Source organism: Pygocentrus nattereri, chromosome 28 (genome assembly GCF_015220715.1).
Source record: "Pygocentrus nattereri isolate fPygNat1 chromosome 28, fPygNat1.pri, whole genome shotgun sequence".
NCBI classification, from domain to species: Eukaryota; Metazoa; Chordata; class Actinopteri; order Characiformes; family Serrasalmidae; genus Pygocentrus; species Pygocentrus nattereri.
Genome location: NC_051238.1, coordinates 26,859,345 through 27,107,050, shown reverse-complemented (window position 1 = coordinate 27,107,050; position 247,706 = coordinate 26,859,345). Strand labels below are relative to the sequence as shown.

Here is a 247,706-nt window from a genome sequence, read left to right as displayed (position 1 = left end):
GTGTGTTTGTCACTGCGCGCTCTCTCGATCTCTCTCTCGGTGCCTCGCTCGGTCGCGCGCTCTCTCTCGGTGCGTCGCTCGGTCGCGCGCTCTCTCTCGGTGCCTCGCTCGGTCGCGCGCTCTCTCTCGGTGCCTCGCTCGGTCGCGCGCTCTCTCTCGGTGCCTCGCTCGGTCGCGCGCTGTCTCTCGGTGCCTCTCTCTAGGTGTCTCGCTCGGTCGGGCGCGCTCTCTAGGTGTCTCGCTCGGTCGCGCGCGCTCTCTCGGTGCCTGGCTCGGTCTCGCGCGCTCTCTAGGTGTCTCGATCGGTCGCGCGCGCTCTCTAGAGTGAGACCCCGAGCGAGGTGTCTCGCGCGCTCTCTAGGTGTCTCGCTCGGTCGCGCGCTGTCTCTCGGTGCCTCTCTCTAGGTGTCTCGCTCGGTCGGGCGCGCTCTCTAGGTGTCTCGCTCGGTCGCGCGCGCTCTCTCGGTGCCTGGCTCGGTCTCGCGCGCTCTCTAGGTGTCTCGATCGGTCGCGCGCGCTCTCTAGAGTGAGACCCCGAGCGAGGTGTCTCGCGCGCTCTCTAGGTGTCTCGCTCGGTCGCACGCGCTCTCTAGGTGCCTCGCTCGGTCGCGCGCGCTCTCTCGGTGCCTCGCTCGGTCGCGCGCTCTCTCTCGGTGCCTCGCTCTTTCGCGCGCTCTCTCTCGGTGCCTCGCTCGGTCGCGCGCTCTCTCTCGGTGCCTCGCTCGGTGGCGCGATCTCATTCGGGGTTTCGCTCGGTCGCGCGATCTCTCTCGGGGTCTCGCTCGGTCCCGCGATCTCTCTCGGGGTCTCGCTCGGTCGCGCGATCTCTCTCGGGGTCTCGCTCGGTCGCGCGATCCCTCTAGTGGTCTCGCTCGGTCGCGCGATCTCTCTAGTGGTCTTGCTCGGTCGCGCGATCTCTCTAGTGGTCTCGCTCGGTCGCGCGATCTCTCTAGTGGTCTCGCTCGGTCGCGCGATCTCTCTCGGGGTCTCGCTCGGTCGCGCGGTCTCTCTCGGGGTCTCGCTCGGTCGCGCGCGCTCTCTAGGTGTCTCGCTCGGTCGCGCGCGCTCTCTCGGTGCCTCGCTCGGTCGCGCGCGCTCTCTAGAGCGAGACCCCGAGGGAGGTGTCTCGCGCGCTCTCTAGGTGTCTCGCTCGGTCGCGCACGCACTCTAGGTGTCTCGCTCGGTCGCGCTCGCACTCTAGGTGTCTCGCTCGGTCGCGCGCGCTCTCTAGGTGCCTCGCTCGGTCGCGCGCTCTCTCTCGGTGCCTCGCTCGGTCGCGCGCTCTCTCTCGGTGCCTCGCTCGGTCGCGCGCTGTCTCTTGGTGCCTATCTCTAGGTGTCTCGCTCGGTCGGACGCACTCTCTAGGTGTCTCGCTCGGTCGCGCGCGCTCTCTCGGTGCCTCTAGGTGTCTAGGTGCCTCGCTCGGTCGCGCGCTCTCTCTCGGTGCCTCGCTCGGTCGCGCGCTCTCTCTCGGTGCCTCGCTCGGTCGCGCGCTGTCTCTCGGTGCCTCTCTCTCGGTGCCTCGCTCGGTCGAGCGATCTCTCTCGGTGCCTCGCTAGGCCGCGCGCGCTCTCTCGGTGCCTCGTTCGGTCGCGCGCGCTCTCTAGAGCGAGACCCCGAGCGAGGTGTCTCGCGCGCTCTCTAGGTGTCTCGCTCGGTCGCGCGCGCTCTCTAGGTGTCTCGCTCGGTCGCGCGCGCTCTCTCGGTGCCTCGCTCGGTCGCGCGCGCTCTCTCGGTGCCTCGCTCGGTCGCGCGCGCTCTCTCGGTGCCTCGCTCGGTCGCGCGCGCTCTCTCGGTGCCTCGCTCGGTCGCGCGCGCTCTCTCGGTGTCTCGCTCGGTCGCGCGCGCTCTCTCGGTGTCTGTCTGTCTGTGTGTGTCTGTCTGTGTGTGTGTTTCTGTGTGTGAGTCTGTCTGTGTGTGTCTGTCTGTGTGTTTGTCTGTCTGTCTGTTTGTTTGTTTGTCTGTGTGTTTGTCTCTGTGTTTGTCACTGCGCTCTCTCGGTGTCTCGCTTTGTAGCCCGATCTCTCTAGGTGTCTCGCTCGGTCGCGCGCGCTCTCTAGGTGTCTCGCTCGGTCGCACGCGCTCTCTCGGTGCATCGCTCGGTCGCGCGCTCTCTCTCGGTGCCTCGCTCGGTCGCGCGCTCTCTCTCGGTGCCTCGCTCGGTCGCGCGCTCTCTCTCGGTGCCTCGCTCGGTCGCGCGCTCTCTCTCGGGGTCTCGATCGGTAGCGCGATCTCTCTCGGTGCCTCGCTCGGTCGAGCGATCTCTCTCGGTGCCTCGCTCGGTCGCGCGCGCTCTCTCGGTGCCTCGCTCGGTCGCGCGCGCTCTCTAGAGCGAGACCCCGAGCGAGGTGTCTCGCGCGCTCTCTAGGTGTCTCGCTCGGTCGCGCGCGCACTCTAGGTGTCTCGCTCGGTCGCGCTCGCACTCTAGGTGTCTCGCTCGGTCGCGCGCGCTCTCTAGGTGCCTCGCTCGGTCGCGCGCTCTCTCTCGGTGCCTCGCTCGGTCGCGCGCTCTCTCTCGGTGCCTCGCTCGGTCGCGCGCTGTCTCTCGGTGCCTATCTCTAGGTGTCTCGCTCGGTCGGACGCACTCTCTAGGTGTCTCGCTCGGTCGCGCGCGCTCTCTCGGTGCCTCTAGGTGTCTAGGTGCCTCGCTCGGTCGCGCGCTCTCTCTCGGTGCCTCGCTCGGTCGCGCGCTGTCTCTCGGTGCCTCTCTCTAGGTGTCTCGCTCGGTCGGGCGCGCTCTCTAGGTGTCTCGCTCGGTCGCGCGCGCTCTCTCGGTGCCTGGCTCGGTCTCGCGCGCTCTCTAGGTGTCTCGATCGGTCGCGCGCGCTCTCTAGAGTGAGACCCCGAGCGAGGTGTCTCGCGCGCTCTCTAGGTGTCTCGCTCGGTCGCACGCGCTCTCTAGGTGCCTCGCTCGGTCGCGCGCGCTCTCTCGGTGCCTCGCTCGGTCGCGCGCTCTCTCTCGGTGCCTCGCTCTTTCGCGCGCTCTCTCTCGGTGCCTCGCTCGGTCGCGCGCTCTCTCTCGGTGCCTCGCTCGGTCGCGCGCTCTCTCTCGGTGCCTCGCTCGGTGGCGCGATCTCATTCGGGGTTTCGCTCGGTCGCGCGATCTCTCTCGGGGTCTCGCTCGGTCCCGCGATCTCTCTCGGGGTCTCGCTCGGTCGCGCGATCTCTCTCGGGGTCTCGCTCGGTCGCGCGATCCCTCTAGTGGTCTCGCTCGGTCGCGCGATCCCTCTAGTGGTCTCGCTCGGTCGCGCGATCTCTCTAGTGGTCTCGCTCGGTCGCGCGATCTCTCTAGTGGTCTCGCTCGGTCGCGCGATCTCTCTAGTGGTCTCGCTCGGTCGCGCGGTCTCTCTCGGGGTCTCGCTCGGTCGCGCGCGCTCTCTAGGTGTCTCGCTCGGTCGCGCGCGCTCTCTCGGTGCCTCGCTCGGTCGCGCGCGCTCTCTAGAGCGAGACCCCGAGGGAGGTGTCTCGCGCGCTCTCTAGGTGTCTCGCTCGGTCGCGCGCGCACTCTAGGTGTCTCGCTCGGTCGCGCTCGCACTCTAGGTGTCTCGCTCGATCGCGCGCGCTCTCTAGGTGCCTCGCTCGGTCGCGCGCTCTCTCTCGGTGCCTCGCTCGGTCGCGCGCTCTCTCTCGGTGCCTCGCTCGGTCGCGCGCTGTCTCTTGGTGCCTATCTCTAGGTGTCTCGCTCGGTCGGACGCACTCTCTAGGTGTCTCGCTCGGTCGCGCGCGCTCTCTCGGTGCCTCTAGGTTTCTAGGTGCCTCGCTCGGTCGCGCGCTCTCTCTCGGTGCCTCGCTCGGTCGCGCGCTCTCTCTCGGTGCCTCGCTCGGTCGCGCGCTGTCTCTCGGTGCCTCTCTCTAGGTGTCTCGCTCGGTCGGGCGCGCTCTCTAGGTGTCTCGCTCGGTCGCGCGCGCTCTCTCGGTGCCTGGCTCGGTCTCGCGCGCTCTCTAGGTGTCTCGATCGGTCGCGCGCGCTCTCTAGAGTGAGACCCCGAGCGAGGTGTCTCGCGCGCTCTCTAGGTGTCTCGCTCGGTCGCGCGCTCTCTCTAGGTGTCTCGCTCGGTCGCGCGCGCTCTCTAGGTGTCTCGCTCGGTCGCGCGCGCTCTCTTGGTGCCTCGCTCGGTCGCGCGCTCTCTCTCGGTGCCTCGCTCGGGCGCGCGATCTCTCTAGGTGCCTCGCTCGGTCGCGCGCGCTCTCTAGGTGCCTCGCTCTTTCGCGCGCTCTCTCTCGGGGTCTCGCTCGGTCGCGCGCTCTCTAGGTGTCTCGCTCGGTCGCGCGCTCTCTCTCGGTGCCTCGCTCGGTCGCGCGCTCTCTCTCGGTGCCTCGCTCGGCCGCGCGCTCTCTCTCGGTGCCTCGCTCGGTCGCGCGCTCTCTCTCGGTGCCTCGCTCGGTCGCGCGCTCTCTCTCGGTGCCTCGCTCGGTCGCGCGCTCTCTCTCGGTGCCTCGCTCGGTCGCGCGATCTCTCTAGGTGCCTCGCTCGGTCGCGCGCGCTCTCTAGGTGCCTCGCTCTTTCGCGCGCTCTCTCTCGGGGTCTCGCTCGGTCGCGCGATCTCTCTCGGGTCTCGATCGGTCGCGCGCTCTCTCTCGGGGTCTCGCTCGGTCGCGCGATCTCTCTAGTGGTCTCGCTCGGTCGCGCGCTCTCTCTCGGGGTCTCGCTCGGTCGCGCGCTCTCTCTCGGGGTCTCGCTCGGTCGCGCGCTCTCTCTCGGGGTCTCGCTCGGTCGCGCGATCTCTCTCGGGGTCTCGCTCGGTCGCGCGATCTCTCTAGGTGCCTCGCTCGGTCGCGCGCGCTCTCTAGGTGCCTCGCTAGGTCGCGCGCGCTCTTTAGGTGCGTCGCTCGGTCGCGCGCGCTCTCTAGGTGCCTCGCTCGGTCGCGCGCGCTCTCTAGGTGTCTCGCTCGGTCGCGCGCGCTCTCTAGGTGTCTCGCTCGGTCGCGCGCGCTCTCTAGGTGTCTCGCTCGGTCGCGCGCGCTCTCTAGGTTCCTCGCTTTGTCGCGCGCGCTCTCTAGGTGTCTCTCTCGGTCGCGCGCGCACTCTAGGTGTCTCGCTCGGTCGCGCTCGCACTCTAGGTGTCTCGCTCGGTCGCGCGCTCTCTCTCGGTGCCTCGCTCGGTCGCGCGCTCTCTCTCGGTGCCTCGCTCGGTCGCGCGATCTCTCTAGGTGCCTCGCTCGGTCGCGCGCGCTCTCTAGGTGCCTCGCTCGGTCGCGCGCGCTCTCTAGGTGCCTCGCTCGGTCGCGCGCTCTCTCTCGGTGCTTCGCTCGGTCGCGCGCTGTCTCTCGGTGCCTCGCTCGGTCGCGCGCGCTCTCTCGGTGCCTCGCTCGGTCGCGCGCGCTCTCTCGGTGTCTCGCTCGGTCGCGCGCTCTCTCTAGGTGTCTCGCTCGGTCGCGCGTGCTCTCTAGGTGTCTCGCTCGGTCGCGCGATCTCTCTCGGGGTCTCGCTCGGTCGCGCGATCTCTCTCGGGGTCTCGCTCGGTCCCGCGATCTCTCTCGGGGTCTCGCTCGGTCGCGCGATCTCTCTCGGGGTCTCGCTCGGTCGCGCGATCTCTCTCGGGGTCTCGCTCGGTCGCGCGATCTCTCTAGTGGTCTCGCTCGGCCGCGCGCTCTCTCTCGGTGCCTCGCTCGGTCGCGGGCTCTCTCTCGGTGCCTCGCTCGGGCGCGCGATCTCTCTAGGTGCCTCGCTCGGTCGCGCGCGCTCTCTAGGTGCCTCGCTCTTTCGCGCGCTCTCTCTCGGGGTCTCGCTCGGTCGCGCGCTCTCTAGGTGTCTCGCTCGGTCGCGCGCTCTCTCTCGGTGCCTCGCTCGGTCGCGCTCTCTCTCTCGGTGCCTCGCTCGGCCGCGCGCTCTCTCTAGGTGCCTCGCTCGGTCGCGCGCTCTCTCTCGGTGCCTCGCTCGGTCGCGCGCTCTCTCTCGGTGCCTCGCTCGGTCGCGCGCTCTCTCTCGGTGCCTCGCTCGGTCGCGCGCTCTCTCTCGGTGCCTCGCTCGGTCGCGCGCTCTCTCTCGGTGCCTCGCTCGGTCGCGCGCTCTCTCTCGGTGCCTCGCTCGGTCGCGCGCTCTCTCTCGGTGCCTCGCTCGGTCGCGCGCTCTCTCTCGGTGCCTCGCTCGGTCGCGCGCTCTCTCTCGGTGCCTAGCTCGGTCGCGCGATCTCTCTAGGTGCCTCGCTCGGTCGCGCGCGCTCTCTAGGTGCCTCGCTCTTTCGCGCGCTCTCTCTCGGGGTCTCGCTCGGTCGCGCGATCTCTCTCGGTGCCTCGCTCGGTCGCGCGCTCTCTCTCGGTGCCTCGCTCGGTCGCGCGCTCTCTCTCGGTGCCTCGCTCGGTCGCGCGCTCTCTCTCGGTGCCTCGCTCGGTCGCGCGCTCTCTCTCGGTGCCTAGCTCGGTCGCGCGATCTCTCTAGGTGCCTCGCTCTTTCGCGCGCTCTCTCTCGGGGTCTCGCTCGGTCGCGCGATCTCTCTCGGGGTCTCGATCGGTCGCGCGATCTCTCTCGGGGTCTCGCTCGGTCGCGCGATCTCTCTCGGGGTCTCGCTCGGTCGCGCGATCTCTCTAGTGGTCTCGCTCGGTCGCGCGCTCTCTCTCGGGGTCTCGCTCGGTCGCGCGATCTCTCTAGTGGTCTCGCTCGGTCGCGCGATCTCTCTAGTGGTCTCGCTCGGTCGCGCGATCTCTCTCGGGGTCTCGCTCGGTCGCGCGCTCTCTCTCGGGGTCTCGCTCGGTCGCGCGCTCTCTCTCGGGGTCTCGCTCGGTCGCGCGATCTCTCTAGGTGCCTCGCTCGGTCGCGCGATCTCTCTAGGTGCCTCGCTCGGTCGCGCGCGCTCTATAGGTGCCTCGCTAGGTCGCGCGCGCTCTCTAGGTGCACTGTAAAAAACAACCTATAGAATCTACTCAATAAATGTGAGGTAACAATTTGCACTCAGTTTGTTTGGGTAGATTTCACCCCATATATTGAATAAATATTACTTAAATGTATCAGTTATGACACACTAAAAATAGTAAGGTAAAACCTACCCAACATTTCTCAATACCGTTTACTTAAAAAAATGGAGTAACATTAACATAATTGTTACTTTTTTTATCTACTTCATTTATTAGTTATATATTATACATTATATTCTAATATGACTAGCTAACCACTACTTGTTCAGAGAAGGTTAAATTTACTCTTTAAAAAAATGTCAGACAATTTTGAGGCCAACTTTTTTTTATTAAGTGTGCCTTCAAAAACACAAAGATACAAAAGTATTTTTTTCACTATGCACACAGTTAAAACCAAAGTTTCTTGAACATGTACATCCTCTCAAACAGTCTTATGCTTCGTCCACCAAGGTGCTCAAAATATTGTCTTTCTGTGTGGAAATAACATGAATTACACACTAGGCATGTGAAAGAAAGGAGCTGGCCTGGTTTAGTAGTCTGGGGGTGATCCCTGGACAAATGTGTACGTAATGCACCCCATGTCCTAAATGAGCAAGGGCAATCCGAATGGAGACAGGGTATGGACTGGTTTCGACCAAAATGCCCATGTTGTAATCTGTAGTGTTTCAGTAGAGCCAATCGTTTTAAGGATGAGAAATTACATATTTTGCACAACCAAATCATCTGCAACAAGGCAACACTCCCATTTTAGTCAGTTTCGGGTCTTCAATAAGTGCTGAGTTTAGTCAGACACCCTCTTCACAAAAGTACAAATATTTTGTGTTCATATATCTTTTGTGAAAACTGGTATAAGGCCCACAGGAAAGAGAGTCCAAGACTTGAAGACCTTCAAACAGAGAAGTCCAGGATATGCAGTTAACACTAGGAGACAGACAAGAGTCCACCTTTAGTTTCATACTGAAATTATTTTGTTTCTCAGGCTGTGTAACTGTCACACAAACTTAGACATGCAAAGTTTCACGTTCGGCCATGCTCATTGCAACACTTGGATGTTAGTCTGGAGCCCTGTAGTGAAGGCTCAATTCTTTTCTTTTACATATATTCTAAGGGTTCAGTTTCATTTATTTGTCTACAAATATAGACTAATTAGAAATGACAACACTTCAGATTAACTTACATTAATGAGTAAAGTTAGGTGAAAACTTACCTTCAGGTTGAAACGATGTGAGAGTTTGGCCTGTGAGAATGCACATTACAAACAGGGGTCACATTTTTATCAACCAACAACAAGCATACTTATCAATAATAACACATACTAATGATGTCTAATAAAGTAAACTAACAATTGAAGATAATCTGCTAATCAGCTCCTTAACTATACGGTCCCTGCTACCAAACAAGCACAGAACTCACCAACAACAAAACGGCACCTTTCGACATGCCATGAGACCGACATAAACCTTTAGCTACACCACTTAGTCAATTAACCTTAACCAATTAAACTAGCAAGCTGAGGCTAACTGATTATTAGTCAGACTTGCACATAAAACATTAAATGCTTGCTGTGCTTTTACCTACCATAGCTAGCTAGCTAGCGATAATTTATCCAGCCACCGCTCTCTTACACACACCGCCACCGCCGTCGCCCATACAACAAATCAAAGTCGGTATAGGCCAAATTAACTAGGTTAGCCGATTTATCCAGCTCGTCCACAGACGGAGTTAGCGCGCTAGCTAAATGTTTTAACTAGCTTAGCTTGCTACACTAGCTAGTTGGCCTAGGTTAGCTAGCTAAATAGTTTATCCAGCCTCCACCCTCTTCCACATACCGACTTAGTGTGCTAGCCATCTGCTTTAGCTAGTTAGTTAGTTTACCTGTGTAATCTAGCTAATTTATCAAGCAAAGCAACCACCTTCGTCCACAGACGGAGTTAGCGCGCTAGCCAAATGCGTCAGCTAGCTAGTTAGCTTACCTAGGCTAACTAGCTAATTTATCCAGTGACCACCCTCGTCCACATACAGTTTGTGCGCTATTAAAATGCATTAGCTAACGTTAGTTAACCTATGTTAGGAACTAATTTAACCAACTACTCTTGTTCATATACAGAGATAACTCGCTAGCAAAATGCCTTACCAGACCAGCTAAATGTGCTAGTGGGCACCATATTCGGCTGTAAGTACTGTGAAGCCCGCGCGAGGGAAATAATCACAAACGTGCCTCCTGAGTCCAGTCCAGTGGCGTTCAGACAGTCACAGCCTGCCACTACACTGCTTGTGTTCCTATCAGTGTTCACCTCATACTAATTAGGGGAAACACTGAAATCTGCAGGGGAATGGCAGCTAATCCAGGTCCGGGAGTCAGAATCACTGGTCTAATCAAAATACACCAAACAGTGCCCAAGTTGAATTGCCCTACAAAGCCTCAGCAATGTTCACTTGTACACAACACAGACTACAAATCTTGTTCAAAGGGTTTACACTTACATTAAATTTAGCGCTCAAACACAGCAACATCTTACCTTCAAAACAGCAGCGCAGCAGCTCAACTCCCTCGAGGACAAAGGCACGCGGGTCCAGTAATTTTTGAGTATGTGTTACACTATTTTTTTAAGTTGCAGTTGTTACTGTTTACAAATAGGTAGTGTAGGTAGAATTTACCCATTATATATGTTTTCACCTGCTGACTAATATATTTGAGTATTTTTTAAACAATGTGCAAGGGTTATATATACTACCCTCCAAAATATTTTTTTACAGTGTGCCTCGCTCGGTCGCGCGCGCTCTCTAGGTGCCTCGCTCGGTCGCGCGCGCTCTCTAGGTGTCCCGCTCGGTCGCGCGCGCTCTCTAGGTTCCTCGCTCGGTCGCGCGCGCTCTCTAGGTGTCTCTCTCGGTCGCGCGCGCACTCTAGGTGTCTCGCTCGGTCGCGCTCGCACTCTAGGTGTCTCGCTCGGTCGCGCGCGCTCTCTAGGTGCCTCGCTCTTTCGTGCGCTCTCTCTCGGGGTCTCGCTCGGTCGCGCGCGCTCTCTAGGTTTCTCGCTCGGTCGCGCGCTCTCTCTCGGTGCCTCGCTCGGCCGCGCGCTCTCTCTCGGTGCCTCGCTCGGTCGCGCGCTCTCTCTCGGTGCCTCGCTCGGTCGCGCGCTCTCTCTCGGTGCCTCGCTCGGTCGCGCGCTCTCTCTCGGTGCCTCGCTCCGTCGCGCGATCTCCCTAGGTGCCTCGCTCGGTCGCGCGCGCTCTCTAGGTGCCTCGCTCGGTCGCGCGCTCTCTCTCGGTGCTTCGCTCGGTCGCGCGCTGTCTCTCGGTGCCTCGCTCGGTCGCGCGCGCTCTCTAGATGTCTCGCTCGGTCGCGCGCGCTCTCTAGGTGTCTCGCTCGGTCGCGCACGCTCTCTAGGTGTCTCGCTCGGTCGCGCGCTCTCTCTAGGTGTCTCGCTCGATCGCGCGCGCTCTCTAGGTTTCTCGCTCGGTCGCGCGCGCTCTCTAGGTGTCTCGCTCGGTCGCGCGCGCTCTCTAGGTGCCTCGCTCGGTCGCGCGCGCTCTCTAGGTGCCTCGCTCTTTCGCGCGCTCTCTCTCGGGGTCTCGCTCGGTCGCGCGATCTCTCTCGGGGTCTCGATCGGTCGCGCGCTCTCTCTCGGGGTCTCGCTCGGTCGCGCGATCTCTCAAATGGTCTCGCTCGGTCGCGCGATCTCTCTCGGGGTCTCGCTCGGTCGCGCGCTCTCTCTCGGGGTCTCGCTCGGTCGCGCGCTCTCTCTCGGGGTCTCGCTCGGTCGCGCGATCTCTCTCGGGGTCTCGCTCGGTCGCGCGCGCTCTCTAGGTGCCTCGCTCGGTCGCGCGCGCTCTCTAGGTGCCTCGCTAGGTCGCGCGCGCTCTCTAGGTGCCTCGCTCGGTCGCGCGCGCTCTCTAGGTGCCTCGCTCGGTCGCGCGCGCTCTCTAGGTGTCTCGCTCGGTCGCGCGCGCTCTCTAGGTGTCTCGCTCGTCGCGCGCGCTCTCTAGGTTCCTCGCTCGGTCGCGCGCGCTCTCTAGGTGTCTCTCTCGGTCGCGCGCGCACTCTAGGTGTCTCGCTCGGTCGCGCTCGCACTCTAGGTGTCTCGCTCGGTCGCGCGCGCTCTCTAGGTGCCTCGCTCTTTCGCGCGCTCTCTCTCGGGGTCTCGCTCGGTCGCGCGCTCTCTAGGTGTCTCGCTCGGTCGCGCGCTCTCTCTCGGTGCCTCGCTCGGCCGCGCGCTCTCTCTCAGTGCCTCGCTCGGTCGCGCGCTCTCTCTCGGTGCCTCGCTCGGTCGCGCGATCTCTCTAGGTGCCTCGCTCGGTCGCGCGCGCTCTCTAGGTGCCTCGCTCGGTCGCGCGCGCTCTCTAGGTGCCTCGCTAGGTCGCGCGCGCTCTCTAGGTGCCTCGCTCGGTCGCGCGCGCTCTCTAGGTGCCTCGCTCGGTCGCGCGCTCTCTCTCGGTGCTTCGCTCGGTCGCGCGCTGTCTCTCGGTGCCTCGCTCGGTCGCGCGCGCTCTCTCGGTGTCTCGCTCGGTCGCGCGCTCTCTCTAGGTGTCTCGCTCGGTCGCGCGCGCTCTCTAGGTGTCTCGCTCGGTCGCGCGCGCTCTCTAGGTGTCTCGCTCGGTCGCGCGCGCTCTCTAGGTGTCTCGCTCGGTCGCGCGCTCTCTCTAGGTGTCTCGCTCGGTCGCGCGCGCTGTCTAGGAGTCTCGCTCGGTCGCGCGCGCTCTCTAGGTTTCTCGCTCGGTCGCGCGCGCTCTCTAGGTGTCTCGCTCGGTCGCGCGCGCTCTCTAGGTTTCTCGCTCGGTCGCGCGCGCTCTCTAGGTGTCTCGCTCGGTCGCGCGCGCTCTCTAAGTTTCTCGCTCGGTCGCGCGCGCTCTCTAGGTGCCTCGCTCGGTCGCGCGCTCTCTCTCGGTGCTTCGCTCGGTCCGCGCTGTCTCTCGGTGCCTCGCTCGGTCGCGCGCGCTCTCTCGGTGTCTCGCTCGGTCGCGCGCTCTCTCTAGGTGTCTCGCTCGGTCGCGCGCGCTCTCTAGGTGTCTCGCTCGGTCGCGCGCGCTCTCTAGGTGTCTCGTTCGGTCGCGCGCGCTCTCTAGGTGTCTCGCTCGGTCGCGCGCGCTCTCTAGGTGTCTCGCTCGGTCGGGCGCGCTCTCTCGGTGCCTGGCTCGGTCGCGCGCGCTCTCTAGGTGTCTCGATCGGCCGCGCGCGCTCTCTAGAGCGAGACCCCGAGCGAGGTGTCTCGCGCGCTCTCTAGGTGTCTCGCTCGGTCGCGCGCGCTCTCTAGGTGTCTCGCTCGGTCGCGCGCTCTCTCTCGGTGCTTCGCTCGGTCCGCGCTGTCTCTCGGTGCCTCGCTCGGTCGCGCGCGCTCTCTCGGTGTCTCGCTCGGTCGCGCGCTCTCTCTAGGTGTCTCGCTCGGTCGCGCGCGCTCTCTAGGTGTCTCGCTCGGTCGCGCGCGCTCTCTAGGTGTCTCGTTCGGTCGCGCGCGCTCTCTAGGTGTCTCGCTCGGTCGCGCGCGCTCTCTAGGTGTCTCGCTCGGTCGGGCGCGCTCTCTCGGTGCCTGGCTCGGTCGCGCGCGCTCTCTAGGTGTCTCGATCGGCCGCGCGCGCTCTCTAGAGCGAGACCCCGAGCGAGGTGTCTCGCGCGCTCTCTAGGTGTCTCGCTCGGTCGCGCGCGCTCTCTAGGTGTCTCGCTCGGTCGCGCGCGCTCTCTAGGTGCCTCGCTCGGTCACGCGCTCTCTCTCGGTGCTTCGCTCGGTCGCGCGCTCTCTCTCGGTGCCTCGCTCGGTCGCGCGATCCCTCTAGTGGTCTCGCTCGGTCGCGCGCTCTCTCTCGGTGCCTCGCTCGGTCGCGCGCACTCTCTAGGTGTCTCGCTCGGTCGCGCGCGCTCTGTATGTGTGTCTGTCTTTCTGTCTGTCTCTCTGTCTGTCTCTTTGTTTCTGTGTGTCTGTCTGTGTGTGTGTCTCTGTGTCTGTCTCTGTGTTTGTCACTGCGCGCTCTCTGTCTCTCTTGCTCTCTCTCGTTCTCTCTCTGTCGCTCTCTCTCGCTCTCTCTCTGTCTCTCTGGCTCTCTCTCTGTCGATCGTTCGCACTCTCTCTCGCTCGTTTGCTCGCCTCTCTTTCTCGCTCGCTCTCTCTCGCTCCCTCTCTCTGTCGCTCGCTCTCTCTCTGTCTCTGTCGCTCGCTCTCTCTCTGTCTCTCTGGCTCTCTCTCTCGCTCGTTCGCTCGTTCGCTCGTTCGCTCTCTCTCTCGCTCGTTCTCTCTCTTTATCTCTCTCTCTCGCTCTCTGTCTCTGTCGCTCTCTCTCTCGCTCACTCTTGTTCTCTGTCTCTCGCTCATTCGCTCTCTCTCGCTCGTTTGCTCGCCTCTCTTTCTCGCTCGCTCTCTCTCGCTCCCTCTCTCTGTCGCTCGCTCTCTCTCTGTCTCTGTCGCTCGCTCTCTCTCTGTCTCTCTGGCTCTCTCTCTCGCTCGTTCGCTCGTTCGCTCTCTCTCTCGCTCGTTCTCTCTCTTTCTCTCTCTCTCTCGCTCTCTGTCTCTGTCGCTCTCTCTCTCTCGCTCTCTCTCGTTCTCTGTCTCTGTCGCTCGCTCTCTCTCGCGCTCTCTCTCTGTCTCTGTCGCTCTCTCTCTCTCTCTCTCGCTCGCTCGCCTCTCTTTCTCGCTCGCTCTCTCTCGCTCCCTCTCTCTGTAGCTCACTCTCTCTCTGTCTCTGTCGCTCGCTCTCTCTCTGTCTCTGTCGCTCGCTCTCTCTCTGTCTCTCTGGCTCTCTCTCTCGCTCCTTCGCTCGTTCGCTCTCTCTCTCGCTCGGTCTCTCTCTCTCTCGCTCTCTGTCTCTGTCGCTCTCTCTCTCGCTCTCTGTCTCTGTCGCTCTCTCTCTCGCTCTCTGTCTCTGTCGCTCTCTCTCTCGCTCTCTCTCGTTCTCTGTCTCTGTCGCTCGCTCTCTCTCGCGCTCTCTCTCTGTCGCTCTCTCTCTCTCTCTCTCTCTCTCGCTCGCTCGCCTCTCTTTCTCGCTCGCTCTCCCTCGCTCCCTCTCTCTCGCGCTCTCTCTCTGTCTCTGTCGCTCTCTCTCTCTCTCTCTCGCTCGCTCGCCTCTCTTTCTCGCTCGCTCTCTCTCGCTCCCTCTCTCTGTAGCTCACTCTCTCTCTGTCTCTGTCGCTCGCTCTCTCTCTGTCTCTGTCGCTCGCTCTCTCTCTGTCTCTCTGGCTCTCTCTCTCGCTCCTTCGCTCGTTCGCTCTCTCTCTCGCTCGGTCTCTCTCTCTCTCGCTCTCTGTCTCTGTCGCTCTCTCTCTCGCTCTCTGTCTCTGTCGCTCTCTCTCTCGCTCTCTGTCTCTGTCGCTCTCTCTCTCGCTCTCTCTCGTTCTCTGTCTCTGTCGCTCGCTCTCTCTCGCGCTCTCTCTCTGTCGCTCGCTCTCTCTCGCTCGCTCTCTTCTCTCGCCTCTCTTTCTCGCTCGCTCTCCCTCGCTCCCTCTCTCTGTCGCTCGCTCTCTCTCTGTCTCTTTCGCTCGCTCTCTCTCTGTCTCTGTCGCTCGCTCTCTCTCTGTCTCTCTTGCTCTCTCTCTCGCTCCCTCTCTGTCTCTGTCGCTCGCTCTCTCTCTGTCTCTCTTGCTCTCTCTCGCTCTCTCTCTGTCGATCGATCGCTCTCTCTCTGTCGCTCTCTCTCGCTCTCTCTCTGTCTCTGTCGCTCGCTCTCTCTCTGTCTCTCTGGCTCTCTCTCTCGCTCGTTCGCTCGTTCGCTCTCTCTCTCGCTCGTTCTCTCTCTTTCTCTCGCTCTCTCTCGTTCTCTGTCTCTATCGCTCGCTCTCTTTCGCGCTCTCTCTCGTTCTCTGTCTCTGTCGCTCGCTCTCTCTCGCGCTCTCTCTCTGTCTCTGTCGCTCGCTCTCTCTGTGTCTCTGTCGCTCGCTCTCTCTCTGTCTCTCTTGCTCTCTCTCGCTCTCTCTCTGTCGATCGTTCGCTCTCTCTCTGTCGCTCTCTCTCGCTCTCTCTCTGTATCTGTCGCTCGCTCTCTCTCTGTCTCTCTGGCTCTCTCTCTCGCTTGTTCGCTCGTTCGCTCTCTCTCTCGCTCGTTCTCTCTCTTTCTCTCTCGCTCTCTCGCTCTCTCTGAAGCCCAGACCTCCCTTTCCCCAGCCACTTCCACTAGCTCCCTGGGAGGGATTCCGAGGCGCTCCCAGGCCAGCTGGGCGATATAGTCACACCAGTGTGTCCTGGGTCTTCCCCGAGGGTCTCCTCCCCGGTGGACTTGCCTGTGACACCTCCCAAGGGAGGCGTCCAGGAGGCATCCTAACAAGATGCCCGAACCACCTCAACTGGCTCCTCTCGACGTGAAGAAGCAGCGGCTCTACTCCGAGTCCCTCCCGGATGACCGAACTTCTCACCCTATCTCTAAGGGAGAGTCCAGCCACCCTGCGGAGGAAACTCATTTCGGCCGCTTGTATTCGCGATCTCGTTCTTTCGGTCATTACCCAAAGCTCATGACCATAGGTGAGGGTGGGAACGTAGATCGACCAGTAAATCGAGAGCCTTGCCTTATGGCTCAGCTCTTTCTTTACCACAACAGACCGGTAAAGAGCCTGCATCACTGCTGACCCAGCACCAATCTGCCTGTCAATCTCCCGCTCCCTTGTACCATCACTCGCGCCTAGAAATTCTATCCATAAAAATTATGAATAGAATCGGTGACAAAGGGCATCCCTGATGGAGTCCAACTCTCACTGGGAACAAGTCTGACTTACTGCCGGCCATGCGAACCAAACTCCTGCTTTGTTTGTACAGGGCCTGAATGGCTCGTAGCAAAGAGCCATGTACCCTGTACTCCCGAAGCACCTCCCACAGAATACCCCGGGGAACACAGTCGAATGCCTTCTCCAAATCCACAAAGCACATGTGGACTGGTTGGGCAAACTCCCATGAACCCTCCAGAATCCTGGAGAGGGTAAAGAGTTGGTCCAGTGTTCCACGACCAGGACGGAACCCGCACTGCTCCTCCTGAATCCAAGGTTCGACTATAAGCCAGACTCTCTTCTCCAGTACCCCTGCATAGACCTTACCAGGGAGGCTGAGGAGTGTGATTCCCCTGTAGTTGGAACACACCCTCCGGTCCCCTTTTTTAAAAAGAGGCACCACCACCCCAGTCTGCCAATCCAGTGGCACCACCCCCGATGTCCACGCAATGTTGAAAAGGCGTGTCAGCCAAGACAGCCCCACAACATCCAGAGCCTTGAGGAACTCGGGACAGATCTCATCCACCCCTGCAGCCCTGCCGCCAAGGAGCTTTTTAACTACCTTAGCGACTTCGGCCTCAGTAATGGACAAGCCTATTCCCGTGTCCCCAGACTCTGCCTCCTCACTGGAGAACGTGTTGGTGGGATTGAGAAGGTCCTCAAAGTATTCCTTCCACCGCCCAATGATGTCTTCAGTCGAAGTCAGCAGCACACCATCTCCACTATATACAGTGCTAGTGGCACACTGCTTTCCCCTTCTGAGTCGCTTGACGGTTTGCCAGAATCTTTTCGGAGCCGACTTAAAGTCACTTTCCAAGGCCTCACCGAACTCTTCCCACACCCGGGTTTTTGCCTTGGCAACGACTGAAGCCGCAGATCGCTTGGCCTGTCGATACCTGACAGCTGCCTCTGGTGTCCTACAGGCCAACCATGTCCAGGAGGACTCCTTCTTCAGCTTGACGGCATCTCTCACCTGGGGTGTCCACCACCGGGTTCGAGGATTACCGCCCCGACAGGCACCAACTACCTTGCGACCACAGCTACAGTCAGCCGCTTCAACAATGGAGGAGCGGAACATGGCCCATTCTGAGTCAATGTCCCCCACCTCCCCCGATATCTGGTCAAAGTTCTGACGGAGGTGTGAGTTGAAGATCAATCTGACAGGTTCTTCTGCCAGACGCTCCCAGCAAACCCTCACTATACGTTTGGGTTTGCCTGGTCTGACTGGTATCTTCCCCCACCACCTGATCCAACTCACCACCAGGTGGTGATCAGTTGACAGCTCAGCTCCTCTCTTTACCCAAGTGTCCAATACACATGGCCGCAAGTCCGATGACACGACTACAAAGTCAATCATTGAACTGTGGCCTAGGGTGTCCTGGTGCCATGTGCACTTATGGACATCCTTGTGTTCAAACATGGTGTTCGTTATGGACAAACTGTGGTTTGCACAGAAGTCCAAAAACTGAACACCACTCGGGTTCAGATCAGAGAGGCCATTCCTCCCAATCACACCCCTCCAGGTCTTACTGTCGTTGCCCACGTGAGCGTTGAAGTCCCCCAGTAGGACGATCGAGTCTCCAGGAGGAGCACTTTCAAGCACCCCTCCCAAGGACTCTATGAAGGCTGGGTATTCTGAACTGCTGTTCGGTGAATTGAAAACCACTCTACCTTAAATGCCTAACTACTGTAAAGTAAATTGAAAACCACTCAACATTAAATGTCTAACTACTGTAAAGTAAATTGAAAACCACTCTACATTAAATGCCTAAGTACTGTAAAATAAATTGAAAACCATTCTGGAATTGTTGTGGATGTTTCCTTTTGGTTCCCAGAAATGAACAATTCATTGTTTTGGTAGAAATGTAGGAATATCGCAGAAATATCTATATATCGCAAAAATAACTTTGAGTGAAGAATTACATTTCAATAATTCATAAATAGCACGACGAAAATACAGCCTCAAATGACCCGTTGGCCTCAAATGACCTGCTGTGGGAATTTATTCACTTTATTGTGTTTACGTGGTTAATATTTCAGCTCAATTTGTAAGAAAAGTACATATTTAAGAACTGATGTACAGCAAGGTGGGCAAACGTTAACAAGTACTTTGGGCTTTGAAATGTTCCCTGGTTGTAAGATTTCAGCTGAAGTGTCGTCTTCCAGATGTATTTCTTCTGGATCCAGTACTGAAGCTAAATCTATGCCTTCCTGGCCCTGCTCTCTATAAACGAGCCAAAGCTGTTCTGCCCCCATATTTCCTTTAAATGTTTCATTCCATTTCCTTCATTCCTTTTTCCAGAATGAGAACAATTATTCCAATTTTATTGTGACTCACAGTAAAAATCAACACATTTTCTGAGGCAAAACACTGGATTTCCGAAACGAGATTCAGAATATTCCAGAAGCTCTGCAATATCTTACTACTTATTAAAATGCATTTCTTTCTCATATGATTTTTAATATTTAACTTTGTGAATTTGTGGGACTAATAAGGGATTATCTTATCTTTCTGGCTCAGTTCAGTCACTGAGCTGGAAAAACTCCAACGAATCATAAAATTAACTTCAAAATGACTTTGAGCACAACTTTGAATTTTTATATGGTTATTAAAATGACACTGAAGTGTAATCTTTTCATTGTGTATGTGTTTTTATGGAAATTCTTTGAGACTGGGCAGGTCATAGTTAGGTTGGTGTGGAACCAAAATTCTAGAGTGGGATAAAGCCCGCATTGGTCACAGTTAAAATCCCTTGCGTTCTTGTGGGTCCAATAAGTTTTCCTTGATATCAGATGAACATTATAACACTTTAACATTTCTCTTTATCTTTGTTCAAAATTATTAAAGTATTTATTCTTTTACATAAATGGTTGCAACTGTAACAACTGCAATTTCCCTCTGGGATCAATAAAGGATTCTGATTGTGATCCTGATTCTGATTCTGATGAGCGCACATGATGCACTGAAAGACCAACATGAATGTTTTATTCCTCAGTGTAACTTCACAAAACCCTCGATTGGTTTAGAAAACGTTTTTAAAGAGTAAAGTATTGATTAGTAATCATCGTTTTAGCTCAGCTCTGGACTTCTACTGCAGTCATGATGAAGCCAGACGACTTTGTGGTGATCAGCGTCAGCGGCTGGTCAGGAGGGAAAAGGCCTGACATCATATAAAGCCCACGTCTCTTGGTTCAGCGGGGTGTGTTTTAACAGGGGTTAGAACTTTGGCACCGCTGTTTTAACTGCTGCTGAAGTCAGGAGTGCAGTGTGTCCTCTCGAAGTTTATCTGGTGGCATGTCGAGAGATAATTAGGGTGCATTTGTTCAGTATCTCGATAAAACAGGCAGGCCGCTCAATAACGAGGGGGGAATACTAAAACTCCAGCGTCATGTCGTCAGAGCTGAACTTGGTCATGCATACTTGGTATGCAGGTTAGCTGCTGGGTGCGGCTACATGGTCCATATCCGCTATCAGCCTCTTGCTTCGCTAGTCGCGGCAGGTGAGTTAGTTTGGTCCAGATTTTGAGCTGCTTCCACGGAGGGATCGAGCAGAGAAAGCAGCCGATATAAACCGCCTGCACGACCCAGCCGCGCTCCGGGAAGATGTCGGAGAACTTTTTAAGGAGTCTTCCAGCTCTTCTCTGCCTGTGTTGCTGTAAGTCTGCGTGTAGAGGCTCCTCCTGGATTAAGGGCAGATGAGCAGTCTTGTGTCTTTTGGGCTTAGATTCTTAGACAGTGAAACGAATTTAGAGTCATTGAAGGATGAAGACGTTAAGAAGCTTTCTGGTGATCTCTGTGTACAGGAGGCTAATGCTGTAGATTCAGATCCTCCGCTGTTACAGTGCACGTAAAGACCTGAGAAGCTGACCCGCCATGTGGTCAGAAATGGAGTAAAAATGCTATTATTCGTTTGTGCTGGTTTGTGTCGTAGAGATCTTCCAGTCTCATTTCTTTTAGTCTCGATGCAACCTGGATCATTTTCCCCCTAATGCCAGTTTTAGCACCCTGTGTTTACCGGTCGGTCTACATTCCGGCCCTCACCTCCGGTCATGATGACTAAAAGAACGAGATACAAGCGGCGGAAATGCGCTTTCTTCTCAGGGTGGCTGCTGCGCTCTGTTCGACAGGGTGAGGAGCTCGGAGTAGAGTCGCTACCCCTCCGCATTGAGAGGAGCCAGCTGAGGTGGTTCGGGCATCTGATCCGGATGCCCCCTGGACGCCTCCCAGTGGGGGTGTTCCAGGCATGGCCTACCGGGACGTGGGGTTTTTTCCAGACTGTAGCGTTTATTCTCCGGTATCAGTGCGTCTTACCGGGAAGTCCGCCTGAGGCTTTTCAGCAGCCAGGACTGTTGTGGAAGATTCTTGGACGCATTAATAGTTGAGACAGTCCTCCTGTGTGAGGCTGGACATTTCAGCTAATCATAAAGCGATAAAAACTCTGGTATAATATTACTGCACACACACACACGCGCGCGCGCGCACTGGTCTAATAACAGTAATTAAAAATGTACTGAAGGAAAGAAAAAGGCTGTTATAATTACATTAGTTATATATTGATTATATTGTTATATATTTAGTTATATATTGATTATATTGTTATATATTTAGTTATATATTGATAATATCATACTATCATAATATCATAGACATATGTCTAGTTATATATTGATAATATTGTTTTATATCTAGTTATATATTTATTATATTGTTATATAATCTAGTAATATCTTGATTATAATGATTTATATCTAGTTATATATTGATTATACAGATATATAGTGATATAAACAATATAAAACAATATAAACAATGCAGATTGTATATCGGTTATATTGATTATATATTATATTGTTGATTATATTGTTTTTAAACTTAGCATACATAGTGGCACTTTTACGAACTGTACCATTTCAGTACTCCCAACTTGAAACACCTTCATGCATCCCTGCTGCCCTGCATCAGCTTCCGAAATTATGGCTGGTTCCAGTTTTGACTCTATAAGCGTCTCTAGAACTGAACATTTCAAATCAGACCACTCTGAATGATTCTGTTCACGTTCAAAGTTGAATTCACCTGGAGCATTGTTTATACATGAGCACCAGACCAACATTTTCTCTTTCCACTGTCTCAGGTCTGCTGTGCTCAGCTGGAGAAGAGGTTGTCAGACTGCAGGAGCTGGAGGGAAACACTGTGACCATCCATACTGGATTAACTGGAGTTCAGAGTGATGCGCACATACTGGGGTTCTATAGATCTGAGAATGCAGATATAAAGATAGTGAACAGTGAGATCATTAGAAGAGAGATTATTACAGACTACAGTGAGACATTCAGAGACAGACTGAAGCTGAACAGAACCAGTGGATCTTTAAACATCAGGAACATCAGCAGAGAAGATTCTGGAGTTTATAATCTACAAATTACCACTAAACTTAGGTCTAAGTAGAGTTACAAGATGGATGTGTATGGTGAGCAAATACAAGATTATTATTTTTTTATTCAAAGTTATCTGATGTCCTATAAGTTTTGGGAGGAGATGCGTGTAAGAGTTACACTAGATTCAGACTGAGTGCCAGCAGCATCCGTCTCATTTAGAGAACCTAGTTTTTTTTATGGTTGTCTGAATAAAGTATTTTTTTGTAGTCAGCTGGAATGAAACACATTTGGAAGGCCCACCTATAATGTATGCAGTACCTTGTCAGAACTGATACTAATGTTGAACACATTATGTACCAGCAACATGAACATGAACTCACAAACATGCTGTTTTAGCCAAGTAAACCTAAGTTTAGTGAACAGCAGCTGCAGCACAATTAAGCAGATGCCAATTTCAGTTTACACTGCAAGTCTTTTGCGTTTTTAATGGTTACAGTTTTTGTTGTCTGTCGTTTTATCGTTGCATATTTTATATATACAAAAGTATAAATAAAATATTAACAAAAGCTTGTTTTAATTGCACTATGATATCAGTGCCTGTAGTTATTGACTCTAGATCAGTGGAAATGTTAGGGGTTAACAGTGTTTTGACATATTGCCATTGGTAGTGGTTGTAACGCTCTGTTGTGCTAATTTCTTATGTCTTTTGGTATTTTACAGCTCCAGCTCCAACACCAACCATAGGTCTGAAAGAAAACCACACAATGTTTCCAATAGAGCGATGTGTCCCTGTGTGCTCTGTGGAAAATGGGAAGGATGTGAATCTGTCCTGGTATAGAGAAAAAGAGAGAATCTCCACCACCAATAGCTCAGATTCCAGTGGTTATATCGTTCTTCCACTGGATATAACCAGCCCAAACAACTCTACTTACACGTGTGGCTGCTAATCCAGTTAGCACTCAGACAGCCCAGCCCAACTTAACAGGACTCTGTTATAACAACACAGGCAGGTTAAACTCATTATGATTTGTGTGCACTGTTTATTTCTAATTGAATGACCAATAGCCTGAACACACTGAATCACAGGAAAAAAGAAGTTAAGCAAACTACATATAAGAGGGTTCTGGTTTCTCTGATGTCCTACTGAAATAGATAAACCTGCTAATAACATGTGTTTAAATGTTTTATTTCATTCTTTTTACAGATTCAAAATCTACGGAGCTGACTGCTGCCCTAACACCTGGTGAACTGACTGCTGTTGCACTTACTGCTGTTGCTGTTGTTGTTCTTGTTTTTGTTTTTGTTACATGCTACTGGAAAAAGAAGAAAAGACCAGGCAAGGAAAATCTTTCATTATTTTAGTTTCTGTATTTTAGTGATGCAGATTTAACATCTGCTACAATAGCAGTCTGTTTTTTTTTTACGTGTCTAATTGCTGAAAACCCACAAATCTGAGGGAGAAGCAGCTTAGAAAATGTCTGTGTGTGTAATTGCTGAAAGTGCTGAGCTGAATTATTGTACAATGAAAACAGAATTCAAAGGGAGCTCAGGAGGGATTTTTTCATGTATATACTAATAGTTATGCCTCATTTTGCTGTTATTGATATACACTCACTGGTCACTTTATTAGGTACAATTTGCTTGTTAACACAAATAGCTGATCAGCCGATCACACGGCTGCAGCTCACTGCATTCAGGCCTGTAGAGGTGGTCAAGACGACTTGCTGAAGTGCAGACCGAGCATCAGAACGGAGAAGAAAGGGGATTTAAGGGACTTTGAACGTGGCGTGGCTGTTGGTGCCAGACGGGCTGGTCTGAGTATTTCAGAAACTGCTGATCTGCTGGGATTTTCACACACAACCATCTCTAGGGTTTACAGAGAACGGTCCGAAAAAGAGGAAATATCCAGCGAGCGGTCAGTTGTGTGGACGAAAATGCCTTGTTGATGTGAGAGGTCAGAGGAGAATGGGCAGACTGGTTCCAGATGATAGAAAGACAGCAGGAACTCAAATAACCAACCAGAATCGCTGAGGAACGTTTCCAACACCTTGGTGAAAGTGTGCCACGAAGAATTAAAGCAGTTCTGAAGGCAAAAGGGGGTCCAGCCTTTTACTAGCAAGTTTATTAGTACCTAATAAAGTGGCCTGTGAGTGTATACTCTGTTGATTATTCTCTGTCAATATAGAAATATGCATACTCCATAATTTCTTATGCAATACATGAAAATGAGCATTTTTAACCCTGAACAAACATACGCTGTTCTTTATGAATTGGTTCTTCCTGTTGAAATTGTGTTCATTATAAGACAGTATGTGAACTCAGAGCATTGGCGTGTGCAGACAAATGTTATTATCTGATAGCATTTGTAGTGTTTTTCTTCATCACCTACACTTTTTAACCAAGACAGTGGAAAGAGAAGATAGAGCCGGCGAGCCATTACAATCTGATCCAAACAATACAGAAACTCTAAACAAACAGACTTAATACGCCTGTGAGCTGTTATAATCAACACTGAACAATCTGACTCAACTATAACTGTATGACAGCCAGTCAGTTGCCTCTGAATTCTCTGGAATGCCAGTCTGTTTAATCGAGTCGCCTTGTGCTTGTTAACTTTACTCATAGCGTGAAATCTCTCCATATGACAAACGTAAACATGACATAATGGTGCAGTATCCATTTTAATTCGCTGCTCATGAGAAACGGTGAGTGTGGCAGTCCACGCATCCCCAGCAACAGTGATCTACGTTTACTCAGAGATAAAGTTGTGCTCATTCCACGACGTCTTAATAGTAAATGGGACTGTAAACATAGTCGAGTTTGTTCATCTCCACTACAACTGTTCTATCATTTAACTTTATTATGGCTTAATTTTCTTATACTAAGTTAGATACAGCATGCAGTGCAATGCATAAACCCACATAAACAGCAGCAGCAGGCCAGCACACAATGCTCACAATCTCAGTAATGTAAATACTGAGCATGTGTTCTGTTGCTCTCTGTGATCCTACTAATGTTCCACTGCTTATCTTTGCAGGTTCCTCCGTAGCTGAAAGATACAATAAAGTAGTAATAATACTAGGAATAAAGTATACAGCAGAACAACACTGTGGGCCAAGCGTCTCCTTCATGAGTGAAATTGCGTAGACAGGAAGGGAAAGTGGACATTATCAGTTTTACTTTATGTGTTATGGTCTTTTTCCAAACTGATTACTTGAGTATGATTACTGACAAGTGCCCAGTATGAAGGTGGCAGGAGTGTAGTATGATGAACAAACAGCTGCTGAGTGGCTTCTGAAAATGGCGCAAAACTTAAAAAAGTGAAAAATATGACGGGGGTTGGACTCCCATAGCGTGTTTTCTCATTTGTTTGTTTCTTTTAAAAAAAAGCTAAAAAAAAAAGAAATGGTTAAGAAGTACAGGTCTGTATGAAAAATGTGAAAATAGGCTGTTTTAAGTGGGTTGTCTTTGAAAATAGCCCCAGATAGGCAGAACTGAGATCATTAAACTGCTTAACTGTTCTTGCTGCTAAACATTTCATTACACTGTGGCCTGCAGCTGCTGCCTGTCTCATTTTTAATGTTTGCATATTTATAAATAAACAAGCAATGAAACCATGTCATTCCTTTGCATTTTTTCTTGCTTGTCTGATCAAATGTGTCTTGACACTTTTTAACAAACACATATCACCAGTCTTCATTGTTTAGTGTTCTCTCAGTAACACAATTGACTATTTTGTGATGGTGATATATATGTGTGCGTGTGTGTGTGTGTGTGTGTGTGTGTGTGTGTGTGTGTGTGTGTGTGTGTGTGTGTGTGTGTCTGTGTGTGTGTGTCTGTGTGTGTATATATATATATATATATATATATATATAAAGAGAGAGAGAGAACTTTATTGATCCTGGAGGGAAACTGCAGTGTTTCAGTAGCAAGACATAATTACATATAAACTTACATATACTATGCAGAAAAATAGAAATAAATCTAGACATAAGTTACAAGTACAAGAGAAGTAAAAGTATATCTATTTACATGACAGATTTGTTGTATTTACAGACAGCAGGCATGGAGTGGTATGAGGTAAACTAAAGCACATATTATAGACATGACTAACTCTGAGTTGCATCAATATTACAGTGAAAAGTAAAGTGCATAGTGAAAGCGTTATTACAGTAACAGCTGTGATATACTGCACAGTGTGTATTGGTCAGAGAAGAGATACAGTGATGTGGTTCAGCACAGTTCAGACAGCAGGAGATCAGTACCCTCTCTGCAGTAAGGAGACTCATTGTAGAGCCGTATAGCTGTGGGTAAGAAAGATCTCACTCAGCGCTCTTTAACACAGCATAGCCGTAACAGACGGCCACTGAATGTGCTTCTCTGTTCATCAAGCGTAGCATGCAGAGGGTGTGAGATATTGTTCAAGATGGCTAACAGCTTGTTGAGTCCAGCTTGACTCCTACAACAGAGCCAGCCTTCCTAATAAGTTTATTTTGTTCAGAGTACTTGTGCTAATGCTGCTGCCCCAGCACAACAGCACAGAATAAAGCACTCGCTGCCACAGACTGGAACAATGTCCAAGGCGTCCAGTTTGTTGTCCACACCCTGGTACTTGTACCACCTCCACATCAACACCATCAATGGTGACTGGTCACACGGCAGGTTTAGACTTCCTGAAGTCCAGCACCTTCTCCTTCGTCTTACTGATGTTTAGCTACAGCTGGTTCAGCTTCCTGTACTCCTCCTCCTGTCCGTTCCTCATGCACCCCACAATGGACGTGTCATCAGGGAATTTCTGCAGATGACAGGACTGTGTGTTTTACTTGAAGTCAGTTGAAGTGTACAGGTTGAACAAGGAAGGGGCAAATTTTTGACAACAAAGAAAGCAAATAAATGGACTCTTGACCAAAGTAAGCCTCACCTCTTACTCAAAGCCGTGTTCTACGTTTTTACGTTTTATAGTGTTGATAATAAAATAGGGGGTGCATCTGAAAAATATATTTCATTTTCCTTTTTCAGATTATTTTGCCTTAGGACACCCTGCTTGTACCTCTGTGCCATTAACAGATGAGATTTTTGTGTTTTAAGCCAATATCTTCTGACAAATGTGTTGTAAAACAGTATTTCAGGTGTCCGGCAGTGGATTCATAACCATTTTGGGTAACAGTGGTACTGTGAAGGAGCTTGTAGAGGCGTGTCTGGTTCTCATCATCACCACTGTGAACAATTCTGAGTTTAGAAAGTTTAAAACCGAACATTTCACACCAGTAAAGTCCGACACAAAGACAAACACTAGCAACGCCACGCTTCGCGTCTCCTTCGGACTCCAATTCCCAAGATACCTCAGTTTGTCATGTGACTCCGCCAACCAATCATTCGTTAATCAGCGGAACCCCGTCCGTTTAGCGCCTGTGTATAAATGCCTGTCTGAAGTGCTGCCTGCTGCTCTCTTGTTGTGGTAGATAACCTTTTATGACCTTGATTTGTTTCTCACGATCTCTCGGATTTTCCCCTTTTGGCTAAGATTACCTTTACATCGGCTCTTTGGTCTCGACCCTCACATGTTTATCTAACGTGACCTTGGTTGTGACTTTCTCCCATGTCAATATCGTGTTTTGCTGCTCCTGGTCTGGTGTTTATTTGAATAAACCGCTTTATTTTATAGTGTCTGGTTCGCCAAAACAATCCGTATGAATGAGAAAATGAATCCATATGGAATTGACTTTAATTCACTGAATAATAATAAGTTGCATTTCTTAGAGCTTCATTTTTAATGTCACGCCACACCGTTTAGAAGCATCTACTGAGGGGGTATCTGATGTACACAAAAGACGAGATACAATGCGAGAGCACTTCATACTGAGAACAAGGTTCATATACATTTCACGCAAAGGCTCATGGTATTCAAGCATCCTCCAAGAAATCGCTGGTTCGCCTGGGCACCTCAGACTCTCTCTTTAAGGATCTTCCTGAATGTGGAACACGTGGATGTGAATTTTACAGCATCTGAACAGACCAGAACGGTAAGAACTCACAGCAGAGAACTTGTAGAAAGAAGAACCAGAGCCGGTCCGCTTCATATCCCCCCACTATATCAAATACGGGCCTGCTGAACAGCAGAGGGCGCCCGCGAGTGAGTCCTCAATGAATGGGAGTGAATGGAGATCAACGGCTAAAAACGGACGGTTAAAATAGTTTCTGATCACTCGCCCTGAACATTTCTTTAACTTTAGAAAGTAGAAGGATGTATTTCACTAAAAAGAAAAAAAAAACAGACTGTACCTTTTTCTACAGCAAACGGGTTTTGCGCAGCAGGAGGCGGGCTTTACTGCTAGAGCGGAATGATTGATGGGCGAGCGGAGCAGCTCATTGGCTGTTCGCGCCCAGTGACGTGCATGAGGCGTCGTTTTAAACTCCTATAGCTCGAGTTTAAAAGCTCTTAAAATATAACAGCGGCGTTAAAATGTTATATGCTGCTCTGTGTTCAGGAAATGAAATGCATTCTTTTACACTAAAAATGTTTAAGCCTTTAAAAACTTTATAAACTATGATTTTGCTCAAATGATCCATATCAGCCCATTTGTTTTGGTCTCACTCGGGCGCGCCCTCTAGCGTTTGAGAAAACCAGAAGACATTGCAGAGTGTAATTCTCCCTGGGTGAATTACGACTATGAATGGGCTGATATGGAGCATTTGAGCAAAATCATAGTTTATAAATGCTTAAACATTTTTAATGTAAAATAATTTAAGAGCTTTTAAACGGCCCCTCATGTACGTTAATGACGTCAGTTAGCTGCTCCGTTCGCCAACCAATCAGCACTCAGTAGCAGTGAGGCTAACAAATCAGCAGTCAGTGGCAGTAATACCGGCAGTAATACCCCAAACCCGTTTGCTGTAGAAAAAATACAAAATATGTATGTTTTCTTTTTCTTTCGTCCTTCTGCTTTCTAAAATTAAAAGATTTGAAACTATTTTAAATTTTCATTTTTAGCCGTTGAGCTCCATTTACTCCCATTCAGTGAGGACTCACTCGCGCCCTCTGCTGTTTTTTGATATAACTGGGGAAATAAGAAGTAGCCAGGCTCTTCATAAACCGTCTCTGCTCACTGTTCCCTCAGGCTGTGTCTCAAATGGCTCCCTACTTCCCTATGTAGTGCACTAGGGGAACTTCTTCATGAAGATAATTCTCTCAGTGTCAAGTAGGAAATTATGCACACATGACTTAATATGTACTGATTTGGCTCGAGAGTCAGTATAAGAAGACTGCAGTACGTAGGGAGTACAGGGCTGTTTGAGATTCAGCCTCTGTGAGTCGGCTCTGCTGGAGGTCATTCTCCACAGAGTATTTGTAGAGAGGACAGTTATCATTGTCATACCTTGAAGTGGCCAGACTCCCCTATGTGAGATGTGCTCCTGTCACAGTCAGGGGTCTCAGAACCAGCAAGTCATTATGAGTTCTGTTTAGCCCCAGATTTCCTCTACTTACTTATCGAAGTAAATATGCACTAACAAAGGTGAAGTTTCCATTTGATTTCAGGTTGACTTCAATTGTATTTCATCAAATTATCTGAAGTCAAATTACTGAGAATTATTGCAGTTCTGTTGTTTTTAATCCTTTCTCTTAAGGAGGCCTGTGTGGCTGCAGGCATTAGATTGAACTGTCCCTCTCCTCACTGGAAAGTATTCAGAATTACAGAACGTCTTTAATAGCTTAGTTCTTTTACTTCTGATACTCAAGTAGTTAAAAAAAAAATATATATATATATTGATCGGCTACTTTTGCTCAAGTAAAATTTTACCAAGAGCATTTCCCCTTTTACTCCAGTACAGAGGTTGTGTGCTGCGTCCACCCGGCTCCTGGCTTACGAGCAGAGGCTGGGAAACAAACCCTGTCTGCATAAACAGGTATTTCTCAGGTTTGGAAGCAATGTCTTGACTGGATTTGGGAGGCTTGTAGACTTATAGAAATGCAGGTAGTCAACAGAAATATGCCTGTATCTGTTTCAGTTATTAAAGTTAGCATTTTAAACTTTGACTAAATGTGTCCTCTTCCTACAGCCACCCACCTGCTGCCTCTGGTTCTTGACAGATAAAGACTTACAGCTCGTCCCAGGTATTTTTATGTATAGTAATGGTTACAGAGTTGCTCCTCATTATCATATTTCTATAATATTTTACTGTGTCTTTTAGTACAATATTATGTATTTAAAACCGTGACTCACCTGCTTTCTTTTTTTTTTTCTTTAGTTTGCAAAAGCTGAGCTTTGAATGTTGAGTACTTCTGGGAAAAACAGCTGTTTTAGTTCACAGTAAAACCCTCCTTGTATGCCTTCTACTTGTATGCTATTTCATACACATCCCCTTTTCTCTTGTGGCCATGTAGTCGGCCAGCTCTCATTTATCTGGTGAGGTTGTTACTCATTTTGCTTACTTTTGTCTTTATTTTAGGTGCAGCCATGTAGAATCCACAGTCACAAGCAGCAGGTGACAAAAAATTGACCAGAAACCCCACAACTGTTAAGACTCGTGTATCTTCTTCTTCTTCTTCTTCTTCTTCTTCTTCTTCTTCTTCTTCTTCCGGCTGCTCCCTTTAGGGGTTGCCACAGCGAATCATCTGCCTCCATCTTGTCCTATCCACTGCCTCCTCTGCTTTTACACCAACCATCTCCATGTCCACCTTCACTACATCCATAAACCTTCTCTGAGGTCTACCTCTTCTCCTTCTGCCCAGCAGCTCCATCTCCAACATTCTTTGCCCAATATATCCACTATTCCTCCTCAACACATGTCCAAACCACCTCAACCTGGCCTCTCTGGCTTTATCTCCAAACTGCTCCACCTTCACTGTCCCTCTGATCTGCTCATTTCTAATCTTGTCCATCCTTGTCACTCCCAACGAAAATCTCAGCATCTTCATCTCCGCCACCTCCAGCTCAGCCTCCTGTCTTTTAGACAGAGCCACAGTCTCCAAACCAGACATCATAGCAGGACGCACTACTGTCTTGTAGACCTTCCCTTTCACTCTTGCTGCTATCCTTCTGACACACATCAGCCCTGACACCCGTCTCCACCCACTCCATCCTGCCTGCACCCTCTTCTTCACCTCTTTTCTACACTGTCGTTTGCTGTGGATGGTTGACCCAAGATATTTGAAGTCATCCACCTTTACGACCTCTACTCCTTGCATCTTCACCTTTCCACCTGCCTCCCTCTCATTCACACACATGTATACCGTCTTATCTCTACTGACCTTCATTCCTCTCCTAGAGGTTCTCTCTCTGTCTCCCTCTCTCTCTCCCTCTCTCTCTCCCTCTCTCTCTCTCTCTCTCTCTCTCCCCCATTCATGCTCTACATATATGCTCACTGACATCTTCTTACAACCTCTGTAAAGCTGACCCCCCGTGTGGTCAGAAATGGAGTAAAAATGCTATTATTTTTTGTGCTGGTTTGAGCTGTAGAAATCATCGTTTGTGCTGGCACCATTTCTGAGATATTAAACATTACAGTTTATTGCCTGTGACATCACTCAGCCTCCCATCAACGTCCAAATCACACCAAAAGGGTCTCATTCATTTGTGCCGTTAAAAGCAAAATTCCAGCTGTTTTAATTCTCCAGTGATAAAGCCATAAAGGTTGGACTGGTGACGTCATGCAGCCCCCCATCAACATCCAAAACAAACCAAAATGTTCTCATTCGTTTGTGCTAGTTTGTCCCGTTAAAAGTTTGTGCTGTTATAGTTCTTAAGTTGTTGCATGAACAGGTTTTGTCACTACAGATGACATCATTTACCACAGGATTAACACTAGTCGATGGTGAAGATCTGAGAAAGGCCTTTTTGCTTCATCCTCATGAATGTGTGATGCCACTAATCCAGCATTTATGGCTTTATAACTGGAGAATTGAAAGAGCTGGAATGTTTCTTTCAAGGGCACAAACCAGCACAAATGCAGCACAAACGAATAGTGGCATTTTTATTCCATTTCTGACCAAATGGGGGGCCAGCTTACATTTTACATTTACATTTATGGCATTTAGCAGACGCTCTTATCCAGAGCGACTTACAAAAGTGCTTGTCATTACTTCAGAATATCTCATGTTCACAGTCACGTGAAGTCACAGCTTCACAGAGGCCTTTTGCCACACCTAACTAATTGAGCCTGTGTGCATATGACAATCCGTCACTGCGTTGCTGTGGCACATATTGGAGGGCAGGAAGTGATTTTTATTAGAAGAACTGCCACAAGCTCTCAAAATGCCTGTGCTTTACATTGTTTATGGTTGCTTAAATAGCTCTGAGAAACTTCTATCACGTACCAAATCTTGTTGTTCACAGGGGGATAAATGCAAGAAATTGACCAAAAATGCTGGCAAAATTTTGCACAGTTCATCTGTGGGTTTAAAAGGTACAAGCAACACCACTTAAATCACGGTTAAGTTTTTAAACACTGTGTCCATTCATTGTCCACTCTTGACACTCCGACCTTGCTAGTCCTTGTAGATGTAAAGTCAGAGCCATAAGCTCATCTGCTGATGCAGTTTGATAGTCATCCTCTAGTCCTTCATCAGTGGTCACAGGATGCTTTTGGCTGGGTGTTTTTGTTTGGTGGACTATTCTCAGTCCAGCATCAACATTGAGGTGTTTAAAACTCCAGCAGCTCTGCTGTGTCTGATCCACTTGTAGCAGCACAACATACACTAACACACCACCACCACATCAGTGTCACTGCAGTGCTGAGAATGATCCACCACCCAAACAATATCTGCTCTGTTGGGGTCCTGAGGGGGCCCTGACTATTGAAGAAGAGGGTGAAAAGACTAACAAAGTATGCAGAGAAACAGATGGACTACAGGCTGTAATTGTAGATCTACAAAATGCTCCTATATAAGTTGGAAATGAGCGAAGGTAAGGTAGCTGTAAATACTAAAGTGGCTAATATTGATACTAATATTGGTATATGGTAACTGATTATTTATCTACGTACTGACTATTCCACCAATCTGGTCTGTGTTGTAGTCAAGTGCTGTATTTTGGATTTATGTCAGACAATTTAAAGCAATTGTTTCCAAATTATTTTTAGTGTTGTCATTGAAATTTGTGCATGTATACAGATGAAAACAGGTGAGCTTTATGAATTGCTGACTTTACGAGGCAGTACATACTGGCTGAAGACATGATAATGCACGTTAAAACTTTGGCAGACTATTGATTGATTGGCTGTGTTCACCTATGCTGTACTGCCTTCATTGGGGATTGGGTCAGTTGGTTTTCTTTTCGTGGTTGTTTGCTTTCTCTGTTATGCTGTTTCTCAATAAAAGTGAACGTTAGGCTACATCTGATGCTGTGCTACTGATTCCGGTACATGTAGTTAATAAATAGAGATTTAGACTTACACAGAACGTATCTGGAAGTGAATGGAGTGAGTATATTATGCTGGCAGGGCAGGGGAGGGTTAATATCATGGAGTACCCGGATGTGAGCTGAGCAACTGGGCCAGAATTGGGCCTGAATTCAAAGTCTCGGCCAATGCCTTCCGAGCTCGGTGTGCAGTATTCGGCTTAGATGTGGCTCAACTGATTTTTGCTCTCTGGGAGATTCAGTGTTGAAAGGTAAGATGTTGAAACAATGTCACGATATCAACGCTGGTTCACTTTTCAAAAACAAAAAAAAAAGTCCAACGGTGACTCAACCTTCATCCACGACGTTAAACACTGAAATGCCAAGTGGGATTTCATGCCTAAGTGGTCCTTTGCATAGTGAAATGGTTCTTCAGATGATGAAGAAGGTATTTTATATGGTTCTATAAAACACCAAAATGTCAAGCTTGCACCAATAGGAGAAATCACCCAGCATTCTTCCTTTATACTAGATACATAGCAATACATACTGGGGCAAACGTGGAGCTAATAACTTTAGTGTTTAAAAAGGACCTGATGCAGGTCAGGTCACTTTGTTAGACGTGTGGTAGTGACTTCAAAGTTAAATTTACATGGAATATCTTTTACATGTTAATGTGTCACTATTTAAACAGTTTCAGAAACATTTTCCATGTTACTTGTTTACATTGTTTCAGGTCTGCTGTGCTCAGCTAGAGAAGAGGTTGTTAGACTGCAGGAGCTGGAGGGAAACACTGTAACCATCCATACTGGATTAACTGGAGTTCAGAGTGATGCTCACATACTGTGGTTTTATGGACCTGAGAATGTAGATATAAAGATAGTGAACAGTCTGATCATTAGAGGAGAGATTATTACAGACTATGACAGTGAGAGATTCAGAGACAGACTGAAGCGGAACAGAACCAGTGGATCTTTAACCATCAGGACTGGTCATCGTTTAATATGGAGATTTAGAGTTCTGTGGCAGTAGCATGGTGGTGCACTGGGTAGTGCTGTTGTCTCCCAACAAGAAAGGCCAGGGTTCGATTCCCAGACTAGGGAGTTTGCATGTTCTCCTTTTGGTGTCTACAGGCAAGTTGGAGATACTGAAGGCTGTGCTTGCACTGTGATGGAGTGACAACCTGTCCATGCTGTTTTGTGTTTTCTACCTAATGCACACTGGGACAGGCTCCAGCACCTCCTGTGAGGACAAGATGATGAGAATTTAATGAGTAATAATATGATTATTTTTATTTACCTTATTTCGTGTAAGTTTAGCAGTAACTGTAATCCACAACACCATGTCCATTTAATTTCTACATGAATCAGGTGTGTTGATTTGGGCTGAAGGTGAAACTCCCACACTTTCAACAAACTGATGTGTTAAATAACATGAGTTACCCTCGCCTTAAACACATTTTATGTGTTAATGTTTGCTGTTTAACACATTCTGTATTAAAAGTAAAACAAAATGTGTTAACCACAACTGAGAACTGAAATATTTTAGCACGTTCATGGTGAAAATAATACTAGTTTTTCAAATCTATCATGCTATACCAGTTTTGACCACAGGGGGCTGCAATGGCTCACAAACCTCAACTTGCACCACTATGGTGTCTATTTGAAGACATATAGGTAGGTAGGTAGGTGGGTATGTGGGTAGAGGTTTGTGAACCATTACAGTCTGTTACAAATAATAAAGAACATCTAATGAAAGAGGCTGGAATAACATGTAGTTATCACACATGGCCATCGACTACCAGATTAGTAAGGGTACTGATTTCTTCCAGACAGTGGCACCCCAGATTTTTTTCATATAGGTGGCCAGATGGACTCACTGGAAATCCTGGTGTGGAAAACCCAAAAAAAAGCCATCACTGAATTTCAAGAAAACTTGTCAATATGAGAATGAAGGAATTGCATTACTTATTATCTGAGGTGCACCACAGACACTCACAAATCAAGTTCCCAAGAATGAGCACTGACTGAGAAATCAGCATCAAACATTGCAACCATGCAAACTAAAAAAGGTGTAAATCTTCACTTTGCAGATTCGATTATTAAATTGAGACATAAGCCCTTTTCACCCATTTCACTTTCCATTGTTTGAATGCACAATCATGCATTATTAGGAAGAAAACAGGAAGCTTTCAGGACTGTATTATTTAGACTGCCGTTTATTCAGGTCTGAACAGTCAGTCTTCCTCTTCCTCTAATGATCCTGGTCTAAGAGTCTTAGAAGCATCAGTAGAAACAGTAGAAAGCTTGGGAATCTCAAAGTCAAATATCCAAACAAAAAAGATCACTGTAAACAAGCCATAGTAGCTTATGCACATATCTTCACTATTAAACTCATGTTCAGGCATCCTTATTATCATCAATCAAATGTCCAAAAAAAAAGGTGCTGGACCTGAGCCACGGTGGCTCACTAAGAAAAGCAATGTAGTTGCACTCAAAAGGTTGTGGGTTCAAATCTTGCTCAAGCTACTGCTTTTCACACAGCAAGTTGGAAATCTGAGAGATAAATGTCGAAAAAAAATAAGAAAGCCTTGTGAGATCCTGTGGCTCGCTGGTAGATGCCATGCCCCGTGGTGGGGGGGTTATCGGTTCAAATCCCGATCAGGAACTCCACGTCACAGTTGCCGTTGTCAGTTGAAGTCACCTTCCAAGGATGTCCTGGATGGAGCCTGGAGGTGCACTGGCAGCGGAGGAAGGCCGGAGGGCGATACCCGAGAAGGGGGGGAAATAACCCGGGCCACCCCCCCGGGCCTCCTGGAGGAAGAGAATAAGGGGTTATGGCACATGAAAGGGAAAAAACTTAGGTTTTAAATATGAAGCTGCATATTTAAAACCTATCACCCACATTCTGAGTGGCTTTTTGGAGGAAGACCGCTGCTGTTCTTCTCCACTTTGGTCTCCCTCCTCACCACCTCATTTCTGTGCACCCTTGATTCTCTCCTCCACCCACTAGGGCCACAAGCAGAGTCCAGCCTGGCTTTGAACCGGCAACCTCTTGGACATGAGACAAGGCTTTTCCCACAAAGCCACCAACTCTGACACACAGCATCCTTTTTTTAGGGGGTTTATCTTGAAAACTGAAAGGCTGCCACAAGCCTCCTGGTAAGCCTCTCTCAAGCAATATAAAGAGTCCATCAAACTGAATATAACCGTGCGTTTATCAGGTGGAGAGGATCGGTGTTTGGTGGGATAAAGCCTGGACTGTAGGCTAGTCATGAGAAATGTGGTTCCAGCAACTGGTTTCAGGAGGTGTACTATTAATGATGGTACAAGATCAGTCCATTTGAATAAGATAAGATAGACTTTTATTATCCCACTGGGGGAAATTGGCATTGTTACAGTAAAATACACAGTAAGCAGATACTTTGCTTAAAACAGCATTTTGCTAAGAGTATTACATTCACAAATGAGAAAAATAAGAGTTAATTAACAGACACCACCAAAACCGCTTAGAATGCTGAGGAGCTTCTTGGGCCCAAGATTCCTTGGTCTGTAGGACTTCTCCAAATGAACTGATCTTAACTATGTTTACCTCAGTAACTGAGGATAAAACAAAAACTTATACGTGTTACCAGATCTGTATTAGTAATTTTAACATGAACCAAAAAACGTTAAGTCAGTGCAGTTATTATGTTTTACAGTGTGTTGTACTTGGAACTGAGTATTTCCATCATCCTATAACTGGATGAAAGGTGGCCATTTGGGAACCTTCAAGACCTTCAGCCTGACTGAGACTCTTACTGACACCATAGGTCACTATCTTTGTTGACCGAAAGTCACCAACGACTCTGAGTTTAGTTTATGTTAATTTGACACAACCTGTATGGCCTGTGTTGATAAATGTCATCCACTGTTTTTTTTTTTATTTAGTCAGTAGTGTAAAGTTTTGATATGCTTTAAGTAACACTCACAGAGATCATGACAGTATTTACTTTAATATCACTTATACACTATATTGCCAAAAGTATTCACATCATTGAATTCAGGTGTTCCAATCTCTCACACTCACTCACTCACTCACTCACTCACTCACGCACTCACTCACTCACGCACTCACTCACTCACTCACTCACTCACTCACTCTCTCACGCACTCACTCACTCACGCACTCACTCACTCACTCACTCACTCACGCACTCACGCACTCACTCACTCACTCACTCACTCACTCTCTCACGCACTCACTCACTCACGCACTCACTCACTCACTCACTCACTCACTCACTCACTCTCTCACGCACTCACTCACTCACGCACTCACTCACTCACTCACTCACTCACTCACTCACTCACTCACTCACGCACTCACTCACTCACTCACTCACTCACTCACTCACTCACTCACTCACTCACGCACTCACTCACTCACGCACGCACGCACGCACTCACTCACTCACTCACTCACTCACTCACGCACTCACTCACTCACTCACTCACTCACTCACTCACTCACTCCTTGGTTTTAACCTGTAGATTTTCTTTAAACTTGTGCCTTAGTTAAGCCTTTGCATGTAAGGTTGTGTGTATGTGAACGCGATAACATGTTGAAACAATTTTTTCTTTATTTTGATCTATTTTATCCTTTCTTTTAGTTATAGATTAGTTTTATTTAGTATTAAATTCCTAAAAAGATTTTTCTAAGTAAATTTATTTACATGTTTATGTAAAATAGTAGTGTGAGAGCTTCTCTTTTCACAAAACATTTGTGATGTCACAAAAAAACAAAACAAAACAAACAAACAAACAAAAAAACCCGCTGTGATTCATTTTCCCAAAAGCTCTCCTTCTGCCATCATTAAACAGGCTGTATTTGATACTGTGGCTTTAAGATTGACACATCCTGCTCTTGAAAGAAAATCTATCTCCATTTTTGTCGCTTTTCAGTTTTGGATATAGTTTGAAAATACCTGTTGCTGTTTACAATGTGTGTAAATTTCATGATGAACGGACTAAAAGAAACGGCCCAAAATGACTTTGGGTGGGGCGGTGGGGGGTTGATTCCAGTGACTTGCGTTAAAAGTAAAGTATGTTTATCCTCCTCCGGTAAATTTATTATTTTGGAGATACGAGGTTTTGTTTCTGACAGCAGCGATATGTAAATAACCTTTGTTCTCGCTGGCTTCCCTGTATTGTCCCTATTTATTGATTGATTGATTGATTGATTGATTGATTGCAGTCTGGACTAAAACACTTCTATATGAATAGGCGGGGCTAATCTTCTGTAGACAGTAGAACAGCGTGCATGAACGTTTTTCCGCCTCCCAACCAAATAATCATGTGGGAACGTGGAAGTAGTGATGGCAAAAACAAAGCTGTCTAAAGCAGTGAAGACTATCTAAAAAGGGTTAATTACTGTAAGGTTTTAAAATCAGTGCACATTATCGACACCTGGTGGTTTAAAACATGAACAGCAGCTATAAATTCACTCTGTCTTGGGAGATATTTTACAATAAAGGACCCATTCTTTATTTTCTAGTGATTTTAAAAGCAACTCACTTGTTTCTAAAGCACTGAAGGTAACTAACATAAACATGATGGTTCTACAAAAAGTTACATCACCTTTGAGCCTCAACGCAGTTTATAGCTGGTATTTATAGCAAATCTCCTGACAAACACACATATGACCTCATTCCCTGCTGAAAAAAGACCATTAGAATCAGTAAGATTTAAACCTGAATGCTTTGCTTTCTAAGGGGAATAGACTTAATTGTTACATTTAGGAGACCACTAGTTTCCTGAAGGACACTTTGAGATCCCATTAGGAAACCATCAAATGCATCTGCATCTCCCAGGTCACCTGCTCAACCATCAGAGTCCTTTACACTGTGATATCAGCCCATCAGGAAAACATAAAATACCACTAGTGACTATTGGACACCACCAGGAACCAACAGATTCTTTGAATGGTTTCTATGATTGTGTTTTTTTCTGCAGGGTTCACATTAACCTTTGCTCTACTCCTCCACATATTCTATAATAGCCAAGGTGTGAGCTTCATATATAAAATCTAAATCAAGATTTAAGCGGTTTGGGCTGAAAATCATGAAAACCGGTGCAGGTGTTGCATCAGATTCACTCCTCCTCATTTTCTCCTTCACGAATCAAGTCAATAGGAGCCGCATTCACTGAGAAGAAATCAGCACCAGAGCCGGGTTTACGAGGAGCCCCTTCCTGTTTCCCTGTTACATCATAAACGTGACTGCAAAACGCCAGAGAGCGCTCGCGAGCGAGTCGTCAATGAATGGGGGTGAATGGAGCTCAATGGCTGTGAAATAATATAAAAATAGTTTCTGATCACTCGCCCAGAACCTTCCTATAAGTCTACAAAGTAGAAGGATGTATTTCACTAACGAAGCAAAGAAAACTCACCTGCATGTTTCTTTTTTCTACAGCAAACAGGTTTCAGGCAGCAGGACACCGTCATTACTGATACTGAGGACTGACTGATTGGTGAGCGGAGCAGCTCATTGGCTGTTTGTGCTCACTGACGTTATGGACCTACGTGAGGCACCATTTAAACTCCTACAACTCGAGTTTAAAAGCTCTTAAAAGTAAAACAGCAGGGTTAAAATGTTTTACGCTGTTCAGTGTTCAGGAAATGATTGTATTCTTTTCTATTTAAAATATGCGTTTATAAACTGTGATTTTGCTCCATCTTAACCCAGTCATTTTGGTCAAGCTCAGGAGCACCCTCTAGTGTTTGAGAAGCTGTGAGAACCAAACAACCCAGCAACTACAGAAAGTGAGTTCTGTTGGATCAGGTTCTAAAGCAGTCACATGGTTTTGTGCTGAAGAAAACTATGCACATCACTGGTCACGTGTGTTAGGAAAACAAACCATTAGTGGAGTGCTTCAAAACAAACAGGTTTTTTATCTCTTTTAACTGCGTTCAGGCTGCACTGGAGATACTGTTCAAAGTGACTTTTCATTTGACCGCTGCTGTCCACAGCGACACTTTTTTCCTTTAACGGTGCTCTATACGGTGTTTTCACAGTTGGCTCAGTTTCTTTCTTCTTTAAAATGCCCCGCATCCTACATTTATTATTTTTCTAACGAATTTTGTTTGCTAGATTCTCCCACAGTTTTCGAGATATCAATACCTTTCCAACTCCAAAATATTTAGTCTCATTGGGAATGGTGTGCTTGCTGACAGCTTTTGGATCGGATGTACGATTTTCAAACAATCATAGTTAAATGATGAATTGTCCCCAAAGGAATGAAGGTGTTAACTTATATCATGATGGTACAAGTCTATTAGCAAAACCCTATTAACCATGTGGGCCAGACTACTGGAACCAATACTCTAGCAACCGCTTGCTATGCCATAATAACCACCTGGGATAAGACAGCAACCACTTACCAGCACCTTAGGAACCAGCTGGGACACCATAGCAACCAGCTAAAACACCATATTAACTGCCTGGAAAGACCCTAGCAACCATCTAGGAATTGATCTTTCTGCATTTTCTTCAGCGTATCTGTGCATGGGTTCATGATAATAATACATAATCATCATCCTGCACAAGTACAGCAAGTAATTACAAGTAATCACAAGTAATTACTCAAAGAAGTACTGCCAGTTATTATAAACCCTATCTCAACTATTGTAAACTCATCCCTTAGTCTGGGCCATGTACCCAAAGCTTTTAAACTTGCTGTTATCAAACCTCTGATCAAGAAACCAAATCTTGATGTCACCGTTTTGTCCAATTACAGGCCTGTTTCTAACTTACCGTTTATATCTAAGATCTTAGAAAAAGCTGTGGCCCAACAACTTAGTTCATATCTACACAAGAACCATATATATGAAAAATTTCAGTCTGGATTCAGGCCACACCACAGCACTGAGACGCTCTAGATAAGATAACTAATGATCTTCTTCTTGCCTCTGATCAAGGCTACATATCTCTCTTAGTGCTACTTGACCTTAGCGCGGCTTTTGATACAATAGACCACAATATTCTCCTAGAAAGGTTAGAAAACATGGTTGGAGTCACAGGGACGGCCCTATCATGGTTCAGATCTTACCTATCAGAACGTTATCAGTTCGTTAGGGTAAACAATTTATCTTCCACTTATTCAAAAGTGAGATTTGGAATTCCGCAGGGGTCTATATTAGGACCATTACTATTTACACTATACATGTTACCGTTAGGCACAGTTATAAGTAACCATGGCGTAAACTTTCATTGTTATGCAGACGATACTCAACTGTACATATCAGCCAAGCCTGATGACCAACACAGGTTAAAGAATATGGAGGACTGTGTAAAAGACGTGAAAGGCTGGATGTCACGCAACTTCCTCCTATTAAACAGTAACAAAACAGAGGTTCTCCTTCTGGGTCCAAAATTAGCAAGAAGTAAATCACCAGATTTAATCTTAAATCTCGCCGACTTTCCAGCCGCACCTGGACTAGCAGCAAAAAATCTCGGCGTTATAATAGATTCAGATTTATCATTCGATCAACACATAGGCGGCATCACTAGGACAGCTTTTCTACATCTTCGCAACATCGCCAAGATCAGAAATGCCCTGTCCCTGCGTGATGCAGAAACACTAGTACACGCCTTTATTACTTCCAGGCTAGACTACTGTAACGCGCTACTGTCAGGATGTACGAGCAGGAATTTAAACAAACTCCAACTAGTCCAAAACGCAGCAGCTAGGGTCCTCACTAAAACTAGAAAATTTGAGCATATTAGTCCAGTGCTATCATCACTTCATTGGCTGCCTATTAAATTCCGTATTGATTATAAAATCATTTTACTGACTTATAAAGCCCTACATGGTCTTGCCCCTGAATACCTGCAAGACCTTATTTCTCATTATGAGCCATCACGACCACTCAGATCCCAGAGCGCTGGCTTATTAATAGTTCCTAGAATTCAGAAGGTTTCAGCTGGGGGAAGAGCTTTTTCTTATAAAGCCCCCAAACTCTGGAATGATCTTCCAGAAACTGTTCGGGACTCAGACACAGTCTCAATCTTTAAGACTAGGCTGAAAACACACTTGTTCAGTTTAGCTTTTGGTAGGTAATGTTCCCCCCCTAGATAAAGGCAGCAGATCCAGGGGTCCATGGACACAGGGAATTATAGTAAACTGAGACGCTGGTGCCACTGTTGCCCCTGGCTTGCCCACTGGGGGGTTTCTGTACATTCTGTACATTCTTTCAGTCCTGTGGAAACTTTGTCTTTTCTGAAATCCTGTAAAGCTGCTTTGTGACAACATCCGTTGTAAAAAGCGCTATACAAATAAATTTGATTTGATTTGATTTGAAGTACAGGAGCACACATTTGATGTAGATGCACGGCTTTATGGCAGTGGTCACCATACCTGGTCCTGAAGATCTACCTTCCTGCAGAGTCAAATTCCAACCAGATTAGTCACACCTTGTCCAGCTAATTAACTCCTTCAGAACTCCTTAATTGCCAAGATCAGATGCAGTAGTATAGGCAAGCTGGGGTCAAGCATGTTATGCTTTTATAGCAGCAGGTGTTAAAAAAAAGCTAAGAGTAAACTTTGTGCATACTAGTGGCTACACTAGTTAGCACAGAAGAGATTGAATGTGTCACTTTGTATTGGCTCCATTACAGGGTTGCACTGTACATTGTGGGAATATAAATCAGCAGATTTCCTAAATGGGTGGAGATGTTCAAAGTTCAAAGTTCAAAGTGTTTATTGTCATTTGCACAGAGGAAACAGGTTTCCTTATATACGATGAAAAGCTTACTTTGCTCCTCGCTAAGAATGCCAAATATAACATTAAAAATACAAAAGAGTGTATATATACAAGCATATATATTAATCAAGAAATAACGCACTAAATATAGGCTACTAATAGAGGTTTTGAAATTTACAACAGGTTAGGTTGCAGTGTATAAATTACAGTGGTATGGATGGATGGTGCTGTGCCTTGCCGGGAACATGATTATCTGCAGCAGAAATGAGTGCTAAAGTGCAATAGTGCAATTGTAAACATGTGCTACAGTTAAAGTGACAGTAGGTGCAGGTTATTCCTGAGGAAAGAGTTCTTTACCAGTGGGATACACATCACACGTCTGTACCCAAGTCTGGCAGACCGAAGTGTGAATAGTTATTTCTGATTCAGAACTCTGATTGCGGTGGGGAAGAACGAGTTCTTTAGTCTGGAGGTCTTGCACATCATACTCCTATACCTCCGGCCTGAGGGCAGAGGTTTGAACAGTCCATGCTGAGGGTGGGTGGGGTCTTTGATGATGGAGGCAGCCTTCCTTTGGACTCACGTGTCACTTGTGGTGACTTGATGTGGCTCTTTGATTATTCCCTACTGAACATGTGGCTCTGCAAGAGAGAACTACTATTTTGGCTAAATTAAACCATTAAGAAATTCCTTTTTTTCAGTTATACACAGGAAAAGACGTTACATTCTTAGCTCTATTGGTTGGGGACCTCCTGTAGCAGCCAAACTTCTCACTGTCACTGTGAATTAGGCCCACACAATACAGCTGCCCAACCACAGATCCAGAGCAGCAGAAAACAACAATGCACAAAAGTCTCTGACAGCCACAGTACGCACCACATGCACCTGGGATCCATAAAGGTGCTCCATCACAGTACAACATGCAGTCTGTAGCCACGACTGCTAAACACAACACGAGTTCCCAACCATAGATCCTAAGCAGCAGCACTCAGCAACAACAACGTAGCTGCCTTTAAGAGCATTTCACTGGAGCATTTAAGCAGGCAAGAATCATTAGGCAGGAAGGCAATTCAGTCCACTCCAAACACTGCCTACGGCTTTGGTTTTATGTGATAAATTTGACCGACTCACTTGTGTCTCAGGTCTGGTGCTCACAGCTGGAGAAGAGGTTGTCAGACTGCAGGAGCTGGAGGGAAACACTGTAACCATCCATACTGGATTAACTGGAGCTCAGAGTGATGCTCACATACTGTGGTTCTATAGATCTGAGAATGCAGATATAAAGATAGTGAACAGCCTGATCATTAGAGGAGAGACTATTACAGACTATTACAGCAGCTGAACAGAACCAGTGGATGTTTAACCATCACAAACATCAGCAGAGAAGATTCTGGAGTTTATCAATTACACATCATTACTGGGACATGTGTACAAACTTCAGCAGCACTGCTGTGTCTGATCCACTCAGACCAGCGCAACACACCACCACCACATCAGTGTTACTGCATTACTGAGAATGATCCATCACCCAAATAGTACCTGCTCTGGTCCATGGGGGTCCTGACCACTGAAGAACAGGGTAAAAGGGGTCTAACAAAGTACGCAGAGAAACAGATGGACTACAGTCTGCAACTGTAGAACTACAAAGTGCTCCTATATAGTAAGTGGAGCTGATAAAATGGACAATGAGCATAAAAAGAAGGAGGTGGTCATAATGTTATGCCTGATCAGTGCATACAGGTAACCTAATGCAGAAACAAACATATGACAGACAGGGAAATAGCTTATCTTTTCTTTATGAGTAAGGCCTGTCTTTTTTGTCTTAAAATATTATGTATCAAGAAAACAAATAACTTTGCACACTGAAAACACAGGACATGAACTGTCTTTATACTGGCCTTATGGTCAGCCTATATGGTACATTTACATTTACAGCATTTAGCAGACGCTCTTATCCAGAGCGACTTACAAGAAGTGCTTTGTCAATCTAGAGAAAGTATCTTTGCTAGTTATCCATAGCTTAGAGAAAAAGACGGTCCTGAGCTCAGATACTGCTAGAAACAAATATGTCACTGCAGACACCAAGAGAAAAAGAACCAGAGTTGAGCGCAGAACTCTGAGCCATTCAATGCAATACAATAACAATAAGATACAATACAATAAATAAAATAAGTGCAGCTTATAATTCAATGCTCATTTAAGTGCTGTGTAAAGAGATGAGTCTTCAGTCTGCGTTTGAAGACAGCAAGAGACTCTGCTGTTCGGACAGCCAGTGGGAGTTCATTCCACCACCTGGGCGCCAGTACAGAGAACATTCTCGGCGCTCGTCTTCCGTGCACCTTGAAGGATGGCGGGTCAAGCCGAGCTGTACTCGAAGCTCGAAGGGCTCGTGGTACAGTTCGAGATTTCACCATTGCCATCAATGGTACTTTCTGCATAGCAGATATTGCAGTCAATAGCAGTAGCATTAGCAATACAGGTATATTCAGAAAAGGACGGTCTTCTCTAATGGACAAGGAAAAAAAATCACTCAGTCTTCACTAAGATTCATCTTTGGTCATGCATTCTCAATCGCAACAAAACTCAGGAATGTAGCAAAATGCAGTTAACTGAATACCAATTATAAAAGCAGTTAAACATATTATAGGCCAATTAACATTGCCTGTCAGCTAGTAAAGTGATCTAACAATCAGCACAGGCTGGTTCCCAACCCAATTCCCAACAGGGTCCCAACCCAATTCCCCAGGGTCATTTTTCTCCACCCCCAGCCTGCGACAGACAAGGGGATGAAGGAAAAATGAGCACCAGGTTGGGAACCACTGGCCAATACATCACATTTTCACACAGATATAAGATTATAAATATTTATAAATAATTTAACATTAATATAAAATAATAATCATGTAATATAAAAATATATAATAGATATAAAACAAATTCATTCTTCCAAATAAGACGTTGTTAGAAACATAGAGTCAAGCTTATGTTCTTTAAAATCTTATGTGGCCAGAACACACCAACAGACCCAACGTTTAATTACACACTTCTATAACCTGAGAAGAGCTCAACCAGTTTGTGTTGAAGTTACTGAATAATAACTAACTAAATAAGCTTTAGTATGTAATAAGAATGGGATTTTCATGGTAGACCACGAAAACTACCCCCGTAAGATAAACAGCACTGAAAGCTAGCATTGTAATCAAGATGGATAGAGACAGAGTCAGAGACAAGGCTGAGCCTAGGATACATAGAGTCCAAGTCAAGATCAAGACTGTTAGTAAACGAGACAAGACCAAGACCTGGAGTGAAAAAGACCAAGACAGAGACCAGATCTAGACCAGACTAATATTTTTTTACAGAATGTATTATTATTGTGAGTCGGTGAGACTCTTGGGCCCACATATGAAAGAATGAGACTAGTTTCAGACTTACCATGCCTAGCAGTGAGATGTTTATATAAACAAGCAAAAAAAGAAAAGAGAGGAAAAAAAAGAATTTTTATCGCCGAGGGGGAAACCCAGGGCTCAGGACGGTGACACTCGTGCAGTCCAGCGATGTCTAAGTGTCTGTAGGGAGACAAAACAGAAAAAGGGTAAGAACAGTAACCGTTAGCCCAACCTGCCGCTTCTTCCTGTCCTCAAGCTCTGTTGTTGAAGGGCAGTCAGAGCTCATCAACAAGGTGCAGCTGGGCTCTCATTAACAGGTCCCAGCTGAGCAGAATAAGGGAGGGTCCTCGTCTTAGCCACTTGTACCTCGCTATATACATCATTAGTCCTAAAGCACTCTGCCAGGCTCTTCAGCACCTTGGAGAAGGCTTGCAAATCCCGGGGTGGCTTGATTTGGCCTATGCCGGCAGGACCCTTGGACCTGCCGTGACTATACATGTCATTTTTCTGCTCAAATAAAATTGCTCTTTTATTGAAGCTTTAAAAGACCAAAGATCTGAAAAAATCTACATGTGTTTCTGTCCATCCTGTCACTGTGAGAAGACAACTAAATCTAAAAGGATGAGGAGCTGTCAAGAAGCTGTCACAGAGAAAATGAAATGGACATACTAAATACTGAAAAAGATAATGTTTTGGTGTAATAGGTTTCTGTGTAATTTCCTATAAAATATACATTTTCAGAAAACATAAAGATGATGTTTATGAGCCCAAGTCCATCCATCCAACCATCCATCCATTATCTTCCACTTCTCCGGGGTTCGGAGGCAGCATCCTAAGCAATGAGGCTCAGACCTCCCTTTCCCCAGCCACTTCCACTAGCTCCCCGGGGGGATTCCAAGGCGCTCCCAGGCCAGCTGGGCAATATAGTCATGCCAGCATGTCCTGGGACTTCCCCGGGGTCTCCTCCCGGGTGGACTTGCCTGTGACACCTCCCGAGGGAGGCAAAAGTAAACAGCAGATATGCTGAAACAAATTTTCAATGGTGCGAAAAATTTGTACTTCGGCTGTGTTTCAAGTACTGGTTCACTTTTGTGAACTTTTGTGGTCGAATCACTGAACTTGTATTTAAAGTCTTCCTCCTCTAACCCTTCTTGAGGTGTCTGTCCTCCTTCGTTGATTGGCCACAGGAATTCCATTCCCCCATCAGCTAAACCCCGTACAGGTGAAAATGCCATGCTCTATGGCGCTGTGCTGCATGTACAAGCTATTCATTTTTCAGGATATTCAGGAGATATTTCTGAGATTTTTTCCCCTCTATAAAATGAATAACCAGCAAAAACAGAGCAGAATTAGCAATATACAGAGGAGGTGGCTATGTAACTAACCAGTTATTAATTTTTTAGGAAATATTTGAGATTTCTCATGTCTGTAGCAAAAAGAGTAATCACCAAAATCCAGCAGAGATGCAATCTCCACATCCTCAGTGCTGGTGGCAAAGGATCCTCACCTTTGTGGATATTATTAATATGGAACTTTCAACTGCACAGATCCATGGAGCTAATGGGAGAACCTTGAACTCATTAGAAAGTTGAAAGAAAATTGGCAACTTTTTGTGAAAGATGTTTATTCCCCAAGCAGCATTATTATATTTTACAACTATTTTTATATTTGTCATATAGTACTGGTTTGTTTGTATTACCAGATATGTCAAAGAGATTATTAATTCATTTATTTTTTCACTGTTATTTTCTTCCTTGATCAGTGGTGGGTTACTGGGTGCCATGTAGCTGGGGAATGTGCTGCATTTTGTTGCTATTTCTTTTGTTGCCTATTGTATTTGGTATTACATTGAAGCATTATCTTAAAAACAAAAACATCTGATCACAAAAAAAATACAGCAGAGGTAATGGCAGTTCCACCCCCTGAACATTACATCAGTTAAATATAATGATGTTATATTTCAATTAGGTTGTTCTTTTTCAAATGATAATACTTTTATTTACAATCGTCTTTGTGAGGTAAGGAATTTATTTTATACTCAGTGATGTTTTAGCTTAAATTCCTGTCTTTTTCCATGAATGAACACATTGTTCCATTGGTGGCAGCATCAGGACTGTTTTCTGATTGGCACATTTCACCTTGGAGCTTAAGGTTTTAGTTTAGGCCAAAATGATCTAAAGCTGTGTTGTACCTAATAAACTTTAGTCCATGATGACAGATGCTGAACGTTCTACTGCAGTTCTCCAGGCAGCTCAATAGATTTTTAACCTGGTACTTTTGATACTTCTAATCAGGTTACTTTTGACAACTTGACTTATTATTTAATCAGGATCATAAAAAAATGTTGCAGACTGACTTAATGGCCACTGGTTTAATTTGTCTTCAGGTGTCAGTATTACTGCCCTCATTATTTATTTACACTAGCAACAATATGTTAGACCCTACCATTCATTATTCAGACAAGCACCAATAAGTTAGATAACAAGTTGGTAAAAATGATAGATGTCAGGTTTACAGCACATCATATACATTTTAGGTTTACAACATACATACACTATATTTAGCAAAAGTATTGGGACATCTTCAGGACCTTTAATGACATCCCTTTAGAAATCCATAGGCATTAATATAGAGTTGCCCCCCCTTTATAGTAATAACAGTTTCCACTCTTACAGGACACTTTCTACAACATTTTGCAGTTTGTCTGAGGTTGGACAAGAGGGCCTGGCTCACAATCTCTGTTCTAGCTCTAACCCGAAGGTGTTCGATGGGGTTGAGGTCACGGATCTGTGAAACCCAGTCAAGTACTTTCAGACCAAACTCATGCCTTTATGGACCTTGATTTGTGCACTGGATCTCTGTCATGCTGAAACAGAAAAGGGCCTTCCCCAGACTCTGCCCTAAAATTGGAAGCATACAATTGCATAACAAAGTCTTTGTATGCTGAAGAATTAACATTACCCTTCACTGGAACTATGGTGTGTAGGACAATCCCTGAAAAACAACCCCACAGCATTATCTCTCCTCTACCAAGCTTTACAGTTGGCACAACGCAGTCAGGCAAGTAATGTTCTCCTGGCATTTGCCAAACCCAGACTCATCAATCAGACTGTCAGATAGAGAAGCAAGATTCGTCAGTACCACAGAATATGTTTCCACTGCTCCAGAGTTCAGTGTTGGTGTGCTTTACACCACTCCTCCACCGACCCTTGGTACTATGCGTTTTGATCTTAGGCTTGTGTGTAGCTGATCGGCCAGGGAAACCATTTCGTGAGTCAGCAGAGTGTTAGTGACTTTTATGCACTACGTGCTTCAGCACTCAGTGACCTCGGCCCCATAACTTCACGTAGTTGGTTTGCTGTGGTTTCTAAACATTTCCAATTTTTAATAATACCACTCAGAGTTGATTAGTGAACCTAGGGGGGAAGAAATTTCACAGCTGACTTGATGCAACGGTGGCAAAGTTGCACCCACAATACAATCATTTCCACATGATCCCTGCATGATGCATCCAGCAGTCTGTACAATCCATGCCTTTTCATGTTGGGCTGAAATGCATTACTAGACAGGTGTATCACATAATCTATCAATTCAGTGTACCATAGTGAATTTTTAAATGCAAACATAGAGATGTAATAATTTCATAAAGTCAGTATGAGTATTGAAGCCAGTTTAAGCACAATATAAGATATTACCCCTCCACGACTCTCAATTTTGTCCAGATTAAGTAGATTTGTAGTCAAAAACTGTCAGAAAAAATGTACTTTACATGTTCATTGTTGTTCATCAAGGCACCGATAATGTAAATGTACCCTTAGATCTACAACCGTGATCTTAAGGTCCATTTGTGTGCCTTTATTATTTTTTTCCCCAGGATAAAATTATGTATTTGTGCCTTTTCAAAACCTAATGTTCGATAAAGGCAAAAAGCCTGTATGGATATAATTACAAATGAATATGGTATGGTCCCCAAAGTGCCGTTAAAGGTACCACTGCAGTAATAGGAGAGATACTGCCACACTTTTTTCCAGATAAAACGTTGAAGCTCCCTTTAGATGAAGATTTACATTAAATGATAAATTTTGCATGCATGAAATACATTACTACACTTCTTCAAACACTATCGTAAACCACAGCTCATAAACATTAGCAGGTATAACTGTGGTTCTCAAATCAGCTCTCTCACCATGCACATAGCAGAGAAAACTGACTGCATTCTGCTCCATAATTTTCATTCACAGATAAAGTGCCACTTAAGAGCGGAGCTTTAAGCAGCGTTTTTTTTCTGCATGTCTCAGCCATTCACTTTTAAGAGAGGCGTTGGTTGCCACTCGGGGGGAGGAGTTCAAATGTGTTGAGTTTTGACCCCATGCTGTACTGAACCATAATTGAGCAGGTAATATTGGTAGGCTGTTTCAAAAAAGGTGGATTGTGAATTTCAGATTTTCCTGAAGCATAAAATAATCAGTTAAAATATGTGTTTTGTTTGAATTGCATTGAATTGGTGCTTTGAATTGTGATAGGTGGTATGTGAGCTTGGGCGCAAGGGAAAGTCAGTCTTGCTGCTGCTTGGATTAAGCACAATAGCATTATGAAAAACAATAGCCTGGTACTAAACCAACTTGATGTTTGATAGCGTAGCTGCTCCTATCTTCTCCTAGCCTGGCATCTCACCATCTCTCTGAAAGGCCCTAGTTCAGGGGTGCATGACTGTATGATAGTATCTCTACTCACACACCCCTTAAACCTGGCAATTAACAGATCCGTGTAATTAGGTGTGTTTGGTCAGGAAAATCAACAGTTGTGCTGGACACAAGCTTAAGCATCCACACTATTATTAATAGTGTCATGCTTAATATCATCACTAGCTCTTTAAGATTAATACAGGGTGTGAAAAAGTGCCTTGTTCACTTGAAAATGGAGATTTCACTTTATGAATTAGGGGCCATGTGAGCTTCAAACAGAGCAGTAAACCTGTCTTCCATGCCTTTATCTATAGATAAACAGGAATACATTCTGAAAATTGACCTAACTTTCCTTTTAAAACAAATACAGTTGGCCAAGATACTGCATATCTGAAGCTCAAAGGCCGCTCCTTCTAATGCGAATGTTGATAAGATGTAAAGGAAATGTGTGTTTTATCAGTATCAAGCAAAGTGTATGCCTAAATTATCACACACAGGCTCTGCTGCCATCTGCTGGACTGTATGACTCTGATCTGAAGGTTCTTCTTCCTTATTTATGTCTACATTACTCATTGTTTCTCTGATAGAGAGTGATGCTTCAGTGGAGCTGCGCTCGGTCACTAAGGTTTTTACAATAGCTTTCAGACGCTCTGCTAGAAGTATCTCTGCGGGTATCTGTTAGACTTCCAGCATGATGGCCACTGTCTGCTTTTTCATCTGCGCCACGGGTGAGACGTTTAGCTGTTCATAGTGTTTTCATTCATATGGGGGTTTAGCTGATGTATTTGAAACAGTAATAATATCTAAGGGCCCTAAAAATATTTAAAAAGTTACTTAAATTGGGATCGTTTTCTGTCTTGGTTCAAAAAAGAGACAAACGAGCCTTCAATGGCAGTAGTCTTAACCTATTGATGTTCAGCAACAAATTTTTCTGTAATAAAGGAAAATTCAAATTACTTGTTTCTGGTTAATAAAGTTTTGCATGGTTATATCTTGAACAAACACGTAAGAGTTCCTATTTTAATCTGTTTGCTTAAAATTTTTATACTTTTATTAACAATCAAATTTGGATTTTCTCTTCATTTCTTTTTTAGCTGATGTTGTTTCACCTACTTGACATTTTCAGATTTGTGCTTTCATTAATTTGAATACTCCAATTTTCAAATGCTTGCATTTTCTCACTCAGTGTCTAAGTTTTGACTTTGACTTTTGAATAGTTTTAATGCTTGCTTCATAAATTAGTGCTTTTGCTGTAAATCAAGTACTTGTAAAACTATGTAGTTTTAAAACTAGTATAAGAAGTATGCAGTGGAAACTGTAACCATAAAAGTCCATTGTGGACTGAGTAAAGAGGATGAAGCTATACTAGTCATTTCCTGTTTCGCCTGTGTGGGTTACCTACACACATTAGGGGAATTTACACTGTGTTTAAGCTGTGTGAACACTTCTATAACAATATCCGTCTGTCTTGCAGTTGTGAGAGCAACTGCAGGGGATGAAGTGGAGACAGTGGAAGTAAAAGAGGGAGCCACTGTAACTCTAAGAACTGACTGGCCTAGTGAGAGGGATGCTGATATAGTTTGGATGTTTGGAACTGCAAATACTGGCATAGCACTGAAAGATTCATCAGGCTCTTCCACTCATTATGATGAAAGATTCAGAGACAGACTGCAGCTGGACACAAAGACTGGATCTCTGACCATCAGCAACATCAGCACCACACATTCTGGAGATTATAAAGTACAGATCTTCCTTTATATGGTCATTTTACTAACAAGCATTTCAATGTCACTGTTTATGGTAAGGGAGTATTGGTTTTAGCTTATCTATTAGCTGATAAATGTTCAATTCAGTTTTAAAGTCAATGTAGATTGGAGTTCAATACCATCATACAAGTAATATAGGTCTACTTATATATACTTATAAAATCATTTTTTTAAATTTCAATGTACTTTGCAATGTTCACTATTTGTCCTCCAGCACCTGTCTCCGTACCGACCATCAAACACATATCAGATAGCAGTGAGTGTAACACAACACAACACTCAGGTATGTAAAAATACATAACATTAGAAATCTCTAAGTGCACGTTGTTGTGCAAATGTTTGATAATGTCTTTAGAACAAATGTTTGGACAGACCCAAACACTTATTGAAGCATTTTCCTTATTTACACTGTTCCCAATAAGAGAGAGGGAAAGAGAAAGTGAGAGGGAGAGAGAGAAAGAGTATTCTGGATGTATGACCATCCTGAATGTATATCAGTGCTGTGGTGTCACTGCCCCTGTTTATGGTGTGCTGCTGGTTTCCATGCCTGCCACAGGCTTGACAGTCACAGTAGCCTGGCCAGAAGTGGTGCCTCCAGGGTTCAAGCGGGAAGACATGACATTTAATCTCTGCCTGCTGACCGAAGATCTAGCACCAATCATGGGGACAGGATGGCCGACGCTGACAGCCAGAAACAAGAACGTGCACCAAGAAATGTGCATCCTGTGCCTAGACTTTTTGAGATTCAAGGGGTACCAAGTGGACCTAGAGGGTGCCATGCTGAATTTCAGAGGTGGCCATCCATTAACAGGGAAGCCATCAGATGTCCAGTGCACAGTGGAACATTAGAGCCAGTGGAGGATCTCCATGGGCAGAATGTGCTGTCAGATCAGGGGCAGAACGGCTTTCCATGGGGTGTGCGCACAAGCGGCAGCCCCACCAGCGTTGATCACACAGGGGATGTCAGAGAGAGCAGAAGGTGGTCATGAAGAAGGCTGCTTCTGTTGTCATTACTCCCAGGGTCTCTGGAGAGAGGTTTTCTCATGCCTAAGAGGATGACACAGACCTATTTGTGCATTGCTGTGATCTGTGCGTGGTCAAGAAAAGCTGCTGCAAAAGTCGCACCCTGCTCTTTCCGCTCTGGCACACTGATGGAGAATGCCACAGAGTTGGTTTTTGGCTGTCCACCAGCACCAGTCAGTACGGATGGCTCATAAACCAAGAGTGTCCCCAACCCAGCGCAACTCAAGAGAAGAGGGCGGATCCCAGTTTGGTTCAAAGATTTTGTGATCCTCGGGGTTGAGGACCTTCAGTAAGAGGGTTGTGTGGGTGTTTAAGAAATATTATATGTTTGTTCTGATTATTTGTTCTGCTGCAGTTAATTTCTGAGTTTATTTTTCTAAAGACTCTTGTTCTTATGGGTGGGATTAGCCAGCTTGTTACGTCCTGCCTGTACAACAGGATAAACTGAGTCAGTCAGAGCTCGAATGTGCGAGAATGCAGACACAGGCTAATGCTAGAGCTACCTGTTAACCTAAAGCCTTGCTTTCTGTGTGGCGTGGCTGTGACCCACGTGGCTGCTTGTGCAATACATTCCAACTAGTGTGTCCAAACTTTTGACTGGTACTACGTTTATTATAAGAGAGAATGTCAACAAAACCCACCATGAAAAACAGGCACAGAACATTGTGTACCCTGCGCGGGAAAGGGTCACCAGGACCTACCCCTGGATCCAGGCCTGGGGGTAGTGGTGGCCGGGAAGCCCACGTAACCCAGCCGGGCTCAGCTCGAAGAGGCAACGCGGGGGGACCGTGTAGGCCCACCACCCGCAAGGTCCAGCATGGGGGAGCAGTGCAGTGCTGCACAGGCAGTGGGAGATTGCAGGGGGGCCCTTGGCGGCCTAGGCCCTTGTGGCAGAAACTGGCTCTTGGCACGTGAAATGTAACCTCACTGGGGGGGAAGGAGCTGGAGCTTGTGCGGGAGGTTGAAAGGTACCAACTAGATATAGCTGGGCTCACCTCCACCCAAAGCGTCGGCTCTGGAACCAAACTCCTTGATATGGGGTTGGTCCCTCTCCTACTCAGGGGTTGCACAGGGTGAGAGGCGCCGGGTGGGAGTGGGGATACTCACGAGTCCCAGGCTGGTTGCCTCAGTGCGAATTAAAATTGCAGAGAGGAAAACTCTGACTGTTGTGTGTGCTTACGCACCAAACAACAGGTCAGAGTATTCGGCCTTCTTGGAGCGAATGGGTGGGGTTCTGGAAAGGGTCCCACCTACAGACTCCATAGTCTTACTGGGGGACTTCAATGCTCATATTGGCAATGACTGGGAGACCTGGAGAGGCATGATTGGGAAAGGCCTGCCTGATCTAAACCCGAACGGTGAATTGTTATTGGACTTCTGTGCCAGGCATGGATTGTCCATAACAAACACCAAGTTCGAACACAAGGATGTTCATAAGTGTACATGGTACCAGAGCTCCTTGGGTCAGGGATCAATGATCGACTTTGTTGTCGTTTCATCTGACTTGGGACCATATGTCCTGGACACTTGGGTATACAGAGGTGCTGAGCTGTCAACTGATCACCATCTGGTGGTGAGTTGGATCAGATGGCAAGGAAAACTGATGGTCAGACCCGGTAGGCTCAAGTGAATAGTGAGGGTGTGCTGGGAACGACTGTTGGAGGCCCCTCTCGGAATGATTTCAACTCCCACCTCCGGGAGAGCTTTTCTCATGTCCCAGGGGATGTAGGGGACATGGAGTCTGAATGGACCCTGTTCAAAACCTCCATTGTGGAAGCTGCCAGGCATAGCTGTGGCCAAAAGCTTGTGGATGCCTGTCGAGGTGGTAACTCAAGAACACCAGTGGTGAGGGAGGCTGTCAAGCTGAAGAAAGAGGCCTTTAGGGACTGGATGTCCCGAAGGACTCCCGACTCAGCAGAGAGGTACCGACAGGTGAAAAAGGTGACAGCTGCAACGGTGACAGAAGCAAAATCCAGGGCATGGGAGGAGTTTGGCGTTGCCATGGAAAAAGACTTTTGGTCAGCTTCAAGGAGGTTCTGGACAAGTGTCCCGTGACTCAGGAGTGGTCGGGGTGGCTGTGCCCAAGCTTTATTCGGCAAGGGTGGAGAAACTCTGACTTCAAATGAGGATATTGTCATTATAAGAACTCCTTAATCCGGGAGACATGCCACCCTGAGAGGAGTCAGGGCAGGAGGCCTCTGGCGTGTCAAGCTCCATTTCCCTGAGGTAGTTGGCAAGCTCTTCAGTGGCAAGGCACCAGGGGTGGATGAGATTCATCTGGAGATGCTTAAGGCTCTGGATATTGTGCGGCTGTCATGGCTGACACTCCTCTGCAATATTGCATGGACCTCACGAAAAGTACTCTTGGACTGGCAGACCGGGGTGGTGGTCCCCATTTTTAAAAAAGGGGACTGGAGAGTGTGTGCCAACTATCGGGGTGTCACACTGCTCTGCCTCCCTGGGAAAGTCTATGCCAAGGTGCTGGAAAGGAGACTCCGACTAATAGTTGAACCTGAGATTGAGGAGGAACAATGCGGATTCTGTCCCAGCCGTGTAACAATAAACCAGCTTTTCACCCTCTCGCGGATTGTTGAGGGGGCACTGGAGTTTGCCAACCCAGTCTACATGTGTTTTGTGGATTTGGAGAAGGCTTATGACCAGGTTGCCCAAGATGTCTTGTGGGAGGTCCTCTGGAAGTATGGGGTACCAGGGCTACTACTCCGGGCCATTCGATCTCTGTACTCCCAGAGTGAGAGCTGTATTCGTATACTCAGCATTAAGTCGGACACTTTCAGTATTAGCGTTGGGCTCCGGTAGGGTTGTGCCCTGTCTCCACTCCTGTTCGTGATATTCATGGACAGGGTGTCAAGGCGTAGCCAAGGTCAGGAGGGCATTATGTGTGGAGGCTGGAGGGTGGCATCTCTGCTGTTTGCAGATGATGTTGTTCTTTTGGCTGAATCACATGGTTGCCTCCAGCGCTCACTGGAGCGGTTTGCAGCTGAGTGTGAAGCGGTTGGTATGCAGATCAGCACCTCCAAATCTGAGTCCATGGTCTTAGCCTGGAAAAGGATAGCATGCCCACTCCAGGACTTGCCCCAGGTGGAGGAGTTTAAATATCTCGGGGTCTTGTTCACAAGTGATGGGAAGAGGGATCGTGAGATCGGCCACAGGCTGGGACAGGCGGCAGCAGTAATACGGTCACTGTACCAGACTGTAGTGGTGAAGAGGGAGCCGAGCCATAAAGCAAAGCTCTCTGTTTACCGGTTGGTCTACATCCCAACCCTCACCTATGGTCATGAGCTGTGGGTAATGACCGAGAGAATGAGATCGCGAATACAAGCGGCGGAAATTAGCTTTCTTCGCAGGGTGGCGGTCTACACTCTATTTGATAGGGTGAAGAGCTTGGCCATCTGGGAGGAGGTAGAGCTGCTACTCCTCCACATTGAGAGGAGCCAGCTGAGGTGGTTCGGGCATCTGATTCGGATGCCCCCTGGACGCCTCCCGGTGGGTAATGACCGAAAGAATGAGATCGCGAATACAAGCAGCGGAAATTAGCTTTCTTCGCAGGGTGGCGGTCTACACTCTATTTGATAGGGTGAAGAGCTTGGCCATCTGGGAGGAGGTAGAGCTGCTACTCCTCCACATTGAGAGGAGCCAGCTGAGGTGGTTCGGGCATCTGATTCGGATGCCCCCTGGACGCCTCCCGGTGGGGATGTACCAGGCACGGCCTACCGGGATAAGGCCCCGGGGTCGTCCTAGGACCTGCTGGAGGGATTGCATCTCCAAGTTGGCCTGGGAGTGGCTTGGGGTCCCTGGGAAGCTGGGGAGCTGGAGGAAGCTGCAGGGGACAGGGTCATATGGGATTCTCTGCTTTCCCAACTGCTACTGCGACCCTATCTGGATTAAGCGGTCAACAACGATGATGATGATGTCAACAACCAGTAGAACAAGTGATAATTTGTCAAAAACATTGTATTAAACCACCTAATTCTTAATTTTTTTAATTGTCTTCCAGTAAATCAGTCAATGCAGTCTCAGAGTATCCACATAAAGAAAGAGTCAACTTTAGATCTCTGCACAGTGCTTTGTTCAGTTACAAATGGCCCAAAGGTCAATCTGTCATGGGTTAGAAACAGAGATACATTGAAACAAAGCAGTAATCCTGACCTCAGTGTCCCTCTCTGCCTCCACCTGGAGATACACCTTCAGGAAAATCACATCTACAGCTGTGCAGCTGCCAACCCAGTCAGCAATCACTCAACCCAACTTAACATCATGCAGTTCTGTCCACAAACAGGTAAGACAATTTCATTGTACAAACTCAGTCCCAAGGAAGTTGAGACATTTTGTTTGGCCTGTAATACCAAAATATATTTGATGTTTTACCTTATGACCTATATTGTTTTCTGAAAATATACGATTATTCCACATGTGATGCCTGAAACACGGTACAAGAAAGTTGAAAACAGAGCATGTTTACCACTGTGTTACATCACCTTTACTTTTAACAGCACTTAATAGTCATTTGGGGAATGAAGACAGAAACTGCTACAGTTTTTAGTTTTACAGGTCTTTCGCTGCTCACGGTAGAATTTTATACCTCATCATGCACCACATTGTTTCAGTAGGAGACAGACAGGCCAGAGTAGGACCTGTAGCACTAAAGTAGACTGTTGATTGATTTAGTAAATAGTCCAACTGTTTGGACTGTTACAAAGGAATTTTTCTTGGGAATTATGCTAACAAGTGTCCAATGTAGAGAAGAGCTCTTATGGAGGGTGAATATACAAATACATAAATATATGTTATCATGTGGCAATGAACATGAAAATTAAGCAACAGTAAAAGTAAAAGTGAACATGACTAATTAAATGAGACATGAAATGTGTAAATGTTTTAAGCACCTGATAAAATTACATTTAAGTAACACTAATATTAAATACTACTATACTTTAAGTAACACTAATATTGTAAGTAACACCAACATTAAATATTACTATATTTTAAATGTTTTATATATCTATATATCTAATAATTAAATGTTACAATCAAAACTAATATTAACGCAATGTTAATGCAATAGTGATTAGTGAGTCATTTGAGGTGAACTTGGAAAGACAACAGCATCATCATATTCTTCCCGGGTAGCTGGCTATTCCGGAGGCACGGAGGGAGTATCTACATATCAACGTGACAATACCACATGGCATACGTTAACCCACAGTGTAGCACGGTTTATAGCCAAGGAAATGCTGCAGTTAACATCTGGTAGAAAAACCAGCATTGTTTTTTATTTTTTTAGTTTATTTTGAAAATGTTTAACTATTATTTTCAAGGTAATATGCATACAAATTTAATTTAACCCTCATAGGGTCTTCGGGTCTGTGGGACCCGTTTCCAGTTTTTCGCTCAATAAAAATATTACAAATAATTATTTTTTCAAACTAAGATTCACTGGCCTTGGCTCATTTTCTGTACAGAACATAAATCAGAAAACATTTTCAATGACCCCCCCCATATACCCCCCCATCACATTTATATTACATACAGGGTCTTCGGGTCCTCTGGACCCGGGCCTCCGAAAGTGTGGAAATCGTAGGTTCTCTGTGTGTGTGGGGGGGGGTGTGTGAATGGATGAGCTCCCTCAGTGTGCACCCACTGTTCCCGCACAAGTTTGCAACATTGTTGCAAAGTTAAGAGCACCATCACTGCCAGCACCCACATTCCCACACATTTCACCTTCTATCTCGTGGGAATCAGTCTTGTGGATCTAACACTATAAATAGCTCTGTCAGCATGGTTCTATACCATAAAGGATCAAGATGGCAAAGCGATTCACTGTTCAGAGTGCCTTACAGCTGATATTGGAGGAGACAGAGGGTTCTCATAGTGATGCAGAAGAAGTTTCGGAATATGAAGATCCCATTTCTGAAAATTCAGAGTCTGACCGAGTTTGAAGAGAAGGATCAGCATCAGTCAGCTCCAAAGCATAAAAGAGCCTCAGGACCAGCCCATCAGCATCCAGGACTATGTGAGCAGCCAGCCATAGGACCAGCCTGTCAGCCAGCTTCAAAACGCAAGCAAACCACAGGACCAGCCCGCCAGCAGCTAGCCCCAGGACCAGCCCATGAGAAGCCAGCCACAGGACCAGCACATGAGAAGCTAGCCACAGGACCAGCCAAGCAGGGTCTTTGGAGATAGGTAGACGTTTGTGGATGAAACCGATTTGGATGCTTACTTTGGGGTTCTTATCCTTGCTGGTGTTTTCAGGTCCAAAGGGGAGGCCACAGAATCCCTATGGCATGAAGAACCATCCGTTTTGATGACCGATGATGATAGACCAGCTCGACAACAGAGAGACAAGCTAGCTGCCATCAGAACAGTGTGGGACAAGTGGGTGGCCCGTCTCCCCCTGTTTTACAACCCTGGGCCCAACGTCACAGTTGAGCAGCTGATGCCATTTCGGGGTCGTTGCCCGTTCCGGCAGTATATCCCATCTAAACCTGCCAGGTATGGTATAAAGATTTGGGCTGCCTGTGATGCTGCTTCATCTTATGTGTGGAACTTGCAGGTCTACACAGAGAAATGCAATGGAGGAGCCCCTGAGTAAAATCAAGTAATGAGAGTGGTCCTCGATATGGCTCAGGGACTTTCTGGACACAACATCACATGTCACAATTTTTTCACATCACACCAGCTAGGACAAGAGCTGTTAAAGCGGAAGCTGACTTTGGTGGGAACAGTACGCAAAGGCAGGTCGGAGCTCCCTCCCCAGCTCCTGAAAACAGAGGACAGGCCTGTCCAGTCATCAAAGTTTGTGTACATGGCTGACACGACCCTGGTATCGTATATACCAAAGAAAGGTGGACAGAAAAACACAATATACATGCACCCAGTGAAGAAATACATATGCAACACACACACAGTGAATCTCTGCCCTTCATGTGTGGTATAGTGGATGGTATAAAAATGGCGACATTCAATGGGGCTAATGTGTTCAGTGGGGCTTAACTGACCTGAGCAGGTCAAATAAAAAAAATCCATTTTAGTTTTGGAAAAACATGTTTCATTTGTTCATTTCTTGTTTTTATTTTTTCTGTTATGCCTGTTTTATGATGCATGTCCTTATGTTACATTTTAAATTAAAAAAAATAACCAAAACGAGTGGCATTTCTATTCATAAATGTGATTTAACAAAGGTAAACGCCACAAATTTAACTCATGTGTTGTTTATATTACTTGCAATTGGGATAAAGTAAACATCTGCTGAGTATATTAAAATAAGATAATCGATTATGTTAAATTAAAAGCCCCAAAATGCATTGGGTCCACTAGACCCAGCAGGACTCTTTATGTAACAAAAAAACGAGGACCCTATAAGGGTTAAATGCAAGAGCATACCTTTATTTATGTTTTTAAATGTATTGTTCAATAAATTAGTTTTTTTATTGAACTATTATTAAGCATATAGGCCTCATAAAATAGTGGAAGTGTAGAAACAGACAATTGTATTATTAATTGTGATTATCTGTATGATGATTAGTCATCAGTTAAAATTTCAGAATCATGACAGTCCTAAATAATGGAAGTGAAAAGAGTGAAGAAGGAGAATGTTAGTTATTAAGATAATCTGCTGAAGTTTCTCTTTAAGAGAGCAGTACACTCTTAAAAATAGAGGTTCCTAAATGGTTCTTGGGTTAGACATACGGTTCCAGGAAACCTTTACATTATATGAAGGTTCTTTAAATTAAAAAAACAAATGTTTTCAACCTTGTATATCTTATTTATAAAAATAGTTGTTTAAAGAATCCTCAACTGAAAGATTCTTTAGCGAACCAAAAGTGGTTCTTCTATGGCACACGCCAAATAAAACTTTTTAGCACTGTGATGATGCTAGCTGGTCTAGCATATCACTAGCCATGGATAACGACTGAAACAGACAAAGGTTTGACTGAGCCTTTCGTTTAAAATAATGTAAAGAGACAGATACTTACCTGTTTCCTGGAGAGAGTGACAGCGAGGGTCATCCAGTCCTCTTGTAGGTCTGCAGGCCTGGAAGGGACAGAGAAACGGGGGGTACACAGGTCAACCTGGAAAAAGAAAAACAAACACTGTTTATGATCTAATTGCTAATATTGAACATGTGCCATGAATCAAATCTGTAGAAATATATACTTGAACTAAATGCTGAATATGCTTGTATTGTGAACTGGAACGTGACTGCCTTAAGAATACCTGAATGTAATTTTGGTTTAGTCCACTGCTGTAAGTAAAATGGCTAGTCTTGCTGCCGACATGCACCCTGAGGTAGAGAGGAAAAACAAGTCTGAGAAAAGTCAAGGAAGGGTAGCAAAAATGCCTGTCATGTTTTTGGGTTTTATTTATTTTTATCGTAAGTAGTTGTGTGCAAGTGCCACTGGTGAAGGACCTTTTATGGTATTGCTTGTATTTTTGATGACGTGTAAGCAATAAAGAAACAGGGAAAGAGAACCAATTAACCAGCTTTCTGCCCAAACTTCTTCCAAACAAGCCAATAAGATAACCTTCTGGCCACTTCGAGTCCACCTCATCACAAGCATCTTTATTTTTAGAAAGTGTAGCAGCAATGATGAGCTGTGAAAGAATGTATTTTGTGTGTTTTATGTGACAAGTTAGAATGAACTACTTACATTGTCTCAGGTCTGTTGTACACAGCTGGAGAAGAGGTTGTGAGACTGCAGGAGCTGGAGGGAAACACTGTGACTATCCATACTGGATTAACTGGAGTTCAGAGTGATGCTCATTTACTGTGGTTCTATAGATCTGAGAATGCAGATATAAAGATAGTGAAAAGTGAGAGCATTCGAGGAGAGATTATTACAGACTGTTACAGTGACTCAGTATTTATAAATTACACATCATTACTAGTAGTACCTGATGGGGAGGTGCAAGGATAGATGATTCGTTTTAGGTGTTAGCGTCATCCAACATGGGGCATCGGTCAGAATGCCAGGTAGAGGAATGATGAGGAGACGATGGGCTTGGTTATCGAATTGTATTCTTAGAGGTAATTCAAACAGGTAGCATTAATATTCACATTCTCAGGAAAGCGAGATGAGTTGACATTTCTCACAGTCTGAGAGGGTAGAGGAAACAAGAAATAGAAATAAGGCACTATAAAATACAAATAACAATCTGTAATTACGTTAACAGTTAAGTGCCTGTAATGCACTACCAATACAAACATAAATCGCTGGCGATTTCTAGTAGTAAACACGGCCTAGTCATGGAGCAGACATTATACAGTCTCATGAGCCATCTAGAGGTCAAAGGAGGTAACGCAAATGTGACATTCATCTCCCGAGGACGGGAGAACTTCCCCAAAATATTCTCAAATGGTATCGAGGCAGGTAGTGCTAAGCGCTAATAATAGGCAACTTAGAAACATATGGATTTACAGACAAGTAAACGAAACGGAGATACCCGCGAAACAACAACATGACTTACTTCTCGTCATTGACTGTGAGGAAATGCCACCACCATTACTGAAGAACTAAAGGGAACTTCGCTTGAAGGTAAGATTTAGACTATAAATCGGAGCGTGCCCAACTAATACAGCTCCATTGCTAATACAGGCTGATGAAACAGGAAACTCTAAACACGAAATCAGGAGATTCTGCAATAAAAGTCCCGGCCTTCTGTACAGCCGCCCCCAAACGTGCAGAGCAATAAAGCGCCTTAAAGCCATGAGATAGGCATCAGCGTCCATAGTGTTCAGGAGATCCAGGTATACCGCTCTGGTAGTTAAACACTTAAAGATTATCCCCCAGCGTTTCTCGTGGCGCCTACCCATCTTCACAGTCATGGGGCCGAAGCAATCCACGCCCGAAGAATGAAACGCTGGTTTGTGTAGTCGTAAACGGGCGGCGGGGAGATCAGCCATTCTTGGGACTGCCGGCTGAGCTCTCCAGCGTTGACACTCCACACAGGTACGCTGGTGTCTTCGGATCGCCTCTCTTCCATGTATCACCCAATACGACCGCCGCAGCTCTGCGAAGACGCGTTCGGGACCAGGATGATGTAGGTCTCCATCGTACTTCTGGATGAGCAGGCGTGTAACTGGGTGAGAGGCGTCCAGGACAACGGGGTGCAGGGTCGTGTCGCTTTGCCCTTCCAGTCTCCTGAGACGTCCACCAACCCTAATGAGGGCTGTGGACTTGTCCATCTCAGGAGCCAGGGTAATGAGGCGGCTACCAGACAGGACAGGTTTCCCGGCTGAGAGTAGTCGGTAGTCATCAGGGAATGACTGCTGTTGAGCTCGCTGAAGAATGCTCACCTCTGCCTGGCGATATTCCTCAGCAGCAGGGGTGGAGCTACTGGGGTTCTGTTGGAGTTCGCATGCAGTAACATCCATGAGCTCTTGCCAGGTGCTATATGCTTTATCGGGTGCTTGAGTCATGGGTGAGGTGACTGCCACCCCGCAGAACGCAGACTTGCGCAGCTCTGTCTTATCCTCAAGTGGCTCTGCACTAGGCCGCTCTGGTCAGGTGTCCGGGCTCTGGAGCAGGAACGGAGGTCCTTGGGACCAACGGTTGGGCTCCACAAGGGCTTCTAGGGATTTGCCCCTAGTCAGGTCATCGGCAGGGTTATTCGCTGAGTCGACCTAGCGCCAGGAGCAGTACTCCGTTAGCTCTTGAATTTCAGCTACTCTTGCCCCTACGAAGACTTTATAGCGACAAGATTCGGCGTGTAGCCAGGTTAGTACTGTAGTGGAGTCGGACCATAATACAGTACGGGGCACTTGCAAGGTGAGCTCTCGCTCGAAGACGCGAGCTAGCTGGGCTGCAACCAGAGCAGCACACAGCTCCAGGTGAGGGATGGACTGCATGCACTTCGGCGCTACTCGAGAGCGGGCAAGGAGGAAGGACAGGTCTACATGGCCATCAGCATTCTCAGTCCTCATGTAGGCCACCGCACCATAGGCTTGCTCTGAAGCGTCCGCAAAGATGTGCAGTTCTCGTGCAGCACCCTCTAGGTTGGCTTTGGCAGGCGCATAAGGGCGATGAAACGTGATGTGGGGTAGGTACTTGAGTTCACTTTCCCAGGTGGACCAGGATTGCAGGAGGTCAGTTGGCAGGTTGGGGTCGTCCCAGCCACGCTGTTTGTCCCACAGCTGACGGATGATGAGCTTTGCCCGGGTAGAGTAGGGCAGCAGGTAGCCCAGGGGACGACGACCCTGTATATGTTGCGCAGCGTTGGGGCATCATATACAACTGGTCTGTGTTTGTAGCCGAAGGTATCTGTCCCGCCAGTTCCAGCTGAGGCCAAGGGTGGACTCCAGCGGGTTGGACTTATCCTCGGCTAGCCACAGGTCGAGGCTTTCTGATCTGGCTTCTTGAGGTAGGTGGCTCAGGACGCTGGGGTCATTGCAGGCCCACTGCCGCAGCTGCAAGCCTGCAGAGGCCAGCAGTTCCTTGAGTCGGTCCACCAGCAGCTTGGCTTCACCTGTTGAGCGTACGCTCTGCAGGCAGTTGTCCACGTAAAAACAGTTCTCCACGGAGAACCTCAGGCTGTCATCAGGCTTGGTGTGATCAACTATGTGGCGTTGGAGTGCGTACGTTGCGCAGCAGGGGCTGCAGGTAGTACCGAATGGTAGGACTTGCCACTCAAAGGTTTTAGGAGGCTCACTGACCTTCAGGTCGCGCCACAGGAATCTTAGGAGGTGACAATCCTCAGGGAGGAGGCGGACCTGATGAAAAATCCCCTTGATGTCTCCACTGACTGCCACAGGGTGTTCACGGAACCTCACAAGTACGCCCAGAAGGGAGGCGCCAAGGGTGGGGCCAGGCAGGAGATACTGGTTGAGCGTCTGTCCCTGGTATTGGTGTGAACAGTTGAAGACCAGGCGGTTCTTCCCGTTGTGGCTCACAAGGTGATGAGGGATATACCAGCTTTCCTTCGAGGAACTCTCCTCGCTAACTTCCTTCACCACACCGGCTTCCATGAGCTTGTTCATTTCAATCTTGTACGCATCTGCTTGCTGGGGGTCTCTGAGGAGGCGCCTCTCCGTGCTACGCAGCAAGGGCATCACTGACTCTTTAGGTGAACACAGTGGCGGCATACTTGCATGACGCAGCAGGGGAGTAGCATACCGGACTCCTTCCACTTTGACGCGGACCGTCTTAGCTTCGAGCAGAGCGACTGCCTGCTTGTCCTGCTTTGACCTGGTTACTTCCTTCTCTCGCTGGTGAGGTACCGTGTCCACGTGGAGTGTGATGGCGGCCCCATGAGTTGGACAGGGCCTTGAAGAGTCCATCCCAGGCGAGTATGGACTGCTGCCGGGCTGCCAGGCGGACCGAGTCGTACAGGTTCGACAGGGGTCCCTCCTCCTCACCAGCAGATGGCGCAGTTCTACACTTTCCCTCCTCATCACCAGCAGATGGTGCAGTTCTACACTGTCCCTCCTCATCACCAGCAGATGGTGCAGTTCTACACTGTCCCTCCTCATAACCAGCAGATGGCGCAATTCTACACTGTCCCTCCTCATCGCCAGCAGATGGCTCAGTTCTACACTGTCCCTCCTCATCACCAGCAGATGGCGCAGTTCTACACTGTCCCTCCTCCTCACCAGCAGATGGCGCAGTTCTACACTGTCCCTCTTCATCGCCAGCAGATGGCGCAGTTCTACACTGTCCCTCCTCGTCGCCAGCAGATGGCGCAGTTCTACACTGTCCCTCCTCGTTGCCAGCAGATGGCGCAGTTCTACACCGTCCCTCTTCATCACCAGCAGAAAGGCACAGTTCTACACCGTCCCTCTTCATCAACAGCAGATGGCGCAGTTCTACACCGTCCCTCTTCATCAACAGCAGATGGCGCAGTTCTACACTGTCCCTCCTCATCGCCAGCAGATGGCGCAGTTCTACACTGTCCCTCCTCGTCGCCAGCAGATGGCGCAGTTCTACACCGTCCCTCTTCATCACCAGCAGAAAGGCGCAGTTCTACACTGTCCCTCTTCATCAACAGCAGATGGCGCAGTTCTACACTGTCCCTCTTCATCAACAGCAGATGGCGCAGTTCTACACTGTCCCTCCTCATCGCCAGCAGATGGCGCAGTTCTACACTGTCCATCCTCATCACCAGCAGATGGCACAGTTCTACACTGTCCCTCCTCATCACCAGCAGATGGCACAGTTCTACACTGTCCCTCCTCATCACCAACAGGTGGAGTTCATCACTAATTAAAGGCTTAAGAGACGCTGCTGAGTTTAAACCATAAGATCTCCTTCAGCTGCAGTACCCTCAGTTCAGCTCACACAGCCCTCAGCTGGAGCTCTGACTGTGGATCAGTTCTAGTTTGGAGGACTGAACTCCTCTTTATCTAGAACACCAAGGCGAGAACCACAGCACTACAAAAGATATGTGGTTAACTAAACTCCCCAAAAAGAGAAAAGTGGACGAGTTTAGGTCTTTGCCTTTCTTTAGGTTTGCAGTCTCTCCAACTGTCTTAAACTATGGCCCAGGTGAGGAGAAAGTCACTATAGTCACTACAACAGAGCACCAAGAGCACCAGGACGGAACCCAGAACAGCACCTTTGATATTTCTGCAGTTAGCACTTTGTAAACACCTCACAAAAGTGATGTAGGAAGCTGATGCTAACATTATTAGCATGCGTGCTAGCAGTTAGAGATCGTTCTTGTTGATTCTGCTCATTAACGAGGAAAACACTGGCAGTTCAGCCGTCCTGAGGCTTGTAGACGGAGCTCTGAGCTGACCTGGTCTGCTGAAGACTCACTGCCTCTGTTTTGTTCTTGTAGATTTACATTTGCACCCTGTTCACTAAAATAACAGCAGCACTTCGATTCAGAACAATGTCTGACCAGCCTACCGGACTGTGGAGCCGCTCCTCTTCCTCCATTTGGCGTCGCTCTCCTTCTAACGCGACACCTCATTGGCTGGTCTGTTAACATGTCATTGGCTGATTGGTCCGTTATTACCACAGACTCGTGGCCGTGCAAGAGGCGCCGTTTAAACGCGGCCAACTCGAGTTTAAAGCTCGTAAAAACAGAACAGCGGCGCTGAAATGTTTGATGCTGTTCTGTGTTTGGAAAATGAATTCTTTAATATGCAGAATGTTTAAGCGGTTATAAGCTTTGAACGCCCTCTAGCGTTTGAGAAAGCCGAAGACATTACAGACTGTAACTCTCCCCTCTATAAGTTCTCTGCTGCCCTGGGCTGCTTGGAGAAAGACCTGCCGTCCAGAACTGGAAACGAGTGGCCGCTGTCGTCCCTCTCAAGGCGGCCACGGACCACGAGCTGCTGTGGGGAAGCAGCAGCGCCAGAGGGGGATTTTAATTAGAGATACACTCGTTTAATAACTGGACAGTCCTGACCGACAGTCCTTAACAGTGGACATCCAGAAGCAGCAGATGGACGGCTGCAGTAAAACACACCCAGTAGAGGTTTAAGGTTCTAGCTTTAATCAGTGAAACGGGTCAGGCATTTGTGCGCTGACCAAGTGAATTTGGAGAAACGCACAAGGCTCTCAAACCCCGAGTTTGACCTGAATTTGTTTTTCTGAAGTTAAACAGTTTTACTGTTTTCCATACTTGTGTTTACCAAGACAAACGTTCCACACCACGCTGCTGTTCTGGGACACAGGGATGAGGAAGAAGCCATTCCTTCCACAGTCCAGCACAAATGGATCAATGAAACCTGCTGATTTCCAACCTTCTGGTTTTACTTTCTCACGGTTTCCGATAGAGATCACTCCTGTAGATCCCATTAGGAAACCATCAAATTCAAATTTGCCACTCGTTAAACCGTTAGACACACTCCAGTTCACCAGAGACCTCCAGCACACTTTTCTCAATGTTGGGGCTATCAGGGGAAGGCCTGGGTGGTGGACCACTCCAGCTGATCAGCTTCTTCTGAAGTGCCTGACTGGCTGAATCAGACGCATCTGTGTCGGCTCTTACCGCACTATTGAAGGACAGTCAAAAAACGCTGACGGCCTTAAAATAAGACAGTGGCTTGAAACTGTGTTGTGCCTGTTCATACGGTTTACTTAAAAAACCCTGAGAAGGCGTTCATCTGTGTGCTTTGGGTAAGGATCTTCTATTACAGTGCAAAATGGAAGGAACCTCTAGATTACAGACACTATAGTGCCTCAGAAGTGTTCACCATCAATGTGAAGCCTGGTACTAAAACACTTAAAAACTGTTAAACAACAAACACACATCTGTAAAATGATCTGTAGTTTAATCTCTATGACTAAAAAAACAGCTCCAACCCAAACTCCCTGCTTGGTTGGTTAATCTTGGTTCAGTTGTTGAGGATTTTCATTCATGGGGACTCAAAAATGAGCAGAATTACCATGTCAAGAAACAACTAGAGGTTACCATCAACTTGAGAACTAGTCCTGAAACTGCTGCTGTTTATGAGAAGAGACTTGGTTTTTGTAATGTGATAAAAACAACAACAACAACAAAAAAAAAACACCTGTAACCGAACAAGTATTTCTCAAAAACACAAAAAGCATTACTCAAGCAGCCACAAGCACAAGATATTACAAACATTACTACCACTTGGAAATTTCAAACCACAGTATCAAACAGAGAGTCAACAGCTTTTTTGGTCCATCTAAGCTTGGAGTTCCAGGCTTCTTCTTTATGGTACCTCAGGAAATTTGCATATTACCAGGTGTGGAAGTCAATTAAAGTTACCCTGAATTTACCAACTAGTCTTGAAGTTGTTATTGTTCAGGGCGATTTTTCTTTATATAAATTTGGGATGCTGGGTGCCTCGTTTCCGTTGTGATGGCTTGCCTCAAATCCTTCCTAATATCGGCAGGACTGAGAAACCACCTCCTATGCAATGGCGAACGGCGCAAATACATCAGTTCAAATTTAATCTACCTTTCCTCCGGCCATTGGGGAAATGCCTGGCTGGTGGACGTGGCCAACGCTAGGGCTCCTCTCAGGCCGCCGGGGGAACGCCCGGCTTGTGGGCACGGCCACGGCTCCCTTGCGGCCGTCGGGGGAACGCCCGGCTCGTGGGCCCGGCCACCTTGCGGCCGTCGGGAGAACGCCCGGATCGTGGGCACGGCCACGGCTCCCCTCCGGCCGTCGGGGGAACACCCGGCTGTTGGACAGGGCTTCCATGCCCCTCCAGCCCCAGAGTTAGCAGCAGTCCAGGCCTGCAGGACCAAGTGACAACACAAACCATTTCTGAGAAGCATGTTGCAAAACCTGATCCCTGTTGCGATGCTACTATTTACTCTGTGGGACTAAGCTTCTCAATCGTGGTAGAAACATCTGATTTTTAGTGATTTTCTCGTCTTCACCGTCATCGAGAACACCGTTCACATCACAAGCCTTATAAAGACTCATTTTAATTTTATGTCATTGACTTCTCTGATTGGCAACTTGTTCATTAATATGCAAATATATGCAAAACTCATGTGGAAGATGAAGAAGTCCATGAGATTCTTGGTGCATTCTGGGAAGGTTATTTGTGCTGCAGAAAATCCACCTGAATGACGCTTCAGACGGATCTTTCAGACTCACCTCAGACCAACAACCAGGAACCTTTCAGCATGGAATGACGATCCAGAGGCCAAAATCCAGACCCAGTTTCCTGAAAGCATCACAATGTTAACATGATAAGAGCTGTCAAAGAAAGTCAAAGCAGTTAAACGTGTCTACAACATTTCATCAGTTACTACACAGTTTACTCGCCTCACTCACTCAGCAGCTGGACAACGTCAAAACAACTGTGATGGTAAAATGTTACTACTAGCAATACTATCATTTACTCCAAGATTATAAATATTCAGAAACTGTCATTCACATAAAAAAATCATGACTACATTAATCAGGTTGTTGGAGCCATTTATGTTTTCTTTAAACTTATGTTTATTTTGATCGCTCACCACTTGGGGGCGCTGCTGGGTTTATAGGTGGCTGTAAGGTTGTAGTAGGGATACGGGGGTTGGCGAGGAAGTCAACAGTATTTTGACCGTATGGTTAGCGGGACATTTAAAGATCTTGAGCGCTGGTACTGCTGCTGTTGGATTATGTGCTACCTGCCAACTTAAGAACAATAAATGGATTGGTATATCCAAAGTTTCAAGAGGTATGGACTTTGTGGTAATTCCTGCTAAACTGAACGAGTCAAATCCGCTACCGCCAGCTCTCTTTCTCATTATGTGGTGGCTTAGGTCAATTTCGTTTGTTTTGTTTAAAAGTCACTACATTTTTTAAGTCAAAATACTGACTACGCTAGAATTGGATGCGGACTGTTTGCTGAAGTGCAGTTGCTGCTTCGTTTGAGCACGGACTGCTACAGGAGAATGGTCTTGGGCGTTTGGAAATGGAAACGGAACATGGGACTGCGACAGCTTCGTTTGGGTGGAGACTAATGGAGGCTCTGTGGGACCCAGAGGCTGGACCGGTGAAATAAGTCTGCACAGATTGCGGCGATTGGTAACGCTTCATGAAAGGAAGGAAGGAAGGATTGTTCGTGTGAGTGCGGCGGTCTGACTGATCGTTGGATATGGAGGTATGGTAGCGCTACCTTAAAAACAAACAATGGCCATTTGACTAACTCGTGTGCACACGTTAAAGACTAGTCAGTAAATCCAATGCGCATTGGTGGGGTTTAAAGGTTTTCGCATATGCGTAATTTAAGTGACTGGGTCTTAATTGAAAGTTCAGTTTTAAAATGAATTCTGATTTTTCTGTGTCTGAGCCCTCCGTGGTTCAACCTCAGGGTAATGATGGTAATACTCAGAGTACTAATGGTAATGTAAACAAAGAGCCTGTAAAAAGGGTGGTAAAACTCACTGAAAAGGCACTGCTTGAAAAATTGGAGTCTTTGCAAAAAATTCGAAAATTTAAACTTAATAAAGCTTCCAATCTTAAAACTATGATTCAAGGGTTCATGGTTAACACAGAACATGAAACAGAGGTTAAAAGTGTATTTGCAAAATTTCAGGTATTATGCACTGAGGCAAAAGAAGCACACGAGTCTTTAATGGGTCTGTTACCTGATGAGGAAAAGGAAAAACATGACATATGGTTTAAAGCAAAAATGCTGAGTGCAAATGAGTTCTCTACTGGGGTGTTTAAATGGCTGTCACTTTCAAAAGATGATACAATGGCTCAAACTATTGACAACGAAGCACGTCCAAAATATGGTGTGTTGGGTCAAATCGTTGAAATTCAGGGTAGAGAGCTTGATCCAAATGATGGTATAAATCCTGATGACAGCATTTCTAATATTAAAACCGGTGTTTCTAATAAGAGCTATAGCCACAAAGAGAGCCATTCCAGTTCTAGATCTAAACGGTCTAGCCACTCTTCTATTTTGTTTGCACGCCTCCAAGCTGAGGCAGAGAGAGCAGCACTGGTAGCTCGTGCTGCATCCTTAAAAGAAAAGCACACTTTGGAGGAGCAAGTAGAGGTGCTAAGGAGGAAAAAGGAACAAATGGATCTTGATGCGGACTTGGCTGCTTCCACTGCTAAACTGTCAGTGTTAAAGATTTATGGAGCATCAAGTGTCATCTCAGATGGAATGGAGTCCTATTTTGAAAAAGAAACCAAACAAAAGGCAGTTTCCATAACAAGAAAATCAGAGGAAAATCCAAATCCATCTACAAGACAAAAGGTTAACAAAAGGCTTCTTGATATTGATGCATTGATTTCACAACAAGAAATGCAAGATGACACTGAAAGTGGTCAGAGAGATCCTCTTGGAAGTGAGTCACAAAGACATGCCAATAAAATAGGTGTTGCACAGAAGCCACAGTTGCGAGAAATGCAGTACCAATTATCAAACGGAGAATCTCAAGGCCATATCCATGAACCAATCATACGACCAAGGAGACCACAAATGCATGAAGGACAATCACAACCAACTGTTCAGGAAAACAGTGAGAGTGCTACTTTACACTTACTTCAAAGACAAAATGACATAGCAGAATTGCTAATACAACAGCACAATTCACATCTGCTTCCTCCAAGAGATGTTCCAATCTTTGAAGGTGATCCTCTGCAATACAGAACATTTATTAAAGCCTTTGAATATTGTGTGGAGGAAAAAACAAGTAGCAAAGGGGATTGTCTGTACTTTCTGGAAAGGTACACTAGAGGACAGCCACGTGCATTAGTTCGCAGCTGCCAGCATATGGCTCCTGAAAGAGGCTATTTAACAGCTAAAACGTTGCTTCAACAGCATTTTGGACATGATGCTAAAGTTACATCTGCATATTTGGAAAGAATGCACAACTGGCCAATGATAAAGCCTGAAGATGTTAAGGCTCTCCAAGCTTATGCCTTATTTTTGCGTGAGTGTTGTAATGCAATGTCTGATTTACAATACATGCATGAACTGGATATGCCAGCAAATATGAAGACAATTATAATGAAGCTCCCCTACAAATTGAGAGATAAATGGAGAGTTTACGCATGTAACCTTATGGAAAAACATGGACGCCGGACACAATTCAGTGACATTGTTGCTTTCATTGAACGTGAAGTGAAAATAGTGTCTGACCCAATATTTGGTGATATTCAGAACACCCAAACAGGACCAATCAATAGGCCTGTAAACAAAGGAAAATTACAACTCAAACCCAAATTTAAAGGAGACAGTTTTGCTACCACTGTTACACCTATTGACCTGCCTGTATGGAAAACACCTAGACAAACAAAAGTTCTGCCAGGGAACAACTGCTTATTTTGTACCCGAAATCATGCATTGAAGCAGTGTGCCCAGCTGGAAAAAATGAAGCATAGAGAAAAAATGTCCTTTCTAAAGGAAAAAGGGGTCTGTTTTGGTTGCTTGTGCATTGGGCATGTAAGCAAGGATTGCGATAGGCGCTTAACTTGTGAGATTTGTAACCAGAATCACCCAACTATTCTTCATATACATCTCACATATAAGGCAGATAAGGCGGTCAACACAAACACTGTAGCCTTAAATGATCCAGCATTGGATACCGCACTTGTTTCTGCGCAAGCATGTGATCATACAGGGGCCGGGAAAGGTCATGGGATTTTATCCATCCTCCCAGTACAAGTAAAATCCAAAAGGGGAGACAAAGTCATTCAGACTTATGCATTCTTGGATCCAGGTAGTACATCTACCTTTTGCTCTGAAAGCTTAATGGCAAAGTTGAATTTGAATGGAAGAAAAACTAAAATCTGTTTACTAACTATGAGCCCGAAGACAACAGTTTCTAGTTATATTGTGAATGGATTAGAGATTTCAGGTCTTCATGGCAAACAGTTTTATGACCTTCCTGAAGTCTATTCGCAAAGGAAAATGCCTGTGAGCACAGCCAACATTATCCAAAGGAAGGATCTGGCTAAATGGCCTTATTTGGATGGCATTTCCATTCCTCACATTCAAGCTGATGTTGAGCTATTGATTGGTACCAATGCTTCAAAGCTGCTTGAACCATGGGAAGTAGTGAATAGCCATGGGGAGGGACCCTATGCAGTGAGGACCCTATTGGGGTGGGTTCTTAATGGATCACTGGGAGAGGGTCATAGTAAGCCTCCTGATGTTGATTGCCCAACTCTCACTGTAAACAGGATTTCTGTGGAAACATTGGAACAAATGCTGAAAACTCAATATGAACATGATTTCAATGAAAGGGCATCAGAAGAGAAAGAAGAGATGTCAAGAGAGGATCTGAAATTCATGAACATCATGAAAGAATCAGTGAAGCTTGAAGCTGGACATTACAGTTTGAAACTACCCTTTAAAATGGATGGTGTTGTCATGCCAAACAACCTCTGTGTGGCTAAACAGCGCATTTCAGGATTGAAAAGAAAGTTTGAAAGACATGAAATGTTCCATCAGGAATATACTAAGTACCTTAATGAGCTCATTCAAAATGGTTATGCTGAACAGGTACCCCAGGATCAGCTGGAGCGTTCTGATGGTAAACTTTGGTACATTCCCCATCATGGAGTGTTCCATCCTCGAAAAGGAACATTACGTGTTGTATTTGACTGTGGTGCGGAATTCAGGAATACGTCCTTAAACAAACAACTTCTACAAGGTCCCAATCTTACTAGTTCTTTGTTGGGTGTTCTGCTTCGATTCAGACAAGAACCAGTTGCATTTATGACTGATGTCAAATCAATGTTTCATCAAGTTAGAGTTGCTGAGGATGAGACCGACTTTCTCCGGTTCCTGTGGTGGCCTGATGGCAACATTACTCAAGGAATTGTAGAGTATAGGATGACCGTTCATCTATTCGGAGCAGTATCCTCTCCAAGCTGTGCCTGCTATGCTCTTAGGAAGACAGCAGAAGACAACAAGCACATGTTTCCAACAGAGGTCATTGATAGTGTCCACAATAACTTCTATGTTGATGATTTTTTGAAGAGTCTTCCTTCTCAAGCTGAAGCCATCCAAATGGTCAAAGATCTTGCTGCACTTTGTCATAAAGGTGGCTTCCATTTAACACAATGGATTAGCAACAATCGTGAGGTTTTACAAACCATTCCAGAGAAGGATCGATCCAAAAACTTGAGTGAATTGAATTTGGATCGAGATGAACTGCCCGTTGAAAGAGCCCTTGGACTTTATTGGTGTGTCCAGACAGACACCTTTAAGTTCAAGATGATGGAAAAGGAGCGACCACATACTAGACGTGGAATTTTATCGGTGGTCAGCTCAGTTTATGACCCTTTGGGATTTCTTGTGCCAGTAACACTTCCAGCCAAACTCATGCTACAGGAGCTTTGCAGAAAGAATTATGGCTGGGATGACCAGATTCCCCAAAGCCTCAAACAACAGTGGATAAAGTGGTTAACAGATCTTCAACAAGTGAATGCATTTAAAGTTGACAGATGCATCAAGGCACAGGACTTTGGACAACCTGATCATGCACAATTGCATCACTTCTCAGATGCCAGCGAGAATGGCTATGGAACAGTGACGTATCTTCGACTACAAAACCAGAACAACATTCATGTTTCTTTTCTGCTTGGCAAATCAAGAGTGGCACCTCTTAAACAAATTACCATCCCTCGATTAGAGCTTACTGCTGCTGTCCTGGCTGTTCGAATAGATAAGATGCTTAGAACAGAATTGCAGCTTCCACTTGACAACTCTTGTTTTTGGACTGATAGTACTTCAGTTCTAAAATATATCAAAAATGAAGAAAAAAGGTTTCGGACGTTTGTAGCTAATAGAGTGTCAGCAATTCGAGAAGTAACAGATGTCTCACAGTGGAGATACATTCATACCTCCCAGAATCCTGCAGATGATGCTTCCAGAGGATTGAAAGTAGAGAAGCTAATCACAAACAAGCGGTGGTTAAAGGGTCCAGACTTTTTGTGGACAACAAAGGAGGAGTGGCCAGAGGTCAATTTGGATTGTAACCTTGTTCCTCAAGATCCAGAACTAAAAAGGGAGCACAGAACAAATGCTGTGATCATGGAAACAAATGCAACCAGCCAATTGATTGAATATTTTTCTGACTGGAAGAGGCTAAAAATTGCTGTTGCATGGATGCTGAAATTAAAACATGTCTTAATGGAATTGAGCAAGAAAAGGAAGGAATTGTTGGAATTGTCAGACCAATCCTGTGACATTCAGCAGGAAATGCAGAAGGTCAAAGCTGCATTAAGACCACAAAGCTTGTCCATAGAGGACCTTTCTGAAGCAGAAAAGGCAGTCATTCGTTTTTCTCAGTTTGAAAGGTTTAACAAAGAAATTGTTGGACTGTCCTCAGGAAAAACGGAAGTGTCAAAAGGCAGCACTATCCACCGATTGAACCCGGTCCTGGAAAATGAATTGTTGAGAGTTGGTGGAAGATTGTGTAAGGCAGCAATGCCTGAAGAGATTAAGCATCCCATCATTTTATCCAAAGACCAACATATTTCCAAGCTTATTTTAAAGCATATACATGAACAGGTCGGTCATGGTGGAAGAAACCAGGTTCTGTCCAAATTGCGTGAGAAATATTGGATAACTCATGCCAATGCAGCAACAAGGAAAATTTTATCCAGTTGTGGCTTGTGTAGGAGATTCAAAGGAAAACTGGGTGAACAAAAAATGGCCGATTTGCCTGTTGAAAGGTTGACTCCTGATCTTCCTCCATTTACTAATGTTGGAGTTGATTACTTCGGGCCATTTGAAGTAAAACGAGGACGTTCCTTTGTAAAGCGATATGGTGTTATTTTTACGTGCATGGCTAGTAGAGCCATACATTTAGAAGTGGCCTATTCTTTGGATACAGATGCATGTATTAATGCCATTCGAAGATTCATTTGCAGAAGAGGACAAGTCTCTCATTTGAGATCAGACAATGGAACCAATTTCACTGGTGCAGAAAGGGAATTAAAAGAAGCATTGGCAGCTTTAAACCATGATAAGATTCAGAAAGTCTTTCTGCAGGAAGGAATCAAATGGAGCTTTAATGCACCTACAGCCTCCCATCACGGCGGTGCATGGGAGCGAATCATTAGGATGGTGAAAAAGATTCTTACATCCCTTTTGCACCAGCAGACTTTAGATGATGAGGGGTTACACACAGTTTTATGTGAAGTGGAAGCGATCATTAATGATCGCCCAATCACCAAATTGTCTGAGGATCCAAATGACTTAGAGCCTCTTACCCCCAACCATCTTCTTACTATGAAAAGGAAACCAGTCTTGCCTCCAGGGCTATTTGATAGGACTGATATGTATGGAAAAAGAAGGTGGAGACAAGTGCAGTACATCTCTGACCTTTTTTGGAAAAGGTGGATTACAGAGTACTTGCCTTTACTACAGGAACGACAAAAATGGACCAAGAAGAAACGAAATCTGGTGCCTGGCGATATAGTTCTGGTTGCAGATACCACAGCTCCTCGTAATTCCTGGGTACTTGGCAGGGTATTTAAAATATACCCAGATAAGAAAGGGCTGGTTAGATCAGCACAAGTACAAACCAAAACCAGTCTCTTGACCAGACCAATAACAAAACTTTGCCTTTTACTAGAGGGGTTATGAGGTATCGTATATAGGAACACATTTTGTATGTATATAGTTTGAAGTATGGTATTACTTTGGCTCCTTATATTGTTGTATTAGTCATTAAATTGTTTATGCCTTTTGTCATTAACAATTAGGGGCCGGTGTGTTGGAGCCATTTATGTTTTCTTTAAACTTATGTTTATTTTGATCGCTCACCACTTGGGGGCGCTGCTGGGTTTATAGGTGGCTGTAAGGTTGTAGTAGGGATACGGGGGTTGGCGAGGAAGTCAACAGTATTTTGACCGTATGGTTAGCGGGACATTTAAAGATCTTGAGCGCTGGTACTGCTGCTGTTGGATTATGTGCTACCTGCCAACTTAAGAACAATAAATGGATTGGTATATCCAAAGTTTCAAGAGGTATGGACTTTGTGGTAATTCCTGCTAAACTGAACGAGTCAAATCCGCTACCGCCAGCTCTCTTTCTCATTATGTGGTGGCTTAGGTCAATTTCGTTTGTTTTGTTTAAAAGTCACTACACAGGTGAACATCAGGACACAACAAGCAGAACAGAGAGCAGCTTAAAACTGATACCACCTAAAAACTACATCAGTACCATAAAGATAAACAGAGCTGCTAAAAACCAGTCAAACCCAACAAAAGCAGAGATCTATTCTTTTTCTCTGCCGGTCACTTTTCCTAACACACTGTGGATAGGAATGGTCAGTAACAGTAAATGAATAATGGAGATCTAAATGTGAAATATCTAAAACAGCATCAGAAATGTTCTACGGGAATAAAAAGATCAAGCAAACAACCAAATCATAAACTGCCTGAAAAAGACAGCTGGACAACTTTTAGGAGCGTTTTCTCAAAACAGACACAAAGTCCTGCTGTGTAAATGACGTCACGGTCACATTTCCAATGAAGCAGCAGCAGCACAGTTACATTAATCAGCAAAGCCTTCTTATAATATCCCTGATGGTAGACCATTCTGGGCTGATCGTGGCTTCCACACGTGAGTGATGGTCATTTAAGGGGCAGATGTTGGGCATTCAGGCCAGAATAGGGCCAGATGCTGTAATGCTGAGTACAGCTTTGCCTTGTGTCTATGTGTCTGGGCCAATACTGGCATAACTGTAATGCAGCAACAGTGAATTCGGGCCAGATTCTAAAGATTACAGTTGTTTCTATAGAATTTTCTGATAAATATTAAATATCGAATATCTGATAAATATTTTAATATTTATTTTAAGGACATTAAAGACAAAATAATGTGTTACTGAAAGTCCTGGTGACCTGAAATCTTCTCTGGTGATTTTAAACTACATTGAGGGTCACCAGCAGATGGCGCAGTTCTACACTGTCCTTCTTCATCACCAGCAGATGGAGCAGTTCTACACTGTCCCTCTTCATCACCAGCAGATGGAGCAGTTCTACACTGTCCCTCTTCATCACCAGCAGATGGCGCAGTTCTACACTGTCCCTCTTCATCACCAGCAGATGGCGCAGTTCTACACTGTCCCTCTTCATCACCAGCAGATGGCGCAGTTCTACACCGTCCCTCTTCATCACCAGCAGATGGCGCAGTTCTACACCGTCCCTCTTCATCGCCAGCAGATGGCGCAGTTCTACACTGTCCCTCTTCATCACCAGCAGATGGCGCAGTTCTACACCGTCCCTCTTCATCGCCAGCAGATGGCGCAGTTCTACACTGTCCGTCCTCATAACCAGCAGATGGCGCAGTTCTACACTGTCCCTCCTCATCGCCAGCAGACGGCTCAGTTCTACACTGTCCCTCCTCCTCACCAGCAGATGGCGCAGTTCTACACTGTCCCTCCTCATAACCAGCAGATGGCGCAGTTCTACACTGTCCCTCCTCCTCACCAGCAGATGGCGCAGTTCTACACTGTCCCTCCTCCTCACCAGCAGATGGCGCAGTTCTACACTGTCCCTCCTCATCACCAGCAGATGGCGCAGTTCTACACTGTCCCTCCTCATAACCAGCAGAAAGGCGCAGTTCTACACCGTCCCTCTTCATCAACAGCAGATGGCGCAGTTCTACACTGTCCCTGTTCATCAACAGCAGATGGCGCAGTTCTACACTGTCCCTCTTCATCACCAGCAGAAAGGCGCAGTTCTACACCGTCCCTCTTCATCACCAGCAGACGGCGCAGTTCTACACTGTCCCTCCTCATCACCAACAGGTGGCTCAGTTCTACACTGTCCCTCATCCTCACCAGCAGATGGCGCAGTTCTACACTGTCCCTCCTCATCACGAGCAGATGGCGCAGTTCTACACCGTCCCTCTTCATCACCAGCAGATGGCGCAGTTCTACACTGTCCCTCTTCATCACCAGCAGATGGCGCAGTTCTACACTGTCCCTCTTCATCACCAGCAGATGGCGCAGTTCTACACTGTCCCTCCTCATCGTGTAAGATAGATGGTAATCATGGTGTAAACACAGACAGTTTAAAAGACTTAATGGGATGTAAAATGAATAAAATACTGACAATATTGCGCAAATAAATGTTGCTTTCATAATCAAGTGCATTCAATAAGCCAAAATCTGAACAGATTCATTTACAGTGACTCTTGTTTTACATAAACTCCAGAAGTATTTTCAGAACCTGGAGCTCCAGGGACTGAAGAGCTTCACAGAAACTGAAAGAACAGTCAGAGGTTTTGTTTTAATCCACACTTCGAGCAAAACTTCCAGTTTCTTCTGAACTGCTGGTGAAAAACCTGCGATACACCTAATAAACTCACTGCTGCCCTCGTGGTACCCGCATCTCCACAGCTGTACTCATCACCGCCCTCCAGTGGTAGCAGTAAATCATTGCATTACAGATTCAGAAAAATACGTTTTAGTGTATTTTGTTGTTTTTTCTCCACAGTAAACAGAGATTTCACATCCAAAGCTGTGGAACTCAAACAGCTGTAATTACACATGACCTTAAATAGTAAATGGTAAATAACGCCTCAGTGATCTGAACTATTTAAGCTGTCAAATAGGTTATGAGTGAGATAACATGCAGATACAGAGACAGATCCTCACCAAATACAGACTGAGTGACCACAGCCTGGCCGTCGAGAGAGGCCGCTTAAACACTCCTGGATCCCGAGAGAGGACAGCGTGTGTGGTCACTGCAGGACAGGTGAGGTTGAGACAGAGGTGCACTTCCTTCTACACTGCCCCAAATATGAACATATAAGAAATAAATACTTCAGTCAGTTTGAAGAAGAAGAGAGCGGCTTCAGAGCGCTGACCGACAGCCAGAAACTGACCATTACACTCGGAGAGGGTCCATCAGCCCCCACTGCAGCCAGATACGTACACAAGTGTCACACACTCCGGGACAGTGAGTGAAACACCAACCCCCCCCAACACACACACACACACTTTGTATATATTATCTGTAAGTTCTTTCTTCTTCTTGCTTTGTTTGTTTGATACTGTATGTATATCTAATAATTATATTATTTTATTAATTAACACTTCTATATGTATATTTTCTTATATATATATATATATATATATATATATATATATATATATAATTTAAAAAGAATATATATATATATATATATATATATATATATACACATGTATACATTTAACACTTAATCTTTAATTAATTAACATATATATATATATATTTTTTTTTTAATGTATATTTTCAATGTTTATTTATAGTATGAACGCTTTGACAATACAAATGTGTGAATTTGTCATGTCAATAAAGCAAACTGAACTTGAACTTGAACTTGAGAGAGAGAGAGAGAGGACAGATGCAGAGAGAGAGAGAGAGAGAGAGAGAGAGAGAGAGAGTGGACAGATGCAGAGAGAGAGAGGACAGATGCAGAGAGAGAGAGAGGACAGATGTAGAGAGAGAGAGAGAGAGAGAGAGAGGACAGATGCAGAGAGAGAGAGACAGAGAGAGAGAGAGAGACAGATGCAGAGAGAGAGAGAGAGAGAGAGAGAGAGGACAGATGCAGAGAGAGCGAGAGAGAGAGAGGACAGATGCAGAGAGAGAGAGAGAGAGAGAGAGAGAGGACAGATGCAGAGAGAGAGAGAGAGAGAGAGAGAGAGAGAGGACAGATGCAGAGAGAGAGAGAGAGAGAGAGAGAGAGGACAGATGCAGAGAGAGAGAGAGAGAGAGAGAGAGAGGACAGATGCAGAGAGAGAGAGAGAGAGAGAGAGAGAGAGAGAGAGAGAGGACAGATGCAGAGAGAGAGAGAGAGAGAGAGAGAGAGAGAGAGAGAGGACAGATGCAGAGAGAGAGACAGAGAGAGAGACTGTGAGAGATGCAGGAGTGAGAAACACACCGATCTCCAGCCGGGACAGCGAGTAATCGATGATGTGGACATGAACTCCTCGTGTCTCCACTGAGTAAACTGAGCCGTTCAGGATGAAGTGGTTGTGCTTCTCCTTAGTGGTTTTCACCAGGATGTTCCCCCAGTGCAGGTCCCTGCAGAGACACAGGGAACGCAGCGTATTCATCATACACGCAACACAACACATACCCTCCAGCCTCCTTTACATCACACCCAGCTGCACAACTGGGTCTGGGTGCTGGATCTCAGCACTGCAGTAACACTGACGTGGTGGCGGTGTGTAAGCGTGTGTTGCGCTGGTCTGAGTGGATCAGACACAGCAGTACTGCTGGAGTCCACTCTATTAGACACTCCTACCTTGTCGGTCCATCTTATAGATGTAAAGTCAGAGACGACAGCTCATCTGCTGCTGCAGTTTGTGTTGGTCATCCTCTAGTCCTTCCTCAGTGGTCACAGGACGCTGCCCACAGGACGCTGCCCACAGGACGCTGCCCACAGGACGCTGTTGGCTGGATATTGTTGGTTGGTGGACTATTCTCAGCCAAGCAGCGACACTGAGGGGTTTAAAAACTCCTGCAGCACTGCTGTGTCTGATCCACTCAGACCAACACAACACACACTAACACACCACCACCACGTCAGTGTTACTGCAGTGCTGAGAGTGACCCACCACCCAAACAGTACCTGCTCTGCGAGATCACAGTAACTCTGGAGAGTTGTGGGATGGTTCTGATGTGCAGTGTGAAAGGGTGAATCTCCCTACTTTGCTGTATGCTCATTATTTTTTAACACTAACCAAGAGATCAAGGCAATCATGTTCATCATTTCCAAAATACTGTAGCTTAGTGCAGAGGTCACCAATAGGCGGACCGCGGTCCAAGCTCAGAAACAGACGCTGTCCTATGCAGACCTGGACCTATAACCGATAAACTGTGGAGAATTGGTGGTCCCATTTTAATCTGCGTAACATTTCTAGTCATTATGGTAGCAGAGACCCATCAAACAGCACTGTACATATCACAGGTGACACTACTCAGCCAATCAGATCTGAGCATTACGAGGTGCACTGAGACTCGAGTGAGTGACGCCCTCACAGGGGAGGGGCGAGCAGAGAAACAGCAGTCAGAGGAGAAAATGAGCCAAATTATTTCACATGTGCTCTTAAGCAAGCAAGCAAAATTTATTTATATAGCGCTTTTTACAACAGGTGTTGTCACAAAGCAGCTTTACAGAACAATCAGCATTACAGAGAGAAGAGAAAAGAAGAGAGAAACTCCGGGTCCGAGCCCCCATGAGCAAGCCAGCGGCAACGGTGGCAAGGAAAAACTCCCTAAAAGAGGAAGAAACCTTGAGAGGAACCAAGACTCAGAAGGGGAACCCATCCTCCTATGGTCGACACCGGACAGCGAACATTATTAGTAAGAAGTATTATAGTAAAGTGGGAAAAGAAAGAGAGAGATCTGAGGGTGAGGACTGCACAGCGCTGTACAGCAAGAAGCTCAGTGGTGGTCAAACCGGTCCAGAAGGCTGGTGAGCAGCGGCACCAATCAAGGCAGTAGAGGCAACAGCATCAGGCGCACAGGATGGGCAGCTGATCAGCTCGGCAGAGAAAGGAGAAGAAAAAAAAAAAACAGAGTTAGTACTGTAAAGAGTGGCTGACCACAGATTACAGTAAAACAGAGCAGTGTAGACTCCAGCAGGTCCAGACCTGACAGGGAAGACTAATCACCAAATGCTTGACTGTACAAATAAGTTTTTAGCCTAGACTTAAAGATTGGGGCTGTGTCTGATTCCCGAACATTAGCAGGAAGATTATTCCAGAGCTGGGGGGCTTTGTATGAGAAAGCTCTCCCCCCTGATGTAGCTTTATTTATTCTAGGTACCCGTAGTAAGCCAGCACCTTGTGATCTAAGTAGGCGTGATGGTTCATAGTAGGAGAGGAGCTCACTCAGGTACTGAGGGGCGAGCCCGTTTAGAGCTTTATAAGTCAGTAATAGAATTTTATAATCAATGCGAAATTTAACTGGTAACCAGTGCAGGGCTGATAAAACTGGACTAATATGGTCAAACTTCCTAGTTCTTGTGAGACACTGGCTGCAGCGTTCTGGACCAGCTGAAGCTTGTTGAGGCTTTTGCTGTGACATCCAGACAGCAGGGCATTACAATAATCTAGCCTTGAAGTAATGAATGCATGAACTAGCTTTTCTGCATCCTGTAGAGATAATGAATTTCTTAATTTAGCGATATTGCGGAGATGCAGGAAAGCTGTTCTAGTGATATTAGATATATGTGTGTCGAAAGAGAGATCAGCGTCTATCATGACACCAAGATTTTTAACAGATAGGCTTGATGAAACTGAGAGATTGTTAAGTTTTAGTGTTGAGTTAGACAGTCTGTGTCTGGCTAATTTTGGACCAAGAAGCAGGACCTCTGTTTTATCTGAGTTAAGTAACAGAAAATTATTTGACATCCAATCTTTTATGTCTTTTATACAGTCCTCAATCTTGGCAAGTTTAATTTTATCATCCGGTTTACTTGATATGTATAACTGGGTGTCATCTGCATAACAGTGGAAATTTATGCCGTGTTTACTGATAATGGTGCCTAGTGGTAGCATATATATTGTAAATAATATAGGTCCTAAAACAGAACCTTGTGGAACACCATAAATTACTTTTGCACGAACAGATGATTCACCCTTTACATTAACAAACTGATATCGATCGGTGAGGTAGGACCTGAACCAGGAAAGAGCTGTTCCTGTTACCCCTACAAGGTTTTCTAGTCTATCTAGTAGGATAGCGTGGTCTATTGTGTCGAATGCTGCACTAAGGTCAAGGACGACTAACAACGACACATTTCCTTGGTCCGTGAATAATAGAAGATCATTTATAATTTTTTACTAATGCTGTTTCTGTACTATGATGTGCCTAAAACCAGACTGAAATTTTTCGTGTAGATTATTCCTATGCAAATAAGGGCTTAATTGTTTTGCTACCACTTTTTCCAGGATCTTAGATATGAAGGGGAGATTTGAGATGGGTCTATAATTTGATAGTTCACAGGGATCGAGGTTAGCTTTCTTAATCAGCGGTCTAATTACTGCAAGTTTAAAAGTTTTTGGGATATATCCGAGGCTAAGAGAGGAGTTTATTATTGACAGAATAGGCTTAGTTATTTCTGGGAAGATTTCCTTGAGTAGACCTGTAGGGATCGGGTCCAGAATACAGGTCAATGGTTTTGCAGAAGAGACTATTTTGACTAGTTCATTTTCTTGGAGTAATGTAAACGATTCCAGCCTATCTGGAGTGACTCTAATATTCTCAGGGTCTAGACTGGAATTATAAGCCAGCAGGTTTGTGGAGTTTAACTGTGTGTTCAGAATTGTCTGTCTAATTTTTTCAATTTTATCACTAAAGAAATTCAGAAAATCATTGCTGCTATAGGCTGATGGCATCTGGGGTTCAGTGACTCTTTTGTTCTCTGTCAGTTTAGAAATTGTGCTAAATAGTAATCTGGGATTGTTCTTATTGTTTTCTATGAGAGAGGTGAGATAGGCTGAACGTGCTGAAGTAAGGGCTCTTCTATAGTCTATAGGCTCTCCTTCCAGGCGGACTGGAACACTTCTAATTTAGTCAGACGCCTTTTTCGCTCTAGTTGCCTGGACGTCTGTTTTAGAGTTCGAGTGTGATCGTTAAACCACAGGGCGAGTTTTTTCTGCCGTACTATTTTGCTTTTTAATGGAGCTACACTGTCTAACGTAGATCGAAGAGTATCCTCTAAGAATTTGGTCATAGTATCTAACTCAGTAGGATCAGATGGACAGCTGACTGAAGTTGATAACTGCGGGAGGTTTCTGATAAAGCTGCCAGCTGTGGAGGAAGTTATAGTCCTCTTAACCTGATAACATGGTGATGAGCGCGTATTACCACTAAACTGGATTTTGTATGAGATTAAGTAATGGTCTGAGACGGCTGTGCTCTGGGGGAGAATGGCTAAGTTATCTATGTCTACACCAAAGGTCAGTATTAAGTCTAGAGTGTGGTTGAGGTGGTGTGTGGGCCCATTTATAATTTGGGTGAATCCCATGGAGTCTATGATAGATATGAATGCCTTACTTAGTGTGTCGTGAGGGTTGTCGATGTGGATATTAAAATCTCCGACAATTAATATTTTATTTGAAAACGTTATTAGGCTTGATAGAAACTCAGAGAATTCCTGCAAGAACTGAGAATACGGACCGGGTGGCCTGTAAATTGTGATTAATAGAAATGAATGTTTATTTGTTCCTTGCTCAAGTATATTGAGTACAAGAACTTCAAAAGAAGAAAATGTAGGTCCTGCTTTCTGGTTCACGCCTAAAGCTTTAGCATGGATGGTTGCTATACCTCCACCCCGACCGCTTAAACGAGGGCTGTGTGCATAGCTGTAGCCTGCGGGAGTGGCTTCATTTAGACTAAGAGAAAACTTACAGTAAATGTTGCTGAAATGCGACTGAACTGCACTTTATTTGATCTGACACTCAGTTGTTCACTGCATAAGATGTTGATATTCTTACTTCAGTTACACAATATGGCACAGAGTCAAGTTAGACCTTATGACGTTCGGACCTTTGCTGTTCTCTAACTGGAACTTACTGAATTTTAATTAAAGGCGCCTGGTTTAGTGCGACACAATTTGCCCTTCAACTTCATGACCCGACACCATTTCTCATTTTTACCCCTTGTTTTCGAGCGTCTCATTCACCCTTGTTCCTGAGATACAGGGCAGTGGTTGAGATCTTCCTCTGAAATGAGCCCCTCTAATAAAAGAGCATCACTTCATTAACAGCTACTAGCGCCGCTCTGTAGGCGACCCTGCCCGTCTGCAGGGACAGCAGAGGAGGGGAAAGTTCAGCTCCTCACTGCTGGGCTTTAGTTACATTTAGGGATCAGACGCCTCCAAAGAGGGGGCAGTTATTTATTATCACCCCCCCCAATTCTTCAGTGATATGAAGCCGAATCATATGGTGCAGCAGTTCTGACACCTGAGGTGCCAGACTGTAACAGCTACACCATTTAAGGTGGAACGGAAAACTCAGCTACTGATTCGCCAGGACTGCTACCAATTTTTATGCTTGTTATGAAGGAGAGGACCAAATTACACAAACGACAGTAAAATAAAATGATATCATGGTCATTGTAATTTTTAACAGAGTACATTCCCACATTTGTGGGTTTCTCTGGTCTCTTGTTCTCCGTCTCGCCGGTTTCACACGACAGTTTTAAGGCAGAAGGTACCGGTCAGACTTCTCACTCATCCATCTTGTGCACGTCACAGACTGTCCAGGCGCTGCGCTTCCGCACTTTCAAGTACCGCCTTTTGTGTTTTGTCAAGTTTATCAGTTAAGATTTAGAAAATCATCACGACATTTGTGAACCAATTCAGAATCGTCCGCATCACGATACATCTACGAATCAACTTCTCCGCCACCTCCATCACACTGTACTGTATCCAAGACTTTAATGAGTTTTCATTTGATTATCTACAGACACACTTCTGCACATTTCACTGCGCAATTACTGTTTATTTACTGAATTTAACAACTTCTTTTATTTTGTTTCCAGTGCATCAAACAAGTAAATAGAAGCTGCGCAGTAAAATTCATATTCATATTCGAGTGTGTTCTCTGCAGAGGACGAGTTACTTCACTTAGAACATCAGCAGAACGTGTCATTTGATCAGAGGTGCTGGATTTGACTATTTCAGGACAGACTTAGTAAACATGGCTCTAATAAGCAGCGTGAGGTGTGAACGTGTGTCTGAGACCCTGTTTTAGGGGGCACGCTTCTCTGTGTGTGTTACATTACCTGTGTTTAAAGCACAGAGCCTGTTCAGCTACAGCCAGCGCAGCAGTCACCTGGTGTAGAACACTTCTGGCCTGGGCCATGGAGGACGATAATATGTTTGCATCCACCTCAGAAAGTATGTAGTTGCACCCCTGCTCCACGTTGTTCTCATCACCCTTCCGCTGATAAAATCACTGTGACGCACGGCCTCAAGGGGCTTATTGCTTTCTTATTCAAGTCTATGAGAGATCAATAACATCATCATTGAGCACTAAAACCTTTAAAGAAGCAGTAAACTGATTTCGATTTGCTAACATACTTTAAGAGCCAGGGTCTGACTGGAGCTGTTGACTGTGGAGAACACCTCTCCGAACGTGCCCTCTCCGATCTTGGAGCAGCGTTTCATTTGCTCTGGAGGAATGCAGTCTTCAAACGAGACGGGGCCATCCTGCTGACACTCATGATACACCTTCTCAGCATCACTGATATCGTCACCATCAGGGGCCTGTCATCAACACAGAACAAGGATTAGTGATGATGGTTATCAAAAAAAAAAGGTTTTATACACACACACACACACACACACACACACACACAGGTGTAAACAAGATTAATAAGATAACTGAGTAAGACTAATAATAGAACTACTCAACATTAGTGGTGTAACAGTTCTGAACTGATTCCACGGCTTATAGTTTGGCTCACAGTGCTCGTGACGAACTGTGACTGTTATTTATTTATTTATTTATTTCGGTTCCAAACTCTCCTCTAACCCTGAGCAATAACAGATAGATAAATAGATTCACCATGTAATATATGCATATAAACACTGTCTGTCACCTATTAGTGATTAACAGTTTAATAACATTGCACAACTTTAAAGTCTGTTAACTGTGGTATAAGAAAAGCTGCTATGTTTAAAATGTTCCTTGACTTTTTCCCTTGTTAACCTTGTGAGGATGACCAAATAAGCACAACAGATGGCATGAGTAATGCATCCAACAGTGAAGACAATGATTATGAAGTGGACAGTGGAAATTCCTCCACAACTGGCCTGTTGGGAACTGACATTGAAGAGGTAAATACACAATTGCAATTTGTCTACTGGCATTGTTATTATATCCAGCTTATTGCTCCAAGGCAACAAATCAGAAAATATGCTGGGCCAATTGCATAATATTTGGTGAGCACGTTCATGCTCCTTGGAGGATGACCCTGTGAAGTGTGTTAATCCTACTGTGCTGTGAAAAAATATTTGCGCCCTTCCCAAATTCTAGTATTTTTTCTTGTTTGTCACACTTGAATGCAAAGAAGCGTGGGCCAGAATCCCTCCACAGTGGTGCAAAAAGTGTTTGATCACAGTTATTACTGTCAAGAGCAGCAAAACTGGTTTTTAGGCTTGTGGTGGGAAACATTTTCACATGAGCGATATAAACACACACATCTTCTAAGCCTTCTGGGTCGTGGGGAGAGCTGGAGCCTAACCCAGCTGACATCAGGCAGAAGGCAGCATACATGGGTGATATAGGTTTTGAATAAATCCTTAACTTCAGTAAATGGAATGATCATTTAAAAGCTGCGTTTTGTGCTTACGTGTGTTGTCTTTATCTTGTATTAAAATTTGTTGGATGATCTGAAACATTTAAATGTGATACATACAACAAAATAGAAGAATTTGAGTGGGGGTAAATACTTTTTAACAGCGCTCTATGACCTTAAGTCCAGCGCCATTCTCACACCAAAATGTCAGAATTTGTCAGATATTACATGTAGTTAGTGGATTGCTGTGGTATTTGCATTTTACTCCCTACAGAAATATTCCACTGTATTGTGGCCAAATAACAGACTCCATTCTCCTACTATTCATTTTCTCCCTACATGCACCAAGCCAAGAGCAGCAGAGGGCCTGCACAAGTTCACTGATATTATGCCATTCGTTCAGTTATTAATTTTTTCCCTTGTGAACCTTTAGAGCGACAATGAAGATGACCAACCAAACACAGAAGATGACATGAGTAATGTATCCAACAGTGGAGATGAAGAAGATGAAATGGACAATGAAAACTCCTTCACAACTAGCCTGTTTGGTGCTGACATTCAGGAGGTGAATTCACAATTATAAATCACAGTTTTTACCATGGATTAAATAAAATACCTGTCCTTTTAATTAATTCATATTCTTTCAAGTCATCATTTCCCCTTGTTAACCTGTAGAACGAGGAAGACCTGTCAGATTCTGAAGAGAGCATGCTTAATGCTTCCAGGAGTGAAGCTGGAAACGATATGGACAGTGAAGACTTGATGGAAGGCAATACTGGTGGAGAAAACATCTGAATTTTCAGTGGTATGTAGTAAATGGTTCAGTGACATGGTGTTAGGAGTTAATAGTTCATTTAAGAAGACCATTACATAAAATGAGCGCATTCGTAGACAATATGAAAGAGCGATGGGCTAACTGTAGAAGCTGTTTACCTTTGGTCAGCAGACATAGAAATGTGCTGTGCCTAGAGTTTTTGTCCTTACATACTTTTTCATGTCGTTGAGTTGAAGAAGCAGGTAGTAAGAGTGAAGAGTTTTCTGAATATCAGACTATTTCAAAATGACAGCATATGTAAACATAGAATTAAGTTTTTCTACCAGACTCCTAAAATTCTGAATTTTGTTAACAAGTCAAACAAAAGTCATGGGTTATATTTTGCTGTAATGTGTTATCACTCCTGCACTTTGTGGGAAGACGTAGGGAGTAGATTATAGTTTGTTTAAAGTGGAACTGAAGTTTGGTAGCATCTTGGGTTACCTGGATATAATATGAGCCCAGCATTCTGTATTACCAGCCCTGGGAAGCATAGACAAAGTAATAAGGATATTTGTCACTGTTAGGATTAGGCATAACCCAAGGCTCTAAAGTTAAACACATGGGTAAACATACACCTAGGTTTCTTTTGCATTTGCATCTTTGTAGAATATGATGAAAATATCACATATATTTTGTGATGACCCAGAGCAAGCATTCCTAGAAAATTACATTTTGTAAAAAACATCCTGGTGCACCTCTTTCTAAAGGAGAAAGTGTACTGATGCTGATGTCCTATCTGCTACGCCTTAATTTACCTAGTGAAGCACCTACTCATTTACTGGAAATGTTTAACATAATGTTTCCAGGTCTTATCCCATCTTCACATTACCTTTTCCACAAAGAATTTGGAAGTTCATCTAAATTTGAAGTTCACTTTATTGTGAAAGCTGTTTAAAATACCTTGGCATTAGAGCAGACTGTCCCTCTCAGTGTGACTCCTGTAACGTAGTATTTGACGCCAGTGCAAACCTAAAGAATGGCTTCTATTTCCTTGTGTTGCCCCTGTATGCACAGATTAAGCAATTTCTGCAAGAACATGGTGTAAGTCTTAATGAAAAAACTAGAACTTTCGGAGTTCTCTCTGACATACAGTCTGGCGAAGAGTATCAAAAGTTATGTGATAGTGGAGTTCTAGGAAAAGATGACTTGACACTAATTTGGAATTGTGATGGTGCACCAGTGTTCAAAAGTTCTAAATGCAGCATTTGGCCAATTCAGTGTCAAGTAATTGAACTAAAACCAGAAGTGAGGAAACAGCATATTTTGATGTCAGCGTTATGGTTTGGACCAAGTAAACCATCAATGTTAACATTGCTAACACCGTTTGTTAAAGAAGCCTCATTATTAGAGAGTGAAGGTGTTGATTGGCAAGACATACAGGGAAACTGTCATGTTTCTAAAGTGTTTGTACTGGTTTGTAGCTCTGATTCGATGGCTCGTCCATTGCTTCGTAACACAAAGCAGTTCAATGGTTTTCATGGTTGTGATTTTTGTTATGACAAAGGTGGTAAATCCTATCCATACGATTGACCTGAACCCCCACTTCGAAATGAAAGAGATCATTTCAGTCATGCAATGTCAGCTTCAGATAATGAGCCAGTATTTGGAGCCATCTCCTTTAATGAAGCTCAGTCACTTCCAAATGATAAATGGATTTATTCCTGAATATCAACACAATGTGTGTCTTGGAGTCACTCGACACTGTGGTTTGATACAGGAAACAATGAAGCCCCCTGGTACCTTGGCAAACAGATTGAAGAGGTTGATTTGCGACTTGTAAAAATAAAGCCTCCCGTTGAGATAACAGGACACCAAGGTCAATGAGTGAAAGGAAGTTCTGGAAAGCTTCAGAGTGGCAAGCATTTCTTCTCTTCTATGCTCTACCTGTCTTGAAAGGCATACTCCCTGCCAGATTTTGGAATCATTTGTTTCTTTTGGTGTTTGGTGTATATACATTACTGCAGGATAAGATCAAGACTAGAAGCATTATGATGTCAGAATTGGCTCTTAAAAATATTGTCATTGAATTTCAAAGACTGTATGGGAAACATCACATGACTTTCAACATACACTTACTTACACACATCACACAAAGCGTGAAACATTGGGGGCCACGTCAACATTGGGGGCCATTATGGGCTACGTCAACCTTGGCATTTGAATCTAATATGGGCGCTCTACAGAAGTATTTTCATGGAACACAGTACATCCCTTCACAAATAGCTAGAACATTTCTGTTGTGGAGATAATTACCAGAAAAGGCCAAACATAATATCACAAGTGCAAAAGTTCAATCATTTGTTGAAGAGCTTTACTTTAATAAGTGAAGAATACAAAAATGTGAAGTACTAAATGAAAGTGTGAAGGGTTTTGGGTGTCCTCAATTGCGAGAAAATATCACAACTTCGTATATGGTTGCCATTGCCAAGTTATGTGGAAATCTAAGTAACTGGTTCTGGTCTTACAGCCGTTTTTTGGTCGATGGAGTTTTGTATCACAGTCAATATGACAGACTAAAGAAAAGATACAACAGTGCTGTATACTTGAAAGATTGTACGTTGTGTTTAATTAATGACTTAGTCATTTTTAAACAAATGTGTGCACATCAAAGCCTTGCATATTGTGCATGTACCATACATTGCTGTATTTTAGTTGAGGTGCTTGCTAAATCTAGCAGGCCTTTGTGTAAAGACTTACAAATAAATATACAGAGTACTTTCATACATGAGGTGAGGAAGACTGGAAATGTCAGTGCTATATGGCCAGATATGATAACAATGAAATGTGTTGTTGTTGAAACATTTGACAGATTATATGTTACACCTTTGCCAAATCGACATGAACGGGACTAAAACGGCAGCTATATATGTCACAATCTGAAAATGTCTGTTGTCATTTACATGTGTAAATTTTATGATGAATTAACCAAAAGTAACAGCCCAAAAAGAGCTAGAAAAAAGTTCCATTTACTTGCATTAACAGTAAAGTAAGTGTTCTTTGTTCTGTAGTTTTTGAATTTTGGTATGATATGTATGCACACATGCATGTATATGGTAATGGAATATAATATCAGTATGAATTAAGCCTGTTACAATACTGTCACACCTTGGAAGAGTATTGTCAATAAACTGTCAAATGTTTCTCTGTTTCTGTATCAGTTTGTGTTGGTTAATGATACTGCACATAGAAGGTCAGGTTCAGTTCCAAAATACAAGCCTAGTATACTTTATAAGGCAAGTACAAGTATAGGCCAAATGTACTAAGACTTTTCAGTATACTTGTCAGTATAAGTTAAGTATACTTAGGTATGATTGTGTTTAGTATGTCACTAGTAAGTATGTAAAAAGTAAACTGAAAGCATACTCATATGTTTTTAGTTTAAAAGAAGTATACTAATAGCAATGTAATCCTGATAATCCTCTGATGTAATTTTCAGTACCACGGGAATACCACACTTATACCACAGGATTTTTTGTAACGGACCTCTCTTTGGTCTCAACAGAACTGTCTTAAGACATGTCATGCCTCATCTTCAAGAGACAGAATAATTATTTCTTTGTCTTAAGATGTTAACTTTTGTGTCTCAAGATAAAGCCACTGTCTTCACTCATACACCTTAAGCCGTTCTTGAGATGTCTTGACTTAAGAAAATGTCTCAAGACATCTTATAAATACTGTCAAGACATCTTTAGACATAGTGACAACTGGGTTATGCACTTGTACCATGCCAGTGTCACTGCTGTGCTTAGAATGAACCACCACCCAACTAATGCTGAATCTGGACCTGTCGTCAGAAACTCACCAGTGATGAATGGGGAAGAAGGGAGCTGATAAAGTAGCAACAGATGGGTCTGTAAATGTACATCTACAAAGAACATCTATACTGTATATCTACCTGATAAAATGGCCAGGTGTAGGTACAAAGTAGATGGATCTAATGAACTGACAACTCGATGTAGAATGATTATGCTGTGATGTAGTGATTTTTGCTGTGGAAAGTTGCTTGCATATAATTCAAAATAAAGGAATTCCAATACAAACAGTGGCAGAAAAATACAATTTTTAGCTGAAGGCTCTATAAATAGTCGACATGGTGGTGTGGTGGGTAGCACTGTCGCCTCAGAGCGAGGAGGGCCTGGATTCAATTCCCCGGCCGGATGACCGGGGTCCTCTCTGTGTGGAGTCTGCATGTTCTCCCCGTGTCTGCGTGGGGTTCCTCCAGGTTCTCCGGTTTCCTCCCACAGTCCAAAGACATGCAGTCAGGCCGAATGGACATGCTAAATTGTGAGTGTGTGAGTGAGTGACTGTGTGTCTGCCCTGCGATGGACTGGTGACCTGGCCAGGGTGTATCCTGCCTTCTGCCCGATGACCGCTGGTATAGGCTCCCAATGGTCAGCACCCCCCTGCGACCCTGAGGGAGAAGCGGCTTAGAAAATGGATGGATGGATGGCTCTATAAATACAAGCATTAACCTGAGTTGCATACAACTGAAGTGCATACAAAATTCAGTCCTCTTTTATACAGTTCGTGGCTGAGAAGAATCACCTGACTGCTTACTTGCCCCTCCCAAATATCTCATATCACCTGATTTGACCATTATTTATCAATCACATGCTACTCTGACTTCAGTAAATGCTGTCATGTTTGAATAAACATCCAGAATCAACAAATACATTGTGTCTTTTAGTCGTCCTTGACCTTTTGTAAAAATACTATGTCATTCTTTTCTGTCTGATTTCCATTTACTTCACACACACATTCTTTCTTTATTCCAAAAGATGAGTGATGTATCAAAAAGCACAATCACAGGCCGCAGACCATGTCATCTATATAGTGTAAAAATGGCTTGTCAGTTCTACCTGGGAAAAATGCAGTAACAAGCAAGTGAGCTAGATTTATTCATCTCAAAGAATGCTTTAATTTAAAGAATTGTTCCTTCAAAGTATTTATTTAGTTGAATAAAACTAGTTAATTTTGCTCTTGCCAAATCAAGTGGCTTGTTTGGTGGTGATACTGCCTAGGATGTATTTTTAGCTGGTTAGTACAGCACAGCTAGCTTCAAGACCAGAAATAATGCAATTTGTGCTTGAATGCCAGAAAAAAATCTTTTGTTTAATTTATGATATGTTGTTGGTGTTCATGTGTTTCCATATCAGATGTGGAAAAATTACAGGTGGTTAGAAAGTCAGGTGCTGCCTGACCTTGCACAAATCTTTCCTGCAGGAGGAACAGCCAACACACACTGGTACACGCAGAAATGTTTCCAGTAGATAAAGAACACAAAAAAATAAAATCTTTATTAGACATTAATCATATTTCACTAAAGGAACAACATCTTTATTGTAGATTACTTACATGATACAAATGGGCAACAACGGTATAAGTCTTTAGTATAGCTCAAATGTGTATAATTCAGATGTAAAAGTATCTTTATAGTTAAACAATGAAGAAAAAAAACATTCTTTAAAAGAAACACCATCAATATTTGTTTAATTATACCATCAATGCTTCTTTCAAAATCAGCTCAAAATGGGAGGTAAATAAGGAGAAACAAACAACTTCTTTACCAACACTGTTTTTTGAGGGATGATTAAACTGAACAGTCGTGTAGTGGAACGTGTCTTAGCATGTTGAAACAAGTATGGATGTCCCTGAAAAAGATGTTGTCTACAAAGCAGCATATCGCTGCAGTCAGTAACGAGTAAATCTCGTTTCTCCATTTTTATTGTTTTCAGTTTTTGATATTATTTGAAAATGCCTTGTGTCCTTTACACTGTGCCAAAATTTAATGAAGAATGGACCAAAAGAAACTTTTGCATTGAGCTGGGGGTTTTGGTTCGATTTTCACAGTTATGCACAGTTATGACGGATTCACTCTTATTAAAATAGAGAACACAAAACACTTTCTGCTCAGGGGTCACCATCTCCTCGCAGACTGAAGGAAGCAGTATTCCTTGCTCATGAAGAATGAAGCTTTTCCTGGATGCTGTTGTTTTTTTCCCCTCAGAGTTTAAATATTAAATATCTTGTATTTGTAGTGTTTTGTTTCAATAACGGTGAATTTAAAAATATTTTTTTCTGTTTTTATTTGCACTTTACATTTCGTCTTAAACAATGTTGAGAATTAATGTTTCTATTTTTCCTCTAGATGCTCCCCTTTTGTCTCCTTCACAAACATCCACATCCTAAAATGTATTATTTAGTAACTACATGGAAAAACAATGGAAACTGAATGAGTGATTAGTAAGTTAATTGAAGAATGGAAATCTGGATCAGGTGTGTGAATTTTAAGAGAACTAACTTCACTCAGCAGATGTTTATCAATAATTGTTATAATCTGATTTGAATCTACAGTAACAGACCACCCTTCTCTAATAACTGCAGCTGTCCCATATGTACTTGCAACATGCACACAATCTCATTTACATCAATTTTCTAAAGATTAAAGAAATCTGTACCTGATGCTCTTTCATAGGTCAATACATGTAATGTAAATTCCAAACAGGGCATAGAATATTTAAGTGTTTCCTTTGCATTAGTTTCATTCATTTGTTAAGCTTGTCAAATTAAAGTTAAAGTTAAATATGATGTAAGCTACATTTTACCTAGACCACTGACTCTCACACACAATGTGTATCTGATGTTTCAAGTTCAAAAGATCAATTTAACATTGAGAAAATCATGTGAATGCAGTTATGTACAAGGTCATGTTTTAGTATCATTGGCTTACTCTATCTTAAAATCTGGCCGATAAGGAAAACTAAAGATAGGAGACGTGAGCTGACCGTATATAAAGGCTGAGCTCTCGGGGTGTGTACTCACTCTTTGAGCCCAACTGTAAAGATGATGAAGCTGATCCTGGCCTTGTGTGCCCTGGTAGCACTTTCTGAGTGCTTCAGGTAAGTGATGAATATATTAATTTTCTTATATTAAGGCAACATGACGGACACACTGACGGAACGTGATGTTTCTTGGTATTCGCTTCTTTTCAAATGCTTCTAAAATTATTTTCAATTCTCAAATTCTTTTTTCTGGATTCCCATTCAGAGACTTTGGGGTTACAATGTTACTCACATCCAGAGCATCTTATGAGAATATAAAAATGTCACCAAAATATGATACGGCAGTGTGGCTGGCATATAATATAAATATAAATATGGGCATTAGTACTGCATGAGTCCTGACCTTGTGCTTTTGCCATCACAGTTCCTTCTCTCTGGGGTTCATGATGCTATTCAGTCTGTTTTATTCTACACTTGTTTCGTGGGTAAGTTTTAAAACCTGTAGAACTGACACTGTAACCTGTGCTCCAGGGTTCCTCTGATCAAAGGCAAGACTGTGCGTGAGAAGATGATGGAGAAAGGCCTTTGGGAGAAGTTCAGGAAGGAACATCCCTACAGCCCCATGGTCAAGTTTGTGCAGGATGGTACTGAGTCCATGACTAATGATGCTGATGTAAGTTCCCAAATAGTCAAAGTCAGGTCAAAGTGTTACCAGCTTAATGGCATAGATTATTTTATATTTCACAGTATTGAACCTCACCACAGTCAACATTACTATTTTCCTGACTCACTACCCAGGTAAATAGTAGTCTAGCATGGTAATGCAATGTTTGTGCTACTGTTGGGAAAAAATGATATAGTTGGCGACTGATGATTGCACTGAGTTGCCATGGTGATGATGGCCGCTAAAAATCATAACCAAAGTGATCTTTGGTGGCCTCTTATTTATTTAAACTGGAAAAAAGACAAAGATTCAAGAACCCTGTGCCATTGGGGGTGGGCCAAACTGTGTAAGAGCAGCTCCACCTGACCTTCCACAAACCCATCAGTGTGTCTTTATAAAATGCAAAATGTCCAAAGTTGCCATAAATAGAGCCAGATAAATCACAGACTAAAAGGAAAAAACCCAAAGTTCACCTACAAATATGTTATTGCTCTTCTCAGATGTCCTACTATGGTGAGATCTCCATTGGCACCCCTGGTCAGACCTTCACAGTGATTTTTGATTCTGGCTCCTCGAACCTGTGGGTGCCCTCTGTTTCCTGCACAGACTACGCCTGCCGTAAGTACCGATGTGAACACAAGGGACATTAACATCAGCTGAAGTTATTTAATGGTTAAACATAATCTCATCTAGTGTTAAACATATTTCATTTCTTTAGAGAGCCACAAGAAGTTCAACCCTTCTGCTTCCAGCACTTTCCAGAATGCCAGTGAGGCTCTCTCCATTCAGTACGGCACTGGTAGCATGACTGGTTACCTGGCATACGACACTGTGACGGTACTTACTGTGTTTCAAAATCCTAACATTGAAAATAAGTTCACTTTCCATGAGGAAAACTAGTAGGGATAAAATAAATTTCACTATTAGCCTAATCACACATAAAGCTGTAAATGCTTGCTGATGCTGCTTTTGATCTTGATTATCAGATTTTGCGGTAGCTTATCAGACCACATCACATGTCTTTGCGTCTCATGTATAGACTCACAAAGAAGGTCCAGCTCTATGTTTGGGTCTCAAATGCAAAATCAGCTTTATTATTATGAAAATATAATCATGGTAGTAGATAATTTACATACTTTCTTGGAAGACACATCATTCGCCAAGTTGTAAGTACTCTTTGAATACTCTCCAGCATACTTGCAATTATCAGATTCATCCTCTGAGGGAAGGGATCTGAAGTAAAATTGACATTACAAATGTCTTTTTCTTCTGCATGTTGTATGCAATTACACATTTCTACCACAGAGGCCTCCAATGTCCCTTAGCTTACATAGCACAGCTTTAATTTATCCTAAAATCATATTACTTAGCAAAACAAAAGTAATGAGTGAAGGAAGAGCTGAATAATGTATATCAATGTGCTAATACTAAATTCATGTGTTGTAGGTTGGTGGAATGGCAATTCAGAATCAGATCTTTGGACTGAGCGAGGCTGAGGCAACCTTTATGGGTAGCATGGCTGCAGATGGCATCCTGGGTCTGGCCTACCAGTCTATTGCCTCCGATGATGCCACCCCTGTCTTTAACAACATGGTTAGCCAGGGCCTGGTCTCCCAAGACCTCTTCTCAGTCTACCTGAGCAGCAAGTAAGATGACACCTGAAACACTTTGTTTTAACTTGTTTGGGCAACAAACAGCAGAACACAATGCTGAAGAAGTTTGTCGCTTTGCCTTTACAGTCTCAGCAGCAACATGCTTTAGTTCAAAATCATTGGTAATTCTAAGTCTGGCTAAATCCCAACAATATTTGAAGAGAGTTTTGGCTTTAGCTGTTGTTTAATTTGAGTCTGAAAAACTTCAGTGGGGTTTTCCTCACCTTGACTCCTTTTGAAACCTGCAGTGAGGAGCAGGGCAGTGTGGTGATGTTTGGTGAGATTGACACCTCCTACTACACTGGTAACATCTACTGGATTCCTCTGTCTTCTGAGACCTACTACCAGATCACTATGGACAGGTGAGCAGTGCACAGTGTAATCATCCAATGCATGCTACACTAAAATTCCCCATTTCAGTGACCTTTATAAGCATTCTCAAAGCGATATGACTGGTGCTGTTGATGGTATTTTGGCTCGATTCTCCAAACAATTAAAAAAATTGTTAGTGTCTTGATTGAATAAAGACTCCACCTGAATGAGCACTGAATAAAAATTATACATGAGTATTTATGAAAATATGAACAGCTTCTATTATTAATTGCAAGATGACATGATGTTTTTTGATGTGGATGAAACTTTATTGACCTTGACCTAAAGTGATGGACACTTGTTCCATTTATAATACTGTTATAAAGCTTCATTCCCATGTAGTGTAAATCATAAAGCAGAGGCATATTTAACACCAGATATCTGTTGCATATATTTCTATTTGAGTAACTTAAGTGCCCTGAAAAGCAATTGTCTTACATTTTGTCATCTTACTGTTAATCATGTAAAATTTGTATAAATATGAAATTACTGCTTCACAAATATACAGGTCTGTGCTTAAGCATGTATTATGAAGTCCCTATATTGGTAGCTTCAAATACTCTGTCATCACCATACAATAAAAATATAAAAATGGTAAGTCAGTTGGGAGTTTTGCATGTTTTTTAAATTGTATGTCTGTAAAAGTGAGCACTAATAAGCAGTTCTCAAGTTTTTTTATCCTCTTTAAGTCACTGGTCAAAAACTACACTGATGTCAACTTGTCAACTACAACTTGTCCTTATTGATGTTTGCAGTGTTACCATCAACGGGGAGACTGTTGCTTGCTCTGGTGGGTGTCAGGCTATTATTGATACTGGAACCTCCCTGATTGTGGGGCCATCCAGTGATATTAGCAACATTAACTCCTGGGTGGGCGCCACCACAGACCAATATGGAGATGTAAGTTTATGTACTGTGATGTTGACTGACGTTGAAGTTCTCTTGATTCATGTTACAATGTCTAACTCCTGCTCTTCTTCTGACTAGGTACAAAATTTCACTGAAAACTGACCATTGGCAAATGACCATGTATTCTCGTGTTTGTCTGGCAGGCTACCGTGAGCTGCAGCAACATCCAGAGCATGCCTTCGATTACCTTCACTCTTAATGACTACACTTTCACCATCCCTGCTTCATCCTACGTCTCTGATGTCAGTTCTTATATTTATGAATATATGAACAGCTTCTATTATTAATTGCAAGATGACATATGATGTTTTTTGATGTGGATGAAACTGTATTGACCTTGACCTAAAGTGATGGACACTTGTTCCATTTATAATACTGTTATTAAGCTTCATTCCCATGTAGTGTAAATCATAAAGCAGAGGCATATTTAATATGAGATAGTCCTCTCATACCTGTTAGTGACAGGCTGCATATTATGAACGCTTACTCAGACTTAGTTGCATTAAAACATTTGTCTTCGATGAACAAATGAATTTCCAAAAATATATTTTGAGTAAATAACAAGAAAAGCTCATCTATTTTTTTTTTTCAGATCTCTGGTACCTGCATCACTGGTTTTGGTGGCAGCAGTGACTCACTGTGGATCTTGGGTGATGTTTTCATCAGAAACTACTACACCATCTTTAACAGGGGTAACAACAGTATGGGCCTGGCTAAGCTTGCATAATCGAAGAGGGCAAAATTGTTGGTTTTTCAACCAACAATGCATGTAACATGTTCACTCACAAAAGGGTAACTTTTGTAAGCAATAAAATATATACTACAGCATCAAAACTCTGAAGTCTGTGGTTTTTCATTTTGTTTGGAATATGAACAGTTATTAACCAGTTTTGTCAAGTGAATATTTCTTTTACTGAAAACATTCCCCATACCACTACAGCACCAGCAGCTAGAAAACAAGGACAAATAGACTAAAAGACCGTTTTTACAACAGGGCCGTAGCTCTGTTAAACACAAACATGTGACTGATCTGTTCAATAAAAACATGTCACTGATCAGGTTTTGGGGCAATACTATGCAATTAACATTTCAATGGGCCAGAGGATTTATAAGTGGAAAACTTCAGAGTTTGATGGGTCATGTGCAATCATATTTTTTTTTGTTTGTTTGTTTATGTTTTGTTGAGTGCAAATTTATATAGTATTTAAATTATTTTATCTTATTTTATTTTTCTCTTTCTGCTCTTTTCACCGAGAGCAGGGGTTTGTACCCTGATAATGGGAGTACCCTTATTCAGTTGAAAACAACAGTGCATCACAAAGCAGCCAACCAATCTAGGGTCAAGTGTAGGCACACTGGAACAAAATAAATAAAATAAATAAATAAAACTAAAGAAGATTCAAAACCACAAATATACCTCTTATAGGATAAGATCTGGGCCTACCCAATGAAGAGGAAAGGAATAATACCTCACTACTCAATCACTGCACCAGATACCAAAAACTTCAGTTAGATCCAACCATTCATTGAGCTAAAAATCACAGCCAAGACTTTTCCTACCTTAGGCTGTCCACAGCACCAACACAAATGCAGAGAGATCCAACTGCTGTCTTGGCAGGCCACAACAAACAGCACCAAAAGCCAACAAAGAAATGCTGTTCAAGGACTCAGACACCTGTGACCATTTAATGGGGAGAACTACAGGAAATGGGAAGACTACCACAATAAAAGCCTCCAGAGGACTGTTGCACCCATCATAGTAAAAGACATCTAGATACTTTGTCTTGCTACAATCTACCCCCACTTTATCTGCGTCCTGATAATAGAAGGAACAAACACCAAGGTCTAAAAATGGGAGAGGTCACACTACTAGACCCTGAAACCTGAGAAGTAGCAGCCCCATGCCCCCCATTGTTTACAGTCAGAGGGAGATGATAGGGGTTTGAATGCTTCCCTGCATTCTCCCGTGTAGTTCTCCTAAGGGGCACTGTAATGGGCAATGGACCCTCATCAACGGGTGCACTCGAAACATCTGGGGCTGATGTAGACTCTACTCACTCCACTGGACCTAATGGCTCACTAGAACCAGGGGGGCATTGACCCGGTGGCACTATCAAGGGATTTGCACCCTGTAGTCTCACTGCCACCCACCATTCACCACCTGTCTTCTCTTCTTCATCTCTGGGCACAGGCCCTACTGATGCTGTAGCCTCAACCCTGGGTCAAATAAGGCTTAAAGGGGCCAGCTTTAGCATGGTACGATGTACATGTTTAACTTGAGTCCTATTGTAAAGAGCTGGACTCCATGCATCTTCAATTTTATTCCTGCCCTGAACACTGTGATCACGTAGAAGGACCAAGTCACCTTCACCCAGTCCATTATCTGTTACCTAGCAGTCATGCCTTTCGACCTATCACAGTAAAAGGCATCCAGATATTTCGTCCTGCCACATATGGAATGATAGCATAAAGAAATCCACTATTCTCTAGGCAGAATATTTTTGCAAGACCACTTGGATTAGCCATAAGATTATTCAATAATGTAACCATGTGAGAAAAAAAAATGGATCTTTATGGTTTAAATGAGAGTGTCACGCGCTCGGATTCAGCCTTGCAAGACAATGACTCCAATTCCCAGAATCCTTTGGAGTCTCACGTGACTTCATACTCCCCACCCCGCTCCTGGCAGAGATCCAAGTCTCCTGATTACTAAGGACGTCCACCTGAATTTTATCATGAGGCCGTAAGGTTGGGCTTTTTAACACTAACACTACTACAATGCGAAGTATTGTTCTGCCGAACCCCGCTGAGCGTTTTGGATTGTGGACTTTATTATTGTTCTGCTGAATTTCGTTTTGTGCCCAGCCCTTTTTGGATACCTCTGTTTTGTCGTTTTGGATATTTGCCTATTTGAACTTCGCTCGGAATGGGATCCCGATTTTGTGTCACTCTTTGTCTTTCGATCATCGTATCATTTGTTTACTAGGCTGATCTCCGATAGATTCTCTATCTCTATGTTACGTTGGGCAAAAACTAAATTCTGCATAAGATCCTCATCTCAACTGTGAAACACGATGGTGGCAGTACCAAAGTTTGGGGATGTTTTGCTGCTACTGAACCAAGACAGATTACCAGCCATTATTAGATGGAACTATGAATTCTAGCTTGCGTTAAGAAATTCTACAGGGGAATGATTGGCCGTTCATCTATGAATTGATCACCAACAGAAGGTGGATCCTGCAGAATAACAAAGACTCTGAAACACCAGTTTGTCTACAAAGAATGGTTGAAGCACAAGTTATTATATTAGATATTAATACACAAGATATTAATCCCACAGGAATGTTGAGGCAGAACCTAAGGCGTGGCGTGCATACAAGACAGCCCACCAACAAAACACAGTTGAAGCAGTTCTGTAAGCAGGAATGGGCCAAGATTTATGTTTTTTTTTTTCTTAGTACAAGAAACCTACAGAAAAGCTTTGTGTACATGGTGTGTACTCAGTATCAATAAAGGAAACCATGTTGTATTTTGTGTACATATGTGTTGTATATTGTACTATTGTGAGATGTAAGAAGCTCAAGCGTAATGCAATAACTTCCTTGAATGCCACAAGCATGGCCAGAAGGTATGTTTATAAAATCACACACATCTGTACCTGGAAAATACTCATAACATAAAAGCAGTATTTGCTATTGTTTGAAAACAAATAAGAGACCATAGTTTCAGATTAATTACTTGACAGAGCTACACCGACCTAGAAAAGATATTTATATATTTATAAATACATATAAAAAGATATATATTTTTATAGTAATTCTGTTTTTTTTTTCATTCCATAAACAGAGATTGAGAAAAAATATCAATAAGCAGGTTGTGCAATCCTATATTTTTATTTCAATGTCTACGCAGGGATGGAGTTCACTCACGTTGTCCATTCTTTTTTGCATATTAGTCACAAAATACAACTAACTACTTCCTTCAGAGGAAAATATAGATAGCATCTTGTAACAGATTATGATTATATGCAGTTCATGCTATGAGAAGTGTTGCATACATGAAAGTGTCTGCATGAGAAAATGAATAGCTAAAAATTATACATATTTATTGACCTGAATGAAATGTTACTTGATTTAAGTATAACATCCAAACATACTGACAATACTTCAGGCCACCCCTATCATTTTCAAGAGCAATACAAGATGTGATGGTTGTTCAAACCACCTGAATTTCTCAGGCCTGTTGACATTTGATATAATTCATTAATCATTTTCAGCTTTGATAAGATAAGTGATATCAATATTCAAGAGAGCTAAGCAATGACCTTGCAAAAATAATCTAAGAACATGATTCCAAAGCAAATAGAAAAACATAAGCAAACAAGTTAAATGATATGTATTGGGACATTCCAATGAGTGGCATAAATTAATCTGGGTTATTATCTGTTTGCAATGGAAAAGTAAAGTTAGGCGGTCTAGTGAGACTGTATATAAAGCGTGTGGTCACTGGATGTGTACTCACACTCCTGAGCTGAAAGGAAGTCTCTAAAAACAATGAAGCTGATCCTGGTCCTGTGTGCATTGGTTACACTCCGTACTGGGACACAGTTGTGTCAAAAGGTCTTGATGCTAAAATACACTGTATGCAGCTCCACTGTGTATAAAGTTAAGAATAAGAGACCAGAGCTGTGCACTGCGACAGTCATACATGCTCGGTGAAATAAATCCTGTGCAAATACACAAACCTTCACTGTCTTTAACAAAACACTTAAACAGGCAACATTTCTCAATCATTTCATTCATTTGATCATTTCTAAGACTGTGTTACGGGATGGCGGGCAGGTGGACCCAAGTGCAGAACTGAGACACAGCAAAAGAGTAAGGAGATATATTTGGGGACAACGTAGCATGGGTTCAAACCGCCATCGTACAGATCAGTGGTCCATGATGTTACTGCTGCACCACCAGGGCACAGAGGGAGCCTTGGGTGAAGCCCTTCAAGGAAGGCAGAAAAAAAGGTGGGAACGAACAACAAACAAAGGAAACAACACAACTGGCATACTCAGCACAGTTCCTCTGCGATTTTGAGATGAAGTTCAGCTTTAGGTGTTGCAGGTTTATATAACAGGTTAGCATGGCTTGGAACCTTCTTTTGAGCTCTTAGTAGTTTTGGGGCTGTTTCCCACTTTTGTCTTTCCAGCTCTTTTTTCCCCCTTTCCCTTTCCTTTTCATACCAGTCACCCCTCTACAAAGGTGTGACAAACACTGGCCTTTGCTGCCACCTTAAATAGGGGAGTTAAATAGGGGAGATAAATAGGTGTATCAGGTTAGCCTGATTAGTCCATGGTGCCTTGCTGCTGTTGCCCTCTGGTGGCAGCAGGCGGTGCAGCTGGGTGCCTTGCTGCTGTTGCCCTCTGGTGGCAGCAGGCGGTGCAGACTGAACCCTTACAGACTGAAGATATGTCACATCATCAGCATTATGTTACTGTGAGCCCTATGAACAATGCCATACAGTGAAGTGTTACCAAACATACTATGCAGAAGGAGCTGGGTCCTTTACTTCTTTACTCTATATTGTATCTTTTTATTGCTATTTCTCTTTTATGTCAATTTCTAAAAATACTATATAGAACGTACTAATAATTAACAATTGCCATAATTTTTTCTGCACAGGGTGCCTCTGATCAAGGGCAAAACTGCTCGCCAGAGACTGCAGGAGAAAGGCCAGTGGGGTGCATATAGAAGGTCACATTCCTATACACCATTGACCAAGTTTGTGCAGAATGGTCAAGAGTCTATGACCAATGATGCTGATGTACGTTAACCAGAACCTCTGTCTGTGTCTGTGTCTGATCAAAGAAGATTGTGTTTTTACAAGTAAATAAATAAATAAAATGGTCTACAAATTCATTGAGCAGATATTGTGCAGATAATGAGAGAATTCTGTTAAAACATTAGTGTGTTCTTGTCCCCCTCAGCTCTCCTACTATAGTGTGATCTCCATTGGCACCCCTCCTCAGTCTTTCTGAGATTGGCTCCTCCAATCTGTGGGTGCCTTCTGTCTACTGTTCAAGCCAGGCCTGCCGTAAGTATCAAATTTCATTCATATTGTAGTCTTATAAAATTGAAAAAAAGAAACAAAAAGTAGAAATAGACTAGAAAATCTATTCTTTTTCTTTAGTGAGCCATGATCGGTTCAACCCTCAGAATTCAAGCACTTTCCAGAGCACCAGTGAGGCTCTTTCCATTGCATATGGCACTGGCAGCATGACCGGTGTCCTGGGATACGACACTGTGACGGTAATTATTATTTCTTAATCTTAGTCTTGGTTTTACTCTATGTAGGAATCTTAACATGGTCTGTAGCGTATGCATCATCACATACAATCTGATCATATAATTGTCTGCATTTTTTATTTGGTGCTCATTATGTAGAAGCCCTAAAACACTAAAACATTCCTGGTGAGTCTTGGAGCTACAGAGTTTACTGTTTTTCTGGGAATCTTAATACCATAATGAATTGATTAAACTGATTAAAACCCAAAGAAATCCACAGTTTGATAAATGAAGATGTTGACTGATGACGTCTGAACCCTTTTAGCATAATGGAGCATGTGACTGACCCTTTAGCTTCTTTGCTGTAGGTTGGTGAACTTGCAGTTCAGAATCGGATCTTTGGACTGAGTGAGACTGAGGCTACCTTCATGACTCCCGACGGCATCATGGGTCTGGCCTACCAGTCCATTTCCTCCGATAGTGCCACCCCTGTCTTTGACAACATGGTGAGCCAGGGCCTGGTCTCCCAGGATGTCTTCCCAGTCTACCTGAGCAGCGAGTACGATGACACCTGAAATGCATTCTCTCTCTTAATTGTGTTTAATTAGTAATTAGCAAGCCATGTTTGGTTTCTTCTTTAAGTTTAGCTACAGCTTTTGTAGGTAAACATGTAATGTAAACTCATAGCCATTAGGTTAGCATGTCATGCCTAAATCATCAGCTTGTTGTAAACATTTCAGACTGCATGATTTACTGTTTTCTTTAAAAATAAAAATGCCATAGTGCTAAATCAGTGATCTGTATCTACATTTAATGATAACAGTATATCCAAAAGTGTCAGAAATCACAAAAATAGGTCTATGTGAGATGACGTAATGCAAGTTACTTTACTTATTAATAGTTTAGAGGTGGCTTGAGGAGCAATGATCAAGGTATGCAGTTTGCATGTAAACTAATGACTACAAGCATCCATTACTTTTCTATGTAGTCATGTCCAATTCTATCTGCTAGATTCCCTAATCATATGATACTATGAGTGCATATGTCATGTGAGGCCAGCCACCACATCTTTTTAAACTGCTGCTAACCTGACATCATTGGATGGTTCAGTGTGCTTGCAGAAGAACATTAGCTAACACGTACATAGGCTAGAATACTAGTAACGAGTAATGCGGTAGATGGGGGTCCTGCCCACTCAGATAGACCCAGGCCAATTGTTCTTTCTCAGATGTTCAGCCGTGCAAGTTCCACCAGGCTTCCTAGCTACGTTAGTATTATAGCCTGAGGAAAAAACAAAAGAAGCAGACTTCTTTAAACATCACTTATTGGATCAACAATTTTTGGATAAGAGGAAAATTGAGTAAATTTGATTTTTAGCTGAACCAGTGTTCTACAATTTATTTTCATTCATTTAAGTGGATAGCATTGCGATGCATATTAATGTCCCAAACTAGTCTTATTGTCATCTTTCAGTGATGAGCAGGGCAGCATGTTGTTCCTGGGTGAGATTGACAGCTCCTACTACACTGGCAGCATCTACTGGATCCCTCTGTCCTCTGAGAGCTACTACCAGATCACCATGGACAGGTGAGCTACAGTACCTATTGGTATAAACTGAAACCCTGAGCTTGTTTACATAGAATTTACAGCAGCCCCCAAAAGGGGTACATGTGCTGAGAGTTGCGTAAATGTTGTGGAAAATGGTCACTTTTAGACTTTCTATATAGCAGATCTGGTTTCCATTAGATATCACATTAATATTTGCTGTATTTATTCATTTATTCCTCTGTTTAGTTATCAAACAGTAAAGCCACATGGAAGTTGTTTACAAGTCTCTTTTCTTTGGCCTTTTGCAGTGTCACCATCAATGCAGAGGTTGTTGGTTGCTCTGGTGGTTGCCAGGGTATTGTAGATACTGGGACCTCCCTTATTGTTGGACCAAGTAGTGCCATCAGCAACTTGAATGCCTATCTCGGTGCTGAGCAGGACGAAAACGGAGATGTGAGTAGATGGCTGGACAAGCGTTTATTGATTCTCAGTGAAGCAGTCTTGACTAATCCACTTTTACGACAGTGCTCAAATTGTAACCCCAAATTTAATTTCTCATTACAGTACATTGTGAGCTGCAGCAGCGTCCAGAGCATGCCATCAGTTACTTTCACCCTTAACGGCTATGCCTTCTCCATCCCTGCTTCATCCTTCGTCACTCGGGTTAGTCTGTACCTTTTTAGTCTCTGTGGTTTTCAAACTGCTAGTAAAAGAGAAAAGTAGCTTTAATCTCAGTACACCTCTCAGTACAATGTTGACATGCTGTTCTGGCTCTAGAGCTACTACGGATGCCAGACAGGTTTCTCAGGCGGTGACTTTGGAACCAGCTTCTCCTGGATCCTGGGTGATGTTTTCATCAGGAACTGGTACACCATCTTCAACAGGCAGACCAGCAGTGTGGGTCTGGCTCAGCTCGCCCAATCATAAATGGCAACATCAAAAGAATTTTCAACCTATGTTCTGCTTTTGGTGAGCTAAGAAGCAACACATGTAATAAGAAACTCTATTATGCAATAAAACAAATAATTGAGCATCAGAAATGATGCTTGCTCTTGTCAGTGCCTCAAATTCAATACAGAAATATCTGATAATGGAGTACTTTGATGCACTGGTTAAAAATGGCATGCGCGCACACACACACACACACACACACACACACACACACACACACACACTAGAGAGACTCCATCAGTTGTCTTAGATCATTAGAATTTTATTCACATTGTAAATGAACAGATTTCACTACTTCTCACGTTTTTCTATATAAATATAGAATTAAATAACCCATAGAGGTCATTTCCATCACCATGACAACAGTGAACAGTGAAAAAAATCATCTACAGCATTGTAATGAGGTCACTTTAAAGGCCATGTCAGGTTTGAATAATAAACATAAATATTTCCACAATATACAACACTGTGCAACAGTTATACAATTTATTTCCAGTCAGAGCCAACATTAAGTACACGTTATTCATTGTTCAGTGTCAGTAGAAAACATATATTTAACAGATGGCTCCACAGAAGGCTCAACAACTAACAGAGCTGGACGGAGTACACAAATCGTGTACTTGAGTAGATCTACCCAGGGTAAAATATTCCTCCAGTAAAAGTAGAAGTTCCTCCCTTTAGACCTCCACTTGAGTAAAAGTACTAAAGTATTTACCTTCAAATGTACTTAAGTATAAAGTAAAAGTACTAAAAGAGGAATTCTGGCTCTGATGTCCTGTTATCATTTTTATAACCAGACTGGCTTCATGAACTCATTTCAGGTGAAAGTCCATTTTGACATGTTACGTTTTTATACACACAGAAACCAAAAGGAACGACAGATTTCTCAAAAAAAGGAGGAAAAAGTCGGATATTAGACTCTGAAATGTAGTGGACTGAAAGGAAAAAGCCGAGAACGGAGAAACTTAAGTAGTTTTTTTTGTGTATCTGTACTTTACTTAAGTACAGTAACTAATTACATTTACTTAGTTACTGTCCACCACTGACAACTAAGTATAGTCATGTCCATAAATATTTGGGTGTTGACACAGTAGTCATTTTAACTGTCTACCACAGAACATTGGAGCTGGAATTAGATAATCAATATATGCTCAAAGTGCAGATTCTCAGCTGTAGTTTGAGGGTGAACGCTGTAGGCTGTTTTCATACATAACAACCCCCAAACCATTTTTCTTGTCTCAAAAGTAACTGAGCCCTTGCACCAAAACAAATCATGTAAGCATTTCTTAAACATTTAAAAATCAAATATTAGATATTAAAAGCAATATTGTCACATATTGTTCATGACAGTGGACAGCTCTAATTCTTACCACCCATTCTGGCTATGGTAGAGTACTCCACACTCTCCTGTGACTTCAGTGCACATTCTGAATTGTGGAGGCACAAGTTGGCATACAGCTGAGATGTTTCTTCATGGGGCTTAAAATGCACAGTAGTGTAGATGATGCTGTTGGGCTCCTGTTGTGGCTGGTATAGAATCCAAACAGATCAAGAATGAAAATACTCGCAGCAACCACATGCAATATTTCAAGATGTATAACTATATATTAAATAAAAATATACATTCTCAAAGAATCAGCAGTGATTAGTTGGCTATTTTGCATTAGGGATGACATGATGTAGTACAATATTGTTATTTATTTATTTATTTATTTATTTAACATCTGATCAGTTGGAACAGAGAAAAAAGGGGAAAAAATACTATCAAAACTTTGTTTACAATAATTTTTGGTTCAATATTTGGCAAACTGTGTTGCACTAAATCCAGTTAGACAACCAAATGTTACTCTTTTTATAGTGAAACATGCAGTTGGTACTATCATTTCTGACAAGTACTGACGATAGCTCAGAAAAGTATAATTCATCACAGTACTGATGCCTGGCCCTATGATAAAGTTTTTTTCTAGGCCTTCTATCGTGTATTTTTCTACTATTTTTTCTAAGTGTTTTGACATTTTTAAAATGTCATGTATGACATTCAGTTTTTTTATTTATTTATTTTTTAAAAAGTTTTTAATATTTGATTAATCGTCAAAATAATTGTCAGATTACTTGATCATTACTGTAGCTGAAGGTAACTTAACTTATCCATAATTACAGTATGGATTACGGTGAAAGCAGCAGGCTGATGTAGGGACTGTGACTAGCTTTTGCACACATTCACCTTTAGGGCTCTTCAACCTTACAACAGAACTAACAATGTTCAAGTGTTACAAAATAGCATGCAGTTGTTCCACAGGCATCTGAGCATGAGTCAAATGGGGAAGCTCTTACTGGGATGATGTCAGGTGCACTGCTGAGGCTTCTTCCACATTTATCCGAGGAAAAAGAAGATGTGCCGTATTCTGGGTCTACAGAAACAAAATTCATGCTGCATGCTAGCTTATTCACAGCATGAGTACCCTGTGACTTCAGCATTGCATCTTGCTTGTGGAAATTTGAATTCTTACCTTTTGCTTTCTTTTTGTGGTAGGCCACTCCGAGTGTGATCGTGATAATGAGGATGATGGTCACGATGCCAAATACTGTTCCCAGCGTGTGTTTCAAGCGCCATGAATCACTGATTAGACTGCAAACAAGAGTGAGAGTAGAACTTCTATCAAACTGAAGTGATCACAGTGTTTCACAACCCAGTCCTGTCGTTAAGAGAGATGCAGACATTTATAGAAAAGTATGGCAAAGTGTTTTAGCTCTTAATCCATGGTTTCCTGAAACCGGGAACTGATTTTTAAAAAATTCAGATTCAGATTCAGAATTCAGAAAGGTGTTAATGTTAATAATACTCAGAAAAAAAAAATATATATATATAAATATATATATAAATATATAATCTGGTACCACTAGTAGGAACTTATAGCTTTTAACTGATTTATTGCAATTGGAAGCAAAAAACTAACTAAATTTTCCCCAAGTAAAAATGACTTTAACTAACAATTTAACGATTTTAACTATTATACTGAAATTCTAACTATTATAAGATAAAACAGATTTTGAGTTAAATTAAATGTTATATCATTCACATTTTTATTTGTACAAATTAAATTTCTGTTAAAAAGAAAGTGGTTTAAACGCCAAAGCCACTTTTCTTTTTTAAATGCCTTTGCGTTACAGATATATATATATTATATATATATATATATATATATATATTATATATACACACACACACACACACACACACACTTATTGCTCACCTGGGTGGTTCTTGGTGTTTCTCTGAGATTTGGTGCAGTGAGGTGACAGTTGAAAGGGTAGATTTGGGAATGCGCAGCACTGGATCCAGCCTAGGGGTTCTGTCTGCATCAACACACGAGAGAACAAAGCCATGTTGGAAATGGGAAAGAAACATGTCAGACCCTTCTACATATTATTCAGTAACTACTGTGAAACTGATCAGTCTTAAGATTAATAACTGAATAATAAGGCTTTATATAGAAACAGCTTCAATGGTACTAAAGCTTATGATGAATGTAAGCCAGTAGCCACCGACTAGAATGATTTCATTATCATAATGCTGCTGGTGGCCCTTCATTTCCATTCATTATTAACAATAATGCAAAGGTTTGGATACACTTGGTCAAATGATGTTGATTTTCTAAGTGAAAATAGGTGAATGCATCCTCTACAAGAGCAGCCACTTCTGTACACTGTAATGCACGTTGCTGAGCTTAACATAGGAAAACTAAAACTATATAAAATTAATATAAAATTGTGGCACGGTTTATTTTTTTTCCCAATATGTTAGACTCAACAAATAAAGAGAAATTAAGCATTAAAAGAAATTTAAACGTGTCATATTTAAAGTGTGTTCTTAAGGATATGTGTAAAGATATGTTAACCTATTTTCATTTAGGAAATAAACAAAACGTGATCCAGGGTGTTCCAAATGTGGAAATCTGTGGGTGTTCCAACTGTGGAAATCTGCTGTACACATGCTAGAGAAAAGAATTTAGGAAGTTCAGCTGCAATACTTTGTCACATTTTATCTGGTGTAAGCCAAACAATGACTTTATAATAACCACATTTAAAAGAACTTACCAACTACATCAACTTGAAAATCTTTGTAAAAAAAGTAGTTTTGTATCCCGTGGATCTTGCACCTGTACATTCCAGCATCGCTTGCTTGCAAATTCCTGATCCTTACATCCAGAGCTCCACTGTATTCATGGGTGTCTATTCGTCCTTTGTAAGCTGCATCTGCATATCCGTTGTTGCCAACAATGAATAAGCACCTAAACAGAACGGACTTACAGCAAGACTTCTCGTAGGAATTGAAGAATGGATCAAACATAAAGCGTATCTTCACTTCTCCTGACACCTCTGCAGTTAGCTGTGCTTTCATCAGGTTTATACCTGAAAAGTAAAAGGCAGGACATTAAGATTTTATAAAGCACACTTAAAAGAGATGGTTCTTCAGGAATTCTTTAGGAAAGACAATGGTTCTATGTAGAACCAAGAACACTCAAAGAAAAGCACGGTTAAAGGGTTCTTTGGTAAAGGGAATGAATCTATTTAGAATCATGAGTTGTATATAGTTGCATGGTGAAAAGGTTCTTCTGACTGGTGGAGAAAACGTTATCTATGGTCCTATACAGAACCTTTTTGAAAATGATTCTATATAGCAGCAAAAAGTTCTTCTATAGTTACAGAGGAGCCATTTTTGATGCCTCAATCTAAAGAACCATTTCACCATGCAAAGAACTATTCAAGTATAAAATGGTTCTATATAGAACCACCTTTTTTAAGAGTGAACATGTGTGTCAGAGTCAGCAGAAGTGGTTGAGTAGCTTACCGTTCTTGAAAAAGAAAATGAAAAAGAAGAGAAGCTTCATATCGGCTCCTCTTATCCAAGAGAGAAGAGTCACTCGAGTGTCACTTGAGCCGAGACAATTCAACAGAACAAAATGAGGAAGCACATTTGTGGAGCGGAGTGATGGGCTGAAAACGCCGGTTTAAGGAATGCTTTTTTAAGCGTTTTGCACTTCCTCTCATTGAGACTTTGACCAGATCTTTGACTTACCCAGTTAGTTTGCTAATGAATGTTCCAGTCTTACCTCATAATTTCCTCTGTCTGAATGATTTTCTTTAGCAGCAGTAGTCTAGGTCTAGTAGTAGTAGGTCTGTGTTAATACTTATTAACACTGTTATGATTATTCAACTAAACCAATTAAAAATCTTAAGGTCAATGAATCAGCAACAATAACACATGAGCATCCTTTAGTAAGCATTTTTAACCACATTGTGCTTTTCATGTTTCTTCAGTGATGTCTTTAAAAAGGCTTTATCTCTTTCCAGTGAAGTGTTCTAAAAAGCTAAGCATGGTTTCTGATTGCTCAGAGTTCATATACAACAGCAGAAAAGGTTTGGACACCCCTGGTCAGATTACGTTTTGCTCATTTTCAAAGTGAATTTTGTTTTGTTGAAGTGAAAATAACGCATACTCTTCTGAGACGTCTACACACTGAATTGAACGGGGGGGTGAAGGCGTCCTTCAATATGTTCAGCAAATGAACAGTAATCGTGCATTAAATGAGCAAAAGTGGGTTCTCTGTGGACGATGTGTTAATCATTAATATGCAGCTGTAGTTCACTTTAATAGTTTGGCCTTTTTAAAAAAAAAACAACTGATCACTCAAATGAATGTCAAAATAATATTCAAATTATATGATTATTTGTATAATTGATAGCCATGACACAAATACTGTGACTGGACGCATCCACTTCAAGAACGTCGTTGGCAACTGAGAAAATGACATTTAAAAAGCTAATTAACTGAGCAGTAAAATAAATACCAATTACATTATTAAGTAAATTAAGTAGTAAGTAGTGATTTCATGTATGTCAGTGTATTTGTTTGTGAACTGTTTCCAAATCTCCCTTTGAAGTTCAGTGTTATTTTTATTAAGACTTTCCTGTTACGTTTTACTGCATTCACGCTCGTATTTATTCTATTCTATTATGTTATATTGCGTCTTTACTGGCAAAGACACAATTACTGATGAGATCTACAGGTGTTTTGGCAAAGTACTGCAGCTACAGCCGGAGGTATTCCAGTTAAAATTTACAGAACAAATGCATTAACATCATCCTTGTCATGTTAGCAACCGAAAAGTCAGAAAACTCATTTTAAGTTCGGTGTTCTTTTCAGACAGCTTAGGTAAAGTGATTTATTTGGTATGAGCATTAATGCAATCTCTCAAAGCCAAAAAAACCTCCTGGAAACTCTTCATATGTACATAAAAAACAGGCTTGAAAAGGAAAATGAACGCTACTCCATCAGAACTCACAACTTTAGCAAACTGTATCACAAAATAAAAGTCCATAAATCTGCTCTGGTGTAACTCTCAAACAGAGAAACAGTACCTAGTACCACCTGTAGGCACTCTTCACAAACATTCCCTACAGCATACCAAGCCAACGCTTATATTTAATTAAATACTGAATCTGTCATTCATTCTTACTATATATTTTTACAAAGCAGAACAGTGGAGGCACAGTAAGATTAATCATTTTAAATAATTACAAAGCATGATTTTTTGTTATACTAACTACTGCACCTCCCCACTGATTCTCTGATTGTACTTTACAGAATATACAAAAAATGCTTGTCTGCACTCGCAGTAGCGTAACAGCAGGCTGTGTCTTCTGTTTAGGAATCTCTACAGAAAAGGGAATTTGGCGACTGAGGGAATTCACACTCCTTGACGACAGCGCGCTGTGTACTTAAGCCATACGAGTGTCTATTCTTCTGTAAAGGTGATGACGTCATACTGGATGCCTTGCTGCTGCATCTGCTCCAGCTGCTCGGGCGTGGCTTCTGTGGTGTACACTGTTTGAGCTTGGGCCATGGCTGCGTCGGCTACAGCTGGAAACAGAACAAACCCAAACTCACTAACATCATGTGGCTTTCACTGTGGATGTTCTGCTTAATTACATTAAGGTAAATCAATCCATATTAAGAAAACTTTAACAGTATTAAAAAAACTCCTCAATTTCTTTTGTAGCTTATCTTAAATACAAGTAAGAAAAAAGCCATAAAAGTAGAAGTTCTAGTTAAACTGTTTCCTGCTTAAATGGACCCTGTGGGAGGCATGTAGGCACGGTTTCATCTGTGGTAAACATGCCTACATGCCTCCTGCAGTGGTGCCACAGTAGTCTCTAGAGTGAGATTTTCAGATTTCAAGACTAGGACAATCCCCTTCTGATGATTTATACTGAAGGTAGAAGGAATTTTTACAAAACTGCTTTGGGGCACCCGATTGAACACAGGCTGTTTAAATTCCCTGCCCAAAGCAAACTGTTGTATTCAACTGATTCTGGTAGTAGCAGGCTACTATTTGAGTAGCTGGTGTTGTTATATTGGTGTTGTACTTTCACGTAACACAGTGATGTCAATTAAATGTTAAAGATTGTTGACTTGTGTGTGGCATTTATGGATCTTCACTGCTTAATGTATACGTAATTTAGAGGACTCCGAGACGTTCAGGGGAGAATTATTCTTGTGGAAAAAAAACATTGGAATATTTTGCTTAACAGCGACTTTAAAAAAAAATTCCATTCATTTTTCTCATAAAGCGCTAGAGTTGTGTATTTGTGCATGATTCTGATTACTACAAAATGAGGCATGACATGAGGTTTTAGGTTAACATTCAGCTTGCATAATTTGACCAAATGATTTATATCTGCTGGATAATGTGAATGCCTTGATTCATCCAAGAAAATGTGTGATTGGTCACGATGCTCTCAGCACACAGTAAAACATTCATGTTCGGTTAGATGCTCGTTTTCACAATGCAGATGTCTGCAATATTAGTACTGTGAAAACAGATATCACAATAATTTTGATGCTGCAAGCCCTACTGAGCAAGCTAGGCAACATTTTTCCATCATCATCATATTGTACGTATGGACTGATGGGGTAATCACTACCATAACATATCAATGGAAAAAAATAAAAGGTGAAAGGCGTACCGGTGACAGCAGAGTGAGCAGCAGCCTCGAGATCCTCAGGGCTGACTATCTGCTGCTCAGCACTGATGGGGAAGTACTGGATTTGCCCATCGTGAGTCAGAGCAATCTGTGCGCACGTGCACACACACACACACACACACACACACGCACGCACGCACGCACACGCACGCACACACAAGGGTGAACATTAGCTATTAGTTTGCTAACAGTGAGTTTGCTTAATATACACGGTGCTGTAGTTTTCTATAAAATCAACTGTTCCTTTCTTTACCTGCTGTTCCTGTAGAAATGTCCCATCATGCTCATATTGAATATGAGCAATTTGCCCATCTTCCATCTACAGAAGAAAAGATTTTTTAAGTAAGCATTTTATTCTCTGAAAATGCACCAACCACATTTATGACATTCACACATGGTCCTCTGTATTTGAAAAGGTGGAAATCTATTATTCATAGTGACTAACTTTTCTTATTTATGCTACTAAATAGTGTTTCAAACTTTCTTGGAAGGCTGGCCAGAACAGCATTTTAATGGCTTCAAATACTTGTTGTATTTCCAAATGAGCACCTGAATACTTTTTTCAAAATCACCCTTAAAAACAATAATATTTGTGTTTAGATTTATCTATAATTTTAAGTCTGTTACTGCAGTTATTACAAAATACACTGCTCAAAAAAAATAAAGGCAACACTTAAACAACACAATGGTGGGACCACAGACCACTTCTCAGTACCTTTCTGCTTTCTGGCTGATGTTTTGGTCACTTTTGAATGTTGGTGGTCTTTCACACTCGTGGTAGCAGGAGACGGACTCTACAACCCACACAAGTGGCTCAGGTAGTGCAGCTCATCCAGGATGGCACATCAATGCGAGCTGTGGCAAGAAGGTTTGCTGTGTCTGTCAGCGTCGTGTCCAGAGGCTGGAGGCGCTACCAGGAGACAGGCCAGTACACCAGGAGACGTGGAGGAGGCTGTAGGAGGGCAACAACCCAGCAGCAGGACCGCTACCTCCACCTTTGTGCAAGGAGGAACAGGAGGAGCTGCCAGAGCCCTGCAGAATGACCTCCAGCAGGCCACCAATGTGCATGTGTCTGCACAAACGGTTAGAAACCGACTCCATGAGGATGGTATGAGGGCCCGACGTCCACAGATGGGGGTTGTGCTCACAGCCCAACACCGTGCAGGACGCTTGGCATTTGCCAGAGAACACCAGGATTGGCAAATTCGCCACTGGCGCCCTGTGATCTTCACAGATGAAAGCAGGTTCACACTGAGCACATGTGACGGACGTGACAGAGTCTGGAGACGCCATGGAGAGCGATCTGCTGCCTGCAACATCCTTCAGCATGACCGGTTTGGCAGTGGGTCAGTAACGGTGTGGGGTGGCATTTCTTTGGAGGTCCGCACAGCCCTCCATGTGCTCGCCAGAGGTAGCCTGACTGCCATTAGGTACCGAGATGAGATCCTCAGACCCCTTGTGAGACCATATGCTGGTGCGGTTGGCCCTGGGTTCCTCCTAATGCAGGACAATGCTAGACCTCATGTGGCTGGAGTGTGTCAGCAGTTCCTGCAAGATGAAGGCATTGAAGCTATGGACCGGCCCGCCCGTTCCCCAGACCTGAATCCGATTGAGCACATCTGGGACATCATGTCTCGCTCCATCCACCAACGCCACGTTGCACCACAGACTGGCCAGGAGTTGGCGGATGCTTTAGTCCAGGTCTGGGAGGAGATCCCTCAGGAGACCATCCGCCACCTCATCAGGAGCTGCCCAGGCGTTGTAGGGAGGTCATACAGGCACGTGGAGGCCACACACAACACTGAGCCTCATTTTGACTTGTTTTAAGGACATCACATCAAAGTTGGATCAGCCTGTCGTGTGTTTTTCCACTTTAATTTTGTGTGTGACTCCAAATCCAGGCCTCCACTGGTTAATACGTTTGATTCCATTGATGATTTTTGTGATTTTGTTGTCAGCACATTCAACTTTGTACAGAACAAAGTACTGAATGAGAATATTTCATTCATTCAGATCTAGGATGTGTTATTTGAGTGTTCCCTTTATTTTTTTGAGCAGTGTATATATGCAGTAGACTACACCAGTGTATAAACAGTCAGGCTGAAACCCAGCTGCCCAGCTATATGTTGATACAGAAGGCAGGATTGTGGCCCTCTGACAAACATTTTTTTATGATTAGGGGTTACAATTATTTTGATGAGCAGCAAAATTTTTTTTTGGAAAGCAGCAGTGAGGGTGTCACAATCACTGAGCTGGGTTTAGTTGTAGATGAGCTCCAGAGAGTGGATTCAGAATTGAGAAGCTTTTGGGGCTACAAGCCTTTGTGAATGCAAGGAGAACCACCATGCACACAGCAGCAGAAGCAATGGGGTCTCATCTACAGTACTGTGTGAAAGTTTTAGGCGTCTAAGCAAATTTAAACAATTTACCTCAGCAGTGAGTTTATCACAATATATGTTAGAATAAAGTCGTATTCATAATTCAGATAAACAGAAAAACAATAAACAGTAACAAGAATTTCTCGGGTCCATATTTTTCCTGGACACCTTCACAGCCGCCACAGAGACTCGTTAATATCATCAATTACATCATGAGCTCAATTTACTGAGCACTGATTGGTCAAACCAGGAGCTGCTTTTTAACTACATATAATACTGGACTTCCTCGAGGAGGAGAGGCTTGGAGATGGGTAAACAAACACACTCACATCCAGAAAATCTGTGTGTGTGTGTGTGATATATACATCAATATTAATATGCTATACATTTTGTTTATTCTAATATTAACACTTTTCTCAGCAAATAAACACAAACTACAGAAATAAACAGATTTTGAAAATGTGCCTTGGGTGCCTCAGACTTTCGCTCAGTACTGTACATCCACAACTTGCCACAACAAACAAGACTGAGGCTCTGAGCACGAGTTTTTGCCCCTCCTTTAGCACAGACTAGTGGTACCTGGATAAAGATAACTATACTTACATACTGAGATGCCTCATCATGCTGTGCCATTTGCCAACATCTTATTGTTAATTTTGCACTGAACATTTGTATTATCATCTGATCATTTAAAGTGTCCTTTAACATGCTTGTTTTTTTCCCTGAGGCATCTTTTCTCTTTGGTTATGTGTAAAAAATTTTTGTGCTCTTTGGCAATATGATGTGGATGCCTAAAGGCCTTTGCTGATGAAATGCATCGCAGGTAAAGCTACAATTTTTGCTGCTTGAAGAAATAAGAAAGTCAACACTTCCGGATAATAAATCGTGTATAGAATACCACCATAACAAATAAATATTTGAGTATTCAAATAATTCAGGCCAGCCCTAAATAAAGTTTGACTGAGCCTTCCATTAGAGTGTACACTTGCCTGAATATGATTGCCATCGGACACCACTACATATTCCTGTGGGATCAAGTGCTGTACATCCTGAGAGATTATATACTGGACCTGAGTGACAGAAGAACGATGCAGAGATCAGTATGCTCATACTCACAGCACGTATTAAGATAGCCTTTGATATGACTTCTAAAAGCTTCTTTATGCCCATGAAGCACAAAACACAGATTTGCCATGGCAGAACCAACAGTCAATATGAAGGAACAAATATGGGACATCATCAATACCAGAATTGCCTAATTTTCTCACCACTGACATGGTAATTTATTAATAATTTAATAATTTAATAGTTTTTTCTAATGGCTTATATTGTTTTTTCTAGAAAAAAAAGTCGTCACTCATATCAAAGTAAAACTAAGAGCAGATGCAGAATTGTTCCACATCACTGCCTAAAACACTATATAGTAGATTATTAACACAGGCCAAAATCAGAGAATTATGATACTATAAAAAGACAACAGTACCTCTGCCACCTGATTGTCTGCTGTCATTAAGTGCTGCACAGTCTGGCCATCTACTGTGGTTATTTGCTGAATGTATGTAGCCTCCTCCTGAGACAGAAGACATTTATTCATACATGAATCATCAGAAAAAAAGCACAAGGTTTAATGCCTCAGATGATGTAAATGATCAAGGTCAGGAGATTTAAACCTGTTAGAATATATAGTGGTAACTGTGACTCTTTCATGATTCTATCCTCATAATCTTGATTGCATTAGTGGTAACAGTAACTGGAGTGGAGTGTGGATGGCTGTACCTGGTCTGAGAGAGCCTGCTCCTGCGCCACGATTATATGTTCTTGCTCCAAAGCCTGCTGCAGTTGTTCTGAACTGATTACAGTCTGACCAGCTTGCAAGGCTGTTACATGCACAGAACATAGAAAGGGCAGAAGCAATACAGTTATTTATATAATAACACAAGAACTCAGCAATGCTACCAAATAAATAAACGTCATATTTGGTTATTTGTACAGGGTGGACTTGAGCAATGGTTTCTACTAATAAGGGAAAATATGAATCTGTATGATGATAAACAGAAATCAGACTCATCAGTAGACTGCTGCATGTCAGTTATATTATACATTCACAGAGCTCACTCTGTAGAGTCGCCAGGGCCTCCTCGTCGCTGTTGACTATGATGGTCTGTTGGGAGCTGTTGGATCTGGGCTTGCGAGGGGGAGGATCCTGCATGTGCAGCCTCTCCATGTGGAATTTCAGATGGCCATTCCGGTTAAACCTGGGAAAAATGCACATGCATCAGAGACTTCCATTTTTAAATCAACCACTAAATGGCAGTTTAGTCAACACTTCCAACAGTTTCCCACTCTCATAACAACATAACTTGCATATTAGCTTAAAAGAAGTTACCATATAATTTAACTGAGTCACTACGTGTCTAACTAGGACTTTCAATTGTGTCTAGATTCAAACTGATTTCTGATATTCCATGCTTTAAAAATGTCTTGATTATACAAAGCTCAAATTATGACTTCTCTAACAAAATAGAAAAGGGTTTTAAAAATCTAGAACTGCTAATCAACTGCAGAAAAAATCTGTCATTTGACTATGCATGCACAGCATAAGCCCTGCCCATTCCTGCCTGCTTTACTGTGATAGGATACCCTCGGAAGAGACTAACAGAACGGACAATAGCATTTCAAATGGGATGTTCATGTAACAAGTCTTCAGAATCATATGCTTACGACTCAAGGGCTTAATCACTGAGGGCCTTGAGCAGGGAAACAGGCTTCTGGATCCTGATGCAAAACTGGCTGCACGTGAGTGTGTAGTGCAATTTTCCATTCCAGCAGCTTTACTGCCATTCTGGAATTGGCAAGTTTTTTTTAAATACACATATTAAGCTACCAGCAGCCCCTTCATTATCCTTGCCTTTAGCACACAGTTGGGTGACCTTTCCTACTTAGTAACACTATCCAAACATCAGTATCAACTAAAGACCTGATTTCTCACCTCTGTCCACAGACATCACAAGAGAAAGGTTTCTCGTTGGTATGGGTCATCATATGGCGTCGCAGGTCTTTTTTGTTTTTAGAAGCAAAGCTGCAGTGGGAGCATGTGTGTGGCCGCAGGTAGGCATGCTTGGCCATATGAGTCTATGAGCAATGGATGATAAATACAGCTCCATCACTTTTGATGTAGACACTGTCAGGTTAAGGAATCAAATATTTTTCTACACCAATACTTGTTCATACCATAAATGTACTGACTGTTGTTTTATTTTATAAGGGCACCTTGATGCAGAGAACGAGTCATATTCTTACCTTAACCTCTGGCCAAGAGTTAGCAGTGAATTCACAGTCGGGGCATTTGAACGTGTTGGGGTTCACATGTGCCCTCTTGTGGTTCTCCATGTCAGAACGGCCTTGAAAGGTCTCCATGCAAACCCTACAGGAAAAGCGCTTGGTGTTGAGCTGCTGGCTCTGGGAGGATGAACTCTGGGATGGAGAGCCTGGGGTCTCACTGCACAGCTACAGGGAAAGAGTTTCAACACAGAGAAGTATTGAAATCAAAACAAACAAAACAAACAAACAAAAAACTGAAGCTCTACCGGTCACATAACAGAGAATCAGCTGAACTCTAGATGCTCTCATTATAATTATTATAAAAATTATTTTTAAGTAATTGACAAAGCCTATGGGAAAATATTTTTGAAATCCAATTTACTATGGAAGTGCATGTTTCACAAAAATACTATGAACTCTATAAATGAATGCTAAAAATACACACTAGTAGTTTTCAATAAAATAGTAGGTAAATGATATGGTTACTCTAATACGCTATACAAACGGTTATATAAATAACTATTTTAATTAATAAGAAGCTGTAAAAAAAAAAGTAAATTCTAAATACCTGCACAGAGGTATATTAATATTAATAGCCAGAATTTCTTGCATTTCCAAAGTGATAATCACATCTTAAGGCTGATAAATTTAGTAAAGAACAGATAATTACAGTATATTATTTATCACTGAATAACTTTTTATTATCAAATTATGAATACAGCATCTTAAAGTATATTTGTGGTCTGATTTAGAGCATTTAAATCTGTATTGTATATAAAATAACAAAACTGTTGAAACAACCCTTTAAATGAAAACAAGATATATAAAAACATAAGAATGACATATTGTTCTAACCTCCACTTGCTGTAGAACCCCATCAGCCAAGCTGGAGCTCAGGTAAAACTTATTTTTGTTGTCTTTCAGTGGAGTAGAGATGGAGCCAGATTCACTGCTCACCTCTATGGCCTGATGATCACCTGAGCTGTCCTCCACACTGCTGCCAAACACACACACACACACACACACACACACGCAAATGTGTTAATATACAATCCCAATACAAAGACGCAAACAGTTCATTAACAATTTCAAAGACTGATGAGATCTGTAGGTCACTGCTTGACACCACAGGTTGCTACAATTTATGTTTTCTATGTAACAGCAGTGCTGGTGACGAGGGAAATGGTAATTACCAGTACCTATAAGCAGTTCCAGTGCTCTGAATCTCTTCAGCTGCCTGCTGCACCACACTGAACTCTCCTGCACTCTCAAAAGAGCTGACAGCAATCTGCGTAAACTCCTGGCCTCCTCCAGCTGCCTCCTCCTCAGTCACTGCTCCGGCCACGGTCTCAAACGCCTCCTGTACAAGTGTCTCCCCATTTTCAGACACGTGGAATGTCACGACTTTCTGAGGTTGCAGAGATGAACTGTGATCTGCGGACTCTGCTTCAGACCACGAGTCTGTTTCTAATGTCTTCACATCAGACTTCAACACAGCTACCTGTAAAGACCAGTAAATAAACATTAGACACTATGGAAGTGAATGAGACTGTGGTGGAATCAGTGCAACTAACTGATGGATTCTGAACTGGTTTGTTAGGTCTGTGCCACTGGTTTTTTTCAAAGTTTCTTTCATAATTCACTCATAAAGATGTAAATGATGTAATTCAGAACAGTCCATGGTGTTAATAGGTTCCACGGGGTTGCGATACAATGCAAATTCAACTATTTTATTTATTAACCAAAACAACCATTGAACCTACACATGTTTTCTGAGTTTATATATATATATATACATACACATGCTAAGAACGGTGAAATAATGGTAAATCTAGGGAAAATGGTTTCTTTGGGTACTCATTTACCTTACCTCTCAGCCAAGAAAAAGTTTTAGGCCAAAACCTTCTGAAAACTACCGTAAAACAATGTCTCAGGCATAAGGAAGTGTATTCATAACCATATCATGTAATTTTTTTTTTTAATCTTCAAGCAAAGGATGTCTGGTTCCTGTCAGCACTGCTGTGGGCAGTTCAGACTGTGTTTCTCAAGAACAGAGCATTTCACATCAAACTACTCTGAATGTCACTGTTTACATTTTTCCAATTTAATTTTTACAAATGGGTGAAACTGCTTGTTAACTTCTACAGCTGAGGCAAAAATCATTCAGAATCATTGGCAGAAACATTAGGACTGCAAAATATTAATAAAATACAAGCATTGTGATTATATACATATATACTGTGATTGAAAAATGCTTTGCAATGTATTAATATTGGTCAATCTATAATGTGATTTAATTAAAGACTGGGCTACATTATTTTACCCCAGAGAATTTACTTTTGCTAGATTACATACACTATATTTCCAAAAGTATTCAGTCACCCATCCAAATCACTGAATTCAGGTGTTCCAGTCTCTTCCATGGCCACAGGTGTATAAAGCCGAGCCCCTAGGCCTGCAGACTGCTTCTACAGACATTAGTGAAAGAATGGGTCGCTCTCAGGAGCTCAGAGAATTCCAGCGTGGTACCGTGATCGGACGCCACCTGTGCAGCAAGTCCAGTCGTGAAATTTCCTCACCACTAAATATTCCACAGTCCACTGTCAGTGGGATTATAACAAAGTGGAAGCGATTGGGAACGACAGCAGCTCAGCCACGAAGTGGTCAGCCACGTAAAATGACAGAGTGGTCAGCGGATACTGAGGGGCATATTGCGCAGAGGTCACCGACTTGTAGTCAATCACTACAGACCTCCAGGCAGATGAGCGAATACTTTTGGCAGTATAGTGTATATCTTCATTCATGCAACATCCACAGAAATAAATAACAGTGGGCAGAGGGCTTATTTTGCACAGTATCAGCATTGTTTGCATATATCAGTACTGTGAAGGTTAATATGGTGATAACAATGCATCTTTCAAAGTGTCATCTACAGTAAATAAGATCTAAATACCTCAGTAGTTTTGACTGTTTAAATAACTGATAGACCGCCCATTGTGCAGTACCTGGAGCGAGTTTCCCACTAACTCTCGGGCATTGCTCATGTTCAAGAGGAGGTCTAGAGCATGCTGGGCAGACAGGTCAGATGACTGTGCTACAAAGAATTACACAGAAAATGATAATTACACAATGTAAAAATGCATTAGTATTTAACAGCTCTCTGTGCAACAGTGAGAGTTCTCCAAACCTTGCTCATAGATGATGGTGGTGTTTCCCAGTGCATCCTGGGACACAGAAGCATTCCCCATGGGCTCCATTGTTTGGAGAGATAAAGGGTCCACTGATACCTGAGGGAAAAAGATAAAAGAAGATGTTCTATTGCTACAGAGTGGCCAAAATATGACATGGATAAAATAGTACATTGTGATTACATCGATTACCTGTACCTTACATTATACTATAAACGAGCGATGTGGACTGCGTTATTTTGACCAAAATAATTGACCTTGTCTTGAATCATTAAAACTCAGAACACTAATATAGAATGTCTCAGATTAGGATTAGGATGCTTACAGTACAGAACAAAAAGCCAATTTATTATAGAGCTGATTTGTATACTAAAGCCTTTTACTAAATCACACTGTAAATGCCAGTTTTGTGATGGTGATATGCATTGTGACCAGATGGCAACACAGCCCTAGGGATTATCCTTAGTCATTTCATTTCAGTGTGCAATGCAAAGTAACAGACATCGATGCGAGGACTTACGATGGTGCCCTGCAGCCCCTGGTTCTCATGCTGCTGTTTAAGCTCTTCAATCTGTTGCAGAGTGAAGAAGGGTCTCCTGCGGCGCCGCACCGGTTCCTCAGGATGGGCCTGGCTCCACGTTTCAAACTCCTCGGGGTGACGGCACTGCACATGCAGCCGCAGGTTCTTCCTGTGCTTGGTCATGAAGTGGCACATGTCACAGGAGAAGGGTTTCTCTCCTAAAAAACATGGAAAGATAAAGACAAGGGTCAGAAACCACTCATGAGGATTTATTTCAGCAAGTCTGCAGAACTTATTATGGATGCAGAGTGACTGGCTGTTGTGATGCAGGGACTGACATTCACAAAAATCACAAAGGACCATAGTTCTGAGCCAATATCCTGCCATCTCACTCAGCATCAGTGTTGTGGACAGCTACCACGTATTGTATCAGATAGGACTGGGAAAAGACTGTCAGCTCTGGCATTAAATGCACAGTCAACAAATAGAAGTTCATTCCCAATCAACATAATGTACTTGTGAACTTACATTTTCATGCATTTCCCTGTTCAATAAGAACCGTGCAATACTTAGCTACTATATGCTAGACACTAGGGTACCATACTAGAAATCACGCAGTAAAGCAGCACATTGCCTAGCCACTGCATATTACTAGTAGAGGCTGTCAACACTTCACTCAGCCATCTTCATGCTTTCTTAAACAATCTGGTCCAATCCTTCTTTTTCTTTCTTGTACAATCTGGTCCAAAAGAAAAACGTAACCATTGCTACATCTGTAGCAAGGATGTATTTCACTAAAAAACAAAGAAATCTTACCTATGTAACTTTTTATCTACAGCAAACTTCTGCCTATGACTGCCTATAGAAGGCAGTCATTACTGCCAGAGCGTGATGATTGATGGGCAAGCAGAACAGCTCATTGGCTGTTCGTGCTCACTGACATCATGGACCTACATGAGGTACCATTTTAAACTCCTATAACTCAAGTTTAAAAGCTCTTAAAAATAAAACAGCAGTATTTAAATATTTTATTATATTCATTGTTCAGGAAATGATTAGTCTTTACATTAAAATGTTTAAGCATTTATAAATTATGATTTTGCTCAACTGGTCCATATCAACCCATTCACATTGGACTCACTCGAGAGCAGAGTGGTAATTCTCCTCTCTACAAGTTCTCTAGTTATATGGCATATTTTGCACAATGCATGCTGAGTATGCATCCCTTTAAAAATGGGGTTTAAAGTGTCATCATGTGTTCAGCTCTTGCCAGGTCAAGACTTAATACTCCACCCTGAATCAACTTAACAAACTTCCTTAAGAATATTTAGTTTCAATTCCAAAAGCAAACACAACTAATGTGAAGACCAGGAGCTAAACTGTAAAAACAAAGTCGAATATCAAACACAGGATTCGCCATCAATACCTATGCAACAGGTTTTTCAAATGTCTTCACTGTGAATGCAGTGTGGATGCTTTACTCACCAGTGTGCTTGATAGCAATGTGGGACACTAGGAAATCCTCTTTGCTTGTGGAGTACTTGCAGTAGTCGCACTTGAAAGGCTTGTCGTTGGTGTGGGACAGTTGATGGTTCAGCAGTTGCTTCTTATCAGTGCATGTGACCTCGCAGAACTCACACTTAAACCTGACACACAAATAACAGCAGTTTAATAATGTAAACTCCTTTGAAATAGGCATTGGTAGTATGAAAAATAGAAGCAGAAATAAAAAAATATGAGGAGGGAAACTCACAAACTGTTTCCACAGTTTTGAATATGAGTGAGGAGATGCATTTTGAAAGTGTATCGTTTCTTAAAGGACTTTCCACACTGTAAAAGGAACAGAGTAACATTTATTTCCATCAGAAATGGCCAATTTTCCCAAGTTTGTAGCTTTGGAAAATAGCTAAAGACCAAACCGTACTGTGTAAAAGTCAGAGACCACCCTTCATTTATTTAATGTCCGGTCAAAGCAAACATTAAGTACAACTTATTTATTTTACAGCAGATATTTCTGAGGAGATCAGAGAAGGTATCCACTTTCATAAGGAACAGGGAAAATAAAAATAAATAAATAAATGGGGAAAAACAGGCTTTAAAAACTGGATCCAAATTGGATTTTAAAAAATGATTAAACATTACAGAGAATGGCAAAAGGTGGACAAAACATACAGACAAAAATATTATATTTAGTTTTTGAGACGTCTGTGCAATTTCTGTTGTATATGTATATTTTCTGCTTCTTAATAAATAAATAAACAAACAAATAAATACTTATTGGTGTTTGCCTAGAAATTAAGCAACTTAAGGGTGGTCTCTGACATTTGCACAGTACTCTATACTGTTGAAAGTCTGTTTAAAATCTCTTATGCTTTAATTTTCTAATACCAGTGTGTCATATTCTCAGCTCCCAGAGTATTTCAGGGTTGTTGTTCTTTGGTATTTTTAAAAAACTGAGCCTTGCTAAGCCACTAGAAATTTCTAGCCCATCTCTTGTGCTCATACCTTATCACACATGTGTGGTTTCTCTGTGCTGTGTGTCTTCATGTGCTGGGTGAGGCGTTTCTGCATGGGGTACACACGGTGGCAGATAGGGCATGGGAACTCTGACACTTTCGGAATCTGAAAAGTATCATCACAAGCCTGCTGTCGCATGAAAAGCTGATACATGCCAAACTGAACAGGTTTCAACACTTTGTAAATTAAGGTGACACGAATTTGAGAAAAGGATTGTGGCAAAATCTCTCATATTCCTGTATGTTCATTTGTAAAATACAGAGACACAAACTGCTATTTATCAGATTCAAAGTTGCTCTGATTTGAGGATTTGATGTTGCACAAGTGCTCATATTATGATGTGATGATGCACTGCCATATTTTAGCAAACCTAAGAAATAAGAAGTCTTACCACGTCTGTCTTCCTCCTCCTGTGGTGAGAAAGACAGAATAAAAGAGCATTTTAATCCAACAATAAACTTTTTTTACCTAACTGTTAATAAGCTGTGGAATATGAGATTCTGTTTCTTGTGCTGTTTCTTGTGCTGATTCTTGACACTGATTCTAAAGCTAATATTTATAATTCAGTAGATTTTTAAATGCTCCATTCAATCTTACTTGTCTTTATTGTGAACAGCAGAATGTCGGATCACGTCCTTCTTGTAGACACTTGAGTAATCACATGTGTCACACTTATATGGTTTGGTACCCTGGTGGTTGAACATGTGCTCCTATAACATATGGAAGAGGGACTTGATTCAGGTTCAGTAGAAGGCTGGACCTCTCTGAATATGTTTCCAAGTCTAAAGTTACTACGGCGTAGCTCATGCAGACTCACAATGCAGATTGAAATATGTTAAAGGAAACACAAAAATACTTTACATTTTTTTTCTAAAGTATATTTATTTAAAGTCTAACAAATGAATAACAACTTGTTCTCAAAACAGTATATACACTGTAACCAATTTGCCTCTATTGTTTATCACCACTTTTCAAAATTTGCATTCCTGACATTTTTTCCATTGATTTAAACAGGAATGAATTTATGAAGATATTTATCTAGATTCTTTTCAACCTATTTACCTTAAGGGAAGACCAACGCTTGCAGCGGTAGCTGCATTGGAGGCACTTGAAACGTTCAGGGTCGCTGCCCTCATGAGAATCCACATGAAATCGGAGGTCTTCTTGAGACAGAAAGCGTGATCCACAGATCCAGCAGTTATGAGGTCTCAGCAGGGGTTTGAGGGATTTATAGTACTTGCTTTAAAAACAAAGAAAGAACATCAACTGCAAACATCATTGAAGAAAAATATGATGCCGTTATTAGTTTTCAAACCAAGCTGATGACTTATTTTCAAAATCAGAATCTAAATATGCAAAAAGCACTTCTTTTTTTTTTTTTTTTTTAAACCTGTCATGTCTGGCCATTTTTGCAATCGGAATGGTAATCCGAATGTACTGATGTACCAAACATATTTGTTTTCACAAGAAAAAGCTCTATAGGTTACTAAAGCCTATTCTTGTTAAAGTTTTTATTTTATTTGTTTGGCCAGGCCTGACAGGCAATAAAAAAGAGGACAGGAAAGAAAGAGAAGAAGGGAGGAGAAAAAAAAAAAAAATAAAATAAAAATAATAATAATAATAAATCATAATAATGATAATTAAGTAAGTAAATAAATAAATAGGAAAAAAAAAATAATAATAATAATAAAAAAAAGAGAGAAAAAACAAATAAAATAAGTAAATAAACAGACAACTAAATAAAAATAAATTCGTTTCTATGTTTAATTCACTTATATCACCTAAAATGCACAGTTTTGGTGAGGCTTGGATATCACAATGGAACCATGTGGATAAGTCTTCACATATTGTCTGCCAAAATCTCTGAACAGGCATGCAAGACCATATAGCATGCATATAATTTTCAATATAATTACCTGTGCAGTTAGTGCATATATTTGTTTCTCTGAGGCCCATTTGGAACATTCTGTGCCCTGTATAATGTATTCTATGGAGAGTTTTGTATTGTATAAGTTGTAAATTTGGATTTTTAGTCATTTTAAAAGTATTTAGACATATCTGTGTCCAGAAATTTTCATCCGGGATGATGGAAAGATCTCTCTCCCATTTTGTAATTGGAAGGGATATTGAATCATTAATTTTTAATAATAATTTGTATATTTTTGATAACAGTTTAGGGGTATAGAGGTTTAGAAAGTCTGTTATCCACACAGGGATTTCTAGATTTAGATTACTTAGATTAAATCTTGCCTGTATGATGGACCTCAATTGGTGATATTCCAGAAATTTGCTACTGCTAATTTCATATTTTAAAATAAGATCTTCAAATGAAATAAAGGTCCCATCATGAATAACATGTTCTAAATTATTTATTCCTTTTTCTTGCCATTCTGAAAAATTCAGTACTGTCTTTTTCCGACATATATCGGGATTGTTCCAAATGGGTGTTAATTTACAAGGGATTAGTGAAGATTTAGCCATCTTTAAGAATTCCCACCAGGCTATCAGGGTGGTGCTTATTGTAAGGCTTTTAAAGCAATTGTAATGTTTAATGCTGGAGCTAATGAGAGGTAAGTCAGATATTTTCAATTTCCCACAGAGTGTTTGTTCCAGATCCAGCCATGGACTGTCTGAGCGGTTTGATTTCATCCACCTTGAAACATACTGTAGTCTATTGGCTAAAAAATAGTGATAAAAATTTGGTAGTTCTAGACCACCGCTGCATTTTAGCTTTTGTAAAGTCTTCAAGCTTATTCTAGATGTTTTACTTTTCCATAAAAATTTAGAAATATATGAGTCTAGCGACTTAAACCAAGCAATAGAAGGTTTATTAGGGATCATTAAGAACAGATAATTTACTTTAGGCAGAATCATCATTTTTATTGTGGCAACTCTCCCCATGAGAGATATAGGTAGAGAGTTCCAACGTGTGAGATCGTCCTCTATTGTTTTTAGTAAAGGAATATGGTTCAGTCGTACCAGATCTAACAGCCTGGGAGAAAAATTTATACCTAGATATCTAATGTTGCCCGACTGTAGTGATGTAGGTATGATGTTCTGAAATTTACAATTCAGAGGCAAAACTGTTGATTTACTCCAATTAATGGAGTAATCTGATACAGATGAGAACTTATCTATAAGTGTGATTGTCTTTAGAAGAGCGGTTTGTGAGTTCCCGAGGAAAAGTAATACATCATCAGCATAAAGGCTTATTTTATGGTCTGTATTTTCTGTTTGGATTCCTTTGATATTTAAATTCTGTCGGATTTTTGCTGCTAGTGGCTCAATGAAGATGATAAACATTGAGGGAGAGAGTGGGCAACCTTGTCTAGTTCCCCTCTGCAGACTGAAGCTTTGTGAGATAAGATCATTTGTCCTAACCCGTGCATTTGGAGAGCTGTATAATGTTTCGATCCAGTTTATAAAGGATGGGCCAAATCCAAATTTATGTAGAACTGCTAACAAAAATTTCCAATTTACCCTGTCGAATGCTTTCTCTGCATCTAAAGAGACGACTATTTTTTCTAATTTGTTAATGGAACAGTAGTCTATTATATTTATTAGTCGGCGTGTGTTATCGGCCGAGTGCCGGCCCTTGATAAAACCTGTTTGGTCCGAATGTGTAATATATGGAGTGATTTTTTCTAACCTTCTTGCGAGAACTTTGCAAATAATTTTAAGGTCTACATTAATAAGAGAGATTGGGCGATAGCTAGATGGAAGTGTTGGGTCTTTGCCTGGTTTAAGAAGCAGGCTAATGTTGGCAGAGTTCATGTTTGGGGAGATTGTGTGGTTATTCTTGATTTGAGTCACCATCCTGAAAAAAGTAGGTTCTAACACAGGCCAGAATTCTTTATAGAATTCTGCTGGGAACCCGTCTGGGCCTGGGGCTTTATTATTTGGAAGGTGCTGTATTGCCTTATAGAATTCAGATGATGAAAACGGTGAATCAAGAGTTGTAATCTGATCCTCATTTAATTTAGGTAGATTTATATCATTAAGAAATTCTTCAATTTCAGCATCAGATGGATTAATCTGTGATGAGTATAAGGCTTCATAAAAGTCTTTAAAGGAGTTATTTATTTGTTGTGGGTCATGAGTAATATTACCAACCGAGTCTTTAATAGAGTGAATAGCTGTTTTTTCTTTATTCAGTTTTAACTGATTGGCCAGGAATTTTCCAGATTTATTTCCATGTTCAAAGTTTTCCAGACGCAACCTCTGCAACATAAATTGTGTCTTCTTATCAAGTATTTCATTTAATTCCAATTGAAGTTTCCTCAGGCTGTTAATTATATTTTCTTGTGGTGATGCAGCATAGGCATTTTCTAAAGATTTAATTTTCTGTTCCAATTCTAATATAAGTGTTTTTTCTTTATTTTTCTTATGTGCGCAGTAAGAAATTATTTTACCCCGCATTACTGCCTTTCCTGCTTCCCATAGAACACATGGCGATATTTCCGGCAGATTATTTTGTTCTAAGTATATAGCCCACTCTCGTTTAAAATAATTAATGAAATCTTGTTCTTTAAGTAATGATGTATTAAATCTCCAGTTCCTAGTTGGTGGTGTAACTCGTTTCTGTGTCAGAGACACAGATACAGGTGCGTGATCACTAATAGTGATCGGATGTATCTGAGTGTCTGTGATTTCCGTCATCATGGAGCTACTGACTAAAAAGTAATCCAAGCGGGAGTGGGAGTGATGTACTTGTGAGAAAAAACTATAATCTCTCAGAGTGGGGTGATGTGAGCGCCAAGCATCGCAAAGACCAAAATCCTTCATGTATTGTTTAAGAATGTCTGCAGACTGCCAGTTTCTTTGACTCACTGCTGTACTGAGCCTGTCAATCTCTGCATTAAGTACCAGGTTGAAGTCCCCTCCTATTACAATTGTGGTATCAGAGTGATCAGCAAGTGAGGTGAAGAAGGTATGAAAGAAGGAGGGATCATCAACATTTGGTCCATATATACTGGCAATACATAAATCTATATTCTGAATAGATAGATTAAGTATTATAAATCTGCCTTCGGGGTCTGACATCGTGTTTCTAATAGAGAAGTTTATCCTTTTGTTAATTAATATAGCTAAAAGCAAAAAAAAATATTCTAAAAATAGCAAAAAGCACTTCTGAGGACACTTACTTCCGGTTTATATACTTTTTATACTTTTTGCGTAGGAAACGTTTTGATGGCCGTCCTCGCTTCCTTGGGAAAAACTCCTCATCCTCTCGCCCGGTGTTTGATGAGGGGTCTTTATTTTCTGAATCTGATTGGCTGACACCTGGCTCTGCAGCACAGTCATTGGACAGTGAGGCATTTCCATTCTCCAGCCCAGAGGAAGTGGCCTCTTCAGGAGCCTGAGGGTCTGTTGTATTGCTTATCTGAGACCCTGGTGCTGCCACAGCTGCTGCAGAGAAGATATAGAAAAGATTTAGTTCATTTTAAAGAGTATATAAATATATGTATATAAAGAGTATATATTTAGTTCATTATAAAAGACTTTATGACTTTATAACTATAAAAAGCTTGTAACTCTAAACATGGAGTATGTTTACAGGGAATGTCCTGCCCTGTCATTAAAATAACCAATCAGCTTGCTGATTAAACTGCAAGTGTGAAAAGCGCCCCTCAGTTGTGGAGATCTGCGCAAGTAAAACTGTGTGTTTACATAGTTATGTGAAAATATGGCACAGCATTTCTGGAATAAAGTTTCTGATTTACAGAAAAAACTCATGATAAATCTAAATCTTTCACTTTCACTTTAAAATGAATTAAAAGTACCTTTAAAATGCAAAAAAAAGTAAGTATTTCTACACAAGTCCACACCTGTCATGTCACCAAACACACTAACTGCATTTTAGCTGCAGTTTAACCAATATAAACACCTACCAATACAAACACGTTAGCTCAGCAGCTCAGAAAATGAGACCAAGTCTTAATGAACTTGCAGCAGAGAAAGGATGCCAGGTGTCTAATATAAGCAAATATGTAGGTTTAAAAGACTGAGCTCCTGGGGACATTTCAATTTTAAATATTTCAAATATTCATGTAATATTTCACTGTCTACTGCTAAGTGCCTATATTTTACTGTTGAAGTTTAATAAACCATGGTCAGATCAGTTTGCAGCACAAAAAACATTTTTGTCTCTGGCCCATGGATTTGTTGAGAGTTTTAATATGACCCCTTTAGTGGTTGAGTTTGACACCCCTGCTTTACAGGACATATTTTGTCAGTAAAAGTGATGTATGTGTCACTATGTGTATTTAGTCTGAGGTGTTGTTTATTCAGTATGGCACAAGGGGTGTTGATTCACTGGATATTGCTAGTTACTGCTGTTTGAGAATGTTACATTTGGGACTTTCTATCTACAAGCATAAACAGACTAAAATTTATGACTTTCAATTTGTATCTATAAATGAGATATGAAGGCATGAGAGCTAACATGGTATACTCCAATAATCTGCTGTTGTTTACCTGACTGACCTGTGTAACTCTGGGGAAAAAGGAATTTGCGAGGTGGGCCCACCATCCTGCGAGGTCGTTTCCGTGAAGAAGAGAAGGAAGAGGACGAACAGGAGGGAGGGGCTGGCCGATGTGGAGGTGGTCTTGCCCTGAGCTGTTCGTCTGCAGGGTTATAGTCACTGTCACCTGAAAAACACAGCAAAAGAAATACAGAAATTGGGTAAGACTGTGTACAATCAAGCAAGTATAGAACGCTCTACGTGTGCAGAAAGCAAGCTCTTGATCTCAAAATAAAGAAAAAATAAAAAATAAAAAATTAAATCACCAACCTTCAGGATCATCAATGGCACCTGCATCAACAATGTCATCTTCCTCCTCTGGTGGCTCTTCTTTCTTCACCTCTGACACTGATGCTGATTCTGATACTTGTCGTGCCAGCGTCTCTGCCTTTCTTGGTCTTCCCCGCCCTCGCTTTTTAGGAGGATCACCTGAATGTTAAAGAGAGCAGACAGTGATGAAGTAGCCACATTTCTCTTCTCCTAAGGTCTTACTGATGCTTTTGTATAGACCATAACTCCATCCATCCATCCATTATCTTCCGCTTCTCCGGGGTTCGGGTCTCGGGGGCAGCACCCTAAGCAATGAGGCCCAGACCTCCCTTTCCCCAGCCACTTCCACTAGCTCCCCGGGGGGATTCCGAGGTGCTCCCAGGCCAGCTGGGTGATATAGTTACGCCAGCGTGTCCTGCGTCTCCCCCGGGGTCCCGAGGGAGGCGTCCAGGAGGCATCCTGACCAGATGCCTGAACCACCTCAGCTGGCTCCTCTCGACGTGAAGAAGCAGCGGCTCTACTCCGAGTCCCTCCCGGTTGACCGAACTTCTCACCCTATCTCTAAGGGAGAGTCCAGCCACCCTGCGGAGGAAACTCATTTCGGCCGCTTGTATTCGCGATCTTGTTCTTTCGGTCATTACCCAAAGCTCATGACCATAGGTGAGGGTGGGAACGTAGATCGACCGGTAAATCGAGAGCCTTGCCTTATGGCTCAGCTCTTTCTTTACCACAACAGACCGGTAAAGAGCCCGCATCACTGCTGACCCAGCACTGATCCGCCTGTCAATCTCCCGCTCCCTTGTACCATCACTCGTGAACAAGACCCCGAGATACTTGAACTCCTCCACTTGAGGCAAGAGCTCATCCCCGACCCAGAGAGGGCTCTCCACCCTTTCCCGCGTGAGAACCATGGCCTCGGATTTGGAGGTACTGATCCTCATCCCGGCCGCTTCACACTCGGCTGCAAACCGATCCAGCGAAAGCTGAAGTTCACGGCCTGATGTCCCCAATAGGACCACATCATCTGCAAACAGCAGCGATGTGACCCTGAGGTCACCAAACCGGACACCCTCCATCCCTTGACTGCGCCTAGAAATTCTATCCATAAAAATTATGAATAGAATCGGTGACAAAGGGCAGCCCTGATGGAGTCCAACTCACTGGGAACGAGTCTGACTTACTGCCGGCCATGCGAACCAAACTCCAGCTTTGTTTGTACAGGGCCTGAATGGCTCGTAGCAAAGAGCCATGTACCCCGTACTCCCGAAGCACCTCCCACAGAATACCCCGGGGAACACAGTCGAATGCCTTCTCCAGATCCACAAAGCACATGTGGGCTGGTTGGGCAAACTCCCATGCACCCTCCAGAATCCTGGAGAGGGTGAAGAGTTGGTCCAGTGTTCCATGACCAGGGCGGAACCCACACTGCTCCTCCTGAATCTGAGGTTCGACTATAAGCCAGACTCTCTTCTCCAGTACCCCTGCATAGACCTTACCAGGGAGGCTGAGGAGTGTGATTCCCCTGTAGTTGGAACACACCCTCCGGTCCCCCTTTTTTAAAAAGAGGCACCACCACCCCAGTCTGCCAATCCAGTGGCACCACCCTCGATGTCCACGCAATGTTGAAAAGGCGTGTCAGCCAAGACAGCCCCACAACATCCAGAGCCTTGAGGAACTCAGGACGGATCTCATCCACCCCTGGAGCCTTGCCAGCAAGGAGCTTCTTAACTACCTTAGCGAGGGAAGCTACCCTCTCGTCCACTGGAGAAAACCCCAACATACAGGCACAGAGTCGAGGGGTTATGAGAAAGCCCACACCTGCCCGCCGCCTCTCACCATGGGCAACCCCAGAAAAGAATAAAGTCCAGCCCCTCTCAAGGAGATTGGACCCAGAGCCCAAGCTGTGTGTTGAGGTGAGCCCGACTATATCTAGCCGGTATCTCTCAACCATATACTATATAATCTATAGACCATAACTCCTTTTAGTTTAAAAATCTTAATAACATCATAGCATGGAAGAAGACATAATAGCAGTCACAATTTTCTTTTCTACTTTTTTCCAGGATTCTTATCTAACATTTGAACTACCTTAGATATTTTCTACTGTGGTCAGTTTTTGAATAAAATGTTGCCAATATACACTGAGTGGCCACTTTATAAAATACACCTGCCTGTATCTACACTCACTGTTCATTTTATCAGCTCCACTTACTATATAGGTGCACTTTATAGTTCTACAATTACAGACTGTACACCATCTATTTCTCTGCATACTTTCTTAGCCCCCTTTTACCCTGTTCTTCAATGGTCAGGACTCCCACAGGACCACCACAGCAAAACTTAACAAGATTTATTGTATTAAAAAAAAAAAAAATAGGTGATATCCTGTGACATCCTGCTAATGAGAAGAGTTGATTAGTCAAACCAGGTATTTTATACATATATATTTTTACTAGGAATTTAGTGTTTTCTCTAAGCAAAAATCATTTACTGCCCGGATAAACAATACTTTAAATATAATTTTCTCCTGTATCTAAGACTTTTGCAAACTAACATATGTCTAAATCATCTTTCTGTACATATTGTAGATACTGTAGACAATACTTTATAAACGCACACTTCATAATCTATAATGTGCCTGTACATAACACTAATTCCACTTATTGTATGTCATGTTTATTTTGTGTGTTATGTAGCTTTTGTACATTTTATGAATTTTTGTTGGAACTTATGTTGACTTACATCTTTAACTGTTTAATATATGGTCATATGCAAAGATTGAAACACCCTCAGTGTAATTATCTAGGTGAAAATAAGTTAAGACATAACTACAGCAGGGGTGTCGAACTCAACTCAAGCTAAAAGGGCCTTATTAAAAAATCTCAACAAATCCATGGGGCAGAGAACATCTGACACTTCCTGTTACCTCTGCTGTCTGTCCAACTCTCCGGTGTTTCCTTTTTGTAATGGAAACTTACTGTGGTGTTCTTTTGATTGTGGCTACAGCTGTCTTGAAATTCCATGTTCACTTTTAGCAAACTAGGTGTTTTTGTTTCTGGCTGGCTAAGTGTTTATATTGGTTGGACTGCTGCTAAAACACTAGTGTGACTGGTGATGTGACCAGTCTGGTAGGGTGGTGGTGTAACCGCTGTCCCATAGATTGTCATGTTGCTATAAAAAAGACATAAAATATGAAAAGTATCATAAGATAGGCCACATTTGAAATCTATTTTTCCCCAAAAATTGTGCACTAAAACGTGCATTAGTCTGCTTTCTGTATTAGATCTGTACTGGCTATTATTTTTAATTTAATTTACCTTAATTCGTTTATTTATTTAAAAAAATAAAATGTGTAATTTGACCAGTGCCAGCAACATTTTTGCACACAAATATATATTTAAATGGCACAACTTTACCTGCAAATTATATATGATCACTTTCTTACTATACTATATAGACCATAACATTATGACCACCTCCTTGTTTCTACGCTCATTGTCTATTTTATCAGCTCCACTTACTGTATAGGTGCACTTCGTATTTCTACAGTTACAGACTGTAGTCCCTGCTGTGTCTGATCCACTCAGACCAGATCAATTAGACCACTCAACACACACTAACACACCTCCACCACGTCAGTGTTACTGCAGTGCTGAGAATGACCCACCACCTCATACAGTACTTGCTCTGTGAGGGTCCATGGGGGTCCTGACCACTGAAGAACAGGGTAACAGAGTATCAGAGAAACAGATGGACTACAGTCTGTTATTGTAGAACTACAGAGTGCAGCTATACAGTAAGTGGAGCTGGTAAAATGGACAAAGAGCGTAGAAACAAGGACATAAATAAGGTCATAATGTTATGTCTGACCGGTGTAAATGTGAATATACCTAAAATTCCTTATTTTCATAGTATGTTTTGTACTGTCTATTATATATTATGGTCAAATTTTAAGCTTATATTTTTATTAAAATTCAGAAGATTGAGAAATTCCTTGTACATCTTGTACTTGACCAATTAAAAAATCTGACTCCTTACTACTATCTCTACTCCTTACCAGGAGGTTTGAAGTGTCGGTCTCTCATGTGATTAATAAGCGTATCTTTGGACACACTTTTATATGGGCACATCTTGCACTTGAATTGCTGCACAATCACCACTTCCATCATCTCTTCCAGTTCGGCCAGATCAGGAGCTCTCTCCCCCGGCCCAGCTGCCACCCCTGACTCCACCACAGCCACGTCGTCCTCCTGGGGTCCTGCTGACCCGCCTGGCTCTGGGGACCACTGTGGCACTGCCTCAGGTTCAGGATGGGCAGAGTACGTCCCACTGCTGCTGATGTACGGGCCGGCCTGGCTTTCATTGCACTCCATCTGGTCTGGCAGCTGGGAACCGGCTGTGTCGGCCAGTGAATGCTGAACAGCACCATCATCTGCATATAGCGAGTCCTGGGCCATGTAGGAGTGCTGTGGTTCTTCTGCTGCATTACTGTCTTGCTCTGAGGCAGAAACACGTTCAGTATAGCGGTGACTTGGCTCACCATCATCAACACTGCTGTCAATGTATCGAGAGTGCTGGGGCTGCTCGTGTCCATCCTCAGGCAGATAGCTTTCACTACATTCCACTACGTAGCGCCTCTGAGGGCTGCTGTCTGCGCCGCTGCATTCAGCCACATAACCATTCACTGCATAGTCTGCGAACCGGGACTGGCGAGGTGTCTCATCCGCTTCTGCTCTAGAGCACTCGATGTACCGAGCCTCGCCAGTCTGGTCTGGGTCATCGCCTCCTCCTCCACATTCTACATACTGCGAGTGTTGGGGCTGGTCAGGCCGGCTGCTGCTGCTGCTCCCATCCTCGTGTTCAGGGTAGCTGGAGTGTCCGGGTTGGTCAGGCTGGTCAGGCTCTAGACTGCCCTGCAGGCCCTCTGATAGGTCAGCCTGATCCAGGCAGGTGGAGGTGGGCCCATCAGCTAAGGCTTCGATGGCAATGCGGCTAGATAGTGCTGAGGAAGACATCTGAGCAACCATAGGAGCTCCTATAGACAGAAGATGACATAATAGCTGTTATGCTGCTTTTCTTAAGTTTCAATTTTCCTTGATATTCCGAGACACAAGTTGTATAACGTCAAACTACCCTGAATCATTTTGTTTATCTTAATGATTGAGTTATGGAGAAATGTTAAATATTCTGTGGAAGTCCTCTTTAACTAACATCCAGGGTAACTGACCATAATGTCCCAAAAGAGTCTTAGAGTTTATTTACATAAGATGGATTCATCCAAGCTGCTGGGACCTTGTTAATATGAAAAAATGGCCATATATCCAGCATTATTGACAGACGAACTTTGCTCACCATCATCTGGTCCTTGCAGGATCAAGTACTGTGTGGCTTCAGCACTATCGTCTTCTGCGCTGGTAACTGCTATACATCCTGTAAAACATTTCAAGACATTTGTTTACATTTTGAGATATTTCCATACCAAAAGGAAATACATTCATTGCTGTATGTCATTATTATTACATAGAAGAGTAACGTGACCTATTCTATTATTAATATCATAGAAAATAATATATTTTTTCCCCACCATTCATTATATCAGGCCCGATGGTGGACTCGATTATCTTGTCAATGGCAGAGCCCAGGTCTGAGGATGTTGATGCTGTTGAGTCAGACACCATCATCCCTCCCTCAGATACAGCACTAGAGTGCACTAGGACCTGAGCAGACTCGGACACCAGGACAGACTGGGTCACCGTGGAGACGCTGGAGACGCTGGTTGACTGGGCAACAGAGGAGGAATCTGGGAGATGGATCCCATGCACATCTGTACTGGAGCTTGTTTCTGGGATAAAAACCTGCAGCAACATCAAGCCAGCAGTCAAGCAAAAAAGTAAAAGTTTGAATGTGATAGCAATATTTTGCTATACAGATAAATGGCATGAATTACATAAATGGCTTTTCCTACCACAAGGCCTTCTGAACTCTGTCCAACGTGGCAGTCAGACTCTGGTGCCAGAGCTGGCATTGTGGCCGTGTCGCTGCTGTCGGCAGACATGGCCTCTGACGACTCCATGCCCATTCCACTCTCAGACGGCTCCTCCATCCCTGAATGGCCCACATCACTGCTGCTCTCCACTTCAATCTCCTCTGAATCCATGCGAGTTCTTTGAGTGAGACTGTCCTTGCTTGGACAGTGTCTATATAGAGTAAATTAAACATGTATATTAAATAAAAATATTAAATTTGCACATTTACATTTAAGTACATTTCACATTTACAGGCCTTTTGAGGACTCAAGGGGAATTCCACCAATTTATCAAAATTTCTGTATAACTCAAACACTGAGTAATTAAAGTTAAGCAGAGTGGTTTGACATGAAATGGTGAACTGTGAACATTTCTGACACGGATTTCTGAACAGTGGTGGTGGCAGAGACCAGGAGTTCTGTTCTCTATAACGTAACTTTTTTGTTTACCATCCAAAACAGCCAATGAACCTAAAACTCTTCTGAGTTTTTACATGCAATGTTAATAGGGTCGCCACAGGACTTCTTGGACTGGCCAGAAAAAAATATATATATATAGTTTCTTAGTGAATAAATGGTGTGTGTGTGTGTGTGTGTGTGTGTGTGTGTGTGTGTGTGTGTGTATATATATATATATATATATATATATATATATATATACATACATACATACATACATACATACAAACAAACAAACAAACAAACATATGCTCAAAAAAATAAAGGGAACACTTAAACAACACAATATAACTCCAAGAACAGACAACAGGTGGAAATTACTGGCAATTAGCAAGACACACTCAGTAAAGGAGTGGTTCTGCAGGTGGGGACCACAGACCACTTCTCAGTACCTTTCTGCTTTCTGGCTGATGTTTTGGTCACTTTTGAATGTTGGTGGTGCTTTCACACTCGTGGTAGCAGGAGACGGACTCTACAACCCACACAAGCAGCTCAGGTAGTGCAGCTCGTCCAGGATGGCACATCAATGCGAGCTGTGGCAAGAAGGTTTGCTGCGTCTGTCAGTATAGTGTCCAGAGGCTGGAGGTGCCACCAGGAGACGTGGAGGAGGCCGTAGGAGGGCAACAACCCAGCAGCAGGACCGCTACCTCCGCCTTTGTGCAAGGAGGGACAGGAGGAGCTGCCAGAGCCCTGCAGAATGACCTCCAGCAGGCCACCAATGTGCATGTGTCTGCACAAACGGTTAGAAACCGACTCCATGAGGATGGTACGAGGGCCCGACGTCCACAGATGGGGGTTGTGCTCACAGCCCAACACCGTGCAGGACGCTTGGCATTTGCCAGAGAACACCAGGATTGGCAAATTGGCCACTGGCGCCCTGTGATCTTCACAGATGAAAGCAGGTTCACACTGAGCACATGTGACAGACGTGACAGAGTCTGGAGACGCCGTGGAGAGCGATCTGCTGCCTGCAACATCCTTCAGCATGACCGGTTTGGCAGTGGGTCAGTAATGGTGTGGGGTGGCATTTCTTTGGAGGGCCGCTCAGCCGTCCATGTGCTCGCCAGAGGTAGCCTGACTGCCATTAGGTACCAAGATGAGATCCTCACACCCCTTGTGAGACCATATGCTGGTGCGGTTGGCCCTGGGTTCCTCCTAATGCAGGACAATGCTAGACCTCATGTGGCTGGAGTGTGTCAGCAGTTCCTGCAAGATGAAGGCATTGAAGCTCTGGACCGGCCCGCCCGTTCCCCAGACCTGAATCCGATTAAACATCTGGGACACGTCTCGCTCCATCCACCAACGCCACGTTGCACCACAGACTGGCCAGGAGTTGGCGGATGCTTTAGTCCAGGTCTGGGAGGAGATCCCTCAGGAGACCATCCGCCACCTCATCAGGAGCTGCCCAGGCGTTGTAGGGAGGTCATACAGGCACGTGGAGGCCACACACACTACTGAGCCTCATTCTGACTTGTTTTAAGGACATCACATCAAAGTTGGATCAGCCTGTCGTGTGTTTTTCCACTTTAATTTTGTGTGTAACTCCAAATCCAGGCCTCCACTGGTTAATAAGTTTGATTTCCATTGATGATTTTTGTGATTTTGTTGTCAGCACATTCAACTTTGTACAGAACAAAGAATTCAATGAGAATATTTCATTCATTCAGATCTAGGATGTGTTATTTAAGTGTTCCCTTTATTTTTTTGAGCAGTGTATATATATATATATATATATATATATATAATGTGTGTATACATATATATATACATACATACACACACAACCCCAATTCCAGTGAAGTTGGGACGTTGTGTAAAACAAATAAAATCATAATACGATGATTTGCAAATCCTTTTCAACCGATATTCAATTGAATTCACTACAAAGACGAGATATTTAATGTTCAAACGGATAAACTTTATTGTTTTTTGCAAATATTCCCTCATTTTGAATTTGATGCCTGCAACAAGTTCCAAAGAAGTTGGGACAGGGGCAACAAAAGACTGGGAAAGTTGAGGAACGCTCAAAAACACCTGTTTGGAACATTCCACAGGTGAACAGGTTAATTGGAAACAGGTGAGTGTCATGATTGGGTATAACGGGAGCATCACTGAAAGGCTCAGTCGTTCACAAGCAAGGACGGGCGAGGTTCACCACTTAGTGAACAACTGCGTGAGCAAATAGTCCAACAGTTTAAGATCAACGTTTCTCAACGTGCAACTGCAGGAATTTAGGGATTTCATCATCTACAGTCCATAATATCATCAAAAGATCCAGAGAATCTGGAGAAATCTCTGCAGGTAAGCGGCGAGGCAGGAAACCAACACTGAATGCCCGTGACCTTCGACCCCTCAGGCGGCACTGCATTAAAAACCCACATCATTCTGTAACGGATATTCCCACATGGGCTCAGGAACACTTCGGAAAACCACTGTCAGTGAACTCAGTTCGTCGCTCCATCTACAAGTGCAGGTTAAAACTCTGCCATGCAAAGCGAAGCCACATATCAACACCACCCAGAAACGCCGCCGGCTTCTCTGGGCCCGAGCTCATCTGAGATGGACCGACGCAAAGTGGAAAAGTGTCCTGTGGTCTGACGCGTCCACATTTCACACTGTTTCTGGAAATCATGGACGTCGTGTCCTCCGGGCCAAAGAGGAAAAGGACTGTCCGGATTGTTTTCAGCGCAAAGTTCAAAAGCCAGCGTCTCTGATGGTGTGGGGGGGTGTTAGTGCCCATGGCAGGGGTAACCTGCACATCTGTGAAGGCCCCATTAATGCTGAAAGGTCCATACAGGTTTTGGAGCAACATCTGCTGCCATCCAAGCAGCGTCTTTTTCAGGGACGTCCTGCTTATTTCAGCAAGACGATGCCGAGCCACATTCTGCACGTGTTCCAACAGCGTGGCTTCGTAGTAAAAGAGTGCGGGTACTAGACTGACCTGCCTGCAGTCCAGACCGTCTCCCATTGAAAATGTGTGGCACATTATGAAGCTCAAAATACGACAGCGGAGACCCCGGACTGCTGAGCAGCTGAAGCTGGACATCAAGCAGGAATGGGAAAGAATTCCACTTACAAAGCTTCAACAATCAGTGTCCTCAGTTCCCAAACGCTTATTGAGTGTTAAAGGAAAGGTGATGTAACACAGTGGGAAACACGCCCCTGTCCCAACTTCTTGTGTATTCAGTTGAATATAAGTTGAAAAGGATTTGTAAATCATCGTATTCAGTTTTTGTTTATGTTTTACACAACGTCCCAACTTCATGGGAATTGGGGTTGCATATATATAAATAACACTCCCTGCGCTGCATGTATTAAAAATGCATTAGGCCCAAACCTTAACTCAAAACTATCACACAACATCAAGCAGCACATTTATTCAAATATTTATTATTATTATTATTATTATTATTATTATATACACACACACACACACTTTTTTTTTTGAGAGGTAGCATTAAGCTCTGAGACATCTGGCTTCTATCACCAACACTATACCTCTGCCTTTGTTGTAAGTTTCTCTAGAATTTCATATCAGACCACTCTAAATGACTTTGTTCACTTTTTAGCAGTTTAGTTACACAGAAATCTTGAAAAAAAATATGAAATTCCCCTTTAATGAGTGAATGCTATTTTCAGCAGCCACATGTGGAATACAGGAGCTACTGCATTGGAGGTGCTAAAGGACTAATGTTAACATTATGTGTGTTTCTCAGCGAGTCGTGCTTCACATGGACGCATGAACAGCACTGGAAATGCTTACTTGAATGGCCAGTACTGCTAAGCCCCTTTCACACTGGGACAATAACGAATCATTTCGGAGAGGAGGAACGCCGAGGCCTGGACACCTGGGGAAGACTACCCTCGACTTAACCGAAACTGCTGAAGGCATCATGTGTCAGAACCACAGTACAGTCACAGGACACAATACGAGTTATTTGATGACTGACAAAGCCATACGGATAAACGCGGAAAACCCGAGGAACGCGGGGCCGAGATCGGCCGAGTTAGACTCCCCGAGAGGAACGCGGGGCCGAGATCGGCCGAGTTAGACTCCCCGAGAGGAACGCGGGGCCGAGATCGGCCGAGTTAGACTCCCCGAGAGGAACGCGGGGCCGAGAACGGCCGAGTTAGACTCCCCGAGAGGAACGCGGGGCCGAGAACGGCCGAGTTAGACTCCCCGAGAGGAACGCGGGGCCCAGATCGGCCGAGTTAGACTCCCCGAGAGGAACGCGGGGCCGAGAACGGCCGAGTTAGACTCCCCGAGAGGAACGCGGGGCCGAGAACGGCCGAGTTAGACTCCCCGAGAGGAACGCGGGGCCGAGAACGGCCGAGTTAGACTCCCCGAGAGGAACGCGGGGCCGAGAACGGCCGAGTTAGACTCCCCGAGAGGAACGCGGGGCCGAGATCGGCCGAGTTAGACTCCCCGAGAGGAACGCGGGGCCGAGATCGGCCGAGTTAGACTCCCCGAGAGGAACGCGGGGCCGAGAACGGCCGAGTTAGACTCCCCGAGAGGAACGCGGGGCCGAGAACGGCAGAGTTACACTCCCCGAGATGAACGCGGGGCCGAGAACGGCAGAGTTACACTCCCCGAGATGAACGCGGGGCCGAGATCTTTTTCCGGTTGTAACGAACAGGTTTTACGTCATGGCTAGCTGGCTAACTACGGTGCTAGCTTACAGTGTATAGCATTAGCTAACTAACAAGGCAGCCGAAGTGACCAGGAACGCCAGTTACGTGGCTGGAATTAGGGATTGGGAATTATGTTCCATGTGCGCGACAGTCGTTCGTTTTTACACCGCGGCCCTTCGCGTCTTCGGACGGAGCTCGAGTCACGGTCTTGCTCGAATTTTCCCGGTCCACCTTAAATGGTGCAGCAGTTACATTCTGGCCCCACGGCCTCCGCACCATTTAAGGTGGAACGGGGGAATTCGAACAAGCCCGTGACTCGAGCTCCGTCGCCTCGGCCTCACAGGCCGCCGCGCCGCTCACACCCGTAAACACGGCCGACCGCAACGGAGCGTCTCCATTCGCTCGGAGCCGTTTATTTACACGCTGCTCCGGACTCCCGGCCACACCGCGGCGGCCGAAGCCGCCCAGCTCGTCATTTAACCCCGCCGAGCTGCCCTGTCGCCTGCCTGCAGCGCCATTTCCTCGCTCTCGTTTTTCCGCTCAGGCACTGCGAGGAGCGGCTTAGGGACCTCGAGGGCCTCCGCGCCGACACAGACCGCCCGAGCGTCGTCCCTGAGAAAAATGAACGTAAACATTTGGACCGAGTCTTTATTCGGGACATTTTTTTCTTACCGGCGATGCCTTTCCGGCTCGTTCTCGTCGGCGCCGGCGCGCTGGAGTAAACCCGTTAGAGAAAGCGACTCTCGGTACGGCTTTCTAGTCGGGCGCCATCAGCATCTCCTCTCCTCGCTTCCTGTTCGGCAGACCGGATCCCGTTTCTGTGAGAAGCGCCGGCGGCTCCTCAGAAAGGCGGACGCGGGATTTTAAAACATGAATCCTGTTTATTTCAGAAAAATGACCCGGGATTTTCATTCAGCTTCTTCTTGAATAACTAGTCAAATTAGGCGGCAGAGTGAAGGACTATTGTTCTCAGAGGAGGGAGATGTTTTGGCGGATTAATATGAGCGCAGTGAATAATGGCGACGCGTCTTCGCGCCCTCGCCGTGTTCAGCTCGTTAGCTCGCAGTTTCTCCGCCGTTTCTCCGGAGATTCTCCGCCGTTTGTCCGTTAATATACTGCGTGTGGCCGCCGGAGCCCCCGATTCCGAGCGGAGCTGCTCTGTCTGTGAAAACACAGCCGAAGTGTTTCCTGTGGTTCGGCGATGTGTCCGCAAGCTTCGGTCTGATTCCTTGATATTTGTTTAAATTCATTTCATTAATAATTTTGCCTTTTGCTTTAAAGGCGTGTTTAATTGTGAGAGTTGCGGGAAACATTTCCGAGGTCGGGCCTGTGCCGAGCGAGTCCAGTGGACCCAGTCCTGCTTCCAGCAGCCGAAGCTGAGGCGGCAGAGCCGCTGGGTCCAGTTCGAGCTCTCGCGCGTCCTTCGGCCTGTTTACAGTCAAGTAATCAATAAGAGAGAATAAACCGATGTTATTGAGATGTTGCTGAGTTTGTGCCCGTTGTAAACACATCTTTTGAAATAAAATATAAAGCGTTGTCTTCGCGGCGTCTCAGCGCTGTTGATAAAATGCATTTTAAATGTGGAAGAACTTTTGATCCATTTGCCCCACTTTTCCTGAATTCACCTTCCAGCTGCACATTTAGACGAATTGCGCAACTCCACTGGTCAGCCAAGCTCACACGGTCATGCTGCAGCTCGCCCAGGGCAAGTCCGGTTAAATGATGAATTTAGAAAATTAAGAACAATTTAGTTAAAGTGACCTGGCAGAATTAACCTGCCATTAGTTTTCAGCTCATGATTTTTAAATGTTTGCTTTATTGTGGTATGAATTGCACCTTAAATATTAAATATACAACTATGCATAACTAACATTTTACTTTAATTTACTTCAAAAAACTAGTTTTATGCTTTAATGCCTTCAGCAGTTTAATAGAGGATGAACTTTTTAGGTCAGATTGTACAATGTTTTGTTTTTTAAATGAATTATAGTTTGTTTCCAAATGTTTTGTAAAATGAAGGTTTTATGTGACGTTTGACTCAGTCAGTGTATTATTTAATCTGAATGCTGTATTTGAAGCAACTGCATCGGATAAAAAAACAACTAAAATCCATTTTATAAGCCGCATTGGTCATATATTTCCTCAAAGGGATTCATCGGACAGTTGTCACATTAACATATGAAATATGACAGCTGTGCTCTTAAATCTTTACGGTTTAATCATTTTTAAAAATAAAGGTACTTGACCAAGAATCCCAATATAAAGAAGCAGAAAACTGAAAAGAGAAACTGCAGCCAGAACCTGGGAGTTTAGGTGAAATCAGTGTAATATCTCCTCATGCAATTTAATGTTATAATAATTTTAATAAATGTTTTTTAGAACGTATTTGGTTAATATGGCAATATATTCCAAAGTACATTTTAGTGTTTGGAATGTATTTCAGCATGGACTGCAGTTCATTTAAATGTATTTCAAATATATAAAAATGTACAGTATATGGATAAAATTCTGGGACACACATCTTAATCATTGAATTCAGGTCTTTCCTTCAGTCTCTTTGCCACAGATGTATAAAATCAAGCCACCTAGCCATGCAGTCTGCCTTTACAAACATTTGTGGAAGAAGAGGTCATTCTAAAGAGCTCACTGAATTTAAATGTAGTGCTGGAATAGGATGCCAGCATTGCAAGCTCCTAAACATTTCACCATCGAAGTAGTAGTATTGAAAAGTGGAAGCTTTTAGGAACCACAGCAACTCAGCCATGAAGTATCAGAGCACAAACACCATCACAGACTGCTTCAGCATTCAGAGCCCTGACCTCATCCCCATCAAACACCTTTGGGATGAACAAGAATGAAATTGTGAGCCAGGACCTCTCGGCCCACATCAGTGTTTGACCTCAAAAATGCTCTTCTGGATGAACGGGCAAAAATTCCAAAATCATGAAGAAAGCTTCCCAGAAGAGTGGAAGCTGTCATAGCTGCAAAGGGGGACAAACTCTTTATGAATGCCTATGGATTTAGAATAGCACATCATAAAAGCTCCTGTAGGTGCAATGTGTCCCAGTACAGTCTGTTCTCCTACGGGGTAAAGAGAAGTTGGAAGATGGTCATGTAAAATTGAATTAAGACTGTTTTGAGAACATGAAGTGACAGAACCCTCTTTAGATGACCTCAGGACATGGGCCTTATAAGTCAGAACATTAACCTTGCTGACATCCACAGCCATAATATTTCATATATTATCTCAATTTTGTCAAATTCATACTGTGAGATTATACAGACTCAGTACATTCAAATTCTTTATTGGTTGTGGAAGGACGAAAAGTAGTTGGATCCTTCAGAAAAGACTGTCAGGACATCATGGTTTCATGTGTCCAGAACAGAACTGAGTTACATCTTCCAGTCATTTCTTTAAAGTTAGTGTCATGGTTCAGCCAATGACCCATTGAAGTGTCTGTGAGGTAAAGTTTGAGCCCTTTTTGAATGTTGATGCTTATCATCCAACACGAGGTGAATTCTTTATATGGATGATGGATATGTGATGAATTATTGTGCTCAGCATTTTGTTGTGTTTTATTTTTGTGTTTAAGTAATGTAAATAAAAAAATAACAATTGGAAAAATAAGTTTCTAAACAAGAAAACTGTCACACATAAAATATGACTTTAGTCTAGAGATAATTCAATTATACATTATACACATTCGTTTGTAAGATAAATGAACACAAATAAACTGATTATAACATTAAATATTTAATTAACATTTGTTCCAGGCAAAGTCCTCTTAATATTTTACATGAAAACTTATATACATTGAATTATCTGCAAAACCTATTTTACAAAAGTGTACTTATCCTTTTTAACCCATCTTAAAACGTAAAGATTTGAGATGGATTCTCATCCTACACGTTTGTGCTTTCCTATCTTTATAAAACAGTTCTGAAGGTAACGGATTCAGTAGTCAGAACACTTCAGGAGGTCATATCTCACATACCCAACTTTGTCCGTCTGTTGCTTGCTGGTCATTCTTCAGTAGAACTTTTCTCGGCAGAAATAGACTTTTTGATTATTGAAAACCAAGAATTCATATTGCCTTAAGGATCTTACCCTTGTAAGGAACACATCATGAGAGTCCACTGGGACCCCACCGAAGGTCTGGTCCATGAAGCGAGGATATCCCTTATCTATCTGCTGTGTCTTAACATCCAGCCTGAGAAAAAGAACAAGAGCAGTGGAAAAGTTTCAGTGGAAGACTGACCCACGGAAAATGTTACTTTTTTTGTTGAGGTAAATTATTTGAATAATGTCTCCTGATATCTTTAGAAAGACTTGTTCTCACCTCCAGAAGTTCTCCCCACTAAACAGGATCACTTTGCCTTTCCCCCTCTGCAGTGCACCCTCCACCTTCTGCAAAGTGCTAGGAAGGCCAAGTTTCTCAATTCTGCGTGGTCCCTGGACCTCCTGTCCGTTGTACACCCAGAACTGAGTGTCTGAGGAAACAAGATAGATGGAAAAGCTCAGATGTGCATCTGAATTTGTTTATCATATCATCATGATATGACATGCTGTTACCTGCAAAGAAGTAGATCTTTTTGGTCAGATGGTCCTCAAAAGCAGTGTTGATCTTATCTGGCAGGGCAGGCCAGCCCCATTTTTTATCTGGTTGTAGCACACCAGAGTTTTCCATCACCTCGGCCTTCACTGGTGCAGGAAGTGTAGGTCTTTCCCAGGAAGATGAAGGGAAACTGACATGGCTCACCCTCAGAGTTTCCACCAATCACTGCAGTGTCTGTGAGCCAACATCAGTGCAGTATTAAATCAGGTGCTGATGAACATCAACTGTATGTTGGAGCTGTTTCTTTGAGCTACATGACTTGAGTACATCAAGTTAACCAGTACAGAGGAAATAAGTCTCTCACCTCGATTAGGACAGAACCCATATTTTTTATCGGTGTCAAAGTTGGCTGTGGTCGCACACCAGCGATACCCATCAGAGCGTCCTTCTGTGGTGCAACTGTCATATTGTTTCCCCAGAAATGTGAAAGGGAAGACACACTGAGCTCCATCACTGTTGCCTCCAAATGTGAACAGAACTGTAGAGACAGAGAGACTTCAGTAATGATCACAATCTCATACGCTATAGCACTACTCATTGACTTACGGTTTGGAGAGTTAATAGAAATGGAGTGATACGCTGTAGTCTTAAATAAAGGTGCCAAAAAGAGTTCTGTGGAGTGATACCATGTCTATTCCCTTACAGAACTTTTAAATGTATATTTTAAAAGTGTGCCTCCCTCTGATATAATGATGACAGCACAACTGTTCTTAACATCACTGATTAGGATTTATTCCTAAACGTGAGAACTGTAATACAGAATTACACAAGCAAAAACCAATAAGATAAAAACAAATGTACAATTGTGCATAAATGGCTTATTTAAACTCCAATATAATACCCTTTAACTATGAAATAAATGTAAACTTATACAAAGAAATATTTCTTGTGTTGTAGAACTAACAATGGTTATTTATTCATTATGAATTAGCTCTTTGTCCTTGTCAATGTTTGTCCTTGTTCAATATGAACCTTTATCTTCGTTTTAAACCACATTAACATATCCTTAGTTCAACATATATGACGAAATTGCATACAAATATCCATTTGTATTAGAAACGGTTTAACTTAAGGTTTACATGAAGGTTTAGCTATGTGCCTATTAGCGACATTAGCAGCAATGCAATATTTCAACTTCACTTATACCAAATAACATATAGAAACAGAACACAAACCTCATTGGCTGCATTAAATAACACAGGGAGGGAATAGCTTCCTTTGGAGTGTTTCTTGAACAGATTAAACACCTTTTAACACTTGGCCATAACTTCAGAAAGCTGTGACAACCGAACTTTCTACTACTTGTATATATCCGTGCATATAATGGGTCCCCCCGGAAACCTTTGCAGACATATAGTTCCGCCTACATTCTTAATGTCCTTGGCGGTATGAACCAAAACGAAAGGTGTACTACATGAAAATATGCACTGCTATTGTAGGCAGTTACACTCCCACCAAATCTATGATTTTACTCTAAGTTACTTAGAATGAAAATTTACTATGCAGAAAACAAACAAACGTTAGCTTCGGGACTTGAGCTCCCTAGGCATGTTCACCAGACTGTACCTTGAGGGAGACAGAGAGAGAAGAAACAAGGAAAGAAAGAGAGAGAGATTGGGGCCTTCAGGCTGCTTCCAGCAGCGTCACCGTTTTATGAACGGGTCTCTCGAGGTGGACAGGTTTGGAGACGCGTTTTCCCTTCTCATCGAGGTTGGAATCACTGATAAGCAACTTCAGTCTTCTGACCTTTCCATCCTTTCCTGGGTATACTTCGATGACCTTAGCTAACTTCCACTGGTTACGTGGTGTGGTATCTTCTTGCAGGAGAACAACGTCACTGACCCTTGCATCTCTGCGATCCTTTGTCCACTTCTGTCTGTGTTGAAGGTTCAGGAGGTACTCCTTTTTCCACCGACTCCAGAAGAGGTTGGCCAACAGCTGAACACGACGCCATCTCTTGCGGAGGTAAAGATCTTCCTTGATGAACCTTCCAGGAGGTGGAGCGAGAATAGTTGACTTCATTGTCAAGATGTGATTTGGGGTAAGGGGTTCTGGACTGGATGAGTCATTAAGACAATCAGTGGTCAGAGGTCTGCTGTTGACAACTGCCATAACTTCATACAGGAATGTTCTTAGCGAGGAGCAGTCAAGTTGTCTGGCTGACTGTTCCAGGATGGATGTCAAGACACTTTTGATGGTGCGAATTTGTCTTTCCCAGACTCCACCCATGTGACTTGAGGCTGGGGTGTTCATGATAAACTCACATCCAAGCTCCTTGAGCTTTTCCTGATCTTCCTCCTTCAGTGCTTCAGCAAACTCACGTCTAGCTCCAACAAAGTTTGTCCCTTGATCACATCTTATCTGGCGTACCATTCCACGAATGGCGATAAATGAACGTAGAGCATTAATGAAAGCATCCGTGGTCAGGTCGTCAAGCATCTCAATGTGAACTGCTCTAGAACACATACAAGTAAGTAACAGCCCATAACGTTTTAGCTCCTTTCTTCCCTCTTTAATGTAGAATGGTCCAAAACAATCCATGCCACAGTAGGTGAATGGAGGGGTGGTTTCCATCCTGTCTTCTGGGAGATCTGCCATCCTTTGCTGTTCTGGGCTTCTTCTGAACTTCCTGCATGTCGTGCACTTATAGACATGGGATGATACTGCCTTGCTGCAGCCTAGTATCCATATGCCATTGGATCGGAGTGCATTCATCGTCATTCCTCGTCCCTGATGGAGCACCCTTTCATGATGGTGCTTGATGAGTAATGCTGACACATGACAGTCCTTTGGAAGGACCACTGGATGCTTAACATATGGATGTAGAGCAGCATGGGTTAAGCGGCCTCCCACCCTGAGGATACCTTGACCATCAAGAAATGGACTTAATCTGTAAAGCTTCTTGAACTTGTCCTTACCTTGTGTCTCCTTTGAGAAGAATGCTTCTTGAACCATCTTGATTATGGTCAGCTCTGCTTCTCTCCTTTCCTCTAGGCTAGTGACTTCACAGGACCTTGGCTGAAGACCCTTGATTTCTTTCACATGTCGCTTGAGTCTGGCAATAGCTTTTACTATTCTGGACCAGTCAGAGAACTTGTGCAGGCGATCTAACAACGACCTTGTCTCCTTTGCATAAACATTGTGGACCTGGACCTTCTTGAGTTCAGGATCACTACTTGAAATTTCTTCCATCTTAATTTTACCTCTTGGTAGCTCCTTCTGCCACAGAAACCTTGGGCCAATGAGCCAGTCAGAGGATACAAGCTGCTGTACTGTTAGACCCCTTGAGGTGTAGTCTGCTGGATTATCTTCAGAAGCCACATACTTCCATTGTGTGGATTCTGTGCTTTGCTTGATGCGTTCAACACGATTTGCTACAAATACATTAAATCTTCTGGCTTCATTATTGATGTACCCAAGGACAACCATGGAATCAGTCCAGAAGAATTCTTGTAGACAATCTAATTCCAGTTCTTTTTTGAGCATGTCACTGATGCGGACGGCTACTACTGCTGCCGATAGTTCAAGCCTTGGCACGGTTGTGACCTTGGTGGGGGCAACTCGTGCTTTCCCCGTAACTAAGGAACAGTGGACTTCACCTGTTTCACTGACTGCTCTGAGATATGAGCATGCACCATAGCCCGACACACTGGCATCGGAGAAATGGTGAAGCTCATAATACTGTACATTGAAGCTTGCTGGAACGTAGCATCTTGGGATCTTAACATTAACCAGGGTTTGTAGATCTCTGAGCCAACATTCCCACTGAAGTCGCAGGTCATCAGGTAAGGTATCATCCCAGCTGATCTTATCCCTACACATCTGCTGTAGGATCTGCTTTCCAACTAGAATGAAGGGTGCCACAAATCCGAGCGGATCAAAGACTGAAGCAACTGTGGACAAAACTCCTCTTCGGGTAAATGGTTTGTCTTTGATGACCACTCTGAACTGAAACTCATCAGAAGTCACGCACCACTGCACACCAAGGGCTCTTTCTATCTGCAGTTCACCAAGTGCCAAATCTTTGTCTGTTGCAGCTTCAGCACATTTTTCTTTAGGAATGGTGGCAAGGACTTCCTTGCTATTAGAAATGAACTTGTGCAGTCTGAGGTTGCCTGTGCTGCAAAGCTCTCTTGCTTCTTTCACCAGCTGGATTGCTTCTTTCGTGGATGTTACACTCGTCAAGCCATCGTCAACGTAAAAGTTCCGCTGTATGAATTTGATGGTGTCATCACTGAAGTATCCTTCTCCTTCAGCTGCGATGTGTTTGAGTGCATAGTTGGCACAGCCAGGTGATGAAGCTGCACCGAACAGATGGACCTTCATTCGATAGGTGGAGGGTTGGACGTCAAGACTTCCATTTTCCCACCAAAGGAACCGAAGATAATCTTGGTCTTCTGGTTTCACGTGGAACTGGTGAAACATTCGCTCAATGTCACACATGACTGCAACCTGGCCTCTTCGAAAGCGAAGCAGAACTCCCACCAATGTGTTTGTCAGCTCTGGACCTGTCAAGAGATGGTCGTTCAAGGACGTCCCTTGAAACTTGGCTGAGCAATCAAAGACCACTCGTATCCTCCCAGGCTTTTGGGGATGATACACCCCATGATGCGGGATATACCACACTGGACCTTTGTGGATGTCTTCTTCTGCGACCCTTTCTGCATCTCCACGGATTATGGTCTCATTCATGAAGGCCTTGTAGTCTTTATTATACTGCTCATTCCTTCTCAGTTTTCTTTCCAGACACTTGAGACGATGGATGGCACACACCTTGTTATCAGGTAAGTTGGGTCTGTCACCTTTAAATGGTAAAGGCATTTCATAATGACCATCACTTTTATGTACAATTCCCTGCTTCAATTTTGATAAGAATCTGAGATCTTCTTGAGAGACATGGTCAGTTTCGGAAGCTCTTTCAGCGAAGTCAGATTCCAGTACCTTGATGACATCTGCGGGTAAAATTACTTCTTTGATCTGTGTTCTACAGATGTAATGCACTTCACCTGTGAGGTCTGATGAGGACTGAAGACCTGGCATCACTTGCTTCACTATGACTTGATGGCTTACTCCAATTGCATCTCCAAAGTTCAGGCATGGATCACCGTAGCCGACCACACTCCATCCCAAGTCTGTTCTCTGTCCAAAGGGTTGATTGTCTTCACCGGGCAGCACTTGTCTTGGTACAAGAGCTTGAGGACAATTGTAGCCAATTAGCAAGCCGATGTCACAGCTTTGCTGAGGAGCAATCTCGTCTGCAATATGTTCAAGATGAGACCATACCTTTGCCGTCTCTGGTGTAGGGATATGGTTTCTGTTTGCAGGTATAAACTCTCTAGAGTAGGTCACTGGAAGTGGGATTATCTTATCTGAATAGAACCCTCTCACTTGTAAACCAGTGAGTTTCTGACAGGACACAACTGTGTTTCTTGAAGCTAGTGTAGAGATTCTTAGCTGAACTGGTTCGCTCCTTGTATTGAGTGCCTTTGCAGTCTCTTCAAGGATAAAAGTTGTGTCACTTTGCGTATCAAGAAGTGCATACACAAGAACTTCACTATGTGGCTCTGCCATGGTGGACACCCACACTGGAATTATTGTGGATGTATGAGTGTCTCTGCCATTCTGGGTGACTCTATGAGATGTTGCTTCACGTGATGTGCTTGGTGCTAGATCTTGTGGCTGATCTGCCTTCCCTTCCCTTGACTTGTCATGGTCTCTAGCTCCACCAGTCCTTGCTTGCATCCTTTCTTCCTTTGTACGATTATCATGGAGGCATGTCGGATGTCCTTTCTCACACAACCTACAGATGTTCCTGTCTCCACAGTCTTTGGAACGATGGCCAAACTTCAGACAGCCAAAACACAACTTCTTCTCTTGGACGAACTTTAGTCGTTCTGTGATTGCCTTCCTTATGAACTTACGACACTCAGACAGACCGTGCCCTACCTTCTCACAGAAGACACAGCATGTGGCATTGGCTTTCTCATTTGCGCTCGTTGCCAAGGCCTTCGCTCCAGGACTTCTGTTCTTTAAAACTTTACCCTTCTCTCCTTCACTTGGTTTCAGTGCATGGAGAGATGTGATTGGATTGCATGCAATCTTGGCCTCCCGTGTGAGGAACTGGACAAACTGGCTGAAGCTTGGGAATGTTTGACTTTCTTCCTCCACTTCCATGACCTTTCGGTTCCACCTTGAAGTCAACCAGTCTGGAAGTTTAGCAAGTATTTTCTGGTTCTCATTGTAGTCATTTAGCACTTCAAGACTTTTGATTTGAGGCATTGCGGACTCACAGCTGCGAAGGAAGTCAACAAATTCTTGAAGTTCCAGACTGCCTTTAGCACTTATCTTGGGCCATGCATCAATCTTATCTCTGAAAGCCTTGGCGATGAGGAACGGACTACCGTATCGCTCCTCCAGGATGCACCATGCTGCAAGGTAGGCTGATTTAGTGCCTAGTAGGAAGTAGCTCTCTATGGCTTTCTTCGCAGATCCACCCACATACTTGCGTAGATAGTATATCTTTTCTTCAGCTGGTATGCTCTTCCTGTCAATGAGGGTCTGAAAGGAAACCTTCCAGTCATGGAATCTGAGTGGGTCACCGCTGAACATTGTTGGTTCAGGTACAGGCATGCGGCTAGCATTAATGGATTCTGTGAGTGCTCTAACAAGAGCTGCTGTGTTGTCTTCAGCTGGATGCATTACAGCTTGTGGTGGAGAATGGTGCTGTGTTGGGCTTAGTTCCTGCTTGACTTTCTCTTTAATTCTCACAGGAACAGATTTATGGAGCAGCTCATTTATGTCGTCATCGGAGCATTGACTCTGTTTAGATGTTTGACGTGAGCTCTCGCTCTGTTCATATACTTGCTGTCGTGCCTTGGCAGCCTTTAGTTTCTTAATTGTCTCGAAACGTTCTATTTCTCTGCGTTTGGCTTCTAGCAGTCTTTGTCTCTCTGCAATCTCAGCCTCCTGTTTAGCCTTTAGCTGGGCAGCTTCAGCTTCCAGCCTCTGCAATTCTTCAATATGATGTTCTTGCTCCAGCAGTACTTGTAGGGTGGCTTCATTGGCGGCAACTTCGGCAGCTGCACTCTTTCTGCTGGCAGAAGTTAGACGGGAATGAGTAGAAGCCTTAGTACTGTGAGAGCTGATGCTCTTCTTGGTGGACCTTGTCTCATCACCACCTTGTTCTTCATCCCCGTGACCATTTATTGTGTCTAAAATTGCCATTGCTTGCTTAACAATCCTCTGTGTCACTGTTTCACAGGTGTCAACTCTACGGCGTGTGTCATTGTCAGGAACACTCTTCCGTCGCAACTCTTCATAAACAGCATTCACACTCCTTGAAGCATCATTTACTTTAGTGACATGTTCATTCAGTAGGTCGGCTGAGCATTGATCACTTAGCATTTGGTTGGCTTTCTTTGTGACCTCCTTCCACCTTTCATAGCACACACTGAAACGACGTGCAATTCTTTTTACTTGCTCATCGTGCAGTTCTTGACCCTTTTCCGACATCTTGCGGACTCTTTGGTCTCTATTCGGCACTTGTGGAGGAACAAAGTCATAGCCACTTGCTCCACCAGTTACTGGTGAAGGCATGTCTGCGTGAAGCTGCAGCTCATCTCTGTCACTTGGCTGTGGGTTCATGTCCGTACAGCTCTGCTGCGTATGCATATCTACAGACTCTCTTTCAATCTCAGACATCCTTTCTTGTTACTGTAAATCACTGCTCTCTGGTGCTGTCCTCTGGAGCATTGAGTTCTCACTGTGCCTCCCTCTGATATAATGATGACAGCACAACTGTTCTTAACATCACTGATTAGGATTTATTCCTAAACGTGAGAACTGTAATACAGAATTACACAAGCAAAAACCAATAAGATAAAAACAAATGTACAATTGTGCATAAATGGCTTATTTAAACTCCAATATAATACCCTTTAACTATGAAATAAATGTAAACTTATACAAAGAAATATTTCTTGTGTTGTAGAACTAACAATGGTTATTTATTCATTATGAATTAGCTCTTTGTCCTTGTCAATGTTTGTCCTTGTTCAATATGAACCTTTATCTTCGTTTTAAACCACATTAACATATCCTTAGTTCAACATATATGACGAAATTGCATACAAATATCCATTTGTATTAGAAACGGTTTAACTTAAGGTTTACATGAAGGTTTAGCTATGTGCCTATTAGCGACATTAGCAGCAATGCAATATTTCAACTTCACTTATACCAAATAACATATAGAAACAGAACACAAACCTCATTGGCTGCATTAAATAACACAGGGAGGGAATAGCTTCCTTTGGAGTGTTTCTTGAACAGATTAAACACCTTTTAACACTTGGCCATAACTTCAGAAAGCTGTGACAACCGAACTTTCTACTACTTGTATATATCCGTGCATATAATGGGTCCCCCCGGAAACCTTTGCAGACATATAGTTCCGCCTACATTCTTAATGTCCTTGGCGGTATGAACCAAAACGAAAGGTGTACTACATGAAAATATGCACTGCTATTGTAGGCAGTTACAAAAAGCACTAATAAATATTTTAAAAATCCATAGTGAAGTTCTTTTTTTCAGAGCAAAAAAACTCTTATTTTATGGCTTTTCTCCAAAAAACTATTTTTGGTACTTTTATTTTAGAAAGTGTGATTTCTAGACTAAGATGTTGCCACAGTAGTAGACAAGAACTTACGCTCGCTAGGGCAGAATCCATATTTCTTGTCTTTGTCATAGTCAGCAGTGGTGCCGCACCATGGCAGACCATCACTACGGCCTTCAGTGATGCAGGTGGAGTAAGATCTTCTTTCAAAGAGGAATGGGAAATGGCACATAGCGCCCTCTGCATTGCCATAGTGAGTCTTAACAGCTGAAAGGACAACATAGAACCATGTTTAGCTGTGGAACTGTGAATATTAACACACACCTGGTAGAGAGAAATCCAAACGGTCATGATTCTGCTCGTTCTTATTCAGTGTGTAATCAAAACACTAGGGGGGGCTATTGTTCTATTTCACAGCCTTTTCAGCATCTTCCTCACACCTCTTTATAACATTCCCCACATTTTCATTCAGTAAATAGCAGCGTGAGCAGGAACTGTTTTTCTATTTTATCCAATTGTGCAGCTCTTATCATCACCAAGATTGCATGGCAGATAAATACATAAATGTCTGTACTAGACATCTCTCACCTGGTCCATTGCCAAGGGTCCAGTATTCATCATCATCAAAGTGGGCATCCCCCTGCATTCCTTCACCAGGGGGATAGGCGTGAGCCAGCAGGCCGTCTTTACCATCAAATGCCACCTCATCAGGAGCTGCCCAGGCGTTGTAGGGAGGTCATACAGGCACGTGGAGGCCACACACAACACTGAGCCTCATTTTGACTTGTTTTAAGGACATCACATCAAAGTTGGATCAGCCTGTCGTGTGTTTTTCCATTTTAATTTTGTGTGTAACTCCAAATCCAGGCCTCCACTGGTTAATACGTTTGATTTCCATTGATGATTTTTGTGATTTTGTTGTCAGCACATTCAACTTTGTACAGAACAAAGAATTCAATGAGAATATTTCATTCATTCAGATCTAGGATGTGTTATTTGAGTGTTCCCTTTATTTTTTTGAGCAGTGTGTATATATATATATATATATATATATATATATATATATATATATATTGCTGCTGTTGGAAGAAAACCTTATATGTCCATTTTTGACATTTTTCACTTTTGGAGATATTTTGAAATTACCTGTTGTTTTTTATATTGTCTATAAAGTTCATGATGAATAGACTAAAATAAACATTCCAAAATTACTTGGAAAATATTGTGGTTCCATTTACTTACATTAAAAGTAAAGTATGTTTGTTCCTTCTCCTGTAAAGTTATAGTTTTGGAGATACGAGGTTTTCTTCCGACAACAGCGATATATAGCCTAAATTTCCATCCCATGCAGCCTGGTCTTCTGAACAAGTCAAAAGTGTTGCATTTGAGGAGCAGGGTGCTGACTTGCTTTAAGAACTGAGTTCAGTCTCACGGTCACAGTGTTTATTTGGAGTAGTAAGGATGGCTCCAAGCAGTCTTGCATAGAGTTTTGGTTTGTATCTGACAGTTTGGAGAAAAAATATGTTAATGCTAGTATTCGACCATAAGAGGTATTTTTCCTATTGACATTACAATCTCATCCCTACATTATCAAAGCAAAGCCCTTAATTGAAGATGAATAGCTTTTTTACCATGAAGTCCACTGTCAGAGAAAATGTCCTGTGCAGCTACAGTTTTCATTCATGAAAGTACAAACAATATAAATGAACCCTTAAAGGCAACAATGGTTTTAGGGTCTAGTTGTGTACCTTAATCAAACTTTTCCCAGAGGAAAGGAACATATTTATAACTTTTCATAACTTTATATTTTGAAAATATATATTTTAAAAATACTAACATAAAAAGACTGGGGACTAGACAGAGTATGTGGAGTCAATGCAACCTTTTAGTACAGTGACACTTTATTACTTACTTTTCTGAGAATATAGTTAAATCTTAAATTATTTTTTGTCTATATACTGCAAGCTTACTCAAATGAGTGGCACCTATTGCAACCGTGAGAATAGGGAACTTTCGAAATTTGAAGTTGAGAAATTTCTTAGGAATCGTGGTTCTTTTCTTAGGAAAGTGTATAAAGCTGTAGAGAAACTTTCTGTTGGTCCAAAGCTAAAGGGGCTTTTATCAGATCCAGAAGTAGATGGCTGGAAAAAGATGAACAGTATTTGTCTTATTGTTTTAATCTGGAGAAATATAGAGGCAATAATAAACTCCACTTTTGTTCTGTTTTTTTACAGATCTGATAACTTTGCTTTTTAAAATTGCCTCTCAAATGTGAAATTGTGCACTAGAAGGTGTGCAGCAGGAAATGGTTGGATTTTATCTGATTCTATAAACAGATGTTTTCAGATGTATTTCCCCCATTTTTAGTTGAAGTATTCACAAAAAATCTTAAAGTATTGTGTTCTCCCTCCCGGTACGTCACAGGTTATAATAAAGCTTATTCCAAACTTTACTTCTGGTTGAAAATTGACATGCAATTAGTTTAATAAACAATGATTACAAAATATTAAATGTGTCCTCCATCATGGACAATAACTCAACCTAAACAATTACAGATGCGTCACAACAAAGTTTTATGTGTAATAGGCATATTTCTAATAACATACATTTACCTCATTTTACATGATTCAGATCTGGTCACACATGATAGCTTTCTTCTCTTCTTGAACTGGTACAAGGCCTATGAAATGGTTTAGCACTTATTTTAAGTTGTCTAGAAACTTTTGGCTTTGAAAACTTCTGCTGTATCTTTTATGCTGTTTATGCTGTTTAAAATGCATTTTAAATATATTTTCAAGATGTATTTATCAAATAAATCTTGTGCAAAATGGGCAAACATGTGTTTGTTAAACGTATGTTTAAAATGCACAAAGCACAAAGCAGAAGTCAGACAGCATTAATCATTGGACGACTGTGCAGTTGAATTTCAACTAAATTTGAACCAATAAAATAAATAAAATAAGCAAGAAATCAAATCATCAAACTGCATTGTTGAAATGGATTAACACCTATAACACTTGCTTTTACCAAATTAAAGGTTCATTTGCTAAAAGATATGGATATTGGAATACAAACTTCAGAAGGTATTCCAAGAAGTAAAGTGCATTACTTGTATTTTGGTTGCTTTCATATATTTTTGGATTATTTATTTTGGTATACTATATTTCAATATGTAATATTTCCCCATGCATTTTAAAATATATATTTAGTTAATATGGCAGTACGTTCTGATATGTTTGTGTTTGGAATGTATTTTAGCATGAATTGCAATATCTCTGAAATGTATTTTAAATATATAAAATTACATGTCCATATATTTTATCCATATCGGTTTATGTGTTAATGAGAATAGCTCTATTATTCTGAAACAGGAAACTTCTCAGAGAATTGAGGTGAATAGGGCTATAAGATAAGGTTGCCCCTTCTCGCCCTCTCTCTTACTCACATCTAAAAGCTAGTCATTTGAAGAGGATTCGTTTTGCAGCACAGTGAATTATTATCAGTCAGCTTGCTGATGACACCACCTTATGGTTCCTTAAGGATGTCACTCAGATATCGCTTGTCATTGCCTTTGTGCCTCTGGTCTTTATTTGAGTATTAAGAAATGTGAACTTTTAGCTGTTAAAGACTCAGATATCTTCTGTTAGCACTACTCCTGTCTCTTGCTTAGGTGTGGTTGTGGCAGAGAAGATAAACTAAAAGATGCCACTAAAGACTTAATCAGTGGTTGCATAGAGATCTTTCTTTGAGAGGTAGAGTATTGCTCACAAAGGCTGAAGACCTATTTAGATGTACTTATACAGCGCAGTCTGTTCGTCTTTATATAAAACTGAGTAGAACTGTATCTATAGATTGTAGTGCTAGTAAAGTGTAGATTAAAAATCAATTGGCTTAAACCTTTTCGTGGTACCTCTGTGCATATGAAATTAATACGTAAAGACATGTGAGAATTTGTTCTTTTAGAATTTGTCTAGCAGGTTACTTCAAAAGAAGTAGCCCCCAAATCTTCCTGACTGATGGACCTCAGCCTGTTAAGTTAGACAAACTCCTCTCCTCCCCATCACCCTGAACAGCGGCCTGCCACAACACTGTGTGCTCAGCCCTCTTCTGCACTAGCTGTTCACCCATGACAGTGTTGCTGTTTATGGCTCTAACACCAGAATGAAGTTCACGGATGACACCATGGTGCTAGGCCTGATCAGAGGTGACAAAGAGATGACCTAAAGCAGGGGTGTCAAACTGGATCCAGAAAGGGCCGGTGTGGGTGCAGGTTTTCATTCCAACCAAGTAGAAGCTGTACCTGATAGTCTTTTTAAAGCCAGGATCAACTAATTAACCAGGTGGAATCAGGTGTGGCTTCTGCTTGGTTGGAATGAAAACCTGCACCCACAACGGCCCTTTCTGGATCCAGTTTGACACCCCTGCCCCAAAGAGATGAGAGCAGCACCTGGCGGCATGGTGTGAGAACAACAACCTGGCGCTCAACATCCAGAAAACCCAGGAGATTGTAATGGTCTTCAGGAGGGGTAGGACACACTCTACCATCTATATCAGCAGAGCTGAGGTAGAGTCCATGTCTGACTTCAAGTTGGTATCCACATCTCTGATGATCTCACCTGGTCCCTAAACTCCTCCATCATGGTCATTTCCTGCAGAGCCTCAAGAAAGCTCACCTGGGTCCTGGTTTACTGGTGAACTTTTACTGCTGTACCATTGAGAGCATACTCACAAACTACATCTTTGTGTGGAACTGCAACTGCTCCACATCTGATCGCGAAGAGTTCCAGCAAGTGAGGAAAACTGCCCAGTGCATCACAGGTGCCCAGTTACCCTCCATTGAAAACGATTGCCATAAGTGATCCAGCACCAGCAGGCACAGGAAGAGCTTCTTCCCTGAGGCTGTGACCCTGCTGAACTCAACACCATCCCTTTAACTGCATCTTGGCACTCATTGGGCTGTATTGTACTTTATATCCTAGTATTATTTCTTTATTCATATTTGCACCAACAATTACTGCACAAGTCTACTCTGCATATTTATCTTTTACATATGCTGCTCTCACAGGACATACTACCTCATTATATGCTCCCCACTCACTCTGTATATATGTATATTGTATTTCTACTTGCATATCTATATTTTTTCCACTATAGATCGTCCTTCTGCATTTTTTATGTAAACAATACTGTGTTTTGCACTTCTGGTTAGTGGCTAACTGCATTTCATTGGCTCTGTACTCTGCACAATGACAGTAAAGTTGACTCTAATTCAGATTCAGATTCAGATTCCTTTATTGATCCCAGGGGGAAATTGCAGAATCTAATGACGTTGTCCACCAAATCTGCCTAGTACCTCTGACTTTTAAATGATTATTTCAGGCTTCATAATCCATTAATCCATTAATCCATTAATCCATCCAACCATTATATACAAATATGAAGCATGTTTTGCCTCCAGAGGTGCAAAGTATTACATTTACTCTCATTACTGTACTTGAGTAAATTTTCCCCTGTAACTGTATGGAGTAGAATTAAATAAAGCAGTACTTTTAATTTGCTACTTGAATTTTTCATAACATTACAGAGGAAATTGTGACGTCTCAGTTCATGAATCAATTACAAGAAAGTTTGGTTACATTTAAAATATTCAGTTCTGATCACCAGCAACTCCCAACCACAAAAACACACTGAACAGTCCTGATAAGTTCACAGATGACAAGTTGAGAGGCAGAGAGAGGAGATAACATCACTGGCAGACAGAAAAAACATCCTTATGCAAATTTAGTAATAGAGCTTTCCTGTTCTAAACAGGAGTCTGATCAGACTGCGAGTGGTTTGAAGTTCCTTTATCACACACATGCTGCACACAGACAAAACAGATACCACCTCACATCAGTAACAGCTATTCGAGTCATCAGGGCGTCGCTCGAACAGAGCTTAAAGGTCTTCCAGCATTTTGGAATCTTACTATGTGTTACTTCAAAAATCCCAAAGATCAAAATGTACTAGGAAAACTAAACCAGTTTAGCAGTGTTTATTATTAAAAGTACATTTTCATGATGAATGGACCAAAAGAAATGACCCCAAATTACTTATATTAAATAAAAATTCTGGTTCCATTGACTTACATTAAAAGTACATTTTTTTAGGTTTTCTCCTTCTACTGTAAAACGATCATTTTGGAGATATGAGGTTTTGTTCCGACCACAGCGATATGTAGCTTAGCCTACTGCATAAGTGAGCATTGAACAAAAATACATTTACTAAGGTCGCCAGTACATGCAATGTGATGGTATAAGCAATATGGGAACAGTACAAACCCGATCAGTTGAAATACCAGCACCGCCCTGAGCTACATTACTTTTTAAACTTTGCTTATGGTGTTCATATGGAGTTTATATGGCGAGGTTACACAGGTGCAGGTACTCAAATTCTTTTACATGCAGAGAGAAAAAGTAACTGGATCATTCAGAAGACAGTGTTAGGACATTCACATGCTTACTGCTTTAGCCTATTGTTTCTGAAGAAGAAACTGGGGACTTCTGCAGTAATCAATATGATGTCTGATATGATGAACAACGTGGCTGAAATTATATTCAAAAACATATCTCATGTGTTTGTTTTACTTTACCTCCTCCACTCCTTCCCTTTTTCTTCCTCTAACTCATATTATTTCTAACATAACATTATAGATGTCTGTAACCTTGTTAAGCTACTGCTGTGAAGCTAAATGTTTATGACCTTTTACACATATTTTAACAACAAAACAAGGAATATGTGATTAATGTGCTTTTTGGAGCAATGTGTGATTTGGATTTTTTGTTTTGTGTAATGGATTTCATGTTTAGAAACTTATGTCAAGCAAAAAGACAACCAAAGTAACTGTTTAGCAGGGAAAATAAGATGGAAAAGATCAGTTAATCATCTATAGAGTTTTAAAGGATGCATTTATTAAATAGTCCACAAATATTACGGATATGTATAAATACAAGACAATGGAAATACATGACTAGGTCATTACACATTAGCCAATTATTACTTCAATTGTTAAGTTATCTTCTGCTCCAGGCAAAGACCTCTTGAAAACCTTCTGTTCTTCTGTAAATATTCATTAATTTAATATTCAAATATACATTCATTGCAAAATATATAAGTTAATAATATTTAAGTTAAAATTCTTTCAACAACATTGCAATTTCTTTTCTCAAACATATAAAAATTCTGTGCTTTGTTGTCATATAATATGCAGTTTTGAAGGATTCAGTAGTCAGAACACTTCAGGAGGTCATACTTCACATATCCAACTCTGTCCACCTGTCGCCTGCTGGTCATTCTCCAGTAGAACTTTTCTCGGCAGAAGTAGAAGTGTCCTAAAATTAGACCAATAAGAGAATGAAAATGAGAAGCAGCACGTTTTTGAATTTTTGGCCAAGAACAAAAGTCAGTTAAACAAGTGTGGAACTGCGTACAAAGAGAGCGTTTATATCTGATAGATATAAACCAAAAATCGTTTATTGCCTTAAGGATCTTACCCTTGTAAAGGAACACATCGTGAGAGTCCCCTGGGACCCCACCGAAGGTCTCGTCAGTGAAGCGAGGATATCCCTTATCTATCTGCTGTGTCTTAACATCCAGCCTGAGAAAAAGAACAAGAGCAGTGGAAAAGTTTAGATATAGGTGAAAGACAAAGTTTTTGGTTGGAGCAAATTAATCAAATAATATTTGAATGCCTACAAACATCTCTGGAAAGACTTGTTCTCACCTCCAGAAGTTCTCCCCACTAAACAGGATCACTTTGCCTTTCCCCCTCTGCAGTGCACCCTCCACCTTCTGCAAAGTGCTAGGAAGGCCAAGTTTCTCAATTCTGCGTGGTCCCTGGACCTCCTGTCCGTTGTACACCCAGAACTGAGTGTCTGAGGAAACAAGATAGATGGAAAAGCTCAGATGTGCATCTGAATTTGTTTATCATATCATCATGATAAGCTATCTGAACATGCTGTTACCTGCAAAGAAGTAGATCTTTTTGGTCAGATGGTCCTCAAAAGCAGTGTTGATCTTATTTGGCAGGGCAGGCCATCTCTCAGAGGTGCGGAAAGGGCCTTTGTTTTTCCTGTCACCACCATTTGATGTCTTCCAGTAAAGCCTAAACAAGTGATATTAATTACTTAAAAAAGCTCCTGAAGTGATGATAGATGAAGTGTTTATGACTAAACACTCAAGACTGCCAAAGTTTTAATTACAAACATCATTATATTTAGTGCTGGAAGCTTTACCTGTGTTAATACTCAAGGATCCCTAACTAGTCTATATTTATTTCTATTTGCTCTTTGAAAGAGAAATTAATATTGGCTGTTATTAATGTTGACTAGGGTATTAGGAACACCTGAATATATAGCAGCATACAGGCTACTGGTTCTTACCCATCTTTGAAGAAATGAAGCTCGCCCTGGATCTCTGTTATTGTGTCAAATATGTCCACTTTGCAGGCATCCATGGAGGGGTCCACAGATGGGGTTGTGGTGGGTACAATTGGGGCAGTGGGCTTAGGTGTTTGAGCAGTAGGTTTGGGAGTAGAAACTGGGGAAGATGTAGTGGTTGTAGGCTGGGGAGGCTTGGGATCAGGGCCTGGTTTGGGTCCTGTAAGAGAGAAAGACCATTAATCATTAAGTGAGAGAAAGATGTGGACAAAGTTTGTGACATCATCTCAGGATACTTCTTCTCATATCATGGTATCTACATCTTCTTACATCACCACCTTCATGGGTTAGGAAACATTGATATAGAAGCTTTAGGGTGCCTTTCTACAGCATCACCCCAAACAACCGTTTTGGCACCATTATTTTTAAAAGTGTAATTCTGAAATGTTGTCTTAATGCTGATATTATTGATCAGTAGTTCCAGCAAGATTGACATAATACCATAGAGATACTGAATGCCTTCAATGTCATCTTCATTCAGAGAGAAGTCTGCTACATATTTGTACATGGGGAACATCAGAGCATCCTGAATGTTGGAGTGATCCAGACCAAGAGCATGTCCAAACTCATGAGCTGCCACCAGGAACAGGCTGTATCCTGTGTGAAGAACAAATGAATTAGTAAAGCAGATCTTTGACCTTTGCATTGCAGACCTCTGCTATCTGTTCTGATGAGAGCGATAAGTGGTGAAGGCCAGTGAAATTACCTTTGTCTGGACAAAAGCCCCATTTTTTATCTGTGTCAAAGTTGCTGGTTGTAGCACACCAGAGTTTTCCATCACCTCGGCCTTCACTGGTGCAGGAAGTGTAGGTCTTTCCCAGGAAGATGAAGGGAAACTGACATGGCTCACCCTCAGAGTTTCCACCAATCACTGCAGTGTCTGTGAGCCAACATCAGTGCAGTATTAAATCAGGTGCTGATGAACATCAACTGTATGTTGGAGCTGTTTCTTTGAGCTACATGACTTGAGTACATGAAGTTAACCAGTACAGAGGAAATAAGTCTCTCACCTCGATTAGGACAGAACCCATATTTTTTATCGGTGTCAAAGTTGGCTGTGGTCGCACACCAGCGATACCCATCAGAGCGTCCTTCTGTGGTGCAACTGTCATATTGTTTCCCCAGAAATGTGAAAGGGAAGACACACTGTGCTCCATCACTGTTGCCTCCAAATGTGAACAGAACTGTAGAGACAGAGAGACTTCAGTAATGATCACAATCTCATACGCTATAGCACTACTCATTGACTTACGGTTTGGAGAGTTAATAGAAATGGAGTGATACGCTGTAGTCTTAAATAAAGGTGCCAAAAAGAGTTCTGTGGAGTGATACCATGTCTATTCCCTTACAGAACTTTTAAATGTATATTTTAAAAGCACTAATAAATATTTTAAAAATCCATAGTGAAGTTCTTTTTTTCAGAGCAAAAAAACTCTTATTTTATGGCTTTTCTCCAAAAAACTATTTTTGGTACTTTTATTTTAGAAAATGTTTTCTAGACTAAGATGTTGCCACAGTAGTAGACAAGAACTTACGCTCGCTAGGGCAGAATCCATATTTCTTGTCTTTGTCATAGTCAGCAGTGGTGCCGCACCATGGCAGACCATCACTACGGCCTTCAGTGATGCAGGTGGAGTAAGATCTTCCTTCAAAGAGGAATGGGAAATGGCACATAGCGCCCTCTGCATTGCCATAGCGAGTCTTAACAGCTGAAAGGACAACATAGAACCATGTTTAGCTACATAAAGTTGTAAGAATTAGCACACTTGTATAGAGAGGTGCAGGATTCACCTCTCTGTAAGATTCTCAACATTCTCATTCAGTATATAGTATCTCTAGAGGGAGCTGTTGTCCTGTTTCATGCAACCCGTTTAGCATCACCAAGATTGCATGGCAGATAAATACATAAATGTCTGTACTAGACATCTCTCACCTGGTCCATTGCCAAGGGTCCAGTATTCATCATCATCAAAGTGGGCATCCCCCTGCATTCCTTCACCAGGGGCATAGGCGTGAGCCAGCAGGCCGTCTTTACCATCAAATGGGTAAAAGTCTCCATGATCTGGAATAAACACATCATGTTAAATTCTTTTGGACACTTTTATCTAAAGTATTGTAATAGTGTTGCACTATTTCTATCTAGGTTGGTTTCAAGAGGTAGTAAAACTGGCAGCAGTGAAAACTGATTGAACCATTTTAAAATATATTGTTTCAACCTTCAAAACTCAGAACTTTTATGCATATGTAGTGCTATTGATGTGAACCTGACAAGAACCATATTGATTTGTTTGCTTTGATGCTTGAATCGTCAGTAATTTGAACTAATCTGAATCTTGTCATGATCACAACTAACCTTGTTTTCCAAATGAGATCATGATGTCAGCCGTGCCGTCATAGAGACGGGTAAAAGTCAGAGGCGTGATATCACTCCACACCTTGAAGGCTCTGGCAAAGGCATCATCGATAAGAGATTCTTCCATATCTGGAGAGTAATTCATGATCCTACAGAAGAAAATAACATAAAATAATTAGTACTATGTTCAGTGTGATTTGGCTAAACAGGCCACCGTAGCTGTGTACATAATGCATTCACTCTTTCAGCATTTGGTCATTTACTCAAGGTTTTGTTAAGGAGAAATGAAGAGCCTTGTGCACCAAATTGACACACTTACCTGTATGTGATGTCATTGTGATCCCACTTCACGTCTCCTTGGAAGGTCTGGTAGTTGCGGATGTCCGGCACACCACAGCGAGGCTGCTTCATGACACTGACTGTGGCTTTGTCCAGTGCGCCGGTCTCCTCCAGTCCCAGCTGCCTCTGCAGAATCTTCAGAGCTTTAGAGGTGGACACCACTGACTGCAGCCCGCTCTTCTCCTGGACCTCCATATAACCAAAGCGTTTCAGGTACGTCTGAAGGCAGGAAAAGGAGAGAAAGTTGTCAGACAGGGTCATGTAATGTCCTCTAGCCAGTACGTTTTACATATATATTTATACAGAATGTGCACATGCAGTGTACAACACACCAGTAAGGAAGTACTTCAGCATTTTTAAGCCTTATATCTACCCGCAGCATCAGTAGCATACAGGCAATCACCATAGACAGTATTTGACATGTTTCTCTGTACTGAACAAAAGAACAGAAAACCTATGGACTCAAAGCACATTAGTGTTTTTTTGCACAAATTAGTGTGCAGTGGTTTCAGCAGGTTTAATTGCTCTTTAATCAAGTACAGAGTAACTCATCAAGTGTGCAGTTAACTACTGTACGACACAGATGCAGGAGATTACGTTAAGAGCTCTACCTATATTTGCTTTAAATGAGATGTATGAAGTAAGACAAGAAATACTCACCTCAGCCAGCTCCGTGTCTGTCATGTTTTTGATTACATCCCCAGGGAAGTTCACAAAGACAGACTTAATTGGATGGCACCACACGCTTAAAGCGCAGGTTCCAAGAACCAAGAACGCCAGAGCGCTAAGTCTCATAGTGAGAACTTTGGAATCAGCCCCTGACCCTGAGAAGAAAAAGTCTAAAGGCTCTCAGATGAAGATCTGTTGAAGTTGCTGGAGAGGTCTATCAGACAAGAGCGTTTACCAGTGTTTTCTTCAGTCCGCTTCTCTTGGCTCTTGTTGCTCTTTGTCTGCTCTTGAAGCGGCTCTGTGCCCAACATTTATAGCCAGAGTGAGGATTAGGTCACAGCCTCACCACCTATCTGTCACTCACTTTAACCCTCCCACACACCCGGCTTTTTAAAGTCTCCCCTATTCCAGGAAAATTCCACAAAAGATGAGTTTTTACAGTAACAGATGTCATTAAACAGGAACATTGTTTTCCTTATTCTTCAACTTCTTTATTTAGTGTCTATTAGTTCATTCTATTTGACGTGAAGAAAGGCTCAATTAATATGCAATTATAGGAGCATTCTAGGAATTAGTGTGTTAATCATCCTAATGATTAGTTGCTTTCTGAGAGAAAGATGAAAACACATGTTTGAAACGTAACAAATGACCTAACCCATAAAAACAAGAAAATAAGCAGTGGAAACAATATGTCTTAATGAAAGAGCTCACGAACATAGAAAGAAAATCCCCCAGTTTTCACAGTTTGACATCACAAGAATTACGAAATTATATTTGAGTATATTAGTCACAGATGGTCATCACAGTTACCACAGTCCTTCCTTGTCTTGATTGTGAAAGCCACTGTTTTCTTGTCTCAGTCCTGAAGTGGTCCAGGAATATCATTAGGAATTATATATTTTTTTCTAAGATGGCCATTTGACATAAAGACATGTTGATCCTTTCAGTGTGAGGTCAAGTACAGTCCAGTGAAAAAGTTTTAGGCAGCCCTGAGAACTTCTTAAAACTATCTCAGCAGCAAGTGTGTATATGACAGTAAAACACTTTACAAACAAAGAATGAATTATTCACATATAAACACAAATACAGTAATATAGATTACTGCAAATAAAATTCCAATACAAGTTATTCAGGTTTCAACATCAGGAAACAGTGAAAAACAAAAAAATACTGATAAATATAATTTTGTGTTTTTAGCGTGGGTATTTATTACAGTTTCTGAACTTTTCAGGCTTTCAGTTTTTTAAAGAAATCAGCAATGATATTTTTCTCACCTCCGCAATTCAGTCTTAGAAGTTGATTGCATTTTCTGCTTCACATAATCAAAGTAATTCAAAGCACATTCATTGATGTTGGACTCTGAAGTGGTCAGTCCATTGTTCTGAGAACAACAGCAGCTTCTTTATTTGATTGGCAAGTCCTCCTGGTAGTTGACATGACACAATATTTATTTTTCTGATAAGTTCGAACTGATAAAGTAATGCCACTTTTAAAAAATACAGTAAAAAAGTTCTCAAAAGACTCCACTATCTATCTATCTATCTATCTATCTATCTATCTATCTATCTATCTATCTATCTATCTATCTATCTATCTATCTATCTATCTATCTATCTATCTATCTATCTATGTGTTGTTATTTATTTATTTATTTAGAATACATTTATGGAACTATGTTAGAAATCAGCCCCTCTATCATTTAACTTTTTTGTCATTCTACACAATAATGTAAATATTTATAGAAATTACATTATAACATTATGTAATGTTGGAGCAAAAATAAAAACATGCTTACATCCTTTACTACTGAAGCTTGCTGCAGGCTCAGCGATGCGTCATCCCTGCTCATTACATCATCATCCGTTGGCATAAGTCATGAGTAATAAAATGATCTGGAATCCATCTCTATGACCTGGTTATGATAATGAATCTGCCGTTCATTTAAAGCCCAGTTTTTATTCAGAAAACCCTTGAGCACAAATGAAGCTGTAGTAAATAAATGCTTTAAAGTATAAATCTCTACAGGTGGCAACGGGGGGATGGCAGGGTGGGGGGGGTGGCGGGGTGGGGGGTGGCGGGGGCTTGTAAGCGCACAAGTCACTTTCATGTGTGTCACTGAAATAGAGGAAACCCACACCAGCAGGATCTCAAGAATTTGTGCATGTTTGCAGTTACAAATGTCATGTTTAAGATGTAAAATCAAGCTTATGGTTCTGGAAACTGTGTGCACATGAAGAAAAGTGCACATAAGGTGAAAGGTTTCAATTAGACAGAACAGCTTCGCTGAGATTTTCCTGTTTTATTTGTGTATTTTCACCTGCAGGAGCTGTGCACTGTTTAACAGTGTGTTTTCATTACAGTGAACCAATTCGCTCCCTCAGTAACTGCTGGGCACTGTGGGGGCAGGTCACTAAAACACAGGCCAGTGGAGACACAAAGGGGGGAAGTATATACAGAGTTAGAGCCTGGTTCTGTGCATCAGCAGGTTTAGCAGTTATATGTGTGTTTTGTTGTTTATTTTCTTATTGTATTACATGCATCTTGATGTAAAAAAAAACTAAACAAAACAAAAAACAAGGCAAATCATTTTGCTTAACGTTGCCATTCATGTCGCGTTAAACTCCTTCCTGTGTCCCTGTGCATGGTCATGATATGTTTATTAAGTTTCTCAACATTTCTCAAAATGGCTTCACAAATTGCTTAAACATCATTTAATTTATTTTGCTGATTCCTGAAGATACTTTGATATAGCATTTAAATTTTCTTACTGTGGTCTCTTACAGTAAGAAACAGAGTAGGATTAAAATGCTAATTTCTATTTATGTGTGTTTTTGAAGGCACTCTTTTTTATTTTTTACATTCTTCAATAAAGTATTCTGCAATCTTTGAAATGCTCTGCTCAGTATATCTGTAATGAGACAGAACTAGTTAGAAGGCTGTGGTTAAAATAACCAAATGAGGCTTTACTGGTTTGTACGTGTTCCAAAGTCGTGGTCCAAAAACAGGTGAAGGTCAGATCCAAAACAAGCCAAATATAACAACAGACAGACATAACAAAGATCAGGTCCAGGCAACCAACATCCAAATAGGGAGCAAGCAAAAAGACAAAGTCCAAAAAACAAAACAAGACGTAGCTCTATGAAAGAAGCAATACCTCACAATGAGCTGAGCTGAAGCCTGGCCTGTATACTAACTGAACTGATCACATGATGAGAGAAACAGGTGAGACAAATCAGGGGTGGTGAGCAGAGCTGGACAAAGTACACAGATCATGTACTGAGTTAAAGTCGAGACCCCCAGGGTAAAATATTCCTCCTGTAAAAGTAGAAGTTCCTCCTTTTAGACCTCCACTGGAGTAAAAGTACGAAAGTATTTGGCTTGAAATGTATTTAAGTATCAAAAGTAAAAGTACTAAAATATGAATTATAATTTATATTATATTATTTATTATAATTTATATTTTATATTTATAATATAATATATATTTTATTATAATTTATATTATAATTAACTTTGATGTCCTGTTATCATTTTTATAAGCAGACTGGCTTCATGAACTCATTTCAGGTGAAAGTCCTCCAGCGTCTCTCTTGGTAAACCAGTCTTTTAATAGAACGTCATTAATTAGTGACGCTGACGTCTATTAAAATGATCAGAAGCACAAAACACTGAAGGTAAACAGTTTCCATCAGGGAGAACCGAGTGGCTCTGAAATCACTTTTTACACACAAGCAAAGTTTCAGGTTGAGATGACTTTGTACAACCCCAATTCCAGTGAAGTTGGGACGTTGTGTAAAACAAATAAAATCATAATACGATGATTTGCAAATCCTTTTCAACCGATATTCAATTGAATCCACTACAAAGACGAGATATTTAATGTTCAAACGGATAAACTTTATTGTTTTTTGCAAATATTCCCTCATTTTGAATTTGATGCCTGCAACATGTTCCAAAGAAGTTGGGACAGGGGCAACAAAAGACTGGGAAAGTTGAGGAATGCTTAAAAAACACCTGTTTGGAACGTTCCACAGGTGAACAGGTTAATTGGAAACAGGTGAGTTTCATGATTGGGTATAAAGGGAGCATCCCTGAAAGGCTCAGTCGTTCACAAGCGAGGACGGGCGAGGTTCACCACTTAGTGAACAACTGCGTGAGCAAATAGTCCAACAGTTTAAGAACAACGTTTCTCAACGTGCAACTGCAGGAATTTAGGGATTTCATCATCTACAGTCCATAATATCATCAAAAGATTCAGAGGATCTGGAGAAATCTCTGCAGGTAAGCAGCCAGGCAGAAAACCAGCACTGAATGCCCGTGACCTTCGACCCCTCAGGCGGCACTGCATTAAAAACCCACATCATTCTGTAACGGATATTCCCACATGGGCTCAGGAACACTTCGGAAAACCACTGTCAGTGAACTCAGTTCGTCGCTCCGTCTACAAGTGCAGGTTAAAACTCTGCCATGCAAATCGAAGCCACATATCAACACCACCCAGAAACGCCGCCGGCTTCTCTGGGCCGAGCTCATCTGAGATGGACTGACGCAGAGTGGAAAAGTGTCCTGTGGTCTGACGCGTCCACATTTCACACTGTTTCTGGAAATCATGGACGTCGTGTCCTCCGGGCCAAAGAGGAAAAGGACTGTCTGGATTGTTTTCAGCGCAAAGTTCAAAAGCCAGCATCTCTGATGGTGTGGGGGTGTGTTAGTGTCCATGGCAGGGGTAACTTGCACATCTGTGAAGGCCCCATTAATGCTGAAAGGTACATACAGGTTTTGGAGCAACATCTGCTGCCATCCAAGCAGCGTCTTTTTCAGGGACGTCCTGCTTATTTCAGCAAGACGATGCCGAGCCACATTCTGCACGTGTTACAACAGCGTGGCTTCGTAGTAAAAGAGTGCGGGTACTAGACTGACCTGCCTGCAGTCCAGACCGTCTCCCATTGAAAATGTGTGGCGCATTATGAAGCTCAAAATACGACAGCGGAGACCCCGGACTGCTGAGCAGCTGAAGCTGGACATCAAGCAGGAATGGGAAAGAATTCCACCTACAAAGCTTCAACAATTAGTGTCCTCAGTTCCCAAACGCTTATTGAGTGTTAAAGGAAAGGTGATGTAACACAGTGGGAAACACGCCCCTGTCCCAACTTCTCTGGAACATGTTGCAGGCATCAAATTCAAAATGAGTGAACATTAAATATCTCGTATTTGTAGTGGATTCAAGTGAATATAGGTTAAAGATTTGCAAATCATCGTATTCTGTATCTATTTATGTTTTACACAACGTCCCAACTTCTCTGGAACATGTTGCAGGCATCAAATTCAAAATGAGTGAATATTTGCAAAAAACAATGAAGTTTATCTGTTTGAACATTAAATATCTGGTCTTTGTAGTGGATTCAGTTGAATATCGGTTAAAGATTTGCAAATCATCGTATTCTGTTTTTATTTGTTTTACACAACGTAAATTGTGTAATGTAAATGTAAATTAGTTACAAGTTGAATAAAAACTGGCTTTAAACTCAGGTTCACAAAGTTTTCCTTTGCTGTATTGATCTGTAGGTCTCTGTTCATAAACATAACCTAACCAATACTAATTTACCATAAAATGAAATTGTAAAGTACAGATACATGAAAAAACTACTTAAGTACAGTAACGAATTACATTTACTTAGTTACTGTCCACTGCTGGTGGTGAGGCATATTTCTGAAGGTGGAATGCTGTGACCTCACAGTCAAGTGTCCCAGAGGGCTCTGGGAAGTGAAGTCAGGGCTGGTGGGATGTATGACAATATTATTGCTCATTTAAGCCCATTTTATATTGTTTAGCCTTGTAAACACAGACTGCTCGATCAATCTCTGTGTTTTTAATTGTGGTTCAGTATTTCTGGTCTGTTAGTCTGTCCTGAAACCTCTCTCTTAAATCAACTGTATGAATTCCACGATATTTACAGCACAGGTTCTGCTCACACACTATAAACATGGCAATAACTAGTTCTGAGAAACTGAGGTCAACAGAGGTCCAGACCTTGGAGGTTTCACATAAACCTAGAAACAGTGGAAACAGTGTTGTCCTGATAATATGGTAACCTACAATGCAGAGGAGCTTGCATGTAAGATGAGATAACGTGGCTGTATATTTTGTAACCATCAATTAAAAATTCTATTTACATATTAGCAGTTTAATATATGGGTTTCAACATGTATTTTCTCCTGAAAATAAATTGCTCGTGTCACATTTAAAAATGTTATAGAAGTGTTTTTTCCCTTCATAATGCCCACTTACGATATTTATGTGGTTTTATGTAACAAAGACATCATGTCCACTTTCCATGTGGATACATGTCGAAGGTCGGCAACCAAATTGTTCAATGAAAAACCAAATTTCAATCAATAAAGTTCTCCCAACCTACCTACGGTGACAAATGAACAAGCCGTATATATTTATATATTATATAAGCTGCATTACCTATAAATAAACAGTACTGCATTTATAACAGTGGTCAGTTATAAATATTCCAGATTATTAGTAATATGTTTCAGTGTATGACCCACTTCAATATTACAGAAACTCATCTGCTCCAGAGTTCCACTTGTCTTGCCAATCAGATTATCAAATTATTTTTCATTCACCAGTATTGATATATTTGATGAAGCTATGAGCGTGAGGATACTGGATGGGAGGAATGTTTAGATTGTTTAGAACAGTGTGTGATTTTCATTCTCACTGCACGCCTGATTGTGTAGTTGTGTAGTGCTTTAAGTATTGAGGGACTCAAATGTTAATTTCTGAGTTCATAAATGAAAAAAATATATACACACATATATCAAATGGAAAGAAAGGTTAGCTGAGACTTCATACCAATACCCATATGTAACACATAAAAGATCAGTTAACCATCAGTCGAGATTTAAATAATACATTTATTGGATAGTTCATATAACAAAATACTAATGATTTTTATAAATAAATTAAACAACTGGGAAATGTTCACTTGTGCAAATTTGGCTACAAGACAACAAAAATACAAAAAAACCCATCATACATCAACCGATTATAACATTAACATTAAGTATTGAGTTATCATTTGCTCCAGGCAAAGATATTTTAATAACTTACATGAAAACATGTTCGTCTCTTAAAATGAATTAATTTAATTTTTATCTGTATTCACTGCAAAAGATGTTAAGTTTCAATTCTATCAACAACACTTTCATATTTGAGATGGATTCTCATCCCAAACGTTTGTGCTTTCCTGTCTTTAAAATACTTAGTTCTGAAGGTAACGGATTCAGTAGTCAGAACACTTCAGGAGGTCATACTTCACATATCCAACTCTGTCCACCTGTCGCCTGCTGGTCATTCTCCAGTAGAACTTTTCTCGGCAGAAGTAGAAGTGTCCTAAAATTAGACCAATAAGAGAATGAAAATGAGAAGCAGCACGTTTTTGAATTTTTGGCCAAGAACAAAAGTCAGTTAAACAAGTGTGGAACTGCGTACAAAGAGAGCGTTTATATCTGATAGATATAAACCAAAAATCGTTTATTGCCTTAAGGATCTTACCCTTGTAAAGGAACACATCGTGAGAGTCCACTGGGACCCCACCGAAGGTCTCGTCAGTGAAGCGAGGATATCCCTTATCTATCTGCTGTGTCTTAACATCCAGCCTGAGAAAAAGAACAAGAGCAGTGGAAAAGTTTAGATATAGGTGAAAGACAAAGTTTTTGGTTGGAGCAAATTAATCAAATAATATTTGAATGCCTACAAACATCTCTGGAAAGACTTGTTCTCACCTCCAGAAGTTCTCCCCACTAAACAGGATCACTTTGCCTTTCCCCCTCTGCAGTGCACCCTCCACCTTCTGCAAAGTGCTAGGAAGGCCAAGTTTCTCAATTCTGCGTGGTCCCTGGACCTCCTGTCCGTTGTACACCCAGAACTGAGTGTCTGAGGAAACAAGATAGATGGAAAAGCTCAGATGTGCATCTGAATTTGTTTATCATATCATCATGATAAGCTATCTGAACATGCTGTTACCTGCAAAGAAGTAGATCTTTTTGGTCAGATGGTCCTCAAAAGCAGTGTTGATCTTATTTGGCAGGGCAGGCCATCTCTCAGAGGTGCGGAAAGGGCCTTTGTTTTTCCCGTCACCACCATTTGATGTCTTCCAGTAAAGCCTAAACAAGTGATATTAATTACTTAAAAAAGCTCCTGAAGTGATGATAGATGAAGTGTTTATGACTAAACACTCAAGACTGCCAAAGTTTTAATTACAAACATCATTATATTAGTGCTAACTAGTCTATATTTATTTCTATTTGCTCTTTGAAAGAGAAATTAATATTGGCTGTTATTAATGTTGACTAGGGTATTAGGAACACCTGAATATATAGCAGCATACAGGCTACTGGTTCTTACCCATCTTTGAAGAAATGAAGCTCGCCCTGGATCTCTGTTATTGTGTCAAATATGTCCATTTTGCAGGCATCCATGGAGGGGTCCACAGATGGGGTTGTGGTGGGTACAATTGGGGCAGTGGGCTTAGGTGTTTGAGCAGTAGGTTTGGGAGTAGAAACTGGGGAAGATGTAGTGGTTGTAGGCTGGGGAGGCTTGGGATCAGGGCCTGGTTTGGGTCCTGTAAGAGAGAAAGACCATTAATCATTAAATGAGAGAAAGACGTGGACAAAGTTTGTGACATCATCTCAGGATACTTCTTCTCATATCATGGTATCTACTTCTTCTTACACCACCACCTTCGGGGGTTAGGAAACATTGATATAGAAGCTTTAGGGTGCCTTTCTACAGCATCACCCCAAACAACCGTTTTGGCACCATTATTTTTAAAAGTGTAATTCTGAAATGTTGTCTTAATGCTGATATTATTGATCAGTAGTTCCAGCAAGATTGACATAATACCATAGAGATACTGAATGCCTTCAATGTCATCTTCATTCAGAGAGAAGTCTGCTACATATTTGTACATGGGGAACATCAGAGCATCCTGAATGTTGGAGTGATCCAGACCAAGAGCATGTCCAAACTCATGAGCTGCCACCAGGAACAGGCTGTATCCTGTGTGAAGAACAAATGAATTAGTAAAGCAGATCTTTGACCTTTGCATTGCAGACCTCTGCTATCTGTTCTGATGAGAGCGATAAGTGGTGAAGGCCAGTGAAATTACCTTTGTCTGGACAAAAGCCCCATTTTTTATCTGTGTCAAAGTTGCTGGTTGTAGCACACCAGAGTTTTCCATCACCTCGGCCTTCACTGGTGCAGGAAGTGTAGGTCTTTCCCAGGAAGATGAAAGGAAACTGACATGGCTCACCCTCAGAGTTTCCACCAATCACTGCAGTGTCTGTGAGCCAACATCAGTGCAGTATTAAATCAGGTGCTGATGAACATCAACTGTATGTTGGAGCTGTTTCTTTGAGCTACATGACTTGAGTACATGAAGTTAACCAGTACAGAGGAAATAAGTCTCTCACCTCGATTAGGACAGAACCCATATTTTTTATCGGTGTCAAAGTTGGCTGTGGTCGCACACCAGCGATACCCATCAGAGCGTCCTTCTGTGGTGCAACTGTCATATTGTTTCCCCAGAAATGTGAAAGGGAAGACACACTGTGCTCCATCACTGTTGCCTCCAAATGTGAACAGAACTGTCGAGACAGAGAGACTTCAGTAATGATCACAATCTCATACGCTATAGCACTACTCATTGACTTACGGTTTGGAGAGTTAATAGAAATGGAGTGATACGCTGTAGTCTTAAATAAAGGTGCCAAAAAGAGTTCTGTGGAGTGATACCATGTCTATTCCCTTACAGAACTTTTAAATGTATATTTTAAAAGCACTAATAAATATTTTAAAAATCCATAGTGAAGTTCTTTTTTTCAGAGCAAAAAAACTCTTATTTTATGGCTTTTCTCCAAAAAACTATTTTTGGTACTTTTATTTTAGAAAGTGTGATTTCTAGACTAAGATGTTGCCACAGTAGTAGACAAGAACTTACGCTCGCTAGGGCAGAATCCATATTTCTTGTCTTTGTCATAGTCAGCAGTGGTGCCGCACCATGGCAGACCATCACTACGGCCTTCAGTGATGCAGGTGGAGTAAGATCTTCTTTCAAAGAGGAATGGGAAATGGCACATAGCGCCCTCTGCATTGCCATAGCGAGTCTTAACAGCTGAAAGGACAACATAGAACCATGTTTAGCTGTGGAACTGTGAATATTAACACACACCTGGTAGAGAGAAATCCAAACGGTCATGATTCTGCTCGTTCTTATTCAGTGTGTAATCAAAACACTAGGGGGGGCTATTGTTCTATTTCACAGCCTTTTCAGCATCTTCCTCACACCTCTTTATAACATTCCCCACATTTTCATTCAGTAAATAGCAGCGTGAGCAGGAACTGTTTTTCTATTTTATCCAATTGTGCAGCTCTTATCATCACCACTATTGCATGGCAGATAAATACATAAATGTCTGTACTAGACATCTCTCACCTGGTCCATTGCCAAGGGTCCAGTATTCATCATCATCAAAGTGGGCATCCCCCTGCATTCCTTCACCAGGGGGATAGGCGTGAGCCAGCAGGCCGTCTTTACCATCAAATGGGTAGGGGTCTCCATGATCTGGAATAAACACATCATGTTAAACTCTCTTCTTACAGTTCTTTGGACACCATAACATAAAGCATAGCTCACCCTATGTAGTTATAATGTAAAGAGTCAAGGAAACAGGAAGGCCAGCAGGAAGGTCATTAAACGAGCAGCCTTAAAGAGATTCGGATCCTGTCCTATTTCTATAAACGGTCAAATTGTTTGTGCTTTTGATGCTGGAAAACTAACCAGAGTATGTAAATTTAATTGATTTGCTTGGTTACAAGCATGAATCCTGGGTTTGAACTAATCTGAATCTTGTCATGATCACAACTAACCTTGTTTTCCAAATGAGATCATGATGTCAGCCGTGCCGTCATAGAGACGGGTAAAAGTCAGAGGCGTGACATCACTCCACACCTTGAAGGCTCTGGCAAAGGCATCATCGATAAGAGATTCTTCCATATCTGGAGAGTAATTCATGATCCTACAGAAGAAAATAACATAAAATAATTAGTACTATGTTCAGTGTGATTTGGCTAAACAGGCCACCGTAGCTGTGTACATAATGCATTCACTCTTTCAGCATTTGGTCATTTACTCAAGGTTTTGTTAAGGAGAAATGAAGAGCCTTGTGCACCAAATTGACACACTTACCTGTATGTGACGTCATTGTGATCCCACTTCACGTCTCCTTGGAAGGTCTGGTAGTTGCGGATGTCCGGCACACCACAGCGAGGCTGTTTCATGGCACTGACTGTGGCTTTGTCCAGTGCGCCGGTCTCCTCCAGTCCCAGCTGCCTCTGCAGAATCTTCAGAGCTTTAGAGGTGGACACCACTGACTGCAGCCCGCTCTTCTCCTGGACCTCCATATAACCAAAGCGCTTCAGGTACGTCTGAAGGCAGGAAAAGGAGAGAAAGTTGTCAGACAGGGTCATGTAATGTCCTCTAGCCAGTACGTTTTACATATATATTTATACAGAATGTGCACATGCAGTGTACAACACACCAGTAAGGAAGTACTTCAGCATTTTTAAGCCTTATATCTACCCGCAGCATCAGTAGCATACAGGCAATCACCATAGACAGTATTTGACATGTTTCTCTGTACTGAACAAAAGAACAGAAAACCTATGGACTCAAAGCACATTAGTGTTTTTTTGCACAAATTAGTGTGCAGTGGTTTCAGCAGGTTTAATTGCTCTTTAATCAAGTACAGAGTAACTCATCAAGTGTGCAGTTAACTACTGTACGACACAGATGCAGGAGATTACGTTAAGAGCTCTACCTATATTTGCTTTAAGTGAGATGTATGAAGTAAGACAAGAAATACTCACCTCAGCCAGCTCCGTGTCTGTCATGTTTTTGATTACATCCCCAGGGAAGTTCACAAAGACAGACTTAATTGGATGGCACCACACGCTTAAAGCGCAGGTTCCAAGAACCAAGAACGCCAGAGCGCTAAGTCTCATAGTGAGAACTTTGGAATCAGCCCCTGATCCTGAGAAGAAAAAGTCTAAAGGCTCTCAGATGAAGATCTGTTGAAGTTGCTGGAGAGGTCTATCAGACAAGAGCGTTTACCAGTGTTTTCTTCAGTCCGCTTCTCTTGGCTCTTGTTGCTCTTTGTCTGCTCTTGAAGCGGCTCTGTGCCCAACATTTATAGCCAGAGTGAGGATTAGGTCACAGCCTCACCACCTATCTGTCACTCACTTTAACCCTCCCACACACCCGGCTTTTTAAAGTCTCCCCTATTCCAGGAAAATTCCACAAAAGATGAGTTTTTACAGTAACAGATGTCATTAAACAGGAACATTGTTTTCCTTATTCTTCAACTTCTTTATTTAGTGTCTATTAGTTCATTCTATTTGACGTGAAGAAAGGCTCAATTAATATGCAATTATAGGAGCATTCTAGGAATTAGTGTGTTAATCATCCTAATGATTAGTTGCTTTCTGAGAGAAAGATGAAAACACATGTTTGAAACGTAACAAATGACCTAACCCATAAAAACAAGAAAATAAGCAGTGGAAACAATATGTCTTAATGAAAGAGCTCACGAACATAGAAAGAAAATCCCCCAGTTTTCACAGTTTGACATCACAAGAATTACGAAATTATATTTGAGTATATTAGTCACAGATGGTCATCACAGTTACCACAGTCCTTCCTTGTCTTGATTGTGAAAGCCACTGTTTTCTTGTCTCAGTCCTGAAGTGGTCCAGGAATATCATTAGGAATTATATATTTTTTTCTAAGATGGCCATTTGACATAAAGACATGTTGATCCTTTCAGTGTGAGGTCAAGTACAGTCCAGTGAAAAAGTTTTAGGCAGCCCTGAGAACTTCTTAAAACTATCTCAGCAGCAAGTGTGTATATGACAGTAAAACACTTTACAAACAAAGAATGAATTATTCACATATAAACACAAATACAGTAATATAGATTACTGCAAATAAAATTCCAATACAAGTTATTCAGGTTTCAACATCAGGAAACAGTGAAAAACAAAAAAATACTGATAAATATAATTTCGTGTTTTTAGCGTGGGTATTTATTACAGTTTCTGAACTTTTCAGGCTTTCAGTTTTTTAAAGAAATCAGCAATGATATTTTTCTCACCTCCGCAATTCAGTCTTAGAAGTTGATTGCATTTTCTGCTTCACATAATCAAAGTAATTCAAAGCACATTCATTGATGTTGGACTCTGAAGTGGTCAGTCCATTGTTCTGAGAACAACAGCAGCTTCTTTATTTGATTGGCAAGTCCTCCTGGTAGTTGACATGACACAATATTTATTTTTCTGATAAGTTCGAACTGATAAAGTAATGCCACTTTTAAAAAATACAGTAAAAAAGTTCTCAAAAGACTCCACTATCTATCTATCTATCTATCTATCTATCTATCTATCTATCTATCTATCTATCTATCTATCTATCTATCTATCTATCTATCTATCTATGTGTTGTTATTTATTTATTTATTTAGAATACATTTATGGAACTATGTTAGAAATCAGCCCCTCTATCATTTAACTTTTTTGTCATTCTACACAATAATGTAAATATTTATAGAAATTACATTATAACATTATGTAATGTTGGAGCAAAAATAAAAACATGCTTACATCCTTTACTACTGAAGCTTGCTGCAGGCTCAGCGATGCGTCATCCCTGCTCATTACATCATCATCCGTTGGCATAAGTCATGAGTAATAAAATGATCTGGAATCCATCTCTATGACCTGGTTATGATAATGAATCTGCCGTTCATTTAAAGCCCAGTTTTTATTCAGAAAACCCTTGAGCACAAATGAAGCTGTAGTAAATAAATGCTTTAAAGTATAAATCTCTACAGGTGGCAACGGGGGGATGGCAGGGTGGGGGGGGTGGCGGGGTGGGGGGTGGCGGGGGCTTGTAAGCGCACAAGTCACTTTCATGTGTGTCACTGAAATAGAGGAAACCCACACCAGCAGGATCTCAAGAATTTGTGCATGTTTGCAGTTACAAATGTCATGTTTAAGATGTAAAATCAAGCTTATGGTTCTGGAAACTGTGTGCACATGAAGAAAAGTGCACATAAGGTGAAAGGTTTCAATTAGACAGAACAGCTTCGCTGAGATTTTCCTGTTTTATTTGTGTATTTTCACCTGCAGGAGCTGTGCACTGTTTAACAGTGTGTTTTCATTACAGTGAACCAATTCGCTCCCTCAGTAACTGCTGGGCACTGTGGGGGCAGGTCACTAAAACACAGGCCAGTGGAGACACAAAGGGGGGAAGTATATACAGAGTTAGAGCCTGGTTCTGTGCATCAGCAGGTTTAGCAGTTATATGTGTGTTTTGTTGTTTATTTTCTTATTGTATTACATGCATCTTGATGTAAAAAAAAACTAAACAAAACAAAAAACAAGGCAAATCATTTTGCTTAACGTTGCCATTCATGTCGCGTTAAACTCCTTCCTGTGTCCCTGTGCATGGTCATGATATGTTTATTAAGTTTCTCAACATTTCTCAAAATGGCTTCACAAATTGCTTAAACATCATTTAATTTATTTTGCTGATTCCTGAAGATACTTTGATATAGCATTTAAATTTTCTTACTGTGGTCTCTTACAGTAAGAAACAGAGTAGGATTAAAATGCTAATTTCTATTTATGTGTGTTTTTGAAGGCACTCTTTTTTATTTTTTACATTCTTCAATAAAGTATTCTGCAATCTTTGAAATGCTCTGCTCAGTATATCTGTAATGAGACAGAACTAGTTAGAAGGCTGTGGTTAAAATAACCAAATGAGGCTTTACTGGTTTGTACGTGTTCCAAAGTCGTGGTCCAAAAACAGGTGAAGGTCAGATCCAAAACAAGCCAAATATAACAACAGACAGACATAACAAAGATCAGGTCCAGGCAACCAACATCCAAATAGGGAGCAAGCAAAAAGACAAAGTCCAAAAAACAAAACAAGACGTAGCTCTATGAAAGAAGCAATACCTCACAATGAGCTGAGCTGAAGCCTGGCCTGTATACTAACTGAACTGATCACATGATGAGAGAAACAGGTGAGACAAATCAGGGGTGGTGAGCAGAGCTGGACAAAGTACACAGATCATGTACTGAGTTAAAGTCGAGACCCCCAGGGTAAAATATTCCTCCTGTAAAAGTAGAAGTTCCTCCTTTTAGACCTCCACTGGAGTAAAAGTACGAAAGTATTTGGCTTGAAATGTATTTAAGTATCAAAAGTAAAAGTACTAAAATATGAATTATAATTTATATTATATTATTTATTATAATTTATATTTTATATTTATAATATAATATATATTTTATTATAATTTATATTATAATTAACTTTGATGTCCTGTTATCATTTTTATAAGCAGACTGGCTTCATGAACTCATTTCAGGTGAAAGTCCTCCAGCGTCTCTCTTGGTAAACCAGTCTTTTAATAGAACGTCATTAATTAGTGACGCTGACGTCTATTAAAATGATCAGAAGCACAAAACACTGAAGGTAAACAGTTTCCATCAGGGAGAACCGAGTGGCTCTGAAATCACTTTTTACACACAAGCAAAGTTTCAGGTTGAGATGACTTTGTACAAACCCAATTCCAGTGAAGTTGGGACGTTGTGTAAAACAAATAAAATCATAATACGATGATTTGCAAATCCTTTTCAACCGATATTCAATTGAATCCACTACAAAGACGAGATATTTAATGTTCAAACGGATAAACTTTATTGTTTTTTGCAAATATTCCCTCATTTTGAATTTGATGCCTGCAACATGTTCCAAAGAAGTTGGGACAGGGGCAACAAAAGACTGGGAAAGTTGAGGAATGCTTAAAAAACACCTGTTTGGAACGTTCCACAGGTGAACAGGTTAATTGGAAACAGGTGAGTTTCATGATTGGGTATAAAGGGAGCATCCCTGAAAGGCTCAGTCGTTCACAAGCGAGGACGGGCGAGGTTCACCACTTAGTGAACAACTGCGTGAGCAAATAGTCCAACAGTTTAAGAACAACGTTTCTCAACGTGCAACTGCAGGAATTTAGGGATTTCATCATCTACAGTCCATAATATCATCAAAAGATTCAGAGAATCTGGAGAAATCTCTGCAGGTAAGCAGCCAGGCAGAAAACCAGCACTGAATGCCCGTGACCTTCGACCCCTCAGGCGGCACTGCATTAAAAACCCACATCATTCTGTAACGGATATTCCCACATGGGCTCAGGAACACTTCGGAAAACCACTGTCAGTGAACTCAGTTCGTCGCTCCGTCTACAAGTGCAGGTTAAAACTCTGCCATGCAAATCGAAGCCACATATCAACACCACCCAGAAACGCCGCCGGCTTCTCTGGGCCGAGCTCATCTGAGATGGACTGACGCAGAGTGGAAAAGTGTCCTGTGGTCTGACGCGTCCACATTTCACACTGTTTCTGGAAATCATGGACGTCGTGTCCTCCGGGCCAAAGAGGAAAAGGACTGTCTGGATTGTTTTCAGCGCAAAGTTCAAAAGCCAGCATCTCTGATGGTGTGGGGGTGTGTTAGTGTCCATGGCAGGGGTAACTTGCACATCTGTGAAGGCCCCATTAATGCTGAAAGGTACATACAGGTTTTGGAGCAACATCTGCTGCCATCCAAGCAGCGTCTTTTTCAGGGACGTCCTGCTTATTTCAGCAAGACGATGCCGAGCCACATTCTGCACGTGTTACAACAGCGTGGCTTCGTAGTAAAAGAGTGCGGGTACTAGACTGACCTGCCTGCAGTCCAGACCGTCTCCCATTGAAAATGTGTGGCGCATTATGAAGCTCAAAATACGACAGCGGAGACCCCGGACTGCTGAGCAGCTGAAGCTGGACATCAAGCAGGAATGGGAAAGAATTCCACCTACAAAGCTTCAACAATTAGTGTCCTCAGTTCCCAAACGCTTATTGAGTGTTAAAGGAAAGGTGATGTAACACAGTGGGAAACACGCCCCTGTCCCAACTTCTCTGGAACATGTTGCAGGCATCAAATTCAAAATGAGTGAACATTAAATATCTCGTATTTGTAGTGGATTCAAGTGAATATAGGTTAAAGATTTGCAAATCATCGTATTCTGTATCTATTTATGTTTTACACAACGTCCCAACTTCTCTGGAACATGTTGCAGGCATCAAATTCAAAATGAGTGAATATTTGCAAAAAACAATGAAGTTTATCTGTTTGAACATTAAATATCTGGTCTTTGTAGTGGATTCAGTTGAATATCGGTTAAAGATTTGCAAATCATCGTATTCTGTTTTTATTTGTTTTACACAACGTAAATTGTGTAATGTAAATGTAAATTAGTTACAAGTTGAATAAAAACTGGCTTTAAACTCAGGTTCACAAAGTTTTCCTTTGCTGTATTGATCTGTAGGTCTCTGTTCATAAACATAACCTAACCAATACTAATTTACCATAAAATGAAATTGTAAAGTACAGATACATGAAAAAACTACTTAAGTACAGTAACGAATTACATTTACTTAGTTACTGTCCACTGCTGGTGGTGAGGCATATTTCTGAAGGTGGAATGCTGTGACCTCACAGTCAAGTGTCCCAGAGGGCTCTGGGAAGTGAAGTCAGGGCTGGTGGGATGTATGACAATATTATTGCTCATTTAAGCCCATTTTATATTGTTTAGCCTTGTAAACACAGACTGCTCGATCAATCTCTGTGTTTTTAATTGTGGTTCAGTATTTCTGGTCTGTTAGTCTGTCCTGAAACCTCTCTCTTAAATCAACTGTATGAATTCCACGATATTTACAGCACAGGTTCTGCTCACACACTATAAACATGGCAATAACTAGTTCTGAGAAACTGAGGTCAACAGAGGTCCAGACCTTGGAGGTTTCACATAAACCTAGAAACAGTGGAAACAGTGTTGTCCTGATAATATGGTAACCTACAATGCAGAGGAGCTTGCATGTAAGATGAGATAACGTGGCTGTATATTTTGTAACCATCAATTAAAAATTCTATTTACATATTAGCAGTTTAATATATGGGTTTCAACATGTATTTTCTCCTGAAAATAAATTGCTCGTGTCACATTTAAAAATGTTATAGAAGTGTTTTTTCCCTTCATAATGCCCACTTACGATATTTATGTGGTTTTATGTAACAAAGACATCATGTCCACTTTCCATGTGGATACATGTCGAAGGTCGGCAACCAAATTGTTAAGAAAATCCATTTTGTCCTTTCAAGAAAAATCAAACCATCTCGGAAGCCACAAAGACAGATTTGCTCATTTACCCTAATACCCCTGCTGCAGCATCTCGCAGGGCAGAGTAGAACTGTAGTTGCTTTTGGTGCTTTTGTCCACTAGGTGACACTAATGTGATAAAGTTTTCAAAGCTTGGCATAAAACCTTTTAAAAGAAAGCTTCAGGCTTCAAACAGCTTTGTTTTGCCATCACTTGTAAAAATGTAATGGGCAAGGAGGAAACTAATGAGGCAGACAAGGCAGCAAGATGCAAGCACAGGTTAATGCTGTCCATCTTGAAGACAAGGGGATTCTGGAATGGAGGATACACTTGGCCAGGGAGACTGAAGGTGTAAAACACATGTGTCAGGCTCCAGACCTTGATTAAACACATTAAACACTAAACACACCTCATTCAACTCTTAAGGCTAATTAGCAAGGCCCCAAACAACCATTAGCAAGATGGTACTGATCTCCTGCTGTCTGCACTGTGCTGAAACACATCACTGTATCTCCTCTCTGATTAATACACACTGTGCAATATATCACAACTATTACTGTAATAACACTTTACTTTACACTACAATGTGCTTTTAGTTTACTTCATACCACTCAGTGCCTGCTGTCATGTAAATATAAAAAATCTGTCTCAGATTTGCAAATAAGCAAATAGATATACTTTTATTTTATTTCTGTTATACTTTAACCAATTATGTCTTGCTACTGTAAGACTGCAATTTCAATCAATAAAGTTCTCCCAACCTACCTACGGTGACAAATGAACAAGCCGTATATATTTATATATTATATAAGCTGCATTACCTATAAATAAACAGTACTGCATTTATAACAGTGGTCAGTTATAAATATTCCAGATTATTAGTAATATGTTTCAGTGTATGACCCACTTCAATATTACAGAAACTCATCTGCTCCAGAGTTCCACTTGTCTTGCCAATCAGATTATCAAATTATTTTTCATTCACCAGTATTGATATATTTGATGAAGCTATGAGCGTGAGGATACTGGATGGGAGGAATGTTTAGATTGTTTAGAACAGTGTGTGATTTTCATTCTCACTGCACGCCTGATTGTGTAGTTGTGTAGTGCTTTAAGTATTGAGGGACTCAAATGTTAATTTCTGAGTTCATAAATGAAAAAAATATATACACACATATATCAAATGGAAAGAAAGGTTAGCTGAGACTTCATACCAATACCCATATGTAACACATAAAAGATCAGTTAACCATCAGTCGAGATTTAAATAATACATTTATTGGATAGTTCATATAACAAAATACTAATGATTTTTATAAATAAATTAAACAACTGGGAAATGTTCACTTGTGCAAATTTGGCTACAAGACAACAAAAATACAAAAAAACCCATCATACATCAACCGATTATAACATTAACATTAAGTATTGAGTTATCATTTGCTCCAGGCAAAGATATTTTAATAACTTACATGAAAACATGTTCGTCTCTTAAAATGAATTAATTTAATTTTTATCTGTATTCACTGCAAAAGATGTTAAGTTTCAATTCTATCAACAACACTTTCATATTTGAGATGGATTCTCATCCCAAACGTTTGTGCTTTCCTGTCTTTAAAATACTTAGTTCTGAAGGTAACGGATTCAGTAGTCAGAACACTTCAGGAGGTCATACTTCACATATCCAACTCTGTCCACCTGTCGCCTGCTGGTCATTCTCCAGTAGAACTTTTCTCGGCAGAAGTAGAAGTGTCCTAAAATTAGACCAATAAGAGAATGAAAATGAGAAGCAGCACGTTTTTGAATTTTTGGCCAAGAACAAAAGTCAGTTAAACAAGTGTGGAACTGCGTACAAAGAGAGCGTTTATATCTGATAGATATAAACCAAAAATCGTTTATTGCCTTAAGGATCTTACCCTTGTAAAGGAACACATCGTGAGAGTCCCCTGGGACCCCACCGAAGGTCTCGTCAGTGAAGCGAGGATATCCCTTATCTATCTGCTGTGTCTTAACATCCAGCCTGAGAAAAAGAACAAGAGCAGTGGAAAAGTTTAGATATAGGTGAAAGACAAAGTTTTTGGTTGGAGCAAATTAATCAAATAATATTTGAATGCCTACAAACATCTCTGGAAAGACTTGTTCTCACCTCCAGAAGTTCTCCCCACTAAACAGGATCACTTTGCCTTTCCCCCTCTGCAGTGCACCCTCCACCTTCTGCAAAGTGCTAGGAAGGCCAAGTTTCTCAATTCTGCGTGGTCCCTGGACCTCCTGTCCGTTGTACACCCAGAACTGAGTGTCTGAGGAAACAAGATAGATGGAAAAGCTCAGATGTGCATCTGAATTTGTTTATCATATCATCATGATAAGCTATCTGAACATGCTGTTACCTGCAAAGAAGTAGATCTTTTTGGTCAGATGGTCCTCAAAAGCAGTGTTGATCTTATTTGGCAGGGCAGGCCATCTCTCAGAGGTGCGGAAAGGGCCTTTGTTTTTCCCGTCACCACCATTTGATGTCTTCCAGTAAAGCCTAAACAAGTGATATTAATTACTTAAAAAAGCTCCTGAAGTGATGATAGATGAAGTGTTTATGACTAAACACTCAAGACTGCCAAAGTTTTAATTACAAACATCATTATATTAGTGCTAACTAGTCTATATTTATTTCTATTTGCTCTTAGAAAGAGAAATTAATATTGGCTGTTATTAGTGTTGACTAGGGTATTAGGAACACCTGAATATATAGCAGCATACAGGCTACTGGTTCTTACCCATCTTTGAAGAAATGAAGCTCGCCCTGGATCTCTGTTATTGTGTCAAATATGTCCATTTTGCAGGCATCCATGGAGGGGTCCACAGATGGGGTTGTGGTGGGTACAATTGGGGCAGTGGGCTTAGGTGTTTGAGCAGTAGGTTTGGGAGTAGAAACTGGGGAAGATGTAGTGGTTGTAGGCTGGGGAGGCTTGGGATCAGGGCCTGGTTTGGGTCCTGTAAGAGAGAAAGACCATTAATCATTAAATGAGAGAAAGACGTGGACAAAGTTTGTGACATCATCTCAGGATACTTCTTCTCATATCATGGTATCTACTTCTTCTTACACCACCACCTTCGGGGGTTAGGAAACATTGATATAGAAGCTTTAGGGTGCCTTTCTACAGCATCACCCCAAACAACCGTTTTGGCACCATTATTTTTAAAAGTGTAATTCTGAAATGTTGTCTTAATGCTGATATTATTGATCAGTAGTTCCAGCAAGATTGACATAATACCATAGAGATACTGAATGCCTTCAATGTCATCTTCATTCAGAGAGAAGTCTGCTACATATTTGTACATGGGGAACATCAGAGCATCCTGAATGTTGGAGTGATCCAGACCAAGAGCATGTCCAAACTCATGAGCTGCCACCAGGAACAGGCTGTATCCTGTGTGAAGAACAAATGAATTAGTAAAGCAGATCTTTGACCTTTGCATTGCAGACCTCTGCTATCTGTTCTGATGAGAGCGATAAGTGGTGAAGGCCAGTGAAATTACCTTTGTCTGGACAAAAGCCCCATTTTTTATCTGTGTCAAAGTTGCTGGTTGTAGCACACCAGAGTTTTCCATCACCTCGGCCTTCACTGGTGCAGGAAGTGTAGGTCTTTCCCAGGAAGATGAAAGGAAACTGACATGGCTCACCCTCAGAGTTTCCACCAATCACTGCAGTGTCTGTGAGCCAACATCAGTGCAGTATTAAATCAGGTGCTGATGAACATCAACTGTATGTTGGAGCTGTTTCTTTGAGCTACATGACTTGAGTACATGAAGTTAACCAGTACAGAGGAAATAAGTCTCTCACCTCGATTAGGACAGAACCCATATTTTTTATCGGTGTCAAAGTTGGCTGTGGTCGCACACCAGCGATACCCATCAGAGCGTCCTTCTGTGGTGCAACTGTCATATTGTTTCCCCAGAAATGTGAAAGGGAAGACACACTGTGCTCCATCACTGTTGCCTCCAAATGTGAACAGAACTGTCGAGACAGAGAGACTTCAGTAATGATCACAATCTCATACGCTATAGCACTACTCATTGACTTACGGTTTGGAGAGTTAATAGAAATGGAGTGATACGCTGTAGTCTTAAATAAAGGTGCCAAAAAGAGTTCTGTGGAGTGATACCATGTCTATTCCCTTACAGAACTTTTAAATGTATATTTTAAAAGCACTAATAAATATTTTAAAAATCCATAGTGAAGTTCTTTTTTTCAGAGCAAAAAAACTCTTATTTTATGGCTTTTCTCCAAAAAACTATTTTTGGTACTTTTATTTTAGAAAGTGTGATTTCTAGACTAAGATGTTGCCACAGTAGTAGACAAGAACTTACGCTCGCTAGGGCAGAATCCATATTTCTTGTCTTTGTCATAGTCAGCAGTGGTGCCGCACCATGGCAGACCATCACTACGGCCTTCAGTGATGCAGGTGGAGTAAGATCTTCTTTCAAAGAGGAATGGGAAATGGCACATAGCGCCCTCTGCATTGCCATAGCGAGTCTTAACAGCTGAAAGGACAACATAGAACCATGTTTAGCTGTGGAACTGTGAATATTAACACACACCTGGTAGAGAGAAATCCAAACGGTCATGATTCTGCTCGTTCTTATTCAGTGTGTAATCAAAACACTAGGGGGGGCTATTGTTCTATTTCACAGCCTTTTCAGCATCTTCCTCACACCTCTTTATAACATTCCCCACATTTTCATTCAGTAAATAGCAGCGTGAGCAGGAACTGTTTTTCTATTTTATCCAATTGTGCAGCTCTTATCATCACCACTATTGCATGGCAGATAAATACATAAATGTCTGTACTAGACATCTCTCACCTGGTCCATTGCCAAGGGTCCAGTATTCATCATCATCAAAGTGGGCATCCCCCTGCATTCCTTCACCAGGGGGATAGGCGTGAGCCAGCAGGCCGTCTTTACCATCAAATGGGTAGGGGTCTCCATGATCTGGAATAAACACATCATGTTAAACTCTCTTCTTACAGTTCTTTGGACACCATAACATAAAGCATAGCTCACCCTATGTAGTTATAATGTAAAGAGTCAAGGAAACAGGAAGGCCAGCAGGAAGGTCATTAAACGAGCAGCCTTAAAGAGATTCGGATCCTGTCCTATTTCTATAAACGGTCAAATTGTTTGTGCTTTTGATGCTGGAAAACTAACCAGAGTATGTAAATTTAATTGATTTGCTTGGTTACAAGCATGAATCCTGGGTTTGAACTAATCTGAATCTTGTCATGATCACAACTAACCTTGTTTTCCAAATGAGATCATGATGTCAGCCGTGCCGTCATAGAGACGGGTAAAAGTCAGAGGCGTGACATCACTCCACACCTTGAAGGCTCTGGCAAAGGCATCATCGATAAGAGATTCTTCCATATCTGGAGAGTAATTCATGATCCTACAGAAGAAAATAACATAAAATAATTAGTACTATGTTCAGTGTGATTTGGCTAAACAGGCCACCGTAGCTGTGTACATAATGCATTCACTCTTTCAGCATTTGGTCATTTACTCAAGGTTTTGTTAAGGAGAAATGAAGAGCCTTGTGCACCAAATTGACACACTTACCTGTATGTGACGTCATTGTGATCCCACTTCAGGTCTCCTTGGAAGGTCTGGTAGTTGCGGATGTCCGGCACACCACAGCGAGGCTGTTTCATGGCACTGACTGTGGCTTTGTCCAGTGCGCCGGTCTCCTCCAGTCCCAGCTGCCTCTGCAGCCTCTTCAGAGCTTTAGAGGTGGACACCACTGACTGCAGCCCGCTCTTCTCCTGGACCTCCATATAACCAAAGCGCTTCAGGTACGTCTGAAGGCAGGAAAAGGAGATAAAGCATGTCAGGCAGGGTCAGGTGATTACACATATTATATGTTCTAGTAAGATATGTGTGTTTAATTTAGGAACCCTGTGGTCTCATATAAAGCAAATGAATGCAAAATCCTTTCAGAACCTCTAGCTTTACATTTGGACATTGGGTCTTCAGCAAGCAGATCTGAACTGAACCTAAATTAGCATAAACTAATGAAATATATTAAGGCAGTACTCACCTCAGCCAGCTCCGTGTCTGTCATGTTTTTGATTACATCCCCAGGGAAGTTCACAAAGACAGACTTAATTGGATGGCACCACACGCTTAAAGCGCAGGTTCCAAGAACCAAGAACGCCAGAGCGCTAAGTCTCATAGTGAGAACTTTGGAATCAGCCCCTGATCCTGAGAAGAAAAAGTCTAAAGGCTCTCAGATGAAGATCTGTTGAAGTTGCTGGAGAGGTCTATCAGACAAGAGCGTTTACCAGTGTTTTCTTCAGTCCGCTTCTCTTGGCTCTTGTTGCTCTTTGTCTGCTCTTGAAGCGGCTCTGTGCCCAACATTTATAGCCAGAGTGAGGATTAGGTCACAGCCTCACCACCTATCTGTCACTCACTTTAACCCTCCCACACACACACACACACACACACACACACACACACACACACACACACACACACACACACACACACACACACACAGAAAACTGTGGGGTGGGTTTTTTTTGGAGTGCTTTTTAATTCTCCTCCACTTCTACCAAGAAGGGGAATTCCACAAAACTTGACTTGCTACAAAGATAGAACACATTCAACAGGAAAATTATGTTTTCCTTACAGTTTAACATCTTTAATTACTGTCTATTAGTTAATTCCATGACAGTGAAAATGACTGAATTAGTATGTAATTATAAAAACATCTTTTTAATTATTGGTGTGATAATCATTCTAATCCTTAATTATTCCCTGAGAGGAAAGATGAAGGAATAGATTGTGAAATGTGATGGCAAATGAACAGGCACAACAAATAAATATTGTGAAAAAAGCAAAAAGAATAATAAGAAAAACACTGATACTGCAACATGATTCCTCATTTTTTCAGACAGGACATTACAAAATATTAGGACATCACAACACTTTAGTCACTGGCGATCATCACAGTTGCCACAGTCCTGTTTTGGTTGTGAAATGCACAGTTTTCTCATCTCCAGGTTCCTAACCAGATGTTGCCAAATGTTGTGGTCTTGAATAACAGTATATCTTTACCTGTAGAACAGCTTCTCCCTCCACGCTGTGCTGGAGCCTATCCCAGCGGTCATCGGGCAGAAGGCAGGATACACCCTGGACAGGTCGCCAGTCCATCACAGGGCAGACAGACAGTCACTCACACTCAGGGGCAATTTAGCATATCCAATCGACCTGACTTTGGGAGGAAACCCATGCAGACACAGGGAGAACATGCAGACTCCACGCAGAGAGGACCCCGGTCTCCCGGAGGGGGAATCGAACCCAGGCCCTCCTCACTGTGAGGCAATAGCACTACCCACCACGCCACCGTGCCGCCCGTAACTCAGGCACATAAACAGTAATGAAAGCTTGAGGAACATTGTCAGAAACGTAATCTTCTTTCCACATGAGGGTATTTTGAGCATGTTGATTATTATGTATGTGCAGGTATTTCAATCAATGGGCTACTGTAAATTATCATTGTATCAGTTGGACAGTCAGCTCATGAAATTTCACTTTACTGGACCTAATAATGGTGATGTTGATTAGCCAGAGCAAACTTGTGGAACTATACTCTTGAAAGTAAAGGTACTAAAAAAGGGTTCTTTGAGGTGATGCTGTATAAGAACCATGTTGATTCCCCAAAGAGACTTTCAGTGAGCGGTTCTTTAGACAAATCAGTTGAAAAGTTCTTTATGGAACCAAAAGTGGTTCTTCTTTGGCATCGCTCCACTGTGGTGCATTTCTTTTTCAAAATTAAATATTAGAAATGTTTTCTCTCACTTAGAGACATTATAATTTCACTTTTTGTTCTATGCAATGATATAAATGTTCATAGAAGTGACATTATAATAAGTTGTAATATATAAGTTGGACCCATAAATGAAAACATCTATCACTTCCTTTTGAGTGTTCACTGGGGCACCATAAAAAAGGACTCAACCACTAAAATCATGCTGACATGCTTTACTGTTGAAGCTTCTCTAACCGCAGGTTTTCCAGAGAATGCTTCTCACACCAGTAATGCATCATCCCTGCTAATTACAACATCATCCACTGGCATAAGTAATCATGTAAACAAAGCCAGGCGTCCATCCCTGCCCACTGGTTATGATCCTGAATCTGCTGTTGATAATTCACTGAAGCATTATACTGAAACAAACATTAACCTTAAATTCCATGTGTAATGAAAATTAAAGGGTTTATTATAGACTTCCACCGTTTTTTCTAGGCCTTGAGATGTAAACAGAGTCATGCAGAGTGGTTTGATGTGAAGTGGCTGTCTTTACAGTGGTGGTGATGGGAATCAGGGGTCATGATGTCTACACACAGTTACAGCCATTTAATGTACTGTCCTAATCCACTATTGAACCTGCACATATATTTTGAGTTCTTAGATGTAAAGTTGATGATGATAAAATTGTCATGAATCTGAAAAAGATACGTTTTCTTTGGGTGAGGCCGTATTTTGCCATAGACCAGCCTGCATGTTCCCCTCCACCCAGAACTAGGGCAGCATATACAGTATATTTTAACATGTTCATGTTAGAACTTTCTGAGGGAACTTTCAGAGTCATTCAACTCCCCAGATGTCTGGTTCCTATCACCACCACAGTGAACAATTCTGACTCTGCAAGTTCTAGAATGAAGGATTTGACATTAAATCACTCCAAATGACTTTGCTTTGATCTCAACCATTTAATTAAGTAGAATTTGTTGAAAAATGGGTGGAGTTTCCCTTTAATATGAATTTGTAAATCACTGTGGTATGTATGAATTATTTTTACATAGCAGACATTTGATACTTTGAGAGAGGCAATGTGGATCTTGTGGAATAAGAGTGTAAGGTCAGTTCTGATGACCTTCTGTTTGTCTGAAACCTCTCTGTTAAATCAACGGTCTGAATTTTTTTCTTTGACCCTGATGTTTATTTGATGTTTCAGGCAGAAAGTCCTAATCTAATCTCAACAGGTGCAACATTTCAGCTAGACACTGATAATATCTAGTTCAAATGGATTTGATCTTGAATGGAAAACAAATCTGACACATCTGCTGCTTCTTGTATCTCTTTGAACCACAGTACTGTAAATACACTTGATCAGCCGCCAACAAACTTTCTGATAAACAGCCGTTTCCCATGACCTTCAGCAATGGGAAGATCATATACTACAAGACCACTAAATCCAGCTATGATATGGTATGATTTGCCACCCTGCAATTTGTTTATTTATTTATCTATCATTATCATTATCATTATCATTATCATCATTATCATTATCATCATTATTATTATTATTATTATTATTATTATTATTATTATTATTATTATTATTATTTATAAATAATCGTTCCTTACTGGTTCTTATTTATTTTCTTCTACCTAATTATCTCTCCAGTTTAGGTCAGGACCATTTCTTACCCAATACTGAGGCATCCCCATAACACCTGATGCTACCTAGCTGAGAAGGTTAAGGCTAACATACGCTTACTCAGCTAACAGATGCTCTCTGAGGGATGGCATCAGTGGGGATCAAGCTAACATCTCAGGAGCTCTTTTCTGAAATGGCTCTTGAACTTGTATGTATGGTTCTTGGAGATATAGAACCGTTGCACAATGTGGAGGTTCTTTAAGCTTAAAAAAGACACACAAATCTCATTTGCGAGAATGGACCTTTAAAGAACCACCCACTGAAGTTTTCTTTGATCCTTTAATGGCATCATGCTTGATGCTTCAGTGATAACATTCCAATGAGCCATTTTTGTTATTACCTTATTTTTAAGATGGTATTATGCCTTTGATCGTCAATGTGTCACACTTTCAACTGCACCACTGTGCATGCCTTCTTACCAGTCCATATAAGGTGGTTGATGGTCTGTGGAAACTGAGGAAGCTGACTGTATTCAAGACTAAGACATGGTGAGGTAAGTGTGTGTGTGTGTGTGTGTGTGTGTGTGTGTGTGTGTGTGTGTGTGTGTGTGAGTGTGTGTGTGTGTGTATGTGTGTGTGTGGGGGGGGGGGGGGGGGGGGGGGGGGGGGGGGTAGGAGGGGGTGACACAGGTTCTTGCTATAGCAGCACTGTGAAACGGGATATTGAGCAATGTCCTGGCACCACATTTAAACATAAATTAGCCAAAAATTGCCCAACTGGGTTTTTTCAGTGTTGACATGCCGATCTACATCACCCACATCTCTTGATCCTGATTTCTGAAGTCATGGTCATTAATTGCCCACTGTACATTAGTAGTGATCTAGTTTGCACCAGTTTTAGCAGGTATGGAACCAGAATTAATGAGGAACCTTCCCAGTTATTTAAACTATAAATTGAATGTTTGTTTTGACCGCATGGAAATAACTCATTACTTTGCCCAACAGTACAATTAATACATTCTTACAATGTTCAATTCCAGTGGCATGATTAGGATCTTATAAACCCTAGTGCAAAATAATTAGTTAACCCTCGATGTGAATAAAGAAATAGCAACATAATTTGCCCGTTTCTGGCTAATATACAAAATTTTCTTGATTTTCTTGATATACATGCATAGAAAACTTACATAAGCCTTGCTTATGTTGGCAGACCTAGTTGCTACAGACCCAATTGCAATGGACTGACAGACCCAATTGTACTGACAGTAGTTTCGCCAGATGTGGACTGTCTGATGTCTATTGCACTATTAAGCAAAACAATCAGGATTTTGTCAGTGGCCTTCCGATTGGCTAAGCATGCTTCTGTGTTTAAGCACTTCAGTTTTAATCTATCCTTTTGCAAACAGGACTGTATTAAAAAAAGTGGACATATACATTTTTTTAAGCAGTTGTTAAATGAGCAAAATATTTTCATGTTTGCGTGCATGTATAATTTAGTTTCCATCGGTTTGTTTTTGCTGTATTCCCATTTTGAATATTGCCTGTTCCTGTAGTCACACAAAAACAGCGGTCTGTGGTCAGTCTAACAGGACTTTCTTATCAAAGCAGGAAGGTCTTGGCCATGTTCAGTGACAATACCCACTGGAACGTTCTGCTGATATGGAGAGGTCTGGCCTGTGAGACTAAACCAATAAGCAACTTGATGGAAGTGATTTTTGTAACACTCTTTCCCTCCTGGCCTCATGCACACCACGGATCTGTGTTTATTTCTGCTACAATAACAGATTTGATATTCGCTCTGAGTCTAAGACTCCAAAATACTTTTACATCAGAGAGCATTGCATCAGTACAGTGTTGTCAACATATCTGTTACACAATAAACCACAACATAATAAAGTCACTAATCTTGTGATGCAACCTTTTTAGTGACAACCGTGAGAAGAAATCTATTGTAATACTGAACCAAACTTTCTAAAGTTGCATCACGGAAGTATACAAGCTGTTTGACAATAATAAATCTAGTTTGTTATGCCATTGAATTTGCTAATGAATTGTGCTAGTTTGTGTATCATTTTGTGACACTGTTCATTGTTTAGCAAAAGAGAAACGTGTGCTTGTGAATGGTGCGTTACACGTCTGTTGTTTTTAAAAGCAGGGGTTGGGAGAAGAAAGCATACATGACGCAGGGCTGAAAGTCTGTAGCTCCACTTGCTCGTCAGCCATACAATATTTTTTTTGCCTTTCACATGGAAACTTGTTCCTCAACAGCAGTGTGCTTATAAAAATGCTTTTTAAGACAACACCCCATTCAGGTCAATGTCAAACATTTGATTTAACAACACCAAGACATTGTGGTTTTAGCAATGTGTACGCCCTTTCATAGGCCCCATCCAGACACTGACAAAAATGATTAAATCTTTGGTTTATGAGTCACCAATGAGCCAATGGTTTGGACAGGTTTGGTTTGGCATTGTTATTGTGGCAAAAAAACTAGGTCAGATGATAACTCACATACCATGTTTGTAAACAAGGCCTTGACATATTACATAAGACATATAAAGCTTTTATTATTGTGAAAAAACAGTTGTTATGAATTAGCTGTTTCAGCTTAAGCCATGCTACACCAACAGAACTAATTCAATACAACTTTATGGCCATTTATATATAACCGTATATGTTTTCTTCTATTTTTACATTTTATATTTATATAACCCAAAAGAAAACACAGAAAACATCTGCCACTATTTAAGCGTGGCGTCAAATGTTTAATGAATATGGCTCCAAGGCTGCGTCCAGTTGCACTTCGGTTTTGTTTTCGCTGGTTCAAATGGCTGGCAGGCTGGCAAAAACGCATCCTCCACTGTAAACAAAATATTTCACAGCTTGTTTGCCAACAGTAAATTCACCCCCACATTTGGCAGCCGCATTTCAGGTCCCATATGTTACAACAGGAGGCTAGACTAGAGAAACCACACTGTAAATGAGATAAACTCCAGTGTTTTACTGACCATCTTTTCAAATGGCAAAGGTCCTGCATGGTTCATTGGGATAGCACTGACCTTACATGCCGGTGTACCCACACAACTGTCTGAGACAGCTTCAGCTCAGAGTTCAGCAAGCCAAGAGTCCTGCCTGGAGCTAGTCTCTTTAAAAGCCACAGATTGTTACATGAAAATTATTATGCTTTAAACGCTGCAGGCAGAGAAGTTTGGCCATAAAAGAACCACAACTGCAGCAGAGTCGGCCCTGCCCTCCTCCCTCGGTCAAATCCCACTCAGACTCTGAACCCTCACACTTGGCTGGAATCCTCTGTGAGCCATGCAAGCTTTATAGGCAAATAGTACTCCCATAAGACTTTATATTATATTTGGCACATAGATTTAATATCATGAATTGGTTAGGTAACCATATAAAAGATGCACTGATTTACTAATGGATTGCGCAACAATATTAAATGTTGTATAGTGATCTTGTTACTATATAATGTCAGCTTCTGGTGTAAAATGCTGCACTACTGAGTTAAACTTTGTTGTAGTATCTAATCAAAACTAGTCAGGTTGGAAACACCAATGAATTTGCCACAATGCTATCATAAGCTGGATTATATATTATATATATTATTATATATATATATAAAACAATCTAACAGTGTGACCTGTAACATCCTAAAATAAATAGCACTTGAATTAATAATATTCTAAAATTAGGTACAGTATTGGGCGGCACGGTGGCGTGGTGGGTAGCGCTGTCGCCTCACAACGAGGAGGGCCTGGGTTCGATTCCCTGGCCGGGTGACCGGGGTCCTCTCTGTGTGGAGTCTGCATGTTCTCCTCGTGTCTGTGTGGGGTTCCTCTGGGTTCTCCGGTTTCCTCCCACAGTCCAAAGACATGCAGTCAGGCCAGTTGGACATGCTAAATTGCCCCTGGGTGTGAGTGACTGTCTGTGTCTGTGTCTGTCTGTCTGTCTGCCCTGCAATGGACTGGCGACCTGTCCAGGGTGTATCCTGCCTTCTGCCCGAAGACTGCTGGGATAGGCTCCAGCACCCCCCCCGCGACCCTGACGGAGAAGCGGCTTGATGGATGGATGGATGGATGGATGGATGGATGGATGGATGGAGGTACAGTATTGTGCAAAAGTCAGAAGCCACCTTTCATTCAATTCATGGCAAAATGACCATTAAAAACAAGTCACTCATTTTTCATGTTTCTGAGAAGATCAAATATGAGACAAACCACTTGCAAAAGGAAGAGAAAATGCAAAAGAAAACGAGTTTTCAAAACAGGAGTTCATACAATTATTAAAAGATATAGTGAGTCTACTAACAACCATTAAAGACCTGTTAGACCACTAAAACTGTCATCATCAGATAAACCGTACTTAAAGCTTTCATCTTTGAGAGAGAGGGGAAAGTCAAGCTCCTGAAACTGCCAACGTCTAAGACTGAACTTTGGAGGTGTGGAAAAATACCCCTGCAGATTTATTTGAAAAACTGAAAGCAAGCCTCCTGAAAAGAATAGAAGCTGTAATAAAGACACAGTGTGGACACATTACTAACTGATATTATTTTTAGTTGTTGAGGCTTCTGTGTAATTTTCTGTTAACTATATGCTGTCTACTTTTTTCTTGGTGCTGAGAAATGGATAACATGTATGTGATGACTGTTTTCACTGGAAATGTAATAAATTATGGGTCTCTGACTTTTGCACAGTACTGTATTGTGAAGGAGGGGGATGGTTGAATGTCACAAGCAGAATGAAGAGGCAGTCATGTTGAATCAACGAGCCAAGTAGCTGATGATGTTCACCTGCGCCTTGTTACTGCCAACCTACTTTTGGCAGAGCCCAGAGAGAAGCAGACCAGAGAGCGGAGATGACAGAGCTCAGCAGAGCTCAGCAGAGCAGAGCACAGCAGAGCAGAGCAGAGCTCAGCAGAGCACAGCAGAGCAGAGCAGAGCTCAGCACAGCAGAGCTCAGCACAGCACAGCACAGCACAGCACAGCAGAGCAGAGCAGAGCAGAGCAGAGCAGAGCAGAGCAGAGCTCAGCAGAGCACAGCAGAGCAGAGCAGAGCTCAGCAGAGCACAGCAGAGCAGAGCACAGCAGAGCACAGCTCAGCAGAGCACAGCAGAGCACAGCACAGCAGAGCACAGCAGAGCAGAGCAGAGCTCAGCAGAGCACAGCAGAGCAGAGCACAGCAGAGCACAGCTCAGCAGAGCACAGCAGAGCACAGCAGAGCACAGCACAGCAGAGCACAGCAGAGCAGAGCAGAGCAGAGCAGAGCAGAGCTCAGCACAGCACAGCACAGCAGAGCAGAGCAGAGCAGAGCAGAGCAGAGCTCAGCACAGCACAGCACAGCAGAGCAGAGCACAGCAGAGCAGAGCTCAGCAGAGCACAGCAGAGCAGAGCAGAGCACAGCAGAGCTCAGCACAGCACAGCACAGCACAGCACAGCAGAGCAGAGCACAGCAGAGCAGAGCAGAGCTCAGCACAGCACAGCAGAGCACAGCAGAGCAGAGCACAGCAGAGCAGAGCTCAGCAGAGCACAGCAGAGCAGAGCAGAGCAGAGCAGAGCACAGCACAGCAGAGCAGAGCAGAGCAGAGCACAGCACAGCAGAGCAGAGCAGAGCAGAGCAGAGCAGAGCACAGCACAGCACAGCAGAGCAGAGCAGAGCACAGCAGAGCAGAGCTCAGCACAGCACAGCACAGCACAGCAGAGCAGAGCAGAGCTCAGCACAGCACAGCACAGCACAGCAGAGCAGAGCACAGCAGAGCAGAGCACAGCAGAGCAGAGCTCAGCAGAGCACAGCAGAGCACAGCAGAGCTCAGCACAGCACAGCACAGCAGAGCAGAGCAGAGCAGAGCACAGCAGAGCAGAGCTCAGCACAGCACAGCACAGCAGAGCAGAGCAGAGCACAGCACAGCAGAGCAGAGCAGAGCAGAGCACAGCAGAGCAGAGCTCAGCACAGCACAGCACAGCACAGCACAGCAAGGCAGAGCAGAGCAGAGCAGAGCACAGCAGAGCAGAGCTCAGCACAGCACAGCACAGCACAGCACAGCAAGGCAGAGCAGAGCAGAGCAGAGCAGAGCAGAGCTCAGCAGAGCACAGCAGAGCAGAGCAGAGCAGAGCACAGCACAGCACAGCAGAGCAGAGCAGAGCAGAGCAGAGCAGAGCAGAGCAGAGCCCAGCAGAGCAGAGCTCAGCAAAATCAAATCAAAGCAAAGACTGAAAAGTCCCATGTTGTTCTTTAATTTCGTGTTGGCTGAAAAACTTCACACTTGATTACACGCTGTGACTTCTCAGTTCACAGTCCTGTTCCTCTTTTTGGTCACATGTTATGTCATGTTCACATTCATATTCTGTATTTACACGGCATAAATGCAATGAAGATTGACACACAGGGTACGTGGGCGCTAGGGAATTTTTCTCACAGATGCTGAATGAAAACCGCATAAATGAGGAGTATTTTTTCTCCTGACTTCACACTTACCTTATGACCAGTGGTTAGAATTGCTTCCTGTGAATAGCTATCTCATGTGTGTGGTTAGCATGAGTAGGCCGGGTGTAACCAACATGAAGAAACTTGCTGAATACATGACAGCAGGCTTCTAATCAACTGCTGCAACTGCAACCCCATCCCAACCCCTGCCTGGAAGTGAGGACTGCTGTTTTCCATCATTCTTTTGAATATGAAGTGAGTTACGTGTACTTGTCCTTTAATTCTAATGAGAACTTAATGTCTTTACAAGCATAGCAAAATTCCCCGACACGAAGACATACTGCTGTCTTTAGGAGTCAAAATCACAATCATTAGCAAAAATAGAAACATTATGCGCACTTAATATTACTAGTGAGGATTTATCAGACATTTACAAACCCATAATTAGAAGCAGACATGAGGCCTTTAGTGTATTCCAGATTTAAGAGTGGAGAAAAGCCACCTTAGAGAAATCTGGAACACATACTAATGTTGGCTTGAATGCCTCATATTAAAGCCGGTGTTTGTGTTTTTCCTGGATAGAGATGTGGAAATTTTAATTGCTAGGTTTATTCTCCATCACTTTTTTTCTGTCACAGTAGATAGAATGAGCCACATGACTAACATAAAACCAGCATATCATATGCGTCCCCTTTGTAAGCCTAACTGAATGAAGGTGAAACTGTCTTAAAAAAACAACACACCAAAATAATCCGCCTCGTCTGAAGAGCTTGGGAGAAATGAGTCAAGCACTTGTGCTGGTAGCACTCTGATGACTAGATAGTCTGGCCATAAAGAAGTTCTGCTAAATCTTTTCATAGTCCAGTTGTCTGTGTGTGTCTGAGTATTGCTATGGAAGTCCAGCCAAGAGCAAAGCTTCCTCTTTTACCATTAAAAATAATATCTGGGTGAAGGTTAACAAAGCTGATATACTGGGTGCCATCTATGGCTGGCAGAACTACAGCAGCTCATGTATCTGTAGTTGATCAAACTCTCTTGACTGACGATCAACTGTAAGCTGAAAACCCTGGATGAGACCCATCACAGTCAAACGGATAGTTCCAGTTCTAAAATCTGATCGATTGAACTACTTTTGAAGCCATTGTGAAATACCTGCTGTACGACTGGCTGATCACGGAATACAATGTTTGCAAATATGGCAGCTGGCAAGAAAGATGCTTTCCACCTCAGTGAACTCAGTGATGCTTTAATTAGAAACTGTAATCATTCAAGATTTTGTTAAAAGTAGAAACTAATTTATGAGTGTCAGTAAGAGATGTTCTATGAATTTGAGGATATTATTGTTTTTCAGTGAATTCAATGGATTTTACTCTCCAGTACGCCAGACATTGGAATTAAGCACATTAAATCTGTAATATTTTGGAAAATTGATATATTCATTATCATCAGGATAACAGACCAAAACTAAACCCGAGTCTTGTTATTTCTGAAACACAGAAATGTGATTTCTGTCCATTACACTGAGCTACAGCACAAAATATATGGTGTGTAAACTCACATGGACTTCATAAGTGGGCCTCAGAGAAAAACCCATAGCCCATTTAACACTACAGTCCTACAGTTTACAGCAACATCAGCAAGAATATTTCCGGAAATGCAAATGAAACCCCAAGCCTTTGGTTGCCCACCTGCTGGCTGTGACAAAGTAACAGAAAAGCTGTTTGCTTTTTGACTGGGTAAAGGCAAACTGCCAACAGCCTGACTCAGTCACGCACTAACCCAAGCCTATTCATGAAAAGCAGAGAAAAGCACAAGCTGAAGTACGCACTTCTGCACAGACACAGATGGTAGAAAACCATGTAAACTACACTACAGATCTTTTAACATGAGCATTTAAAAGCAATTAGGCTATGTTTGAATGGTGGAGAGAGACATATGAATAGCAGTAAAACAAATGTGGTTAGCAGTAAACAGTGTTTGAGGGCAGCGTACGTTGTAAGGCTCTAAGGTTTGCGTAGTCGAGTGAGGAGGATCAGAGAGGATGCGTTGAGATGGGACAAGCTGAGTGTTGTGCAGACTTTGATTGCTCAAGCTATAATTACTGCTTATTTAACACTGCGGTGGATGCACGACTACGCCTCCGTGCAGTGTTCATGACTGTCTGTAATTTTCTCTCTGTGGGCACCGTCTGAGACACAGAAACACAGAACGTCCTCTGATGGTCCATAAAATGTGAGAAAAGGCAAAGTGGGAGTTTCCAAGTACAATCAATGTCAGAAATAACAAGGGGCAAAAAAATGCCCCCTTGAAATCAGAGGATAGAGTAGCCTAATACAAATAAACATTGAGTTGCTTCAGTGAAATAACGACTGCAGTTAAACTACAAGAAACATTTCAAATAACATTGAACAAGTGCAAAGGTTGCAGGTCAAGAACTGTTTAGTAAGTTACAGAACTGCATTCTTAGCACATTTAACATAGAGTGTAGAAACCTGGCCAGAAAAAGGAAGGAAAACAACAAAGGGGCTAATCTCAGTTTTGCTAGTACTATGTGTGATTTGTGAAAAAACATTACATTATAAAAAGGTTCTTTAAACCTTTTAAAGGTTCTAAATTAATTCAAGAGTTCCTCCTAGAGCCTCCAGATTATGTGAAGGTTCTTGAAAGTTTAAGTAGGCACACACGCACACCTCATTCATACAAATGGTTCTCTAAAGAACCATGCATTGAAAGATACACTTTAAAAAGATGGTTCTTCAAAGGTTCTTTAGTAAGTTAAAGGGTTCTATGTAAAACCATGAACATTCAAAGAACCCTTTGCATGATTAAAGGGCTCTTGCATCTTCAGATTGATGGAGAATGTGCTGTAGATGGTTCTATATGAACCCTTTCTGAACAGGATTTTACATCCCAAAAAGAGTTTTTCTATTGTTGCAAACTTGACATTGTGCAAAGGGCTAATCATGGAAAAGGTTCTTTGAGTGTTCATGGTTCTATATAGATCCATTTTATTTACTAGAGAAAGAGTGTACTTTAAGGTTTATGTTAAGAGCCCTTTTGGTAGGTGTTATTCTAGAGGTGGGCAACATGGCAAAAATGTAATATTGCAATATTTCAAGACATTTTCATGATACGATATGTCACAATGTATTTTTGTTGGAACAGAGAAATCAGAGCCAGTACTGCTGCATTTCAAGACACTTAACACAATTATTTTTATTCAGTATTTGTCATACAGTGATGCAGTAAATCCAGTCAAACTGGACTACTTTTGCCCTCTTTATAGTGAAACACACAGTTGGTCAGTATTCTACAAGAACTGATATCCACAATGTAACGGGGGGCGAGGAGGCGGACGCACGTGCTGAGATAACGAGATTTATTAAGGGCAAATCCAGGGTCATAGTCATTGAACAGTCCAGGTTCAAGCAGCCAATACGGAGAGATCGTGGGGCAGACATGACCGACACCAGAATTCAACAGAACAAGCACCACAGCAGAATACACCAACAACACAGACAGAGATTCAAACGAAGACCAGTGGAAAACACAGGGCTTCAATATATAAGGGTAACAAGGGACAGGTGCAAACACAGGTGGAGACAATCAGGGGTGGAGTCATGAAATGAGGGGGCAGGACTAGAAAACCAAAACAAATGCACATGGGCTAAACCAAAACATGAACACATGGACACGACTGGGAGGGGCCAATCGTGACACACAATATGTACAGAAAAGCATATTGACATAATGACACTGGCAATATACTGTACACTGTCATATGGTCCAGCCCTGTTATGCTTTTACTCTTCTCCTTTTTGTAGAAATATTAATGCAAAATAAAATGACAAATTTAAAAAGTCAGAGGTGTGACTGATCACAGGTCAGCACAGCTGCTGGCACCGAAATGCAATATCACGAAATAAAAAAAGAAGTAACCAAATGTTAATGAGTAAAACTTTACAGATTTTTTTTTTATTTGTTTCCTTCACAAATAAACTCTTATAGAAGTGACAGTATTATTTTTAGAAAACACTCAGGGAAATACAAAAACATTAAAAAAATAATTAATTACCTACCCATGTACATCACAAAGTACAGGGGCCCAAAACCCTTTAAAATAACATGATACATCCATTAACTACTAAATGTCTATTAGTCCTTATTCCACTAACAAACAGCAGACACTACAGTCATTCCTTTGCCTTCTGATCTTCACCTGAATCCATAGCTAAGAAAGACCATTATATTATATGAGAAGCTTGTGCAAACGAAGAGCATTTGTCATGAATAATTCTGCAGATTTTCACAAAGCCATTTTAATCTCTATGTTATTCAGATTAAATGGGTAGTTATGGCAGTATTCTGTATTAATATCAACTTTAACATTATTTTGAATATTTTGGCCACAATTTGCCCCATTATGCAAACAATTGTGAATAAAATACTGTTTCATTTCAGTCCATGAGGGCAAAGACGGCTCTTTAAATGGATGATTATCCTACCATGTGAAGAATATGCAGAATAAAATGTCAGATATTAGTTTCTTACTGTGAAACACCTGCTGTGTACTTTTCCTCAATAAAACCCTGATTTATAGGTGGTAATGCAGCTCCATTTCCTGCACGGTTAGCTGCAGTAGATTTAAGGACAGGAGATCATACCTTAAATAAAAGGCTGTGATCTTGTTTTCTCAAAGGAAATAACTGCTGACAAGGCAGGATTCATTGCTTTATTTAGAAAGGCTTACCTCACTCAATTGTACAGAAAAACTGTAAGGTCAGATGTTGCTATGAAACTCATTAAGGCTGAGATCTTTGAGGTGGTTTGGGGAAGTCCCAGATAAAAAGGGCTTGAATAAGGCCAGCACGTAGCCTACTGTTAGAGATATGGCTGACCTGGCAAGGAGTGCTCCATTGTTTTTCAGTATGATCTCCATCTACTGGATATAGCATATGGTCCATTACAACAGAGAAGAAAGTCCCTTTACTTAGTAAAAGAACAGGAAAACCATTGATTCATGTAAAGGAAGTCAAGGGGAAGGTGCTTGAAATTGCTGTCCTTAGAAATTGACTGAATGCTACAGACAGGCCTGGATCATCGAGATATAGACCCCAGACACATGTTTGGTGGGCCCCTACCTGACTGTGTTTTTGGGTGATCAGTGATTTTGTTATATCACACCAAGTTAAAGAAGGCCTAAAGAAGGCAGCACCACAATGGCAGCACACTAACCACAGCATTGGCACATCACCAATATGAGCTGTACACAAATAACTGACGTTAGGACAGATGTGGAGAGCAGGATTATGATCGGCTGTGTTCTAATAGCAAGCTGCCGTTCAAATTTACTACTGCATTGTATCACAAGGCCTGCAGGACGGCTACATAAGAAACAGCAAGTGTGTGACAAGTCAAAACGTAAACAAACCACAGACCTGTCAAACGTAGCTGCTTTACTGGCAGAGCTGTCCAGCTTGGTTAAGATAACTTCTATCTACTTATCTAGCTAGACTAACTAGTTAGCTTACACAGTTTTCACATCTTCAAGGTGGAAATGCAAGGAGACACGATGTGTCAAAAACAAACACAAAACTTGTTTCCTCTAGAATCTATGAAGAATGTCCAAATATGTCTTTTCTTTACACTAACAACATCTTTCCTACACCTAATGCATGTTTTCTAAGATCTTATCTGGAGATCTCCTTCTGGAGCCCATTCATTAAGCTTTTCATTGAGAACCTAAAATCTCAGTTTCTAAAATTCCTGCACTAATTAAATGTCACATTCATTTCTAACCCTGCTCTGAAAGGCAATACGTAAGGACGTCCTAATATTTTGCTCAAAGCTGGATTTATGGTAGATTATCTACTGCAAACCATTTGTGACTGAAAAACTGAAAACCATTTTTAATAGCAGCGCATAATGTTTTCTTGACAATAATAATCATGATAAAAAATGTAATTTCAATAATCAGTTCTATAAACTCCTTTCTCTCGATTGTGTTTTCACAACAAAAACAAAACACTTTAATAAAAAAGCTAGATTTTTGTTTTTTTAAAATATGCACATTTTTATTTGCATAACGAAACATAATTTTCTTGCTAAAGTTCCAATACAAAAAAAGACTTGTAATAATTTTAGTAATCAGCTGGCAAAGATTAACTGTGATGTGTGTTTTAAAGAATGACTCCATTCACCTGCACTGTCTAACCTAAATATGAATGCTTTTGCTGAGGTTGCGCAGGATACAACCATAGCCTAAGCTAACCAGGTGTTCTACATTGCTTCACTGTGTAAGTCAGTTGTGCCTTTTGCTATAATTTTTAGTCGTCTATAAACCCCTGAATTTATAAACACTCACTACTTGCCACACTTGAAGCGTTCATGTTTAACATCAGCAAGTGCCTCTGGGCCAGTCTGTTTTTCTAATCCAGTTGGGAAACATATAGACTGAAAGGGGAATATCCCTTGTGTGACACACCAAACCTACGTCAGTGATAATATCACTTCCCCTCTGGCGCTCACCTGTAGTCCACCTCTTTACAGCTTACAAAACTGATGACCTGTCAACCACTTAGTCATCTTTTTTAAACTGGTAGATCCGGACCAGGACGGAACAGTACAACAGTTTGTTTTCTGTGCTCAGCTAATAACCAGCTAAGTCCAAAGATGAGTCAAATCAGAGTAAGAGCAGGGAATGCACCCTCTATTGCTTCACGCCTTCAGGACTGGAGGACACACCTAGTCTTGAGTGTTTGCAAATAATGAATTTTTGTGTAAAACTTGTGCTAAACTATCATGTGGATCACAGATATGATTGCCATACCGGATCGGTCGAGGCCCGGGTTAACAACGACCACCTCCGGTGCTGTTGACCAGCAGGGTGCTGGTGGAAATTGGACTACTGTAGGTCGAAGACCATCAAAGAGGAGAGGAGGAAGGCGGGTTAGACGGCAGCAAGAGAGAGAAGGAAAGGCAGGAGTGTGGAGGTTAGAGTAGGGACTCTGAACATAGGGGCAATGACTGGTAAAGGCAGAGAGCTTGCAGACATGATGGAGAGAAGGAAGGTAGATATTCTGTGTGTCCAGGAGACCAGATGGAAAGGAAGCAAGGCCAGGAACATTGGAGGTGGATTCAAACTGTTCTATCATGGTGTAGAGAGGAAGAGAAATGGAGTAGGGATAATCCTAAAGGAGCAGCTTGGGAAAAGTGTTCTGGATGTAAAGAGAGTGTCAGACAGGATCATGAGCCTGAAGTTGGAGGTTGATGGTGGGATTTTGAATGTGGTCAGTTCATATGCACCACAGGTTGGTTGTCAGTTAGAGGAGAAAGAGGAATTTTGGAGTAAGATGGATGAAGTGGTAGATGGTGTCCCTAGAGAGGAGAGATTGGTGATTGGTGCAGACTTCAATGGACATGTTGGTGAAGGGAACAGAGGGGATGAAGAGGTGCTGGGTATGTATGGTGTGAAAGACAGAAAGAGATGGTTGTAGATTTTGCAGAGAGAATGGAAACGGCTGTGGTGAACATGTATTTTCAGAAGAGGGAAGAACACAGGGTGACATACAAGAGTGGAGGAAGGTGCACACAGGTGGATTATATCCTTAGCAGGAGATGCCACCTAAAGGAGATTGGAGATTGTAAAGTGGTACCAGGGGAAAGTGTAGCAAGGCAGCATAGGGTGGCTGTCTGTAGAAGATGCAAGGAGTAGAGGTCGTAAAGGTGGATGACTTCAAATATCTTGGGTCAACCATCCAGAGCAACGGACAGTGTAGAAAAGAGGTGAAGAAGAGGGTACAGGCAGGATGGAGTGGGTGGAGACGGGTGTCAGGGCTGATGTGTGACAGAAGGATAGCAGCAAGAGTGAAAGGGAAGGTCTACAAGACAGCAGTGCGTCCTGCTATGATGTCTGGTTTGGAGACTGTGGCTCTGTCTAAAAGACAGGAGGCTGAGCTGGAGGTGGTGGAGATGAAGATGCTGAGATTTTCGTTGGGAGTGACAAGGATGGACAAGATTAGAAATGAGCAGATCAGAGGGACAGTGAAGGTGGAGCAGTTTGGAGATAAAGCCAGAGAGGCCAGGTTGAGATGGTTTGGACATGTGTTGAGGAGGAATAGTGGATATACTGGGCAAAGAATGTTGGAGATGGAGCTGCCGGGTAGAAGGAGAAGAGGTAGACCTCAGAGAAGGTTTATGGATGTAGTGAAGGTGGACATGGAGATGGTTGGTGTGAAAGTAGAGGAGGCAGTGGATAGGGCAAGATGGAGGCAGATGATCCTAAAGGGAGCAGCCGAAAGAAGAAGAAGAAGAATTTGAGTTCCTGCTGCCTTTCTATCATCTGGAACCAGTCTGCCCATTCTCCTCTGACCTCTCACATCAACGAGGCATTTTCGTCCACACAACTGACCGCTCACTGGATGTTTCCTCTTTTTCTGACCGTTCTCTGTAAACCCTAGAGATGGTTGTGTGTGAAAATCCCAGCAGATCAGCAGTTTCTGAAATACTCAGACCAGCCCGTCTGGCACCAACAACCACGCCACGTTCAAAGCACCTTAAATCCCCTTTCTTCCCCGTTCTGATGCTCGGTCTGCACTTCAGCAAGTCGTCTTGACCACCTCTACATACATACTATATATATATATATATAGCTGCATGGCCAACTTCCAGAAAGTTGTGAATAATTTTCACAGAGAGTTCTCACCACTCGCCTTTCACTCCCCATTGCTCACTAGCAGTTTCACACATAAAGAGCCAACAGTGTCCAGTTAATCTGCTAACCTGCTGTTACAGGAGAAAAAAATTCATTTGATTATGCAGAAGGAGGCTACTTCGCTTGTGTAGAGGGGAAATGGATGACTCTAACTTTTCATTTTACTTTTCTTATTAACTATTGTGACCTCTAAATGTGGTAATCATGCTTACTTGTATAGGGAAAGAAATGACCTAAGAAGGCTGAAAATAAGCAGTTTTGAGAGAGTGAATAAGTACCTGGAGATACACTTCAAACACAGTCATCTCTTATGGTGAGCACTTTTGCTCAACATCAAAAATAATCTGCCAATGATCTGGACTTCTGTGTGTTTTGGTAACCAAGAAATCCCCTTTGGTGCTAACTCATAAGCCCTTTCTCAGTCTCTGCCTCGCACTCATAATTACTGAGAAACACGCACTTACACACCCGTCACTATTACCATCTAGCCCCCCGAAATACACCTCATAAATGGCCCTGAAACTAAACTTCCTTTGGGAAACCACTGTTTGAGGCAGGGGGTTGGGGAAGTAGGGAATTTCCTGTCGGATCCAGACAGATATGAGTCAGGGCCAGAATTCAGCTCAGTCAGCCCTGCACACAAGCCTAGACTTGATGAGGTGAGCAATCAGCATTTGAATGTGTTTTCGTAGTGGAGGAGGGTTATGGGTTTGTGTGTGTGGGTTTGTGTTTATGTGTGTGAGTGTGTGGGGGGGTCCCACTGGTTAAGGTGACACTTGATATCAATATGTGTAAACAAGTTGTTTAGCCGGAATGTAGCCACATACAAACTGTGGACAGATGTTTCTATGATAGTCATGTAAACATCAGGTTAGACTTTGCAACAGCATTGCAAAGACGAACACAAGTCACTTCCACTACGGCTCATCATCAAGCTAAGAAAAGCTTGGTTGCTACTATTTATATTACTTACACAGTTATTTTTCCTGGCCTGATTCGGAGAGTAAGTTCACAAAGTGCTGTAAAGGAGCACATTCTTAAAAACAAGACACGACAGGCCTAGTTTTGCTGGACAGCTGTCAGATGCTTAGTATTTGTGTCATGCAAACATCTGGGCTAAAATGTAAACCCCTTTATTATGGACAGAGAGGCAAAGAAACATTTGATTCCACTAGCCTGCAGTAAATGGTGGATGTCTTCTTAGATTTACCAGAAATGTTTTGTAAATAAATAATAAATCCACAAAGTCTGATTTAGTTAGCTCTATAGCTCGGGTTACCGTAGCTTTCTCTGTGACTGTTAGAATGACAGGCTGTAAAGCTGCATTGAGATGGTGAAAGGTCTTCCGCAAAACCGTTCCGCATCTGTACTGCGAGGAGAGGATCTTTATGGACAGGGTTATGGGCAGGAAGTTAAACACCAAATCACAATTTACACTAAATGGACAGACTTTAAAAACTTGCCCTTCTGGAGAAAAGCGGGGAGAAAAAGTTCAGCAGGTTTCAGTCTTTCTACTCAGCCCATGTGAACATTAGCAAGGTTAGCAAGCTCCTTGAGCACCACAAGCAGCAAGCAAGATGATGCATCATATTTCTATATGAAGCTATTCATGGTGGTGAGGAGGTATTTGTCAGCAATTTCTTAAGGCCTTTTAGCAATCCTCAGTGATGGAAATGTAGAAGATGGTACATCTAAGTTAATAATTCTAATACTTTAAGTATTTTAATAACACACAGTAAACTGATATTTATCTTTTGATATTTTTTAATTACAAATGTGAGCAAAGCTGTCATACTGTACTGTCTTGTGTGCGCTGTCTGTTTTTAATTTTACCCACACTCCTCTTTGACTGGCCGTTCTGTGTAAAGTGACAGATGACGAGTGGAGCTTATTCCACTAAGTTGGATGTTTTTACATTCTTTAATTGAATCTGCAAAGTTCCACAGCGGAAATCAAACACAAACCACAGTGGAAAATATGTGATCTGTTGCAGAACAAGCAGAGTCTGCAGAACCAGCATCCTGCTGCACAATATAAAGCCGTTTTGCCCTGAATACACTCCCTCATCTGAACATGAAGATGGTTTTTATACACTCAGTCTAATTTCTCTGCTCCATTTTCTCTTGAGATTTTAAAAAGGTGACCAAATAGCACGCTAGCGTTACGGTTCTAAGATAGCTAACATTACACTGCTGAAGTCTTTAATAAGTCATAATTCTGAAATTGGTGATCAACGCATTGTAACCCTATCCTGGACACAGCCCAAGCTTAAACTAACACTGTACTCACTGCAGTGCAGTACTACTGCTTTTCACACTGCATGCACTAATAGGAAGAGCTTTTATTGGTTTTGTAAGACCCGTGATGTGTTTCTATGAGTGTATTCTGCTCTTTCTTATATATTATGTATATATATTATTATCACTACCTACTATTTGTCTGTGGTGAAGTTTACACATGCATGTTTTACAACAATGGGAGTCAGGGACATATCAATCAGTCTTAGCCTACTTTTCAAGCCTGATTTGGATGTAATCAACTAAATTTCATGATCAGGCCATATTTCAGCTTTACTAGCCATTATGTGACGTGCAGTGTGAGAAGGGAAGTTGCCCAAATGGGCTTCAGTTAAACAGCTGGACGATCGGATGCATTTCTGACGTGGCTAAAATTTTGCTTGCTTGTCTTGCAGTTTGAGCAGATCCCACAAAATGACTCTGTTATACTCTAACCACACACACATTACCACAACCCCAACACAGGCAAAAAAGGCCTCAATTGTGGTACTAAAGTCTGTCTATGCTGACTTTACATTGCATGACTCAATAAAATTGCAAAGTGTAAACTTTAGTGCAGTGATTTTTTTTATTATCTTTATAAAACAGGCTGTAGAGAGACTGTGTAGTCCTACCCATCTACATCTCCACCTGGTTTTAGCATCAGTGCAGAGTGGCATAAGTTAGCAACGCTGCTGTAGCAATGGTTTGTCAATGGCTTAATCTCAAATGGCCCCCTCCTTCCTATATAGTGCATTATGGACATTATGAAATACTGGCTTCTGCACCCAACAGTGCACTGTTTGCCCTGTGAGCAGGTGCGCACACATGTCTGAATCCCAAATGGCTAATTACACATGATGCACTGCTCCACTGCAAGAGCCAGTGCTTTAATTCATATGTAGTGCACTATATAGGGAGTAAGGAGGCACTTGAGATTTAGCCAGTGTTTTTGCTCTCGTACGTGCAGGGTGTCGTTTTGAACGAAACCACTTCATTGCAAATTATCAAATCAAATCAAATTTATTTGTAGCGCTTTTTACAACGGATGTTGTCACAAAGCAGCTTCACAGAATTTCGGAAAAGACAAAGTTTTAACAGGACTGTAAGAATGTACAGAAACCCCCCGGTGGGCAAGCCAGGGGCAACAGTGGCAAGGAGAACCTCCCTCAGAACTGAGGAAGAAATCTTGGGAGGAACCAGGCTCACCAGGGGGGACCCGTCCTCCTCTGGTCAGACTACCCACAGAGTTATTATACTACTAATATTAATAGCAGTAATATTGGTATTAGGAATAACTGGGAGTCTATGAGAACATCAGTGTAGTTACACACAGACAGAACTGTTTGTAGGTGTTGCAGTGTGAGCACCCATGTCACATCATATTAATTAGACCAGGCATTTTTATACAGTGTGAGTATATACTGTAAATCATAGGCTTTGTCTATACACAATCTATTCATACATAGAGGGTTGATCATCAAAGTACAAGATTTCTAAAATCACAAAATGACTTAAAAGGTAGTGACTCTTGTAGGCTGGCCTGCTGGGTTGGTTCTTGAATTGAACATCCAGTTCCTGGAAAAACCTTTAATCATGCAGTGGTTCTTATACTTACATCTCACTTATAAAAATGTTTCTTGAAGAAAGAAAATGTTTTTATAGGACCAAAGGTGGATCTTCAATGATATCACTCCAAAGAACATTTTATGACACCTTTATTTTTAAGAGTGTATCATAAGCCTAGTGTTGATGTAGTTCAAGCTATGAATGCTATAATATTTTATATTACATTAACGTTCAGGAGCAGATATAATACATATGTAGATTGTAGCTGTTATTTTTGCAAGGACACGTTTAGCAAGAACCGAGATGATCAGGTAACGTTACCATTGATGGTTTGAATTCCAGGTGTAATATACCTTCCTCCAGTAGAGGGTGCTATGTGCATAAAGACCATAAGGAATACTGTATGACTAAGTGAAATGAAGATGGGTTTGGGTTTGTGAGGGGAAAATGAGTATTGAGTATGAGAGAACATGAAACCAGACGTGCTCATGGGAATGTCTCTCTATACAAATACAATCAGATTTGACTAGATAAGTCTTACAGACTGCCATTTACACTCTATATCCTGTTTCTGTTGTTATTCAAAGATCTGACTTAAGAGCTTTTATCCTTTCACTATATTAACTAGTTATTGTTGCTGGCCTTTAAAATGGCCCTGCCTTGCTTATTGTGTACAGCCTGCCCTTAAGCAAAATATCTAGACTTCAGATACATGACAGTGGGACTCATAAAGCCCAGCCTCTATACAGTAAGACACGGGATGCATTATAAAAATGACTGATTGTTTTTAACACCTATTTGTTTTCATGTAACATATGGCAATAAAGACCAGAGGGTATTACACAAAGCAGGATTTCTAAAGTTGAGAACTGTGTTGAGAAATGTTACTTACCTCTTCTCCTTTTGGACAGGCTTGTTTTCTGGCCTACATTATTGGGTTAGCCGAAAAAAAACCAAGCTTTGTGAGCTAACCCCGAGGAATGCAGTTGGATAGACACACAATAAGAAAATTAGTAATAATCTAAGCCATACATCACATTTAGACTCGATACTTTTGATGTTAAAAGCTTTGAATGTTTTCTTGTTAGAGGTGGGGAATCACTCTCAATTACTTCAAGATGTTTATATCAGAATCAGAATCACGCTTTATTGGCCAGGTATGATGCACATACAAAGAATTTGGTTTTGGTTGCAGGAGCTCACAGTGCACAGTATCAGACAGACATGTGCATGTAGAGAATAAGATAAAATAAATATAAAATCAAGGAGATCAAATAAAACCTGCATTCCTTCCATCACACACTCACTGAATGAAGTAGCCTGATCAACCACCTGTCTGTAAGCAGACTCATCACCATCTCGGATGAGACCAATGACTGTAGTATCATCTGCATAATTCAAGATTTTGACTGAGGGGTCAGTCGTTCGTGTACAGTGAGAAGAGCAATGGTGAGAGGACACAGCCCTGTGGAGCACCTGTACTGATGATTTGGGTGTTTGAGGTGATTTTATATATATATATATATATATATATATATAGTCATATTGCTCAGTCCTACATATTGTGTCTAAAAGGTCTGAAACTAGCATTACATTTGACTGGTGGTGGTGGAGTCAGTAGGACCCATTTTCACTGTTTACCTAAAGAAGAAAATCTGTGATTTATTATTTCAACCTCAGATTCCTTGGCCTTTGCTCATTTTTGGTGAAGAACATATAAAATACATTTTAAGTGACTTCTCACTGTCAACCCTTACTCATTTATATTACACGTGTGGTGTTGGGGTGAACCCGCAGGGAATAAACGTGTGGAGATGCTGTGTCCCTTCACTCTGTTCTCCTCCTACTTGGCCTGCTTTTAGTGTGTGTGTGTGTGTGTGTGTGTGTGTGTGTGTATTTTTACTTACATTCTTCTGCCTGTATTGATTACAAAACAATTATGCTGAGTAACAAAAACATCAGCACCACACGAGGGTTCAACAACATAACCCAAATAGACCAATGGCCCAGACATCTATCAATTGAGTCAACTTATTTAAAGGCAAAAATCAATGAAAAAACATGACAATATCACAAATGACATGAACTTTTTCTTCGTCATCCCGAATTGCTCATGTCTAATTTTGCTAATGATAGAATCCGTTGGTAGGGCGATAATGACAGCACAGGGTTAGTATCAGTAATTGTACTGTTTCACATGATGCTAATGTAGTGAGTAGTAGCAGATTTGTCTGTTTTAAAGTATGTGGAGATATTTCCATTCATCTATACATCTATTTAAATTATCTGCTCATTTTAATAGCAGTCTCTGACTCATAAGTCACTGCTGTAATGTTTGACGGTAATGTTTCTGAAGGGCCCCCGTGCATTCCTTTACAGCCCATTTGTAACAGGCTGAAAACACTGCTAAGAGGGGTGTAATGGGACCTTCCATTTTTTATCCCTCTGGGCGACAAAATGGGTAATTCAGGCCTGGATGATTAACCTGTTGATCATGACTAATGTTAGCTACAGCCTCGTGTGACACATTCCGCAACTGAATGGTAGTCTGTCTTTCTTCCTGATGCCTTCACCATAAACACTCTTCCACTGATCCACTCTCTGTTTACATCAGAGCTCAGCATGTTACAATTCAGTATCTTAACGTTATATTTTCATTCTGTTCAGCTCAACCAAACAGAACAGTGGAATGATTAGGGACAAAGAATGTGGAGAGACAGGCCAAGGCCCCAGGAAGCCTTAATACAGCCCTGTCAATACTCACAATACAATAATCCAATGTACAATAGGAAACAGATAAAAGAGGCCTGATGATATAATTCAGTACTACAGAATATACAGAACCTACATAACTGCGCACAAAACACTACAGAATGATGGCCGACAGTGAAATATATGCAAAACCAGCCCTACACAGTCTAACAGCTGCAGTCTAGTGAAAGTGTAGCTTCACTAAAGGTTACTAATGGATTTACATGTGAACATACAGGTGTTATTGTCCGTTTTTAATGCAGAACACTGGAGGGCATTCATTCGATTCTAATATGTATCTGTACTGGTACTGAATCTCACTATACTTTGTAGGCTTGACAGTAAACTTTGACAAACTGTTTAGAGCCAGTGGTCAGTGTTTTGATAGTGGGATGCGTCCTGCCAGACCCAATAGGAAGTAATAGGAAGTAGGTCTTTCTGCAAGCTTTTATATTTTTCTTGTAAAAATCTTAATAGAGGTGTTTTATAAGTCTTACATGATTGCATTCTTTTATCATTACTGTTTTTTAAAACAAGGTCAGCTGGTTTTAGAGCTTATTTTCTTTTACAATAACAAGCTGGTAATGTTTGCTTTGATGCAGCAGCACTGCAGCCTATATCTGGATGATGGAAAGTAAATCAGAGATCCACATGGCCCTCCATATGGCCTTCCTGTCTTGGGTTTAAAGGGTTGCAGTACCAGGCTGTGATGCCACTGAGTTTCATGTGCAACACTAAGTACCCATCAACAGTCAGTGCTGTGCTGCAGGCCATGACAACACTGTTGAAAATGAGGTGTTCAGCCAAAATAAGAGCCTCGCAAAGATTCTGCATTGGTTTAACTTGCAGTGTTTACTAAGTACATAGAACTCACAAATATACTGTATTGAACTGAATAAATATAGGTTGGGTCACCTAACTGGGTTTAGTGTGTCATTGACAGAACTCAAAAATACGGGACAGAGCACAGAAATGAAAGGGGCTTTATTTATTTATTTATCTTGGATTCTGCTGAATACAGAAAGAAAGGAAGGCAGCTTGCTAATGTTACTGCTAGGCCAGCAGTCATAACTGGTTGACACCAGCATGTTTCATAATATAGCTGCTGAATGTTGTAGTGAGAGAAACCGATGGACAAAAAGATAAAAAAGCAACTAAATCTTTAATTCCGTCAAACCAGTGTGGCTAAGGGACGTAATGCTCCAGAATACATAACATGATATTATACTATCATATTAAACTAGTTTTAGACCTCAGTGCCCCTTTAGGGATGTTGGTAAAATAGAAGCCAGAATTCAATGTTAATTGGTAGTAATGGATAAAACTGCTTGCATTTTGAATATATTATTGATTTCTGTGAGAAGATCTGCTTCCAGCAACTCCAGCAGTTCTTATCAATTCTTATCCTTAGGCCACCTCAGATACCACCGAATTCTCCAAGCGAGAAGTCTGGCTTTCTGAATAGCACACAAAGCTGTAAGTTGCTGTGCTGTTTAAAGTGCCTTAAGTACAGTTCCACCTGAAGCACTTCACTTTTGCCTTATTCATGTCCAGTGAACCACGCCATGTTAGAGAAGACTGCCTCTTTATTATTGATGAGAGAAAATCCTTTGCTCAGAGCTGGAGAGCAATGCTGGTGCATTTTTTGTATGAGGCTGCTCTGCAGGGGCCTATTCTGCAGGACCAAAGCCTCTGAACCATTTTAAAAGGAAAAAAAAACAGCGCACAAAGAAAGAGATGAGGAAAAGCCTGTTCGGTCAGTGCATGTCCCCCTGCATGTTTCAGATTTAGATCAGTCAGAAGCTCAGCCACTAGAGCTTCTCTGCTGTAGGCCTGAACTCAGTGCATCTCAAAAGAGCTGGAAGAAAACAGCTGCATAAGCTTAAGCACTGTAGTTAGAACATATATGGCACTCCTAACAATCTTTTAGCTCACTAGCTTATGAGTATAAAACATATTAATGGATTAGTTATAATCAACTGTAGTAATTAAATGCTAATTTTGAGGTTAACTGTATTTTTTGTCTTAACAAGGATAATTTTTTACTGTTTAAATTTCAGTAATATATAAATAGGTCAGCTCAACACTTGCTTACTGGTTGTATTTTTAAAAATAATTCCAAATCATACCAAAATATTCAAATTAGATCAGGAATGTTGAGATGCAAAAGGAAGGCTTTGTTGATGTTCTAAGAGAAGTTACACATCCTCTACGAAGAACCAAGTGCTAAGAATGGGATGTTTACCATGTTGCAGTATTCGAAAAAGCAGTGAACTTTAGATACAAGGGTGCAATTCTGCTTTCTAAAGTAAAAAATAGTCTAAAAACAAATGACTATATCTGGACTATAATACACAATCTACATAATACATAATCTATAGATTATGAGAAGGACGACCAACTGCCGAGCCCTCCTGCTGCCCACTTCAGACCAGCTGCCCACGCCCCAGATACCACCACCTGCCTTGGACGAGCTGCCCACCCTACACTGATGTTCTCATAGACTCCTAGTTATTCCTAATAACAATATTACTGCTATTAATATTAGTAGTATAATCACTTGTAGGTAGTCTGACCAGAGAAAACATTATGCAAATACATCTATCATCTCTGATTTTGAATATTTCTGCTTTTACAAGGAGACTGTAGCAGTGCCACCATATTTTAGCACATTTTTCCCTCTTGACTAGTCTAATGACTAATGTCTAATGACTTCACTAATGGGAATTATTTCAATTTTACTAATCTTACATACTGAAGCTTTAACAACACATTCACACTCAAATGTATTACCATTAACTTTATTACTAGTCATTTATTATTCCATTACAAAAACGCCCAACCCTTTACCCACCGCGAGGAAACTCCACTAGTGCCACTGCTAGTTAAAGTTAAAAAGCTTAGGAAAAGTAAAAGTAATACAGCCAATTACACCAGATTTTGATTTGATAATGAACATAATTAACAACAGAAGGTTTTTAGTATTTTAATAAGCAGCAAGACCACATCCTGTGGTTTGCCCCCTTTATCAGAAATTACCGCTCAACAGTGTACGTCAGCTGTCTTGTGACAGCACGTGCTGTGGCTTCCACGCATTCCTCTGGTTAGAAGCACGTGCAGAGCATCAGTGGAGAACCTCATTCCTGTGCCTGCAAAATGCAGACTAGCTCATTAGATTGCTTCAACAAAGTATGAGCGCCAAATGTCAGTGATCTTGTGTTGCCAGTGTGATTGACATTAATGCATCAGTCATTCAAGCATTTGTGACAAAACAGCCCTGAAAGAGCAGATTTTTGATCCACTCCTAAACATGAATGTTTAAAACATCATGCCCACTTGTTTGTTTATCTTCTATTTTGTGAGATCTCTCTGCCAGGGTCCTCATGTGCCAGCAGACATGTGATGAATACAAACAGACCTAAACTACACAACAGCACTTGAAAATAAAAATAAGTGTTTTAGAGACATTTTCTAGACATATACTCATATAAGGATGTTGGTTCAATGGTTCTTTATTAAATATATTAGCACCATAAAGTGGTTCTTCTACTGTTGTGGAGTCAAGCTTGTAACAACAGAAGATTCCTTTTTGGGTACTATTCAAAAAAGTTCTATACAGAACATGCAACACATTCTTGGTGACTCTGAAGAAACATTTCACCAAATGATTCTTTGAGTGTTAATTGTGATATATGGAACCATTGTTTTTACTAAAGAACTCTTGAAGAACCATTGGACCATCAAGAGTAGAGATAAAGTATAGTTTTAGCAATGAATCACCATTGGAAAATCGTTTTAGTCTAGTTTTAAACTAAAAATTTAAGGATCTAATATTAAGTCAAAATTAAAGCCTTTCCATGGTCTACCTAAAACAAATATTACCATTCCACCGTTTCTGAAGCAAAGCTGATGTTTACATGGTTTAGTATTCCTTAAAGGCAGCGAGATAAAGTGAAACTAGGCCAATAAATTGAAATGAAATTCTGCCAGTGTTCCTCTTGGATATGTACATGGAAGGTATTACAGCAGGTGATTCAGAGACTGTGCGTATGCTCATGATTTGGGATTAGTACTGAGGTTTATCTTCAGAAGAGAAACCTGTTCAGGTGGTTTTGCAACTCAGGCCTCTGTCATTGTTGCCACGCCCAATAGAGGGCACCTACAGTTCAGTATTGTGCTGTTTGATTGGATGTCAGTGAAGAGGTCTTACCTATGATCATCTTGCATTTCTGAAGAAGTCTGCACACCTGTGGCACAACACAAAAGCGTCGGCTCTGTTTTCGTAGTGATGAAACTCAGTGTTGAGTACGATGCCATAAACGAGCTCAACACCTTCAGCAATGGAGATGTTTTGGCAGGCCAGGTTATTGTTGAAGTGTCAAAGAAAACCACCATCAAGTCCCTCACCATCAAGGCAAAAGGGAAAGCCAGTGTTGTGTGGACGGAAACTCACGGAGACCATCAAGTGACGTACTGGGATAACGAGAAGTACTTCTCACAGACAGAGTCTATTCTACCCAAAGAGAACAAAGATGGTAATATAGCACATTATTTTCACTAAAATGAGTTGCATTTTAAAGTGATTAGGACATACAGTATCAGTGCAGATCTGTCGATAGTCCAGCTGCTAATACGTTTACCCCTCTTGCTACTGGGGTGGTTCCCTCAAAGGTACATTTCAGTACCTTTAGTCAGGGATCATAATTGTCCCACTGAATCCACTGAAATCACACCGTATTTTCTCAGCTGTATTGACTCCACACAGCCCTTCTTGCCTCCAGGCTTTTTATTGTATTCTTCTGTTGTAAAACATCAGGCAACAAAGTTACAAATATGTACTTTTCCACTATGAAAATTTAAGGTACACAACTGGACCTAAAATCCACTGATATACATTTACATGTATATGTATGAGGTCACATTTACATATTTTGTACCCTGATGAATGAAAAATGTACCAGCACAGAACCTTTATTTCTAACAGTGTAGTTACCACCCACCTCTCAACATGCATGGATTGTAAATTGTTTTATACATTGTCAATCCAGGTTCACTAAAATAGGTCAAACTCTTAAAATACTTGTGTTTATTATCAGTACCTTGAGTGAATGGATCATAACAAATCTCGCAGGCTCTGCTGAATGTTCAGGGGCTAATTGCATTAATACATTTTCTTGAGGATGTAAAACAATAATATGCAACGTTAGTTTGAATTTTTGATTATGAATTGACTTCTTTTGAATGCTTTCTCATCACTTTTGTATTTCTGCCTGTGCTTTGCTCATCGCCATGTTTTTAGGCTCTTTCACTCTCAGTGGTGGGAGACACACTTTTGCTTTTGTGGTGCAGCTTCCCTTAAAGTAAGGTTCTCCTCTCGTCTCTTCTCTCACTAACATGCCTGGATAAAAATCGCTCATTTGATTGAGCCTGTTTACACTGATTTTCACTTGATAACGTGGAAAATGTGCATTAATAAGCTATAGAATGCTTTTGAATGTGATATAGAACCATTTTCAAAAGGTGATGCAAAGAAGCATTTAGGGTTCTTCGAGTGTTCATGGTTCTATATAGAACCATTTTCCTTGCTAGTGATCTTTTGAAGCAGCATCTTTTTAAAGATCTGAGTGTTTTTGATTAGCAATAGGTGGAGGCGGTGAAGGGTTAACCATAATATTTCTGGTTAATTTGATTTTTTCCCGCCCACTGGTGCACAGCGATATAATCAAAATCAGAAGATGTTTTAGAGGCTGGCAAAAAGTCATTCTGTTTTGAAGGGAGATTAAACAAACACAAGAATTTTGTCTTTTAAATGTGTGATATGATGAGCCATGTTTAATATGACCAGGCTCATGATCTAACCATGTAAACAGGTCAATGTAAAATATAACCAGTATGCATTAGGTAAGGTTTTTACCAGTCAGCCTCTTGTTTTCTTCCAGTTTCTTTGGACAGCAGTGTGAACATTTTCTGATTAGACTGCATTTTGATTAATATACTGTTCATTAAATAACAGGAGAATCTTTGACCTTACTTGTATATGCACTAAAAAGATGGTTCTTTCAGTGTTCTCTATGTAGAGCCATGAACACTGACAGAACCCTTTGAGTAAATGGTTCTTTGTATCATTAATGTGTTCTTCAGATTGATGGAGAATGCACCGGGGATGGTTCTGTACAGAACCTTTTTGAAAAGGGTTCTATATAGCACCAAAAAGGGCTCTACAGTGTCCAGCCTGAAGAACCCTTTTTGGTGCTATATACAACCATATAAAACACATTCTCCATAAATCTAAATAATCCTTTAACAATACAAAGAACCGTTTAATCATCAAAGGGTTCTTTGAGTGTTCATGATTCTAAAGGGTCAAAAGTCACAGGACACTGTATTGTAGAACCATTTTCTTTAATAATGAACCCTTGAAGAACCCTTTTTTTGAAGTGTGTACATAATCTAAAATGTCTAGCGTCATTATGTTTTCCTAGTTAACTCTTTGATTTGTTTCTGCACAGTGAATCTGAATGTGCCAGTGTGGATCTCTCTGTTTCAGTGACATGCCGTCATCTTTCAAAGGTGAATCTGGCAAAGTTGAATATCACCTGGTGGCCCAGTTAAACAGAACATTGCGAGTGCCGTGCAAAGCCAAGACAAAATTCAGCTTTGTTTCACGTCCCGATGCGCTTCTTCCCGTATCCATGGTAGGAGCTTTATCAGCCTCAGTCAGATTTATAATACAGGTTTTATACTATGCATCGTACATATCGACAGTATATAGATCAATAATAATATGGGTTACACAAAAAATAAAAATAAATAAAATAGGGAATTCACATAAAATAGATTTTTGTAAGTCAAACTGACCAAACATTTTTGCATTCTTGGAAATTTTTCTTTCAGTCACCACAATATGAAGTTAAAGAGAAGGACGTGACATTCTTTGCTTCTGGGAAGATCTCAATGAACATCTTCCTGGAGAAGACAGGTTACCAGCAAGGTAGGAGGACAAAAGTCCATGCTTTTATAATCATTGGCTGCTTTTTATATGAGTAATGTGATGTCTTACAAAATGCAATGTCTTAAAAATACAGTACTGATTTGTAGTCAGTTTAAATTGAAAATGGTTGAAAAAGGCAATTCACTGCAAATAATGATACTTTAATTTGAGTCAATATTTCTCATTTTTACCTCTTTTAAGTCATTTTATCTAGTGCAAGTATATTTTATGGCAAATAATTTGATTATTTCAACAAATAACGCTTGAATCAGGCAAAACTGTATGGACCACCAATGTAATAAGATGATTCCATAATAAAAACTTATCTATAAATAAGTGCATTTTATAGTTTAACAATATCATATAATAATATAATTTACATTCTAACATATTTCATAATGATATTCTCAAAATGAGAAATATCTAATATTCAGTAGATTTAGGACAAAGTGCTGTTTTAACTGTGAACCAGAATCTAAAATCAAAATTTTAATGTTGACATTAAGGTGAAAACTTGGTCGTCAGAGGAGAAATCGTCAACAGCTCGACGAGAAAGATTGTTCCTAAATATATCATCTATCAGAAGCAGAGCTTCTTTGCTCAGGGGAACAGAACAGTGCACACTACAAACATTGTGAAGGAGAAAGAGGCTCCTTTATCTTCCTCCACCAGGCAATCTGTGTCTAAAATATTGACTGTTCCCTCCGGAGTCACCCCCACCATCCTCAACTGCCGCATCCTGAAAGTGGAATACAGGCTGAAGGTATCTGTGAATGATCTATAAGAAGAGTGTAAGGACAGATGGATTGGTTTAGTAGTGATTGAAAGGGTCATAAAAAGAGGCCTCAATTGAACACAGAAATTGCAGTAATGTGAGAACATACAAATACTTGAATGATAAAAGACCACCCCCACCTCTCTGATGCTTGATGTGGTTGGGATGGAGCCTGAAATAGTTTCTTCGACCTATAAACCCTGACACTCAATTCTTGTTCAATTTTGCAGGTTATCCTGGATGTATCCTTCACCAAAAACCCGGTAATTAAACTCCCGCTGGTCATTCTGCCTGGTGGCATCGATGAAGCCATGAAGAAGCAACAACCCCAGAAATCCAGCTGGACCAGCTAAGGCCAATATCTTAATACTGGTCCTCATTAGGTCCTCTGAAATCTGTTTTACATGCAGGGAAATGAGCAATACTGATCAAACTAAAACATGACAAATGCTCCAATAATTACGCCTACATATCTTAGAGAGCAACAAAATTGCTTACCATGCTCATGATACTCATATCGACTGGTGAGAGGTTGGTGGCGGTTGGTTGGTGTAGTGGGTAAATTCTCTGCCTTCAGCATGTTAGCATGTTACCTTCAGTAGATATCTCAGCAACACAGTACATAGACGTCTTTGACATCGTCAAAACTCTGAATTCTCCAGATTCTGTTGATAGTTTAGTTAGTTTTGGAATGTTTTATACCACAGATCTTACAAATGGCATCTTTAAAATGAACATGCATCATCAACACGCATTATATCTCTGTTATGAACCATCACTTCAAAGTAAACAAACAGAGGCCTAACTAAGAATCCCATATATCTGTTCTATGAATTATGCCCTCAAATTAAAATGATACAGGGACATATGTGTGAAATAGTTTAGTGTGAGGACTTCAAAATCTTTCAGGGAGCTGATTTATAGTGTTAGGCCTCTGCCTTGTTAATTCTATTACTTTGGAATGATGCTTCAGAGTTTATGGGCCTCTGTGTCAATGCAGTGTCATTTCATTCATTAAACCATCCAGTGTCGTCTTGTATAGTGAAATAAGCTGTTCATAAATACTCAAATAATGATGTTTGAATACCTTTTTCAATTTGTGATGAAGTCACTTCAGATAAAGTGTCAGCGTCTGTTTATCTCTCTCATCAGTGGACGAACCCAGTAGACTCATTGTACTGATGAATGGAGCAAATCAATAATTAGATGTGTCTTCAAATAAATGAGAACAAGGCAGGGATCATTTTATTTGGCATCATTGTCTCTTAACTTTCTATAGCCATAATAAAGCCATCATTAAAACCAATGGGATCATGTCTGGGTGAAATTGAGAAAAACAGTTTTATCAGTAGTAGGTCTCCTAACTGGCCTTCCTATGAAGAATACTAAACACAAAGCACACTGAAAATGCTGCTGTAAGGGTCTTAACTATCACTAAGAATGAATAACTACAATTCTAATATCTTTACACAGACTTCTGGTTAATATAATACATTTTTAAGTGATGCTACTTACATAAAAATACATCAGGACTAAAATATATTACTATATGCTTAAATAATACAAAGAGCTTCTCTAAAAGGCTTATATATTACATTGTTCTTGTATTTTATTATTTCCTATTATGACACCAAAAACATACGCATATGTAAATGCACTGGTTTGGGATGTGAGGCAGATTATTTTCCACATATGGACCATATGGATTCTACTCCCATGGGGCAGTAACTAAATAGTAGCTACTTTTTTGTAGTTAGCTACAAATTTTAGTAGCTAGTAGCTGTAGCTGCTGCAGTTGTTTGAAATGTAGCTATTAGCTGTAGCGTCTACAAATTTTTGTGTAACTATAGTGAAAATGTTCACTGTAATTTCGCTATAGGCTTCAGTCAATCCAGGAAAAATGAACCACAGAACGTGAACTGGGCTGGTGGCGACTGTGCTAACCGGACTGAGCTGAACTTCCAGCAAACGGGGACACGCTGATCCCCCTAACTAGCTGGCTTAACTCAGGGGTCAAAAGGTTAAGAGGAGCCAAACTCCAATCAGAGCAAGATTCTGTCTGTTTTACCGTCTTGGCTGTAAGTATATCTCAGTAAGAGCTGATGTGCTGATACAGGCTAAAACTATAAACACAAGCCCAGGCGTTCTCTGCTCTGCTTCAACCTTCAGCTCAGCTGGAGCCGCTTTTCTCACATCTCGGGAAACTCCTCCGTGAGTTTCTTATAAAGTGCCTCTCAATGTTTGACTTTTTATGAGGTTGAACTTCTCATCCGTCAGCTTCTCATTCAAATTGTCCCGTTCCACCTCAGGCACCATTTAAGGTGGAACAGGAGAATTCGGACGAGAAACAGGAGAAAGAGAAGCTGACTTAAGTTTCGCGAATTGCTGCAGATTAAACAATCAGCGAACCAGAGTGATTCTAAAAAGTCCATTCATCTCCAAATGATCGATGTTCATCTCCTTTCTCTTTTTGTCGTTCCGTTATCTGCGTTGCTGTGTGTCCAGCAGTCTGTGCGTCTTCAGCGTTAAAGGTTGGTGAATCAGCAGTTCTGCATTAACTCCAATATTTAAGACTGTTTATTGTGAAAACTGTGTTAGAGCTGTGTGTTATAATGATTTTACAGTAAAGGAGGATTATTATGTTATTTTACCTAGAAATCTAGCTCTGCTGTGGAGCTGCAGCAGTGCAGCGATTACTCAGGCCTGATTCTCAGCCCAAACAGAGTCAGAGTCACTGGTGAGGATTTTGAGGCTAAAGTGTTGCTGAAGTTTAATAAAGACTCAGAATGTCGTGTCTGTATAAACACCGGTCAGGAATAACGTTCTGACCACCTCCTCGTTTCTGCGCTCACTGTCCACTTTATCAGCTCCACTGACCGTATAGCTGCACTCTGTAGTTCTACAGTTACAGACTGTAGTCCATCTGTTTCTCTGATACTCTGTTACCCTGTTCTTCAGTGGTCAGGACCCCCATGGACCCTCACAGAGCAGGTACTGTTTGGGTGGTGGGTCATTCTCAGCACTGCAGTTTTGTTTATCTTGTTGAAATGTTTAAATTGGAGCAGTTTTATTTTGACAATGTTTTGCACGAAGTTGTTTGGTTTGTATTCAGTTTTTTTTTGTTAGGAAAAACCCGGAATGCTTAACTTTGTATTTAGTCTTAATTTCTGTTGGATGTCACGCCTGTGAGTGTGTAAGTTTGATTGTTGGTTCCACTTTTTGCTGATCTTTTTGTATATTGGCAGCTTTTCATTTCTATATTTCTTTCTGGCACAGGATTAAATGCAGTGTCTTGCTCACACTGTCAGTTGGGCTTGTTTGGTGTGTCAGGTGGAGATTCACAAACATTCTGACAATCGCACTTTGAAAGTAGCTAAAAAGTAGCCACTTTACATTTGGGAAAGTAGCAGCAAAGTAATTTTTCAGTTGCCATGCCAACCCTGATTATACTACATTTAGCTCATTCATTTACAAGAAAATATTTCCCGTAATGAGCCATTAAATCAATGGGAACAGACCATATAGGAGCACATAGAGTCAGAATCGAAGATGGCGAAGCAGCATTTAGCTACTCAAACGTGGAAGTGAGAATGAACTAGAAGATCTTATATGTGCCCTAAATCTAGATATTGAGCTTCACACTGCACCACATTCTCTATGTTGTTTTATTAGACTCTACGTTTTTATTGTTTGTTTACATTTATGATACATATTTTATATTTTCCTATTTTGTATACATTTAATTTGATCTTTTTACTTTATCTTGATTTTACTGCCAGTGTAAAACACGTTGAATCACACTTGTGTATGAAATGAGTTATATAAATAAACTTGCAGTGTTTGGCCCCATATCACATCCATGATGATATCATTGATGCCAACAGTAAGCTGTTTTACATCATGCGTTATGAATGTGCTACACGTCTGAATAAGACGTCATTTATGATGAGTTCAATATTTTATTGCCACTTGTGTTATTTAAAGTTACTTTGTGTTATGCAGAATAAGAAATTCAAATGATTTGCAACTATAACTTAACAGCCTTACAGGCACAGCTGGTATGTAGCAAGGTGTTATTTGTTCATCATTTAGGCCAAAATCTTATGTAATTGTAAAACACTGTCTCTAGCATTAGCCAACATATTTTGTGTAATGACTTCCTATGATCTGGCTTTCAGAGGCAGCTACACTTCAGACGTCTGGTTCTCATCACTACGATTGTGTAAATGTCTCTTTTCACATCACACCACAGAATTTATATCTTAATGACACCCAGTGGACTTCCCCTTCATGTAAACAAACACTGAATAAACTGAATAATCTGTAAGCAATACCTACAATGAGCAAGGTAACTGTTAACTGTAAACTCTTTTTCTATGACTGTGTAAAACATGCCAGAGGCTTATTTTCTTGCTGGATGCATTGTGTATTTTACTGAGTGCCTGAGCCCATTCAGTACAGAATTCAGATCAGTAAGAGCTTATTATTACTGATTTATTCATTCACGTAATGGTAAAGTGACACTGACTTACATTTCCATTAGTCAATTTTCTCATTCTAAATGGTAGTTTGGGACACAAAATTAATAAACTCTATTTTTTTGTCATTGTTTGATCATGTTATATACACAACAAATGAACACAACAACAGCATTGAGAAATTGCATCATTTATATAAAAGAGTAGGTTAAATAGACACTTTGGCATCTGCCTTGGAGGGATTGATTTTAACTGTAAACTGTTTTATATCATGCCTTATGACTTTAGGACTTCAGTGATCATAATTATGACAAGAACTATGCTGGAGATGCTACTACTGTTCTTGCTTTGAGTTATCTGAAATAAACTTCAAATATGTCTTTAATAATCTGTATATATCTATTGTTTTACAAACTCACAGGCATTTCATCTCCAAAATAGTAACTTTACAGGAGAAGGCAAAAAACATTCTATACTTTCAAGGAAAGGTAATGTAAAGAGATTTTATTGTAAAGAGAAATTTTATTCCAAACATTTTGGTGCATTTCTATTGGCCCATTCACACAATATAAAGGACAGCTGTTTTACCAAATAATAAAGAAACATGTAAAAGGAGATGTTTTACGTTGGATAGCGACAATATGTATGATGTAGCAAGTCATTATTTATTCAACTGTACTAACTGGACAGCTGTCTAATTAGATGTTGTCATCTCTTCAGGAAAACAGGCACTACAAGCTAATTTGATATCGTCTTGTATTTGTGTGAAATGTTGACACAGTTATCAGTTCAGAAATAAACCAAAATAGAAAATAGCCCCTATAGGACATTTGAAAATAAATGAGACTCACTAGCTCAGAGCTACAGCCCCATCTGCTGGGAGGTGTGGGTAGTGTGATGTTGTTTGGTAATTTTACAATGTGTCTATGACAAACTAATAGCTACAGTGGCAAAAACATCCCCAGTCAACTTACAGGCTTTTCTGTTATTGTAAGTGAAAATATGTACAAATCCTCTTCAAAGAACATAAACATGGCATTTTCCTGCTAATTTAAATGCACAAATTCTATTTATGTGCTGAGTTCAACATATTGCAAAACGCACACACGCACACACACACACACACACACACACACACACATACAACTTCTAAGCCGCTTCTCCTTCTGGGTTGCTGGGGGTGCTGGAGCCTATCCCAGCTGTCATTTGGCGAAAGGCAGGATACACCCTGGACAGGTCGCCGGTCCATCGCAGGGCAGACAGACATACACTCACCCATTCACACCTAGGGGCAATTAAGCATGTCCAAACAGCCTGACTGCACGTCTTTGGACTCTACGGGGAAACCGGAGAACCCGGAGGAACCCCACGCAGACACAGGGAGTTACAAAAAAACCAAAAAAAACATAAAATATATAATGTGGAATAACCTTTACATAGACTGCCTGGTTAATCCCCCCAATTTGTTAAATTCAAATAACCAGTAACTGTGCAAAGAATTAAATTGCCTGGGGGGGCAAACGTTTTGTATATGAAGGTACAAGTGTTCATAATCATTTATAAAGACTTAAAAACAAACTTTTTCTATCCAGTAATCACAATAAATGTTACAAATAAAAAGTGATGCACTGAATTCATTTGATTTAAAAGTGTCCATCATTTCCACATTAATAAAATATATCACATCCATTCTGCCTGTCAGGTTATTTAAGTTTGGCAGCAGTTTTGTTGAGGTAATATGTTTTATTCATTAAAGAGGCTTCTTTGTTTGCTCACTCGTGGCCTTAGCTGCCTCTAAGCACCACTTCCACTGTCTAAGAACCGCTAAGAGGAATTTTCCCACTGGAGTTTATAAAGAACCAGCTATGCGATTTTGCTCTGGTGTAACAACATGTAACAGTTTTGACAGTGATTACAGTCGTGTGTCCGCCGCACTTGTCTTCTCGATAATCCTCTCCCAAACAATTAAGCTGATAATCAATCACAGAGTAGAAGCAGTTCAGGTTGCTCAGAGGCCTAATTTGCTGCATCCTCGGCTACAAGCTCCACTCATCTTCCCCTTCTTTCCGATGGAATTAGTTCAGCTGGTTAGTCCTACTGAAATTTCCCTCTGGATGTTAGCAGAGGCGCATTAGAATTGCATTAGGAGACCACAGCATTGTGGAGAAGCTCACAGAGTGGGGAGAGTGCAATCATCTACCTGGAGGGCTGCACTTGACAGCATGAAGTCCAGTGAAGAGCTGGGCCTTGCATTGTGTCTCTGCGCAGTCTTTTTGAACTCCAGCACAAAAAGAACACTTCAAAGGGTCTGCGCTGAGCCTCACTGGTGGGCAAGTGCTGGGGGCCCCACGAGGCTGAGCGTGAGTGCTTATATCAGAAATTATCCAGGAGTTCATTATTCCTCCCAGCTGAGATCTTTGATCCTGAGTTGCTGCTTTCCTTCCTCAGAAAATGGAGTGAATCAGTTAAGCAAACAGCCAACTGAATAAACGGTGAGACCTCTTCAGTGGACAAGCTGAAAGGGTAACTGCATCAAACAAGGTTCAAATTTGAATTCTATGAATATTTTATTTCAAATAGAGACGTTGTGAATGTTTTGTCATAAAACTATTTACCCCAGCATGAATGACTAATAGAGCTATTTGCCTGTTTTACTGAGTAGCTCAATGCTAGGGCAGAAACAGTTATTCAAATTCTTTTGATAATGTCAACAATGAAAATCATATCAAATATTCCCAGAGTTGATTTTTTGTTTACATTTGTGTGACATTCAACCTGCCCAAGTGACTTAATGAGGACAGCAGTTCCCTTACTTCTTCTATGTGAACAGATAGCAAAAGGAAAAGAAGAATTATGGGATTTTCTTAAAGTGAAGGATAAAAATAGTCACATACTACATGTTGTTACTGTCACACAAAAACCTTGCATCTCCGTTTGGCTGCTAACATTATTGCTTAATTTTAAAACTCAAAGCCACCATTTGAATTGTGTTAAATTAGCATTACATTGCATTTAATATAACATTCAGACCTGTCACTGCAGAGCTCTTGGGGACCGGGATGATGGTGGCAGTCTTCATGCAAGTGGGGACTGCTGCCTGGATGAGGGAGGAGTATAATGATTCAACAGTACAAGTACCTGCCCCAAATCACTAAAATACTGAGTCAAAAAACTTCTGAGTAACTTACAGAACTGCAGAGGATTCAGCATCTATCAGCAGAGTAGCAGGTCATGCTCAGTTTGTCTCTTTTTCGGATCTTCTGGTTTAAAATAAAATGCTGAAGCTCCAAAGTCACAGATGGAACCAGTCTCAAAGCAGCAGAGGGGAACCCTCGGGACCTTCTAGTGCTTCAAAAATAATTAATAAAAATAATAATAATAATGAGTTTAAGGAAATAAAAAGTGTAATTTTTAGTTTATTTTTATTCAATTTAATAATGTTTGTATTTAAACTCTGAAAGTAGAAAACTACTACTAGTTTCATTGTGAAGTAAATCGGGGAAAAAAAAGGGTTAAATTCTTAAAATGACCCCAATTTTTCCCTGTGTTATCTAGGTAACTATAGCTAAGTGAGCTCTCCTATTGGTTAGAGATGAAGAGAAGTCCTAATGTGTTAGTTTACCTATCAGCATAATGGTGAAGTGACAGAGGAATCAAGGTTTGATTTCCAATAGACAGGAGCAATTCCAAGAGGAAAAATCCCTCTAGGCCTCATGGAAGTCCGAAATGTGTCACTGACTGAAGACAAACTGCAGCCCAATCAATGGGCTGTTGTAAACAAAAAACAGTGTGGGCAGCTCTCCACCAGCCTCCCTACTGAAAGTGTCACGCTGAAACCGCTGCACGGTAAACGATAAGGTCTGTCACAAGCTTCAAGTAAAACATAGAATGTCATAGAATAGTGGAAGTTACTGGGAAAATTGTGGCAGGTTTTTTCCTCATGTTGTAACCAGGTTTTGGAATGTATGGCTGAAATTGAAGGCTTAGCTTTAAACCCTTAAATGGCCAGTGTGCCCAGCGTTTTTATTACATGTCTATAACCTAAAGATAGCTGAAACAGTTTGCATTGAAGTTCCTGTAGTTACACAATATGTCTTAGTATGTAACAAGCCTGGGATTTCAGAGAGTTAATAGTCACGGCTCATCACTGCAAAGCAGAACAGATATTGTCACCATCAAGATGCAAAGGAATTAAACACAAAAAAGGAAATGGTAAAAAGTGGATGTGTAGATGAGCAGAAACCAGAGAAGTCTCCAAATCCCCAAATCTTACACAGTGTTGCTTTAAGATAAAGCAGAATTGATTTCTGGTTTTGGATGGTGTTTCAAGGACATTGGAGGGCGGTGTTTCTCTAGGCTATGTTCCATGCCTGGACAGACAGAAGGGTCTCAGCAGCAGTAAGGTAGTTGAACAGAGACCGGCAGCCTGTGCTGAGATAGGGAGAGAGGCAGAACAGACAGAACAGTTGGAACACCTAATTAGGTACAGCATTTAGGCCTTATTTAAGCTTCACTGCCAGGGACACCACTGCCACACTCACCGCCTGCTAATGAGACAGCTACAGCATATTTCAGTCAAATGGAAAGATGTGGAGAAGTTTTAACAGAATGTGTCATTTAGATTTTATTTAGAAATAAAATGTCTGCTGAAACACCACAAACAGCATAAAGTGATGGGATGTGCTAATGAAGATGATCCATAATTATCATCTGAAAGAATTTCGCTTTCATTAAATTTGACAGATAGAGGAAAGCACATCATAGAAAAAAAAACAAAAACAAATGAACTCTTATCTGAAATCATGAAATAGGCTAAATAGATTAAGCCAGTAGTAAATTAAGACAAATTCTTAGTCAATGGATGAAAGAGTTGAAAGTAATTAACAGTCCCCTTTAATCTGCTGTTGTGGCAATATCCCAGTTCAGGTCTGTTCAGGATCAGCGTCTGTATTCAGCGCCTCGTTCGTGATAATCATTTATTTGGAGAGACATTCTTGGCTTTTGAACACAGAGCGCGTTTGAAATAGAAGCACACTTTTACTGAAGATTCTGCCAAGCAAGTTTACTTAATCAGTGTGGTTGGGAATGAGAATAGCCCCAGGAGCCAGGAGGAGAGGGCCATCTGTTGTGTCTGTTCGGAGGTGCTCAGCATCTGCCTTTTCCACCACTGGAAAAAATCTTTCATTTTAGAACTCGGTTCTGCACTGAACCATAACTCATTTTAACGACTCATGAAGGTTTCATGTTCTTTGTGCTAATCATTTTTAAAAGCCCATTAGAAATGGATGAAGAAGAATTAAGTGTCATAGTCTGACAGGTCACTATCAATCAGTCATTATTATGAGCTCCAGTCGGTTATGGATTCCAGCAAGCTCAAATCTTTAAAGGGCCCATAGAAGGAAAATAATTCCTTGTATTTTTATTTGATGTTCCACTTTTTTAAATTGTCAGTTTCAAAGCAGGTTGTTCACTCACCAGTCCATCAGGCCTAAATTCATAAAATAAGCTGCAATAGTCAATTCGTCACATTTATGAAGTCACACCCATGAAAACGATGATTTCCATATAATGCCCATTCAGCCTATAGTGTTGGGATTGCCTGTTCATATTGCAGGGGTAAGAGCATTTCTACCGTAGATAGTCTGTAGATGTATTGGAATGGATGTTCTGGGGAGATGTTCTGAAAGAAACGCCTAAAGTTTGCTCTTCAAAATCTCTGAGAACTAACTTTGTTCTCAGTTTCAACCAAGAATGCTTTTACTAAGACACAGTACAGGGCAGTTATACAGAATAGATTTCATTTACATATATCACCCATAATGCCCCAGGGACATGTTCTATGAGTAACCTTCCAATGCCCACTAAAAGGCAAACTGGGCAATCCCAATCTTGGCTAATTCTTGCACTAGCATTGCCCATTTCAAGGCTGATGTGGCTTTTCCTGCCCACAAAGCCTTAACAAAGCTCTGACCCCATGCATTCTTTCTCTCTTCGAGAGTGACTTAGTCTGAATGCTGACAACTAGGCGAAAACTAACAAAGCAAATGAAACTTGCCAACGAAGCCAGCTCATCTGTCCTTTAACATCTTTAACATGCCGTCACTACGTAAGAGCTGGGTAGTGTTTTTAGTATTGGGTATTGTTTTAGTGAGTCATGGGCACAATGGAGTCTACAACACCACCTCTTTATCTGGAGCTCGTATCACTAATGTTTCTCTGTTACTGCTGTTATATTTAGTTCTGCTGCAGTTTCATAGCAGACTGGACTGATGGAGGCCAGTAATGCATTGTTCACTGGAATATTAGGACCAGTTCTCAGACAGGTCTAATCAGTGTTTTCTAAGCCATGTTTAATCATATTTCTATCGTTTTTTAATTAAAATATTGGCAAATGTTTGATATAGCTCCCCATTTTAGTATAATACATGTTTAATATTTTATGCACAGATTCCTTAGAAGCACAGTAACAAGGTTCTAAAGGAACAGAGAGAGTTTAGACAATGAGCCTGTAAAAATGGACTATGGCTGTTACAACCAGTGTCGTTCTTTCAATCCTTTCTCCATCAGGCTTCCTGTTATTAGAATGTATGAAGTGGCAGACATCAAAACTGTCCAAGAACGTATTCCATGATTTCTACAAAGGCATTCAGAGCACCCAACTGTGTGTCTGGGGATGGCTGTAAATATGCCTGAGGGAATTCAATGTGTTACGTAATCAGTGCTGTGCAACAATTCTTTCCCATAGTTACATCATCATAAGAACACTGTCAAACTAACGTACTGTGGAAAGAAAGAAAGAAAGAAAGAAAGAAAGAAAGAAAGAAAGAAAGAAAGAAAGAAAGAAAGAAAGAAAGAAAGAAAGAAAGAAAGAAAGAAAGAAAGAAAGAAAGAAAGAAGCACAATCTTAACAATAAAGGTTCCTAGTCCTTGGCTTGGATGTGTGGTTCTAGAAAATAACGATAGGAAAGAGTGAGGAACGAGGGAGGTGGTTGTGATTGTTAAAAGATTTTCTTTAGTACATTAGTGGATGTGAAACATTAATATCAACATATTTAAGCATTTACTTAAATAAATCAGTCATACTGGATGTTGGGCTTCCACATATACAGCATCAGCACACATCACAGATCATCACATAGAACGCATGAATTCACATGGCATTTATTCAGGGCCGTTAGCATCTGTGTTCTGGTTAAATGGCAAATTGTTCAGGTCCTCTGAGATAAGTGTGTGCACCAGCACAGAAAGGGGAGGGGGGGATAAGGAGAAAGAGAAAGAGGGAGATAACGATATAGAGAGGGAGGGAGAAAATGATAGAAAGGGAGAGGAAATGAGAGGGAGAAAGAAATAAAGTGAGAAAATGAATGAGAGAAAGCATGAAAGAAAGAGAAGAAGAGGTGTGTGTGTAAGAGAGAGAGAGAGAGGGAGAGAGAGAGAGAGAGAGCTGCAGAGTGGCTCACACTGAGAATGATTGAAAGAAAGAAAGAAAGAAAGAAAGAAAGAAAGAAAGAAAGAAAGAAAGAAAGAAAGAAAGAAAGGAAGGAAGGAAGGAAGGAAGGAAGAAAGAAAGAAAGAAAGAAAGAAAGAAAGGAAGGAAGGAAGGAAGAAAGAAAGGAAGGAAGGAAGGAAGGAAGGAAGGAAGGAAGGAAGAAAGAAAGAAAGAAAGAAAGAAAGAAAGAAAGAAAGAAAGAAAGAAAGAAAGAAAGAAAGAAAGAAAGAAAGAAAGAAAGAAAGGAAGGAAGGAAGAAAGGCTTGGCCTGGATGTATGGTTTTAGAAAGAATCCTTGCATGTGGAATCGAAATGCCATAGAAGAACCACTTTTGCTGCCATAAAGGTTCCAAATGGTTCTTGAATGTGCGGTACTAGAAACACAAAACTTTACTCAGTATAGAGCCTTTAGATTATGTAGAGACTCATTTACAAACATGGTTCTTTAAAGAACCATCCACGGAACTCCAAATCAAATGTTGTCACTTTTATTTTTAAGAGGGTAAGGAAGAAAGAAAGAAACAGACTTGAGCACCTGACAGGCAGTTGTCAGCCTGTGGGTGAGATATGCTGAAGGGGCAGCTCAGTGGCATTAAATATTCTGTTTTATCCTCCCCTCCTATCCTCACCTCTACTCTACGCTGCTCAGTTGTGGAGTACGACAGAAGTCGAGCCAAAGACACCTCGTCTCATTCAACACGGATTAAAGACAGCCTAAACCAGCTGTGCTTAAACAGTACACAAACCAGGCCCCTGCTGTTAGAGAGGCCAGTGACATTAATAAAGGCCAGTTTACCCAGCATGCAGTAGAACACATGCCTGCTCAATGAAGTGGCTCTCAGTCCCACAGCTGGGATCCCCCTGCACGGCACATTTTTGTGTATTCCAAGCTTCAATATCACCTTAAGAGCCGAATCTTATGTGTTTGGAGCAGGAAAAACCCTGAAAATTCATGGAGTCCCCAGGACAGGGACTGAAAACCACGGTTTCAGAAAGACACAGAAAATGCATTTTAGAACGTGCCGAGGGAGCCGCTCTTCCACTTCACACTGCAGTTCTGATATTAGACTCTGAAACACGTAGCATCAATCATTCATAAGGCCAAGCTCCTGGGAGGGGAGTTCCTTAGGGACCGTCTTCTGTTCATTTCATAAGGTGAGCTCAGCAGCAGTAGCGACACTTACATGGTACCAATGTTACACGCTATAGTCTCCCTATAGGGCTCAAACTCGGACAGACAAATCTTTCACCTTAAAGCAAATTAACTACATTTCCCATGGAATGTATTATATTTGATGTAATATATACTCTTAAAAAGGATGGTTCTTTAAGGGTTCTTTGGTTCTATAAAGAACCAAGAAGACTGAAAGAACCCGTTTCATGATTAAAGGGTTCTCTGCATCATGAAAAGTTTCTTCAGATTGATGGAGAAGATGGTTTTATATAGCACCAAAGGAGTTCTTCTATTGTTACAAACTTGATATTGCAATAACAGAAGAACACTTTTGGGTGCTCTATAGAACCCCTTGCAAATAGGTTCTATGTAGAAACATCTACAGTACATTCTAATACTGTTGCTGATAGAACCATTCTTCATGGAACCATTTTCTGTACTAAATAACCTTTAAAGAACCATCTTTTTAAAGAATGTAAACCGCCCACCCTGTTGGTGACATGTCCTAAAAAAACGCATATTAATGTGTGGGAACAAGATTCTAATGTGTGGCCATGACTTAGTAAGACGTGGGAATGAGGTATTTTGAGGCATTTGTATATAATGAGATCATGCCTTACTAAGTTGTGGCCACACCTTATTTCTATTTATAAAGGATGTGATCAGCAGGGCTCCGTACCCACCAAATGTTTGTAGACACCTAAATCTTTTTTTTTTAATGATATTTTTTCTTGGTTTGCAATAACCTAACATGCCAAACAGAGCGAAGCTGTTAAAAGCTATTTTTCTTTGTGAAGACAGCAAAACTGAAAGAACAACTGGCAAGTAGACCAACTACACTTTATAAAAAAGTTGGTTCTTCAAAGCTTCCTCAGTAAAGGGGATAGTTATACTTAGAACTCTGAGTTCTATATAGAACATTTAATACTGAAGGAGTTCTTTGCATGATGAACTGGTTCTTTTGATGTGATGATGCCAAGCTTGTAACAATAGAAGAACCCTTTTTGGTGCTATGTAGACCCATTTTCAAAAAGGTTCCATATACAACCATATGCAACATGTTCTCCATCAGTCTGAAGCACAATCTCACAGTGTAAATAACCATTTAAGCATGCAAATTGTTATGTATAGAACGCGTGATTCTAAAAAGAACTATTCCCTTTACTAAAGAACCATCTTTTTTTGAGAATGTACCTTGGCAACAGAACCAAAGCCCCCACATTTGATCCTCTTGTGGTGATGTCTGGACTCATCACGGCTCTACAAGCTGTTAAATCTTTATTTAGAGAAAACCGGCTCTTTATACCAGGAAAGACCCTTTGAGTACAAGTTGAGTACTTTGCCTGTATTACAGTTCCCAGTCTTTTTAGGAGACTTGCTTTGAGTTTTTCAAAGAAATCTGCGAGGAAATTTGTCCACACCTCCAAAGTTCAGTCTTAGAGGTTAGTTGTATTTTATGCTTCATGTGATCCAAATAGCCCAAACATATTAAATGATGTTGAGGTCTGGTCTCTGGGGTGGTCAGTCCATTGTTTCAAGAACAATAGGACTTTTTTGTTTATGTTGCAAATGTTTCTCGTCTGTTTCCTTTTCTCAGTAAAAGCTTCTTGGCAGCTAATCATCCTTCTCACAGTGGATGGATACACAGAAACAACTGTGGATTGTTTCAGATCTGAATCAAGAGTGGAGCTTGATTTTTTCCTTTATCTCAAAGATGAAAACTTTAATTGCTGTTTATCTGATGGTGACTGTTTTGGAAACTCCTGTTTTTTTCTGATTTCCCTTTGACTTTCCCCTCGTTTATGCAAGTGGACAATTTTATCTAATCTTCTCAAAAATATCTCTGAAAACTTCTTTAATGACTTTTGATGAGTTTCTGACTGCACATACAGCATTTATATCATCAGTAACATCAACAGAAATTTCAGCTTAGGTTGCAATGATTTTCAAGAGCATTTTATTGACAGCTCCAGGCTCATAGCAGATACCGTATGTCTGTGGCTGGTGACAGTTTCCAGGCTTCAGAAATGGGTCAGCAGGTCTTTCCTCTGACACAGGTCAGTATGAAGGTTCTTTCTCATAATACAACTGGAAGCAGGCTGACATGCCTCTGTTCATGGCTAGATCAAATGCCGTGAAAACCTCTAAAACGCTCTTACAGTAAAAGCTCTTAGGCAGCATCGTCATCTGTCTAACACATCTAAAACACCTCCCTAAAAAGAGTGAGGTAAAAATATCCAGGCTATTACCACAGCACCTTACCAGCTGTCCTGTATAAGTATACATGCAAACCCACAGCCATCTGCTAATCTTGTTCTTTGGGTGACTCAGTGCCAGGGATTCATTTGAAAGAGATCCTTGGAGAAGTCTTTGTTCGCCTCTAGAGTCACATGAGCCAAGGAACAACGGCTTTCCAGGCACAGGCCAATCTGTCTCTGTCACAGTCGTGTGGGTCTGGGATATTAATATCCCACTCTCCTCCAGGGGGCCATGACAGAAGACACTTTCCTCATCACCTCTTCCTCAAACTGTGAACACTACACTCACAGCACTCACTGGCTACTGCAGCATTGGGTGAACAGTCAGGATAGCTTGGAATACTTTTGCTATGGGGCAGTTCTAGTTAAGAGGAATTATACATATAATTATAATTTATATTTATTTATTTTATATATATATATATATATATATATATATATATATATATATATATATATATATATATATATATATATATATATAATTTAATTTATAGATAGATAGATAGATAGATACATAGATAGATAGATAGATAGATAGATAGATAGTTCCCCTTCTGCAGCTATAACAACAGATTTTGTAGTGTGTCTGTGGGAATTTTTGCCCATTCATCCAGAAGAGCATTTGTGAGGTCAGACATTGATGTTGGAGGAGAGGGCCTGGCTCACAATCTCTGTTCTAATTCCTTCCAAAGGTGTTCAGTGGTGTTGAATTCAGGGTTCTGTGCAGGGCAGTCAAATTCTTCCTAAATGAAGCTGTGTAAGTAGGTCAGAAACACTGTCTACTAATTCTACACTGGCACATCCTTATTCATAGTCAAGAACCATGACAGACAAATGCATTAGATGTTGACAGGTTTCCTTTTTACATCTCAGGCAGTTTTCTGCATTGTATATGTCAGAGCACAGATTTTAGTCCTGCAGCATTTTTATGGCTTACACAGTGCAATACTCACCCCCCAACACACACACACACACACACACACACACACACACACACACACACACACACACACACACACACACATCTCTCTCCCTCTTTTACTGTCAGCAGACAAGGCCTGTACTCATTATCATTTTATGAAGCCCAGCATGTAGAGCTGAGCGGCTGGTGCACCCACAGAGATGGAATTAGCACCTCCCAGAGATCTTAAGATTTTCATTTTTTAGTAGCAAGCTTAGACACAGTACCATGCATTAACATAAAAATGGGAACAATAGAAAGATAATAGAAAGAGTGGCAGATTAGGGAGGGGGTTAGTGAAGCGAGATTCCACACGGCAATTCTTTGGCTCATTTTAAGCCTTTGGCCTCAGTGATCTGAACTGGAGGCCACCATTGTTAGAAAGAGCATCTCTCTGTTAAGACATGATTTTCTTTAGTGCATTAGTGGATGTGAAACTTTAATCCCCACATATTTATACATTTACTTAAATAAACCAGTCATACTGCATGTTGGGCTTCCACATATACACTATCATCACAGATGATCACAAGGAATGCATGAATTCACATGGCATTTATTCAGAATAAATTTATTAATTTAGCGTGTGTTCTGGTTAAATGGTACATTTTCAGGTCCTGTGAGATAAGTGTGTAGTAAGTGTAGAGAGAAGGAGATAGAACGATAGAAAGGGGGAGAAAGAGGGAGAATGAGAGAAAAGGAAAGAATGACAGGGGCTGCAAGAGACAGGCAAAGAAAATAAGAAAGAAAAAGAAAGAAAGAAAGAAAGAAAGAAAGAAAGAAAGAAAGAAAGAAAGAAAGAAAGAAAGGGAATGGGAGAGAGATGACAGAGAGAACAAGATGGAGAAAGAAAGAAAGAAAGAAAGAAAGAAAGAAAGAAAGAAAAAAGAAACAGGGAGTGAGAGATGATAGAAAGAGCAAAAAGGAGAAAGAAAGAAAGAAAGAAAGAAAGAAAGAAAGAGTGAGAGACGACAGTAAGAGCAAGATTGAGAAAGAAAGAAACGATGGCAAGAGAAAGATAATGAATAAGAGGGAGAAAGAGAAAAAGATATCATACAATCATAGTGTGAGAGAGAGAGAGAGAGAGAGAGAGAGAGGGAGAGAGGGAGATAAAGAGGAAGAATATGCTCTTAGCACACACAGTGATGAAAGCACTACACAGGTGTGTGTGCTCTAACGGAGGTGTTACACAAAAAATAGTGTGAGAATTCATGACATCAGAGCCTGTTGGGAGCTGTGAACATTCCGACAGCACTCAGCCCCCCCAGCCCCCCAGCCCCCCAGCCCCCCCAGCCCCTCTCCACTCTCACACCTATCATCCAGGGCTGAGGTCACTGCTCAATAGCTGGAAGGATCATTTCAGAGCATGTTTATTGTTATTTTCAGTGCACACTGTCAGAAAGACCTGGTAGGGACCAAATAACAACCCATTAGTCTAAATGAATCAACAACGCGCCTTACACTGAGCCAAGGTCAGACAGAGAACGTGGCCAGGTGGAGCACCTTTTTCCATTCAGCGCTGTTTACACATCGTTCCAACCCTCGTGATTACGGCACCTTGGGAAAAACAAACAAAAGGTCGTGTTAAATGAGTCTGTGGGGCAGTTTCCATACAAACAAAGCAACACAATAGGATTGTATGGAAAATGCAGACATTATCATATCTGGCTCTCTTTGGTTACAGCGATAGTTGTGTAAAAGATCAGATTTATACATTTACCCCAAACGCAAAATCTAGCTGTCCAGGAAAAATGTGCTCGGTGTCTGAAAGTGTGCTACTTTTCACTAGCGCTAGGAGGCTAGCTGACAAGTACAGGAACCTTCTGACCCACTAGCATGTCTAAATCACACACTCGCCTCAAACAACATCACGGTGATAAACAGACTCAGACAGACTTGCATATGTGGTTTCAAACACTGTGTGACACTAAGAATGAACAGCATTCAGGCTTTGGTATCTCTGCTACTGTTTTCTCTGCTACTGTTTTTGCCCATTTGTACATTTAGCAGTGTCATACAGTGTCAGAGACCATATATGCAATTCTGTATGAGATTACTTAATGGTAACTTTCACAGATTAAAAAAAAATCTGCAGAATTAAACAGTAATTCAGTGGTTTAATGTGAAATGTGCTGTTCTAGAGCAACTTACCAAGTCAGACTTGTTCACAGTGGTGGTGATGGGAACCATACGTCTGAAGATTTTAATGCCAGGAAAAACTCCCTTAGAGAACCTTATTACATGGAATGGTTACAGATATGCAGCGGTGGACAGTAACAAAGTAAATGTACTTAAGTAGTTTCATGTTTCTGTACTTTATCAAAGTATTTTCATTTTGGGTGACTTTTTACTTTCACTCCACTACATTTTGCGAAATCTGTCGTTCCTTTTGGCTTTTGTGTGTAAAAACACAACATGTTAAAATGAAAGAAGTGTGAAGGAAGCAAACCAATCAGGGCACAGCACGCACTTTGTTTTGACCTGCTGGACATGCCGACCCAGTGCAAGCACACAGTTAAATGTCAGTGCAACAGCCTGGGAGTGCCTATGCCTACTCAATGAAAGAAACTCTAACCTAACTTTGTGTAAATAGACCACAACATGGGAGTATGTACACATATGCAGCCGTGACAGCACGTCTT

At 42.1% G+C, this 247,706-nt stretch overlaps 11 protein-coding genes, 2 long non-coding RNA genes and 1 other non-coding gene across 23 annotated transcripts; 6 read left to right on the top strand and 8 right to left on the bottom strand.

Annotated features, from left to right (window-relative positions):
- Positions 1 to 7,745: 7,745 nt before the first annotated feature.
- Positions 7,746 to 9,606, bottom strand: LOC119262673. Its single transcript, XR_005129813.1, has 3 exons — positions 8,987 to 9,606; positions 8,060 to 8,089; positions 7,746 to 7,773 (listed from the first exon to the last, which is right to left on the bottom strand). It is a non-coding gene; the product is annotated as an uncharacterized LOC119262673 (long non-coding RNA).
- A 24,829-nt stretch (positions 9,607 to 34,435) lies between these two features.
- On the bottom strand, positions 34,436 to 43,504 carry LOC119262657. Its single transcript, XR_005129797.1, has 2 exons — positions 43,113 to 43,504; positions 34,436 to 35,053 (listed from the first exon to the last, which is right to left on the bottom strand). It is a non-coding gene; the product is annotated as an uncharacterized LOC119262657 (long non-coding RNA).
- A 30,807-nt stretch (positions 43,505 to 74,311) lies between these two features.
- LOC119262652 lies at positions 74,312 to 79,629 on the top strand. The gene is made up of 3 exons (XM_037535637.1): positions 74,312 to 76,707; positions 78,459 to 78,593; positions 79,624 to 79,629. The coding sequence occupies exons 1-3, from the start codon at positions 74,458 to 74,460 to the stop codon at positions 79,627 to 79,629; spliced, it is 2,391 nt and encodes a 796-aa protein (XP_037391534.1). The 5' UTR covers positions 74,312 to 74,457.
- An 8,322-nt stretch (positions 79,630 to 87,951) lies between these two features.
- On the top strand, positions 87,952 to 89,300 carry LOC108414657 (prothymosin alpha-A-like). Its single transcript, XM_017687556.1, has 3 exons — positions 87,952 to 88,044; positions 88,939 to 89,070; positions 89,181 to 89,300. The coding sequence occupies exons 1-3, from the start codon at positions 87,952 to 87,954 to the stop codon at positions 89,298 to 89,300; spliced, it is 345 nt and encodes a 114-aa protein (XP_017543045.1).
- Positions 89,301 to 96,134: 6,834 nt separating this feature from the next.
- Positions 96,135 to 100,538, top strand: LOC108414658 (pepsin A-like). The gene is made up of 9 exons (XM_037535672.1): positions 96,135 to 96,221; positions 96,636 to 96,777; positions 97,269 to 97,386; positions 97,487 to 97,605; positions 98,215 to 98,414; positions 98,669 to 98,782; positions 99,548 to 99,692; positions 99,845 to 99,943; positions 100,294 to 100,538. The coding sequence occupies exons 1-9, from the start codon at positions 96,166 to 96,168 to the stop codon at positions 100,426 to 100,428; spliced, it is 1,128 nt and encodes a 375-aa protein (XP_037391569.1). The 5' UTR covers positions 96,135 to 96,165; the 3' UTR covers positions 100,429 to 100,538.
- Positions 100,539 to 105,699: 5,161 nt separating this feature from the next.
- Positions 105,700 to 108,579, top strand: LOC108414659 (pepsin A-like). The gene is made up of 7 exons (XM_017687558.2): positions 105,700 to 105,785; positions 105,882 to 106,000; positions 106,345 to 106,535; positions 107,450 to 107,563; positions 107,833 to 107,977; positions 108,089 to 108,187; positions 108,302 to 108,579. Exons 2-7 carry the CDS (start codon positions 105,968 to 105,970, stop codon positions 108,449 to 108,451), a joined length of 732 nt encoding a protein of 243 aa, XP_017543047.1. The 5' UTR covers positions 105,700 to 105,785; positions 105,882 to 105,967; the 3' UTR covers positions 108,452 to 108,579.
- A 914-nt stretch (positions 108,580 to 109,493) lies between these two features.
- Positions 109,494 to 114,021, bottom strand: LOC108414656. Its single transcript, XM_017687554.2, has 6 exons — positions 113,328 to 114,021; positions 112,574 to 112,888; positions 111,730 to 111,832; positions 110,986 to 111,104; positions 110,810 to 110,886; positions 109,494 to 110,002 (listed from the first exon to the last, which is right to left on the bottom strand). Exons 1-6 carry the CDS (start codon positions 113,365 to 113,367, stop codon positions 109,835 to 109,837), a joined length of 822 nt encoding a protein of 273 aa, XP_017543043.1. The 5' UTR covers positions 113,368 to 114,021; the 3' UTR covers positions 109,494 to 109,834.
- A 652-nt stretch (positions 114,022 to 114,673) lies between these two features.
- znf335 (zinc finger protein 335) lies at positions 114,674 to 150,830 on the bottom strand. Of its 9 annotated transcripts, none has more exons than XM_037535869.1 (29): positions 150,699 to 150,830; positions 150,467 to 150,569; positions 141,208 to 141,439; positions 140,827 to 141,097; positions 140,595 to 140,672; positions 139,300 to 140,277; positions 135,243 to 135,401; positions 134,926 to 135,099; positions 133,593 to 133,857; positions 129,511 to 129,688; positions 129,046 to 129,158; positions 128,840 to 128,858; positions 128,437 to 128,574; positions 127,685 to 127,761; positions 127,417 to 127,577; positions 125,932 to 126,149; positions 125,411 to 125,510; positions 125,229 to 125,317; positions 123,423 to 123,724; positions 123,079 to 123,220; positions 122,203 to 122,409; positions 121,892 to 122,034; positions 121,018 to 121,157; positions 120,679 to 120,779; positions 120,386 to 120,472; positions 119,892 to 119,972; positions 116,778 to 116,843; positions 116,507 to 116,612; positions 114,674 to 115,400 (listed from the first exon to the last, which is right to left on the bottom strand). In XM_037535869.1, the coding sequence occupies exons 2-29, from the start codon at positions 150,484 to 150,486 to the stop codon at positions 115,276 to 115,278; spliced, it is 4,770 nt and encodes a 1,589-aa protein (XP_037391766.1). In that variant the 5' UTR covers positions 150,487 to 150,569; positions 150,699 to 150,830; the 3' UTR covers positions 114,674 to 115,275. The 9 variants fall into 9 exon arrangements, with proteins under 9 accessions (XP_037391766.1, XP_037391768.1, XP_037391771.1 ...); XM_037535871.1 differs by having other exon boundaries at positions 123,079 to 123,217; XM_037535874.1 differs by having other exon boundaries at positions 128,437 to 128,553.
- Positions 150,831 to 151,343: 513 nt separating this feature from the next.
- Positions 151,344 to 159,508, bottom strand: LOC119262710. 2 transcript variants are annotated; one of them, XM_037535867.1, is made up of 3 exons: positions 159,243 to 159,508; positions 152,150 to 158,816; positions 151,344 to 151,452 (listed from the first exon to the last, which is right to left on the bottom strand). In XM_037535867.1, the coding sequence occupies exon 2, from the start codon at positions 158,673 to 158,675 to the stop codon at positions 152,598 to 152,600; it is 6,078 nt and encodes a 2,025-aa protein (XP_037391764.1). In that variant the 5' UTR covers positions 158,676 to 158,816; positions 159,243 to 159,508; the 3' UTR covers positions 151,344 to 151,452; positions 152,150 to 152,597. The 2 variants fall into 2 exon arrangements, with proteins under 2 accessions (XP_037391764.1, XP_037391765.1); XM_037535868.1 differs by lacking the exon at positions 151,344 to 151,452 and adding an exon at positions 151,461 to 151,723 and having other exon boundaries at positions 152,150 to 159,508.
- A 4,025-nt stretch (positions 159,509 to 163,533) lies between these two features.
- LOC119262758 lies at positions 163,534 to 163,589 on the top strand. Its single transcript, XR_005129881.1, has one exon. It is a non-coding gene; the product is annotated as a U7 small nuclear RNA (small nuclear RNA).
- Positions 163,590 to 166,516: 2,927 nt separating this feature from the next.
- On the bottom strand, positions 166,517 to 171,723 carry LOC108417488 (matrix metalloproteinase-9-like). The gene is made up of 13 exons (XM_037535880.1): positions 171,418 to 171,723; positions 170,738 to 170,976; positions 170,419 to 170,567; positions 169,999 to 170,127; positions 169,601 to 169,774; positions 169,076 to 169,249; positions 168,772 to 168,945; positions 168,507 to 168,662; positions 168,009 to 168,225; positions 167,592 to 167,731; positions 167,351 to 167,501; positions 167,121 to 167,224; positions 166,517 to 166,958 (listed from the first exon to the last, which is right to left on the bottom strand). Exons 1-13 carry the CDS (start codon positions 171,550 to 171,552, stop codon positions 166,849 to 166,851), a joined length of 2,052 nt encoding a protein of 683 aa, XP_037391777.1. The 5' UTR covers positions 171,553 to 171,723; the 3' UTR covers positions 166,517 to 166,848.
- Positions 171,724 to 178,333: 6,610 nt separating this feature from the next.
- Positions 178,334 to 183,673, bottom strand: LOC119262712 (matrix metalloproteinase-9-like). The gene is made up of 13 exons (XM_037535878.1): positions 183,368 to 183,673; positions 182,688 to 182,926; positions 182,369 to 182,517; positions 181,935 to 182,063; positions 181,440 to 181,613; positions 180,913 to 181,086; positions 180,609 to 180,782; positions 180,344 to 180,499; positions 179,846 to 180,062; positions 179,465 to 179,604; positions 179,224 to 179,374; positions 178,994 to 179,097; positions 178,334 to 178,831 (listed from the first exon to the last, which is right to left on the bottom strand). Exons 1-13 carry the CDS (start codon positions 183,500 to 183,502, stop codon positions 178,722 to 178,724), a joined length of 2,052 nt encoding a protein of 683 aa, XP_037391775.1. The 5' UTR covers positions 183,503 to 183,673; the 3' UTR covers positions 178,334 to 178,721.
- Positions 183,674 to 191,012: 7,339 nt separating this feature from the next.
- On the bottom strand, positions 191,013 to 196,150 carry LOC108413837 (matrix metalloproteinase-9-like). Its single transcript, XM_037535879.1, has 13 exons — positions 195,845 to 196,150; positions 195,367 to 195,605; positions 195,048 to 195,196; positions 194,614 to 194,742; positions 194,119 to 194,292; positions 193,592 to 193,765; positions 193,288 to 193,461; positions 193,023 to 193,178; positions 192,525 to 192,741; positions 192,144 to 192,283; positions 191,903 to 192,053; positions 191,673 to 191,776; positions 191,013 to 191,510 (listed from the first exon to the last, which is right to left on the bottom strand). Exons 1-13 carry the CDS (start codon positions 195,977 to 195,979, stop codon positions 191,401 to 191,403), a joined length of 2,052 nt encoding a protein of 683 aa, XP_037391776.1. The 5' UTR covers positions 195,980 to 196,150; the 3' UTR covers positions 191,013 to 191,400.
- Positions 196,151 to 225,223: 29,073 nt separating this feature from the next.
- On the top strand, positions 225,224 to 230,007 carry zgc:110353 (uncharacterized protein LOC550482 homolog). The gene is made up of 6 exons (XM_017686523.1): positions 225,224 to 225,470; positions 226,235 to 226,295; positions 227,483 to 227,630; positions 227,830 to 227,926; positions 228,433 to 228,689; positions 228,932 to 230,007. The coding sequence occupies exons 1-6, from the start codon at positions 225,224 to 225,226 to the stop codon at positions 229,052 to 229,054; spliced, it is 933 nt and encodes a 310-aa protein (XP_017542012.1). The 3' UTR covers positions 229,055 to 230,007.
- The last annotated feature ends 17,699 nt before the right edge of the window (positions 230,008 to 247,706 follow it).

Excerpts from the sequence above, each read along its gene's own strand:
- LOC119262652 (XM_037535637.1), top strand. The coding sequence starts at position 74,458 with ATGATGGAAAAGGAGCGACCACATACTAGACGTGGAATTTTATCGGTG. Across the intron at positions 76,708-78,458 it reads CAGCTCCTCGTAATTCCTGG|ATGGCGCAGTTCTACACCGT; the intron begins GTACTTGGCAGG and ends CATCACCAGCAG.
- LOC108414657 (XM_017687556.1), top strand. The coding sequence starts at position 87,952 with ATGAGTAATGCATCCAACAGTGAAGACAATGATTATGAAGTGGACAGT. Across the intron at positions 88,045-88,938 it reads TGGGAACTGACATTGAAGAG|AGCGACAATGAAGATGACCA; the intron begins GTAAATACACAA and ends GTGAACCTTTAG. Across the intron at positions 89,071-89,180 it reads TTGGTGCTGACATTCAGGAG|AACGAGGAAGACCTGTCAGA; the intron begins GTGAATTCACAA and ends GTTAACCTGTAG.
- LOC108414658 (XM_037535672.1), top strand. The coding sequence starts at position 96,166 with ATGATGAAGCTGATCCTGGCCTTGTGTGCCCTGGTAGCACTTTCTGAG. Across the intron at positions 96,222-96,635 it reads GCACTTTCTGAGTGCTTCAG|GGTTCCTCTGATCAAAGGCA; the intron begins GTAAGTGATGAA and ends CCTGTGCTCCAG. Across the intron at positions 96,778-97,268 it reads CCATGACTAATGATGCTGAT|ATGTCCTACTATGGTGAGAT; the intron begins GTAAGTTCCCAA and ends TGCTCTTCTCAG.
- LOC108414659 (XM_017687558.2), top strand. The coding sequence starts at position 105,968 with ATGACCGGTGTCCTGGGATACGACACTGTGACG. Across the intron at positions 106,001-106,344 it reads TGGGATACGACACTGTGACG|GTTGGTGAACTTGCAGTTCA; the intron begins GTAATTATTATT and ends TCTTTGCTGTAG. Across the intron at positions 108,188-108,301 it reads CTTCATCCTTCGTCACTCGG|AGCTACTACGGATGCCAGAC; the intron begins GTTAGTCTGTAC and ends TTCTGGCTCTAG.
- LOC108414656 (XM_017687554.2), bottom strand. The coding sequence starts at position 113,367 with ATGAAGCTTCTCTTCTTTTTCATTTTCTTTTTCAAGAACG. Across the intron at positions 112,889-113,327 it reads CATTTTCTTTTTCAAGAACG|GTATAAACCTGATGAAAGCA; the intron begins GTAAGCTACTCA and ends TTTACTTTTCAG. Across the intron at positions 110,003-110,809 it reads GTGCACCTGACATCATCCCA|CCACAACAGGAGCCCAACAG; the intron begins GTAAGAGCTTCC and ends ATTCTATACCAG.
- znf335 (XM_037535869.1), bottom strand. The coding sequence starts at position 150,486 with ATGATGTGTTCCTTACAAGG. Across the intron at positions 126,150-127,416 it reads CATTGCTATCAAGCACACTG|GAGAGAAACCCTTCTCCTGT; the intron begins GTGAGTAAAGCA and ends CATGTTTTTTAG. Across the intron at positions 119,973-120,385 it reads CAGACAATCAGGTGGCAGAG|GTCCAGTATATAATCTCTCA; the intron begins GTACTGTTGTCT and ends TCTGTCACTCAG.
- LOC119262710 (XM_037535867.1), bottom strand. The coding sequence starts at position 158,675 with ATGTCTGAGATTGAAAGAGAGTCTGTAGATATGCATACGCAGCAGAGC.
- LOC108417488 (XM_037535880.1), bottom strand. The coding sequence starts at position 171,552 with ATGAGACTTAGCGCTCTGGCGTTCTTGGTTCTTGGAACCTGCGCTTTA. Across the intron at positions 167,502-167,591 it reads AAAGATCTACTTCTTTGCAG|ACACTCAGTTCTGGGTGTAC; the intron begins GTAACAGCATGT and ends TTGTTTCCTCAG. Across the intron at positions 167,225-167,350 it reads AGTGGGGAGAACTTCTGGAG|GCTGGATGTTAAGACACAGC; the intron begins GTGAGAACAAGT and ends TCTTTTTCTCAG.
- LOC119262712 (XM_037535878.1), bottom strand. The coding sequence starts at position 183,502 with ATGAGACTTAGCGCTCTGGCGTTCTTGGTTCTTGGAACCTGCGCTTTA. Across the intron at positions 180,783-180,912 it reads TGGGTTCTGTCCTAATCGAG|ACACTGCAGTGATTGGTGGA; the intron begins GTGAGAGACTTA and ends GTTGGCTCACAG. Across the intron at positions 180,063-180,343 it reads AGGCATTCAGTATCTCTATG|GACCCAAACCAGGCCCTGAT; the intron begins GTATTATGTCAA and ends TCTCTCTTACAG.
- LOC108413837 (XM_037535879.1), bottom strand. The coding sequence starts at position 195,979 with ATGAGACTTAGCGCTCTGGCGTTCTTGGTTCTTGGAACCTGCGCTTTA. Across the intron at positions 194,743-195,047 it reads GATCTCATTTGGAAAACAAG|ATCATGGAGACCCCTACCCA; the intron begins GTTAGTTGTGAT and ends TGTTTATTCCAG. Across the intron at positions 193,462-193,591 it reads TGGGTTCTGTCCTAATCGAG|ACACTGCAGTGATTGGTGGA; the intron begins GTGAGAGACTTA and ends GTTGGCTCACAG.
- zgc:110353 (XM_017686523.1), top strand. The coding sequence starts at position 225,224 with ATGAAACTCAGTGTTGAGTACGATGCCATAAACGAGCTCAACACCTTC. Across the intron at positions 226,296-227,482 it reads GTGGTGCAGCTTCCCTTAAA|TGACATGCCGTCATCTTTCA; the intron begins GTAAGGTTCTCC and ends TCTCTGTTTCAG. Across the intron at positions 228,690-228,931 it reads AAGTGGAATACAGGCTGAAG|GTTATCCTGGATGTATCCTT; the intron begins GTATCTGTGAAT and ends TCAATTTTGCAG.